The sequence below is a fragment of the Oncorhynchus tshawytscha genome, linkage group LG05 (assembly GCF_018296145.1).
Source record: "Oncorhynchus tshawytscha isolate Ot180627B linkage group LG05, Otsh_v2.0, whole genome shotgun sequence".
Classification (NCBI taxonomy): Eukaryota; Metazoa; Chordata; class Actinopteri; order Salmoniformes; family Salmonidae; genus Oncorhynchus; species Oncorhynchus tshawytscha.
Window position 1 is genome coordinate 81,407,876 of NC_056433.1, and position 239,613 is coordinate 81,647,488.

Sequence of the window (239,613 nt, forward strand, 5' to 3'; positions counted from 1 at the left end):
AACTTGGCGTCAAAACAAATTTCATTTATGGGACTTTGTCTATGTATTGACCTCCACGGGGGCTAGGGCAGGAGAGCCGTGAGCTCCGCTGTGAAGCTTTGACAGGTAATCCTCGAATCATCCAAAAGAGACTGGATTATTACTTTTTAACTAAATCAAAAAAGGCTTGTATAATAATAACAATATAATATTGTATCTTCTCAATCAAATAATTGGATCCCTTACAACCCTTTAAGAATGAGAAGTAAAAACCCGAATTTCAATCACAATGTAAATGACAGCTTGTATGGGATTTATTTCAGTGATCAAAGTACAAGGACTTGACTGAAACTGAGCTGACAGAAACAGCTTCACTTCAAGGCAAGTGGTCAGATGGTGACGTCACCACAGTGACTGACAGCTTATGGTGTGTTTCACAGAGAGAGAGGAAATGACTACTGTAGATGGGCCTGTTACATAATGTATTTGCTGCAAGTGCTGAAAGAAAATATGGCAGGTTTCTATCATGATGATTATTCTCCCAAAAATATACATTTTTAGTAAAAATTAAATTAAAAACACTTTCTAAAACATCCTTAAAATATAATAGAAAACTACATTGAACAATCTCTAGGCATGCACGTTATCAAAGAGTATGATAGTAAAGCTGCAATATGTAAGTTAACTTTTGGGGTGACCCCACCAAATGACCATAGAAATGTGAGTTATAGATCTGTCATTCTAATTTAACGCAAGTCTAAGAAGCTGTAGATCTGTTCTATGTGTAATATTTATATGCTTCTCGTTCTTAAGTTTCATTATTGCGTCTTCTACTTTCAGTTTTGCAAACCAGCTTCAAACAGCTGAAAATACAATATTTTTGGTTATGGAAAATATATTTCACAGCGGTTTAGATTATACAATGATTCTATACACTGTACTTGCTTGCTTTGTCCCATAAACTGTAATTAGGCGAACTATTCGAATTTTAGCAACCAGGAAATGGTGGAGTGATTTCTGCATACTGCACCTTTAATGTTCCCCTGTTCATAATGTGCCTAGTACCGAGAACCGCAGGTCAGCTACTAGATTAAACCAGAGAGGAAGAGGCGAAGCGAGAGGTTTCACTCTCGCCAAAGTATGTCCAAAATAAGCCCAATGCGTTTCTAAAGGCTTATTTTGGACCTACAGTAAGCTTGTCGCCTGCCTTCCCGTGTTTAGGATAACGACTCCCATTGTAAGGGCGTAGACATGAGCAACTCGTCATTATATCAAGATCTCTGCTACAACGTTGAACAAAACGATATTAACTAACAAGGTCAGCGAATGATGTCATATTTATGCAAAATCAACAGAATGCAAAATTGCGCACATGATGTCGCTGCAGTAGCAGCACGGACCCATTTTGATAGCACAAAAAAGGAGGGCATATTCTTGATTGACGGTGGTTGGACCAGTTACATCCATGCATCTCTTACGAGATTGAGGACTCCAGACCAATACAAACCATCCGTAGTATTAACACGCTTTCGTCTTTTTGGAAACGGAAAGAAAGAAGCATGGAGACAGGCGATGGGAGTTTGTGCGCTGAATGTCACCGATAGATAGTAAATACAACTCTGCGTTATCTAACTTCCATATTCAAGTATTTCAGTCACCACCAGAACGTTTGACAGAATGCCTAGAGTGAATCTCACGTGAGATTCGCCTTTTGAGTGAACGATGGTAACATTTCACATGGACAGCTGTAGTTGTTATAGCTTCTACCGAGAATAGGGTCTACACATAATCTAGCTATCTATCTACATACAATGGGCAGAACCTATCAGCTATGCAACATTTGTTGTGATTTGCTTTGAATCATAATGTTGCCATGCTCTTGGGGATTGTGGAGAAGCGCTATTCACACCCTCAAGACATTCAGGTTAGTCAAAACTCTCTGAGCTAGTTGCTTTTATTTCAATTAAATGTATCCTGATCATAACCATACTTCTACCGTTTTATAACCAATATATTCCTTAATAATATCCCTTAACAAATCGATAACCCACATTTTGTTACCCAGACATATAACAGTCCCATGATCTGACGTATCTTCCCGGTCTTAAATATAGCTGCAAGCAGCGATGACCCGGGGTCCAAGCCTTTTTTTGTCCTGTTTTCACTAGCTCAAATATTATGCCATATTTTACAAGTCATAAAATGTGTTTCTGGTACAACACCCCTCACTGTCCACGTATGTCTGTCAAAGCTGCAGGGGGGAGGGTTAACCTTAGGCTGCGTTGGGCTGGTATGTATTACAAGACTAAGGCACTAGCCCTCTGAGCCATGCTCACCTCATGGTTGAACACTATGGAAGAACATACAGTGCCTTCTGAAAGTATTCAGACCCCTTTACTTTTTCTACATTTTGTTACGTTACAGCCTAATTCTGAAATTGATTAAATAAAAAATAATCTTCAGCAATCTACACACAATACCCCATAATGACAAAGTAAAAAAAAAATATATAGACATTTTAGCAAATGTATTACAAACAGAAATACCTTATTTGCATAAGTATTCAGACCCTTTGCTATGAGACTTGAAATTGAGCTCAGGTGCATCCTGTTTCCATTGGTCATCTTTGAGCTATTTCTACAACTTGATTGGAGTCGATCTGTGGTAAATTAAATTGATTGGACATGATTTGGAAAGGGGCACACACCTGTCTATATAAGGTCCCACAGTTGACAGTGCATGTCAGAGCAAAAACCAAGCCGTGATGTTGAAGGAATTGTCCGTAGAGCGCAGAGACAGGATTGTGACAAGGCACAGAATTGGGGAAGGGTACCAAACAATGTCTGCAGCGTTGACGCTCCCCAAGAACTCCGTGGCCTCCATCATTCATTAAATGGAAGAAGTTTGGAACCACCAAGACTCTTCCTAGAGCTGGCCGCCCAGCCAAACTGAGCAATTGGGGGAGAAGGGCCCTTGGTCAGGGAGGTGACCAAGAACCCGATGGTCTCTTTGACAAAACTCTAGACTTCCTCTGTGGAGATGGGTGAACCATCAGGACCTCAGACTGGGGTGAAGGTTCACCTTCCAACAGGACAATGACCCTAAGCACACAGCCAAGACATCTCAGGAGTGGCTTCGGGACAAGTCTCTGAGTGGCCCAGCCAGAGCCCGGACTTGAACCCGATTGACCATCTCTGGAGAGACCTGAAAATAGCTGTGCAGCAATGCTCCCCATCCAACCTGACAAAGCTTGAGAGAAGAATGGTAGAAACTCCCCAAATACAGGTGTGCCAAGCTTGTAGCGTCATACCCAAGAAGACTCAAGGCTGTAATCCCTGCCAAAGGTGCTTCGACAAAGTATTGAGGAAAGTGTCTGAATACTTATGTAATAATAATAATAATAATAATAATTTAGGGGGGTGGGGGACAATTTAATCCATTTCAAAATAAGGCTGTAACGTAACAAAATGTGGAAAAAGTCAAGGGGTTTGAAAACTTTCAGAATACACTGTATGTGGATGAATTGCAGGTTCCAGTGTTTCACAAATCATATAACATTCCATTCAGTAGGTCGCTTTCATCCAAAGCAACTTAGTCATGCATGCATACAAATTCTTTACACTATTTTGCCAGTGCCATGCTCTACCAACTGAGCTACAGAGAACCACCATGTGGGTAGTGGACAACTGCACACTTCAGGGAAAAAGTGCAGAGTAGTGACATGCATAGCCTGCAAGGGCACCAAACCCTCCAATAGCACAAATACGCTGAGTGGACAAAACATGAAGAACACCCTCCTAGTGTTGAGTTGCAAACCCCCTTTTCCCCTCAGAACAGCCTCAATTTGTCAGGTCATGGACTCTACAAGGTGTTGAAAGGGTTCCACAGGGATGCTGGCCCATGTTGACTCCAATGCTTCCCACAGTTGTGTCAAGTTAGCTGGATGTCCTTTGGGTGGTGGACCATTCTTGATACACATGGTAAACCTTTGAGTGTGAAAAACCCAACAGCATTGCAGTTCTTGACACAAACCGGTGCGCCTGGCACCTACTACCATATCCCATTCAAATGCATTTCATTGTTTTGTCTTGCCCATACACCCTCTGAACAGCACACATACACAATCCATTTCTCAATTGTCTCAAGGCTTAACAATCCTTATTTAACATGTCTCCTCCCCTTCATCTACACTGATTGTAGTGTATTTAACAAGTGACATCAATAAGAGATCATTGCTTTCACCTGGATTCACCTAGTCAGTCTATGTCATGGAAAGAACTGGTGTTAATGTTTTCTGCACTCAATATTTGGCCCAACATTAGATTTCTATAATGTACTGAACTGAACTGTAATGCACTGAACTGTACTGCAATGTGCTGTACTGAACTGTGCTGTAATGTACTGAACTGTACTGTACTGAACTGTGCTGTAATGTACTGAACTGTACTGAAATGTGCTGTACTGAACTGTGCTGTAATGTACTGAACTGTAATGCACTGAACTGTACTGCAATGTGCTGTACTGAACTGTGCTTTAATGTACTGAACTGTACTGTAATGTACTGTACTGAACTGTACTGTAATGTACTGAACTGTACTGTACTGAACTGTGCTGTAATGTACTGAAATGTGCTGTACTGAACTGAGCTGTAATGTACTGTACTGAACTGTACTGCAATGTGCTGTACTGAACTGAGCTGTAATGTACTGTACTGAACTGTACTGAAATGTGCTGTACTGAACTGTGCTGTAATGTACTGAACTGTACTGCAATGTGCTGTACTGAACTGAGCTGTAATGTGCTGTACTGAACTGAGCTGTAATGCACTGTAATGTACTGAACCGGTCACAACCTGTAGACTTATTCACGTGCTGCTGTGTGGTTTGTTGCCAATCCTTACTTTGCTACCTGCCAACTTTACGGTTTTTACTTTATAATTACCGTTTTATATATATTTTTTCTTCTCAACTTTTCATTAAACTTTTTCACTCCGGACGCTTTATCTGGATGTGGTTCGTCAGGACCACCACCAGCCGAAGCTAAGTAGTAACATTAACATGATGCCTTCTAATTGCAGTCGCTGCACTCGTAATATACAGGAGAACGACCGCCTTACGGCGAGGATAGCTGTGCTTCAAGCCCAGCTTCAGACGCAATCATTAGGCAAGGGTAATATCAGTGTAGGAAAGGATGAAGCATCGTCTGTGCCACCAGTAAGTACAGATGGTAGTATAAATCCCCTCGCACGGACAATTTTCTCATGGCTTCTGGAAGGAAATGCTCAACCGGTGTCGCTCATTCAGCCGACAGAAACTTTCAACCGGTTTTCCATTAAGCAACGAGTCGGAGTGAGAGGCCAAGCCTTCTCTGATCTCTCTTCCTTCCGTTACGGGGTCTGAGACACCGAAGCCTCCCACCATTAGCTCTGACAAATTGAACACCCTACTCATTGGCAACTCCATTACCCGTAGTATTAGATTTAAAACAAATCATCCAGCGATCATACACTGTTTACCAGGGGGCAGGACTACCGACGTTAAGGCTAATCTGAAGATGATGTTGGCTAAGGCTTAAACTGGCGAGTGTAGAGAGTATAGAGATATTGTTATCCACGTCGGCACCAATGATGTTAGAATGAAACAGTCAGAGGTCACCAAGCGCAACATAGCTTCAGCGTGTAAATCAGCTAGAAAGATGTGTCGGTATGGAGTAATTGTCTCTTGTCCCCTCCCAGTTAGGGGGAGTGATGAGCTCTATAGCAGAGTCTCACTTCTCAATCGCTGGTTGAAAACTGTTTTCTGCTCCTGCCAAAAGATAGCATTTGTAGATAATTGGCCCTCTTTCTGGGACTCACCCACAAACAGGACCAAGCCTGGCCTGCTGAGGAGTGACGGACTCCATCCTAGCTAGAGGGGTGCTCTCATCTTATCTACGAACATAGACAGGGCTCTAACTCACCTAGCTCCACAATGAGAGGGTGCAGGCCAGCTTAGTGGAGTCTGCCACTAGCACAGTCAGTATAGTCAGCTCAGCTATCCCCATTGAGACCGTGTCTGTGCCTCGATCTAGGTTGGGCAAAACTAAACATGGCGGTGTTTGCCTTAGCAATCTCACTGGAGTAAAGACCTCCTCCATTCCTGTCATTATTGAAAGAGATTGTGATATCTCACATCTGAAAATAGGGCTACTTAGTGTTAGATCCCTCACTTCCAAGGCAGTTATAGTCAATGAACTGATCATATCCTTGATATGATTGGCCTGACTGAAACATTTAATCTTTTGAGCTTTTAGTCATGAAAACTATGCAGTCTACTCAATCACTTTTTACAGCTACTGTTTACAGGCCTCCTGGGCCGTATACAGCGTTCCTCACTGATTTCCCTGAATTCCTATCGGATCTTGTATTCATGGCAGATAGTATTCAAATTTTTGGTAACTTTAATATTCACATGGAAAAGTCCACAGACCCACTCCAAAAGGCTTGCGGAGCCATCGTCGACTCAGTGGATTTTGTCCAACATGTCTCCTGACCTACTCACTGCCACAGTCATACTCTAGATCTTGTTTTGTCCCATGTAATAAATGTTGTGGATCTTAATGTTTTTCCTTATAATCCTGGACTATCGGAACACCATTTTATTACGTTTGCAGTCTCAACAAATAATCTGCTCAGACCCCAACCAAGGAGCATCAAACGCTGTGCTATAAATTCTCGGACAACCCAAAGATTCCTAGATGCCCTTACAGACTCCCTCCACCTACCGAAGGACGTCAAGAGTACAAAAATCAGTTAACCACCTAACTGAGGAACTCAATTTAACCTTGCGTAAATCCCTAGATGCAGTCGCACCCCTAAAAACTAAAAACATTTGTCATAAGAAACTAGCTCCCTGGTATACAGAAAATACCCGAGCCATGAAGCAAGCTTCCAGAAAATTTGAACGGAAATGGTGCTACACCAAACTGGAAGTCTTCCGACTAGCTTGGAAAGACAGTACCGTGCAGTATCGAAGAGCCCTTACTGCTGCTCGATCATCCTATTTTTCAACTTAATTGAGGAAAATAAGAACAATCCTCAATGTATTTTTGATACTGTCGCAAAGCTAACTAAAAAGCAGCATTCCCCAAGAGAGGATGGCTTTCACTTCAGCAGTGATAAATTCATGAACTTCTTTGAGGAAATGATCATGATAATTAGAAAGCAAATTACAGACTTGTCACGCCCTGGTCAAAGTATTTTGTGTTTATCTTTATGTATTTGGTCAGGCCAGGGTGTGGCATGGGGTTTTTGTAATTGTGGTGTGTTTGTCTTGGGGTTTTGGTGGTGGTATTGGGATTGTAGCTTAGTGGGTTGTCTAGCAAGGTCTATGGCTGTCTGGAGTGGTTCTCAATCAGAGGCAGGTGCTTATCGTTGTCTCTGATTGGGAACCATATTTAGGCAGCCATATTCTTTGAGTTTGTCGTGGGTGATTGTCCTTAGTGTCTTACTTACTCTCTGTTAGTTTGCACTAGATAGGCTGTTTTCGGTTTTCATTTACGTTTATTGTTTTGTAGTGTTTAGTGTTTAGTCGTGTTTACGTTTTGTTTAATAAATATGGATCGCAATCGACACGCTGCAGTTTGGTCCGACTCTCCTTCATCACCACTAGAAAACCGTTACAGAATCACCCACCACCAACGGACCAAGCGGCGTGTCAACAGGCAGGAGCAGCCGAAAGAGGAGAGGCAACAAAGGCAGCAACAGCGGCGCAATGAGGATTGGACATGGGACGATATATTGGATGGCAAGGGTTGCTACACATGGGAGGAGATCCTGGCGGGAAGGGATCGCCTTCCATGGGAACAGGTGGAGGCACTTAGGAGAGCAGAGGCAGCCGGAGAGAGGAGCCGGCGATACGAGGGAACACGGTTGGCAAGAAAGCCCGGGAGTCAGCCCCAAAATTTCTTGGGGGCTTACAGGGAGTATAGCTATGCCAGGTAGGAGACCTGCGCAAACTCCCTGTGCTTACCGGGGGCTGGAGAGACCGGGCAGGCACCGTGTTATGCTGTGGAGCGCACGGTGTCTCCAGTGCGGGTGCACAGCCCGGTTCGATATATTCCAGCTCCTCGTATCGGCCGGGCTAGAGTGGGCATCGAGCCAGGTAAGGTTGGGCAGGCTCGGTGCTCAAGAGCTCCAGTGCGCCTGCACGGTCCGGTCTATCCAGTACCACCTCCACACCCCAGCCCTCCGGTAGCAGCTCCCGCACCAGGCTTCCTGTGCGTGTCCTCGATCCAGTACCACCAGTTCCAGCACCACGCACCAGGCCTTCAGTGTGCCTCGCCTGTTTAGCGCAGCCAGAGCCTTTCTCCTCTCCTGCGCTGCCGGAGTCTCCCGCCTATCTAGCGCTGTTAGAGCCTTCCTCATCTCCAGCGCTGCCGGAGTCTCCCGCCTGTTTAGCGCAGCCAGAGCCTTCCTCCTCTACAGCGCTGCCGGAGCCTCCTGCCTGTTTAGCGCAGCCAGAGCCTTTCTCCTCTCCTACGCTGCCGGAGTCTCCCGCCTGTTCAGCGCAGCCAGAGCTGCCAGTCTGCAAGGAGCAGCCAGAGCTGTCAGTCTGCATGGAGCAGCCAGAGCTGCCAGTCTGCATGAAGCAGCCAGTCTGCATGGAGCAGCCAGAGCTGTCAGTCCGCATGGAGCAGTCAGAGCTGTCAGTCTACATGAAGCAGCCCGAGCTGCCAGTCTGCATGAAGCAGCCAGTCTACATGGAGCAGCCAGAGCTGCCAGTCTGCATGAAGCAGCCAGAGCTGTCAGTCTGCATGGAACAGTCAGAGCTGTCAGTCTGCATGGAGCAGCCAGAGCTGTCAGTCTACATGAAGCAGCCCGAGCTGTCAGTCTGCATGAAGCAGTCAGTCTACATGGAGCAGCCAGAGCTGTCAGTCCGCATGGAGCAGCCAGAGCTGTCAGTCTACATGAAGCAGCCCGAGCTGCCAGTCTGCATGAAGCAGCCAGTCTACATGGAGCAGCCAGAGATGTCAGTCTGCATGAAGCAGCCAGAGCTGTCAGTCTGCATGAAGCAGCCAGAGCTGTCAGTCTGCATAGAGCAGCCAGTCTGCATAGAGCAGCCAGTCTGCATGGAGCTGCCAGTCTGCATGGAGCTGCCAGTCTGCAAGGAGCTGCCAGTCTGCAAGGAGCTGCCAGTCTGCAAGGAGCTGCCAGTCTGCACGGAGCTGTCAGTCTGTAAGGAGCTTCCAGTCTGCAAGGAGCTGCCAGTCAGCACGGAGCCGCCAGAGCGGTCAGTCTGTAAGAAGCCGCCAGAGCTGTCAGCCTATATGGAGCAGCTAGTGCCGCCAGTCTGCCCAGCGCCGCCAGTGCCCCCAGTCTGCCCAGCGTCACCAGTCTGCCCAGCGCCGTCAGTCTGCCCAGCATCGCCAGTCTGCCCAGCATCGCCAGTCGGCCCAGCACCGCCAGTCTGCCCAGCACCGCCAGTCTGCCCAGCGTCGTCAGTCTGCCCAGCGTCGTCAGTCTGCCCAGCGTCGTCAGTCTGCCCAGCGTCGTCAGTCTGCCCAGCGCCGCCAGTCTGCCCAGCGCCGCCAGTCTGCCCAGGGTCGCCAGTCTGCCCAGCGTCGCCAGTCTGCCCAGCGTCGCCAGTCTGCCCAGCGTCGCCAGTCTGCCCAGCGCCGCCAGTCTGCCCAGCGCCGCCAGTCTGCCCAGCGCCGCCAGTCTGCCCAGCGCCGCCAGATCTGCCAGTCAACCAGACTCTTCCAGATCTGCCAGTCAACCAGACTCTTCCAGATCTGCCAGTCAACCAGACTCTTCCAGATCTGCCAGTCAACCTGACTCTTCCAGATCTGCCAGTCAACCTGACTCTTCCAGATCTGCCAGTCAACCAGACTCTTCCAGATCTGCCAGTCAACCAGACTCTTCCAGATCTGCCAGGATCTGCCAGTCAGCCAGGATCTGCTGAAACCACCAGCCAGCCAGGAGCTGGTAGATCTATCTACCTGCCTGAGCTTCCTCTCACTCCTGAGCTTCCTCTCACTCCTGAGCTTCCTCTCACTCCTGAGCTTCCTCTCACTCCTGAGCTTCCTCTCACTCCTGAGCTTCCTCTCACTCCTGAGCTTCCTCTCACTCCTGAGCTTCCTCTCACTCCCGAGCTTCCTCTCACTCCCGAGCTTCCTCTCACTCCTGAGCTTTCTCACTCCTGAGCTTTCTCTCACTCCCGAGCTTCCCTCAGTCCCGAGCTGCCTCGGTCCCGAGCTGTCCTTCAGTCCCGATCTGCTCCTCAGTCCAGTGGGGTTCTGGGTGGGGACTACTAGGCCATGGTCGGCGGCGAGGGTGGACTATCCAGGGACGAAGGGAGAGGGGACTAAGACATTAAAGGAGTGGGGTCCACGTCCCCGCGCCGGAGCCGCCACCATGGACAGACGCCCACCCGGACCCTCCCTATTGTTTTGAGGTGCGTTCGGGAGTCCGCACCTTAGGGGGGTTCTGTCACGCCCTGGTCAAAGTATTTTGTGTTTATCTTTATGTATTTGGTCAGGCCAGGGTGTGGCATGGGGTTTTTGTAATTGTGGTGTGTTTGTCTTGGGGTTTTGGTGGTGGTATTGGGATTGTAGCTTAGTGGGTTGTCTAGCAAGGTCTATGGCTGTCTGGAGTGGTTCTCAATCAGAGGCAGGTGCTTATCGTTGTCTCTGATTGGGAACCATATTTAGGCAGCCATATTCTTTGAGTTTGTCGTGGGTGATTGTCCTTAGTGTCTTACTTGTACTCTCTGTTAGTTTGCACTAGATAGGCTGTTTTCGGTTTTCATTTACGTTTATTGTTTTGTAGTGTTTAGTGTTTAGTCGTGTTTACGTTTTGTTTAATAAATATGGATCGCAATCGACACGCTGCAGTTTGGTCCGACTCTCCTTCATCACCACTAGAAAACCGTTACAAGACTCCTCTTTACATCTGTGTATTTCTCCAACGCTCAGTTGTACTGAGTCTGCAAAACACTAAGATCAAGGGAGACACTCAAGTTTTTTTAGTACTATATCTCTTGACACATTGATGAAAATAGTCAAGGCCTCTAAACCTTCATGCTCCATACTGGATGTTATTCCAACTAAACTACTGCTTCCTGTGCTTGGCCCTCCTATGTTGAACATAATAAACCTATCCACCGAATGTGTACCAAACTCAATAAAAAATGGAAAAACTGTTGCGTAGCAACTCACTGCTTCCTGTAAACATACAATGTGTGGCGTCAGACCGAGGCTCTGCATCTGTCCTCGTGCTCCTAGACCTTAGTGCTGCTTTTGATACCATCGATCACCACATTCTTTTGGAGAGATTGGAAACCCAAATTGGTCTACACGGACAAATTCTGGCCTGGTTTAGATCTTATCTGTCGGAAAGATATCAGTTTGTCTCTGTGAATGGTTTGTCCTCTGACAAATCAACTGTAAATTTCGGTGTTCCTAAAGGCTCCGTTTTAGGACCACTATTGTTTTCACTATATTTTACCTCTTGGTGATGTCATTCGGAAACATAATGTTAACTTTCACTGCTATGCGGATGACACACAGCTGTACATTTCGATGAAACATGGTGAAGCTCCAAAATTGCCCTTCCTGGAAGCCTGGGTTTCAGACATAAGGAAGTGGATTGCGGCAAATGTTCTACTTTTAAACTCGGACAAAACAGAGATGCTAGTTCTATGTCCCAAGAAACAAAGAGATCTTCTGTTGAATCTGACAATTAATCTTGATGGTTGTACAGTCGTCTCAAATAAAACTGATGGACCTCGGCGTTACTCTGGACCCTGATCTCTCTTTTGACGAACATATCAAGACTTTTTCAAGGACAGCTTTTTCCATCTACGTAACATTGCACAAATCTGAAACTTTCTGTCCAAACATGATGCAGAAAAATGTATCCATCCTTTTGTCACTTCTAGGTTAGACTACTGCAATGCTCTACTTTCCGGCTACCCAGATAAAGCACAAAATAAACTTCAGTTAGTGCTAAACACGGCTGATAGAATCTTGACTAGAACCAAAATCATATTACTCCAGTGCTAGCCTCCCTCTGATTTCAAGGTTTTACTGCTAACCTACAAAGCATTACATGGGCTTGCTCCTACCTATCTCTCTGATTTGGTCCTGCCGTACATACCTACACGTACGCAAATTTCTAAGCAAACAGCTGGAGGCAGGGCTTTCTCCTATAGAGCTCAATTTTTATGGAATGGTCTGCCTACCCATGTGAGAGACGTAGACTCTGTCTCGACCTTTAAGTCTTTACTGAAGACTCATCTCTTCGGTCGATCCTATGATTGAGTGTAGTCTGGCCCAGGAGTGTGAAGGTGAACGGAAAGGCACTGGAGCAACGAACCACCCTTGCTGTCTCTACCTGGCCGATTCCCCTCTCTCCACTGGGATTCTCTGCCTCTAACCCTATTACGGGGGCTGAGTCACTGGCTTACTGGTGCTCTTCCATGCAGTCCCTAGGAGGGGTGCGTCACTTGAGTGGGTTGATCTTCGTGGGCAAACCCTTCGAGTTCGTGCAGTGGGGTAGATCTTCGTGGGCTATACTCGGCCTTGTCTCAGGATAGTAGGTTGGTGGTTGGGGGCTGTGCTTTGGCAAAGTGGGTAGGGTTTTATCCTGCCTGTTTGGCCCTGTCCGTGGGTATTGTCGGACGTGGCCACAATGCCTCCCGACCCCTCCTGACTCAGCCTCCAGTATTTATGCTGCAATAGTTTATGTGTCGGGGGGCTAGGGTCAGTTTGTTATATCTGGAGTACTTCTCCTGTCTCATAGCCACCGTGCATCTACACCTGCATTGCTTGCCATTTGGGATTTTAGGCTGGGTTTCTGTACAGCACTTTATGACATCAGCTGATGTAAGAAGGGCTTTATAAATACATTTGATTGATTGATTGAACTGTACTGTAATGTGGTGAACTGTAATGTGTTGTAATGTACTGAACATAATTCTAGTGTACTATACTGTACTTTACTGTACTGTACTGAATCTACTGTATTGTACTGTACATAACTATACTGTACTATACTAGACTGTACTGTACAGAACTATACTGTACTATACTAGACTGTACTGTACAGAACTATACTGTACTATACTAGACTGTACTGTACAGAACTATACTGTACTATACTAGACTGTACTGAACTATACTAGACTGTACTGAACTATACTGTGCTATACTAGACTGTACTGTACAGAACTATACTGTACTACACTAGACTGTACTGAACTATACTGTGCTACACTAGACTGTACTGTACAGAACTATACTGTACTATACTAGACTGTACTGAACTATACTGTGCTACACTAGACTGTACTGAACTGAACTATACTGTACTACACTAGACTGTACTGAACTGTGCTGTACTATACTATTTTTACCCATTTAAACTAGTCTTGGTCAGGTCATGGTCTCGATCCACTGGTCCTTAGTCTGGCTCTTAAAAACTCTTGATCTGGATTTAAAGGATTCTGGTCCTGATTTCATCTCTGGTACTCTCACCAATCGAATACTTTTGAATCCATGTGGGTAGTGGACCACTGCAGACTTCAGGAAACATTGTAGAGAATTTAGATGCATGGCCTTCCCTCATGGCCTTCCCTCAGGGCCTTCCCTCAGGGCCTTCCCTCATGGCCTTCCCTCCAAGACTGAATTGAATTGTCAGGCCCGACCTCACTCAACTTTATTGGCTCACAGCGGCCATGATGTTTACGATATCAACTGCTTTTGAAGATCTTGGTCTTGAGATGCTGTCCAGCAAGTTTCTGAGAAATCTGTGTCTGAGTCCACGATCGACAGCCTGATCAACTCTATGCGAAGGAGATGTGTTGCGCTGCATGAGGCAAATGGTGGTCACACCAGATACTGACTAGTTTTCTGATCCATGCCCCTACCTTTTTTTAAGGTATCTGTGACCAACAGATGCATATCTGTATTCCCAGTCATGTGAAATCCATAGATTATGGCCTAATGACTGATTTCCTTACATGAACTGTAATTTATGAAAATCTTAGAAATTGTTCCATGTAGTGTTTTATATTTTTTGTTCAGTGTATATATATATCGCACTTTTCATGCACCCAGTCGCTTGACAATTGTGTAAATGTCTCCAGCAGAGCATCTCCATCAGCGAGGGGCCTGTGTATCCCGACCAGAGCGGTATGCGATGCTGAGACCATCTTTGCCCTGTCGTCGGGCCACGGCAGGTGTGGTGTGGCGGTGGTCCGTGTCAGTGGTCCTGCCTCCTCCATGGTCCTGAGAAACATGGCAGGTCTGACCCAGGCTCTACCCCCTCCTCGTACCGCCCTGCTACGGAGGATCACTGACCCCCAGTCCAAAGAGCTGCTGGACCGAGGACTGGTCCTCTGGTTCAAAGGTCAGATCGGTCCTAGAGGACACCTCACAGTTATTATTGGATAAACCCACAATGCATTTTGATTAAAACATTTTTTTTATAAGCATCTCATAGTAGCTGTTCTTGTTTGTCTTATCCAATGTTGTTGTGACTGTTGTTGTGCTTTCTTGTCAGGTCCCCACAGCTTCACAGGGGAAGACAGTGCAGAGTTTCATATTCACGGAGGTCCTGCAGTCATCACAGCTGTCTTACAAGCCCTAGGTAAACACACAGTCATATGATGAGAGATATGGAACTAGGTTAGAGCACAGTCATTTGTAGAGAGATATGAGTGGTCTGATTGAGTGTGATGTCCAGAGAGTACAGAGTATCTGCTGATGCTCCAGATACTCAACTAGTCTAAAGAAGGACAGTTTTATTGCTTCGTTAAAAAACAGTTTTCAGCTGTGCTTAGATGACTGCAAAAGGGTTTTCTAATGATCAATTAGCCTTTTTAAAATGATAAACTTGGATTAGCTAACACAACGTGCCATTGGAACACAGGAGTGATGGTTGCTGATAATGGGTCTCTGTACGCCTATGAAGATGTTTTCTAAAAAACTACAATAGTCATTTACAACATTAACAATGTCTACACTGTATTTATGACCAATTTGATGTTATTTTAATGGACTTTTTTATTGTTGCTTTTCTTTCAAAAACAAGGACATTTCTAAGTGACCCCAAACTTTTGAACGATAGTGTGTGTATATATATATATGCATGTATGTAGTACTAGGCTAGAGCCTAGAGGAGATAAGTGTTCTTGTAGCTGTTCCATCTGAGTGTCTGCGTTGCTTTCCTTCCTGCAAACACTTTCCTTGAACTTGAGCGCAATGCAGAACTGTTGTCAGCGTCCTTGCAATGTTCATATTTGGCTGCTAGGGGGCAGTGTTATATAAATGAATGTAATCTGTGCAGTGTCTCAGATTTGCATCTTCTCAGAACAGCCAGTCAACAACAAAATACATAAAGCTGATGATTATATAATCCTGCTATCTCCTGTAGTTATCAGCATTGTTCTTCTTTATTAATGCTGTAGTAGTACAACTGGCAACAGTCAACTGTCTCTGGTTGATGTAATGCCTTTGCAGAGCATGTAAGAATCAGGCCACCATATTGACAACCAATAAATTAAGTTCTGCAAAGATTCTAACAAAAACACCTTAACTCATTCCCAGTGTTGTTTTTGCCACTCACAGTGACCCCAGAATGACCCTTCAACTCTGAAACTCTGACCCTATGCCTTCATGAGCCTAGAGCCGGTTAGGGGGTTTGTCTCTTTCTGGTAGTGTGTGTATTTCTCAGGAAGACAAGAGACAAGCAGCCAGCGGACACATAACATTAAATACGCCTACAAATATACACTGAGTACGGTCACATGCAAACAATAATCTGTTAAATGTGGATAATCAGATTAATATAATAGTTTGATTCAAACTTTTACATACTTTGCAAGAAGAATGATTTCCCTAATAATCCTGATGGTACTCTGATAAATACAGAAATCAGGCTACCCGATGGTACTCTGATAAATACAGAAATCAGGCTACCCGATGGTACTCTGATAAATACAGAAAACAGGCTACCTGATGGTACTCTGATAAATACAGAAATCAGGCTACCCGATGGTACTCTGATAAATACAGAAATCAGGCTACCCGATGGTACTCTGATAAATGCAGAAATCAGGCTACCCGATGGTACTCTGATAAATACAGAAATCAGGCTACCCGATGGTACTCTGATAAATACAGAAATCAGGCTACCCGATGGTACTCTGATAAATACAGAAATCAGGCTACCTGATGGTACTCTGATAAATACAGAAATCAGGCTACCCGATGGTACTGATAAATGCAGAAATGATAAATACAGAAATCAGGCTACCCGATGGTACTCTGATAAATGCAGAAATCAGGCTACCCGATGGTACTCTGATAAATACAGAAATCAGGCTACCCGATGGTACTCTGATAAATACAGAAATCAGGCTACCCGATGGTACTCTGATAAATACAGAAATCAGGCTACCCGATGGTACTCTGATAAATGCAGAAATCAGGCTACCCGATGGTACTCTGATAAATACAGAAATCAGGCTACCCGATGGTACTCTGATAAATACAGAAATCAGGCTACCCGATGGTACTCTGATAAATACAGAAATCAGGCTACCCGATGGTACTCTGATAAATGCAGAAATCAGGCTACCCGATGGTACTCTGATAAATGCAGAAAACAGGCTACCCGATGGTACTCTGATAAATGCAGAAAACAGGCTACCCGATGGTACTCTGATAAATGCAGAAAACAGGCTACCCGATGGTACTCTGATAAATGCAGAAAAGGCTACAGGCTACCAGGCTACCTGATGGTACTCTGATAAATGCAGAAAACAGGCTACCTGATGGTACTCTGATAAATGCAGAAAACAGGCTACCCGATGGTACTCTGATAAATGCAGAAATCAGGCTACCCGATGGTACTCTGATAAATGCAGAAAACAGGCTGATAATGAGTTTAATATTGATTTATTACTGTGTATGTAAAATTACCCACTGAGTGTACAAAACATTAAGAACACCTGCTCCTTCTGTGAATCCAGGTGAATCCAGGTGAATCCAGGTGAATCCAGGTGAAAGCTATGATCCCTTATTGATGTCGCTTGTTAAATCCACTTCAATCAGTGTAGATGAAGGGGAGGAGAGGATTTTTGAGCTTTGAGACAGTTGAGACGTGTTGTGTATGTGTGCTGTTCAGAGGGTCTTGGCGCTCCAGTACCTCTTGCTGTGCGGTAGCAGATAAAATAGTCTATGACTTGAGTGACTGAAGTCAAATGCATTAGAGTGTCTAGTTTGAGAAACAGACGCCTCACAAGTCCTCAACTGGTAGCTTCATTAAATTGTACCGCAAAACACCAGTCTCAACGCCAACAGTGAAGAGGTGACTCTGGGATGCTGGCCGTCTAGGCAGAGTTCCTCTGTCCAGTGTCTGTGTTCTTTTGCTCATCTTAATCTTTTATTTTTATTGGCCAATCTGAGAAATGGCTTTTTCTTTGTAACTCTGCCTAGAAGGCCAGCATCCTCTTCACTGTTGACGTTGAGACTGGTGTTTTACGGTACTATTTAATGAAGCTGCCAGTTGAGGACTTGTGAGGCGTCTGTTTCTCAAACTAGACACTCTAATGCACTTGTCCTCTTGCTCAGTTGTGCACCGGGGCCTACCACACCTTTTTCTATTATGGTTAGAGCCAGTTTGCGCTGTTCTGTGAAGGGAGTAGTACACAGCGTTGTATGAGATCTTCAGATTCCTGGCAATTTATCGCCCAGAATAGCCTTCATTTCTCAGAACCAGAATAGACTGACGAGTTTCAGAAGATAGTTCTTTGTTTCTGGATGTTTTGAGATACTCAACTAGTCTAAAGAAGGCCAGTTTTATTGCTTCTTTAATCAGAATAACAGTTTTCAGCTGTGCTAATGTAATTGCAAAAGGGTTTTCTAATGATCAATTAGCCTTTTAAAATTAGAAACTTGAATTAGCTAACACAACGTGCCATTGGAACACAGGAGTGATGGTTGCTGATAATGGGCCTCTTTACGCCTTTGTAGATATTCCATAAAAAATCTGTTGTTTCCAGTCACTTACAACATTAACAATGTCTACACTGTATTTCTGATCAATTTGATGTTATTTCAATGGACAAAAAAAAGTGCTTTTCTTTAAAAAACAAGGACATTTCTAAGTGACCCCAAACTTTTGAACGGTAGTGTACATTGCCTTAGTGAACCTTAGTAACCTTGGCTTGTGAACGATAGGGAACCTTATTAGTGACCTAAGTGTTGTCTTTGTCTTGCTGTGTGTGTGTAACTAATTAACCCTGGATTTGACCCTGTTTGAGTAATTCTCTGTCTTGCTGTGTGTGTGTTACTAATTAACCCTGACTTTGACCCTGTTTTCTCTGTCTTGCTGTGCGATGTGTGTTATGCAGGAAGCCTGGAGGGTGTGAGGCCTGCGGAGGCAGGGGAGTTCACGCGGAGGGCCTTCCACGCGGGGAAACTGGGCTTGACGGAGGTGGAGGGCCTGGGGGACCTGATCCACGCTGAGACTGAGGCCCAGAGGAGGCAGGCCCTCAGGCAGATGGATGGGGAGCTGGGCCGCCTCTACCAGGACTGGAGTTACAGGCTCAAACGGGTAGGTAGTAGGTTCCCCAGAGAAAGAGAAAACACGTGGATGGTTACCTAGCCTGGATCGGCTTCACCCAGCGTGTTGTTCTCTAAGCCAGCCAGTTGTTTAGCGGTGTTGCATAAAAACCACACAGATCTCAAAGTTAGGATTCAGGCCTTTGTGGACACTGTAGAAGTCTAGGGTGAGCTGTTTGAGTTGGCGTGGTCGCCCCCAGGCAATTGTTATAGTGGTCTGATTAAGTGTGATGTCCAGAGAGTGTCTTGTCTATACTGTAGTTGTCTGACAGCAGGGATGAGAGATCAGGGATCAGGAACCAGCTGATCCTAGATCTGTGCCAATGGGCAGCTTCTACCCGGAGTGTATCGTGCGATCTCTACCTTGGCACCAGACCTGGGTATCAACGCTTCGCCACCTCTCCTGAGAGGAGTGCTACAGAAAAGAGCCTAATTTTGGCCTTCCTGAGGAAAACCGTCAGCAGCCTAACAAAATCCAATCTCTATTTGTCAAAATAGTATGTTTGGAATCTACCTACTGTAGTTTCACCCTTTCCCTAGTTCGGCATGCAGACAATGCTGCTATTGTTTTGCTATTGTTTCTCTGGTACAATGTGTGGATTGAGGGAACCTGCAGTCGGCTGATGTTTCCTCTCCTAGTGGGCCTATTGAACTGTCAATCATTCCATGTGTCAATCAACATTCAGATGTTTAGGGTGCATTTCAGTAGCGATGATGCCTTCACCTGTTTATTTCTGTCGTGGCACAGGAAGGGAGACAAGGAGAGGATGCTTTGTTTAGTCTACTGAGATGATTTAGTCTACTGAGATGATTTAGTCCACTGAGATGATTTAGTCCACTGAGATGATTTAGTCCACTGAGATGTTTTAGTCCACTGAGATGTTTTAGTCCACTGAGATGTTTTAGTCCACTGCGATTATTTAGTCTACTGAGATGATTTAGTCCACTGAGATGTTTTAGTCTACTGAGATGTTTTAGTCCACTGAGATGTTTTAGTCCACTGAGATGTTTTAGTCCACTGAGATATTTTAGTCCACTGAGATGTTTTAGTCCACTGCGATGTTTTAGTCTACTGAGATGATTTAGTCTACTGAGATGATTTAGTCTACTGAGATGATTTAGTCTACTGAGATGATTTCGTCTCCTGAGATGATTTAGTCTACTGAGATGATTTAGTCTACTGAGATGATTTAGTCCACTGAGATGATTTAGTCCACTGAGATGTTTTAGTCCACTGCGATGTTTTAGTCTACTGAGATGATTTAGTCTACTGAGATGATTTAGTCTACTGAGATGATTTAGTCTACTGAGATGATTTAGTCCACTGAGATGTTTTAGTCTACTGAGATGATTTAGTCCACTGAGATGATTTAGTCCACTGAGATGTTTTAGTCTACTGAGATGATTTAGTCTACTGAGATGATTTAGTCCACTGCGATGTTTTAGTCTACTGAGATGATTTAGTCTACTGAGATGATTTAGTCTACTGAGATGATTTAGTCTACTGAGATGATTTAGTCTACTGAGATGATTTAGTCTACTGAGATGATTTAGTCTACTGAGATGATTTAGTCTACTGAGATGATTTAGTCTACTGAGATGATTTAGTCTACTGAGATGATTTAGTCTACTGAGATGATTTAGTTCACTGAGATGATTTAGTCCACTGAGATGTTTTAGTCTACTGAGATGATTTCGTCTACTGAGATGTTTTAGTCCACTGAGATGATTTCGTCTACTGAGATGTTTTAGTCTACTGAGATGATTTAGTCTACTGAGATGATTTAGTCTACTGAGATGATTTAGTCCACTGAGATGATTTAGTCTACTGAGATGTTTTAGTCTACTGAGATGATTTAGTCTACTGAGATGATTTAGTCTACTGAGATGATTTAGTCTACTGAGATGATTTAGTCTACTGAGATGATTTAGTCTACTGAGATGATTTAGTTCACTGAGATGATTTAGTCCACTGAGATGTTTTAGTCTACTGAGATGATTTCGTCCACTGCGATGTTTTAGTCCACTGCGATGTTTTAGTTTACTGAGATGTTTTAGTCCACTGAGATGTTTTAGTCTACTGAGATGTTTTAGTCTACTGAGATGTTTTAGTCTATCCCTCTGACCTAGAAGACAATCACGACAGAGAAACTTAAATCATTGCCAAAGGAATTAATATAGAGAGGACCGCATATATTGTTGTCTCTCTCGCTCAACATCTGTCTGTTTGTTGTTTCAGTGTTTGGCTCACGTGGAAGCCTTCATAGACTTCAGTGAAGATGAGCTCATCGAGGACGGGGTGTTAAATCAAGGTGGGTACTCCCCCTTCTCTGGAACAAAATAACAATTACGGAAGTGAGTTTTCCAGGGGGAGTTGGCATGGCTTTCCTGTTTGTATCTGCAGAGAGGGAGAGCTAGCGTCATTGAGAGGAGATATGCATCAAAGTGCTGAAAAGACTGTCTCCTTGGAGGAAGTGGGGAGAAGGGGCCACAGGGACACTGCAGGCATTCATCTTGTCTTCAAAGCCTGGCCTCTCAGGCTGTCCAACACAGGAATACACTGTCAGCAGCTACAAACCTGCTCTCTCTACCATCCCTCTCTCTCTCTGTCTCTCTCTCTCTGCCACCTTTCTGTCTGTCTCTCTACCACCTCTCTCTCTCTGTCTCTCTCACTGCCTCCCTCTCTCTCTGTCTCTCTACCACCTCTCTCTCACTCTCTGTCTCTGTCACTTTCTCTCTACCACCTCTCTCTCTGCCTTTGTCTCTCTCTACCACCTCTCTCTGCCTTTGTCTCTCTCTCTCTCTACCACCTCTCTCTCTCTGTCTCTCTCTCTCTACCACCTCTCTCTCTCTGTCTCTGTCTCTCTCTCTGTCAAATTCAAATTCAAGCTGCTTTATTGGCATGAAAAACATTGTCAATATTGCCAAAGCAACAATGTATACTATATACATGGTTATAAAATGATTAAGAATAACAAATAATAACATAAAAGGGTAGTAAATAATAATACAAAATTACATTAAAAAAAACAATAAAATGGTAACAGTCAGTAGTAGAAATGTAATAAATATAAAAAGCTAAACATGGAAAATGAAACTATAACTAACTTATAACTGTCATCTTCACCATTACATCAGTACTACAACTACCATCATCATTATTACTACAACTACCATCATCATCATTACTACAACTACCATCATCATCATTACTACAACTACCATCATCATCACTACTACAACTACCATCATCATCATCACTACTACAACTACCATCATCATTACTACAACTACCATCATCATCATTACTACAACTACCATCATCATCACTACTACAACTACCATCATCATCACTACTACAACTACCATCATCATTACTACTACAACTACCATCGTCATTATTACTACAACTACCATCATTACTACTACAACTACCATCATCATCATTACTACAACTACCACCATCATTACTACAACTGCCATCATCATCATTACTACAACTACCATCATCATTACTACAACTACCATCATCATTACTACAACTACCATCATCATCATTACTACAACTACCATCATCATTACTACAACTACCATCATCATCATTACTACAACTACCATCATCATCATTACTACAACTACCATCATCATTACTACAACTGCCATCATCATTATTACTACAACTACCATCATTACTACTACAACTACTACCACCATCATCATCATTACTACAACCATCATCATCATTACTACAACTACCACCACCATTACTACAACTACCATCATCATTACTACAACTACCACCACCATTACTACAACTACCATCATCATTACTACAACTACCACCACCATTACTACAACTACCATCATCATTACTACAACTACCACCATCATTACTACAACTACCATCATCATTACTACAACTACCACCACCATTACTACAACTACCATCATCATTACTACAACTACCACCACCATTACTACAACTACCATCATCATTACTACAACTACCACCACCATTACTACAACTACCATCATCATTACTACAACTGCCATCATCATTATTACTACAACTACCATCATTACTACTACAACTACCACCATCATCATCATTACTACAACCATCATCATCATTACTACAACTACCATCATCATCATTACTACAACTACCATCATCATCATTACTACAACTACCACCATCATTACTACAACTACCATCATCATTATTACTACAACTACCACCATCATTACTACTACAACTACCATCATCATTACTACAACTACTACCATCATCATCATTACTACAACTACTACCATCATCATTACTACAACTACTACCATCATCATTACTACAACTACTACCATCATCATCATTACTACAACTACCATCGTCATTAAACTGGTATCATTACCATCACCCTACTACCCATACCACTACTATTTGGAATGATAATCACAACAACAATAATAATAATAAATAAGTTACTGCTTACTATGCAGATGTTATTATTCAGTGTCCCTCAGGCTGTGGCAGGAAAATACATATTTGGCTGTAAGAGGAGCCATTGCTCCTTCGCCCATGAGTATTCTTAGTTCTTCCTCTGGGTTTAATAAGTTAAAATGTGGAATTAATGTAGTCATTTCTGTGAATAATGAATCTCTTTGTGAGGAATATTTCTCACAGTAAAGGAGAAAGTGCATCTCTGTCTCTACCTCCCCTGTCGTGCAGTGACCACATACATGCTCCTCTTTGGGTAGCCATGTCTTTTTATGTTTCCCAGTTTCTATTGCCAGTTGGTGGTCACTCAGCCTGTACTTGGTAAGGATCTGTCTCTGCTTCGTATCTTTGACAGAGTAGAGATAATCAGCCAATTCATATTCTCTTTTTAGGGCCAGAAAGCAATTTAGTCGGCTTGCGATTTTGTTTCGTTTTTCCAATGTTGTAAATATGAGTCCTTTGATTGGTTCATGATTTTTTGTTTATTGGAATTCTTTCTTTTGAAGCAGTGCTGGTCTCTGTTTGGTTGGTGAGGTCCAACACCAGCTGACTGAGAGGGCTCGTTTCTGGGCTCAGCTCTTGAGTTTGAAGTGCTTTAAGTTGCAGACTTGAATTTAGATGTGGCCAAAATGTTGATGATCTCACTGGAAAGAGGCCCAATTCTGCCCTTCCTGCATTAGTTGCTGTATTTCTCTGGATTTATAGAATTTTCCGACAGAATTCTGCATGTAGGGCTTCAATTGGATGTTTGTCCCACATTTTAAAGTCCAGTTTATTGAGTCGCCCCCTGGATTTCACTGTTAAATATTTTAGTCCAAATTCTAACTGGGATTTTGAATCATTTTATTATTATTGCATACAATGCTCTGCAGGCTTTTTCTTTGAGTGCATTCACTGCCATATTAACGTTTCCCGATGCAGATATGGTCAGACCCAAGGTATGAGGCATTTTTTGTGTGTTCAATTATGGTGTTGTTTAGGGTGAATTTATATTTGTGTTTCTGACATCAGTTTTTTTTTTAAGGGAAAATCATGATTTTCGTTTTTGGGAAATTTACTGCCAGGACCCAATTATGGCAATATTGCTCTAGAATGTTAAGGTTCTGTTGAAGACCTTCTTTGTTTGGTGATAGAAGTACCAAATCATCAGCATATAGCAGGTATTTCACCTCTGTGTCAAGTAGTGTGAGTCCTGGTGCTGGAGAATAGTCCAACATGTCTGCTAATTCATTGATATAAATGTTGAAAAGATTTGGACTCAAACTGCAGCCTTGTCTCACACCTCGACGTTGTGGAAAGAATACTGTTCTTTGGTTTTGGATTTTTATTGCACACATGTTTTCTGTGTACATACAGATGAAGTCGGAATTTTACATACACCTTAGCCAAAGACATTTAAACTTAGTTTTTCACAATTCCTGACATTTAATTCTAGTAAGAATTCTCTGTCTTAGGTCAGTTAGGATCACTAATTTATTTTGAGAATGTGAAATGTCAGAATAATAGTAGAGAGAATTATTTCTTTCAGCGTTTATTTCTTTCATCACATTCCCAGTGGGTCACAAGTTTACATACACTCAATTAGTATTTGGTAGCGTTGCCTTTAAATTGTTTAACCTGGGTCAAACGTTTCAGGTAGCCTTCCACAAGCTTCCACAATAAGTTAGGTGAATTCTGGCCCATTCCTCCTGACAGAGCTGGAGTAACTGAGTCAGGTTTGTAGGCCTCCTTGCTAGCACACGCTTTTTCAGTGAACACAAATGTTCTATAGATGAGGCCAGGGCTTTGTGATGGCCTCTCCAATACCTTGACTTTGTTGTCCTTAAGCCATTTCGCCACAACTTTGGAAGTATGCTTGGGGCCATTGTCCATTTGGAAGACCCATTTGCGACCAAGCTTTAACTGATGTCTTGAGATGTTGCTTGAATATATCCACATAATTTTCCTTCCCTCATGATGCCATCTATTTTGTGAAGTGCACCAGTCCCTCCTGCAGCAAAGCACCCCCACAACATTTCACCTTTATTTAACCAGGTAGGCCAGTTGAGAACAAGTTCTCATTTACAACTGCGACCTGGCCAAGATAAAGCAAAGCAGTGTGACAAAAACATCAACACAGAGTTACACATAAACAAACGTACAGTCAATAACACAATATAAAAGAAAAATAGAAAGATCTACATACAGTGTGAGCAAATGTAGAAGAGTAGAGAAGAAAGGCAATAAATAGGCCATAGAGGTGAAATAATTACAACTTAGAAACATGAAACATCAGGCTGCCACCCCTGTGCTTCACGGTTGGGATGGTGTTCTTCAGCCTGCAAACCTCTGCCTTTATCCTCCAAACGTAACGATGGTCATTATGGCCAAACAGTTCTATTTTTGTTTCATCAGACCAGAGGACATTTCTCCAAAAAGTACAATCTTTGTCCCCATTTGCAGTTGCAAACCGTAGTCTTTTTATGGCGGTTTTGGAGCAGTGGCTTCTTTCTCGCTGAGCCTTTCAGGTTATGTCTATATAGGCCTTGTTTTACTGTGGATATAGATACTTTGGTACCTGTTTACTCCAGCATCTTCACAAGGTCCTTTGCTGTTGTTCTGGGATTGATTTGCACTTTTCACATCAATGTACGTTCATCTCTAGGAGACAGAACGTGTCTCCTTCATGACCGGTATGAAGGCTGCGTGGTCCCATGGTGTTTATACTTGTGTACTATTGTTTGTACAGATGAACGTGGTACCTTCAGGCATTTGGAAATTGCTCACAAGGATGAACCAGGCTTGTGGAGGTCTACAATTTTCTTTCTGAGGTCTTGGCTGATTTCTTTTGATTTTCCCATGATGTTAAGCAAAGAGGCACTGAGTTTGAAGGTAGGCCTTGAAATACATCCACAGGTACACCTTCAATTGACTCAAATCATGTCAATTAGCCTATCAGAAGCTTCTAAAGCCATGACATCATTTTGGGGAATTTTCCAAGCTGTTTAAAGGCACAGTCAACTTAGTGTATGTAAACTTCTGACCCACTGGAATTGTGATACAGTGAATTATAAGTGAAATAATCTGTCTGTAAACAATTGTTGGAAAAATTACTTGTGTCATACACAAAGTAGATGTCCTAACCGACTTGACAAAACTATAGTTTGTTAACAAGACATTTGTGGAGTGGTTGAAAAACGAGTTTTAATGACTCCAACCTAAGTGTATGTAAACTTCTGACTTCAACTACATTTTAAGTCATACACCTGACCACCAAGCCCACTTTGGAGAGTTTTGTAGAATAGGCCTTTGTTCCAAATATAATCAAATGATTTTTTTAAAGTCAATAAAGCAAGCAAAGATTTTGCCCTCTTTTTTTTGATGGACATGTTTATTAATTAGTGTGTGTAAGGTGTATATATGGTCAGTAGTGAGATGGTGTTTATTAATTAGTGTGTGTAAGGTGTATATATGGTCAGTAGTGAGATGGTGTTTATTAATTAGTGTGTGTAAGGTGTATATATGGTCAGTAGTGAGATGGTGTTTATTAATTAGTGTGTGTAAGGTGTATATATGGTCAGTAGTGAGATGGTGTTTATTAATTAGTGTGTGTAAGGTGTATATATGGTCAGTAGTGAGATGGTGTTTATTAATTAGTGTGTGTAAGGTGTATATATGGTCAGTAGTGAGATGGTGTTTATTAATTAGTGTGTGTAAGGTGTATATATGGTCAGTAGTGAGATGGTGTTTATTAATTAGTGTGTGGTGTTTATTAGGTGTATATATGGTCAGTAGTGAGATGGTGTTTATTAATTAGTGTGTGTAAGGTGTATAGTATGAGATGGTGTTTAGTAATTAGTGTGATGGTCAGTAGTGTATGGTGTTTATTAATTAGTGTGTGTAAGGTGTATATATGGTCAGTAGTGAGATGGTGTTTATTAATTAGTGTGTGTAAGGTGTATATATGGTCAGTAGTGTGATGGTGTTTATTAATTAGTGTGTGTAAGGTGTATATATGGTCAGTAGTGTGATGGTGTTCATTAATTAGTGTGTGTAAGGTGTATATATGGTCAGTAGTGTGATGGTGTTTATTAATTATTGTGTATAAGGTGTATATATGGTCAGTAGTGAGATGGTGTTCATTAATTAGTGTGTGTAAGGTGTATATATGGTCAGTAGTGTGATGGTGTTTATTAATTAGTGTGTGTAAGGTGTATATATGGTCAGTAGTACGATAGTTAGGGAGAAAGTGAATTTGACATTTACTTATTACATTTTTATTTTGAAGAAAGTTTTGAATTCTAAGTGCTACAGAAAATCTTTCCCAAGTTGCTGTTTACGCAAATTCCCTTGTAATTATTGGGGTCTGAATTGTCTCCACTTCTGTGGATCAGGGGAGATGAGCCCCTGGTTCCAGACATCAGGAAAGCAGTCAGAAGTTAATACCATGTTGAACCGTTTAAGCTCAGCATTTTGCAACTCAGGTGGGCTGTTTTTCAGCATTTCATTTCTGATGTTGCCTAGACCACAAGCCTTCTTAGATTTTATAGATTTGAGCTTTTCATTTAGTTCTTGTTGGGTTACTGGGGAATCTAATGGATTTTGGTTGTTTTTATGACTGATTCAAGGATGTTCAATTTTTCTTGAATTTCTAATTGGTTGTGTTGTAAGTCTTTTTGTGGGATGTTTTTGTATAGATTATCAAAATATGTTTTTCAAATTCCTTCATCTTCTATGGTTAATTATTGTGGCTTTGTCGTGCTTAAACTAACTGTTCCACATGTCCCAGAACTGATTTTGGTCCGTTGCGTTTTCAATTTCATCAAGTGTCTTGTTGGTATAATTCAATTTCTTGCGTTTCAGTGTTTGTTTATACTGTTTCAGAGTTTCTTATCGTATTCATATCGTAGCTCTGGGTTGTTTAGCTGCTAATGTTTTTCATTTGACATTTGTCTTAGTTGTTTTACATTATTTATCAAACCACTTTTCAGAAATATTTCGGTTTTTTGTTTCTGATGTTGCATTTCTTTTGGTTTTCTCAAATTTGCTTTTGATGCTTCCTTTTGGAATAGGCAGTCGATGTTTTGAGTAACCGAATTGACACCTTCATTGTTTTGGTATTGTGAGTTATTGAAGACCTGTTTAGAGTTCATCATTTTATTTGAGTTCAATGTTTCAATGGATTTCTCTGCACTGTTTGGAGCCCATCTGTACGATTGGTTCATGTTGTAGAGTTTAATGGGCTGTTTTTCTGAATGAATATTGCCGGTTAATTTCTTCAGAAACACAGTTGATCTGGCTGTGATCTGACAGTGATGTCTCTGTCTCTCTACCACCTTGCTGTCTCTCTCTCTCTCTCTCTCTGTCTGTCTCTCTCTCTGTCTGTCTCTGTCTCTCAATTTAACGATCTCTGTCTCTCTCTCTCTCTGTCTCTATCTCTCAACCACCTCTCTGTCTCTCTCTTTCTCTCTCTGGTTCTCTCCTTCTCTCCTCTCTCTCTACCACCTCTGTCTCTGTCTTCCTTCATCTCTCTCTCTCTCTCTCTCTCTGGTTCTCTCCTTCTCTCCTCTCTCTCTCTCTACCACCTCTGTCTCTGTCTTCCATTGTCTCTCTCCTCTCCCCCTCCCTCTCCTTCTCTCTGTCTCTCCTTCTCTGTCTCTCTGTCTCTCCGTGTTTCCCATGGTGTGGGGGGAGAAGGGGAGAGTGAGAGGAAACGGAGGGAAGGGAAATTCCCCTCAGCGTCGCCTGCTGCAGTCTGGTGGGGCAGCTGAGAGAACAGAAGCCTCTGATCTTTTGATTTAGGGACAGATGCTTTGCTGTGTGGCATTTGTTTTTGGTGGCACGCCATTGGGCCCTTTCCTTTCAGAGGAGAAGTCAGAGCCACCTCTGGTTCATAGTTAGGTGGACAGGGGTCTACACAATGGGTGACATTCATTCATCTCATGTAATCGGCATTTAAAAAAGGTTGTTTCACATCAGACACATTATAAATATGTCACAATGTTGTTGACATTAATTGTTTAGTTTCACATGTCACAGAGCAGAGAGACTTTCTCCTGTTTCCATGGCATTGGTTATTTGGAAAGCAAACATGAAATTGAACTTGACTCCCTGTTGTCCTGTCCCTGCCCGTCTCCCCTTCCCAGTGGACAGTTCAGTGCGCCAGCTGGAGACAGAGATAGAGAGACACCTAAAGGACGAGAGGAGAGGAGAGCGGCTGCGCACCGGAGTACAGGTGGTGATAGCAGGAGCTACCAATGCTGGGAAGAGCAGTCTGCTCAACACGCTCTGTAAGAACAACAACACACACACACAAAGTATGACACATTGCAGAGCGAATCCTCATTTCTATGGACAGCCATGTATGAGTGCACTCAGTCATACACCTAAATATGCTTCTTTTTTTTATGACCAAATCTCTATTTCTGATGTAAATGGAATGTTCTAGAAGGTTCCAGACACATTTTTTGTTGTTGTTGTTGTTGTTGCGATTTCACTTATTTTTGAGAAACGTACCCCAACCAGCGATTCAATTCCTAATCGTCGTTTTGCAGTATGGCGGCTCTGTCCGCAGCATTGCATTCCATGTTGTGTGACTGAGCTGTATCCCCAATCCAGCTGTTCCATTCTGGATAGCTTTTGAGTCGCAAACCAAATGGAATATAACGTTACAGATAAAAAGTTCAGAATTACACCATTTCATGTGTACAACGTCCAAAGCCCCGCGTAACTATCCTGGGTGTTTCTAAAAAGGTTTTTGGATCATTTGTCGTCATGTTTTTTCAGAGCCCCCGTACGACACAACGAGGATGAGGAAGTGAATCGTTGGTTGGTGTACGTTTCTCATAAACAAGTGAAACACACACCCAATACACACCTAATACACACCTAATACACACCCAATGCTCACCCGGCACACAATACCCCCCTAGTACACACCCAATACACACCTAATACACACCCAAATACACACCAAATACACACCCAAATACACACCTAATACGCACCTAATACACACACAATACACACAACACACACAATACACACCCAGTACACACCCGGTACACACCCGGTGCTCGACTGATACACACACAATACACACCCAGTACACACCCGGTGCTCGACTCATACACACCCAATACACACACAATTCACACCCAATACACACACAATACACACCCAATACACACCAAATACACATCCAATACATATCCAATACACATGCACCTGTTTCTAATGAACCTGTTTCTAATGAACCTGTTTCTAATGAACCTGTTTCTAATGAACCTGTTTCTAATGAACCTGTTTCTAATGAACCTGTGTGTAATGGTGTAGCTGGTGCAGAGGAGTCAGGCGCAGGACAGCACAGATGAGTAACACAAGTAACTTTACTCAAATATTCCAAATAACATGTCGTAATACCGAGCCCACAATAACGGACCGAACATACATAACACAATCACACACAAAAACCACGGGGAAAACAGAGGGTTACATAATGAACATTGGGGATTGGAACTGAAACCAGGTGGGAACTGAAACCAGGTGGGAACTGAAACCAGGTGGGAACTGACACCAGGTGGGAACTGACACCAGGTGGGAACTGACACCAGGTGGGAACTGAAACCAGGTGGGAACTGACACCAGGTGGGAACTGACACCAGGTGGGAACTGAAACCAGGTGGGAACTGACACCAGGTGGGAAACACCAGGTGGGAACTGAAACCAGGAACTGAAACCAGGTGGGAACTGAAACCAGGTGGGAACTGAAACCAGGTGGGAACTGACACCAGGTGGGAACTGAAACCAGGTGGGAACTGAAACCAGGTGGGAACTGAAACCAGGTGGGAACTGAAACCAGGTGGGAACTGAAACCAGGTGTGTAAAACAAAGACAAAACAAAATGAAAATGAAAAGTGGATCGGCGATGGCTAGAAGGCCGGTGACGTCGACCGCCGAACGCCGCCCGAACAAGGAGAGGGACTTCGGCGGAAGTCGTGACAATCTGTTTCTAATGAATCTGTTTCTAATGAACCTGTTTTTTGTTTATCAGTCATGTGCTCACGAGTTTGAGATATGACATCCTGTGCCATAAAGCAAGGCTCTGTATAAACCATGTGGAACGGCTGTTTGGCTGCTGCGCCACAGGGCTTCCTATCAGAATAATACACGTGTTTATCAGACTCCAGATAAAATCCTGTTATTGTTTCCTATTGAGCTTGGTCTTTCCCAGGGCCCGACTCCCGGCCACAGCTCTTAACACAGAGTAATGGGCTGTCAGTCGTTAGGCTGGGCAGTGGGGAGGGAGGGAGTGATCCTACCGTACAGCACTTTGCTCTATGTACGTAGTTCCACTGAACAGAGGCGTGGTTCTGGATGAAAATATCCCATGGCAGGAGAAGATTGATGAGTTTGTCGAGGATCTTATTTTGATTCCAAATAACCAAGAATAGGACACATCGATAGTTAGTATTTCCCATGAATATACACTGCTCAAAAAAAATAAAGGGAACACTTAAACAACACAATGTAACTCCAAGTCAATCACACTTCTGTGAAATCAAACTGTCCACTTAGGAAGCAACACTGATTGACAATACATTTCACATGCTGTTGTGCAAATGGAATAGACAACAGGTGGAAATTATAGGCAATTAGCAAGACACCCCCAATAAAGGAGTGGTTCTGCAGGGGGTGACCACAGACCACTTCTCAGTTCCTATGCTTCCTGGCTGATGTTTTGGTCACTTTTGAATGCTGGCGGTGCTTTCACTCTAGTGGTAGCATGAGATGGAGTCTACAACCCACACAAGTGGCTCAGGTAGTGCAGCTCATCCAGGATGGCACATCAATGCGAGCTGTGGCAACAAGGTTTGCTGTATCTGTCAGTGTAGTGTCCAGAGCATGGAGGCGCTACCAGGAGACAGGCCAGTACATCAGGAGATGTGGAGGGGGGAGGCCACAACCCAGCAGCAGGACCGCTACCTCCGCCTTTGTGCAAGGAGGAGCAGGAGGAGCACTGCCAGAGCCCTGCAAAATGACCTCCAGCAGGCCACAAATGTGCATGTGTCTGCTCAAACGGTCAGAAACAGACTCCATGAGGGTGGTATGAGGGCCCGACGTCCACAGGTGGGGGTTGTGCTTACAGCCCAACACCGTGCAGGACGTTTGGCATTTGCCAGAGAACACCAAGATTGGCAAATTCGCCACTGGTGCCCTTTGCTCTTCACAGATGAAAGCAGGTTCACACTGAGCACATGACAGAGTCTGGAGATGCCGTGGAGAACGTTCTGCTGCCTGCAACATCCTCCAGCATGACCGGTTTGGCGATGGGTCAGTCATGGTGTGGGGTGGCATTTCTTTGGGGGGCAGGACAGCACTCCATGTGCTCGCCAGAGGTAGCCTGACTGCCATTAGGTACCGAGATGAGATCCTCAGACCCCTTGTGAGACCATATGCTGGCGCGGTTGGCCCTGGGTTCCTCCTAATGCAAGACAATGACCTCATGTGGCTGGAGTGTGTCAGCAGTTCCTGCAAGAGGAAGGCATTGATGCTATGGACCGGCCTGCCCGTTCCCCAGACCTGAATCCAATTGAGCACATCTGGGACATCATGTCTCGCTCCATCCACCAACACTAGTTGCACCACAGACTGTCCAGGAGTTGGCGGATGCTTTAGTCCAGGTCTGGGAGGAGATCCCTCAGGAGACCATCCGCCACCTCATCAGGAGCATGCCCAGGCGTTGTAGGGAGGTCATACAGGCACGTGAAGGCCACACACACTACTGAGCCTCATTTTGACTTGTTTTAAGGACATTACATCAATGTTGGATCAGCCTGTAGTGTGGTTTTCCACTTTAATTTTGAGTGACTCCAAATCCAGACCTCCATGGGTTGATAAATTTGATTTCCATTGATAATTTTTGTGTGATTTTGTTGTCAGCACATTCAACTATGTCAAGAAAAAAGTATTTAATAAAAATATTTCATTCATTCAGATCTAGGATGTGTTATTTTAGTGTTCCCTTTATTTTTTTGAGCAGTGTATTTAGTTGTAGAGGTTTTAATAGAAGAGAAGATATATGGGGGGAAAAAATCATGTCTGTCTGTCTGTCTTTCTCCGTCCGTCCGTCCGTCCGTCCGTCCGTCTGTCTGTCTGTCTCTCTCTCTCCCAATCCCTCCCTCCCTCCCTCCCTCTCCCTCTCCCTCCCTCTCCCTCTCTTTCCCTCCGTCTCATCTCTATCCCTGTCTGTCTGTCTGTCTGTCTTCCTCTCTCTCCCTCTCTCTGTCCTTTCTCCATCTCTCCCTCCCTCCCTCCCTCCCTCCCTCCCTCCCTCCCTCCCTCCCTCCCTCCCTCCCTCCCTCCCTCCCTCCCTCCCTCCCTCCCTCCCTCCCTCCCTCCCTCCCTCCCTCCCTCCCTCCCTGTCTGTCTGTCTGTCTGTCTGTCTGTCTGTCTGTCTGTCTGTCTTTCTCTCTCTCTCCCTCTCTCTGTCTCTTTCTCTCATCTCTATCCCAATTTCCCTCCCTGTCTCCCTGTCTCCCTGTCTCTCTGTCTCTTTCTCTCATCTCTATCCCAATTTCCCTCTCTCCCTCTCTGTCTGTCTGTCTGTCTGTCTGTCTCTATCTCTCTATCCCAATTTCTGTCCATCTCTCTGTCTATCTCCATCTTTCTCTCCATTCTTCTGTCCAGGCCAGCGTCCAGCAGCCATCGTGTCCCCCATCGCGGGCACCACCAGGGACATTGTGGAAACCTCTCTGGACATTGGGGGCTTCCCTGTCCTCCTGAGTGACACCGCAGGGCTCAGAGACTCCTCAGACAGCGTGGAGAGAGAGGGGGTCCGTAGAGCCCGCCAGAGGTAGGTGCTTATCAATCAATATCAACATGTATACACCACACCACATACTGTATATGGTACAAAGCATTATGGTCCAAATACATGTTCCATTTCAACTAGTTGAATATCTTTGTTTTGCAGTTCACCTAAAATGAATACACTAATTCTTATCATCAGGACTAGGCTATGGAAAGACCTTAAACAATACCCAATGGAGAATTATTGGGAGTCTCTTCCTGTGAATTGTGACTTCTGTACAGAACAAAGTCTAGTGTTGTCTACATTGTATGGGCAATATGAACAAAATGAACAAGATACTTGAAAACAAAAAGGAAGAAATAATTCAAGGCTCCTTATGGTGTATTTTGGCTTCAGCTCCAGTTCCTCAGTGTAAAGAGAATGTATGGATATAAATACCAGACGTAAACACACTCAGGAGGTGGGAGGATGTGCCACTATACACATTAATATTTACCATACAGAGGGTGAGGCACACACACACACACACACACACACACACACACACACACACACACACACACACACACACACACACACACACACACACACACACACATATACACACACACACACACACACACACACACACACACACACACACACACACATATACACACACACACACACACACACACACACATATACACACACACACACACACATACACACACACACACACACACACACACACACACACATATGCACACACACATACACGCACACACGCACACACGCACACACACACACACACACACTCACACACACATATTCACACACACACACACACGCACGCACACACACACACACACACGCACAGTGACAGAGTCAAATACATACATACTGGAGCACTGACGGCTGCCTCCATTGTTTACACCAGTGTAGAATAGCAGCAGCATAAATGTATATACTCCTCCCTGAATACACACACACACACACACACCCTCCACAGACTTGGCCAGACTGACGAGAGGGAGAGGGGAGAGAGAGGGGAGAGTTGGCCCGGTAGGAAGTGCAGGCAGTTCTTGTGCTTAAAGGTACTTTCTGTATGTCTGTCAGGGGATCCAGGGCTCATGACCTGGGGTGGGGGGCAGGAAGGAGGTAGTCAGAATAAGCATCCTGCTGCTTCTGCTGCTGCTAGTCCCTGGGGGCAGGGGAGAGTCCCTGGGGAGGGGGGGTCCCCACAGAGATACAGTTAATTATGTGACTGTCTCTAGACTCCCTACCTATGCTTTTTTGTTTCAACAAAAATGGACAATAAAAATGGACAATGCTACGCAATTCTATTCTAATCTGGGGGATTATGAAGTGGGACTGCAGTGGATAGCAACACATTTACAGACTCCTGACCAGTTCTGCTATTTAGTGTTTTTTTTACACTGATCTTAAAAAATGATTTTTTTTACACAATGTCTCCGCCATCATTTCCTATGACCTTCTGGAGATCAGAACAGTGATCACTAACCTCCATGTGAATGTCAGTTTGTACTTCAACGAGTCGGCAGCTCTGGACGTTCTGCTAACTCTGGACGTTCTGTTGACTCTGGACATTCTGTTGACTCTGGACGTTCTGCTGACTCTGGACGTTCTGCTGACTCTGGACGTTCTGTTGACTCTGGACGTTCTGCTAACTCTGGACGTTCTGCTGACTCTGGACGTTCTGCTAACTCTGGACGTTCTGTTGACTCTGGACGTTCTGTTGACTCTGGACGTTCTGCTAACTCTGGACGTTCTGTTGACTCTGGACGTTCTGTTGACTCTGGACGTTCTGCTGACTCTGGACGTTCTGTTGACTCTGGACGTTCTGTTGACTCTGGACGTTCTGTTGACTCTGGACGTTCTGTTGACTCTGGACGTTCTGTTGACTCTGGACGTTCTGTTGACTCTGGACGTTCTGCTGACTCTGGACGTTCTGCTGACTCTGGACGTTCTGCTGACTCTGGACGTTCTGCTGACTCTGGACGTTCTGCTGACTCTGGACGTTCTGCTGACTCTGGACGTTCTGCTGACTCTGGACGTTCTGCTGACTCTGGACGTTCTGCTAACTCTGGACGTTCTGCTAACTCTGGACGTTCTGTTTACTCTGGACGTTCTGTTGACTCTGGACCAGACCCTAATCCCGGGGACTCAAAAGAGGAAGTGACGGCGCAAAAGAGGCAGAGGAGCCGGCATCATGACGAGACTACATTGGCGTGCAAATAAACCGCCTGTTGCCGAACGTACGGTCACTAGAGAATAAACTGGACAAGCTCTGTTTGATATTATCCTATCAACGGGACCTAAAGATCTGTAATATTCTATGTTTCATGGGGTCGTGGCTGAACAAGGACATGGATAATATACATCTTGTTGGCTTTTCCATGTCAAGACCGGTCAGCAGCCTCTGGTAAGCTGAGAAGGGGAGGAGTGTCTCTTAAAACAACAGCTGGTGCGTGATCTCTAATGTTAAGGAAGTCTCAAGTTTTTGCTCGCCTGAGTTAGAATAGCTTATGATAAGCTGCAGGCCATACTATTTACTATTTTTCTTAGTTGTCTATTTACCACCACAATCCGATGCTGGCACTACAAGCTGTATAGGGCCAAAAGCAAACACACTTCTTGTGGCCGGTGATTTTAATGCAGGGAAACTGAAATTCCTTTCACTTCATTTTTACCAGCATGTTACCTGTGCAACTAGAGGCCAAAACACTCTTTATCACCTTTACTCCATACACAGAAATGCATACAAGGCTTTCCCTCGCCCTCCAATCTGACCATAACCCTATCCTGATTCCTGCTTACAAGCAAAAACTCAAACAGGAAGTACCAGTGACACGCTCAATTCAGATGTTGTCCGCTGAAGCGGATGCTAAGATACAGGACTGTTTCCCTACCCCAGACTGGAATAAGTCTGGGAGCTTCAACATCTAAATGGAAGCAAGTCCCCGCAGCAATGTTCCTACATCTAGTGGAAAGCCTTCCCAGAAGAGTGGAGGCTGTTATAATATCTAGTGGAAAGCCTTCCCAGAAGAGTGGAGGCTGTTATAGCAGCAATGTTCCTACATCTAGTGGAAAGCCTTCCCAGAAGAGTGGAGGCTGTTATAATATCTAGTGGAAAGCCTTCCCAGAAGAGTGGAGGCTGTTATAGCAGCAATGTTCCTACATCTAGTGGAAAGCCTTCCCAGAAGAGTGGAGGCTGTTATAATATCTAGTGGAAAGCCTTCCCAGAAGACTGGAGGCTGTTATAGCAGCAATGTTCCTACATCTAGTGGAAAGCCTTCCCAGAAGAGTGGAGGCTGTTATAGCAGCAATGTTCCTACATCTAGTGGAAAGCCTTCCCAGAAGAGTGGAGGCTGTTATAATATCTAGTGGAAAGCCTTCCCAGAAGAGTGGAGGCTGTTATAGCAGCAATGTTCTAATATCTAGTGGAAAGCCTTCCCAGAAGAGTGGAGGCTGTTACAGCAGCAATGTTCTAATATCTAGTGGAAAGCCTTCCCAGAAGAGTGGAGGCTGTTACTGCAGCATATTAATGCCCATGATTTTGGAATAAGATGTTTGATGAGCAGGTAACCACATACTTTTGTTCATGTAGTGTATATGTACATATCTACCTCAAATACCTTGTACCCTGTGTATATACCCTTACACATTGACTCGGTGCTGGTACCCCATGTATATAGCCAAGTTATTGTTACTCATCACGTATTTATTATTCGTGTTATATTCTTATATATTAGATGTGTACCTTGTCAGCTCGGGGATGTGAACTTGCAACCTTACTAGTCCAACGCTCTAACCACTAGGCTACGCTGCCGCCCCAAATGAAGGAGGATTAATTGTCAGAGTAGAGGACCTTGTGCATTTCAGGTAAAATAACAACCCAATGTTTATATCCCAGGTCTAATTAGCTAGAAACAGTAAGCTAGCCAGCTAAATTGCCATGAATGTTTAATGCTTTTTGATCTGTCCCCAAGTTAATATAGTTGGTTCAGAGTTCGTTTTGATATGTCAACCTGCGTGTCCTGATCGCGTCTGGTGTGTGTGGACAAAATCAACATGTGCACGATGTCGCACGTGGATGCACGCCTTCGCGCGCCCGGTCTAGTCAGCATGTTAGTCTACACTTGTTGTTTACGAAGCATGTGACAAATAACATTTTATTTGATTGCGTATTTTCCCTTCAGGGTGGAGCAGGCTGATCTGACCCTAGTAGTGGTGGACTCCACCCAGCTACCCCCAGACCCTCAGCTAGTAGCAGCCTTCCTCCAGGAGCACCTCAGCACTGTGCTGCCCAGCCCTGAGGCCGGCATGACGGCTGCCTCAGACAGGGTCCTGCTGGTGCTCAACAAGAGTGATCTGGTACCTGAGGAGCAGAGGGAAAGAACAGAGGGAGAGCTGAGAGAGAGACCGGGTCTCCCTCCTGCATGTTTTCTGTCCTGCTCTACCAGTACAGGCCTGGAGGATTTCCTCACTGTGCTGCAGAGCAGGGTCAAGACTCTGTAAGTATAGAGTACAGTTCTGTGTTAATGTTACTGTATGCTTCTACGTAGGTTTAAAAAAAAAAAATGTTTTTCCTGTATATCAGGTATTCACCATGGGCGGAATCCTAACTCTGATTGATAGATTCATTGTGCAATTCATTCGAAAGCAAACTTAGGTAACACTTTGATATCGCAAGTAAGTTAGGATTGGTCCCTAAGCTTTTGATAATATCATGCATGACTTGTCATAACATGAGTCATAACACCCTGTGCTTACCCTACAGTAGGAGTTTCATTGTGTCGTACAGCCCGCCGTATCCTGTGGATATGAGAAATAAACTCTGATTAGATTTGATACATCCTGAGTCTTTGAAGAAAGTAACGCTGATAGCATCTCCCAGACTGAAGATCAAACACCCCATTATTTTGAAACATTTGGCAGCGCCGGCCGGCTCACCTACATACAGTACATCAGTTATAACACATCTGCTCCATCCAGGTGTGGTGACCCTCTGAGTGGAGCTCCCAGTCTGACCCAGGCCCGTCACAGAGCCCACCTCCAGCAGAGTGTCCAGGCCCTGAACCAGTACCACCAGTACAGAGACCAAGACCTGGCCCTGGCCGCAGAGGGGGTCCGCCTCGCCCTCACCCACCTGGGACGCATTACAGGACGGGTCGGAGCCGAGGAGATCCTGGACATCATATTCAGAGACTTCTGTATAGGGAAATAAATGGTTGAACGTGGATACATCTCATGCAGAAAGGACACTCTCACACTAGATCACGTGACAGGGTGGAACACTAACACAGACTTTAAGTGTAGTTATTCTAGCAATATACCAAAACGTAAGTAGTGTATTTCATTGTTTGTCCTGATCATTTGAACTGGTGGATCTCAACTCTAGCCAGACTGAAGAAGTGTAAACATCTTAGCAGATCATCTGTGACTCTCTACTGAGTCACTGTTTGAGTCATCATCGCTCTGTCTTCTGTGGGAAATAAATGGTTAGGTATGCGATCATCTCTGTGTTAAGTGGGTAATAAATGGTTAGGTAGGCGATCATCTCTGTGTTAAGTGGGAAATAAACGGTTTGGTAGGCGATCATCTCTGTGTTAAGTGGGAAATAAACGGTTTGGTAGGCGATCATCTCTGTGTTAAGTGGGTAATAAATGGTTAGGTATGCGATCATCTCTGTGTTAAGTGGGAAATAAACGGTTTGGTAGGCGATCATCTCTGTGTTAAGTGGGTAATAAATGGTTAGGTATGCGATCATCTCTGTGTTAAGTGGGAAATAAACGGTTTGGTAGGCGATCATCTCTGTGTTAAGTGGGAAATAAATGGTTTGGTAGGCGATCATCTCTGTGTTAAGTGGGAAATAAATGGTTTGGTAGGCGATCATCTCTGTGTTAAGTGGGAAATAAATGGTTTGGTAGGCGATCATCTCTGTGTTAAGTGGGAAATAAACGGTTTTGGTAGGCGATCATCTATGTGTTCTGTGGGAAAAGGACGGTTTGGTAGGCGATGATCTATGTGTTCTGTGGGAAAAAGACGGTTTGGTAGGCGATCATCTATGTGTTCTGTGGGAAAAGGACGGTTTGGTAGGCGATGATCTATGTGTTCTGTGGGAAAAAGACGGTTTGGTAGGCGGTCAGCTATGTGTTCGTTGTGAAAAAGAAGGTTTGGTAGCGATCATCTCTGTTCTGTGGGAAAAAGATGGTTTGGTAGGCGGCCAGCTATGTGTTCGTTGTGAAAAAGAAGGTTTGGTAGCGATCATCTCTGTTCTATGGGAAAGAGACAGTTTGGTAGGCGATCATCTCTGTTCTATGGGAAAGAGACAGTTTGGTAGGCGATCATCTCTGTTCTATGGGAAAGAGACAGTTTGGCAGGCGATCATCTCTGTTCTATGGGAAAGAGACAGTTTGGTAGGCGATCATCTCTGTTCTATGGGAAAGAGACAGTTTGGTAGGCGATCATCTCTGTTCTATGGGAAAGAGACAGTTTGGTAGGCGATCATCTCTGTTCTATGGGAAAGAGACAGTTTGGTAGGCGATCATCTCTGCGCCCTTTGTTCCCTCTCTCCATCTGGCCTTGATTAAATATTTATGTTTCTTCGCTGAACTCCTCACCCCTCTTCCCCAGTTTATTCCTTCTCACCCAGGTCTCTGTCACATAGGCAGTGCTCGGCCGTACACACACACACAGTCTCTCTCTCACACCGTCTCTCTGTCACATTGTTTACTGCGGGTGTTGAAGTAGAGGGCTGCGGGTCCTGACAGAGATCATTGTGGCGCAGTCTGTATTGTTCATGCTGCGGTTAGGAGCGGACGGTCAAACCAGACCTCTTTGGGATGTAACTCAATATTAGGAAGGTGTCCTTAATGCTTTGTACACTCCGTGAATGTGTGGTCCCAATGCAATAGAGTAGACTGCCTATGCTGGGGTAGGAGAAGAATGGGGCAGATATCTTTCCAAGGAAATGTACTTCCTAAATATGATTAGGCTATAGTTTACTATATTGCCTAAAAATAATTATCGATCACCCATATTTGTCTCTGTCTGAAAATCGTCCCACTCCTGAAAGGTAGGCTATAAAACGTTGCTCAAGAGAAAGTGCAAACGTCTCCAACTCAGTAAACTACATCTACTCTCTTGGCTGATTCGTGAGAATCTCTGGTAATTTAAACTATTTCTTAGGTTATTTTGGTGGATTTTTGATATTGCCTATAGGGCTCAAAATTGCTGGACCATGGCTGACAAGTGCGTTGCGTCCTCACAGACGCCTAAATGAACGTTGCGGGAGTTCGATATGAAAAGCTGCGGGAGTGGGATGAATAAATCAGTGGCGCGCAGACCTCTATATTGAAATGCCTTTCTGTTTGGCATCTACTCAGGTCTTGATGAATTCTCCAGCAGTTAGGGGATGTGTTTGACCCAGCTGTATAACACTGCTGAATCAATAGAGCACAATGGACAACACAGTAAGTAACAAAACAAAATACAAGTTATTGGAATTAAGGAAGTCTACATCTATGGGTGGCAATGAGCCGACATCTTGATAATGGGCCTGTTGATATGTTATTATCATTAACCTTGGAAATCCTGGAAGAGGCTGCTTTGTTTTTCCTTGGAAACTGGATTGTTGGTACCTGGAATTCTCTGATCTTCTGAGAAACAATGTTCCTGATAAGTGTTTGATACGAAAGAAATGACCATTTAGTATTGTAATCTATTTTTAATAAGTCGGTTAGAACTGGAAGAACACACCCAAGGTAAAATTAGTTTTACATTGGATACTCGGTGGATATTCTCATCAATAGCATTGAACCAAGCATGCCATGACTATGAAGATGGTATCTTCTAAATCGGGTGGATAAAGAAAAATCCCTCCCCCAAAATGTAATAGTACGTTTTCACATTTAAATCTTCAATAGGTCTTACACAATTCCTTCTATGACTATGAAGATGGTATATTCTGAATCCGGGGAGGATGGACAACAATCCACACCTTTTTTGTTAACATTTTTATTTTATTCTGGGGACAGGGGCTTTTGTGTAACAACTATTGAAGATTGAAAGCTAAAACAAAATGTATAGCTAAAAAATAAACACATGGATTTTTGTCCATCCACCCCTGATTCAGAATATACCATCTTCATTGCCATGGCATGCTTGGTTCAATAGCTATTGATGAGAGAACCGAATATCCAATATAAAATGATTTTACCTTGGTGAAGAACGCCTGGAATTCGGCTTAGTGTTTACCAGGATAAACGTGTGCTTTTACAACAAAGTGATCAAAAGAAAATAAGAACATCATTTCATATTCTTGTTTCTCTATTATGTGGCCGTTTTCAACATAACCTTTATCACAAGACCAGACACCAATGGACGTGTCATGGTTGAGTGATGAGTGTAGTTTAACCTGTGCGGTAATTGTGTTTCCTCTGACGGAGGTGTTTGTGCGTCTGTGTGCATGTTCGTGTGTTGTGAGGAACAGGGTGACTATGGAGTGTAATTGGGGGCATTCGGGTTCACGTTCACAGATGTGCTCTGTGTGCGCACTCCCCCTGTTTGACCCAGGGTAAGACAGACTGTCTGTGTGTGTGTTTGACCGACCGCACGGGGGGGAAAACAGTCCTTAAACAAAGGATTTCCTGAGAACAGTAGAGGCTCCTTCACCTGTAGTTCTGTCATGCATGATGAACAGATGCAGTCTCAGCAAGATGTATCTTATAAACAATCACTTTTTACTTGAACTATTATTCTCCTCCAAGAGTGGCTGTAGGGTATTAGGGTATAGAGTGGCTGTAGGGTATAGAGTGGCTGTAGGGTATAGAGTGGCTGTAGGGTATAGAGTGGCTGTAGGGTATTAGGGTATAGAGTGGCTGTAGGGTATAGAGTGGCTGTAGGGTATAGAGTGGCTGTAGGGTATTAGGGTATAGAGTGGCTGTAGGGTATAGAGTGGCTTTAGGGTATAGAGTGGCTGTAGGGTATAGAGTGGCTGTAGGGTATAGAGTGGCTGTAGGGTATTAGGGTATAGAGTGGCTGTAGGGTATAGAGTGGCTGTAGGGTATTAGGGTATAGAGTGGCTGTAGGGTATAGAGTGGCTGTAGGGTATTAGGGTATAGAGTGGCTGTAGGGTATAGAGTGGCTGTAGGGTATAGAGTGGCTGTAGGGTATAGAGTGGCTGTAGGGTATTAGGGTATAGAGTGGCTGTAGGGTATAGAGTGGCTGTAGGGTATTAGGGTATAGAGTGGCTGTATGTTATTAGGGTATAGAGTGGCTGTATGGTATAGAGTGGCTGTAGGGTATAGAGTGGCTGTATGGTATGGAGTGGCTGTAGGGTATAGAGTGGCTGTAGGGTATTAGGGTATAGAGTGGCTGTAGGGTATAGAGTGGCTGTAGGGTATAGAGTGGCTGTAGGGTATAGAGTGGCTGTAGGGTATTAGGGTATAGAGTGGCTGTAGGGTATAGAGTGGCTGTAGGGTATAGAGTGGCTGTAGGGTATTAGGGTATAGAGTGGCTGTAGGGTATTAGGGTATAGAGTGGCTGTAGGGTATAGAGTGGCTGTAGGGTATAGAGTGGCTGTAGGGTATTAGGGTATAGAGTGGCTGTAGGGTATAGAGTGGCTGTAGGGTATTAGGGTATAGAGTGGCTGTAGGGTATAGAGTGGCTGTAGGGTATTAGGGTATAGAGTGGCTGTAGGGTATAGAGTGGCTGTAGGGTATAGAGTGGCTGTAGGGTATTAGGGTATAGAGTGGCTGTAGGGTATAGAGTGGCTGTAGGGTATTAGGGTATAGAGTGGCTGTATGTTATTAGGGTATAGAGTGGCTGTATGGTATAGAGTGGCTGTAGGGTATAGAGTGGCTGTATGGTATGGAGTGGCTGTAGGGTATAGAGTGGCTGTATGGTATGGAGTGGCTGTAGGGTATAGAGTGGCTGTAGGGTATTAGGGTATAGAGTGGCTGTAGGGTATAGAGTGGCTGTAGGGTATAGAGTGGCTGTAGGGTATTAGGGTATAGAGTGGCTGTAGGGTATTAGGGTATAGAGTGGCTGTAGGGTATGGAGTGGCTGTATGTTATTAGGGTATAGAGTGGCTGTAGGGTATAGAGTGGCTGTATGTTATTAGGGTATAGAGTGGCTGTAGGGTATAGGGTAGAGTGGCTGTAGGGTATTAGGGTATAGAGTGGCTGTAGGGTATTAGGGTATAGAGTGGCTGTAGGGTATGGAGTGGCTGTATGTTATTGGGGTATAGAGTGGCTGTAGGGTATAGAGTGGCTGTATGTTATTAGGGTATAGAGTGGCTGTAGGGTATAGAGTGGCTGTATGTTATTAGGGTATAGAGTGGCTGTAGGGTATAGAGTGGCTGTATGTTATTAGGGTATAGAGTGGCTGTATGTTATTAGGGTATAGAGTGGCTGTAGGGTATAGAGTGGCTGTATGGTATTAGGGTATAGAGTGGCTGTAGGGTATGGAGTGGCTGTATGTTATTAGGGTATGGAGTGGCTGTATGTTATTAGGGTATAGAGTGGCTGTATGTTATTAGGGTATGGAGTGGCTGTATGTTATTAGGGTATAGAGTGGCTGTATGGTATGGAGTGGCTGTATGTTATTAGGCTATAGAGTGGCTGTATGTTATTAGGGTATAGAGTGGCTGTATGTTATTAGGGTATAGAGTGGCTGTATGTTATTAGGGTATGGAGTGGCTGTATGTTATTAGGCTATAGAGTGGCTGTATGTTATTAGGGTATAGAGTGGCTGTATGTTACTAAGCCCTTGCAGATAAACCACATGATCAAAATCGCATCATTTCATGTTTGCAACATCATAAGAGGGTGGCAGAGCTTCAAACAGGAAGCTACCATCCAAGCACAACGTTTTTTTTCCTGTTTTGATGTTAAAGTTATAAAACTGCCATAAATAAGGCACTGCCAAATTCTGATGTATATGTACATACTATGTACTGGTGTATATGTACATACTATGTACTGGTGTATATGTACATACTATGTACTGGTGTATATGTACATACTATGTACTGATGTATATGTACATACTATGTACTGGTGTATATGTACATACTATGTACTGGTGCATCAAAATACATACAAAAGTTGCCAATATCGTATTTTAATTTTGTAATTTTGTATTTTTTGTTATTGTCCCGCCATACCAACCCTAGCTAGCTAAAGTAGGACAGCACAGTGTAGTTAAAGAAGGACAGCACAGTGTAGCTAAAGTAAGTAGGACAGCACAGTGTAGTTAAAGAAGGACAGCACAGTGTAGCTAAAGAAGGACAGCACAGTGTAGTTAAAGTAAGTAGGACAGCACAGTGTAGTTAAAGAAGGACAGCACAGTGTAGCTGTAGCAGCAGTGTAGCTAAAGTAGGACAGCACAGTGTAGTTAAAGAAGGACAGCACAGTGTAGCTAAAGTAGGACAGCACAGTGTAGTTAAAGAAGGACAGCACAGTGTAGTTAAAGTAGGACAGCACAGTGTAGTTAAAGAAGGACAGCACAGTGTAGCTGAAGTAGGACAGCACAGTGTAGCTAAAGTAGGACAGCACAGTGTAGTTAAAGAAGGACAGCACAGTGTAGCTAAAGTAAGTAGGACAGCACAGTGTAGTTAAAGAAGGACAGCACAGTGTAGTTGAAGTAAGTAGGACAGCACAGTGTAGTTAAAGAAGGACAGCACAGTGTAGTTAAAGAAGGACAGCACAGTGTAGCTAAAGAGGACAGCACAGTGCACAGTTAAAAGTAGGACAGCACAGTGTAGTTAAAGACAGCACAGTGTAGCTGAAGTAGGACAGCACAGTGTAGCTAAAGTAGGACAGCACAGTGTAGTTAAAGAAGGACAGCACAGTGTAGCTAAAGTAGGACAGCACAGTGTAGCTAAAGAAGGACAGCACAGTGTAGCTAAAGTAGGACAGCACAGTGTAGCTGAAGTAGGACAGCACAGTGTAGCTAAAGTAGGACAGCACAATGTAGCTAAAATAGAACAACACATAGTAGCTAAAGTAGAACAGCATGGAGTAGCTAAAGTAGGACAGCACAGTGTTGCTAAAGTAGGACAGCACAGTGTAGCTAAAGTAGGACAGCACAGTGTAGCTGAAGTAGGACAGCACAGTGTAGCTAAAATAGAACAACACGGAGTAGCTAAAGTAGAAAAACATGGAGTTGCTAATGTAGGACAGCATGGAGTAGCTAAAGTAGGACAGTATGGAGTAGCTAAAGTAGGACAGCATGGAGTAGCTAAAGTAGGATTGCATGGAGTAGCTTAAGTAGGACAGTATGGAGTAGCTAAAGTAGGACCGCACAGTGTAGCTAAAATAGAACAACATGGAGTAGCTAAAGTAGAACAGCATGGAGTAGCTAAAGTAGGACAGCACAGTGTAGCTAAAGTAGGACAGCACAGTGTAGCTAAAGTAGGACAGCACAATGTAGCTAAAATAGAACAACACAGAGTAGCTAAAGTAGAACAGCATGGAGTAGCTAAAGTAGGACAGCACAGTGTAGCTAAAGTAGGACAGCACAGTGTAGCTAAAGTAGGACAGCACAGTGTAGCGAAAGTAGGGCAGCATGGAGTAGCTAAAGTAGAACAGTCTTATAGGCTTTTCCATTCGAGGAAAGAGATCCAGTTTACATTAGGAACCCCCTGTACTTAGGTTAGGCAGGGACCGGGATCTTGTAGTACTATATACAATTTTGTTGTACTGTTATTAATACTATTATTAATACTGTTGAGTGCATTCAGAATAAGTGGGGCACTTTTTTAATTTCCATCTTCTACAATCTCTTCAGACATCTATCCAACATATTAGCCCGATACATTTCTGAAATTCTCAGATGTTTCCTAATCAATCACAAATTGAATTGATTTGTCATTGGGGTACACACCCATTTGCGTACGCTGAGTCAAAACCAATATTTTCTGTTTTGCATTTGGTAGATTGGGACAACAGGTTAGATACACTGGGACAACAGGTACATTATGTATGGATTTATAGACACCCCAGACCAGGATGTAGATACATTATGTATGGATATATAGACACCCCAGACCAGGATGTAGATACATTATGTATGGATATATAGACACCCCAGACCAGGATGTAGATACATTATGTTTGGATATATAGACACCCCAGACCAGGATGTAGATACATTATGTATGGATATATAGACACCCCAGACCAGGATGTAGATACATTATGTTTGGATATATAGACACCCCAGACCAGGATGTAGATACATTATGTATGGATATATAGACAGACCAGGATGTAGATACATTATGTTTGGATATATAGACACCCCAGACCAGGATGTAGATACATTATGTATGGATATATAGACAGACCAGGATGTAGGTACATTATGTTTGGATATATAGACACCCCAGACCAGGATGTAGATACATTATGTATGGATATATAGACACCCCAGACCAGGATGTAGATACATTATGTTTGGATATATAGACACCCCAGACCAGGATGTAGATACATTATGTATGGATTTATAGACACCCCAGACCAGGATGTAGATACATTATGTTTGGATATATAGACAGACCAGGATGTAGATACATTATGTATGGATATATAGACAGACCAGGATGTAGATACATTATGTATGGATATATAGACAGACCAGGATGTAGATACATTATGTTTGGATATATAGACACCCCAGACCAGGATGTAGATACATTATGTTTGGATATATAGACAGACCAGGATGTAGATACATTATGTTTGGATATATAGACAGACCAGGATGTAGATACATTATGTTTGGATATATAGACAGACCAGGATGTAGATACATTATGTTTGGATATATAGACAGACCAGGATGTAGATACATTATGTATGGATATATAGACAGACCAGGATGTAGATACATTATGTATGGATTTATGGATGTGTGTATAGACACCCCAGACCAGGATGTAGATACATTATGTATGGATATATGGATGTGTGTATAGACATAGCCATCAGGGGATTTCACCTCTGTTATACTAGCTGTGTGAACAGTTTTCCCATGTGGAGCTATTTACAGACTTCATATTGCATAAGGAAGCTATAGACATTATTTTCTCTCCAATTCTTCCACTATTCTTTGAAATTTGCAACAACAAAATAAATAATAATATGTCTTTCACAAAGGACCCACCCGTAGTGGAAACTGCTGCAGTTCCTAAACTGCTGGTGAGGATTACGCTTGTATAACAAAGATCACTCACATTCAAAGAGGAAGAATATTTTTTAAAGAACTGCAAATTCAAGCTTTTATTTTCTCAAATTCAACAGACTTTAGTAGATTTATTTTCTATCATAAATTAGAAAAAAAAAGATTAGCAAAGGAAGATGTTAATATCTAAAACCAACACACTATCAGAAACATTTAATAAACATTGAATTGCGTCTTAGGAAGAATTATTTACATATAATCACATGAACTTTATTTGTACACATTTTTCTTTAACCTGAGTATAAAGTTAAAGGAGGACACACACACTTTTCCCAGTACACAGTGAATTCCAGTAGACAGTGAATTCCCAGCCTAAACTCAGCAATCAAATTCAAGTGGAATTACAAGGATAAAAACAACCCTATTCAATTAATTATTAAATGAACTACATTTAAAAGTGATATGTACTGTATACACTGAGTGTACAAAACATTAAGGAGACCGTCCTGATATTGAGTTGAAGGTAAAATGTCTCCCCCTCTTCATCTACAGTGATTGAAGTGGATTTAACAAGTGACATCAATAAGGAATCATAGCTTTCTATGTCAGGGAAAGAGCAGGTGTTCATAATGTTTTGTCCACTCAGTGTACATTTGTAGATACAGTTTTTAGACGGAACAAAAATATAACCGCAACATGCAACAATCTCTACGATTTTACTGAGTTACACTTCATAGAAGGAATATTCATTAGGCCCTAATCTATGGATTTCACGACTGGGCAAGGGCACAGCCATAGGTGGGCCTGGGAGGGCATAGGCCCACCCATTTGGGAGACAGGTCCACTCACTGGGGAGCCAGGCCTAGCCAATCAGAATGAGTTTTACCCCACAAAAGGGATTTCTACAAACAGAAATACTCCTCAGCACCCCCCCTCAGACTGTCCCTTGAAGAAGCCGGATGTGAATGTCCTGGGCTGGCGTGGTTACACGTGGTCTGCGGTTGTGAGGCCGGTTGGATGTACTGCCAAATTTGATCAAATGACGTTGGAGGTGGCTTATGGTAGACAAATTACCATTCAATTCTCTGGCAACAGCTCCAGTCGACATTCCTGCAGTCAGCATGCAAATTGCACGCTCCTTCAAAACTTGTGATTGTGCTGTGTGACAAAACTGCACATTTTAGAGTGGCCTTTTATTGTCCGCAGCACAAGGTGCACCTGTGTAATACTCATGTTGTTTAATCAGCTTCTTGATATGCCACACCTGTCAGGTGGATGGATTATCTTGGCAAATGGGAAATGTTCACTAACAGGGATGTAAACAAATTTGTGCACAATTTGAGAGAAATACGTTTTTTTTGTACGTATGGAACATTTCTGAGATCTTTTATTTCAGCTCATGAAAAATGGCAACAACACCTTCACATGTTGCAATTATATTTTTGTTCAGTGTACATGATGTAGGACAGTAGATACAACCTATAGTGTCTGTAGTATTTACACATGGACTTTTTAAGGTCTAAGAGCACACATTGATCACTGAAAGGCATCACACCCAATTCTCCAGGGACCATAACAGTAAGTGCCTTAATTTTCTCACTCGGTCATGGCCTAGGTAGAGCTGTGTGAGTGGGGCATCTTCCTCACACCCGTCTCTCCTCACCTCGCCTGAAGGAACAAACAGTAACATGATTACGATGTGGTGTCTGATTGATTCCATTTGAATATCTAAACTGGGTTTATCATTACTAACATCTAGCATTAGGAGATCAGCTCAAACTGATCTTTTGATAATGAGTTATTTATTGAACCTTTATTTCTGCAGTTGACAGTGAGTGTAACACCAGTGACTATGAGAGTCAGGGGTGTGTATGTACCATGTGGGGTTTACTGATCACTGGTGCTGCGTTGGATGGCCCTCCCTTCAAGGCTGACATCAGTCCGAGAGGCTTTTGGCCGGTGAGCTGCATTACAGACAAAACATCACAAACGGATTGAGTTTTATAGCAGATCCTCCTGATCCCCAGAGCTTTATGGACTCATCATAATACTTGTGACGTAGCCAAAAATATATAGAAAATGCACACAGACACACACACTTGAAACAGTGAATTTCTAAATCGGCATGAGACCTCCGTAGCCCGTAGCTACCGACAAACCATCGGTCAAACTGTGCTTCCTCCTCTTGACGTGTGGTTGTTATCGTCTGTCCATCCCTTCATTTATCTAGGCTGTCTGTCTCTTCCTGTGTCCCCACCCCGACACCACTATTATGCTGACTGAGTCTTTCTCCTCAGCTATGCACCGGGACAACCATTATTGAAGGCAGTGTTTCCTTGGGTTACATTGCTCAACTGCTAACGTAGGGTTGTAGTGGGCTGGTAATGTAGTTCACTCAATACCATAGGGTCCCCACTGATAACAAGCTTCTTTGGTAGGATCTGCTTGCTATCTAAAGTTATTTACAGTTCTGATAGTGTGCGCAATTATTATTCTCTTACCTTAGGGTTACAGTTGGTTAGAGCGGTGGTGAGTGACTCGACATTCCCGTTGAGTGTTTTGACCTCAGCCTCCCTCAGAATCAGTCTCTCTCCCTGCAGGCTCTTCTCCTCCCTCAGCCGGTTCTGTTCCTTCAGCAGGGTCTCTACCTGCCTGTCGTGGTTCTCCCGGATCTCTAACAGTAGCCTGCTGCCCTCCGCCGCCGTCACGCTGCGGTTTTGGACACACTGCTGGAGGTCAAGGGTCAGATGGCTGTTCTGGACCTCCAGGCGACTGGACTGGACCTGGATGTTTGCCACCTGGATGAAGAGGATAACATATTGTAGCAAATTCTTGGGGTATCCCCAACCGGGACTTGAACCAGGGGTCCAGAGACTGTCAAGCCAACACCTTAACTGTTATACTAAGAGGTCCGAACCTCTTGAAAAGGTCGCTAGGTGTTGGATTAATTAAGATGCTCTACAGAGCCAGGTTGCTGGATGTTTGTTTGTAGAAAGTGATGTGCAAATATACTTTAATTGATTAATTGATTGATACTGTAGGCAGTTGGGTAAAGCAGAAACAGACTGAGAACACTGGCTAACCTGTAAACTCCATGCTAAATTGAACATACCAATACTTTCAAAGTATGTTACATAAATATTTGACCCAGGTCTGGTTCTTCTACATACCTTGTTCCCCACGTTGTCCAGGTATCTCTGGAACTTGTCCTCAACCTCCTTAGACAGGTTGGAGCATCTGGCCCTGATGTTCTCCATCTGCTCTGTCTGCTTCTCACAGGTCAGGTGAAAGGTCATGGAGTGGGGGAACAGGTTGTCGATGCGCACCAGGAAGTTACTGGTCACCATTTGGATCCCCTCCAGAGACTTAGCAAAGTCCTCTTTACACTTCTGGGTGTAGAGTTTCAGGTGTTCCTTCAGGTTGTTGTTCTCCCTCCGCAAAGAGATGGTCTCAAGGTTGTGGGCGTCACGGTCCTTGATGGCATTGTCCCTCTCGATGCGGATGTACTGGTTGGTCTGGGTGAAGTTGGCTTCGATCAGTTTGATCATTGCTGCCTGCTGGGAGTTCAGAGACTGGAGGGTTTTTACCTCAGCTGAGGAGAAAAGATATCACAGCAGAAATTGTTGTGACTTGTTATTAGATTGAAATGTTTGGGTCAATGTACTGTGTCACTGTGTCAGGTCTCTATCCCAGTATTAGAATAGAACGCTCTGCCTAAGCCTGAGGGACAAAGGGGAAGTAGTAACGTACTGTTAGGAGTGGCGAAGATGAAAGGTGTGGTGGGTCCCCGGACTTGGGTAGCACGGCTCATCTCTAGTTTCTTCTTGTCTGTTTCACACTGGCTCTGTGGAGGACAGAAAGTGTCAGGTTTATTCTCCATAAATGTTAGCTATTGAAATAAACTGGCACTTTTTGGGAGAAAAGTTAGTTTGCAGATATTCTTGCATTATAGTCATGTAAGCGCAAAAACATTTGTTTTTATCTAACCTCTGAGATAAAACATATCAATTTCACAAGAGAGAACTGATATCATTTGCAGCAGAAACAGTTTAAAAAATTGTTCAGAAATGTATAATTGTCTCTGTATAGTAATTATTTCTCAGATCTAATGCCAAAATAATTCCTGCACACTAAATGCTTCTAGTGCTGTACATCAGCTCACAAAATCAAAATGAACAAAACATGAGCTAGTATCTATTTATATTACATCATAATGTTACAGTCCCATCTCCTCACCGCTTTCAGTATGAGGGCTCTGATCTGCTCCCCGGAGGCATTCGCTGCCTTCTTTATCATGGCCACCTCTCCCTCCAGGGCTGTCTTCTCAGCCTTCCTGGCCCCCAGCGCAGCTCCCAGGTCAGCTTTATCCTTCCTCAGGTTAATGTTGTTCTCGCTGATCCTGTTCAAACTCTGCTCCAGCTCCTCTACCCTCCTCTCTTCAGCAGACTTCTCTGGCTGGCCGTAGACCAGGAACAGCACCAGGCTCACGATGATGAGGGACTGGATCAGAGAGGAGAAGAAGAAGACCACCCTCATGTAATAGCCGCAGCTCTTTCCCTTTGCCTTGTGGATGTCCTTGGCCTCCAGACCAAACTTGGCCTGTGAGTAGCTGTTGCCACTGTACATCTCTGCTGGATGTCGGTGTGGTCAAGAAGAGGGTATTGAAAAGTCAATGGAGGTCTCTTTGGTTTCTCAGGGGAATTTCCCTCCTTCAAAAAGCTCTCTTGGTGCTCTCTCAAAAGTGCTGAAGCCTCAAAATGAGTAAACTCTTAGGTTACTAATGTTTAAAACGAACCAGAGTCAAATTCTCTTTGTCAGTAGTCCTGTATCTATGTAAAGGGTGACCCTGAGGACCATGTTTATAAACGCGGAGGCACACTTCCTACACTGTGACTCCTTCCTGGCCCTCCCCTGGCCCCTGGGTAGCCCAGCCCAGCCAGCGCACCGCTCCAGAGGTTATCATAACTTCACCCTGCCCTGCGGTCAGCAGGGACGTCTGGGCTGACATCACTTTCACATTGCTAGCACTGCACAGCCCTCCTACAACTGTCAGAGACTATCATCACAGAATAACATATCAAATATATTGAAATAAAAAACGACAATGTACAAAGACATATCAAATCCATATAGTAATGTCATGAGTTATTTGCAGATGGTATATGGCTGAAGGACTGATCCATCTATCTTGGTATGTTACTGTGAACATCTATCTTATTGTTTTATGTCAACCCAACAGGAGCTGAGATACCAGTCGTTTCATTTGAAAATAAAAAGCATTACAAAAAAAATATTAGAAATGAGGTTGAGATTATCATGTTGGGAGATACTTTGCATCCTAGACACCAGAGCAGGCTCTGTGTATTCTTCCTCTCTCACCCCTCCCAGACACCAGCCCAGGATTCTCACAGTCAGACCTCTCTCACCCCTCCCAGACACCAGCCCAGGCTTCTCACAGTCAGACCTCTCTCACCCTTCCCAGACACCAGCCCAGGCTTCTCACAGTCAGACCTCTCTCACCCTCCCAGACACCAGCCCAGGCTTCTCACAGTCAGACCTCTCTCACCCTTCCCAGACACCAGCCCAGGCTTCTCACAGTCAGACCTCTCTCACCCTTCCCAGACACCAGCCCAGGCTTCTCACAGTCAGACCTCTCTCACCCTCCCAGACACCAGCCCAGGCTTCTCACAGTCAGACCTCTCTCACCCTTCCCAGACACCAGCCCAGGCTTCTCACAGTCAGACCTCTCTCACCCTTCCCAGACACCAGCCCAGGCTTCTCACAGTCAGACCTCTCTCACCCCTCCCAGACACCAGCCCAGGCTTCTCACAGTCAGACCTCTCTCACCCTTCCCAGACACCAGCCCAGGCTTCTCACAGTCAGACCTCTCTCACCCTCCCAGACACCAGCCCAGGCTTCTCACAGTCAGACCTCTCTCACCCTTCCCAGACACCAGCCCAGGCTTCTCACAGTGACCTCTCTCACCCTTCCCAGACACCAGCCCAGGCTTCTCACAGTCAGACCTCTCTCACCCTTCCCAGACACCAAATGTGGACGTGGCCCGTGCAGCACTGTGGGGAATAGTTGTTATTTTGTGATCCCTGAGAGGAGGACAGTTCCTTATTGTTCTGTTAACTCCTCTATCATAGCTGCCCCTGTGTCTGTGTGCTGCCTGGGGAACAGGAAATAGCATCTGCATGTGTGGATCACATTGTTCATTCATTTGTGGATGGAATGTGATCAGGAATTTGGCATTTCGGTTGTTTAGCATGATAGCACAGCGTTTTACTCCGAAATGTGATTTTCTTTTAATTAATCAGAAGTTACTGGAATTTCTGTTTTGTTATATATTTTTGTACGATTGTTAAAATATTTTACAATATAAAACATACACATACAAACTACAACATACAGATGCACACCTACATGCACATAACCCTGCCCCACCTGCTCACAACCCCCATCTCCTCTTTGCCAAATGGCCTCAAACTGCACAATTGTGTTTCTCTCTGTTGCCCATGCACTGTAAACATTTAATTGAAACATTTAATAATAGATAATAAAGCATTTGACTTTTGGTTGATTTCCAGTGTTTAAGTATATGTTATTTCAAGATGATTGAAGATCATTTCTGTGTCTGGGGGGCTGCTGTGAACACTGTGAGTGAAGTGCTGAAAGATTTGTTTTTAGAAGCATTGCGTACAGTCATTAAACTTGGTCTAATATAATCGAAAGTCTACTAAAGTGAGACTTTGTTCTTGGTTATTTACATAGATTTGTTCTCAAGCTAGGTTGCTTTTCAATGTTTGAGTGTGCTTCCACTGCTAGCAGAAAGAGACCTCTACTGGTGAGACTCACTGGACGACCCAAGTGGCCCTGTTACCAAGGTAACATTCTTTATTTAACCAGGTAAAGTTGACTGAGAACACATTCTCATTTACACCAACAACCTGGGGAATAGTTACAGGGGAGAGGAGATGAATGAGCCAATTGTAACCTGGGGATGATTAGGTGACTGTATGAAGGCCAGATTTGGGAATTTAGCCAGGACACTGGGGTTAACACCCTTACTCTTACAATAAGGGCAACGCGATCTTTAGTGACCACAGAGTCAGGACACCTGTTTAACGTCTTATCCGAAAGACAGCACCCTACACAGGGCAATGTCCCAAATCACTGCCCTGGGGGATTGGGAAATTTGTTTTAGACCAGAGGACAGAAATAGTGCCTCCTGTTGGCCATCCAACACCACTTCCAGCAGCATCTGGTCTCCCATCCAGGACTAACCCTGCTTAGCTTCAGAGGCCAGCCAGCAGTGGGATGCAGGGTGGTATGCCGCTGGCTCAATGCAGCAGCCGAAACATTTTGGTTAGAAGACTCAGATCACAGAATATTCAATCGAACAATATAGCACATTACTTACTTACTAGTAATACATTTCATGTTTTAGAAATATTGCTAAACGTGCTCATTTATTTTTTGGATTAATTATGGCGGAAACATATTTTGTCTGGTAGATTATAGTGTCTGGTAGATACATTTTAATCTACCTGCCAGTGCCTGGTATACAAAAAAAAGTTAGTTTTAGGCCCTGATTCCACTTCACAATACGTTGACAAATTACAATGATTGAACCAGGGTGTGCCGAGCGGGTGGCTACTGACATATTTGATTTCTGTTCTTAAATCCGTTTTAGAGAGGCTGTTGATGTTTTTGCCATAACCTCTCAAGATAGATGCTTATTAAAACATGATATATTTTTTGAAGTGTTATGAGATACAGGTCAGAGGGACTGACATCTCTGAAACAAAAACAGTCTAAACTGCCTTTGTCTCCATAACTCTAAAATAAAGACTGTGGTCCTTGAGGGATGTTTATCCTCGCTTTTTAAATCAAATATTTAATTATACCTGGGTCTCTAATCTCAATAGATGCCCCTACAAAGCAGTATATTACCAGTGAAACATTAAAAAGAGACCGTAGCCCCACGAGTGCAGGGGCTGTCAACCATTACTTGACTAAACTTTCTAAAGGACACACACACACACACACACACACACACACACACACACACACACACACACACACACACACACACACACACACACACACACACACACACACACACACACACACACACACACACACACACACACACACACACACATATATATATATATATACTGCCACCTACTGGTGAAAATACATACTGGGTCTGGGACACAAAAAACATGTAGATTAAACCTAACATTTATCTTTTAATCATCAGATACAGATCAACGAAAGTACAATTGACAAAACAAGCAACATATGTGGGAATATAAACAGCCGATCTGACAAGGCAAACGTACCCATCAGAGGGTGTACGGATGGAAAAACAAGAAAATTAATCAGTTTACAACCTTTCCCAAACTGCCCATGACAACAACCTTGCTCCTGACAGTGTATATAGCTATATTTAGTTATTTCAATGTACGTTTTCCACAAGCCAGCCATGGAAATGGGTGACATCTATTGTGTAGGCCTAGAAGTGCCACCATGGATTTCACTCTTTAAGACTTGTAGGGAAAACACTGTCCCCAGATCAGGTTTAAAACAAAATGGAATACATACACACATGCTTCTTAATTTCCCCATTGTTATCCCCTAGCAACCCATCTCCTAGCAACCCATCTCCTTGTCCAGTTAGAGCAGTGTTCTCCAAGCCTGGTTCTGGAGAGCTACAGCGTGTGCAAACGCTTAGTCCAGTGCCAGGCACTAACACACTTGACTCAGCAGGCTTTTGCTCCAACCCTGCACTACTAACACACCTCTTGATTCAGTATCAAATTAGCAAAAGCCTGCAGACCCTGTAACTCTCCAGGACCAGGGTACTCTGAAGACCCCCAAGTTAAACACTGGCCTCCCCTGGGGGTCCGTCGCTCTACCAGGCACCTCCAGTTAGACGGTGGCCTCTACGTCCTGGGGGTCATCTCCCTCTAGCAGGCTGTAGGAGGCATGGCTCTGGAAGGGTCTCTGGAGGGGGTGGGACAGTAGCTTGGCCATGCAGTTGTGGAGCTCGATGGCCGGCCCACACAGAGATACCTCGAAGTGGTAACAGGTGCCTTTAGAGTCCAGGTTACAGAACGATGTGTAGATGTCCTACAGAGAGATAAGAAATTACAGTTTAAGTGAAACGATATCTCCTCTAAGTCGAACAGTTTTTCAGGTTTCAGTGATAGAACAGGAAGTGAATTCGAAAATTATTCAGACCCCTTGACTGTTTCCATTTTGTTACGTTACAGCCTTATTCTAAAATCGATGAAATGTTTGCGAAGTTATATATATATATATATATATTTTTTTTAAAAATTAGAAATACCTTATTTACATAAGTACTCAGACCCTTTGCTATGAGACTCGAAATTGAGCTCAGGTGATTGTGTTGAGGCACAATCTGGGGGAAGGGTACCAACACATTTCTGCAGCATTGAAGGCCCCCCAAAACCCAGTGTCCCCCGTCATTCTTAAATGGATGAAGTTTGGAACCACCAAGACTCTTTGAGCTGGCCACCCGGCCAAATTGAGCAATCAGGGGAGAAGGCCCTTGGTCAGGGAGGTGACTAAGAACCCAATGGTCACTCTGACAGAGCTCCAGAGTTCCTCTGTGGAGATGGGAGAACCTTCCAGAAGGACAACCATTTCTGCAGCACTCCACCAATCAGGCCTTTATGGTAGAGTGGCCAGACGGAAGCCACTCCTCAGTAAAAGGCACGACAGCCCACCTGGAGTTTGCCAAAAGGCACCTAAAGGACTCTCAGACCATGAGGAACATGATTCTCTGGTCTGATGAAACCAAGATTGAACTTTTTGGTCTGAATGCCAAGTGTCACATCTGGAGGAAACCTGGCACCATCCCTGCGGTGAAGCATGGTAGTGGCAGCATCATGCTCTGGGGAGGTTTTTCAGAGGCAGGGACTGGGAGACTAGTCGGGATTGAAGGAAAAATAAAAGGATGAAAGTACAGAGAGATCCTTGATGAAAACCTGCTCCAGAGCGCTCATGACCCTAAGCAGCACACAGCCAAGACAAAGCAAGAATGGCTTCAGGACAATTCTCTGAATTTCCATGAGTGGCCCAGACAGTGCCCGGACTAGAACTGGATCGAACATGTCTGAAGAGACCTGGAAATAGCTGTCCAGCAATGTTATTTATTTATACATTTGCAAAAATGTTTTTAAAAAAACTGTTTTTGCTTTGTCATTATGGGGTATTGTGTGTAGATTGATGGGGAAAAAAACAATTTAAATCAATTTCAGAAAACTGCTGTAATGTAAAAGTCAAGGGGTCTGAATACTTTCCGAATGCACTGTATATACAAAAATATGTGGACACCCCTTCAAATTTGTGGATTTGGCTATTTCAGCCACACCCATTGTTGACAGGTGTATAAAATCGAGCACACAGCCATGCAATCTCCATAGACAATCATTGGCAGTAGAATGGCCTTACTGAGAAGCTCAGTGACTTCCAACATGGCACCGTCATAGGATGCCACCTTTCCAACTAGTCAGTTCGTCAAATTTCTGTCCTGCTTGAACTGGAGCAGGTTGAGAGCTTCAAGTTCCTTGGTGTCCACATCGCCAACAAACTAACATGGTCCAAGCACACAAAGACAGTCGTGAAGAGGGCACGACAAAACCTATCCCCCCTCAGGAGACTGAAAAGATTTGGCATGGGTCCTCAGATCCTCAAAAGGTTCTACAACTGCACCAGAGAGCATCCTGACTGATTGCATCACTGCCTGGTATGGCAACTGCTTGGCCTCCGACCGCAAGGGCACTACAGAGGGTAGTGCGTACGGCCCAGTACATCACTGCGGAAAAGCTTCCTGCCATCCAAGACCTCTATACCAGGCGGTGTCAGAGGAAGGCCCTAAAAATTGTTTAAGACCCCAGCCACCCTAGTCAGACTGTTCACTCTGCTACCGCACAGCAAGCAGTACCGGAGCGCCAAGTCTAGGTACAAGAGGCTTCTAAACCCTCAAGCCATAAGACTCCTGAACATCTAATCAAATAGCTACCCAAACAATTTGCACCCCCCCTTTTTACACCACTGCTATTCTCTGTTGTTATCATCTATGCATAGTCACTTTAAATAACTCTACCTACATGTACATATACCTCAATTACCTTTTTATTTATTTGAAACTGCATTGTTGGTTAGGAGCACGTAATTAAGCATTTTACTGTAAGGTCTACCTACAGCTGTTGTGTTCAGCATTTCACTGTAAGGTCTACCTACACCTGCTGTATTCAGCATTTCCCTGTAAGGTCTACTACAGCTGTTGTATTCAGCATTTCACTGTAAGGTCTACTACACCTGTTGTATTCAGCATTTCCCTGTAAGGTCTACCTACAGCTGTTGTATTCAGCATTTCACTGTAAGGTCTACTACACCTGTTGTATTCAGCATTTCACTGTAAGGTCTACTACACCTGTGTATTCAGCATTTCCCTGTAAGGTCTACCTACACCTGTTGTATTCAGCATTTTACTATAAGGTCTACCTACACCTGTTGTATTCAGCATTTTACTGTAAGGTCTACCTACACCTGTTGTATTCAGCATTTTACTGTAAGGTCTACCTACACCTGTTGTATTCAGCATTTTACTGTAAGGTCTACCTACAACTGTTGCGTTCGGCGCATGCGACTAATAACATTTGGTTTGATGAATCACGCTTCAACATCTGGCAGTTCAACAGACGAATCTGGGTTTGGTGGATGCCAGGAGAAACCTACCTGCCCCAATGCATAGCACTGCCAACGGTAAAGTTTGGTGGAGGATGAATCATGTCTGGGGCTGTTTTACATGGTTCGGATTAGGCCCTTTTGGTCCAGTGAAGAGAAATCTTAACGCTACATCATACAATGACATTCTAGATGATTCTGTGCCTCCAACATTGTGGCAACAGTTTGGGGAAGGCCCTTTCCTGTTTCAGCATGACAATGCCCCCGTGCACAAAGCGAGATCCATACATAAAAGGTTTGTTGAGATCTATGTGGAAGAACTTGACTGGCCTGCACAGAGCACTGACCTCAACCCCATCAAACACCTTTGGGATGAATTGGAACGCCAACTGCGAGCCAGACCTAATCGCTCAACATCAGTGCCCAACCTCACTAATGCTCTTGTGGATGAATCGAAGCAAGTCCCCGCAGCAATGTTCCAACATCTAGTGGAAAGCCTTCCCAGAAGAGTAGAGGCTGTTACAGCAGCAAATTGGGACCAACTCCATAATAATGCCCATGATTTTGGAATAAGATGTTCGACGAGCAGGTGTCCATTTACCCTTGGTCATGTAGTGTACATGAGCTGTAAGGTGCCACTAAAAGATGGAATTGTGTTTTTTCAGCAGGCTTCACAATCTCACATATTCATCCAAGCTCTGAAATGTTACTGTCTGTGCCGTTGTTCTCCTTGAATCCCTCCCTCTCCTCGACCACTCACCCTCCAGCTGGCCTCATCCCCCTGCTCCTCAGCCCCGTTGTGAAGGTAAACCACATCAAAGAAGAAGTAGGGAGACAACAGCATGCTCTGCAGGATGAGACAAGGATAGTTAGTGTATCTGTTCAACTAATACCACAAACACTGAAAGAGCTATAGGTCTCACCACAGATATAAGACATGTGATACACAGCTGTACAAAATAGTATTCAGTGTAGTCAGAGCAGTAGACGTCTGATAAGGTGATGGACACAGTGGTGGTATAGTAGTAGTTAGCAGTAGACGTCTGATAAGGTGATGGACACAGTGGTGTTATAGTAGTAGAGTTAGCAGTAGACAGTAGTAGGTTGATAGTGTTGGTATAGTAGTGGTAGTATAGTAGTAGAGTTAACAGTAATAGGTTGATAGTGGTGGTATAGTGGTAGAGTTAACAGTAGACAGTAGTAGGTTGATAGTGGTGGTATAGTAGTAGAGTTAACAGTAGACAGTAGTAGAGTTAACAGTAGACAGTAGTAGGTTGATAGTGATGGTATAGTAGTAGAGTTAACAGTAGACAGTAGTAGAGTTAGCAGTAGACAGTAGTAGGTTGATAGTGTTGGTATAGTAGTGGTAGTATAGTAGTAGAGTTAACAGTAATAGGTTGATAGTGGTGGTATAGTGGTAGAGTTAACAGTAGACAGTAGTAGGTTGATAGTGGTGGTATAGTAGTAGAGTTAACAGTAGACAGTAGTAGAGTTAACAGTAGACAGTAGTAGGTTGATAGTGGTGGTATAGTAGTAGAGTTAACAGTAGACAGTAGTAGAGTTAACAGTAGACAGTAGCAGGTTGATAGTGTTGGTATAGTAGTAGAGTTAACAGTAGAAGGTTGATAGTGGTGGTATAGTAGTAGAGTTAACAGTAGACAGTAGTAGGTTGATAGTGGTGGTATAGTAGTAGAGTTAACAGTAGACAGTAGTAGGTTGATAGTGGTGGTATAGTAGTAGAGTTAACAGTAGACAGTAGTAGGTTGATAGTGGTGGTATAGTAGTAGAGTTAGCAGTAGTAGGTTGATAGTGTTGGTATAGTAGTAGAGTTAACAGTAGAAGGTTGATAGTGTTGGTATAGTAGTAGAGTTAACAGTAGACAGTAGCAGGTTGATAGTGGTGGTATAGTAGTAGAGTTAACAGTAGTAGGTTGATAGTGGTGGTATAGTAGTAGAGTTAACAGTAGTAGGTTGATAGTAGAGGTCGACCGATTATGATTTTTCAACACCAATACCGATTATTGGAGGACCAAAAAAGCCGATACCGATTAATCGGCCGATTACAAAAATTTTATTTGTACTAATGACAATTACAACAATACTGAATTAACACTTATTTTAACTTAATATAATACATAAATAAAATCAATTTATCCTCAAGTAAATAATGAAACATGTTCAATTTGGTTTAAATAATGCAAAAACAAAGTGTTGGAGAAGAAAGTAATGTGTGCCATGTAAGAAAGCTAACGTTTCAGTTCCTTGCTCAGAACATGAGAACATATGAAAGCTGGTGGTTCCTTTTAACATGAGTCTTCAATATTCCCAGGTAAGAAGTTTTAGGTTGTAGTTATTATAGGAATTATAGGATTATTTCCCTCTATACCATTTGTATTTCATTAACCTTTGACTATTGGATGTTCTTATAGGCAATTTAGTATTGCCAGTGTAACAGTATAGCTTCCTTCCCTCTCCTCGCTCCTACCTGCACTCGAACCAGCAACACAACGACAACAGCCACCACATCGAAGCAGCATTACCCATGCAGAGCAAGGGAAACAACCACCCCAAGGCTCAGAGAGAGTGACGTTTGAAACGCTATTAGCGCGCGCTAACTAGCCAGCCATTTCACTTCGGTCACACAAGCCTCATCTCGGGAGTTGATAGGTTTGAAGTCATAAACAGTGCAATGCTTGACGCACAACGAAGAGCAGCTGCCAAAACGCACGAACGTGCTGTTTGAATGAATGTTTACTTACACGCCTGCTTCTGCCTACCACCGCTTAGTCAGATACTTAAGATACTTGTATGCTCAGTCAGATTATATGCAACACAGGACACGCTAGATAATATCTAGTAATATCATCAACCATGTGTAGTTAACTAGTGATTATGATTGACGTTTTTTTATAAGATAAGTTTAATGCTAGCTAGCAACTTACCTTGGCTTACTGCATTCGCGTAACAGGCGAGTGCAACGAGAGAGAGGCAGGTCGAGAGAGAGGCAGGTCGTTATTGCGTTGACCTAGTTAACTGTAAGGATGCAAGATTGGATCCCCCGAGCTGACAAGGTGAATATCTGTCTTTCTGCCCCTGAACGAGGCAGTTAACCCACCGTTCCTAGGCCTTCATTGGAAATAAGAATGTGTTCTTAACTGACTTGCCTAGTTAAATAAAGATTAAATAAAGGTGTAAAAAAAATATATATTAAAGAAAAACAAAAAAAAAATTTAAAAAAATAAAATTCGGCAAATCGACGCACAAAAATACCGATTTCCGATTGTTATGAAAACTTGAAATCGGCCCTAATTAATCGGCCATTCCGATTAATCGGTCGACCTCTAGTTGATAGTGTTGGTATAGTAGTAGAGTTAACAGTAGAAGGTTGATAGTGGTGGTATAGTAGTGGAGTTCACAGTAGACAGTAGTAGAGTTAACAGTAGTAGGTTGATAGTGTTGGTATAGTAGTAGAGTTAACAGTAGACAGTAGTAGAGTTAACAGTAGACAGTAGTAGGTTGATAGTGGTGGTATAGTAGTAGAGTTAACAGTAGACAGTAGTAGGTTGATAGTGTTGGTATAGTAGTAGAGTTAACAGTAGACAGTAGTAGAGTTAGCAGTAGACAGTAGACAGTAGTAGGTTGATAGTGGTGGTATAGTAGTAGAGTTAACAGTAGACAGTAGTAAGTTGATAGTGGTGGTATAATAGTAGAGTTAGCAGTAGACAGTAGTAGGTTGATAGTGGTGGTATAGTAGTAGAGTTAACAGTAGACAGTAGTAGGTTGATAGTGTTGGTATAGTAGTAGAGTTAGCAGTAGACAGTAGTAGGTTGTTACAGTGGTGGTCCAGTATTGTCCCTTACATTGACAGCGTCTGAGGGGCTGAACTGCAGCTGTCCAGCGTGTCTACTGTAGATGAGGAGAGTCCTGACTACAAACGGAGGGGGGATGGTCTGGATGTTGTCCATGAGAGGAAGATCTATCTTCTGACGGCTACAAGGACAGCAGAGGATACAGGACAGCAGTTACGACCACAGCAGAGGATACAGCACAACAGTTACGACCACAGCAGAGGGTACAGGACAGCAGTTACAACCACATCAGACGATACAGGACAGCAGTTACGGCCACAGCAGAGGATACAGGACAGCAGTTACGACCACAGCAGAGGGTACAAAACAGCAGTTACAACCACAGCAGAGGATACAGCACAACAGTTACGACCACAGCAGAGGGTACAGGACAAATCAAAATCAAATCAAATTTTATTTGTCACATACACATGGTTAGCAGATGTTAATGCGAGTGTAGCGAAATGCTTGTGCTTCTAGTTCCGACAATGCAGTAATAACCAACAAGTAATCTAACTAACAATTCCAAAACTACTGTCTTATACACAGTGTAAGGGGATAAAGAATATGTACATAAGGATATATGAATGAGTGATGGTACAGAGCAGCATAGGCAAGATACAGTAGCTGATATCGAGTACAGTATATACATATGAGATGAGTATGTAAACAAAGTGGCATAGTTAAAGTGGCTAGTGATACATGTATTACATAAGGATGCAGTCAATGATATAGAGTACAGTATATACGTATGCATATGAGATGAATAATGTAGGGTAAGTAACATTATATAAGGTAGCATTGTTTATATATTTACATCATTTCCCATCAATTCCCATTATTAAAGTGGCTGGAGTTGAGTCAGTGTCATTGTCAGTGTGTTGGCAGCAGCCACTCAATGTTAGTGGTGGCTGTTTAACAGTCTGATGGCCTTGAGATAGAAGCTGTTTTTCAGTCTCTCGGTCCCAGCTTTGATGCACCTGTACTGACCTCGCCTTCTGGATGATAGCGGGGTGAACAGGCAGTGGCTCGGGTGGTTGATGTCCTTGATGATCTTTATGTCCTTCCTGTAACATCGGGTGGTGTAGGTGTCCTGGAGGGCAGGTAGTTTGCCCCGGTGATGCGTTGTGCAGACCTCACTACCCTCTGGAGAGCCTTACGGTTGAGGGCGGAGCAGTTGCCGTACCAGGCGGTGATACAGCCCGCCAGGATGCTCTCGATTGTGCATCTGTAGAAGTTTGTGAGTGCTTTTGGTGACAAGCCAAATTTCTTCAGCCTCCTGAGGTTGAAGAGGCGCTGCTGCGCCTTCTTCACGATGCTGTCTGTGTGAGTGGACCAATTCAGTTTGTCTGTGATGTGTATGCCGAGGAACTTAAAACTTGCTACCCTCTCCACTACTGTTCCATCGATGTGGATAGGGGGTGTTCCCTCTGCTGTTTCCTGAGGTCCACAATCATCTCCTTAGTTTTGTTGACGTTGAGTGTGAGGTTATTTTCCTGACACCACACTCCGAGGGCCCTCACCTCCTCCCTGTAGGCCGTCTCGTCGTTGTTGGTAATCAAGCCTACCACTGTTGTGTCGTCCGCAAACTTGATGATTGAGTTGGAGGCGTGCGTGGCCACGCAGTCATGGGTGAACAGGGAGTACAGGAGAGGGCTCAGAACGAACCCTTGTGGGGCCCCAGTGTTGAGGATCAGCGGGGAGGAGATGTTGTTGCCTACCTTCACCACCTGGGGGCGGCCCGTCAGGAAGTCCAGTACCCAGTTGCACAGGGCGGGGTCGAGACCCAGGGTCTCGAGCTTGATGACGAGCTTGGAGGGTACTATGGTGTTGAATGCCGAGCTGTAGTCGATGAACAGCATTCTCACATAGGTATTCCTCTTGTCCAGATGGGTTAGGGCAGTGTGCAGTGTGGTTGAGATTGCATCGTCTGTGGACCTATTTGGGCGGTAAGCAAATTGGAGTGGGTCTAGGGTGTCAGGTAGGGTGGAGGTGATATGGTCCTTGACTAGTCTCTCAAAGCACTTCATGATGACGGATGTGAGTGCTACGGGGCGGTAGTCGTTTAGCTCAGTTACCTTAGCTTTCTTGGGAACAGGAACAATGGTGGCCCTCTTGAAGCATGTGGGAACAGCAGACTGGTATAGGGATTGATTGAATATGTCCGTAAACACACCGGCCAGCTGGTCTGCGCATGCTCTGAGGGCGCGGCTGGGGATGCCGTCTGGGCTTGCTGCCTTGCGAGGGTTAACACGTTTAAATGTCTTACTCACCTCGGCTGCAGTGAAGGAGAGACCGCATGTTTTCATTGCAGGCCGTGTCAGTGGCACTGTATTGTCCTCAAAGCGGGCAAAAAAGTTATTTAGTCTGCCTGGGAGCAAGACATCCTGGTCCGTGACTGGGCTGGATTTCTTCCTGTAGTCCGTGATTGACTGTAGACCCTGCCACATGCCTCTTGTGTCTGAGCCGTTGAATTGAGATTCCACTTTGTCTCTGTACTGACGCTTAGCTTGTTTGATAGCCTTGCGGAGGGAATAGCTGCACTGTTTGTATTCGGTCATGTTACCAGACACCTTGCCCTGATTAAAAGCAGTGGTTTGCGCTTTCAGTTCCACACGAATGCTGCCATCAATCCACGGTTTCTGGTTAGGGAATGTTTTAATCGTTGCTATGGGAACGACATCTTCAACGCACGTTCTAATGAACTCCCACACCGAATCAGCGTATTCGTCAATATTGTTATCTGACGCAATACGAAACATCTCCCAGTCCACGTGATGGAAGCAGTCTTGGAGTGTGGAGTCAGCTTGGTCGGACCAGCGTTGGACAGACCTCAGCGTGGGAGCTTCTTGTTTTAGTTTCTGTCTGTAGGCAGGGATCAACAAAATGGAGTCGTGGTCAGCTTTTCCGAAAGGGGGCGGGGCAGGGCCTTATATGCGTCGCGGAAGTTAGAGTAACAATGATCCAGGGTCTTTCCACCCCTGGTTGCGCAATCGATATGCTGATAAAATTTAGGGAGCCTTGTTTTCAGATTAGCCTTGTTAAAATCCCCAGCTACAATGAATGCAGCCTCCGGATAAATCGTTTCCAGTTTGCAGAGAGTTAAATAAAGTTCGTTCAGAGCCATCGATGTGTCTGCTTGGGGGGGGATATATACGGCTGTGATTATAATCGAAGAGAATTCTCTTGGTAGATAATGCGGTCTACATTTGATTGTGAGGAATTCTAAATCAGGTGAACAGAAGGATTTGAGTTCCTGTATGTTTCTTTCATCACACCATGTCACGTTAGTCATAAGGCATATGCCCCCGGACAGCAGTTACAACCACGGCAGAGGATACAGCACAACAGTTACGACCACAGCAGAGGGTACAGGACAACAGTTACAACCACAGCAGACGATACAGGACAACCGTTAACGACCACAGCAGAAGGGAAAAGTAGAGAAGTGATTAAAGGAGGAAGTGATGTAACTTACATAACACTAAGAAGATCCTCTAGATCTGGTGAAGAATATTAAGGAGACAACAACTTCCAGGATGTTTAGCCCCAACAGTAATACAATACCACACTAGACTAGACTACAGGCTGAATGGCTTGTTGTTGTTGTGACAAAGGAAGGATACTGAAGGTTTCACACACGTTGGTGTCCAGGTCATAGAGACAGCTGCACAGCTCCCTGGGGTCAGAGGTGAAACCTGACAGCTAAGAGAGAGAGAGCAACACACACATGCATACGGAAATGATGGAATAGAATTAGACTCAAATTGCAAATACAGTACCATGTGATAACTGAGCATAATAATAACGGTTTGGTTGTGGCCTTCAGGAAAAATACATTTACTTAAAGTGACTGGGCCAACAACACTCACCCACAAGGCATCATCATTAACAACCACCAGGGCAAACTCATGGCGCTTGTCAATCTTGTGTTTTGTTCTCACAAACATCTCAATCATCTTCTGGGAAATATTGAGAGCGTTGGTCTTGGATCTGAAGGGAGAGGGGAAAGGATGCAGAACTTTGGACATAGTCAGAGAGTGGCCACTTCACGTGTCGTCAAGCAGATAAAAGATATGGGACGGCAGGTAGCCTAGTGGTCAAAGTGTTGGACTAGTAACCGACAAGTTGCTTGATTGAATCCCTGAGCTGACAAGGTACAAATCTGTCGTTCTGCCCCTGAACAAGGTAGTTAACCCACTGTTCCTAGGCCGTCATTGTAAATAAGAATTTGTTCTTAGCTGACTTGCCTAGTTAAATAAAGGTTAAATAAAAAATATGCCAACAAGACCAGAAGTAGAACTCACCCATTGAAGGACTCCAGTTTTTGTGATGACATCTCTTCAGAGAGATCCAAACAGATGATCTGTCATAATAAAACATATAGGATTACAATCTTAGAACAACACGGTCTGAGCCAATCCCTTTGCACGTCCTTACATCTAGCCTAAATCCCAGGAGTGAACTTCATCAGCCCAATATCTCTCGCAATGACATCCCTTTGATATCATTCCGTTTCTAGTCATCAACAATACAGGATCACGTACCACTTTCTCTGGACAGTTGACGCGGGGTGCTCGTAGCTGGAACTCTGCTGTGGGAGGGATGGGGGGCGTCAGAGGGGGAGGAGCCTGGGTGGGTTTGGGCCTGTCCTTGGCCACTGGCGTGGGGGTGGGCAGGCCTACTATGGCATTGACTGTAGCTGCCACTATAGGGGCTACAGTCTGGGCTGTGGTGGCAGAGACTGTGGTGGTGGTGGAGCTAAGAGGACTGTCGCTGGTCGAGGCCTCCCCCTCTCCCTCCACTCGGCTTCCCACTGCGGGCTGCGGGGTGCTGGGGTTGCTGTTGCCTAGGCTACCAGTGCTGCTGCGCCTGTCCTCTGCGCCCTCCGGGTTTGAGCGTGTTCTGGGCCGCAGCTCCACTGATCGCTCCTCTCCGTCTGCTGGGCCGGGCTGTGGGGTCTCCATGGATACTGGTTGCTGCAGGGATATATATTTCAGTTATTCATTTATTTTAAAGGTTATTTGATGGAAACAGATGAGCTTAAAATATGGACACAATGAATGACACGTGTGAAGCAGCTGTGTGGATTAGTGCTCTCCGGGATCCTTGAGACGTCCCTAAAGCCTAACCCCTACTCTAATCGTTTTAAATGTTGTTTTAAACCTCAATGGGGTGACTTCCCAAGGAACCTGTTTAGACATCAATCCGTGTGATACATTGGCTAGCCTGCTACTGGATTTGGTGCTGGGGGAGAGGCTGTCATTGTAAATAAGAATTTGTTCTTAACTGACTTGCCTAGTTAAATAAAGGTTATAAATAAAGGTTATAAATAAATAATATATATATATATATATATATATTTGGCCTGTATCCCTAGTGCGAGTTTCGGGAACCAGGGCGCATCCTCTAGTCTAGACGTCCACAACCCTTTCTCAGAAATCCTCTCGGCTGTCAGGGGGCCAAATTAATCCCTCCAGAAAATAAAATAAAAAGATACCAGGAGCAGGCAGTCAGTGAGGCAGCAGCCAGCCTCTCGACAGCAACAGTTAATCACATAGTTCACTTTTCACAAATAGTTCACTTTTCACTTCTCCGGACAGGGCAAAATGTGAGCCTAATATCAAAAACAGCGCGAGATTCTGCATATTGAACACAGGGGATGAAGATGAATCCATAGCTAGCAAACCAGCTAGCTAAATACTGGAACTAGCAATGTAGCAATGTAAATGAACACAAACAAGACACCGGCTCAGGCAGCTGGCTGGCTAGCTAACATTAGCAATCTCAGCATCGAAACTAAAGCATAGATATGCGTAAACATAGTTAGATTTAAAACGCCAACTTACATTTTTTTCCAGGAAATACCTCGGTTATACGTCTATAAAACGAAGAAAACGAATGAAATATAGTTCATATTTCGCTAACTATTTGTTGTGTACGGCCATCTTCCTGACCGGAAGAATGTCAATCAGGAATTCCGGCAGCGGGGAATTGAGGTTATTGTAGTCCAAATATGAAATGTCCTGTAAAATCATATAATACTGTATGTAATCAGATACATTGTTGCTAATATTATGTCAATGGGTCCACTTATTTTCAGCAAACAAGTAACTTCCCATTTATATGATGACACAATTCAAGTAAATAATGAAGCAACTTGAAGTTTATTAGTTCATATTTTTTATTTAACCAGGTAGGCCAGTTGAGAACAAGTTCTCATTTACAACTGCGACCTGGCCAAGATAAAGCAAAGCAGTGCGACACAAACAACTACACAGAGTTACACAATGTATAAACAAACGTACAGTCAATAACACAATAGAAAAATCTATATACAGTGTGTGCAAATGTAGTAAGATTAGGGAGGTACGGCAATAAATAGGCCATAGTGACGAAATAATTACAATTGAGCAATTAACCACGGGAGTGTTCATAAACATGAAGTGGACTTGGACGCGCATTAAGAAGGATTACCAACCATATCGTCACTCAAATGCTTATGCTTAGCTTCTGAAAGTGGGCATCTCAACTGAGATAAAAACACAGTACACAATCAGTGACAGACAGGAAGAGTTCCAATGCGAGGGAGAACAAGGGTTGGGTTGGGATCACTATCTGACTTTTTTTCCCCCCCATTTGCTACTAGATGCCAAAACGCCTCTAGATGCCAATCTACCGTATTGTGATATCCTGGAGCTGAGATGGAGCTGGAACAGACAGAGTGATGTCACTGAACTCCTAAAACTAAAATACCAATACACCAGAGGCTACACACAGATAGAGAGATACAGAAATAGATAAATAGAAAGAGAGAGAGAAATGGTGAGTGTTTGAAAGAGAGAGAGAGATGGGGGGGGCTCCCAGTCGAGCAGGGTAGGCAGCACACAGGCAGGCAGAAGTTTTACAACAGAGAGAAACGGAGGAACCATTGGAAGGTATAATTATACAAAACTACAGGCAACAGGATAGCAGTGTCTGGCTGCAGCAGCACCACAGAGGTTAGCTCAGTTCTCCAGTGTTTAATGGCAGTTAGTGGACAACAGATAGAAGCAGGAGAATCACAGTGAGCTTCTGACACATGGAAGCCATGGAGGTAAGTCTATCATGTCCTCTTTGTTAACTGAGGGGGGGGTTGTCAATTTGACTTTGTACCAAACCAAGCATAACACACGTTCAAAGGTGCTGACTGCTGGCATAAAAACATTTGAGGGGTAGCCTTCCTAACAGTCATATTAGAGTGTTTTTTCCTTTACCATCAAGGCTACGTGTACCTGTACAGTAACCCACATTTTGCAATGAACTCACACCATTGATGTCTTTCATTGGACACTTTGGTGTGTCAGATAATGCAGGCACCAGCTTATTTTTATTACTTTGAAGTCTGTCTGTGTATCTATCTGGTTGTGTGATTGTCTTTGAGAGCTTGAGTATGATCTGTGGTTCAAACTCTAACTTTCCACATCCTTCTGTCCACTGCTTACTGTGTGTTGTACAGGTACCACAGTCACTAATGTCCCTTATACGTTGATTAAAAGACAACTGTGTTTTAACAGTCCAAGTAGGTTGATTTGTACATTTTATACACTATCAGAATTAAGGCAAGAAGTTGAAAAAGAGTGAGGTTGTTTTCAGTTTGGCATGACTTATACGTGTTTTTTGGGCTACATATTTCTGAGCGGGAAGTGGTTTTGCAGGATGCTTCTGTTTCCTACACTTCCGCTTCTCAAAACAATGGTTGTCCAAAGAGAACAACAATAACCTCCATGTCATGAGCACAGCAGCTGTCAGTCATTTAATGGAGAGTTCTATGGAAGGGTCATATCAAATCCTTAGTGTTTGTTTACAGTAAAAAACAAAGGTCATATCAAATCCTTAGATCATTGAATTGACTCAGGTCCAATATATTTTATGAAACAAAATGTTGTCAGAAAAAATGTCCATTATTTCCACACAGGAGTTCAAACGAGGGAGATCTGATACTCTGGACATACAGTCAGAGGGTGAGGAGATGACCCCGGTTACCCTGGTAACCACAATGACCCCTGACACCGAGGTGAACTCTGAGCCTTCCCAGGCAGAGCTGGCTCAGTGTGAGGCGGAGGTCGGAACTCTACTCAGCATCATTGCTGAACTCAACAGGAAAATGGGCGCATTACAAGCACCAAGGTGTGTGTTAGAGAAAGAGAGAGAGAACATTCTTCATGGAGCTGTAAAATATCACTAGACTTGCCCTGAGCTGCTGGTTCATAGAAAGATGTACGTCTTTCCTCTTCAGTGATCCAGATGACCTTAAACCACAGGAGCCAGTCATCCTCCCTCCGGCTCCAGCCTCCCTGTCCAGCCCCCCTCCATCCCTCTGCAACCCAGAGAAACACACTGGCACCGCATCTAAAGCCCCAGTAACCAACAGAGGTTGGCATAGGCTCCATGGCATGACTTCACAATTCACAATACCCACACATCCATCTCTCTCTCTGTGTGTGTGCTGTGCTTTGTGGCAATGAACAGAAAGGGATGATGGTTGTAGTTCTGGCTACTGTGCCAGACCAAACATAATCTATTTGTGTGTCCAAAGAAAAGAACAGCCTCTATCATTTGGGAGGTTTTCATTTTCTTGGTAATACGCCTGTTTTTGTTTCTTGGTCATGATCTTCTGAATGCTCGTTTAGATACAGTAGAAAGCGTTCATTCTTGTTTCAGTTTACCCATATTCTAACTTCATCCCCAGGCTCAGTTTACCCATATCATAACCTCTTCCCCAGACTCAGTTTACCCATATCCTAACCTCATCCCCAGGCTCAGTTTACCCATATCATAACCTCATCCCCAGGCTCAGTTTACCCATATCATAACCTCATCCCCAGGCTCAGTTTACCCATATCACAACCTCATCCCCAGGCTCTGTTTACCCATATCCTAACATCATCCCCAGGCTCAGTTTACCCATATCCTAACCTCATCCCCAGGCTCTGTTTACCCATATCCTAACCTCATCCCCAGGCTCAGTTTACCCATATCCTAACCTCATCCCCAGGCTCAGTTTACCCATATCCTAACCTCATCCCCAGGCTCAGTCTACCCATATCCTAACCTCATCCCCAGGCTCAGTTTACCCATATCCTAACCTCATCCCCAGGCTCAATTGTTTGCTACTGCAGAGCTGCCTGGGGACGGGATTACCAATATCCAAATGTTAGCAGTTGACTACAAAGAGTAGACAATCAGTACGTTAACCACATCCTTTCACAACATTTATAATGAATAGAATATATAGACTTTCTTAACGGTGTACAGATCTTTAGTGATGACCGTAATAGCGTGTCTGCTCTGTGTTGTCCTGCAGAGGGTAGTGGTGAAGTATGGTCAGAACTCCAGGGAGTCATGTCTGTTCTGGAGGGTTCCATTAACACCAGGAGGGCCTGGGCTGCCTCTCACACTGCCTGTGGGCAGGACGGACAGATGGAACACCTCACAGCCGCCAGGGACAGCTGGGTACAAGTCACACAGGTGAGACACGGTCACAATGTCAGGTGACAAGGAATGATGTGACATCATTTTTTATTACCATGTAACAAGCTAGTTGGAATAACTCTTTATCAATGTGAACTATATTTAAACTTGTAACTTTATTTTTTACACACTAACAGGATATTTTCGAAACACAGGCTACAGTGCAGTAACTACCAGTTGAGTGACCTATGTAGGCTAATTACCACGTGGGCCTCAAAACCTAATTACCCTGGAATCATGCCTAACTAATTAAGTTATGTGTGACCTCAAACCTCTCCCCAGGTCTTAGAGGAGATGGAGAGAGAGTTTGGGATCTCGTACCCGTCTGGTCTGCCCCCCGAGGAGCGTCAGCAATACCAGAAGGACATCCTGGCACTTCACCAGCGGAACTGTGACCTGCGCAGCAGCCTACAAAGCAGACAGGAAGAACTAGAGGGGGCAAAGGTCACGGTGGGAGACATAGAGGTTGAGAGGAACAGTCTACATGAGAGGGTAGGTGGAAGTGCAACAGGCTACATCTCAATAATCCTAGATCTAAAAGGATTTGTGTAATCAGTTTGGTGAAAACTCCACAAACTAGCCAATCAGAGCTAGGGAGAGCTATGACCATACAGTTTACTGTGTCTTTCTGATCTAGCATCATAATGCTTTGGCTGAAACCACAATGGTCAAACTATGTCTGTCTGCTGGCGAATGGCTAAACTCTCTTTGTCTATGGGTCTGGTGCCAGTTACTGGGCCTCCATAAGGCGTGGCGATCAGGCAGCCTCTCTCCTCCCTACAGCTCCTCAGGGAGCTCCAGTGGTGTGGTTCTGAGTCCTGGCTGGGCCTCCCCTGGTTCCCCTGGTTCCCCTTCATTCCTTGGCTCTCCTCCCTTCCCCGGGTCACCTCTGTTCCTCAGAAGACCCATCGCCATGGGGATCTTCCCGGCCCTCTCTACTGGGGGGGACATATCCTCCTCGGCCTCTCCATCACCCTCCCCCTGGCCTGGGAGTGTCCCACAAGGCAGCCCCTGTCGTAGCCCCAGCCCCAGCATCAGCCTGGAGGGTGAGACAGACAGACTACAGAGGTACGTACAACTGAGAGGGTTAAATGACAGATTTACAACATGGAATAGATCCCAGATCTGCTGGTGTGGGTCAATGTTTCCCAGGTGGTGTGTTGTGTCGTGTGTTGTGTGTTGTTGTGTGTTGTTGTGTGGTGTGTTGTTGTGTGTTGTTGTGTGGTGTGTGTTGTGTGTCGTGGCCTTGACCTCCCTCGTTAACCACCACAGGTGTATAGAAAGGCTGAAGGCCCGGAACGAGCGTCTGACTGCAGCTCTGGACAAGAGAAAGGGAGAGTCTGAGCTGATCAGTATGACGCTCAGCAGACACGAAGCTGACAGCACAGCCCTGCAGATGGCTCTCCAATACTGGTACAGACACACACATGGCTATATACAGGAAGTAGAAAATAACATGACTATATACAGGGAGTAGAAAATAACATGGCTATATACAGAAAGTAGAAAATAACATGGCTATATACAGAAAGTAGAAAATAACATGGCTATATACAGAAAGTAGAAAATAACATGGCTATATACAGGAAGTAGAACATAACATGGCTATATACAGGAAGTAGAAATTAACATGGCTATACACAGGAAGTAGAAAATAACATGGCTATATACAGGAAGTAGAACATAACATGCCTATATACAGGAAGTAGAAAAATCGAGTCCATGTGAAGGGGGAGGGGAGGTAATTGAGGTAGCTATGTACATGACTAGGCAACAAGATAGATAATAAACAGTAGCAGCAGTGTATGTGGTGAGGGCGAAAGTGTGTGTGAGTCAGTATACATGTGTACGTGTACGTGTTAAGTGTGTGCATGCGTTTGTAGTCAGTATGTGTGTGTTGAGGTGCCAGTGTAAGTATGTGTCAGTGTGTGGGTAGAGTCCAGTGTGTATCAGTGTGTGGGTAGAGTCCAGTGTGTATCAGTGTGTGGGTAGAGTCCAGTGTGTGTCAGTGTGTGGGTAGAGTCCAGTGTGTGTCAGTGTGTGGGTAGAGTCCAGTGTGTGGGTAGAGTCCAGTGTGTGTCAGTGTGTGGGTAGAGTCCAGTGTGTATCAGTGTGTGGGTAGAGTCCAGTGTGTGTCAGTGTGTGGGTAGAGTCCAGTGTGTGGGTAGAGTCCAGTGTGTGTCAGTGTGTGGGTAGGTCCAGTGTGTGGGTAGAGTCCAGTGTGTGTCAGTGTGTGGGTAGAGTCCAGTGTGTATCAGTGTGTGGGTAGAGTCCAGTGTGTGTCAGTGTGTGGGTAGAGTCCAGTGTGTGTCAGTGTGTGGGTAGAGTCCAGTATGTGTCAGTGTGTGGGTAGAGTCCAGTGTGTGTCAGTGTGTGGGTAGAGTCCAGTGTGTGGGTAGAGTCCAGTGTGTGTCAGTGTGTGGGTAGAGTCCAGTGTGTGTCAGTGTGTGGGTAGAGTCCAGTGTGTGGGTAGAGTCCAGTGTGTGTCAGTGTGTGGGTAGAGTCCAGTGTGTGGGTAGAGTCCAGTGTGTGTCAGTGTGTGGGTAGAGTCCAGTGTGTGGGTAGAGTCCAGTGTGTGTCAGTGTGTGGGTAGAGTCCAGTGTGTGGGTAGAGTCCAGTATGTGTCAGTGTGTGGGTAGAGTCCAGTGTGTGTCAGTGTGTGGGTAGAGTCCAGTGTGTGTCAGTGTGTGGGTAGAGTCCAGTGTGTGTCAGTGTGTGGGTAGAGTCCAGTGTGTGTCAGTGTGTGGGTAGAGTCCAGTGTGTGTCAGTGTGTGGGTAGAGTCCAGTGTGTGGGTAGAGTCCAGTGTGTGGTGTGTGGGTAGAGTCCAGTGTGTGTCAGTGTGTGGGTAGAGGCCAGTATGTGTCAGTGTGTGGGTAGAGTCCAGTATGTGTCAGTGTGTGGGTAGAGTCCAGTGTGTGTCAGTGTGTGGGTAGAGTGCAGTGTGTGGGTAGAGTCCAGTGTGTGTCAGTGTGTGTGTCGAGTCCAGTCTGTGTCAGTGTGTGGGTAGAGGCCAGTATGTGTCAGTGTGTGGGTAGAGTCCAGTATGTGTCAGTGTGTGGGTAGAGTCCAGTGTGTGTCAGTGTGTGGGTAGAGTGCAGTGTGTGGGTAGAGTCCAGTGTGTGTCAGTGTGTGTGTCGAGTCCAGTCTGTGTCAGTGTGTGGGTCGAGTCCAGTGTGTGTCAGTGTGTGACACCGCCTGGTATATAGATCCTGGATGGCAGGGAGCTCGGCCCCAGTGATGGGCGGGGCCGTAACCTCTGTAGCGCCTTGCAGTTGTCCTACCAAGTGGGTATGCAGCTAGTCAAGATGTTCTCATTGATGCAGCTGTCTATGTGTTTGAGGATGTGAGGGCCCATGTCAAATCTTTTCAGCCTCCCGAGGGGAACGAGGCGTTGTCGTGCCCTCTTCACAACTGTGTGGGCATTGTTCATTTCTCAGTGATGTGGACACCGAGGAATCTGTAAGACCCGCTCCACCACAGCACCATCGATGTGGACGAGGAGCGTGCTCGCCCCTACGTTTCCTGTAGTCCACGATCAGCTCCTTTGTCTTGCTGACGTTGAGGGAGAGGTTGTTGTACTGACACCACACTGCCAGGTCTCTGACCTCCTCCCTGTAGGCTGCCTCTTCGTCATCGGTGATCAGTCCTACCGCCGGTCGTGTCATCAGCGAACTTGATGATGGTGTTTGGAGTCAGTCGTACGCTACGTCGTAGCACTTAATCTCGTCCGACCGACGGGCTCTTTCTCTATCGAACATGAATATGTGGTAGCAATTGAGCCTGGGGATGAAGTCATGTAACCCTGTAACCTACACGTGTGTTAAATGTACAAACATTCCGTGATGACACCTGTTTCTCTATGACCATGTGCTCTGAGAGTGTTGTCCTGCTGCTGTATATGAAATGTTTTCCCTGTTTGATCGACAGCGAGGAGTGCGAGGAGGCCTACAGTGAGTTACTGTCTGTGTACGAGGGCAGGAGACAGCAGGTCATACCACACTGGAGACACATAGCAGGTGGCTAAATCACACACACACACGCCTCAACTACTCTTTATGGAAAAGACACAAACACATTTGCAGTTTGCACACACACCCACACCCACACCCACACACACACACACACACACACACACACATACACACACACACACTCATAACAGTTAATTCCTCTTCCCAGGCCCGGTCATGGAGAGTCAGCAGCCCAACAGTCCCAGGCCGTCCCTTAGGAGTCTAAGAACTGAGGAGTTGTCAACCTCCTTCTCAACACCAGGGGGTGCTGTTGAGACAGAAACACACATCCAGACCAGGTTCCATCTCTATTATACAGCCAGGTCTGTCTGTGGCAGATCAAATAGCATCTTCTGACTATAATAGAAAAACTGTTTTGTCCACATCTCCCTTTGGCTTCATGCAATAACATTGACAAACACTTAAAACTGAAACAACATCAAAACATTGTCTGATAAAACACAGCCTACTTTCACCACAGGGGGTCCGAGGTAGAGGGGTGCGAGGCGGACATTCGGGAGCGTATCGAGCGGTTGAAGCAGGACAGGGCAGCAGTGTGTGTCCCTAAGCCAGGGCCTGGGGGAGAGGGGAATCTTAGCCCAGATACAGGCACCCTGGCTGGGCTCAGAGGGACCCGTGGAGGACAAGGGGCCCAGGACACCTCCAACCCCCAGAGCACCAAGAGAGAGAAGGCTGTTCTGCTCTATGACCTGGTCACTGTCAGGGTGGGTGATATATATTGTACTATATACTCTACTGTACTGTTTCGGCTTTACATTCAATTCATTAAATATTAATCTGAATACTAGAATTATGGACATACTATTTCTGTAGTAAATTTCAACAGTATAACAATAACTTTGATTATCCAACAGTATAACAATAACTTTGATAGATACATGTCTGTGTATAGTTTTGACCAAAGAGAGAAACAATGACTGTCTTTTTTGTTTTACAATAAGCAACTACACAGAGATGAAGATATCAACATAATAATCATAGTGTAATGAGCATAGCCCAGAACCATGGTGAGGAATCAGAATAATCATAGTGTAATGAGCATAGCCCAGAACCATGGTGAGGAATCAGAATAATCATAGTGTAATGAGCATAGCCCAGAACCATGGTGAGGAATCAGAATAATCATAGTGTAATGAGCATAGCCCAGAACCATGGTGAGGAATCAGAATAATCATAGTGTAATGAGCATAGCCCAGAACCATGGTGAGGAATCAGAATAATCATAGTGTAATGAGCATAGCCCAGAACCATGGTGAGGAATCAGAATAATCATAGTGTAATGAGCATAGCCCAGAACCATGGTGAGGAATCAGAATAATCATAGTGTAATGAGCATAGCCACGAACCATGGTGAGGAATCAGAATAATCATAGTGTAATGAGCGTAGCCCAGAACGATGGTGAGGAATCAGAATAATCATAGTGTAATGAGCATAGCCCAGAACCATGGTGTGGAATCAGAATAATCATAGTGTAATGAGCATAGCCCAGAAACATGGTGAGGAATCAGAATAATCATAGTGTAATGAGCATAGCCCAGAACCATGGTGTGGAATCAGAATAATCATAGTGTAATGAGCATAGCCCAGAACCATGGTGAGGAATCAGAATAATCATAGTGTAATGAGCATAGCCCAGAACCATGGTGTGGAATCAGAATAATCATAGTGTAATGAGCATAGCCCAGAACCATGGTGAGGAATCAGAATAATCAGTGTAATGAGCATAGCCCAGAACCATGGTGAGGAATCAGAATAATCATAGTGTAATGAGCATAGCCCAGAACCATGGTGAGGAATCAGAATAATCATAGTGTAATGAGCATAGCCCAGAACCATGGTGAGGAATCAGAATAATCATAGTGTAATGAGCATAGCCCAGAACCATGGTGAGGAATCAGAATAATCATAGTGTAATGAGCATAGCCCAGAACCATGGTGAGGAATCAGAATAATCATAGTGTAATGAGCATAGCCACGAACCATGGTGAGGAATCAGAATAATCATAGTGTAATGAGCGTAGCCCAGAACCATGGTGAGGAATCAGAATAATCATAGTGTAATGAGCATAGCCCAGAACCATGGTGTGGAATCAGAATAATCATAGTGTAATGAGCATAGCCCAGAACCATGGTGAGGAATCAGAATAATCATAGTGTAATGAGCATAGCCCAGAACCATTGTGTGGAATCAGAATAATCATAGTGTAATGAGCATAGCCCAGAACCATGGTGAGGAATCAGAATAATCATAGTGTAATGAGCATAGCCCAGAACCATGGTGAGGAATCAGAATAATCATAGTGTAATGAGCATAGCCCAGAACCATGGTGAGGAATCAGAATAATCATAGTGTAATGAGCAAAGCCCAGAACCATGGTGAGGAATCAGAATAATCATAGTGTAATGAGCATAGCCCAGAACCATGGTGAGGAATCAGAATAATCAGTGTAATGAGCATAGCCCAGAACCATGGTGAGGAATCAGAATAATCAGTGTAATGAGCATAGCCCAGAACCATTGTGAGGAATCAGAATAATCATAGTGTAATGAGCATAGCCCAGAACCATGGTGAGGAATCAGAATAATCATAGTGTAATGAGCAAAGCCCAGAACCATGGTGAGGAATCAAAATAATCATAGTGTAATGAGCATAGCCCAGAACAATGGTGAGGAATCAGAATAATCAGTGTAATGAGCATAGCCCAGAACCATGGTGAGGAATCAGAATAATCATAGTGTAATGAGCATAGCCCAGAACCATGGTGAGGAATCAGAATAATCATAGTGTAATGAGCATAGCCCAGAACCATGGTGAGGAATCAGAATAATCATAGTGTAATGAGCATAGCCCAGAACCATGGTGAGGAATCAGAATAATCATAGTGTAATGAGCATAGCCCAGAACCATGGTGTGGAATCAGAATAATCATAGTGTAATGAGCATAGCCCAGAACCATGGTGAGGAATCAGAATAATCATAGTGTAATGAGCATAGCCCAGAACCATGGTGTGGAATCAGAATAATCATAGTGTAATGAGCATAGCCCAGAACCATGGTGAGGAATCAGAATAATCATAGTGTAATGAGCATAGCCCAGAACCATGGTGTGGAATCAGAATAATCATAGTGTAATGAGCATAGCCCAGAACCATGGTGAGGAATCAGAATAATCATAGTGTAATGAGCATAGCCCAGAACCATGGTGAGGAATCAGAATAATCATAGTGTAATGAGCATAGCCCAGAACCATGGTGAGGAATCAGAATAATCATAGTGTAATGAGCATAGCCCAGAACCATGGTGAGGAATCAGAATAATCATAGTGTAATGAGCATAGCCCAGAACCATGGTGAGGAATCAGAATAATCATAGTGTAATGAGCATAGCCCAGAACCATGGTGTGGAATCAGAATAATCATAGTGTAATGAGCATAGCCCAGAACCATGGTGAGGAATCAGAATAATCATAGTGTAATGAGCATAGCCCAGAACCATGGTGTGGAATCAGAATAATCATAGTGTAATGAGCATAGCCCAGAACCATGGTGAGGAATCAGAATAATCATAGTGTAATGAGAACCATAGCCCAGAACCATGGTGAGGAATCAGAATAATCATAGTGTAATGAGCATAGCCCAGAACCATGGTGAGGAATCAGAATAATCATAGTGTAATGAGCATAGCCCAGAACCATGGTGAGGAATCAGAATAATCATAGTGTAATGAGCATAGCCCAGAACCATGGTGAGGAATCAGAATAATCATAGTGTAATGAGCATAGCCCAGAACCATGGTGAGGAATCAGAATAATCATAGTGTAATGAGCATAGCCCAGAACCATGGTGAGGAATCAGAATAATCATAGTGTAATGAGCATAGCCCAGAACCATGGTGAGGAATCAGAATAATCATAGTGTAATGAGCATAGCCCAGAACCATGGTGAGGAATCAGAATAATCATAGTGTAATGAGCATAGCCCAGAACCATGGTGAGGAATCAGAATAATCATAGTGTAATGAGCATAGCCCAGAACCATGGTGAGGAATCAGAATAATCATAGTGTAATGAGCATAGCCCAGAACCATGGTGAGGAATCAGAATAATCATAGTGTAATGAGCATAGCCCAGAACCATGGTGAGGAATCAGAATAATCATAGTGTAATGAGCATAGCCCAGAACCATGGTGAGGAATCAGAATAATCATAGTGTAATGAGCATAGCCCAGAACCATGGTGAGGAATCAGAATAATCATAGTGTAATGAGCATAGCCCAGAACCATGGTGAGGAATCAGAATAATCATAGTGTAATGAGCATAGCCCAGAACCATGGTGAGGAATCAGAATAATCATAGTGTAATGAGCATAGCCCCAGAACCATGGTGAGGAATCCAGAATAAATCATAGTGTAATGAGCATAGCCCAGAACCATGGTGAGGAATCAGAATAATCATAGTGTAATGAGCATAGCCCAGAACCATGGTGAGGAATCAGAATAATCATAGTGTAATGAGCATAGCCCAGAACCATGGTGAGGAATCAGGAATCAGAATAATCATAATCATAGTGTAATGAGCATAGCCCAGAACCATGGTGAGGAATCAGAATAATCATAGTGTAATGAGCATAGCCCAGAACCATGGTGAGGAATCAGAATAATCATAGTGTAATGAGCATAGCCCAGAACCATGGTGAGGAATCAGAATAATCATAGTGTAATGAGCATAGCCCAGAACCATGGTGAGGAATCAGAATAATCATAGTGTAATGAGCATAGCCCAGAACCATGGTGAGGAATCAGAATAATCATAGTGTAATGAGCATAGCCCAGAACCATGGTGAGGAATCAGAATAATCATAGTGTAATGAGCATAGCCCAGAACCATGGTGAGGAATCAGAATAATCATAGTGTAATGAGCATAGCCCAGAACCATGGTGAGGAATCAGAATAATCATAGTGTAATGAGCATAGCCCAGAACCATGGTGAGGAATCAGAATAATCATAGTGTAATGAGCATGAGCATAGCCCAGAACCATGGTGAGGAATCAGAATAATCATAGTGTAATGAGCATAGCCCAGAACCATGGTGAGGAATCAGAATAATCATAGTGTAATGAGCATAGCCCAGAACCATGGTGAGGAATCAGAATAATCATAATGTAAATGAGCATAGCCCAGAACCATGGTGAGGAATCAGAATAATCATAGTGTAATGAGCATAGCCCAGAACCATGGTGAGGAATCAGAATAATCATAGTGTAATGAGCATAGCCCAGAACCATGGTGAGGAATCAGAATAATCATAGTGTAATGAGCATAGCCCAGAACCATGGTGAGGAATCAGAATAATCATAGTGTAATGAGCATAGCCCAGAACCATGGTGAGGAATCAGAATAATCATAGTGTAATGAGCATAGCCCAGAACCATGGTGAGGAATCAGAATAATCATAGTGTAATGAGCATAGCCCAGAACCATGGTGAGGAATCAGAATAATCATAGTGTAATGAGCATAGCCCAGAACCATGGTGAGGAATCAGAATAATCATAGTGTAATGAGCATAGCCCAGAACCATGGTGAGGAATCAGAATAATCATAGTGTAATGAGCATAGCCCAGAACCATGGTGAGGAATCAGAATAATCATAGTGTAATGAGCATAGCCCAGAACCATGGTGAGGAATCAGAATAATCATAGTGTAATGAGCATAGCCCAGAACCATGGTGAGGAATCAGAATAATCATAGTGTAATGAGCATAGCCCAGAACCATGGTGAGGAATCAGAATAATCATAGTGTAATGAGCATAGCCCAGAACCATGGTGAGGAATCAGAATAATCATAGTGTAATGAGCATAGCCCAGAACCATGGTGAGGAATCAGAATAATCATAGTGTAATGAGCATAGCCCAGAACCATGGTGAGGAATCAGAATAATCATAGTGTAATGAGCATAGCCCAGAACCATGGTGAGGAATCAGAATAATCATAGTGTAATGAGCAGAATAATCATAGCCCAGAACCATGGTGGAATAATCATAGAATCAGAATAATCATAGTGTAATGAGCATGCCCAGGAATCAGAATAATCATAGTGTAATGAGCATAGCCCAGAACCATGGTGAGGAATCAGAATAATCATAGTGTAATGAGCATAGCCCAGAACCATGGTGAGGAATCAGAATAATCATAGTGTAATGAGCATAGCCCAGAACCATGGTGAGGAATCAGAATAATCATAGTGTAATGAGCATAGCCCAGAACCATGGTGAGGAATCAGAATAATCATAGTGTAATGAGCATAGCCCAGAACCATGGTGAGGAATCAGAATAATCATAGTGTAATGAGCATAGCCCAGAACCATGGTGAGGAATCAGAATAATCATAGTGTAATGAGCATAGCCCAGAACCATGGTGAGGAATCAGAATAATCATAGTGTAATGAGCATAGCCCAGAACCATGGTGAGGAATCAGAATAATCATAGTGTAATGAGCATAGCCCAGAACCATGGTGAGGAATCAGAATAATCATAGTGTAATGAGCATAGCCCAGAACCATGGTGTGGAATCAGAATAATCATAGTGTAATGAGCATAGCCCAGAACCATGGTGAGGAATCAGAATAATCATAGTGTAATGAGCATAGCCCAGAACCATGGTGAGGAATCAGAATAATCAATAATCATAGTGTAATGAGCATAGCCCAGAACCATGGTGAGGAATCAGAATAATCATAGTGTAATGAGCATAGCCCAGAACCATGGTGAGGAATCAGAATAATCATAGTGTAATGAGCATAGCCCAGAACCATGGTGAGGAATCAGAATAATCATAGTGTAATGAGCATAGCCCAGAACCATGGTGAGGAATCAGAATAATCATAGTGTAATGAGCATAGCCCAGAACCATGGTGAGGAATCAGAATAATCATAGTGTAATGAGCATAGCCCAGAACCATGGTGAGGAATCAGAATAATCATAGTGTAATGAGCATAGCCCAGAACCATGGTGAGGAATCAGAATAATCATAGTGTAATGAGCATAGCCCAGAACCATGGTGAGGAATCAGAATAATCATAGTGTAATGAGCATAGCCCAGAACCATGGTGAGGAATCAGAATAATCATAGTGTAATGAGCATAGCCCAGAACCATGGTGAGGAATCAGAATAATCATAGTGTAATGAGCATAGCCCAGAACCATGGTGAGGAATCAGAATAATCATAGTGTAATGAGCATAGCCCAGAACCATGGTGAGGAATCAGAATAATCATAGTGTAATGAGCATAGCCCAGAACCATGGTGAGGAATCAGAATAATCATAGTGTAATGAGCATAGCCCAGAACCATGGTGAGGAATCAGAATAATCATAGTGTAATGAGCATAGCCCAGAACCATGGTGAGGAATCAGAATAATCATAGTGTAATGAGCATAGCCCAGAACCATGGTGTGGAATCAGAATAATCATAGTGTAATGAGCATAGCCCAGAACCATGGTGAGGAATCAGAATAATCATAGTGTAATGAGCATAGCCCAGAACCATGGTGAGGAATCAGAATAATCATAGTGTAATGAATAAGCATAGCCCAGAACCATGGTGAGGAATCAGAATAATCATAGTGTAATGAGCATAGCCCAGAACCATGGTGTGGAATCAGAATAATCATAGTGTAATGAGCATAGCCCAGAACCATGGTGAGGAATCAGAATAATCATAGTGTAATGAGCATAGCCCAGAACCATGGTGAGGAATCAGAATAATCATAGTGTAATGAGCATAGCCCAGAACCATGGTGAGGAATCAGAATAATCATAGTGTAATGAGCATAGCCCAGAACCATGGTGAGGAATCAGAATAATCATAGTGTAATGAGCATAGCCCAGAACCATGGTGAGGAATCAGAATAATCATAGTGTAATGAGCATAGCCCAGAACCATGGTGAGGAATCAGAATAATCATAGTGTAATGAGCATAAGCCCAGAACCATGGTGAGGAATCAGAATAATCATAGTGTAATGAGCATAGCCCAGAACCATGGTGAGGAATCAGAATAATCAGTGTAATGAGCATAGCCCAGAACCATGGTGTAATGAGCATAGCCCAGAACCATGGTGAGGAATCAGAATAATCATAGTGTAATGAGCATAGCCCAGAACCATGGTGAGGAATCAGAATAATCATAGTGTAATGAGCATAGCCCAGAACCATGGTGAGGAATCAGAATAATCATAGTGTAATGAGCATAGCCCAGAACCATGGTGAGGAATCAGAATAATCATAGTGTAATGAGCATAGCCCAGAACCATGGTGAGGAATCAGAATAATCATAGTGTAATGAGCATAGCCCAGAACCATGGTGAGGAATCAGAATAATCATAGTGTAAATGAGCATAGTGTAATGAGCATAGCCCAGAACCATGGTGAGGAATCAGAATAATCATAGTGTAATGAGCATAGCCCAGAACCATGGTGAGGAATCAGAATAATCATAGTGTAATGAGCATAGCCCAGAACCATGGTGAGGAATCAGAATAATCATAGTGTAATGAGCATAGCCCAGAACCATGGTGAGGAATCAGAATAATCATAGTGTAATGAGAACCATAGCCCAGAATAATCATAGTGTAATGAGCATGGTGTGGAATCAGAATAATCATAGTGTAATGAGCATAGCCCAGAACCATGGTGTGGAATCAGAATAATCATAGTGTAATGAGCATAGCCCAGAACCATGGTGTGGAATCAGAATAATCATAGTGTAATGAGCATAGCCCAGAACCATGGTGTGGAATCAGAATAATCATAGTGTAATGAGCATAGCCCAGAACCATGGTGAGGAATCAGAATAATCATAGTGTAATGAGCATAGCCCAGAACCATGGTGAGGAATCAGAATAATCATGTGTGTAATGAGCATAGCCCAGAACCATGGTGAGGAATCAGAATAATCATAGTGTAATGAGCATAGCCCAGAACCATGGTGAGGAATCAGAATAATCATAGTGTAATGAGCATAGCCCAGAACCATGGTGAGGAATCAGAATAATCATAGTGTAATGAGCATAGCCCAGAACCATGGTGAGGAATCAGAATAATCATAGTGTAATGAGCATAGCCCAGAACCATGGTGAGGAATCAGAATAATCATAGTGTAATGAGCATAGCCCAGAACCATGGTGAGGAATCAGAATAATCATAGTGTAATGTAAACCATGAGCATAGCCCAGAACCATGGTGAGGAATCAGAATAATCATAGTGTAATGAGCATAGCCCAGAACCATGGTGAGGAATCAGAATAATCATAGTGTAATGAGCATAGCCCAGAACCATGGTGAGGAATCAGAATAATCATAGTGTAATGAGCATAGCCCAGAACCATGGTGAGGAATCAGAATAATCATAGTGTAATGAGCATAGCCCAGAACCATGGTGAGGAATCAGAATAATCATAGTGTAATGAGCATAGCCCAGAACCATGGTGAGGAATCAGAATAATCATAGTGTAATGAGCATAGCCCAGAACCATGGTGAGGAATCAGAATAATCATAGTGTAATGAGCATAGCCCAGAACCATGGTGAGGAATCAGAATAATCATAGTGTAATGAGCATAGCCCAGAACCATGGTGAGGAATCAGAATAATCATAGTGTAATGAGCATAGCCCAGAACCATGGTGAGGAATCAGAATAATCATAGTGTAATGAGCATAGCCCAGAACCATGGTGAGGAATCAGAATAATCATAGTGTAATGAGCATAGCCCAGAACCATGGTGTGGAATCAGAATAATCATAGTGTAATGACCATAGCCCAGAACCATGGTGAGTAATCAGAATAATCATAGTGTAATGAGCATAGCCCAGAACCATAGTGAGGAATCAGAATAATCATAGTGTAATGAGCATAGCCCAGAACCATGGTGAGGAATCAGAATAATCATAGTGTAATGAGCATAGCCCAGAACCATGGTGAGGAATCAGAATAATCATAGTGTAATGATTATAGCCCAGAACCATGGTGAGGAATCAGAATAATCATAGTGTAATGAGCATAGCCCAGAACCATGGTGAGGAATCAGAATAATCATAGTGTAATGAGCATAGCCCAGAACCATGGTGAGGAATCAGAATAATCATAGTGTAAATGAATAATCATAGTGTAGAACCATGGTGTGGAATCAGAATAATCATAGTGTAATGAGCATAGCCCAGAACCATGGTGAGGAATCAGAATAATCATAGTGTAATGAGCATAGCCCAGAACCATGGTGAGGAATCAGAATAATCATAGTGTAATGAGCATAGCCCAGAACCATGGTGAGGAATCAGAATAATCATAGTGTAATGAGCAAAGCCCAGAACCATGGTGAGGAATCAGAATAATCATAGTGTAATGAGCATAGCCCAGAACCATGGTGAGGAATCAGAATAATCATAGTGTAATGAGCAAAGCCCAGAACCATGGTGAGGAATCAGAATAATCATAGTGTAATGAGCATAGCCCAGAACCATGGTGAGAATAATCATAGAATCAGAATAATCATAGTGTAATGAGCAAAGCCCAGAACCATGGTGAGGAATCAGAATAATCAGTGTAATGAGCATAGCCCAGAACCATGGTGAGGAATCAGAATAATCATAGTGTAATGAGCATAGCCCAGAACCATGGTGAGGAATCAGAATAATCATAGTGTAATGAGCATAGCCCAGAACCATGGTGAGGAATCAGAATAATCATAGTGTAATGAGCATAGCCCAGAACCATGGTGAGGAATCAGAATAATCATAGTGTAATGAGCATAGCCCAGAACCATGGTGTGGAATCAGAATAATCATAGTGTAATGAGCATAGCCCATGGTGTGGAATCAGAATAATCATAGTGTAATGAGCATAGCCCAGAGCCATGGTGAGGAATCAGAATAATCATAGTGTAATGAGCATAGCCCAGAACCATGGTGAGGAATCAGAATAATCATAGTGTAATGAGCATAGCCCAGAACCATGGTGAGGAATCAGAATAATCATAGTGTAATGAGCATAGCCCAGAACCATGGTGTGGAATCAGAATAATCATAGTGTAATGAGCATAGCCCAGAACCATGGTGAGGAATCAGAATAATCAGTGTAATGAGCATAGCCCAGAACCATGGTGAGGAATCAGAATAATCATAGTGTAATGAGCATAGCCCAGAACCATGGTGAGGAATCAGAATAATCATAGTGTAATGAGCAAAGCCCAGAACCATGGTGAGGAATCAGAATAATCAGTGTAATGAGCATAGCCCAGAACCATGGTGAGGAATCAGAATAATCATAGTGTAATGAGCATAGCCCAGAACCATGGTGAGGAATCAGAATAATCATAGTGTAATGAGCATAGCCCAGAACCATGGTGAGGAATCAGAATAATCATAGTGTAATGAGCATAGCCCAGAACCATGGTGAGGAATCAGAATAATCATAGTGTAATGAGCATAGCCCAGAACCATGGTGAGGAATCAGAATAATCATAGTGTAATGAGCAAAGCCCAGAACCATGGTGAGGAATCAGAATAATCATAGTGTAATGAGCATAGCCCAGAACCATGGTGAGGAATCAGAATAATCATAGTGTAATGAGCATAGCCCAGAACCATGGTGAGGAATCAGAATAATCATAGTGTAATGAGCATAGCCCAGAACCATGGTGAGGAATCAGAATAATCATAGTGTAATGAGCATAGCCCAGAACCATGGTGAGGAATCAGAATAATCATAGTGTAATGAGCATAGCCCAGAACCATGGTGAGGAATCAGAATAATCATAGTGTAATGAGCATAGCCCAGAACAATGGTGAGGAATCAGAATAATCATAGTGTAATGAGCATAGCCCAGAACCATGGTGTGGAATCAGAATAATCATAGTGTAATGAGCATAGCCCAGAACCATGGTGTGGAATCAGAATATCATAGTGTAATGAGCATAGCCCAGAACCATGGTGAGGAATCAGAATAATCATAGTGTAATGAGCATAGCCCAGAACCATGGTGAGGAATCAGAATAATCATAGTGTAATGAGCATAGCCCAGAACCATGGTGAGGAATCAGAATAATCATAGTGTAATGAGCATAGCCCAGAACCATGGTGTGGAATCAGAATAATCATAGTGTAATGAGCATAGCCCAGAACCATGTAATGTGAGAACCATGGAATCAGAATAATCATAGTGTAATGAGCATAGCCCAGAACCATGGTGAAATCAGAATAATCATGGTGAGGAATCAGAATAATCATAGTGTAATGAGCAAAGCCCAGAACCATGGTGAGGAATCAAAATAATCATAGTGTAATGAGCATAGCCCAGAACCATGGTGAGGAATCAGAATAATCAGTGTAATGAGCATAGCCCAGAACCATGGTGAGGAATCAGAATAATCATAGTGTAATGAGCATAGCCCAGAACCATGGTGAGGAATCAGAATAATCATAGTGTAATGAGCAAAGCCCAGAACCATGGTGAGGAATCAAAATAATCATAGTGTAATGAGCATAGCCCAGAACAATGGTGAGGAATCAGAATAATCAGTGTAATGAGCATAGCCCAGAACCATGGTGAGGAATCAGAATAATCATAGTGTAATGAGCATAGCCCAGAACCATGGTGAGGAATCAGAATAATCAGTGTAATGAGCATAGCCCAGAACCATGGTGAGGAATCAGAATAATCATAGTGTAATGAGCATAGCCCAGAACCATGGTGAGGAATCAGAATAATCATAGTGTAATGAGCATAGCCCAGAACCATGGTGTGGAATCAGAATAATCATAGTGTAATGAGCATAGCCCAGAACCATGGTGAGGAATCAGAATAATCAGTGTAATGAGCATAGCCCAGAACCATGGTGAGGAATCAGAATAATCATAGTGTAATGAGCATAGCCCAGAACCATGGTGTGGAATCAGAATAATCATAGTGTAATGAGCATAGCTCAGAACCATGGTGAGGAATCAGAATAATCATAGTGTAATGAGCATAGCCCAGAACCATGGTGTGGAATCAGAATAATCATAGTGTAATGAGCATAGCCCATGGTGTGGAATCAGAATAATCATAGTGTAATGAGCATAGCCCAGAACCATGGTGTGGAATCAGAATAATCATAGTGTAATGAGCATAGCCCAGAACCATGGTGTGGAATCAGAATAATCATAGTGTAATGAGCATAGCCCAGAACCATGGTTTGGAATCAGAATAATCATAGTGTAATGAGCATAGCCCAGAACCATGGTGAGGAATCAGAATAATCATAGTGTAATGAGCATAGCCCAGAACCATGGTGAGGAATCAGAATAATCATAGTGTAATGAGCATAGCCCAGAACCATGGTGAGGAATCAGAATAATCATAGTGTAATGAGCATAGCCCAGAACCATGGTGAGGAATCAGAATAATCATAGTGTAATGAGCATAGCCCAGAACCATGGTGAGGAATCAGAATAATCATAGTGTAATGAGCATAGCCCAGAACCATGGTGAGGAATCAGAATAATCATAGTGTAATGAGCATAGCCCAGAACCATGGTGAGGAATCAGAATAATCATAGTGTAATGAGCATAGCCCAGAACCATGGTGAGGAATCAGAATAATCATAGTGTAATGAGCATAGCCCAGAACCATGGTGAGGAATCAGAATAATCATAGTGTAATGAGCATAGCCCAGAACCATGGTGAGGAATCAGAATAATCATAGTGTAATGAGCATAGCCCAGAACCATGGTGAGGAATCAGAATAATCATAGTGTAATGAGCATAGCCCAGAACCATGGTGTGGAATCAGAATAATCATAGTGTAATGAGCATAGCCCAGAACCATGGTGAGGAATCAGAATAATCATGTGTGTAATGAGCATAGCCCAGAACCATGGTGAGGAATCAGAATAATCATAGTGTAATGAGCATAGCCCAGAACCATGGTGAGGAATCAGAATAATCATAGTGTAATGAGCATAGCCCAGAACCATGGTGAGGAATCAGAATAATCATAGTGTAATGAGCATAGCCCAGAACCATGGTGAGGAATCAGAATAATCATAGTGTAATGAGCATAGCCCAGAACCATGGTGAGGAATCAGAATAATCATAGTGTAATGAGCATAGCCCAGAACCATGGTGAGGAATCAGAATAATCATAGTGTAATGAGCATAGCCCAGAACCATGGTGTGGAATCAGAATAATCATAGTGTAATGAGCATAGCCCAGAACCATGGTGAGTAATCAGAATAATCATAGTGTAATGAGCATAGCCCAGAACCATAGTGAGGAATCAGAATAATCATAGTGTAATGAGCATAGCCCAGAACCATGGTGAGGAATCAGAATAATCATAGTGTAATGAGCATAGCCCAGAACCATGGTGAGGAATCAGAATAATCATAGTGTAATGATTATAGCCCAGAACCATGGTGAGGAATCAGAATAATCATAGTGTAATGAGCATAGCCCAGAACCATGGTGAGGAATCAGAATAATCATAGTGTAATGAGCATAGCCCAGAACCATGGTGTGGAATCAGAATAATCATAGTGTAATGAGCATAGCCCAGAACCATGGTGTGGAATCAGAATAATCATAGTGTAATGAGCATAGCCCAGAACCATGGTGAGGAATCAGAATAATCATAGTGTAATGAGCATAGCCCAGAACCATGGTGAGGAATCAGAATAATCATAGTGTAATGAGCATAGCCCAGAACCATGGTGAGGAATCAGAATAATCATAGTGTAATGAGCATAGCCCAGAACCATGGTGAGGAATCAGAATAATCATAGTGTAATGAGCATAGCCCAGAACCATGGTGAGGAATCAGAATAATCATAGTGTAATGAGCATAGCCCAGAACCATGGTGAGGAATCAGAATAATCATAGTGTAATGAGCATAGCCCAGAACCATGGTGAGGAATCAGAATAATCATAGTGTAATGAGCATAGCCCAGAACCATGGTGAGGAATCAGAATAATCATAGTGTAATGAGCATAGCCCAGAACCATGGTGAGGAATCAGAATAATCATAGTGTAATGAGCATAGCCCAGAACCATGGTGAGGAATCAGAATAATCATAGTGTAATGAGCATAGCCCAGAACCATGGTGAGGAATCAGAATAATCATAGTGTAATGAGCATAGCCCAGAACCATGGTGTGGAATCAGAATAATCATTTTAAAAGAATAATTGAGTTGTTTAAATTCAGAAGGCTGCTAAAATCATCCTCCTTTGCATATAGCCAGGAGAGGCTAAACTATTTATAGAGGCAGATATTTCCAGACAGATATTTCCAAACAGATATTTCTAGACAGATATTTCTGGACGGACCGATTGAGTCTACATTAGTGCTTGTCTTAACACAGTTTTTTAATGCTGTGAGCCCTTTGGAAGCTTCCTTTGATGCACAAAAAAAACTAAAAACAATATTTATAGTCTTGACCCTAAAGGAATCATTTACTAACGACTAGTGTGTTCTTCAGGACATTTCTGAGATTGACTATGTGGTCATGTCTTGTCTTTGTGAACCTCTTTATCTCAGTTGGTAGAGTGTGACGCTTGCATTGTCACAATAGTGGGTTCTATTCCGGGACCCCCCATAGGTAAAACATGTAAGACAAGATGCTTTGCATAAAAGCGTCTGCTGAAGGGAATACATTATTATATGATCTATATATTATATATTATACAGGAGGAGATGTCGGAGCTGCGAGGTTTAATCCGTCTGACGGAGAAGGAGCGGAGGTGTCTGGACTGGAGTCTAATGGCCCAGAAGGCCCAGGATGCAGCTGGAGCCCTGATCTCTGAGAGCCTCGCTGAGGAGATAGAGGACAGGAGGACAGAACAGCAGGTAACAACCCTAACCTATCCCTAACCTTAACTTGAATCTAACCTAACCATCTGAGATTCTCGCTGAGGAGAAAAAGGACGGGGACCGAACAGCAGATAGCAACCCCAACCCTAACCCTAACTTAACCTAACCACCTGAGAGCCTCACTGAAGAGATAGAGGACAGGACAGGACAGAACACCAGGTAGCAGGACATCACAATCTGATCTGATTATTCTGATCAATGACCAGTCATCTTTTACTTGCATATGTATCCTCCTACTTTGAAGGGGTAAGCGGAGAAGGTGCTTGAGTCTCTAGACGATCCTATCCACCAATCAGGGCTGTGTATGTAAATATATTTCATGTTTTTTTTTTCAATAACTTTGGTGCTGTTTTCGCAAGTGTGTGGGGCATTTTCAAATCTCTTAGTACAAAACGCCAAACTGGTAATACCAACCTGGTCTCAGAGCATTTTGTATTAATCTGTATGTACAGTGCCATCGGAAATTATTCAGACCCTTGACTTTTTCCACATTTTGTTACGTTTCAGCCTAATTCTGAAATTGATTCTATAAAAATACATCCTCAGCAATCTACACACAATAACCCATAATGACAAAGCGAAAACAGGTTTTTAGAAATGTTTGTAAATGTATTAAAACCAAAGAACAGAACTACCTTATTTACGTAAGTATTCAGATCCTTTGATATGAGACTCTAAATTGAGCTCAGGTGCATCCTGTTTCCATTGATCATCCTTGAGATGTTTCTTCAACTTGATTGGAGTCCACCTGTGATAAATACAATTTATTGGAAAGGCACACACCTGTCTATATGTCCTACAGTTGACAGTGCATGTCAGAGCAAAAACCAAGCCATGATGTCGAAGGAATTGTCCGTAGAGCTCTGAGACAGGATTGTGTCGAGGCACAGATCTGGGGGAAGGGTACCAAAACATTTCTGCAGCATGGCAGTTTCCCAAGAACACAGTGACCTCCATCATTCTTAAATGGAAGAAGTTTGGAACCACCAAGACTTCCTAGAGCTGGCTGCCTGGTCAAACTGAGCAATCGGAGGAGAAGGGTCTTGGACAAGAACCCGATGGTCACTCTGACAGAGCTCTAGAGTTTCTCTGTGGAGATGGGAGAACCTTCCAGAAGGACAACCATCTCTGCAGCAATCCACCAATTAGGCATTTATGGTGAGTGGCCAGCCTGAAGCCCCTCCTCAGTAAAAAGCACATGACAGCCTGCTTGGAGTTTGCCAAAAGGCACCTAAAGGACTCTCAGACCATGAGAAACAAAATTCTCTCATCTGATGAAACCAAGATTGAACTCTTTGGCCTGAATGCCAAGTGTCACGTCTGGAGGAAACCGGGTACCATTTTTCAGCGTCAGGGATTGGGAGACTAGTCAGGATCGAGGCAAAGATGAATGGAGCAAAGTACAGAGAGAGAGATCCTTGATGAATACAATTTGTACATGTTACGAATTTGTTAAATGTACAATATGTTACGAATTTGTGAAACAAACTCTAGCTAGGTGCTAACGTTAGCTAGGCTAGGGGTCAGGGTTAAGGTTAAGTTTTGGAGTTAGCTTAAAGGGTTAGGGTTAGGGGAAGGATTAGTTAACAGGGTTAAGGTTAGGGGAAGGGTTAGCTAACAGGGTTAAGTTTAGTGGAAGGGTTAGCTAACAGGGTTAAGTTTAGTGGAAGGGTTAGCTAACAGGGTTACAGTTAGTGGAAGGGTTAGCTAACAGGGTTACAGTTAGTTGAAGGGTTAGCTAACAGGGTTACAGTTAGTGGAAGGGTTAGCTTGGCGAATCCAAGCTTGATATTGGTCTGAATTAATGTCATCATCGCGTGCCTCATCAATGGCCAGAAGGAGGGTGGCTCATTGGGGATGGAAAACATTATCCTTTCACATCTATAGTAATCCTATATTTATATTTTACCATATTGTATTGTACTTGTATATTGTCGTGGACCTGTCTGGCTCAATTAGTAAGAGCATAGCAGTAGAAACGCCAAAGTTGTGGGTTCTATTCCCACTGGGGTCAAATAGGACAATGTATTGTCATCACTTTGGATAAAGTGTGACGTCTGCTATGTAAATGACATATATTATGGTGTTACAGTACAGTATTGGCCAATGCAATTTTATTAAAGCGGTGTGAAACCCTCTATCAAGAAGACACCAGCAACTTCATGTTGGATACATGTTTACTGTACAGGCCATTTGTAACGTACAGTGTATCTCATCTCGTCAATATCATAATAACACATTACAACACATATCATACTTAATATCTTTATACTTTATAAACATACATTTTCATTATGTAGTTCTCAATCTGTGGTAGGCAAACTAGTTTAAAATCTATAGGCATAAATTATTCATAAATTATTATAAAGTCATAGTAAAATGCATTTTAACAAATGACAAGACAATTATATAAAAAGTAATGTGAGCTTTTTGCGAAAGGAAATTACTTTAAATAATGACTTCATATGTCTTGTAATGTGAGCTGTGTATTTCTAGATGAAACGTTTGACAGAAATGCAACTTTATAATTGTGTGTGTTGTACTTAGTCAACTGAAAATCAGCTTATAGTCATGAAATAACTGCCCTTTTAATGATCTGTTATGAGTTTTGTACTAAGAGTTGTGAAAATGTACCAACACCCACAGAATCAGACTGAGCATTTCAAAAGGAGGCTCAGGGAAATACAGTATAAAACATATATTATTTCGAGTTGTTTTCATGAAATAAACACAGCGATTTATTAAGACATACAGAGATGATTTAAAATCTGAATTTCTCGTCCATCATCTTAGGAAAACGCGTACACTTAAGTGGAAATCAACCAATCCTCCATCGTTAACACAACGGAAAGGTCACATGCTTTATTATCTAAATGTTGAAAGTTTGTGGGCGACGGAGACACAAAATGGTGTAGTTTGAGGTCATGTGGCGGAGATTGATGCAGGCGCTGGAGATGGGGGGTGGGCAGGTGGGTCTGGAGATGGGGGGTGGGCAGGTGGGTCTGGAGATGGGGGTGAGCAGGTGGGTCTGGAGATGGGGGGTGAGCAGGTGGGTCTGGAGATGGGGGGTGAGCAGGAGGGTCTGGAGATGGGGGGTGAGCAGGTGGGTCTGGAGATGGGGGGGTGAGCAGGTGGGTCTGGAGATGGGGGTGGGCAGGTGGGTCTGGAGATGGGGGGTGAGCAGGTGGGTCTGGAGATGGGGGTGAGCAGGTGGGTCTGGAGATGGGGGGTGAGCAGGAGGGTCTGGAGATGGGGGGTGAGCAGGTGGGTCTGGAGATGGGGGTGAGCAGGTGGGTCTGGAGATGGGGGTGGTGAGCAGGTGGGTCTGGAGATGGGGTGGTGAGCAGGTGGGTCTGGGCAGGTGTGATGTTGTTGATGTTGGTGTGCGTCTGTATGCTGTTTACATGTGTATGTTTTCTATTGTTTAAACAACAAACAACGTACCAAAAAATTATAAATAATAGATGGGTAGCCCCTCCCTCCCTCCCTCCCTCCCTGTCTATGTAATTGACTGTCTGTCTGTCTGTCTGTCTGTCTGTCTGTCTGTCTGTCTGTCTGTCTACTGTAGAATCACTACATCTTACCAATGCTTTGCGTCTGTTGTGTAGCAGGTTCAAACCCTGCTCTGGGAATTCCCCCTTAATCGCATCCTTTAACTTTAACCGAAGTCATGAGTTCAATGACACAGGCCCAATGACACAGGCCCAATGACACAGGCCCAATGTCACAGGCCCAATGTGTTTCTGTCGCCGTTATTGTAGACGACCTATGACACCACATTGCATCAGAGGGATATAGAGCTTAGCACGCTAGGAGCTAATGAGGATCTAATTACCTGTCATCTATTTGCCTGTTGTGTGTTCCAGAGGACTTCTGAGAACGAGGATAAGCTAAGCAGCGATGGAGACATCCCTGGGCCTCAAAACCGTGCCATCCTTCGAGAGCTACAGGCTGTCCTGCAACGGTATATATATATATATAAGGGAATATTTTCATACGGTTTCCAGGTTATGGGATAACATTTTAAGATGACACAACTTTGAAGTCAAGTGTGAAGTTACAGAAATGTTCCAAACAATGTCAAATAAAAAACTGCTCCATGAATCAAGGTTAAAGTAACATCAACCAAATGTTACTGCCCTGGAATGTTCTCTAAGGGACATTCTCAGAACACTGAGGACAAATAGAACTCTGAGGAACACAATTCCCAGAGACGGGTTCAGGGATCCAAACTAGCTGAGTCTCTCCGCCATCTCACAACCTTCCCTGAAGGCCTATCTGTTTGTAGACCATATAGTTTTGGTACTTTACATTGAATATAGAATGTATAAACGAGAAAATAAGTCCTTAACTGACTATACCCTAAAGGCATGCTTATCATCATGGGGTACTAGCATTACTTGCATTGAGCATGTATCTTAAACAAAAGGCATTCTGTAGTGTGTGTGTGTGTGTGTGTGTGTGTGTGTGTGTATGAGAAGGTGTATGAGAAGGTGTGTGTGTGTGTATAAGAAGGTGTGTGTGTGTGTGTGTGTGTGTGTGTGTGTGTGTGTGTGTGTGTGTGTATGAGAAGGTGTATGAGAAGGTGTGTGTGTGTATAAGAAGGTGTGTGTGTGTATGTGTGTTTGTGTGTGTACTTACAAAGAGGTATTCAGTTGATCACAATCACCTCAGCCCATACAGGCCATCTCTCAGGGCATCTGTTGCCGGGTGTTAGACTGTTGCTTAGGAACGCTATCAGCAGAAATGCAGACTGAGGATGTAAATTGTTCATGGCTGTCTGCTGGGGCTTACATGGGGTTATACCTTCCAGATTGGCACTGAGGGTCCTTGAAGTTGGGTGTGTGTGGAATGAGAGAGAGTGTTTTGTTGTGCCTCAGGCTTTGTTCAAATACTTTAAAAATGCACCCTGCCTTACTTGCAGTAATGGGGCTGGGTGGTCATGTTGAGGGAAATGAAGTACCACATCCACTACGAAGCTTTGTGGAACAGTAAAGTCACCCCTGTGCTGTGGTCTCCCAGGGAGCAGGTGCTGAAGAGGAGAGTGTCAGCGGTGAGGGAGTCTCTGGACTTGGTTCTCTCCGACAGCGCCTCTCGCAGGAGAGGCAACGATGAGCAGATGGCTCGGCTCACACAAGCTCACAGGTAACCAGGAAACACACTTCCTACTTATATGACTACTTCCTGTCCACTACTTACCTCTATGACTACTTCCAGTTCGCTCTCTGTAGTATCTCTTTGACATACAGAGAGAGTGAGTGGGTGTGCAGGTTTCTTGCTGTATCCCTACACACCTGATTCAGTTATTCAAGGTCTTGATGTGCAGCTGATAAGTGGAGTCAGATGTTAGCTAGATTGGGTCTGGAGTTAAATCCGGTTCGCTTGACTCTGACAGCCATCTTTCTCTGTTTTATAATGTTGTCTCCAGCTAGAGCATCCTGTAACTTTAATTAGCTAATCAATTCAATCAATCAATAAACTTAGTGAGTGGCTCTGACAGCCATCTGTCTCTGTTTTGCAGCAAGGCCACAGGGTCGTACCGGAACGCTCGCAGGAAGTACAGGGAGAAGCTGTGGAGGCTGGAGAGTCAGGTGTCAGCAATGTCAGATCGTCACATGACCCAGATCGGGGCCCTGAAGGCCACGCTGGAGGCCATGGAGTGCAGGAGGGAGGAGACTGTACTCTGACTGAGCTGAGGTCAGCTTCTGGGGACATTGGTCCTAACTTCTGGTACAGGGTCAGATATTATAATCCAAAATGGTTCGGATGAATTTGGGATTTGAGAGTTAGGATTAGCCTCGTACTACCATCCTGATCTCGCGAGTTTACATAAAATATGTTTTATTACCTCTACTTTACTACACATACTTTACTACATCTACTTTACTACACCTACTTTACTACAGCTACTTTACTAAGCTACTTTACATTACTAATCTACTTTACTACATCTACTTTACTATCTCTACTTTACTACAGCTACTTTACTAAGCTACTTTACATTACTAATCTACTTTACTAATCTACTTAACTAAACTTGCGGAATCAGGATGGTAGTACGAAGCCAAGTAAGGATTGGACTGATGATCAAATAATCTGATCCTTGATCTGTGGTTAGAGGCAACTACTCTTGCCAGCCCTGCCTCCATTCTGGCCATATAGAGACGATGATGTGTTATCTTCATTCAAGAAAATGGCAGCATTATCCACATGCTCAGATCCAGAAAGGTGTAAGCATCTGAGCCTGGTTAGGATTTGACCCTGAGGTCATGGGTTATTTTCCCACACAGCCTGACTCTATGAAGCCTGGCCCTGCTCCTCTGATCTGACAGTGGAGAGGTGATGAGGTCTGATGTGTCCACGCTCACCGCTTGTCTTGTTTCTGGTGCTTTTTCACAACGTTTATCTCTCTCTTCCCTCTTCCTCTCATGCTCTCTCCCTCTCCTTTTCCCTCTCCATCTTCTTGCCCCCTCCATCTCATTCACTATCTCCTTCTCTCCTCTCCCGTCCTCTCTTCATTCATCTCCCTCTCTCCCCCTCTGCCCTGTCTGAGGCGTCTGGCCAGCTGCAGCTGTGACCAGCGGTCAGGAGGTTAAGGCAAAGGTTGAGTGTCACACCCACCGGGTCACAGCGGTGCCTGGCTGTTGTGTCAACCTCTGAATGGAGGGTTCAGGGGGCCAGACTAGGAGGTGAGCCCCTGCTACCCTGACTCTTGCCTGAGCTTGCCCTCTGTGGCAGCAGGGGTCATCAGGGTGGATCTGCTGCCCTGTTCCCCTCTCCCTGGGTCTCCCTGTGTCTCCCTGGGTCTCCCTGTGTCTCCCTGTGTCTCCCTGTGTCTCCCTGTGTCTCCCTGGGTCTCCCTGTGTCTCCCTGGGTCTCCCTGGGTCTCCGTGGGTCTCCCTGTGTCTCCCTGGGTCTCCCTGTGTCTCCCTGGGTCTCCCTGGGTCTCCCTGTGTCTCCCTGGGTCTCCCTGGGTCTCCCTGTGTCTTAATGACCATTGTTATAATAGCTGCTATTAGAACATAGTATACAATTATCATTCCATTTAGCTATCTCTCTCTCTCTCTCTCTCTCTCTCTGTCTCTCTGTCTCTCTCTCTCTCTCTCTCTCTCTCTCTCTCTCTCTCTCTCTCTCTCTCTCTCCCCTCTCTCTCTCTCTCTCTCTCTATCTCTGTCTCTATCTCTGTCTCTCTCTCTCTCGTTCTCACTACTGTGCGTTTGCCTCCAGCTCATCAAAGGGTCTCAATCCAGGTTCTAACCTCTGGTTGACTCTGCTTTCCTGGCAAAAGATGTCACGGGAAGGGGAAAAGAGAAGGGGAAAAGAGAAGGAGACATTGATGCACTCACCCATGTCTATAGCATTGTTACAGTAAATATCATGTGCTTATGTCATTATAGTAATGTGTGATTTCTCTACAGTCTCAGGACTCAGCGTCTGTATGATAGGGTCCAGCTGATGATCATGTATTTACATCAACTGGAATGTGTTTCACAATGACTGTTTTGAATTATTGAATGAACTTATCTCCTTGGTTTGGAATGAAATCATGCTACTGAAAGACATATAGAATCTATTTTTAAAAAAAGGACAAGTTTAATATAATCCTGGTGTAACGATCTAATGCAGGAAATGTGGATACGAAGTGTGTTTGCTTTGCATAAGGGGTATATCAAAAATGATCTGTGAACAGATTGAGGAAACAGCGGATCTGTAGATGCCTGGGAACAAGTCCCCCTGCCATTATTACACAATAACAGAGGCTGTCAATCACACACACAGAGGGCAATGACCCTAGGGTTGAAGGTCACCTCATTTACTCTCTGCATCCGTATCTCATTTAAATAAATTGTCCTGCTAAGCCGTATAAAGAGATCACCGGCTGTTCCCTGCTCCTTTATTTCTCAGGCTATCCCTCTCTCTCTCCCTGTACCCTCTCTGTTCTCTCCCTGTAACGTTACAATACCCTGACTAGTGATATGATGACACAGCCTGCCAGGGCAGAGCACTATAGAGGGGTCAGAGATTTCCTCTCCGCCGTCGATTTAAAATGACCCATCACGTCCGCTTTGTGCTCTCGCCCACGCGTGTAATGACATCCACACCGCCAACAGCCAAACGATCCCGGCATCACTGAGCCCAGACAGATAGGGTGACCCAGGCAACTCCACAACACAATCACACACACGTGTCTGTTCAGAAACACAATGGCTGACCGTTGTAATAGTCACAAATGGGTCTCGCCACATCCTTATCAGACACACTGGACTGGACACAGTGCAGCCGACAACAACAAGTTGCTTTCGTAGGGTGTAGTAGGATTTAGCCTACATTCAATGACCTAAAGGGCTTTATAACCAAATTGTTTGTCCCTACTGGCACCCTATTCCCTATATAGTGCACTACTTTTGACAAGATCCCTATGGCACTAAGTGGTGCACTATATGGGGAATAGGGTGCCATTTGGGATGGAGCCTAAGCCCTGATCATGTCGGGTCCCAGATAAGGCCATCACGGAGAGCAACCAACCTAATTAAGGTCATTTAGCGCTTCAGCCTCTCTGTAAAGAGGGGGATTATGGGACTAAGGTCTGGAGAGGTGAAGGCCGTGGAGGGGAGTGGTTCCTGTCTGCTGGGCTGGATAATAATCCAGTTAGTTTAACTCTTGAGATGTCTTAGACCCGTTAGCCAGGGCCTCTGTCTGCCTGGCCTCAGCTAACCCGCTCTCCACCGTCTTGTCTTCTGCTCCATCCGTCCACAGTAACTAACTGAACAACAGGAAATGGAGATGGACGCCGATGTCCAAACTGTTGTGACTGCCTCAGTGTGGTAATACTTGGTCTTAAAACGTAAAGCTTGTTAGAAGATGATACTTCTACAATGTTATTTTAAATAACATGTTGGGACGTGTGTTTTCTTATCTTCTGTTATGACGCTATTTAATGTGTTAAAATGTTTTTAACACATATAGAACTGTATAGATGGAGGTAGATCACTTTCATTTGTTATTTGTTGAACAACATATTTAGTTGATTGGAAACACACTAGTAATGTTTCTTCTTTTAGTTCTACATTATTTGATTTGATTTTGATTTTACACCCTTTTTTCTCCTCCAATTTCATGGTTTCGAATTGGTAGTTACAGTCTTGTCTCATCGCTGCAACTCCCGTACAGACTCTGGAGAGGTGAAGGTCGAGAGCCATGTGTCCTCTCACAACCCAGAGGGGTACAACAGAGACAGGCCCTGGGTGGGTGAGAGAGGGGTAGAACAGAGACAGACCCTGGGTGGGTGAGAGAGGGGTAGAACAGAGACAGGCCCTGGGTGGGTGAGAGAGGGGTACAACAGAGACACAGACCCTATTATAATTATCTTGTTAGCTATAGAAGTATAGAGGTATAGAGCTACTCTACTCCTCTCTGCTCTACTCTGCTCTACTCTGCTCCTCTCTGCTCCACTCTGCTCCTCTCTGTTCTACTCTGCTCCTCTGCTCCTCTCTGTTCTACTCTGCTCCTCTCTGCTCCTCTCTGCTCCTCTCTGTTCCTCTCTGCTCCTCTCTGCTCCTCTCTGCTCTACTCTGCTCCTCTCTGTTCTACTCTGCTCCTCTCTGTTCTACTCTGCCCCTCTCTGCTCTACTCTGTTCTACTCTGCTCCTCTCTGTTCTACTCTGCTCCTCTCTGTTATGGGCTTCTGGACGTGTTGAGAATGTACAGACCCTAACTCAGCAGACTCCATGCAGAGAACAGATGCATTCCTGACCTGCAGTTCAAAGAGCAAGGGACACACACAGAGAATCACACACATGAACACACACACACACACACACACACACACACACACACACACTTGCACACATGAACACACAAGCAAATGCACACATTCTCTTGCAAAAAGTGGTCAATACACAACTTCATACTCCACCCTCAGACAGTCACCCAAAACCTATTTTTGGTTTCGTGTGGCTCTCTACTCCTCTCTGCTCTACTCTACTCCTCTCTGCTCTACTCTACTCCTCTCTACTCTACTCCTCTCTACTCATCTCTGCTCATCTCTGCTCTACTCATCTCTGCTCTACTCATCTCTACTCTACTCATCTCTACTCTACTCATCTCTGTTCTACATCTTTACTCTACTCTACTCATCTCTACTCTACTCATCTCTACTCTACTCCTCTCCTCTCTACTCTACTCCTCTCTGATCTACTCTGCTCTACTCCTCTCTGCTCTACTCTACTCCTCTCTGTTCTACATCTTTACTCTACTCATCTCTGCTCTACTCATCTCTACTCTACTCATCTCTACTCTACTCATCTCTGTTCTACATCTTTACTCTACTCATCTCTGCTCTACTCATCTCTACTCTACTCATCTCTACTCTACTCATCTCTACTCTACTCATCTCTGTTCTACATCTTTACTCTGCTCTACTCATCTCTACTCTGCTCTACTCATCTCTACTCTACTCATCTCTACTCTACTCATCTCTGTTCTACATCTTTACTCTACTCATCTCTACTCATCTCTACTCATCTCTACTCTGCTCTACTCTGCTCTACTCATCTCTGCTCTACTCATCTCTACTCTGCTCTACTCTGCTCTACTCATCTCTACTCTGCTCTCTCTACTCTACTCAGCTCTACTCATCTCTGCTCTACTCATCTCTACTCATCTCTGCTCTACTCATCTCATCTCTACTCATCTCTGCTCTACTCATCTCATCTCTGCTCATCTCTACTCATCTCATCTCTGCTCTACTCATCTCTACTCTGCTCATCTCTACTCTGCTCTGCTCATCACTGCTCTGCTCTACTCATCTCTACTCATCTCATCTCTGCTCTACTTATCTCATCTCTACTCTACTCTGCTCTACTCATCTCTGCTCTACTCATGTCTACTCATCTCTACTCTGCTCTACTCATCTCTACTCTACTCATCTCTGCTCTGCTCATCTCGGCTCTGTTCTACTCATCTCTACTCTACTCATCTATACTCTGCTCTACTCATCTCTACTCTGCTCTACTCATCTCTGCTCTACTCATCTCTACTCTACTTATCTCTACTCATCTCTACTCTGCTCTACTCATCTCTACTCTACTCATCTATACTCTACTCTACTCATCTCTACTCTGCTCTACTCATCTCTGCTCTACTCATCTCTACTCTACTCATCTCTACTCTACTTATCTCTACTCATCTCTGCTCTACTCTGCTCTACTCATCTCTACTCTGTTCTACTCATCTCTACTCATATCTACTCTACTCATCTCTGCTCTACTTTGCTCCTCTCTGTTCTGCTCTTACATTTTTTTTTATCCAGGCAAGTCAGTTAAGAAGTCATTTTTATTTACAATGATGGCCTTCACCGGCCAAACCTGAACGACGCAGGGCCAATTTTGCGTCGCCCTATTGGACTCTCAATCACGGCCGGTTGTGATACAGCCTGGATTTGAACCAGGGTGTCTGTAGTGGCGCACCTAGCACTGAGATGCAGTGCCTTAGACCACTACACCACTCGTGAGCCCTGCAGCCAAGTTCTACTCTGCTCCTCTCTGTTCTACTCTGCTCCTCTCTGCTCCACTCTGTTCTACTCTGCTCCTCTCTGCTCCACTCTGTTCTACTCTGCTCATCTCTGCTCCAATCTGTTCTACTCTGCTCCTCTCTGCTCCAATCTGTTCTACTCTGCTCCTCTCTGTTCTACTCTGCTCCAATCTGTTCTACTCTGCTCCTCTCTGTTCTACTCTGCTCCTCTCTATTCTACTCTGCTCCTCTCTGCTCCTCTCTGTTCTATTCTGCTCCTCTCTGTTCTACTCTGCTCCTCTCTGTTCTACTCTGCTCCTCTCTGCTCCACTCTGCTCCTCTCTGCTCTACTCTGCTCCTCTCTGTTCTACTCTGCTCCTCTCTGCTCCTCTCTGTTCTACTCTGCTCCTCTCTGCTCCTCTCTGTTCTACTCTGCTCCTCTCTGTTCTACTCTGCTCCTCTCTGTTCTACTCTGCTCCTCTCTGCTCCTCTCTGTTCTACTCTGCTCCTCTCTGTTCTACTCTGCTCCTCTCTGTTCTACTCTGCTCCTCTCTGCTCCTCTCTGTTCTACTCTGCTCCTCTTTGTTCTACTCTGCTCCTCTCTGTTCTACTCTGCTCTACTCTGCTCCTCTCTGCTCTACTCTGCTCCTCTCTGTTCTACTCTGCTCCTCTCTGTTCTACTCTGCTCTACTCTGCTCCTCTCTGCTCCTCTCTGTTCTACTCTGCTCCTCTCTGTTCTACTCTGCTCCTCTCTGTTCTACTCTGCTCCTCTCTGTTCTACTCTGTTCTACTCTGCTCCTCTCTGCTCCTCTCTGTTCTACTCTGCTCCTCTCTGTTCTACTCTGCTCCTCTCTGTTCTACTCTGTTCTACTCTGCTCCTCTCTGCTCCTCTCTGCTCCTCTCTGTTCTACTCTGCACCTCTCTGCTCCTCTCTGTTCTACTCTGCTCCTCTCTGTTCTACTCTGCTTCTCTTTGTTCTACTCTGCTCCTCTCTGTTCTACTCTGCTCTACTCTGCTCCTCTCGCTCCACTCTGTTCTACTCTGCTCCTCTCTGCTCCAATCTGTTCTACTCTGCTCCTCTCTGCTCCAATCTGTTCTACTCTGCTCCTCTCTGTTCTACTCTGCTCCAATCTGTTCTACTCTGCTCCTCTCTGTTCTACTCTGCTCCTCTCTGTTCTACTCTGCTCCTCTCTGTTCTACTCTGCTCCTCTCTGCTCCTCTCTGTTCTATTCTGCTCCTCTCTGTTCTACTCTGCTCCTCTCTGCTCCACTCTGCTCCTCTCTGCTCCACTCTGCTCCTCTCTGCTCTACTCTGCTCCTCTCTGTTCTACTCTGCTCCTCTCTGTTCTACTCTGCTCCTCTCTGCTCCTCTCTGTTCTACTCTGCTCCTCTCTGTTCTACTCTGCTCCTCTCTGTTCTACTCTGCTCCTCTCTGTTCTACTCTGCTCCTCTCTGCTCCTCTCTGTTCTACTCTGCTCCTCTCTGCTCCTCTCTGTTCTACTCTGCTCCTCTTTGTTCTACTCTGCTCCTCTCTGTTCTACTCTGCTCTACTCTGCTCCTCTCTGTTCTACTCTGCTCCTCTCTGTTCTACTCTGCTCCTCTCTGCTCCTCTCTGTTCTACTCTGCTCCTCTCTGTTCTACTCTGCTCCACTCTGTTCTACTCTGCTCCACTCTGTTCTACTCTGCTCCACTCTGTTCTACTCTGCTCCTCTCTGCTCCTCTCTGTTCTACTCTGCTCCTCTCTGTTCTACTCTGCTCCTCTCTGTTCTACTCTGCTCCTCTCTGTTCTACTCTGTTCTACTCTGCTCCTCTCTGCTCCTCTCTGCTCCTCTCTGCTCCTCTCTGTTCTACTCTGCTCCTCTCTGTTCTACTCTGCTCCTCTTTGTTCTACTCTGCTCCTCTCTGTTCTACTCTGCTCTACTCTGCTCCTCTCTGCTCTACTCTGCTCCTCTCTGCTCCTCTGCCTCTGTGACATGCAGGTTGTTAGGCTGTTATCTGACTCCTTGGCTGCAGGGTCCCTCTGTTTATTGTCTCCTCTCTTTTCCAGGAGACCTTCAAAGGACAATGCTGTTGGCATGCCATGCACACACACACAAACACACACAAACACACACACACACTCGCACACGTGCACACACACAAACACACACACACACACTCACTCGCACACGTGCACACACACAAACACACACACACACTCACTCGCACACGTGCACACACACAAACACACACACACACTCACTCGCACACGTGCACACACACACACACACACACACACACACACACATTTCTTAACCATAGTTGCTAGATTAGGAAGGAAAGTTAACTACCGGTAAGACAACGTGGACACTATTGAGCCTAACCATATTATATAATATAACGTACTGAGTGTACAAAGGATTAGGAACACCCTCCTAGTATTGAGTTGCAAACCCCCTTTTCCCCACAGAACAGCCTCAATTCGTCAGGTCATGGACTCTACAAGGTGTTGAAAGCGTTCCACAGGGATGCTGACCCATGTTGACTCCAATGCTTCCCACAGTTGTGTCAAGTTGGCTGGATGTCCTTTGGGTGGTGGACCATTCTTGATACACACGGGAAACTGTTGAGCGTGAACAACCCAGCAGCGTTGCAGTTCTTGACTCCTAGCACCTACTACCAGACCCTGTTCAAAGACACTTCATTGTGTTGTCTGTCTTGCCCGTTCACCCTCTGAATGGCACACATACACAGTCCATGTCTCAATTGTCTCAAGACTTAAAACATCCTTATTTAACGTCTCCTCCCCTTCAGATACACTGATTGTAGTGGATTTAACAAGTGAATTAAATAAGGGATCATAGCTTTCACCTGATCAGTCTATATCACGGAAAGAGCAGGTGTTCCTAATGTTTTGTCCACTCAGTGTATAAATATGTACTAAATCATATGTTACAATGAACACTTTCTTTGCATTCCTTTTCATTGAAATATCCTGCCTACAAGACACCAACCCAGACAGAGTCAAAGTAAGTCTGTCAAAGATTGCAGAATAGCCTGTGTGACCTTTATCCAAGTTCCTCCATGACAACAAACCTCTTCCTCGTTATTATGGGGTCAACAAAGTCAGAGGAAGTCAGCCGGGCGGATTGGAGAGAAGAACATGAAACTGGAGTAAAAAAAGCCCTGCCATGCGCCTGGTGCCTGGTGTGCTGGCCAGCGGCCCCCTTTCGTCTGCTGGCACTGTCGGGGTTAACTCCCCTAGTGCTGGGAGGCATCCTGGGGTCAGGGCTTAGTTAGAGAAGGGGGCGAGCAGGGAGCCGCATTCTTTCTGTGTGTGTGTGTGTGTGTGTGTGTGTGTGTGTGTGTGTGTGTGTGTGTGTGTGTGTGTGTGTGTGTGTGTGTGTGTAGAGTGAGAGAGAGGAAGAGAGAGAGAGAGAGAGAGAGAGAGAGAGAGAGAGAGAGAGAGAGCGAGAGAGCGAGTGAGTGAGAGAGAGCGAGAGCGAGAGAGCGAGTGAGTGAGAGAGAGCGAGAGAGAGAGAGCGAGAGCGAGAGCGAGAGAGCGAGTGAGTGAGAGAGAGCGAGAGAGAGAGAGCGAGAGAGCGAGTGAGTGAGAGAGAGCGAGAGAGAGAGAGCGAGAGAGAGAGAGCGAGAGAGAGAGCGAGCGAGAGAGAGCGAGAGAGAGAGAGAGAGAGAGAGAGCGAGAGAGAGCGAGAGAGAGAGAGAGAGAGAGAGAGAGAGAGAGAGAGAGAGAGAGCGAGAGAGAGCCCTCCAGTGTAGCTCCCTCTACAGCCCACTCTCTGCTCTTTGACTCCAATGGCCTTATAAGGCAATGAGTGCCATGGCAACCAGAGGGCTTGAGCACACAGACACATGCTCCAATACTCACTCACTGGGCGAAAGGAGGGAGGGAGAGAGAGAGGGAGAGAGAGACAGAGAGAGAGAGAGGGAGAGAGAGAGAAGACCAGCAGAAGAGGCTGTTAAGACTGCGCTACACCTCAGCAGCTAGCTTTGGCTATCGTCTGTGACCGTGTTTTTCCTCCGCTGGTTTGCCTAATTTATTCAAGCCGGGGCCGGAGGAGAGGAGGAAGAAGGAGATTGTGACTGTGCTTAAGGGAATGCAGAGAGACTTGGGCCTCAAGTCGTTACTGCTGGATGGACAAGCACTGACAAAACAAGGGAGAGAAAGAGACAGAAAAAGAGAGCGAAGAGGGGAGACTTGCTAGGAGGAACTTGCATTCTGTTTAAGGGATAGTAGAGAGTATTTTCCTCCTTTTCTCAACTGTGTTTTCACTGCGTTTGTTCTGGTGGTTTGAACTATTGAAGTCACAGATATATGGGCGCAAGAGAGGAACAAGAAACAGATGCTGCTTCACAACAGACAGAGCAAGGGGACATCACTGCACTTTGAACTTTCCCAGACTAGCAGGACCAGAAGGAGCTGTTTATCATTTCTGTGTTTTAAATAGCAAGCCTATAGATTCAGTCTGCCTATAGATTCAGTCTGCCTATAGAATCAGTCTGCGTTAGATTAAGTCTGTCTATAGATTCAGTCTGCCTATAGATTCAGTCTGCATTTGACGCAGTCTGCCTTAGATTCAGTCTGCCTATAGATTCAGTCTGCCTATAGATTCAGTCTGCATTCGACTCAGTCTGCATTCGCCTCAGTCTGCATTAGATTCAGTCTGCCTATAGATTCAGTCTGCATTCGACGCAGTCTTCATAAGATTCAGTCTGCCTATAGATTCAGTCTGCATTAGATTCAGTCTGCATTAGATTCAGTCTGCCTATAGATTCAGTCTGTCTATAGATTCAGTCTGCCTATATTCAGTCTGTCTATAGATTCAGTCTGCATTAGATTCAGTCTGCCTATATTCAGTCTGTCTATAGATTCAGTCTGCATTAGATTCAGTCTGCCTATATTCAGTCTGTCTATAGATTCAGTCTGCATTAGATTCAGTCTGCCTATATTCAGTCTGTCTATAGATTCAGTCTGCATTAGATTCAGTCTGCCTATAGATTCAGTCTGTCTATAGATTCAGTCTGCCTATATTCAGTCTGTCTATAGATTCAGTCTGCATTAGATTCAGTCTGCCTATAGATTCAGTCTGCATTGGATTCAGTCTGCATTCATCTCAGTCTGCATTAGATTCAGTCTGCCTATAGATTCAGTCTGCGTTAGATTCAGTCTGCCTATAGATTCAGTCTGTCTATAGATTCAGTCTGCATTAGATTCAGTCTGCCTATATTCAGTCTGTCTATAGATTCAGTCTGCATTAGATTCAGTCTGCCTATATTCAGTCTGTCTATAGATTCAGTCTGCATTAGATTCAGTCTGCCTATATTCAGTCTGTCTATAGATTCAGTCTGCATTAGATTCAGTCTGCCTATAGATTCAGTCTGTCTATAGATTCAGTCTGCCTATATTCAGTCTGTCTATAGATTCAGTCTGCATTAGATTCAGTCTGCCTATAGATTCAGTCTGCATTGGATTCAGTCTGCATTCATCTCAGTCTGCATTAGATTCAGTCTGCCTATAGATTCAGTCTGCGTTAGATTCAGTCTGCCTATAGATTCAGTCTGCCTATAGATTCAGTCTGCCTATAGATTCAGTCTGCATTGGATTCAGTCTGCATTCATCTCAGTCTGCATTAGATTCAGTCTGCCTATAGATTCAGTCTGCGTTAGATTCAGTCTGCCTATAGATTCAGTCTGCCTATAGATTCAGTCTGCGTTAGATTCAGTCTGAGTTAGATTTAGTCTGCCTATAGATTCAGTCTGCATTAGATTCAGTCTGCATTCAACTCAGTCTGCATTAGATTCAGTCTGTCTATAGATTCAGTCTGCCTATAGATTCAGTCTTCCTGTAGATTCAGTCTGCCTATGGATTCAGTCTGCCTGTAGATTCAGGCTCCGTTAGATTCAGTGTGCCTGTAGATTCAGTCTGCCTGTAGATTCAGTCTGCCTGTAGATTCAGGCTGCGTTAGATTCAGTCTGCCTATAGATTCAGTCTGCCTATAGATTCAGTCTGCCTGTAGATTCAGTCTGCCTATAGATTCAGTCTGCCTGTAGATTCAGGCTGCGTTAGATTCAGTCTGCCTACAGATTCAGTCTGCCTATAGATTCAGTCTGCCTGTAGATTCAGTCTGCCTGTAGATTCAGTCTGCCTGTAGATTCAGTCTGCCTATAGATTCAGTCTGCCTGTAGATTCAGTCTGCCTATAGATTCAGTCTGCCTGTAGATTCAGGCTGCGTTAGATTCAGTCTGCCTATAGATTCAGTCTGCCTATAGATTCAGTCTGCCTGTAGATTCAGTCTGCCTGTAGATTCAGTCTGCCTATAGATTCAGTCTGCCTATAGATTCAGTATGGTTGTTCTCTGGATTCATCTATTGTCTTTGAGTATTGGCTGTCTGGGGAGATAGGATAGTTCTGCCAAGCTAGTGAAACCAAAAGTGCTGTTTATACAAGTTTGTGAGGGTGTGAGCATGTGTAAACTGTGAACCAAACATAGACTACTAGCAACAGACCAAAGACAAAGTCATTCAACCTTCTAATGGGGGTTGAATGACAGAAATCCATTTCTAGCATTCTCTGAATCTCTGCTTTATCTGAAATTCTTGACAGAAATGAGTTCTGTGTTTTCTAACTGCTGAGCTAAAACTGTGCTTCTGCCTGTTAGATAGATAGATGGCACTTTCTACACAGCCCAGAACTGGTCTGACTAGTTCGTAAGTAGTAAAGTAATCCTACGGAAGTGGTGTTTTTTTCCCTCTGGGAGGGACAGAGAGAGAGAGAGGGATAGAGAGAGAGAGGGATAGAGAGAGAGAGGGATAGAGAGAGAGAGGGATAGAGAGAAAGAGTGGGATAGAGGGAGAGACAGAGAGAAAGAGAGAGAGAGAAAGAGAGGGAGGGAGAGAGAGAGGGAGAAATACAGAGAGAGAGAGAGAAAGAGAGGGAGGGAGAGAGAGAGAGGGAGAAAGAGAGAGAGAGAGATAGAGGGAGAGGGAGAGACAGAGAGAGAGGGAGAGAGAGAGGGATAGAGAGAGAGAGGGATAGAGAGAGAGAGGGATAGAGAGAGAGAGAGAGAGAGAGAGAGAGAGAGAGAGAGAGAAACAGAGAGAGAGAGAGAGAGGGGGAGAGAGAGGCAGAAAGAGAGAGAGAGAGAGAGAGATAGAGGGAGAGACAGAGAGAGAGGGAGAGAGAGAGGGAGAGAGAGGGATAGAGAGAGAGAGAGGGATAGAGAGAGAGAGGGATAGAGAGAAAGAGAGAGAGAGAAAGAGAGGGAGGGAGAGAGAGAGGGAGAAATACAGAGAGAGAGAGAGGGGGAGAGAGAGGGGGAGAGAGAGGGAGAGGGAGAGAGAGGGAGAGAGAGGGGGATAGAGGGAGAGACAGAGACAGAGAGAGGGGGAGAGAGCCTAAGCCTCTAAGTGTAATGTATTGTATTCTGTGAAAGGGCAGGCTGCACCCTTTTCCCCCTCCTGAACTCTGAACCGCTCGTTGTGTCAGAACTTTTAGGAGGAGTCATTGACTTGGGTCACAGGAAAGACAGGGGAGAGAAGGAGAAGAAAAGGAGAGCGACAGTAGAGAAGTAGAGCAGTGAGAGGGACCTCCGGGTCATTTCACAGAGACAGAAGGGGAAAGAGGTCAACTCTATTACTTTTCCTGGAAGTGAACTCAAAAACGTATTTAGTATGATTAGAAACTAAAGTGTTATAGCTGAAGATTTTCAGAGAAAAGAGGAGAGCACTCGGTGAGTGAACAGGCGTGTGTAAGAGAGAGTGTGTGTGTCGGCCGTTTAGCTCAGATATGGCCATGGTGAGCGGGGGATGGGGCAATCCTAACCGGGAGACCAACGGACTGGGTGGGGAGAAGGCTTACCTGCGTGGAGATGAGGAGGGCTCGCCCCAGGCCGGGAGCGATGTGGAGGTGGGAGACGAAGACAAGGCGTGCGTGGTGGACTGCGTGGTGTGTGGGGACAAGTCCAGTGGGAAACACTATGGGGTGTTCACCTGCGAGGGTTGTAAGAGCTTCTTCAAGAGGAGCATCAGAAGGAACCTCAACTACTCCTGCAGGTAGGCAGAGGTGGCACCACTGGATCAAAAGTGCTGTGGCTAAATTTGTGGCACGTCTTTTCTGGGGCCTGGAGTTTTTCTTGATCTCATGACCTGTTTGTGTAAAACTCTGGGTCCTATTCGTAGGCTATGACAGGGTTCAAACTTAACCCAACCGGGCCAGCTGGATAAAAATCTGCTAGCCCGAACAGAATTTCTACTGGTGGGGACATGGTGTATTTTTTTAAACGGATTGGGCTCATGCAGGGCCTATAGATTGGCATGCTTCCTCTCTATATTCAGATATTAATAGGCTACATTTGGCTATTGTGATTAAAAAGCTGATTCATATAATTTAGCAATGCAAGTCATTATTCTATATCTTTAGAATGTCATGGTATTAATTAATCACATTCATGTTTGTTTCTAAAGTCTTTCTAACGTCTTTTTGAGACGTTTTTTGTTTTGTTTTACATTTTAAAATAGGACGCTGCCCCTTTAAGACAATGGCATACCAAAAGCGATACTGACCTGTCAACAGTAGGCTTGTCAAGATCAACGCTACAGTGATTTTTATTTTGCTTTCAACAGTAGCCACCACATTGTTGGTATGTTCACTGTTGAATGTTTACTTTTGTAAATCACTTTGCCTAAATGAAATAAGTTCGGCGAGTAGATTGACGGGCACTTCTTTATGCTAAGGACAGCTCACCTTTGCTGTGTAAACGTAGCTATCAATTTACGTAGTGTACTGCTCAGTGCTCGCTAAATTGTGATACGCAAGAGCGAAGTGGTGCTTGAATGAATAGCCAATCATATTGCTCCGCAGTGGCTGCTCGTCAGAGAAGGAAGAGGTGGACCATGCTACTCAGTGAATTTCATTATAATAAAAATAGTGAAACGAAAAAAAAAACGTTTCCTTTTTAGATACAACTATACTAAATATATTCACGTCACCAAATAACTGATTAAAAGACACTGTTTTTCAATGAAGGTCTACAGTAGTCTCAACAGCATTTTGTAGGGCAGCACCATGGGTGGAAAAAGTACCCAATTGTGATACTTCAGTAAAAGTATAGATACCTTAAAGAAAGTGACTCCAGCTAAAGTTGAATTCATCCAGTAAAATACTACTTGAGTAAAAGTCTAAAAGTATTTGGTTCGAAGGATACTTCAATATCAGAAGTAAATCAATTGCAAAAATATACTTAAGTATTAAAAGTAAAAGTATAAATCACTAACTGATGGCACCATTTTATTGTTTTTAAAATGTATGGATAGCCAGGGACACACTCCGACACTCAGACATCATTTACAAATTAAGCATTTGTGTTTAGTGAGTCTGCCATATCAGAGGCAGAAGGGATAACCATGTGTTCTCTTGATAAGTGTGTGAATTTGACCATTTTCCTGTCCTTGCTTAACATTCCAAATGCAACGAGTACTTTTGGGTGTCAGGGAAAATGTAAGGAGTAAAAAGTACATTCTGTTCTTTAGGAATGTAGTGAAGTAAAAGTAAAAGTTTTCCAAAAAATAAATAGTAAAGTAGAGTACAAGATACCGCAAAAAACGACTTAAGTAGTACTTTGAAGTATTTTACTTAAGTACTTTACACCACTGGGTAGCACAATGGTGTAGCCAGAGAACAGCTATTTTCCATCCTCCTCTGGATACATTGACTTCAATACAAAACCTAGGAGGCTCATGGTTCTCACCCCTTTCCATAGACTTATTGAGTAATTATTACATTTTCCAGAGGACGTCCTCCAACCTATCAGAACTCTTGCAGCATGAACTGACATGTTGTCCATCCAATCAGAGCATCAGAAAATGAATCTAATACTGAAAGCTTAAGCTACAGCTAGCTAGCACTGCATTGTATAAAATGTGGTGAGTAATTGACTCAAAGAGACAGAAAAACAATAGTTGAACAGCTTTGAACAAATACATTTATTTACAAATGAAGGAGAAGCAGCAGAGAGAGAGAGAGCGCGAGAGATACACTACATGACCAAAAGTATGTGGACACCTGCTCGTGAAACATTTCATTCCAAAATCATGGACATTATTATGGAGTTGGTCCCCCCCCTCCCCCCTTTTCTGCTATAACAGCCTCCACTCTTCTGGGAAGGCTTTCCACTAGATGTTGGAACATTGCTGCTATAACAGCTTCTACTCTTCTGGGAAGGCTTTCCACTAGATGTTGGAACATTGCTGTGGGAACTTGCTTCCATTCAGCCACAAGAGCATTAGTGAGGTCGGGTACTGGCGTTGGGCGATTAGGCCTGGCTCGCAGTCGGCGTTCCAATTCCAATCCCAAAGGTGTTCGATGGGGTTGAGGTCAGGGTTCTGTGCAGGCCAGTCAAGGTCTTGCTCACCGATCTCGACAAACCATTTCTGTATGGATCTTGCTTTGTGCACGGGGGCATTATCATACTGAAACAGGAAAGGGCAAAGTTGGAAGCATAGAATTGTCTAGAATGTCATTGTATGCTGTAGCGTTAAGATTTCCCTTAACTGGAACTAAGGGGCCTAGGCCGAACCATGAAAACAGCCCCAGACCATTATTCTTCCTCCACCAAATTTAACAATTGGCACTATGCATTTGGTCAGGTAGCATTCTCCTGGCATCCGCCAAACCCAGATTCGTCCGTCGGACTGCCAGATGGTAAAGAATGACTTATCACTCCAGAGAACGGATTTCCACTGCTCCAGAGTCCAGTGGCGGCGAGCTTTACACCACTCCAGCTGACGCTTGGCATTGCGCATGGTGATCTTAGGCTTGTGTGCGGCTGTCGGCCATGGAAACCCATTTCATGAAGCTCCCGACGAACAGTTCATGTGTTGACGTTGCTTCCAGAGGCAGTTTGGAACATGTTGTATCCGAGCAACAGACAACTCTTACGCTTCAGCACTCGGCGGGTCCGATCTATGAGCTTGTGTGACACATCCAAGTATATATGACCAAATTATTAACAGACAAAAATTGTACGTTTGAATTCCGTAAAGTGAGTCCGGAAGAGGTGAAAAAAAATATTGTTGTCTATCAACAATGACAAGCCAACAGGATCTGACAACTTGGAGGAAAGATTACTGAGGATAATAGAGGACGATATTGCCTCTCCTATTTGCCATATCTTCTATTTAAGCCTACTAGAAAGTGTGTGCCCTCAGGCCTGGAGGGAAGCAGAAGTAATTCCGATACCTTAGAGTACTAAAGCCTCCTTTACTGGCTCAAATAGCTGACCAATAAGCCTGTTACCAACCCGTAGTAAAGTATTGGAAAAAATTGTGTTTGACCAGATACCAATGCTATTTTACAGTAAACAAATTGACAACAGACTTTCAGCATGCTTCTAGAGAAGGACATTCAACAAGCACAGCACTTACACAAATGACTGATGATTGGCTGAGAGAAATGTATGATAAAAAGATTGTTGGAACTGTTTTGTTAGACTTCAGTGCCGCTTTAGACATTATCGATCATATTCTGCTGCTGGAAAAAAAACTATGTATTATGGCTTTACACCCCCTGCTATATTGTGGAAAAAGAGTTACCTGTCTAACAGAACACAGAGGGTGTTCTTTAATTGAAACCTCTCCAACAGAATCCAGGTAAAATCAGGAATTCCACAAGGCAACTGTCTAGGCCCCTTACTTTCTTCAATGTTTACTAAGGACATGCCACTGGCTTTGAGTAAATACAGTGTGTCTATGTATGCGGATAACTCAACACTAAACACATCAGCTACTACAGCAACTGAAATGACTGAAACACTTAACAAAGAGCTGCAGTTAGTTTCCGAATGGGTGGCAAGGAATAAGTTAGTCCTAAATATTTCCAAAACTAAAAGCATTGTATTTAAGACAAATCATTCACTAAACCCTAAACCTCAACTAAATCTTGTAATAAATAATGTGGAAATTGAGCAAGTTGAGGTGACTAAACTCCTTGGAGTAACCCTGGATTGTAAACTGTCATGGTCAAAACATATTGATACAACAGTAGTAAGATGGGGAGAAGTCTGTTCATAATAAAGAGCTACTCTACCTTCTAAACAGCACTGTCAACAAGGCAGGTCTTACAGGCTCTAGTTTTGTCGCACCTGGACTACTGTTCAGTCATGTGGTCAGGTGCTACAAAGAGGGACTTAGGGAAATTGCAATTGGCTCAGAACAGGGCAGGGCAGCAAGGCTGGCCCTTGGATGTACACAGAGAGCAAACATTAATAATATGCATGTCCATCTCTCCTGGCTGAAAGTAGAGGAGAAATTGACTTCATCACTACTTGTATTTATGAGAGGTATTGACATGTTGAAAGCACTGAGCTGTCTGTTTAAACGACTAGCACACAGCTCAGACACCCATGCATATCCTACAAGACATGTCCCCAGAGGTCTCTTCACAGTCCCCAAGTCAAGAACAGACTATGACTACATGGAACTCTATCCCACATCTGGTAACTGATGCAAACAGTAGAATGTGTTATTGGAGTAGGGGCCTGAGGGCACACAGTGTGTTGTGAAATATATTATGAATGTGTTGTAATGTTTTTAAAGTTGTATAACTGTTTTAATGTTGCTGAACCCCAGGAAGAGTAGCTGCTGCCTTGGCAGGAACTAATGGGGATCCTTAATAAACCCCAGGAAGAGTAGCTGCTGCCTTGGCAGGAACTAATGGGGATCCATAATAAACCCCAGGAAGAGTAGCTGCTGCCTTGGCAGGAACTAATGGGGATCCATAATAAACCCCAGGAAGAGTAGCTGCTGCCTTGGCATCTTTTTTTAAATGGCGCCTAGTGCCACAATGTTTCTGCATTTTAGTCTTCAATTGTTTCAATGGTAGACTGTGACATGGCAGGTAAATGTAGAACTGTGAAAATGCGCTGAAAAGTGCTGCCGCTTTGAAAGTGGTGTGGTCATATTGAAAAGTACTGGTGCAAATTCTGTCTCGCCACACGTTTTCCGGCGTCTCTGCAGGTAGGTGCAGCCTCTCTGTATAATCACAAGAAAATATGTTCACGTGCAAAACAAGAACATAGTAATAAAAAAATAAGGTTTAGAAAAAGTACAAGAAACACGTAAGTTAATGTCAAAAGTTACTGTGTACTAGGATCTCAAAAATTCATATTCTGTTCATGGTGTTCATTTAAGTGAAAATGCCCTCTAAGCCGGTGTTTGGAGGACATATTGGCACGGGTGCTGCAAACCGTACCAATATATCCTCCAAACACCGGCTATGAGGGCATTATCACCTTTATACAACGGGTTACTAACATATTCAAATAATGATTAAAAAAATATATATTTTTAGGAATTATTCATACTATTTCATCCTTCCACAAGATATAGTCCCGACACAAATCTAGGGTTGCTACCCAAGCCGGCTGGTCGTTGGTTAGAGATGCGACTCAGTTGTTCAGTATTTTTGTTCTGGATCTATGGACGCGACCAAGTCATTCGTTACTGGCTGGCAACATTCTTATCTCTTGCTTGCTAGCTAGCCATCTACAGCTAATTTACAGTCACATTTAAAAAAGCAGCTAGAATAACAGCAAAGTAGCTACATTTGCATTTGTTTAAGCTGTTTTCTAGAGACATTTATTTGGATACATCCATAGCAATGAGCTAATGAGTCACAATTTCACCTGGCATAAAAAAAACATTGCTCTCTCGTCAGGACACTGTTGTTCAGAGGAGCTGGCCAACAACACAGCTAACACAGTCACTTCAAATCAAATCAAAATCAAATCAAATGTATTTATATAGCCCTTCGTACATCAGCTGATATCTCAAAGTGCTGTACAGAAACCCATTCTAAAACCCCAAACAGCAAGCAATGCAGGTGTAGAAGCACTGTGGCTAGGAAAAACTCCCTAGAAAGGCCAAAACCTAGGAAGAAACCTAGAGAGGAACCAGGCTATGTGGGGTGGCCAGTCCTCTTCTGGCTGTGCCGGGTGGAGATTATAACAGAACAGAACAAGATGTTCAAATGTTCATAAATGACCAGCATGGTCGAATAATAATAAGGCAGAACAGTTGAAACTGGAGCAGCAGCACGGCCAGGTGGATTGGGGACAGCAAGGAGTCATCATGTCAGGTAGTCCTGAGGCATGGTCCTAGGGCTCAGGTCCTCCGAGAGAGAGAAAGAAAGAGAGAAAGCGAGAATTAGAGAGAGCACACTTAAATTCACACGGGACACCGAATAGGACAGGAGAAGTACTCCAGATATAATAAACTGACCCTAGCCCCCCGACACATAAACTACTGCAGCATAAATACTGGAGGCTGAGACAGGAGGGGTCAGGAGACACTGTGGCCCCATCCGAGGACACCCCCGGACAGGGCCAAACAGGAAGGATATAACCCCACCCACTTTGCCAAAGCACAGCCCCCACACCACTAGAGGGATATCTTCAACCACCAACTTACCATCCAGAGACAAGGCTGAGTATAGCGCCAACCCAGACAGGATGATCACATCAGTGACTCAACCCACTCAGGTGACGCACCCCTCCCAGGGATGCGGGGATTCAAACTGAAGCTGGAAAGACTGCAAACTAGCTGCACTTTTTTCCATTTCCATTTCTTTGTATATATCCATAAAGATTATGCCAGCTGATTCATGATTTTGACTGGCGGAGAAACGTTGCATGCCTATCTGTCTCGTCCCGAGTCCCGACACGTTCATTACTATAGGGCAGCTGGAAATCGAATTTGAATATTGAAACAATGTTGCAAATATCGGAGAGACAGACAGCAAGGTTTACACTGTTGATAACTAAATGTTAGTCTAAAATAAATAATGTCTAGATGCTTTATATAGTGGACATCGAGTTTATAAATTGCCTGGCTGGGCTGAAGAGACAGTGGATTGCGCAGTCAGATGGAACAGAGTAAATACCGTAGGCATTTTAACGTCATAGATTTAGCCTGTGGTAACTTGTGGAATAGACACTGGCTGGAATGCGGGTTTTAACCAATCAGCATTCAGGATTAGACACACCCTTTGTATAAATCATAGGTACAGCATAAATATAGAACCTGTAACTTGTTAGATCATATTTCCCTTAGGGGATTCCACTCTGGGTTAGGCTGTGTTGCAGCTTTAACTCAGGTTTATGTTTTAGATTTTCAGGTGTATAATATACACATGGCAAAATACATATAGTTTTTTATCAGAACCATACAAATGTGCCTTTCCCACTCCCACCTAGTTTATAGTCAATAATATATTGACTGCACTACCACATCACACTCCTGAGGAATATGACCCTTTGTTTATTGTTTACTATCTAAGGTCTATATTAAATTAAAAAGCTGCCAAACAGGTTTCAGTGCTGTAAGGGATAAACAAATGTTGGTCCTGTGATGTAAGAATGCATGTTTAGATTCATGGAGCTGGTGGTTGCAGTGTTTACACTATGTTGACAGTGTTGACACTATGTTGACAGTGTTGACACTGTGTTGACAGTGTTGACACTGTGTTGACAGTGTTTACACTATGTTGACAGTGTTGACACTATGTTGACAGTGTTGACACTATGTTGACAGTGTTTACACTATGTTGACAGTGTTTACACTATGTTGACAGTGTTTACACTATGTTTACTCTATGTTTACAGTGTTTACACTATGTTGACAGTGTTGACACTATGTTGACAGTGTTGACACCGTGTTGACACTATATTGACAGTGTTGACAGTGTTGACACTATGTTGACAATGTTGACACTATGTTTACAGTGTTGACACTATGTTGACACTATGTTGACAGTGTTGACACTATGTTTATAGTCTTTACACAATGTTGACAGTGTTGACACTATGTTGACTGTGTTGACACTATATGTTGACTGTGTTGACACTGTGTTGACAGCATTTACACCATGTTTACTCTGTGTTTACACTATGTTTACCACATTCACACTATTTTTTTCAGTGTTTACACTTTGTTTACTATGTCTCCAGTGTTTATGCTATGTTGACAGTGTTTACACTATGTTGACAGTGTTTACACTATGTTTACCTCGTTTACACTATGTTTACTCTATGTTTACAGTGTTTACAGTGTTTACTCTATGTTTACAGTGTTTACAGTGTTTACTCTATGTTTACAGCATTTACGCTATGTTTACTCTATGTTTACAGTGTTTACACTATGTTTACTCTGTTTCCAGTGTTTATGCTATGTTTACAGTGTTTACTCTAGGTTTACAGCATTTACTCTGTTTACAATGTTTACACTATGTTTACTTTATGTTTACTCTATAATTACACTGTTTACACTATGTTTACTTTATGTTTACTCTATGTTTACACTGTTTACTCTATGTTTACAGCGTTTACTCTATGTTTACAGCGTTTAATCTGTTTACTCTGTTTACAGTGTTTACACTATGTTTACACTGTTTACTTTATGTTTACTTTATGTTTACTCTATAATTACAGTGTTTACACTATGTTTACAGCATTTACTCTATGTTTACAGTGTGAAGGGAAAATAAGCTCAACTGCACATTGTCTCAAAAATGCTGCATGGGAAGATTTACGCTTACTTGTTATCCAGTTCAGATTGAAAACCGCCATTTTACAAATGACCCAAATGATAACGTTCCTATGGTTAACTTTCCCTTCTCTCTGTCCATTGACCTGTTACTGTACAGTTTACTACACAGTGGTTCAAATGCTCTTAATCTGTTTCCTACATTTTGAATCATACAGGACATACAGGACCCCCCCAGAAGTAAAATATGAAATGACAAACTTTCTCAAGAGAAGTTTACTTCTGGGTAACCAAGATTATACAGGCTATACGGCTATACAGGCCTACACATCTAGACATCTATACAGGCCTAGACATCTATACAGGCCTACACATCTATACAGGCAGAGACATCTATACAGGCCTAGACATCTATACAGGCCTAGACATCTATACAGGCCTACACATCTATACAGGCCTACACATCTATACAGGCTTGACATCTATACAGGCCTAGACATCTATACAGGCCTAGACAGCTATCAGACCCAGTGTCTACACAGCTATCAGACCCAGTGCCTACACAGCTATCAGACCCAGTGCCTAGACAGCTATCAGACCCAGTGCCTACACAGCTATCAGACCCCGTGCCTACACAGCTATCAGACCCCGTGCCTAGACAGCTATCAGACCCAGTGCCTACACAGCTATCAGACCCCGTGCCTACACAGCTATCAGACCCAGTGCCTACACAGCTATCAGACCCCGTGCCTACACAGCTATCAGACCCCGTGCCTAGACAGCTATCCGTGCCAGGATAAAGTGTGTAACCGGGCAGTTGAAATCGGTGAGGGGGCACCATTTATTTAGGTTCTTGCATTGGAATGATATTGAATTCTGCTTATATCACGCTATATGACAGTAAACCAAGAGACTTTTGAGGATACAGGTTGGCGCGAAACCTCCAGCCCATCTCCACTGCACTGTTTCAGCACAATGGTACAATGGTTTTGCACGGTAAAGCAAGGCCGTTTTGCCAATGAATATAGGCTATAATTCACCTATTACAAACAGCATATGTGAATGCAGCCGTACACACAGCTGTCTTACCTAAATAATGCTAACTAAATAATGCTAACTAAATAATGCTAACTTAATAATGCTAACTAAATAATGCTAACTAAATAATGCTAATTAAATAATGCTAACTTAATAATGCTAACTAAATAATGCTAACTAAATAATGCTAACTAAATGCTGAAAGTAGTAGCCTTGTTATTCAAGCATTCAAACAGTTTGGCTAACAATGCCGACACAACTGCAAATGCTAACGAATGAAAGCGAACGGAACAAACCAGTGGTACCAAGTAGTAAGTAAAGTAAATATCAGATCGATAATGACAATCTGTATTTAGGCTAGTTACAATAACAGTAGTCCAACTCAGTAAACAAAAGGTGAATGGAGATCAAAATAACCTAAACACAGCCTAAAGCCTACTACAGTGAGATGCAGCCTACACTCTACTACAGTGAGATAAAGCCTACAGTCTACGACAGTGAGATGCAGCCTACTACAGTGAGATAAAGCCTCCAGTCTACTACAGTGAGATGCAGCCTACTACAGTGAGATGCAGTCTACTACAGTGAGATGCAGTTTACTACAGTGAGATAAAGCCTACTACAGTGAGATGCAGTCTTCTACAGTGAGATAAAGCCTACTACAGTGAGATAAAGCCTACTACAGTGAGATGCAGTCTTCTACAGTGAGATAAAGCCTACAGTCTACTACAGTGAGATAAAGCCTACTACAGTGAGATGCAGCCTACTACAGTGAGATAAAGCCTACTACAGTGAGATAAAGCCTACTACAGTGAGATAAAGCCTACCACAGTGAGATAAAGCCTACTACAGTGAGATAAAGCCTACTACAGTGAGATAAAGCCTACAGTCTACTACAGTGAGATAAAGCCTACTACAGTGAGATTAAGCCTACTACAGTGAGATAAAGCCTACTACAGTGAGATAAAGCCTACAGCCTACTACAGTGAGATGCAGTCTTCAGCCTACTACAGTGAGATGCAGCCTACAGCCTACTACAGTGAGATGCAGCCTACAGTCTACTACAGTGAGATGCAGTCTACAGCCTACTACAGTGAGATGCAGTCTACAGTCTACTATAGTGAGATGCAGTCTACAGTCTACTACAGTGAGATGCAGCCTCCAGCCTACTACAGTGATATGCAGCCATGCAAAGCAGTCTTGTCAAGTAAATAGGCCTATAGGCTTCAGCAACATGTTGGGATATGGCACACAGTTCCATTTGCAACCATGAAAACAAATAGTGTACCAAGAATACCATAGTAGAATGAATATTTGTATTTATTTTACTCCCTTTTTCTCCCCAATTGCGATCTTGTCTCATCTCTGCAACTCCCTAACGGGCTCTGGAGAGGCAAGTCATGCGTCCCCCAAAACATGACTCGCCAAACCGCACCTGCCAGCTTAACCCGGAAGCCAGCCGTACAACACAAGTCAGCGTGCACTGCGCCTTGCCCGCCACAAGGAGTCGCTAGAGCACAATGGGACAAGGACATCCCAGCCAGCCAAACCCTCCCCTAACCTGGATGATACTGGGCCAATTATACACCGCCTCATGGGTCTCCCGGTCGCGACACATCCTGGGATCAAACCCGGGTCTGTAGTGATGCCTCTAGCACTGCGATGCAGTTCCTTAGACCGCAGCGCCACTCGGGATGCCAGAATGAATGTATTTCTATGATGAAACATAACGATGTGTAGCTACTGCCCAGGAGCGTCATTTAGGTTCTGGCATTTGAATTATATTGAATTCTGCTTATATCACGCTATAACACAATAAACATAAACGTTCAAATGCTATTAACCAAGAAGTGACCGGTTCAATGGCGTGAAATCTCCCTGCGTTCTATCAACACCATGGACAGAATCATACACGCTAAAAGCAAGATTTTGATCAAAAACCAACCAGCTAGATTGTTTCATACTTTTTTTCAGAAGAGTTGCAGCGTCCTTGACGTCCTGCAACTTCTTGTAAGATCAGGCTATGCAGGCAGAGCTAGCTGGAGCTCGGCAGCATTAGCGCTGCTAGGCTTGGCGGCGGCCTCGATGGTTGGACGTTCTCCTCCTTTTGGCTTTGTTTGGGTACTTTGGCAAAGCCAATTTCTGATATCCATTGTGGCAGTTTAACTGGTTCGAGCTAGCTAAATAGGCTAAGGCTAATGACACTAACGTATTTTACAGCTAACTAAGAAGCTAACTAAACTCTGGAGTGGTGGGGCGTGAGGCAGAGTTGAGAGAAGCAGCTTCAACAGTAAACTTGACCCCCGCAGTTATAAATCAAAATCATAATATTACAGGCGGAGTCGTACCTCGTTATTCACTTAGCCTACCACAGATGAGAAGCGTTTTCCCTCCGCTTTTTGTGGAACCCCAAAGGAATCATACCTACCTGCCCCAGTGGCTTTCCATAGTCCCCTACACACACCGTGTCCATTGTGCTGACACAGCGCAGTGGAGATACAGATTTTGTGCCAACCTATCACTCAAATCATTTTAACTTTTTAGTTATTTTTATAGAGCGACATACAACTAAAACTAAGGAGGCACAAGTTTCAACTGAGCGGGCTAAGCACCCTTTTGCCTCCCTCGTGGAGTAATTTCATTGAAATGATGTGGAAACAATATTGATCCAACCAGTGTATGCCCAGTTGAATACAGCTATACTGGCCTACACAGCTATACAGGGAGAGAGAGAGAGAGAGAGAGCGAGAGAGAGAGAGAGAGAGAAATTGTAGAGAGAATGATAACACATTCTAATTTTGTTATGATAACACGTTCTATGTTCTAAATTCATTATGATAACACGTTCTATGTTCTAAATTTGTTATGATAACGCATTCTAAGTTCTATGTTTAATGTTCTGTTGTGCAGGTCGAATCGAGAATGCCAGATAGACCAGCATCACCGCAACCAGTGCCAATACTGCCGGCTGAAGAAATGCTTCCGTGTTGGCATGCGCAAAGAAGGTAACTATCCTATCTTACCTATTGCACAACATCTCCGCCAGTCAGACCATGCCTAAAGCAGAGGCCAATCCAAATGTTCCATATATCGTAACTGACTGCATCAACATAGTTTGCCCCTGCCATTAGAAACAGAGCCGACATTTCACAACTCTTGTCAGGTGGCCAAAATATTTGCATATTTACACTGTAAACTACATCAAGCTCAATTTTAAAAGCCCCAACGCTATTTTAAAGGTGTTAATGGGTGAGGAAAACTGCCTCACAGTTTCATATAAATGCAAACATGTTTTATACTTGTTTCATGTGGCATAGTATTTGTAAACCAGTTTAGCTCTATCCTCTAACCAACACACTCTTGACCCCTAGTCTCTAAGTACCACTACGTAGTACGTATCATTCAGGGCTAGGTGCCAGAGGCATTTCCCAGGCAGTGTGAAGGTTGAATAACCAAGCCTGTATTCTGCTTTGAGCTGACACCAGCCCAGAGCTATATTCAGCAGGGATATTCATTCAGGGGTCAGAGTCACCCAACGACAGCACTGACGAAGCCAGGCCACAGTGTTTCCACATTACCTGGAAATGCTTGGATCACCTTCGCCGGTTGGTGGGTCCAACTTGAGGTGTCATTAAAAAAAAAAGACTTCCCCACCCCCACCCCTCCCCAACGTAAAAAATATTTTGACATGACCCTCCCCTTGTACTAAAAAAAAATTGGACACCTTCCCTCGCAATAGTGTTTACGGCCACAAATACACTACATGACCAAAGTATGTGGACACCTGCTCGTCGAACATCTTATTCCAAAATCATGGGCATTAATATGGAGTTGATCCCCCCCTTTGCTGCTATAACAGCCTCCACTCTTCTGGGAAGGCTTTCCACTAGCTGTTGGAACATTGCTGTGGGGACTTGCATTCAGCCACAAGAGCATTAGTGAGGTCGGGCACTTATGATGGGCGATTAGGCCTGGCTCGCAGTCGGCGTTCGATGGGGTTGAGGTCAGGGCCTAACCCGAACCATGAAAAACAGGCCCCAGACCATTATTCCTCCTCCACCAAACTTTACAGTTGGCACTATGTATTTGGGCAGGTAGTGTTTACCTGGCATCCGCCAAACCCAGATTTGTCCATCAGACGGTGAAACGTGACTCATCACTCCTGAAATAGCCAATTCACTCATTTGAAGGAGTGTCTACATACTGTACTTTTGTATATATATAGTGTAACTGTAGCTACCCTGTGTTTATAAATGTGGATATCAACTTCGACACTTCAGCATGCGCCCCGCAGGCTACGGGCCAGGAGGTTGAGGGTCCGCCGACCACCACGGACAAGCTAACTCTCCTTGCATGTTTCATTAGACACTACATTTATCTTTATTTAACTCGGCAAGTCAGTTAAGAACAGATTCTTATTTTCAATGACGGCCTAGGAACAGTAGGTTAACTGCCTTGTTCAGAACGACAGATTTTTACCTTGTCAGCTCGGGGATTCAATCTTGCAACCTTTCGGTTACTGTTCCAACGCTCTAACCACTAGGCTACCTGCTGCCCCACTACGATCAGAGCTGCAGACAATAATCAGCTGGGTCAGCGTTTCCCAAACTGGGTCCTGGGGACCCCAAGTGGTGCACATGTTGGTTTTTGCCCTGAAACTACACAGCGGATTTAAATGATCAAAGCTTGATGATTAGTTTATTATTTGAATCAGCTGTGTAGTGTTAGGGCAGAAGAAAACTAAACGTGCACGAGGGGGCCCCGGGACCCAGTTTGGGAAACCCTTGGGCTAGGCATCTACAGCTCTGTCAGCATATCTTTCGTCTTGCAAGAAAACCCTGAGGTGGAAATCCGATTTTCAAAATGTTGATGCTATATTTATATAAAATATATGCAACAAATTTTCCACCAATGCACCACAACCAATAAGCAAAGCATACCGACTTGGGGGAGCTTCAACTTCATAGTTTGTGTTTTCAACACCACAATCTGCACAGTTTGGATGCTGGAATTTTATTTTGGACGATTCCTACAGGATAATTTTTAAATAGCCTAATCAGATTAAAACATTGAGACTGGTTGTGTTTATGCCACACCTAAAAGGTAATACATTTTGAAAGTGAAATTACAAATATTTTGGCTATATTGGAGGCAGAGAGAGCATGACTTTCCTGGGAACATTATGACAGCGCATCTCATTATGTCTCTCTAGACCCAAAACTGATCCAAATTAAATTAATGGAATGAAATATTCAAATTATAGGGCTTTCGCTCCATTATTCAAATGACATTTTCAATGCAGTCTACAGCCTAGAGAGGAATGTTGTTCTCACTTGAAAACCATCATGCAGTTATTTGTTGCAAGGCTAGTCTAGGAAGGATATGTGAATTGTCCCTAAACATGATCATTAGGGAAGTGTTTTGAGCTGAGTGTCTCATGTCTTCACTGTTCTTTCATGCGCAATGAAGTACCTGGCCTCTCCACTTACATAAAACATTGGTGCAGCTTTGAATGATTTTATGTGTGGTTTGATGCTAGTTAGCATATTATAGATCTGGGCAAACAATCCACCTATCACTATTGTCACTATGAATGGTGGATAGAGGACAGGTTAGACTGTTAGACTAGACTATACTTACCTGTGATATAGTAAATGTTTTGGAAGCACCAAAACACCTTAATATAGGAGACTCATGCAAGCAGATGAGAAAATATGTCTAGGGTGGAAGAGATGTTATAGTGAAACCTGTAATGATTTAGTGAAACCTGTAATGATTTAGTAAAACCTGCAGAAGGGTCAATGTAAACCAGGGAAAAAAACACCATGCTCCTCTGTGCACAATAAAAAAAAACACACTATCCTTCCCAATTCAAAAGAAAAATTTAACAACCCTTCCCAAATCAAAAAAAAGTTTAAAAAGTCCCCTATTTTACATCAGCCTCTATAACCTCTACAAAGCCCTTTCTCTCCCTCTCTTCCCCTCTCCTCCCTCTCTCTCTTCCCTCCAGCAGTCCAGCGTGGGCGTATCCCTCCATCCCACTCAGGCATCAGTCCCACTTCTTTGGTCGGCGGAGGTGGTGGTACTGGGGCCGGGCCAGTAGGGGGCGAATTCTTCAACGGCCAGCCTGTGTCTGAGCTCATCTCCCAGCTGCTCCGTGCTGAACCGTACCCCAGCAGCCGCTACGGTCCCCAATACGGCCAGCAGCAGCAGATGCAAGGTGCTGGAGGAGGCTCCGTCATGGGCATCGACAACATCTGTGAGCTGGCGGCACGCCTCCTCTTCAGCACCATCGAGTGGGCCAGGAACATCCCCTACTTCCCTGAGCTGCCCGTCTCTGAGCAGGTGGCTCTGCTGAGACTGAGCTGGAGCGAGCTGTTCATCCTGAACGCAGCCCAGTCCGCCCTGCCACTACACATGGCCCCACTGCTGGCCGCCGCCGGCTTCCACTCCTCACCCATGTCAGCAGAGAGGGTGGTGTCCTTCATGGACCAGGTGAGGGTGTTCCAGGACCAGGTGGACAAGCTGACCCGACTTCAGGTGGACTCGGCAGAGTACAGCTGCCTCAAGGCCATCGCTCTCTTGTCTCCAGGTCAGTGTATTGGTTGGTCGTCTCTCTAAGGCCACCGCCCTCTTGTCTCCAGGTCAGTGTACTGGTTGTTTGTCTCTCTAAGGCCACCGCCCTCTTGTCTGCAGGTCAGTGTACTGGTTGGTCGTCTCTCTAAGGCCACCGCCCTCTTGTCTGCAGGTCAGTGTACTGGTTGGTCGTCTCTCTAAGGCCCAAACCAAGACCCCTATACAGACACTGGGAGATGAATTCACCTTTTAGCAGGACAATAAGGCCAAATCTACACTGAGTTGCTTACCAAGAAGACAGTGAAGAAGACAGTGAAGTTGAGTTACAGTGAAAAGAATAATGAGCAAATGTTGCCCAATCCAGGTGGGGAAAGCTCTTAGAGACTTACCCAGAAAGACTCACAGCTCTTAGAGACTTACCCAGAAACCCTCACAGCTCTTAGAGACTTACCCAGAAACCCTCACAGCTCTTAGAGACTTACCCAGAATGACTCACAGCTCTTAGAGACTTACCCAGAAACCCTCACAGCTCTTAGAGCCTTACCCAGAAACCCTCACAGCTCTTAGAGACTTACCCAGAAACCCTCACAGCTCTTAGAGACTTACCCAGAAACCCTCACAGCTCTTAAAGACTTACCCAGAAACCCTCACAGCTGTAATCTCTTCCAAAGGTGATTCTAACATGTATTGACGCAGGGGGTTGAATACTTATCTCATCAATATATATTAGTATCTTATTTGTCATGATTTTTTGTGTGTAGATCGTTGACAAGAAATGACAATTAAATAAATTTTAATCCCACTTTGTAACAACTATAACGGGATTTGTCCTCTGACGAGGAGAGATCGGAGCAATATGCAGCGTGGTAAGTGTTCATGATATTTAATAGAACAGAACACTTAAATACAAAAACAACAAGAGGAGGAAAAATGAAACCGAAACAGTTCTGCTACCTAAGTATGGTTCTCAATCAGAGACAACGATTGACAGCTGACTCTGATTGGGAACCATATCAGGCCAAACACAGAAATACAAAACATAGAACAAAAACATAGAATGCCCACCCCAACTCACGCCCTGACCGAACTAAAATAGAGACATAAAAAAGGAACTAAGGTCAGGACGTGACAGTACACCCTCCCAAAGGTGCGGACTCTGGCCGCAAAACCTAAACCCATAGGGGAGGGTCTGGGTGGGCATCTGTCCACGGTGGCGGCTCTGGCGTGGGACGTGGACCCCACTCCACCTTATTCTTTGCCCACTTATGTGGTGCCTCTGGAGTGGCGACCCTCGCCGCCGACCTCGGACTGGGGACCCTTACAGTGGGCCCCGAATAGACGGGAGACTCTGGCAGTGCCGGACAGGCGGGAGACTCTGGCAGTGCCGGACAGGCAGGAGACTCTGGCAGTGCCGGAGTGAAGGGTGGCTCTGGCAGCTCCTGACTGACGGGCGGCTCTGGCAGCTCCTGCCTGACGGGCGGCTCTGGCAGCTCCGGACAGGAGAGAGACTCTGGCCGCTCCGGACAGGAGAGAGACTCTGGCAGCTCCGGACAGGAGGGAGACTCTGGCAGCTCCGGACAGGAGGGAGACTCTGGCAGCTCCAGACAGGAAGGAGAGTCTGGCAGCTCCGGACAGGAGGGAGACCCTGGCAGCTCCAGACAGGAGGGAGACTCTGGCAGCTCCTTGACAGGAAGGAGACTCTGGCAGCTCCGGACAGGAAGGAGACTCTGGCAGCTCCAGACAGGAGGGAGACTCTGGCAGCGCCAGACAGGAGGGAGACTCTGGAAGCGCCGGACAGGCTGGAGAACCTGGAGGGAGGAGACGGAGAGACAGCCTGGTGCGTGGGGCTGCCACCGGAGGCCTGGTACGTGGAGGAGGCACCGGATGGACCGGACCGTGGAGGCGCACTGGAGGTCTCGAGCACCGAACCTGCACAACCTGTCCTGGCTGGATACTCCCTGTAGCCCGGCCAGCTGTGCTGGCGAACCAGGGACACCGTGCGTAGGGCTGGTGCCATATACCCCGGGCTGAGGAGACACACTGGAGACCAGATGCACTGTGCCTGCTTCATAGCACCTGGCTCGATGCCCACTCTAGCCCGGCCGATACGAGGAGCTGCGATGTAGCGCACCGGGCTATGCCTGCGCACTGGGGACACCGTGCGCCTCACGGCATAACACGGTGCCTGCCCAGTCCACCTCTCTCCACGGTAAGCACGGGGAGTTGGCTCAGGTCTCCTACCTGACTTAGCCACACTCCCCGTGTGCCACCCCCCAATAATTTTTGGGGGCTGCCTCTTGTCCCTGTTGTGCTGCCGTGCTAACTCCTCATAATGCCGCCGCTCGGCTTTGGCTGCCTCCAGCTCTTCCCGGGGGCGGCGATATTCCCCAGCCTGTGCCCAGGGTCCCCTACCGTCCAAAATCTACTCCCATGCCCAGGAGTCCAGAACCCTCTGCTCCTGATTACCACGCTGCTTGGTCCGGTTGTGGTGGGTGATTCTGTAACGGGATTCGTCCTCCTCTGACGAGGAGTATGAGTGATCGGAACAATATGCAGCGTGGTAAGTGTTCATGATATTTAATAGAACAGAACACTTAAATACAAAAACAACAAGAGGAGGAAAAATGAAACCACCGAAACAGCTCCGTCAGGTGCAAAACACACTAAACAGAAAATAACTACCCACAAACACCAGGGAACAGGCTACCTAAGTATGGTTCTCAATCAGAGACAATGATTGACAGCTGCCTCTGATTGGGAACCATACCAGGCCAAACACAGAAATTCAAAACAGAACAAAAACACAGAATGCCCACCAGAACTCACGCCCTGACCAAACTAAAATAGAGACATAAAAAAGGAACTAAGGTCAGGACGTGACAACAACACATTTTTTTTAAAGTCAAGGGGTGTGAATACTTTCTCAGGTCACTGTAACTCTTCCCTGCTCTCAGATTAGAAAGAGAGAATATGGGAGGAAGTGGGATACAAGCCCAGGCTCATAACTTTGGAATGAGTGTTCATTTTTACTCCCACTAGTATTTCAATCGAGACAAAATGAGTCATGCAGATTCTAAAGTCAGTCTGTAGGTCAGCATTTATCATATGAACAGCCTTTTAAAGCATTATATCTCTGTCCAAATGAGAAATATGGACCTACAACTCTACAATAGTACTTCTGCTCTTTCAGTCAGCATGTCTCATTGATCTCAGGCTATGTGAGACATTATTTTCTCCTCCACTGTAGCTCTTGCCTGTGTTCTCCATTGTAGCACTAACCATTTCTGAACTTCTGATTGACTTTAAATCCATGCTTACGTCTGTCTGTGTGTCCTCTGTTGTCCTCTTCAGATGCGTGTGGTCTGACAGACCCCATCCACGTAGAGTCTCTGCAGGAGAAGGCCCAGGTGGCTCTGATGGAGTACGAGAGGATGCAGTACCCGGGTCAACCCCAGCGCTTCGGCCGTCTGCTCCTCCGCCTGCCTGCCCTCAGGGCCGTGCCCGCCAACCTCATCTCCCAGCTGTTCTTTATGCGCCTGGTGGGCAAGACACCCATCGAGACCCTCATCAGGGACATGCAACTCTCTGGGAGCTCCATTAGTTGGCCTTACGTCCCTGGGCAGTGAGGACAGGAGCCTGGGACCCACAGGACCCTGGAGGAACCTGGAAACTGGAACCCAGAATGGGATGGAGAGGGATTAGCCACTGATATCATTAATGTCTAAATTCTTGAGGATTTAGTAGAGGAGGACTATATTGCTACTCACTCACACAGAGTCAAACACTGAGCTTCCAGTGAATGGAGCTGGAATCAAACCATTGGTAGTTTAGCTGTCCGTGTATTCCAAGGAAATTATTAATTTGTCTTGGAGTATATTTCCTGATCTGTATCATGACCTCTTTGAATGACCTGTCTGAAACACAGAACAGGGTTCTAGAACACAGAACAGGGCTCTGAAACACAGAACAGGGCTCTGAAACACAGAACAGGGTTCTAGAATATAGAACAGGGCTCTGAAACACAGAACAGGGCTCTGAAACACAGAACAGGGCTCTGGAACACAGAACAGGGCTCTGAAACACAGAACAGGGCTCTGAAACACAGAACAGGGCTCTGAAACACAGAACAGGGCTCTGAAACACAGAACAGGGCTCTGAAACACAGAACAGGGCTCTGAAACACAGAACAGGGTTCTAGAATACAGAACAGGGCTCTGAAACACAGAACATGGCTCTGGAACACAGAACAGGACTCTGGAACACAGAACAGGACTCTGGAACACAGAACAGGGCTCTGGAACACAGAACAGGGCTCTGAAACACAGAACAGGGCTCCGGAACACAGAACAGGGCTACAAAACATGGAACAGGGCTCTGAAACAGAGAACAGGGTTCTGGAACACAGAACAGGGTTCTAGAATACAGAACAGGGCTCTGAAACACAGAACAGGACTCTGGAACACAGAACAGGGCTCCGAAACATGGAATAGGGCTCTGAAACACAGAACAGGGCTCTGGAACACAGAACAGGGTTCTAGAACACAGAACAGGGTTCTAGAATACAGAACAGGGCTCTGAAACACAAAACAGGACTCTGGAACACAGAACAGGGCTCTGGAACACAGAACAGGGCTCTGGAACACAGAATAGGGCTCCGAAACACGGAACAGGGTTCTAGAATACAGAACAGGGCTCTGAAACACAGAACAGGACTCTGGAACACAGAACAGGGCTCTGGAACACAGAACAGGGCTCCGAAACATGGAACAGGGCTCTGAAACACAGAACAGGGCTCTGGAACACAGAACAGGGCTCTGGAACACAGAACAGGGCTCTGAAACACAGAACAGGGCTCCGGAACACAGAATAGGGCTCCGAAACACGGAACAGGGCTCTGGAACACAGAACAGGGCTCTGAAACACAGAACAGGGCTCTGGAACACAGAACAGGGCTCTGGAACACAGAACAGGGCTCCGGAACACAGAACGGGGCTCCGGAACACAGAACAGGACTCTGGAACACAGAACAGGGCTCTGGAACACAGAACAGGGCTCTGGAACACAGAACAGGGCTCCGGAACACAGAACAGGGCTACAAAACACGGAACAGGGCTCTGAAACAGAGAACAGGGTTCTGGAACACAGAACAGGGTTCTAGAATACAGAACAGGGCTCTGAAACACAGAACAGGGCTCTGAAACACATAACAGGGCTCTGAAACACATAACAGGGCTCTGAAACACAGAACAGGGCTCTGGAACACAGAACAGGGTTCTGGAACACAGAACAGGGTTCTAGAATACAGAACAGGGCTCTGAAACACAGAACAGGACTCTGGAACACAGAACAGGGCTCCGGAACACAGAACAGGGCTCCGAAATACAGAACAGGGCTCTGAAACACAGAACATGACTCTGGAATACAGAACAGGGCTCTGAAACACAGAACAGGGCTCTGGAACACAGAACAGGGCTCTGAAACACAGAACAGGGCTCTGAAACACAGAACAGGGCTCTGAAACATAGAACAGGGCTCTGGAACACAGAACAGGGTTCGAGAATACAGAACAGGGATCTGAAACACAGAACAGGGCTCTGAAACACAGAACGGGGCTCTGGAACACAGAACAGGGTTCGAGAACACAGAACAGGCCTCTGAAACACAGAACAGGGCTCTGAAACACAGAACAGGGCTCTGAAACACAGACTGTAACTAAAGGCCCAGTGCCACTACTACCTCCATCCCCATGGCGTCCCACGCGACTCTGACCCCAGGCTCTGCGTGGCTCTCTGGCTGCTGTGTTAGGCCCCTGGGTCTCATGTGGGACCCTATTCCCCTTAGCTACAGTGCATAGGGCTCTGGTACTCAAACGTAGTGCACTGTGAAGGGAATAGGGTGCCATTTGAGATTCAGACACAGGGATTATGAAGCCACAGCCACGCCACATACTGCCATTTTATTGTGTTTTGTCCTGAGCTCTCTATTCATGTAAATCGTTGAGTTTGATTTACATTCATGTTGAGCTTATAGTGTAAAATGTCATGTGTACATTTTGCATATGTGGTCATGTTAAATCTCTGAATGTTATGCAAATAGCGGGCTCTCTCCATAGTATAAGCAATAGCATACATGCTACAGTGCATGCTATGGTGCCCGAACACTTGCACAAGCTAGCAGAGGTGAATGTATATGATAGATATCCCCTCACACGCATCCTGAGTCACAACGAGTCACCCCTGTCTTATACGTTGTTACCTCAAGGTTTATACCAATGACAGCGATTGTATAGTGGATTACCTGATAATAGAACCCTTGCATTTTTAAACGGAACTAAGAACCCTCCGTGATGTGATCGATGACAAACACAAAGAGATCAAAGCCTCGTACACACCAGCATTATGTCATTAGCCTGAAAGTGAACTAACTGTAGGGTTGACCCTTGTCATAAGGCCTATCAGAAGGCTAGGTGGAGCCATGACCGTACTGCTTAGACCTGAAGGGTAGGGGGCTAGGGGAAGCGGTTGCTTTCAGATCAGACATTTCATGTGATCGTCATACAATGTAACTAAAGGTACAGACCCCTTTAAGGACTAAAGGGTATGCTGTGTATTAACAGTAAAACTACGGTACAGTGCACGAGGCTGTGTGCATACTCTTAGTGATATTGGCCTGGACTGCAATTTCATGTGACAATGCTTCTTTTTTTTTTTTTCCCAATTGACTTACTCAGAGTGGACGTATGAATACCTGAAATCAAAGAATCTGTTTTACTCTGATGGGATTTTGACTAACGACTTCATTGTGTAGTTCTACATAAGAATCATGTTTTTATTGCGATGTCAAACCAAAATGTAAAGATAATTGCTACTGCTGACCATGGCTATTTTTGCATTACTAAAAATAAAGTATAAGTACTCTTACTGTGGTTGATTTGAGAATGCTTTCGGTTAGCGACTGATAGACAGACTATCCACAGAGCAGGACAACGGGCATCATTAAAAAGGCATTACAGTATAGACATGGCTGTGTTAATAGTGGCATAAACTGCTTTAACACAAGGGGTTGGAACAGGTTCAGGGAACAGAATCAGAACATGGAATGGAAGTGTTTTCTTGAACAGAACTGTTATTTTAAAAGCATGGGAACCGGTTAACTTTTTACTGCAGTGGGCTAAATGAGGGTCACGCAGAGTGTTTCTGGGTAGTCTTAAGCAAATGTACTTGGAAACAAAAGTATACACCTCACACACATGGTTAGGGCCTTAATAAAAAGAAGACGCCTGTACCATGTCAGATACAGAGTTGAAATGTTTTACATTTTGAGTTTGCATCCCAATATTGCACTTTACATACATCACAGAAAACTGAAATATTCACACTCCTTGAAAGTATTCACACTCCTTGAAAGTATTCACACTCCTTGAAAGTATTCACACTCCTTGAAAGTATTCACACTCCTTGAAAGTATTCACACTCCTTGAAAGTATTCACACTCCTTGAAAGTATTCACACTCCTTGACTTTTCCCACATTTTGTTGTGTTACAGCCTGCATTTTTAAATGTATTACATTTAGATTTTGTGTCACTTTTCTACACACATTACCCCATAATGTCAAAGTGGAATTATGTTTAAAAAAATAAGATATATATACAGTACCAGTTAAAGGTTTTGACATACCTACTCATTCAAGGGTTTTTCTTATTTTTAAAAATATTTTCTACATTGTAGAATACCTCATGAAGCTGGTTGAGAGAATGCCATGAGTGTGTAAAGCTGTCAACAAGACAAAGGGTGGCTACTTTGAAGAATCTCAAATATAAAATATATTTTGATTTGTTTAACACTTTTTTGGTTACTACATGATTCCATATGTGTTATTTCATAGTTTTGAGGTCTTCACTGTTATTCTACAATGTAGAAAATAGTAAAGGTGTGTCCAAACTTTTGACTGGTACTGTACATATATATATATTCTTTCCCACCTTAAACTTAGATGGAGATTGGTGACATGATTGAGATAAACAGGGGTACATACAACCACTGGGTTGTGGACATTGGACATGGAGAGATCATTAATGTGGATGTTTTTCTGGAAATGTATTTATGGTTCATTACAATGCCACAACTGGGGGAGAATGTAAACATAATCCGAAGTTAAATCTTAACAGTATAGTTTTGGACAGAACTGACTTCTGAACAGCATAATAAAACTGACTTCTGAACAGCATAGTACAACTGACTTCTGAACAGCATAGTAAAACTGACTTCTGAACAGCATAATAAAACTGACTTCTGAACAGCATAGTACAACTGACTTCTGAACAGCATAGTAAAACTGACTTCTGAACAAGAACGTTCGAGTCAGAACTTTTTAAACTTAATCAGCTTCAGCATTTGATGTTCTCTCTCTCTCAACACACACACTCCTTTTTCCCTTCTGTTTGTAGACGGGCCTGCTTCTCCAACAGTAGCTCACCCAGCGGTTCCTGTAAAGGCACGTTACAATAGAGAAGTTAGAGGATTAGGCACAAGGCATGTTTACAGGTGGGCTTGGTGCACTGGCTTCTGGAGCAGTGGTGATAGTAGCAGTGGAAGTGGTGACAGTATCAGTGGAAATGGTGTTCGTTTCAGTGGAAGTGGTGACAGTAGCAGTGGAAGTGGTGATAGTAGCAGTGGAAGTGGTGACAGTAGCAGTGGAAGTGGTGATAGTGGAAGTGGTGATAGTGGAAGTGGTGACAGTATCAGTGGAAGTGGTGATAGTGGAAGTGGTGATAGTAGCAGTGGAAGTGGTGATAGTAGCAGTGGAAGTGGTGATAGTAGCAGTGGAAGTGGTGATAGTAGCAGTGGAAGTGGTGATAGTGGAAGTGGTGAAGTGGTGAGTGGAAGTGGTGACAGTATCAGTGGAAGTGGTGATAGTGGAAGTGGTGATAGTAGCAGTGGAAGTGGTGATAGTAGCAGTGGAAGTGGTGATAGTAGCAGTGGAAGTGGTGATAGTATCAGTGGAAGTGGTGACAGTATCAGTGGAAGTGGTGACAGTAGCAGTGGAAGTGGTGATAGTAGCAGTGGAAGTGGTGATAGTAGCAGTGGAAGTGGTGACAGTAGCAGTGGAAGTGGTGACAGTAGCAGTGGAAGTGGTGATAGTAGCAGTGGAAGTGGTGACAGTAGCAGTGGAAGTGGTGATAGTAGCAGTGGAAGTGGTGATAGTAGCAGTGGAAGTGGTGATAGTATCAGTGGAAGTGATGATAGTAGCAGTGGAAGTGGTGTTTGTAGCCATGTTAGAAAATAGGGTTATTGGCTGTCCCATGAGTCCATGGAGAAATGTCAGTAATGTCAGATGGTCTTCAATAGTTAAATTAATAAAATACAATATCAAAGGCCAATGTGGTTGTGTTGTCATTTTCCTCTCAAAGCAAGCAGAAGTATTTAAAAAAAATATTTTTAGGTTACTGTCACACCCTGGCCTTAGTTATCTGTGTTTTCTTTATTATTTTGGTTAGGCCAGGGTGTGACATGGGTGATTTATTGTGTTTCATCTTGTCTAGGGGTTTGTTAGATTAATGGGGTTGTGTTCAGTTTAGGTGTCTAGGTAAGTCTATGGTTGCCTGGAGTGGTTCTCAATCAGAGGCAGGTGCTTATTGTTGTCTCTGATTGGGAACCATATTTAGGCAGCCATATTCTGTGGGTATTTTATGGGTGATTGTTTCCTGTGTCAGTGTTTGTGCCACACGGGACTGTTTTGATGTTTTCATGTGTCTTGTTTTGAATATGTGTTCATGTTGAGATTTTCTTATTGATAGAACCATGGACACTTACCATGCTGCATATTGGTCCTCTGATCCTTCTCGCCTCTCCTCTTCAGATGAAGAGGAGGAACACCGTGACAGTTACTCTAAGTATAAAGGGTTTATGTATCAGGCTACTTTCTGTTCATTAGCTCTACATTGACTATTTTCATGTAAACTGTTACCAAATATTCTGTCAATGTATTAGGCCATTTTTACTTTTAGGGCTGGATTGTCTGACCCAGATTAAACCTACTCCTGGACTGAATAACAGGGTCAATGGGAAATATTTATTGAAAGCGATTCTTAGTCCAGATTTAGGCTTAATCTGGGTCTGTGAAAACTACCTTTAAATGTTCTGAACCTTTGTTTCTTGCATACAGTAGCATAAAAGGTTTTTGATGACATCAATGTTGTTACGTTCCCCAGCAAGAAAAACAAATAATGTGGCTCCAACGGAAGGGGAGGACTAACAAAGAGTCACTGACCATCAACCAAAACTAAACAGGTGTGGTTTTAGGAGGGGTTCTGATAGACACTCATGGGGGAGGTCCACTGAAAGTTGCCTAGCAACAACTGGAACCTAACAGACACCTACTGTGAGAGCCCACTAAATTCACCCAAGAAGAGGCCAAACATTAGAAAAACCCACACCAAACTTAAAGACAGGAATCAAACCAAAAAGTTTAGCAAAACAAAAGCAGGGAAGATCAGATAAAGGAATGTTGTTTCTAGAAATCAAATAGGGAGTGCCAACTGAAGGTGATGACTGTGCTGACTAACGAGGTGACGCACTACACGCTAAAGTCCAACCTCAAAACATAAATGGAAAAAACAAACAAGATGAAGATCTTTATCTACAGTTAATAAAGATGACAAATGTTAAGGTCCCAAATCATGAGATATTCTGTTAAATGTTCTATACAACAAGTTTTCAGATGACCAACAGGGTCATCTGGCTGTGTACGGTCATCAATGTGCCAGTGTGATTGAGAATAAATAGCTCCTCATTAGTGTTTTATGCATGTAGCCATGTTATATCTCTGAAAATGTTGAATATTACAAACCCCAAACAAGTCCTGAGAAGACTTGAGGACTGGCTTGTTGTTAGATCACTGACTGAACATGTACTGTCTACATGGCCCCCTCTATTGGCCAATTATGTGAGGTACATTGTATTGTGATTAATAACTGCTTTAGTCAGAGATGAGATAAGTAGGGGTGCTGAGACTGCTGCAGCACAACCCAGTCTCTCATTAATGATGTACTATATGTACAAATTAGCACAACGTTTTTATGTACTAATAGCACAAACTCGTGGTGCATTGAACTACATTAATACCAAGCCCCTTCTGAATCCCTTAACTCAATGCTCTCTGAGTTTGGGCTATTAGTACAAATAAACATAACTGCTTATTTGGAGGTAGCTAGCTAGCTATTTTAAAGTGAAAGCAAGGTAAATTATTGAATAAGAAATTACCAATAATCTAGTAGTTTCTGTATTTCGGTCCGCATAATTCTAGACTATTATTTTATTTTAATGAGTTATGTGCAATTTCATAGTTTTGATATCTTCACTAATTATTCTACAATGTAGAAAATAGTAAAAATGAATAAAAACCCTGGAATGAGTACTGTAGGTGTGTCCAAACATTTGGCTGGTACTGTACATTACAAATAAAACACAAAATACACATTCAAAAAAGCCTCCAATTTAATTTTACCTTTATTTAACTAGGCAAGTCAGTTAAGAACAAATTCATATTTTCAATGATGGCCTAGGAACAGTGGGTTAACTGCCTGTTCAGGGGCAGAACGACAGATTTGTACCTTGTCAGCTCGGGGATTTGAACTTGCAACCTTTCGGTTACTAGTCCAACGCTCTAACCACTAGGCTACCCTGCCGCCCCAATCAATAATTTAAGGTACTAGAATATCTAAATGCAGGGAATTATGTGTATTGTTCCACACATAACGGCCCAGAAAATAAACAACTCTGTGGCGACCAAAGAGATCTTCAGAGTTAAAATAAGATATTAAGCTTTAGTTTAGTAACATGAACAATTCTCAGGTCAATGAACTGTACAAATATGTATAGGGCATACATTCATTAGATGACAATAAAAGTCATACTTAATCGGTATGTTCCTGGTCAATTTTGATGTTTTGTTATAGTTTGTACCGCGGACACAATTTTATTTATACCTCTACACAAAACATTTGCAAATGACCGTTCTGTAACGTTGACCTCTGATGAACAGGTCCCATATTTTTGGGCAACAGCGACGTTTGCTAGTAATGTTCGCAAAAAATCCTTGAGATGTTTCTAGAAACTTGATTGGAGTGGTCCCATGGTTGACAGTGCACGCCAGAGCGAAAACCAAGCCATGAGGTCGAAGGAATTGTCTGTAGAGCTCTGAGACAGGATTGTGTCGAGGCACAGGTATGGGGAAGGGTACCAAAACATTTCTGCAGCATTGAAAGTCCCCTAGAACACAGTGGCCTCCATCCTTCTTAAATGTAAGAAGTTTATGGTAGAGTGGTCAGACGGAAGCCACTCCTCAGTAAAAGGCACATGACAGCCCACTTGGAGTTTGCAAAAAGGTACCTAAAAAGACTCTCAGACCATTAGAAACAAGATTATCTGGTCTGATGAAACCAAGATTGAACTCTTTGGACTGAATGCCAGGCGTCACGTCTGGAAGAAACCTGGCACCATCTCTACGGTGAAGCAAGGTGGTGGCAGCATCACGCTGTGGTGATGTTTTTCGGCGGGAGGGACTGGGAGACCAGTCAGGATCGAGGGAAAGATGAATGTAGCAAAGTACAGAGTGATCCTTGAAGAAAACCTGCTCCAGAGTGCTCAGGACCTCAGACTGGGGTGAAGGTTTACCTTCCAACAGGGCAATAACCCTAAGCACACAGCCAAGACAATGCAGAAGTGGCTTCAGGACAAGTCTCTAAATGTCCTTGAGGTAGCCCAGCCGGAGCCCGGACTTGAAACGATCTAACATCCCTGGAGAGACCTAAAAATAGCTGTGCAGCGACACTCCCCATTCTACCTGACAGAGCTTTAGGGAATCTGCAGAGAAGAATGAGAGAAACTCCCTGAATACAGGTGTGGCAAGCCTGTAGCGTCATACCCAAGAAGTCTCAAGGCTGTAATCGCTGCCAAAGGTGCTTCAAGAAAGTACTGAGTAAAGCGTCTGAATATTTATGTAAATGTGATATTTTAAGGTTTTTATTTGTAATAAAATTGCAAAAAATTCTAAAAACCTGTTTTTTGCTTTGTCATCATGTGGTATTGTGTGTAGATTGATGAGGGCGGAAACAATTAATTAATTTTAGAATAATGCTGTAATGTAAGAAAATGTGGAAAAAGTCAAGGGGTCTGAATACTTTCCTAAGGCACTGTAAGTAGATCTTTCCCCATTAGCCAAGATAACAGCTTATCTTGCAAAGGAATCCTACGGAGAGTCATATGAGAAATATAAGACATATTTTGCACATACTACACATGGTTAATATGTTTCAGTCTGTTTGCTGACGTTACACACCCAATGAACACAACCCACCTCTGCCCTGCCCTACGGTAGGACAGGTTGGAGGAGCTGCTGGGAGCTAGAGATGGAACTTGTGTGCTATGACTGGTGAGCACAATCACCCTCTATCTCTGTCTGAGGACAGAAGCTGGGTAGACAACATAACTAGAACCCTCCTGTTGCTTAAGTCAGAACTCACTGGCTGGAGGGAATCCCTCTAGGAATTGGTTCTCACTGAAGAAAAAACAACTGTGTGTCCAAAATGACATCATATTCCCTATATAGTGCACTAGTTTTGACCAGAGCCCTATGGGCCCTGAACAAAAGTAGTGCACTATAAAGGGAATAGGATTCAATTTAAAGACAAACACTCTGCACTTCTTTCTTGTTTACTTTTACAGAGCTCAAGTCGATAATTTATAGTTTATTTTGGATGACTTTAGCTGGTCTACAGTACACAGTCTTGTAATGGTAGGATGACTTTAGCTGGTCTACAGTACACAGTCTTGTAATGGTAGGATGACTTCAGCTGGTCTATAGTATACAGTCTTGTAATGGTAGGATGACTTTAGCTGGTCTACAGTACACAGTCTTGTAATGGTAGGATGACTTCAGCTGGTCTATAGTACACAGACTTGTAATGGTAGGATGACTTTAGCTGGTCTATAGTATACAGACTTGTAATGGTAGGATGACTTTAGCTGGTCTATAGTATACAGTCTAGCTGGTCTATAGTATACAGACTTGTAATGGTAGGATGACTTTAGCTGGTCTATAGTATACAGTCTTGTAATGGTAGGATGACTTTAGCTGGTCTATAGTATACAGTCTAGCTGGTCTATAGTATACAGACTTGTAATGGTAGGATGACTTTAGCTGGTCTATAGTATACAGTCTTGTAATGGTAGGATGACTTTAGCTGCTCTATAGTATACAGTCTTGTAATGGTAGGATGACTTTAGCTGCTCTATAGTATATAGTCTTGCTGGTCTATAGTATACAGTCTTGTAATGGTAGGATGACTTTAGCTGGTCTATAGTATACAGACTTGTAATGGTAGGATGACATTAGCTGGTCTATAGTATACAGTCTTGTAATGGTATGATGACTTTAGCTGGTCTATAGTATACAGTCTTGTAATGGTAGGATGACTTTAGCTGGTCTATAGTATACAGTCTTGCTGGTCTATAGTATACAGTCTTGTAATGGTAGGATGACTTTAGCTGGTCTATAGTATACAGTCTAGCTGGTCTACAGTATACAGTCTTGTAATGGTAGGATAACTTTAGCTGGTCTATAGTATACAGTCTTGTAATGGTAGGATGACTTTAGCTGGTCTATAGTATGCAGTCTTGCTGGTCTATAGTATACAGTCTTGTAATGGTAGGATGACTTTAGCTGGTCTATAGTATACAGACTTGCTGGTCTATAGTATACAGTCTTGTAATGGTAGGATGACTTTAGCTGGTCTATAGTATACAGTCTAGCTGGTCTATAGTATACAGTCTAGCTGGTCTATAGTATACAGTCTTGTAATGGTAGAATGCCTTTAGCTGGTCTATTTGACCATATCTAAACAAAGCGTTCAGCCGTAGCTACACGTAGTCGTCAGGTGTATGGTTTTGTTGTTTGGGGGGATTGGTATAGCTTACTGCCCTCACTGCTTGTCGGTCATTTTATTGAGAAACAAACATTCAAAACCAGAGGTCGAGCTGGTTGCAAACGCGCTTGGGTCTCAAAGAGTTAAGTTGAATAACAGGATGTTGGTTTGGATCTTGTAATATAAGGGCAAGTGTTTTTTTCACTAGGCACAATCAACAGTGAGACGTTCACATGCAAAACATGGCTCTTCCCACAGTAAGTACTGCTGCTGATCTTTCACTAATACTAATTACTATTAATCAACAGTACCATAAAAGGTGTGTGTGTGTGGACATGTTTAACTATAATTGCGGGGACCAGAATAGTAAACAAACAATTTGACCAAGCTGGGGACATTTTACCAGTCCCCACAAGGAAAAAGGCAATTTATTGGGGGATTAGGGTTAGAATTAGGGTTAGGGGTGAGAGAAAATATTTTAGCCAAACAGGACTGTGTGTGTGTGTGTGTGTGTGTGTGTGTGTGTGTATGTGGGGGAGGGGGTTACATAATTAAACATCCTCTTACCCACCTTATTCTTAAATGCAGTTTGGTGACATGATTGAGATCAACAGAGGTCGATACAAACACTGGGCTCTGTACATTGGAAATGAAAAGGTCATCCATTTGGTAACTCCAGGTATGATGTTTGTCTATAAATGTATTTGTGGTAGCCTATATTCCAATTCCATAATTGGGGCAGGGTGTAAACATAATCTGAAGTCAAATGTTAACAGCAGAGTACTGGCCCAATGCTCTAACCACTAGACTACCTGCTGCCCCTAACAGCAGGGTACTGGCCCAATGCTCTAACCACTAGGCTACCTGCTTTCCCTAACAGCAGAGTACTGGCCCAATGCTCTAACCACTAGACTACCTGCTTCCCTAACAGCAGAGTACTGGCCCAATGCTCTAACCACTAGACTACCTGCTGCCCCTAACAGCAGATTACTGACCCAATGCTCTAACCACTAGACTACCTGCTGCCCCTAACAGCAGATTACTGGCCCAATGCTCTAACCACTAGGCTACCTGCTGCCCCTAACAGCAGATTACTGACCCAATGCTCTAACCACTAGACTACCTGCTGCCCCTAACAGCAGAGTACTGGCCCAATGCTCTAACCACTAGACTACCTGCTGCCCCTAACAGCAGAGTACTGGCCCAATGCTCTAACCACTAGACTACCTGCTGCCCCTAACAGCAGAGTACTGGCCCAATGCTCTAACCACTAGACTACCTGCTGCCCCTAACAGCAGAGTACTGGCCCAATGCTCTAACCACTAGACTACCTGCTGCCCCTAACAGCAGAGTACTGGCCCAATGCTCTAACCACTAGACTACCTGCTGCCCCTAACAGCAGAGTACTGGCCCAATGCTCTAACCACTAGACTACCTGCTGCCCCTAACAGCAGATTACTGGCCCAATGCTCTAACCACTAGACTACCTGCTGCCCCTAACAGTAGAGTACTGGCCCAATGCTCTAACCACTAGACTACCTGCTGCCCCTAACAGCAGAGTACTGGCCCAATGCTCTAACCACTAGACTACCTGCTGCCCCTAACAGCAGATTACTGGCCCAATGCTCTAACCACTAGACTACCTGCTGCCCCTAACAGTAGAGAGTACTGGCCCAATGCTCTAACCACTAGACTACCTGCTGCCCCTAACAGCAGATTACTGACCCAATGCTCTAACCACTAGACTACCTGCTGCCCCTAACAGCAGATTACTGGCCCAATGCTCTAACCACTAGACTACCTGCTGCCCCTAACAGCAGAGTACTGGCCCAATGCTCTAACCACTAGACTACCTGCTGCCCCTAACAGCAGATTACTGGTCCAATGCTCTAACCACTAGACTACCTGCTGCCCCTAACAGCAGATTACTAACAGCAGAGTACTGGCCCAATGCTCTAACCACTAGACTACCTGCTGCCCCTAACAGCAGAGTACTGGCCCAATGCTCTAACCACTAGACTACCTGCTGCCCCTAACAGCAGAGTAAAACTGATATCAACATGGTCCATAGTCAGAACTTTTTAACATATTCAATCAGCTACAGCATCTGCTGTGCTCTCTCTGTCTTTATTTCTCTTATCATCAAAACACACAATTACTCCTCCATGTGCACACTATGGTGGAAAATAACAACCCCTCAATATATATACGTTATGCTTGCAAGCTGGTTTAGTATGTTTCCCTCTGACACATGTCTGAAATCATTTCTGGGCTTGAGGCCAACAACTGATGAGAGTAAACTCATCTTGGGCCACATCTTGTTTTTTCGATGCGCTTAAACATTCTTCATAGCAAATCATATCAAATTGTATTTGTCACATGCGCCTAATACAACAGGTGTCGACCTTACAGTGAAATGCTTACTTACAAGCCCTTAACCAACAATGCCGTTTTAAGAAAAAAAGTTTTCAGAAAGTATTTACTAAAATTAACTGAAGTAAAAAAATATATAAAATAAAATACAAAATAAATAAGAAAAAAAATGAAAATAACAAATAATTAAGGAGCAACAATAAAAATAACAGTAGCGAGGCTATATACAGGGGGTACCGGTACAGAGTCAATATGTGGGGCCACAGGTTAGTCGAGGTAATTGAGGTAATATGTACATGTAGGTAGAGTTATTAAAGTGACTATGCATAGCTAATAAACGGAGAGTAGCAGCAGCGTAAAAATGGGTGCGGGGGGACAATGCAAATAGTCCGGGTAGCCATTTGATTAGCTGTTTAGGAGTCTTATGGCTCTGGGGTAGAAGCTGTTATGAAGCCTATTGGTTCTAGACTTGGTGCTTCGGTACCACTTGCCGTGCGGTAGCAGAGAGAACAGTCTACGACTAGGGTGGCTGGAGTCTTTGACAATTTTTAGGGCCTTCCTTTGACACCGCCTGGTATAGAGGTCCTGGATGGCAGAAAGCTTGGCCCCAGTGATCTATTGGGCCGTACGCACTACCCTCTGTAGTGCCTTGTGGTCGGAGGTCGAGTAGTTGCCATACCAGACGGTGATGCAACCAGTCAAGATGCTCTCGATTGTGCAGCTGTAGAACATTTTGAGGATCTTAAGACCCATGCCAAATCTTTTCAGTCTCCTGGGGGGGAATAGGTGTTGTCGTGCCCTGTTCACGACTGTCTTGGTGTGTTTTGACAATGATAGTTTGTTGGTGATGTGGACACCAAGGAACTTGAAGCTCTCAACCTGCTCCACTACAGCCCTGTCGATGAGAATCAGGACGTGCTTGGTCCTCCTTTTCTTGTCGTCCACAATCATCTTCTTTGTCTTGATAACGTTGAGGGAGAGGTTGCTATCCTGGCACCACACTGCCTGGTCTCTGACCTCCTCCCTATAGTCTGTCTCGTCGTTGTCGGAGATCAGGCAGTGTGGACACTGTTGTGTCGTCAGCAGACATAATGATGGTGTTGAAGTCGTGCTTTGTCATGCAGTCATTGGTGAACAGGGAGTAGGATCCAGTTGCAGAGGGAGGTGTTTAGTCCCAGGGTCTTTAGCTTATTGATGAGCTTTGAGGGCACTATGGTGTTGAACGCTAAGCTGTAGTTAATGAATAGCATTCTCACGTAGGTGTTCCTTTTGACCAGGTGGGAAAGGGCAGTGTGGAGTGCAATAGAGATTGTATCATCTCTGCATCTGTTGGGGTAGTATTCAAATTGGAGTGGGTCTAGGGTTTCTGGGATGATGGTGTTGATGTGAGCCATGACCAGCCTTTCAAAGAACTTCCTGGCTACGGGTTGGAAGTCATTTAGGCAGGTTACCTTGGTGTTCTTGAGTACTGTACAGGGACTATGGTGGTCTGCTTGAAACATTTTGGTATTACAGACTCAGTCAGGCAGGGACAGGTTGAAAGCAGTGAAGACACTTGCCAGTTGGTCAGTGCATGATGTTGTTTATCACGTAGACTAAGGACGATGTCATCTATAAAAGCTGTAACCCAACTGTGTTCGTTGGGTTCTCAACAATCCCCTTGGGGTGGTTGTTGACCTCTCCATTACTGCAATTCGTATTGATAAAGTTTGATTGACAACACACCTTTTTCTTTCCTCCTGTTTTGTAGAAAAGCCTTCAAGATCACGTTGCTTCAGGCTTTGCTCATCCAGCAGCAGTCTTTGCAGTAATGCCACGATTACAGTAGACACCTTAAATAATGTGGCAGGACAGAATAGGTACCAAATCAACAACTACTTGTATTTAACTGCAAGGGAGGATACCATCATTAAGAAGGATGTGGAAAAGATGAGAGGCCACACAATACCATATAACGTCCTTAAATGCAACTGCGAGCATTTTGTTACTTTCCTCCGTCACGGCCAATCAGAGTCCAAACAGGTAGCCATGACAGTATAATGAGAGAATATTCTAATTAATGCTTTGCTTGATGAGATGCACTCCATATTCATTATTTTTTTGTTTGTCTTTCTCCTTATAGGCAGATGACTTCATGAAGGATTTCATAGAAGGTTGCTGCCTGTTTGTTGGACTGGCTGCTGGTGCTGCTTCTACAGCTGCTGCAGCAAGCACACTTAGTAAATAGGTTTCTTGGGACTCTCATTTCTTGGGAGTCCATTGAGAATGTCATTGACGTAACACTTTGTTCAGCCTAATTAATAAAATACAGAAGACCAACGTGGTTGTGTGGTCATTTTTCCTTCAAAGTAAACAGAATATTAAATTAAGATACTTGCCTTGATGAACCTTTTACTGCAGTGGGCTAAATCAGGCCACACAGAGTGTTTCTTGGTAGTCTTAAACAAATCTACTTAGACACAAATATACACTTCACACACATGGTTATGTACTTTAAAAAAGAAGACACCTTTACCATGTCAGATATAGAGATGAAATGTATTACATTGAGTTTGCATCCCAATATTAGTCTTTATATACATCACATAAGACTGAAATATGATAAAACCTTTTGACATCAAAACACTGGCTGTTTAAAAATATATATTATCCAGTTGAAGTCGGAAGATTACATACACCTTAGCCAAATACATTTAAACTCAGTTTTTCACAATTCCTGAAATGTAATCTTAGTAAAAAGTCCCTGTCATAGGTCAGATAGGATCACCACTTTATTTTAAGAATGTGAAATGGCAAACTAATAGTAGAGAGAATGATTTATTTCAGCTTTTATTTATTTCATCACATTCCCAGTGGGTCAGAAGTTTACATACACTCAATTAGTATTTTGTAGCATTGCCTTTAAATTGTTTAACTTGGGTCAAAAGTTTTGGGTAGCCTTCCACAAGCTTCCCACAATAAGTTGTGTGAATTTTGGCCCATTCCTCCTGAAGAGCTGGTGTAACTTAGTCAGGTTTGTAGGCCTCCTTGCTCGCACATGCTTTTTCAGTTCTGCCCACAAATTTTCTATGGGATTGTGGTCAGGGCTTTGTGATGGTCACTCCAATACCTTGACTTTGTTGTCCTTAGGCCATTTTGCCACAACTTTCAAAGTATGCCTAGGGTTATTGTCCATTTGGAAGCTTTTAACTTCCTGACTGATGTCTTGAGATGATGCTTCAATATATCCACATAATTTTCCTTTCTCATGATGCCATCTATTTTGTGAAGTGCACCAGTCCCTCCTGCAGCAAAGCACCTCCACAACATGATGCTGGCACCCCTGTGCTTCACAGTTTGGATGGTGTTATTCGGCTTGCAAGCATCCCCATCTGGGTCTGTGAAACCTGCACTTTAATGCAGTAATGCATACAGTAAGATAGGAGAATACAGTAATGCATACAGTAAGATAGGAGAATACAGTAATGCATACAATAAGATAGGAGAACATGCCCCCCCCCACAAATGTTCTAAATGACTGATCTCTATGGCATGACACATCATTCACCCAAGTTTAATCACAATCAAGCCAGTGGTGTCTGAGATATTGTGTGTGACAAACATACCGACAGTTGATTACTATAGCGCCCCCCGTAGGGCCGAACAGTGTAATTTTATAAATGGCGTATTTCCACACTTGGTAAGTCAATAGATAAACATGTGCCTGTCATACCGCCACCGTGTGGTTGATATGAATGTTCTTTCATATTTTGAATCTTGACAGTGTTTACAACATGTGTGCCAAATTTTGTTACAATACGAATATCCTTGACTGATTTATGCATTTGTGCCAGGGGCGGGGTTAGGGGCGGGGTTGGGGTTAGGGGCGGGGTTGGGGTTAGGGGCGGGGTTAGGGGCGGGGTTGGGGTTAGGGGCAGGGTTGGGGAGTAACGGGTTACATGTAATCCTGTACATGTAAGGGATTACAAAAAATGGTAACTGTAATCCGTTACATTACCAGCAAAAAAATATTGTAATCAGATTACAGATACTTTTGAAAAACTAGATGATTACTTTGAGGATTACTTTGAAATTCGGAAAAGGATGTTTGCGGAAAAAAACATATTTGACACCTCTATTTTCTCAATGACATTCAAATCATCTTTGAAAAAAAGACGCAAATGTTTGTTGCACCTGAGCGAGACTGACCACAAGTCAGAGACCACTATGATGACATACCAAATGTGTTTGATGGATCGCGGGAAAACAGCAGGAAGAGGCTTTTGTAGGCTACAGTCCAAGCTAATGTATGTCTTCCAATGGTGCAACTGCTGTCGTCATCTAAAGATTATCCAACTTGAATAAACGCTTCGAGGTAAGGATAACGGCGATACGGATATCACTTATTATTGATCTACATAGCGCATTGATGTGAATCAAACTGCTTCTCTCTCATTTAGCTATTTGCGCTTTATGGATTGTGGTTGCTGTTGATGGCTGTTCACAAATCTAAATGTGTATTGGAACCCAATAATGGATGAATTAAAGAAGTGTAAGCTGCCTGTCAATCATTGTTTTTGAAACCAGTGGACAACCAGTTAAACATGGGCTCTTGCAACAGCTGCATAGTGCAGATCCCAGGCTATGGAATAAAAGTGGGGCTTTTATTGCTCAAACTGTTGATTGCCCCTTTAAGTCTATCTCTAGTTGCTACATCCATTTATTTACCTATAAATGATATACACAGTACCAGTCAAAAGTTTGGACACACCTACACATTCAAGGGTTTTTCTTTATTTTTACATTGTAGAATAATACTGAAGACATCAAAACTATGAAATAACACTTAGGAATCATGTAGTAACCAAAAAAGTGTTAAGCAAATCAACATATATTTTATATTCTTCAAAGTAGCCACTCTGCCTTGATGACAGCTTTGCACACTCCTGGCAAAGCATGCCGTTCCATGAGTACAGCATTTCACTTGTCTATACTTCTATATTTCCAAGTCCTATTCATGAAGATCAAGGGGTATAACATTTATTGGAATGAATGGAATTCTGATATCTTTACATTAAAAACCAAAGTCTTATCATTTAATCATATTATTATATGTAGTAGAAAGTAATGGGTTAGAAGAAGCCTATATAACCAACCCATAAAGTAAAATTTAACATCCATATATGGCCAGCTATGTAAACTTTAACATGGATTTATCCTGCAATAGATGTTGTTCAATTGGTAACATACATTTTTATCTTCTTCTAATGCCTCTTAAGGGGAAAGTAATCTAAAATTAGCAGAATGTAATCAGTGTTTGTCATGAAACACTGGCATGTTTAATCATCATACCCAGCTGTTCCAGCTGAATGTGAGAACTCACCACTTATAGTATATAGGAGAGGTAGCAATTTACGAGACAAATTAGTCCATGCCAACTGCCAGCCACAAAATAAAATGAGCCAGGCTCTTTTACGCTCTCTTTCGAGTGGTCGCTATAAATGCAGAGGCTGTGCACAGTGCAACACTATGATGAAGTGTGAATATTTCTGCCACCCACATACTGGAAAACGGTTTCAAATAAATTATATTATAGCGTGCTCCATCACCCATATTATCTACATGATTAAATGTCCATGTGGGCTGTGCTATATAAGTAAAACCTCTCGTTCTCTCAAAAAGAGAAATAGTGAACATAAAAGTTCAATCAGGAAAACCGACAGGGATTATCCAGTCTCAGTATATTTTAATGACCAAAAACATGACCTTTCTACCTTTTAGATTTTGTGGCGTAGAGAAAGTTAAGATATCAGACATGGGGAGGTGATATAAATAATACTCTGAGTGAAAGAGAATGTTTTGGGATTTCAACCCTCCAGACATTAAATCAAATCAAATCAAATCAAATCACATTATTATCACACATCAAATCACAAATCACATTATTCCCCAAAGGTCATAATGATGACCTTACATGTTATGTTGTTAATGTAAACATGAATTAATGCTACCACTTCAGACTACTCTGACGTATTTTATTGCCCTGTACCCAATGATTTTATGTACACAGTGTATTGGAATACTTGTGAAATGCACATTGTTATATTTGGTAATATAATTTCCCCTCGACTCCAACCCCATTTGATGCATTGAACAGATGTGGGTGGAGCAATGTCTACATGAGGGTACAAACTATAAACACTCACCAAAGCTCTGACGACGGCCTTGAGGACGATACCTAAAGCGTTATAAGGAGCAGTGATGCTGGCTGGAGCAATGTGCGGGTTTCTTATCTTTTCTCATCACAGGTGCAGCGAAATGCTTTTGTCTCTAGCTTCAACAGTGCAGTAAAACCTAGCAGTACAAATAAAAAACACACGTTGAAATGCTCTGAGGAAATACTGTACGAAATAACACCCCAAAAAATACAATACTGTAAAGTTGTCTAATCACTGAAAAAAAAAAGTGCTTTGAATTGACTTAATTCAAATATGTACATCGGTTCCACATGAATGAAACATGTTAGATAAACACAATTATTATTTTTCAGTTGACTTCTTCTCTTAAACTCAACATTGACCTGAAAATAGTAATTAAACCAATTAAATTAAAAACTGCAGAAAGGAAAAGAGACTGGAGATGATTACACAAGCAGCAACAAGAGGGTTCTCTATAGGAAGAGAAATAACTAGGCAGCCAGCAGACGTGGTGATAACTCTGAATAAGACTTACTTATGTGGCAAGCTGAGGGAAAATGATCTTCTACCTTCACCAACAAATCCCAGGTAACATAACCAATAGATCAACAATAAGACAAGCATGGCTACCTTTACCTCAGTGACTTCAAAGAACGCAGGCCATGAAGTCCTCTATTATGGGTGCGTCACGGACAACTTCATGTCTCCTGTATGCAAACGTCTTCTCCATTTTGAACTTCACTGTCTCTGTTCCTTTTCTTCACGTCGGACAGTAGAGCTTTCCGCATGTCTTCGAGGCTCTCTCCTGTTTCTCCTGAGGGAATGTGGGGGAAAAGTTCACTTTCTGTTCTCTTTGTCTTTTTAACACCAGAGGCTGTACATGACTTCCCTGCAGGTTTGTGCTTCAAGGAGTTAATCATCACCTCTGGACATCCCAGTCTTCTCAGGCGAGATCGGTAGTTTACCAGTTTGTATTTCAAACTGGTTTTCCCATCCGCCACATCCAGTGAAGGAACACTTCTCAGGCACAACATGGAGGCTTCTTGATTAGACTCTGTGCAACCTGTTCCATCTCTCCATCAGTGGATAAACTTTATACTGGACAATTTGGTGTAGGTGTCCTGGAGGGCAGGTAGTTTTCCCCTGGTGATGCATTGTGCAGACCTCACTACCCTCTGGAGAGCCTTACGGTTATGGGCAGAGCAGTTGCCGTACCAGGCGGTGATACAGCCCGACAGGATACTCTCGATTGTGCATCTGTAAAAGTTAGTGAGTGTTTTTGGTAACAAGACAAATTTCTTCAGCCTCCTGAGGTTGAAGAGGTTCTGCTGTGCCTTCTTCACCACGCTGTCTGTGTGGGTGGACCATTTCAGTTTGTCCGTGATGTGTACTTCGAGGAACTTAACTTTCCACCCTCTCAACTACTGTCCGGTCGATGTGAATAGGGGGCTGCTCCCTCTGCTGCTTTCTGAAGTCCACGATCATCTCCTTTGTTCTGTTGACATTGAGTGTGAGGTTATTTTCCTGACACCACACTCCGAGGGCCCTCACCTCCTCCCTGTAGGCCATCTCGTCGTTGTTGGTGATCAAGCCTACCACTGTGGTGTCGTCTGCAAACTTGATGATTGAGTTGGAGGCGTGCATGGCCACGCAGTCATGGGTGAACAGGGAGTAGAGGAGAGGGCTGAGAACGCACCCTTGTGGGGCCCCAGTGTGGAGGTGTTGTTACCTACCCTCACCACCTGGGGGCGGTCCGTCAGGAAGTCCAGAACCCAGTTGCACAGAGCGGAGTCGAGAACCAAGGTCTCGAGCTTAATGACGAGTTTGGAGAGTACTATGGTGTTAAATGCTGAGCTGTAGTCGATGAACAGCATTCTTACATAGGTATTCTTCTTGTCCAGATGGGTTAGGGCAGTGTGCAGTGTGGTTGCGATTGCATCGTCTGTGGACCTATTGGGGTGGTAAGCAAATTGGAGTAGGCCTAGGGTGTCAGGTGGAGGTGATATGGTTCTTGACTAGTCTCTCAAAGCACTTCATGATGATGGAAGTGATTGCTACGTGTGATAGTCATTTAGCTCAGTTACCTTAGCTTTCTTGGGAACAGGAACGAAGGTGGCCCTCTTGAAGCATGTGGGAACAGCAGACTGGGACAGGGATTGATTGAATATGTCCGTAAACACACCAGCCAGCTGGTCTGCGCATGCTCTGAGGACGCGGCTGGGGATGCCGTCTGGGCCGGCAGCCTTGCAAGGGTTAACACGTTTAAATGTTTTACTTACGTAGGCCACAGAAAAGGAAAGCCCGCAGGTTTTGGTAGCGGGCCATGTCAGTGGCTCTGTATTGTCCTCAAAGCGAGCAAAACAATGGTTTAGTCTGTCTGGGAGCAAGACATCGTGATCCACGACGGGGCTGGTTTTTCTTTTGTAGTCCGTGATTGACTGTAGACCCTGCCACATACCTCTCGTGTCTGAGCCGTTGAATTGCGACTCTACTTTGTCTCTATACTGACGCTTAGCTTGTTTGATTGATTGCCTTGGGGAGGGAATAGCTACACTGTTTGTATTCGGTCATGTTTCCGGTCATATTGCCCTGATTAAAAGCAGTGGTTCGTGCTTTCAGTTTTGCGCGAATGCTGCCATCAATCCACGGTCTCTGGTTGGGGAATGTTGTAATAGACGCTGTGGGTACAACATCACCGATGCACTTGCTAATAAACTCGCTCACCGAATCAGCGTATTCATCAACGTTGTTGTTTGACGCAATGCGGAACATATCCCAGTCCACGCGATCGAAGCAATCTTGAAGCATGGAATCCAATTGGTCGGACCAGCGCTGAACAGACCTGCTTCCTGTTTTAGTTTCTGTCTATAGGCTGGGAGCAACAAAATGGAGTTGTGGTCAGATTTTCTGAAAGGAGGGCGGGGGAGGGCCTTATAAGCGTTGCGGAAGTTAGAATAACAATGGTCTAGGGTTTTACCTGCCCAGGTCGGGCAATCGATATGCTGATCAAATTTAAGGGAGCCTTGTTTTCAGATTAGCCTTGTTAAAATCCCCAACTACAATAAATGTAGCCTCAGGATATGTGGTTTCCAGTTTACATAGAGTCGAATGAAGTTCTTTCAGGGCCGTCGATGTGTCTGCTTGGGGGGGAATATACACGACTGTGATTATGATTGAAGAGAATTCTCTTGGTAGATAATGCGGTCTGCATTTGATTGTGAGGAATTCTAAGTCAGGTGAACAAGAGGACTTGAGATCCGGTATGTTGTTATGATCACACCACGTTTCGTTAATCATAAGGCATACACCCCCGCCCTTCTTCGTACCAGAGAGATGCTTGTTTCTGTCGGCGCGATGCGTGAAGAAACCATGTGTTTGTACCAACTCCGATAGCGTGTCTCGAGTGAGCCGTGAAACAAAGAACGTTACAGTCGCGGATGTCTCTCTGGAAGGCAACCCTTGCTCGGATTTCGTCTACCTTGTTGTCAAGAGACTGGACATTGGCGAGTAGTATGCTCCGGAGCGGTGCGCGATGTACCCGTCTCTGTACCCGCGATGTACCAGTGGGTCACTGGAATTGTGATTCAGTGAATTATAAGTGAAATTTTCTGTCGGTAAACAATTGTTGGAAACATTACTTGTATCAAGCACAAAGTAGATGTCCTTACCAACTTGCCAAAACTATAGTTTGTTAACAAGAAATTTGTGGAGTGGTTGAAAAACTAGTTTTAATGACTCCAAGTGTATGTAAACTTCCAACTTCAACTGCACATGTACAAATTACCTCAACTAACCTGTATCCCTGCACACTGACTCGGTACTGGTGCCCCCTGTATATAGCCTCGTTATTCTTATTTTGTTACTTTTTATTATTACTTTTTACTTTAGTGTACTAGGTAATTATTTTCTTAACTCTTCTTGATCTGCACTGTTTGTAAAGGGCTTGTAGCATTTCACGGTAAAGTCTACACTTGTTGTATTCGGTGACAAATAGCATGTGACAAATAGTTTGATTTGAAATGTTAATCTTGACCTATGGTACTGTTTTACTGTTCATAGAAGCTAGCTAGCAACATCGTCATTTAACTTTAGCTGCCATGCCAATATGTTTCAGAACCAAGAGCACAAAATTAGGATATGGAGTAATCACTAATAACGTTACTGCTTACAATTCTGACTTCAACCACAGATAAACGTTGAATAAAATCTCATTCTGACCACAACCACACAGACAAATGTTGAATAAAATCAATGTTTAATAAAATCATGCTTACCTTGACCAAGATTCTAGTTACTGTCTTCTCCACTAACGCGCCAGCGTTCTTTCTGGAACATTCTTCTCTCGTGCGGTTTGAATTGTTCCTCATGAATTAGCTTTATTGGTTCACACTCCACGTACATGATTGAAACTAGTAGATCTGATTTTGCTTCGTGTTGCATTGATTGCAAGCAATGAAATCACATTGAGAGGAGAAACAGAACATGTTCGAGTAAAACACACATAATATGTTTTCATAAATCTGACAGCCCACCGTGTCCCGTTTTTTTCAGTGTAGAAACAGAATGACCGTGTCTGACGAACACTATCTGATTGTGTTCTCTGCCCAGCCCCCTTTATTGGGCAAACATAAAGTAGTCCTACACTGTTGATCTTTATCAAGAACTACATTACTGTAGGGTAGGGGTTCCAGACCTTTTACAGTTACTGTACCACCAACTGAATTTTGCTCTGCCCTGAGTAACCCTGAAAAACTCCCTCATGTGTGTCGTGGAAATTTCCTCTATTTACCAAATCATGAGAGCAAACCACAAACAAGTCAGAGTTAGTTATCACAAAGTCCATCTTTAATTATATGAGCTCCATCACAACCCTGTGACTCTCAGATCGATTCAGTGTCTATAAATGAATTCTCTGAGAGTCCCTTACACATTGCAACTGAAATCCTTTATAGCAAAGACACACATAGCCAGACAGCCTTGGCCATAATTTATCGTTCAGCTTTGTCTCCTAAACCATGTGTCTTTTCTCAAACTCAGAACCATAAACCAATCCTCCATATCAACAGGCATATATCAAATCCATCCTATCTTGACAAGATCACAGAGACACATTGACTGGCACACAGACATTGTGGAGCCAAGAGATACACACTTGACCTCTCCCCTCTCTGCGGCCCAAATAAGATAACTGCAAACCCCGCCACAGTATTATACAAAAATAAACATTCTGATGAGAAGTAACTTACAAACATATGATGAATATAAAACATCTTACCTATGTTACCAACTAATTCTGATTAATCCCCAACATGTGCATTTTAGCAGTAGGACTATGGTCTCATGAGTAACCCCTGTGGATAGGCCCAGTACCCCCAAGGGTCGTAGTACCCCCTATGGACAGGCCAAGTCCCCCAGGTCTTAGTACCTGTGGGTGGGAAACACTGCTGTCGGGTACCGGTAGGCCTGCTAAAGAGAGTTGTTAAAGTTGTTGTTTCATGTCCGATTCACTCCGGCTGTTGTTATAATTGTATAGTTATTTGAGCAGCATACATCGCCAGCAAAGTTGATGCATTGTATCATTTCAACACAGCCAATGGGCAGGGATGAGTTAAGTGAGGAATGGAAGAAGGTCTCCAGAGATGGACTGGAGAAGGGAGGAGGGGATGGGATCGATCGGGCAGGTTGTCGGGTGGACAGACCTAACTAGTCGCAGGATGTCATCTGGAGAGAGAGTGGAGAAAGAGGTCAAGGCATAGGGTAGTTCTGTGTGAGTGAGACCAGTGAACTGAGCGAATGAGTAGTGGATGTCATCAACATTTTTTTCAAAGTGGTTGACAAAATCAAATCAAATGTTATTTGCCACATGCGCAAAATACAGTGAAATGCTTACTTAAAAGCCCTTAACCAACAATGCTTTAAGAAGTTAAAATCGTCCGCAGAGAGGGAGGAGGGAAGGGGAGGGGGTGGAGAATTAAGGAGGGAGGAGAAGGTGGAAAGGAGTGTCCTAGGGTTAGAGGCAGAAGCTTGAAATTTAGAGTGTTTGAGCCAACACAACTGATTGGCTCAAACGCATTAACACACTACTGAACAGGTGTGACAAAAGTAGGGCCTGTAGGACCTGCCTTGTTGACAGTGTTGTTTAGAAGATGGAGCAGTGCTTTGCTATGGACAGACTTCTCCCCATCTTAGCTACTGTTGTATCAACATGCTTTGACCATGACAGTTCACAATCCAGGAATACTCCAATCAGTTTAGTCACCTCAACTTGCTCAATTTACACATTATTTATTACAAGATTTAGTTTAGGTTTAGGGTTTAGTGAAAGATTTTTCCCAAATACAATGCTTTAAGTTTAGGAAACATTTAGTACTAGCTAATTCCTTGCCACTCATTCTGAAACTAACTGCATCTCTTTGTTAAGTGTTGCAGTCATTTCAGGGGCTGTAGTAGCTGATGTGTATAGTGCTGAGTCATCCGCATACATGAACATGAACGCTTTACTCAAAGCCAGTGGCATGTCATTAGTAAATATAAAAAAAAGTAAAGGGCCTAAAGAGCTGCCCTGGGGAATTCCTGATTCTTATGTTGGAGAGGCTTCCAATAAATGACACTTTCTGTGTTCTGTTAGACAGGAACTCTTTATCCACAGTATAGCTGGGGGTGTAAAGCCATAAAGCCATGTTTTTCCAGCAGCAGACTATGATCAATGATGTCTAAAGCTGCACTGAATTGTAACAAAACAGCCCTCACAATATATTTTTTTGAGAGTTCTGCCCATAATGAGTCTGTCACCTGAGACAGAATAGCCTGAGAAACAGAGACAGTTTCCCACTCTGTCTCAGGGAGTGGTTCAAATCTGTCTACTCACGAATACATTTATAACTTCACCGTTAGGGATATCAACAAAAATTCCATCGGGAATACAATAAATCTTGGTGTTTAGTTTTGTTAGCAAGTCTCCTCACCGTGAATTAAATGGTTGGGTGGGTGAATCTAGGAAATCCTGATCAGTGTTTACTGGTCCTATAGAACTGGGCATGGGTTGTGTTCGCAAAATATTTTACCCGGGGTAAAGGAAATCCCAGAAGCCATTGTAGTTTTATTGGTTAGGGGTAGGTCAAGTCCCATTCTTTTACCAAAAGTGGTTGTAGAAGCACCCGTATCTACAAACATAAGAATTTCTTTCTCCTGTATGTTAACCATAATGTTTGGGCCAGATTGGTCTTCTTTCTCCTATATGTTAACCATAATGTTTAGGCCAGATTGGTCTTCTTTCTCCTGTATGTTAACCATAATGTTTAGGCCAGATTGGTCTTCTTTCTCCTATATGTTAACCATAATGTTTGGGCCAGATTGGTCTTCTTTTACCTTTGGGCATTGCTGTACCAAGGATGTTGTTTCCCCAAATGGGGCGTTCCTATTGTTGCTGGTTATTCCCTTCCCACCTTTCTAGTATTTCTGGGCATTCACTTCTCCAGTGGTTGGGGTTGTGGCAATAGGATCAGCCTTCATCTCCATTCCTATCGCTATCAATATCCCCCTGGCTGCTGTTACCATGTTAATGACAGTTAGAAAATCATTCACAGCTATTTGGATAATTTGTTATTCATGTCTTCCCCCCCGTTTATGAGTCCTTTATTTTTATATGAATTTATTTCTGTAACAAGTGCGCTGAGAGTCGGGAAGCAAGTTCAGGGAGTGACTGTTTTAATAAATAAACGTAACATAATTCAAAACAAGAAAGAAAGAAACAACACACAGACAAGAAACAGAAACAATGACACCTGGGGAAGGAACAAAAGGAAGTAACATATAAAGGGCAGGTAATCAAGGAGGTGATGGAGTCCAGGTGAGTCTGATGACGCGCAGGTGCGCGTAACGATGGTGACAGGTGCGCGTAACGATGGTGACAGGTGCGCGTAACGATGGTGACAGGTGCGCGTAATGGTGACAGGTGCACGTAACGATGGTGACAGGTGCGAACGATGGTGACAGGTGCGCGTAACGATGGTGACAGGTGCGCGTAATGATGGTGACAGGTGCGCGTAATGATTGTGACAGGTGCGCGTAACGATGGTGACAGGTGCGCGTAACGATGGTGACAGGTGCGCGCCCTAACAAGCAGCCTGGTGACCTAGAAGCCAGGGAGGGAGCACACGTGAAAATTTCCTTTCATGTTACTGTAAAATCTCTCTCTATATTTTTATATAACCTAACACTTTTCTAAATCATATTGTCATAAAAAAATAAACTTTAATTCTAATTCTTTAAAAACAGTAATGTAACAAATACAGTATCCAGGAGGCCTTTCCTTTCTCCTACTGCCATCTAAAACTATACTGCTGGTCAAGTTACCAGCTTGTTAACCAGCTAAACATGACCGGACTAGGCTGTTTATTATCAAACGAATATCTAGCAGCCTGCACTTAGAAGGGGAAACATTCAAGTCTAGCTCCGGTAATACAGTATAATCATAGCTTTTGAATGGTTTTCTGCATGGTAAAGTCTGTCTAATCAGACATGCTCATGGTTCTCACAGGTAAGGTGCAATTAAGCGGTCGCTACCTCGCTCTTCAGTAAAGAGGAAATTCAGCAACTATTGGAGGACAGCGGGGGAGAATCTCAATTGGGTTTTGATTGACCTCTTGCGACCTCTCGCGACCTCTCATCCGTCCTCGCCTCCTTTTGAAAGAGACTTTCATATTTTTCAAATGGCCTCCTTTTGATCAGATTTTCACAACTCATTTACCAATCGCATCATGTTTTGTCTTCCGATGTTGATTGGAATCCCCACAGCACACTCCTTACCTTTTCACCTGTAACCCCCTGGTGAAGAGTGAAGAAAAAGGTCCGAAAAGGTCCTCAAAGAGATGTTGTATTTCTTCATCACAGGTTTTATTTATTTAACTAGGTAAGTCAGTTAAGAACAAATTCTTATTTTCAATGATGGCCTAGGAACAGTGGGTTAACTGCCTGTTCAGGGGCAGAACAACAGATTTTGTACCTTGATACAATGTATCCACTTTGCTGGCGATGTTTTACAATTAATTATACAATCATAACAGCTGGAGCGAACTGGACATGAAACAATAACAACTTTAACAACTCTCTTCCGTAGGAATACAGGTACCCTAAAACAGTGGTTCCCAACCAGGGGGACTAGGACCTGGGGGTAGCTGGCCTATCCACATGTGGTACTTGGACATCTGGGGGTACCTGGCCTATCCACACGGGGTACTTGATAAGACTCATGAGATCTTGTGTTTACTGCTAAAATGCAAGAGGGGGTACTTCAGAGTTACTCTGGGAAGGGCAACATTTAGTTGGTGGTACAGTAACTGTAAAAGGTCTGGAACCAGTCCCCTACAGTAATGTAGTTCTTGATAAAGATCAACAGTGTAGGACTTCCTCATGTTTGCCCAATAAAGGGGGCTGGGCAGAGAACACAATCAGTGTTCATCAGACACGGTCACCCTGTTTCTAGACAACTTTGAGGTGTAATTTCTTACATATTTTTCTCAGAACGTTTCCATGTGTATTTTGTTTATTTGTATTACTGCTAGGTATTACTGAACTGTTGAAGCTAGAAACAAAAGCATTTCGCTGCACCTGTGATATCATCTACAAATCTGTGAACGAAATCTTTAACGAAAACTTTCATTTGATTTTGATTTGATATCAGCTATTGTCTAATCAAGACAGTTCTCAATCCTTCTCAGGATGTTGAAGCTTGTAATATTCTACATTTCCATAGATATAACATGCGTACATTATATAAAAGCCTTATCTAGAATGTTCAACATTTTAAGTGTTATTCCTAAATATCTCTCCTGTCTGACAGTTTGCAACAGTCCCATGCTCATGCCCCATACATCAGAAGGTAAACTGTTACTGCCCTCTGGTGGTGGTCTGAATACTTGAATACCTGAATTGCTGCAAACATTTCCACATGAGGACGAAAACTGCATTATACTTTAAAAAAAAACACAAACTCCAACCAGTAAAATGGCTCTTTCTAGTTTTTTCTAGCTGTTGTTACAGGGTGCAGACGGCGATGGTTTTCTTACTGCCGCCAAGAGCTGCACGCATCTGTGCTTGATGTCAGTGTGTACTGGAAAAGGATCTATTGGATAAAGTATTTTATGATTTGGTGCTCAGGACCATGTTTAATTTCTACTGTCCCCCCCATAGAGATCCTGTATTTACTGATTGGCCAGAAAAATATACTGATTGGCCAGATGGTGGCGCAATAACAAGGGATTGAAAATGCACATTTTGAAAGGTCACGTCCCTTGTCCCGTTTGACCTGAAATCATGAAATTCGATACATAGTTCCCTCTCTTCACAAGGAACAATTTGGCCTTAGGCACCTACACCTACAAGGTCTGCAGTGATGAATTTTCCTCCATTTTGAATGTTGGGAAAAATACTTAAAATGCTACTTCTCTGGCGCCAAATGACTGATCTGCATGAAAGTTGGTATGTGGCAACAATGGACAAAGGTACCACAACACACTATTTTTCAGAGGAGTACTTAAAACAACCCATTGACCAATAAACATTCACATGGGCGTGGTCTGGCACAAATGCATATAAATCAGTCAACGATGTTCATACTGTAGCAAAATTTGGCAAACATGTTGCAAACCCTGTCAAAGGGGGTTGCTATAGTAATCAACTGTACGTACGCTGGTCAAAAGCAATATTTGAGACACCACTGTCCTGATTTGATCGGAACTTGGGTGAATGATGTGTCTCGCCATAGAGATCAGTCATTTACTAAATGGCTCAAAGGGGGCACTGCATCATTTGCCTGGGACGACATGTTTACTGTTGTCTTGTTTACTGTAAATTAACAGCATATTGATGTCATCAAAAACCTGTTCTCCTATCTCCTACTGTTTGCTTTCAAAGAACAAGTTCAGAACATTAAAGTGCAGGTTTCACAGACCCAGATGAAGTCTAGTCCTGGATTAACAATCACTTTCAATTGTGATGATCCATTAACAATGCTTATAAATCCAGGAGGAGGTTTAATCTGGTTCCTGCAATCGGTCCCTAAAAGTAGAAACGGTGCTAATACATTATAACAGAATATATGATTAACATGAACTGTCTGGGAGGATTCTCCATAGATCCTGTTCCTGCAGTCAATCGCCCTCTAGTGGCCTCATGGGTGGAATGTTAGTCATATTTTCCATGATGTAATAACTAATGAAAAAAAACAATTTAACTGCAGAAAATCCATTGTTTCGATGTCAAATGGTTTTGTTATATTTTAGTCTTCTGTGATGATTATGAAGTCTAATATTGGGATGCAAACTCAAAATGGAATACATTTCAACTGTATCTAACTCTGTACAGGTGTCTTCTTTTTGTTAAGCCCATAACCATGTATGTGAAGTGTATACTTTTTCTAAGTAGATTTAAGACTACCCAGAAACACTCTGTGTGACCCTGATTTAGCCCAGTGCCATACAAGGTTAATCAAGGTCATGTTTTGATACTAGAGAGGCTAGTATATTAATTTAAAATTCTGTTTGATTTGAAGGAAAGTTGACAACACAACCACATTGGTCTTTAAGATAGGCCTTTATTCATTTGGCTATAAACAACATTTTGCATCACTGGCATTCTCCATGGACTCATGAAACCCAAGGTACCTATTTCATAACTTTGATTGCTGCAACAGCGGCCACTCAACCAAGCAACTTCTTCATGAAGTCATCTGACTACAAGGAAAAAGACAAGCAGAAAACAAATTAATAGAGTGCATCTCCTCAAGCAAAGCATTAATTAGAATATTCTCTCATTATACTGTCATGGCTACCTGTTTGGACTCGGATTTGCCATAACGGAGGAAAGTAACAAAATGCTCGCAGTTCTGTCCAAGGAGGTCATATTTTATTGTGAAGCCTCTCATTTTGTCCACATCCTCCCTAATGACATCAGTCCTCCTTGGTTTGTACTCGTCATCCAGGTAGTTGTATATGTTGCAAGGATCCCCTGCTGCCACATCCTTTAATGTATCTATTATAATCATGCCTTTACAGGAAACACTGGGTGAGCTGGATAAGAAAGCACTCCAGAAACCTGAAGACCCATCTACAAAACAGGAGGAAAGGACAAGGTTTGTGTGTTGTCAAACTTTATCAATAAGAATTGTAATAATGGAGCGGTCAACATCCACCTGAACACACTGCTATTCTCTGTTTATTATCCTTTCATAGTCACTTTACCTCTACCTACATGTACATATTACCTCAACTAAAATGTACCCCTTCACATTGACTCTGTACCGGTACCCCCTGTATATAGTCTCCACATTGACTCTGTACTGTAACACCCTGTATTTTGCCTCCACATTGACTCCGTACCGGTACCCCCTGTATATAGCCTCCACATTGACTCTGTACCGGTACCCCCTGTATATAGTCTCCACATTGACTCTGTACTGGTCTCCCTGTTTATAGCCTCCACGTGGACTCCTGTATCGGTACCCCCTGTATATAGCCTCCACATGGACTCCTGTATCGGTACCCCCTGTATATAGCCTCCACATTGACTCTGTACCGGTAGCCCCTGTATATAACCTCCACATTGACTCTGTACCGGTAGCCCCTGTATATAACCTCCACATTGACTCTGTACCGGTAGCCCCTGTATATAGCCTCCACATTGACTCTGTACCGGTAGCCCCTGTATATAACCTCCACATGGACTCCTGTATCGGTACACCCTGTATATAGCCTCCACATTGACTCTGTACCGTAACACCCTGTATATAGCCTCCACATTGACTCTGTACCGTAACACCCTGTATATAGCCTCCACATTGACTCTGTACCGGTACCCCCTGTATATAGCCTCCACATTGACTCTATACCGGTACCCCCTGTATATAGCCTCCACATTGACTCTGTACCGGTACCCCCTGTATATAGCCTCCACATTGACTCTGTACCAGTACCACCTGTATATAGCCTCCACATTGACTCTGTACCGGTACCCCTGTATATAGCCTCCACATTGACTCTGTACCGGTAGCCCCTGTATATAGCCTCCACATTGACTCTGTACCGGTAGCCCCTGTATATAACCTCCACATTGACTCTGTACCGGTACCCCCTGTATATAGCCTCCACATTGACTCTGTACCGTAACACCCTGTATATAGCCTCCACATTGACTCTGTACCGTAACCCCTGTATATAGCCTCCACATTGACTCTGTACCGGTACCCCTGTATATAGCCTCCACATTGACTCTATACCAGTACCCCTGTATATAGCCTCCACATTGACTCTGTACCGGTACCCCCTGTATATAGCCTCCACATTGACTCTGTACCAGTACCACCTGTATATAGCCTCCACATTGACTCTGTACCAGTACCACCTGTATATAACCTCCACATTGACTCTGTACCGGTACCCCCTGTATATAGCCTCCACATTGACTCTGTACCGGTACCCCCTGTATATAGCCTCCACATTGACTCTGTACCGGTACCCCCTGTATATAGCCTCCACATTGACTCTGTACCGGTATCCTCTGTATATAACCTCCACATTGACTCTGTACCGGTACCCCCTGTATATAGCCTCCACATTGACTCTGTACCGGTACCCCCTGTATATAGCCTCCACATTGACTCTGTACCGGTACCCCTGTATATAACCTCCACATTGACTCTGTACCGGTACCCCTGTATATAACCTCCACATTGACTCTGTACCAGTACCCCATGTATATAGCCTCCACATTGACTCTGTACCGGTACCCCACATTGACTCTGTACCGGTACCCCTGTATATAACCTCCACATTGACTCTGTACCGGTACCCCTGTATATAGCCTCCACATTGACTCTGTACCGGTACCCCTGTATATAGCCTCCACATTGACTCTGTACCGGTACCCCCTGTATATAGCCTCCACATTGACTCTGTACCGGTACACCCTGTATATAGCCTCCACATTGACTCTGTACCGGTACCCCCTGTATATAGCCTCCACATTGACTCTGTACCGGTATCCCCTGTATATAGCCTCTCTACTGTTTTTATTGTTGCTCCTTAATTATTTGTTTAAAAAAAAATGCATTTATAGGTTTTTTACTCGTTTATTTTCGTAAATACATGAACACTTAATTTTTTTCATTCTGTATTGTTGGTTAAGGGTTTGTAGGTAAGTTTCTCACTAAGGTCGACTACACCTGTTTTATTCGGTGCATGTGACAAATACAGTTTCGTTTGCTTTGCTGTGTAGACTGTTTTAGTGCATCGAAACCAGGATGTGACCCCCAGACCAGTTCCTCTCGTCAGTTGTTGGCCTCAAGCGCAGAAATTATTTCAGACATGTATCAGAGGGAAACATACTAAACCAGCTTGCAAGCATAACGTATATATATTGAGGGGTAGTAATGTTCCACCATAGTGTGCACATGGAGGAGTAATTGTGTGTTTTGATGATGAGAGAAATAAAGACAGAGAGAGCACAGCAGATGCTGTAGCTGATTGAATATGTTAAAAAGTTCTGACTATGGACCATGTTGATATCAGTTTTACTCTGCTGTTAACAATTTGACTTCAAATGATGTTTACACTCTCCGCTAATTCTGGAATTGGAATATAGGTTACAACAAAAACATTTATAGAAAAACATCATACCTGGAACTACCAAATGGATGACATATCCATTTCCAATGTACAGAGCCCAGTGTTTGTATCGACCTCTGTTGATCTCAATCATGTCACCGATCTTCATCTAAGAATAAGGTGGGTAAGAAGACATGTAATTATGTAATAGGCTACTAACCTATTTTCTCCAACACTAAACCTAACCCTAATTCTAACTCTAAACCCCCTAGAAATGGCCTTTTTCCCAGTTGGCCTATTTTGTGTTTGTTTACTATTGTTGTGGGAACTTCTGGTCCCCACAAGTATAATTCAACACAGAGGTGTAAAGTACCCAAGTAAAAATTCTTGAAAGTACTACTTTAGTAGTTATTTGCGGTACACTGTACTTTACTAATTATTTTTTTGACTGCTTTTACTTCTACTCCACTACATTCCTAAAGAAAATAATATACTTTTTGTTCCATACATTTTCCCTGACACCCAAAAGTACTTGTTACATTTTGAATGCTTAGCAGGACAGGAAAATGGTGCAATTCACACACTTATCAAGAGATTCCTGCCTCTGATCAGGAGGATTCACTAAACACAAAATGCTTCATTTGTTAATTAAGTCTTAGTGTTGGAGTGTGCCCCTGACTATTCGTAAATTTAAAAAACAAGAAAATGCCATCTGTTTTGCTTAATATAAAGACTTTGAAATGATTTATACTTTGACTTCTGATACTTCAGTATAATTAAAACCAAATAGTTTTAGACTTTTACTCAATTAGTATTTTACTGGGTGACTTTCATTTTTACTTGAGTCATTTCCTATTTAGGTATCTTTACTTTTACTCAAGTAGGACAATTTGGTACCTTTTCCACACTGGTTAAACATGTCCCCCCACACACACACACCTTTTACAGAACTGTTGATTAATAGTAATTAGTATTAGTCAAAGATCAGCAACGGTACTTACTGTGGTTGGACTCCTGGTTTAGATGTGAATGTCTCACTGTTGATTGTGCGTAGTGAAGAAAACCTCACCCTAAGATTACATCTTGTTGTCAAGAGTAGTAGGCTAAGGCCTAGTTCTTTTAGAGACACGTTTGCACATTCCCATACTCAAGAAGAAGTTTCACTTTCACACACACACAGAGCATGAACGTTGAGAGAGAATTGACATTGATTTAACGAAAATAAGAACAAAATGAGCAGGGCCTGGAATTTATTAATGTCATGATTAAAGGTTAAAATGTTAAAGGTTGGAAACAGAGGAAAATATATAGTGGAAGATATTATTAAAGGGGGATTCAAGTAATGCAGTAAAAGGGTTAAATATATTATGATAATGTTTGCTTTAAGGTATTGTGCACATAGACTGTTTGTTTAGCTTCGAGCAGGTAAGTTAAAAATTAAAAAAATGTCCCTTCACATTTTCAAACAGTCCATTTATATTTTGCAACGGGGTTATACATTTGGGTGAAGTGAGTTTTTTTTTCTCTCGCCTGAATAGCCTCGTTTCAATGCCAAAAATAAAATGAAACCTTTATCAGGAATCAAGGTAAGACCCAGATGCAGGCAGTCAAAGTAACAAGGTTTATTGTAACAGCAGGGCAGGCAAAGACTGGTCAAGGCAGGCAGGGGTCGATAATCCAGGGTAAGGTAAAGGTACAGGACGGCAAGCAGGCTCAGGGACAGGCAGAGAGGTCAGGCGGAGAGGTACAGGGACAGGCAGAGAGGTCAGGCGGAGAGGTACAGGGACAGGCAGAGAGGTCAGGCGGAGAGGTACAGGGACAGGCAGAGAGGTCAGGCGGAAAGGTACAGGGACAGGCAGAGAGGTCAGGCGGAGAGGTACAGGGACAGGCAGAGAGGTCAGGCGGAGAGGTACAGGGACAGGCAGAGAGGTCAGGCGGAGAGGTACAGGGACAGGCAGAGAGGTCAGGCGGAGAGGTACAGGGACAGGCAGAGAGGTCAGGCGGAGAGGTACAGGGACAGGCAGAGAGGTCAGGCGGAGAGGTACAGGGACAGGCAGAGAGGTCAGGCGGAGAGGTACAGGGACAGGCAGAGAGGTCAGACGGAGAGGTACAGGGACAGGCAGAGAGGTCAGGCGGAGAGGTACAGGGACAGGCAGAGAGGTCAGGCGGAGAGGTACAGGGACAGGCAGAGAGGTCAGGCGGAGAGGTACAGGGACAGGCAGAGAGGTCAGGCGGAGAGGTACAGGGACAGGCAGAGAGGTCAGGCGGAGAGGTACAGGGACAGGCAGAGAGGTCAGGCGGAGAGGTACAGGGACAGGCAGAGAGGTCAGGCAGAGGTACAGGGACAGGCAGAGAGGTCAGGCAGAGGTACAGGGACAGGCAGAGAGGTCAGGCGGAGAGGTACAGGGACAGGCAGAGAGGTCAGGCGGAGAGGTACAGGGACAAGCAGAGAGGTCAGGCGGAGAGGTACAGGGACAGGCAGAGAGGTCATGCTGAGAGGTACAGGGACAGGCAGAGAGGTCAGGCGGAGAGGTACAGGGACAGGCAGAGAGGTCAGGCGGAGAGGTACAGGGACAGGCAGAGAGGTCAGGCGGAGAGGTACAGGGACAGGCAGAGAGGTCAGGCGGAGAGGTACAGGGACAGGCAGAGAGGTCAGGCGGAGAGGTACAGGGACAGGCAGAGAGGTCAGGCGGAGAGGTACAGGGACAGGCAGAGAGGTCAGGCGGAGAGGTACAGGGACAGGCAGAGAGGTCAGGCGGAGAGGTACAGGGACAGGCAAAGGTCAAAAACCAGGAGGATGAGAAAAGAGAGGCTGGGAAACATCAAGAGCTGACAGGAAAACTGCTGATAAGCTTCAACGAGCAACAAACAGACAGAGAACACAGGTATAAATACACAGGATAATTGGGAAGGTGGGCGACACCTGGAGGGGGGTGGAGACTAGCACAAGGACAGGTGAAACAGATCAGGTCATGACAGTACCCCCCCTATAGAGACACCACCTGGCGTTCTACCTGGGCGGATACCTGGTTTACTGGAGTACTGATAAAATATTTTACTTGAAATTAACCTTACAAATAGCAGTGTTGGGCGATTTGGAAAGCCACAATCAGTCAATAACTAATATAATAATACTCGTAAGAAAGGTATTCATCTTTGGCTCATAATCTGTGGATCCTATATGATTAGAAAGGTTCAAAATGTATGTAAAACATCACAGCACAATGAAAAATATATGGCACATGGAAACCAAACAAGGGTGGTCGATGGTGATAGGTGGGATTAAAGAGCTGAGGTCTATGGTGATAGGTGGGATGGGCTGAGAGAGGCTGAGGGGTGGGATTAAAGAGCTGAGGTCGATGGTGATAGGTGGGATGGGCTGAGAGAGGCTGAGGGGTGGGATTAAAGAGCTGAGGTCGATGGTGATAGGTGGGATGGGCTGAGAGAGGCTGAGGGGTGGGATTAAAGAGCTGAGGTCGATGGTGATAGGTGGGATGGGCTGAGAGAGGCTGAGGGGTGGGATTAAAGAGCTGAGGTCGATGGTGATAGGTGGGATGGGCTGAGAGAGGCTGAGGGGTGGGATTAAAGAGCTGAGGTCTATGGTGATAGGTGGGATGGGCTGAGAGAGGCTGAGGGGTGGGATTAAAGAGCTGAGGTCGATGGTGATAGGTGGGATGGGCTGAGAGAGGCTGAGGGGTGGGATTAAAGAGCTGAGGCCGATGGTGATAGGTGGGATGGGCTGAGAGAGGCTGAGGGGTGGGATTAAAGAGCTGAGGTCTATGGTGATAGGTGGGATGGGCTGAGAGAGGCTGAGGGGTGGGATTAAAGAGCTGAGGTCTATGGTGATAGGTGGGATGGGCTGAGAGAGGCTGAGGGGTGGGACTAAAGAGCTGAGGTCTATGGTGATAGGTGGGATGGGCTGAGAGAGGCTGAGGGGTGGGATTAAAGAGCTGAGGTCTATGGTGATAGGTGGGATGGGCTGAGAGAGGCTGAGGGGTGGGATTAAAGAGCTGAGGTCTATGGTGATAGGTGGGATGGGCTGAGAGAGGCTGAGGGGCGGGATTAAAGAGCTGAGGTCTATGGTGATAGGTGGGATGGGCTGAGAGAGGCTGAGGGGTGGTCTATGGTGATAGGTGGGATGGGCTGAGAGAGGCTGAGGGGTGGGATTAAAGAGCTGAGGTCTATGGTGATAGGTGGGATGGGCTGAGAGAGGCTGAGGGGTGGGATTAAAGAGCTGAGGTCTATGGTGATAGGTGGGATGGGCTGAGAGAGCTGAGGGTGGGATTAAAGAGCTGAGGTCTATGGTGATAGGTGGGATGGGCTGAGAGAGGCTGAGGGGTGGGATTAAAGAGCTGAGGTCTATGGTGATAGGTGGGATGGGCTGAGAGAGGCTGAGGGGTGGGATTAAAGAGCTGAGGTCTATGGTGATAGGTGGGATGGGCTGATGGCTGAGGGGTGGTCTATGGTGATAGGTGGGATGGGCTGAGAGAGGCTGAGGGGCGGGATTAAAGAGCTGAGGTCTATGGTGATAGGTGGGATGGGCTGAGAGTGGCTGAGGGGTGGTCTATGGTGATAGGTGGGATGGGCTGAGAGAGGCTGAGGGGCGGGATTAAAGAGCTGAGGTCTATGGTGATAGGTGGGATGGGCTGAGAGTGGCTGAGGGTGGTCTATGGTGATAGGTGGGATGGGCTGAGAGAGGCTGAGGGGCGGGATTAAAGAGCTGAGGTCTATGGTGATAGGTGGGATGGGCTGAGAGTGGCTGAGGGGCGGGATTAAAGAGCTGAGGTCTATGGTGATAGGTGGGATGGGCTGAGAGAGGCTGAGGGGTGGGATTAAAGAGCTGAGGTCTATGGTGATAGGTGGGATGGGCTGAGAGAGGCTGAGGGGTGGGATTAAAGAGCTGAGGTCTATGGTGATAGGTGGGATGGGCTGAGAGAGGCTGAGGGGTGGGATTAAAGAGCTGAGGTCTATGGTGATAGGTGGGATGGGCTGAGAGAGGCTGAGGGGCTGGATTAAAGAGCTGAGGTCTATGGTGATAGGTGGGATGGGCTGAGAGAGGCTGAGGGGCGGGATTAAAGAGCTGAGGTCTATGGTGATAGGTGGGATGGGCTGAGAGAGGCTGAGGGGTGGGATTAAAGAGCTGAGGTCGATGGTGATAGGTGGGATGGGCTGAGAGAGGCTGAGGGGTGGGATTAAAGAGCTGAGGCCGATGGTGATAGGTGGGATGGGCTGAGAGAGGCTGAGGGGTGGGATTAAAGAGCTGAGGTCTATGGTGATAGGTGGGATGGGCTGAGAGAGGCTGAGGGGTGGGATTAAAGAGCTGAGGTCTATGGTGATAGGTGGGATGGGCTGAGAGAGGCTGAGGGTGGGATTAAAGAGCTGAGGTCTATGGTGATAGGTGGGATGGGCTGAGAGAGGCTGAGGGGTGGGATTAAAGAGCTGAGGTCTATGGTGATAGGTGGGATGGGCTGAGAGAGGCTGAGGGGTGGGATTAAAGAGCTGAGGTCTATGGTGATAGGTGGGATGGGCTGAGAGAGGCTGAGGGGCGGGATTAAAGAGCTGAGGTCTATGGTGATAGGTGGGATGGGCTGAGAGAGGCTGAGGGGTGGTCTATGGTGATAGGTGGGATGGGCTGAGAGAGGCTGAAGGGTGGGATTAAAGAGCTGAGGTCTATGGTGATAGGTGGGATGGGCTGAGAGAGGCTGAGGGGTGGGATTAAAGAGCTGAGGTCTATGGTGATAGGTGGGATGGGCTGAGAGAGGCTGAGGGTGGGATTAAAGAGCTGAGGTCTATGGTGATAGGTGGGATGGGCTGAGAGAGGCTGAGGGGTGGGATTAAAGAGCTGAGGTCTATGGTGATAGGTGGGATGGGCTGAGAGAGGCTGAGGGGTGGGATTAAAGAGCTGAGGTCTATGGTGATAGGTGGGATGGGCTGAGAGGGCTGAGGGGTGGTCTATGGTGATAGGTGGGATGGGCTGAGAGAGGCTGAGGGGCGGGATTAAAGAGCTGAGGTCTATGGTGATAGGTGGGATGGGCTGAGAGTGGCTGAGGGGTGGTCTATGGTGATAGGTGGGATGGGCTGAGAGAGGCTGAGGGGCGGGATTAAAGAGCTGAGGTCTATGGTGATAGGTGGGATGGGCTGAGAGTGGCTGAGGGTGGTCTATGGTGATAGGTGGGATGGGCTGAGAGAGGCTGAGGGGCGGGATTAAAGAGCTGAGGTCTATGGTGATAGGTGGGATGGGCTGAGAGTGGCTGAGGGGCGGGATTAAAGAGCTGAGGTCTATGGTGATAGGTGGGATGGGCTGAGAGAGGCTGAGGGGTGGGATTAAAGAGCTGAGGTCTATGGTGATAGGTGGGATGGGCTGAGAGAGGCTGAGGGGTGGGATTAAAGAGCTGAGGTCTATGGTGATAGGTGGGATGGGCTGAGAGAGGCTGAGGGGCGGGATTAAAGAGCTGAGGTCTATGGTGATAGGTGGGATGGGCTGAGAGGGCTGAGGGGCTGGATTAAAGAGCTGAGGTCTATGGTGATAGGTGGGATGGGCTGAGAGAGGCTGAGGGGCGGGATTAAAGAGCTGAGGTCTATGGTGATAGGTGGGATGGGCTGAGAGAGGCTGAGGGGCGGGATTAAAGAGCTGAGGTCTATGGTGATAGGTGGGATGGGCTGAGAGAGGCTGAGGGGTGGGATTAAAGAGCTGAGGTCTATGGTGATAGGTGGGATGGGCTGAGAGAGGCTGAGGGGTGGGATTAAAGAGCTGAGGTCTATGGTGATAGGTGGGATGGGCTGAGAGAGGCTGAGGGGTGGGATTAAAGAGCTGAGGTCTATGGTGATAGGTGGGATGGGCTGAGAGAGGCTGAGGGGTGGGATTAAAGAGCTGAGGTCGATGGTGATAGGTGGGATGGGCTGAGAGAGGCTGAGGGGTGGGATTAAAGAGCTGAGGTCTATGGTGATAGGTGGGATGGGCTGAGAGAGGCTGAGGGGTGGGATTAAAGAGCTGAGGTCTATGGTGATAGGTGGGATGGGCTGAGAGAGGCTGAGGGGTGGGATTAAAGAGCTGAGGTCTATGGTGATAGGTGGGATGGGCTGAGAGAGGCTGAGGGGTGGGATTAAAGAGCTGAGGTCTATGGTGATAGGTGGGATGGGCTGAGAGAGGCTGAGGGGCGGGATTAAAGAGATTAAAGAGATTATGTTTGGTCATGTATTATTGTTATGTGATTGCTGTCCATAGAAGTGACATGTATGTAAAATGTGTATGTAAAATGTGTATGTAAAATGTGTATGTAAAATGTATATGTAAAATGTATGTACACTACCGTTCAAAAGTTTGGCTTTACTTAGAAATGTCCTTATTTTTTTAAGAAAAAGCACATTTTTTGTCCATTAAAATAACATCAAATTGATCAGAAATACAGTTCATATTCTGTTCAAACATGTTGGAAGGAGACAAAGGGTAGCAGTTTGGTTTCAGTTCCTGATAAGGCAGGCCAGTTGGACAATGAGGGATGTGGAATTCAACTCAGGATTAGACAACAGTTGAAGACAGAAGACATTGCTGAGAGGGGGGGCATAGGGGCCCACCCCGAAGACCATCTGACTGTAGTCCTATCCCATACATACACACTACCACACCCATGAGGGTCCTAGATTTAGGCTGGCCATGACAATACCAGTGAGAGGAACATACTGTGTTTCTGTCAAACAACAGAGAAGGATTGTTTATCTTAGACATGCAAGGTGATGAGTATGCCTAGTTGGTAAAAAATATATGCTTGTGGGTTGAATAAACTTGGTTTGAACTTTTTCTGGTTGTCTGACTTTTTGTTCTATTTGTTCAGATCAAACTGCCGGACCTCAGCAACCCCTCCTGAACCTAACATACCTTCAGGCCACTGCTGGACCTCAGCAACCCACTCCTGAAGCACTGGGTCATCGGTGTCCAGCTCTGACCACTTATCTTCAAGGAAGCTGGTCTCCTCCTTCAGTCTTTGGACATTCTGAAAAAAAGTATATTCAATTAAGAAGTAACGTAGGTGAAGGTTCAAGGTTCATGTAGAAATAGATCAACAAGAATGAGAAAGCTGATACAAGTTTTATAATAGCAAAAGAAAAATACTTCTTTGCTGAGATGCGATCCATGTTGGTGATCTTCCTCTTATTCCAGCCCACTGCCAGTAGTGTGATAATGTCTGTCTGTACTGCTGGAAAAACATCTACAGTCAGCTATTCTAATACATTAATACAGTGTGCTCAACCAATCAACATAAAGACTGCAATTACAGTCATGTGTAAGATAAAACCACAACAATAAAATCATTAACATTGCATAACATAATATCATCATAGCATCATCAGTTAAGCTGTAAAAGTAAATGTCCTTCACTGTCAGCTTCTCCCTTCATTAGTAACATGTGTCCAATGAAATGTCCTGCTTTGGGGCAACATATTTGGTTTCCATTTATTAATGTTTTCTTTTTTTCCGGGGTGGGGTAGTTTGCCCCACGCCCATCCCCCAACACGGAGGACCTTGGACTGATTTGTCTGGCTCCTACCCTTCGACCTGACCGGCTTGGTTGCACCTCCCGGGAGTATAAACCCCCTCCGGCTTATTAATCGGGGTCATTGGAGTATGCAAACCTCTCCACCGTGTCAAGGTGACAGTCCAGGAGAAGAGCAACTAGGTGTATCTTATTAATTGAAGTGTGCTGGAGCTCAAATCTAAGGACCACTAGATAGTTAAACATTTTTAAGGGAATGATGTTGCAATCCTAAACTTTAAAAAAAATATATATATATTTAACCTTTATTTAACTAGGCGGATGAAGAAGCCAATTGTAACCTGGGGATTATTAGGTGACCGTGATGGTTTGAGGGCCAGATTGGGAATTTAGCCAGGACACCAGGGTTAACACCCCTACTCATACGATAAGTGCCATAGGATCTTTAATGACCTCAGAGAGTCAGGACACCCCTTTAACGTACCACCTGAAAGACGGCATCGTACACAGGGCAGTGTCCTCAATCACTCCAACACCACTCCAACACCACTTCCAGCAGCATCTTGTCTCCCATCCAGGGACTGACCAGGAACAACCCTGCATAGCTTCAGAAGCAAGCCAGTAATGGTATGCAGGGTGGTATGCTGCTGGCTAATCCATTCAATGAAGAGTTGATGTGCTGCACACTTTTTTTAATAGCATCATTTTTATATATTTGGGTTTGGGGAGGGTTGGGGAGGGTTGGGGAGGCTTGGGGAGGCTATCAAGTCAGTTTGAGTCAAAAGGCTCAAGTCCAAGTTAAGTCATGAGTCATTGCTATTAAAGTCAACGTCAAGTTGTAAGTCATCATATTTGTGACTCGAGTCTGACTCGAGTCCAAGTCATGTGACTCGAGTCCACACCTCGGTTATAAAAGCTGGTATGTTAATTTAATATTCTGTTTGATTTGAATGAAAAATGACCACACAACCACATTGGTCTTTGAGATGGTCCTTTATTCATTAGGCAATACACAACATTTAGCATTACTGACATTCTCCATGGACTCATGAATGACCCAAGAAATTATTTACTAAGTGTGCTTGCTGCAGCAGCTGTAGAAGCAGCAACAGCAGTCAGTACACCAAGCACGCCTGCAGTACCAGCTAACACATTATTCAGGAAGTCATCGGCCTAAGGAAAAAGACAAAGAAAAAGAATAAGTAAAATGGAGTGCATCTCCTCAAGCAAAGCATTAATTAGAATATTCTCTCATTATACTGTCATGGCTACCTGTTTGGACTCCGATTTGCCATAACGGAGGAAAGTAACAAAATTCTCGCAGTTGTTTCCAAGGAGGTCATATGTTATTGTTCGGCCTCTCATTTTGTCCACATCCCCCATAATGACGTCAGTCCTCCTTGGTTTGTATTCGTCATCCAGGTAGTTGTTGATTTTGTAAGTATTCCCTGCTGCCACATCCTGTAATGTCTCTATTGTTATCATGCCTTTACAGGAAACACTGCCGCTGGATGAGCTAAAACTGCAGAAAGATACTCTTGAAGGTCCATCTACAAAACAGGAGGAAATAAAAGGTGTGTTTTGATGATGAGAAATAAAGAGACAGAGAGAACAGCAGATGCTGGAGCTGATTGAATACGTTCATAAAGTTATGACTATCGACCATGTTGATATCAGTTTTACTGTGGTGTTAGGGGCAGCAGGTAGTCTAGTGGTTAGAGCATTGGGCCAGTACTCTGCTGTTAGGGGCAGCAGGTAGTCTAGTGGTTAGAGCATTGGGCCAGTACTCTGCTGTTAGGGGCAGCAGGTAGTCTAGTGGTTAGAGCATTGGGCCAGTACTCTGCTGTTAGGGGCAGCAGGTAGTCTAGTGGTTAGAGCATAGGACCAGTACTCTGCTGTTAGGGGCAGCAGGTAGTCTAGTGGTTAGAGCATAGGACCAGTACTCTACTGTTAGGGGCAGCAGGTAGCCTAGTGGTTAGAGCATTGGGCCAGTACTCTGCTGTTAGGGGCAGCAGGTAGTCTAGTGGTTAGAGCATTGGGTCAGTAATCTGCTGCTAGGGGCAGCAGGTAGCCTAGTGGTTAGAGCATTGGGCCAGTACTCTGCTGTTAGGGGCAGCAGGTAGCCTAGTGGTTAGAGCATTGGGCCAGTACTCTGCTGTTAGGGGCAGCAGGTAGTCTAGTGGTTAGAGCATTGGGCCAGTACTCTGCTGTTAGGGGCAGCAGGTAGTCTAGTGGTTAGAGCATTGGGCCAGTACTCTACTGTTAGGGGCAGCAGGTAGTCTAGTGGTTAGAGCATTGGGCCAGTACTCTGCTGTTAGGGGCGGCAGGTAGCCTAGTGGTTAGAGCATTGGGCCAGTACTCTGCTGTTAGGGGCAGCAGGTAGTCTAGTGGTTAGAGCATTGGGCCAGTACTCTGCTGTTAGGGGCAGCAGGTAGCCTAGTGGTTAGAGCATTGGGCCAGTACTCTACTGTTAGGGGCAGCAGGTAGTCTAGTGGTTAGAGCATTGGGCCAGTACTCTGCTGTTAGGGGCAGCAGGTAGCCTAGTGGTTAGAGCATTGGGCCAGTACTCTGCTGTTAGGGGCAGCAGGTAGTCTAGTGGTTAGAGCATTGGGCCAGTACTCTGCTGTTAGGGGCAACAGGTAGCCTAGTGGTTAGAGCATTGGGCCAGTACTCTACTGTTAGGGGCAGCAGGTAGTCTAGTGGTTAGAGCATTGGGCCAGTACTCTACTGTTAGGGGCAGCAGGTAGCCTAGTGGTTAGAGCATTGGGCCAGTACTCTGCTGTTAGGGGCAACAGGTAGCCTAGTGGTTAGAGCATTGGGCCAGTACTCTGCTGTTAGGGGCAGCAGGTAGCCTAGTGGTTAGAGCATTGGGCCAGTACTCTGCTGTTAGGGGCAGCAGGTAGCCTAGTGGTTAGAGCATTGGGCCAGTACTCTGCTGTTAGGGGCAGCAGGTAGACTAGTGGTTAGAGCATTGGGTCAGTACTCTGCTGTTAGGGGCAGCAGGTAGTCTAGTGGTTAGAGCATTGGGCCAGTACTCTACTGTTAGGGGCAGCAGGTAGCCTAGTGGTTAGAGCATTGGGCCAGTACTCTGCTGTTAGGGGCAACAGGTAGCCTAGTGGTTAGAGCATTGGGCCAGTACTCTACTGTTAGGGGCAGCAGGTAGTCTAGTGGTTAGAGCATTGGGCCAGTACTCTACTGTTAGGGGCAGCAGGTAGCCTAGTGGTTAGAGCATTGGGCCAGTACTCTGCTGTTAGGGGCAACAGGTAGCCTAGTGGTTAGAGCATTGGGCCAGTACTCTGCTGTTAGGGGCAGCAGGTAGCCTAGTGGTTAGAGCATTGGGCCAGTACTCTGCTGTTAGGGGCAGCAGGTAGCCTAGTGGTTAGAGCATTGGGCCAGTACTCTGCTGTTAGGGGCAGCAGGTAGACTAGTGGTTAGAGCATTGGGTCAGTACTCTGCTGTTAGGGGCAGCAGGTAGTCTAGTGGTTAGAGCATTGGGCCAGTACTCTACTGTTAGGGGCAGCAGTTAGCCTAGTGGTTAGAGCATTGGGCCAGTACTCTACTGTTAGGGGCAGCAGGTAGCCTAGTGGTTAGAGCATTGGGCCAGTACTCTGCTGTTAACATTTGACTTCAGATTACGTTTACACCCTGCCCCGATTCTGGAATTGGAATATCGGCTACAACAAAAACATTTCCAGAAAAACATCATACCTGGAACTACCAAATGGATGACCTCTCCATTTCCAATGTACAGAGCCCAGTGTTTGTATCGACCTCTGTTGATCTCAATCATGTCACCAATCTCCATCTAAGAATAAGGTGGGTAAGAAGACATGTAATTATGTAACACCCCCCCCCCCACCCCCCACACACACACACGGTCCTGTTTTGCTAACACATTTTCTCTAACCCCTAACCACAAATCTGGTCCCCACAAGTATAGTTAAACATGTTCACACACACACAAACTCCTTTTATGGTACTGTTGATTATTATAAATTAGTATTAGTCAAAGATCAGCAACAGTACTTACTGTGGTCGGACTCCTGGTTTAAATGTGAATGTTTCACTGTAGGTTGTGTCTCATGAAAAAAACCTCGCCCTTATATGACAAGGTCCAAAACTAACATCGCGGTGCAGCCAGCGGGTTTCTCCACGCATCGCGCCGACAGAAACGAACATCTTTCTGGTAAGAAGAGGGGCGGGGACGTATGCCTTATGGCCAACGTGACATGGTGTGATGAAAGAAACATACAGGAACTCAAATCCTTCTGTTCAACTGATTTAGAATTCCTCACAATCAAATGTAGACCGCATTATCTACCAAGAGAATTCTCTTCGATTATAATCACAGCCGTATATATCCCCCCCCAAGCAGACACATCGATGGCTCTGAACGAACTTTATTTAACTCTCTGCAAACTGGAAACGATTTATCCGGAGGCTGCATTCATTGTAGCTGGGGATTTTAACAAGGCTAATCTGAAAACAAGACTCCCTAAATTTTATCAGCATATCGATTGCGCAACCAGGGGTGGAAAGACCCTGGATCATTGTTACTCTAACTTCCGCGACGCATATAAGGCCCTGCCCCGCCCCCCTTTCGGAAAAGCTGACCACGACTCCATTTTGTTGATCCCTGCCTACAGACAGAAACTAAAACAAGAAGCTCCCACGCTGAGGTCTGTCCAACGCTGGTCCGATCAAGCTGACTCCACACTCCAAGACTGCTTCCATCACGTGGACTGGGAGATGTTTCGTATTGCGTCAGACAACAACATTGACGAATATGCTGATTCGGTGTGCGAGTTCATTAGAACGTGCGTTGAAGATGTCGTTCCCATAGCAACGATTAAAACATTCCCTAACCAGAAACCGTGGATTGATGGCAGCATTCGTGTGGAACTGAAGGCGCGAACCACTGCTTTTAATCAGGGCAAGGTGTCTGGTAACATGACCGAATACAAACAGTGCAGCTATTCCCTCCGCAAGGCTATCAAACAAGCTAAGCGCCAGTACAGAGACAAAGTAGAATCTCAATTCAACGGCTCAGACACAAGAGGCATGTGGCAGGGTCTACAGTCAATCACGGTCTACAGGAAGAAACCCAGCCCAGTCACGGACCAGGATGTCTTGCTCCCAGGCAGACTAAATAACTTTTTTGCCCGCTTTGAGGACAATACAGTGCCACTGACACGGCCTGCAACGAAAACATGCAGTCTCTCCTTCACTGCAGCCGAAGTGAGTAAGACATTTAAACGTGTTAACCCTCGCAAGGTTGCAGGCCCAGACGGCATCCCCAGCCGCGCCCTCAGAGCATGCGCAGACCAGCTGGCCGGTGTGTTTACGGACATATTCAACCAATCCCTATACCAGTCTGCTGTTCCCACATGCTTCAAGAGGGCCACCATTGTTCCTGTTCCCAAGAAAGCTAAGGTAACTGAGCTAAACGACTACCGCCCCGTAGCACTCACATCCGTCATCATGAAGTACTTTGAGAGACTAGTCAAGGACCATATCACCTCCACCCTACCTGACACCCTTGACCCACTCCAATTTGCTTACCGCCCAAATAGGTCCACAGACGATGCAATCTCAACCACACTGCACACTGCCCTAACCCATCTGGACAAGAGGAATACCTATGTGAGAATGCTGTTCATCGACTACAGCTCGGCATTCAACACCATAGTACCCTCCAAGCTCGTCATCAAGCTCGAGACCCTGGGTCTCGACCCCGCCCTGTGCAACTGGGTACTGGACTTCCTGACGGGCCGCCCCAGGTGGTGAGGGTAGGCAACAACATCTCCTCCCCGCTGATCCTCAACACTGGGGCCCCACAAGGGTGCGTTCTGAGCCCTCTCCTGTACTCCCTGTTCACCCACGACTGCGTGGCCACGCACGCCTCCAACTCAATCATCAAGTTTGCGGACGACACAACAGTGGTAGGCTTGATTACCAACAACGACGAGACGGCCTACAGGGAGGAGGTGAGGGCCCTCGGAGTGTGGTGTCAGGAAAATAACCTCACACTCAACGTCAACAAAACTAAGGAGATGATTGTGGACTTCAGGAAACAGCAGAGGGAACACCCCCATCCACATCGATGGGACAGTAGTGGAGAGGGTAGCAAGTTTTAAGTTCCTCGGCATACACATCACAGACAAACTGAATTGGTCCACTCACACAGACAGCATCGTGAGTAAGGCGCAGCAGCGCCTCTTCAACCTCAAGAGGCTGAAGAAATTCGGCTTGTCACCAAAAGCACTCACAAACTTCTACAGATGCACAATCGAGAGCATCCTGGCGGGCTGTATCACCGCCTGGTATGGCAACTGCACCGCCCTCAACCGTAAGGCTCTCCAGAGGGTAGTGAGGTCTGCACAACGCATCACCGGGGGCAAACTACCTGCCCTCCAGGACACCTACACCACCCGATGCTACAGGAAGGCCATAAAGATCATCAAGGACATCAACCACCCGAGCCACTGCCTGTTCACCCCGCTGTCATCCAGAAGGCGAGGTCAGTACAGGTGCATCAAAGCTGGGACCGAGAGACTGAAAAACAGCTTCTATCTCAAGGCCATCAGACTGTTAAACAGCCACCACTAACATTGAGTGGCTACTGCCAACACACTGTCAATGACACTGACTCTACTCCAGCCACTTTAATAATGGGAATTGATGGGAAATGATGTAAATATATCACTAGCCACTTTAAACAATGCTACCTTATATAATGTTACTTACCCTACATTATTCATCTCATATGCATACGTAGATACTGTACTCTATATCATCGACTGCATCCTTATGTAATACATGTATCACTAGCCACTTTAACTATGCCACTTGGTTTACATACTCATCTCATATGTATATACTGTACTCGATATCATCTACTGTATCTTGCCTATGCTGCTCTGTACCATCACTCATTCATATATCCTTATGTACATATTCTTTATCCCCTTACACTGTGTATAAGACAGTAGTTTTTTTTTTTTTTGGAATTGTTAGTTAGATTACTTGTTCGTTATTACTGCATTGTCGGAACTAGAAGCACAAGCATTTCTCTACACTCGCATTAACATCTGCTAACCATGTGTATGTGACAAATACAATTTGATTTGATTTGACATCCTGTTATTCAAATTAACTATTTGAGACCCGAGCGTTCTTGCAACTAGCTCTACCTCTGGCTTAGAATGTTTATTTCTCTATATATTTGTTTCTACATAATCACTACTTCAGAAAGGAAACACCACGTAGAAATATGTTTAACAACTTAATAAATAATGAATAAGGTATGTCTTGGCGACACAAGGCATGTTCTGCTCCTTCAGGGTAGCTCACTGCCCAAGAAAAGCTGCAATATATAAAATGACCTACAAGCAGTCCGGGTGGCCATTTTATTAATTGTTCAGCAGTCTTATGGCTTGTGGGTAGAAGCTGTTAAGGAGCCTTTTGGACCTTGACTTGCCGTGCAGCAGCAGAGAGAACAGTCTATGACTTGGATGACTTGAGTTTTTGACAATTTTTCAGGCCTTCCTCTGACACTGATTTTAAATCACATTATTAAGGTCACCATATTAAGGTCATAGTCAGCCTACTGTAGTTGTAGAACACAACGCAGGAAAGCAAGTACAGACCTTTGTCATATGCAAAAAGATTTTGTTCACATGCCTGCCTGTAGAAGAAAAAATGATATGTTGGTAATCTTGACAGATACTCTAAATGGATTGAAGCCTTCCCCACATCAAATGAGGAAGCAGAGACTTTAGCTAAGTGCCTGTTACAAGATATTGTTCCACGACTGTCACGTTCTGACCTTTATTTCCTTTGTTTTTGTCATTATTTAGTATGGTCAGGGCGTGAGTTGGGTGGGCAGTCTATGTTTGTTTTTCCATGTTTTGGGGCATTTCTATGTTTCGGCCTTGTATGGTTCTCAATCAGAGGCAGGTGTCATTAGTTGTCTCTGATTGAGAATCATACTTAGGTAGCCTGGGTTGCACTGTTTGTTTGTGGGTGATTGTCTATGTTAGTGGCCTGTGTCAGCACAGTTCTATTTTGTAGCTTCACGGTCGTCATTTGTTTATTGTTTTGTATGCAGTGTCAGTACTTTCTTTATTAAAGATTTACCATGGACACTTACCACGCCGCATTTTGGTCCTCCGATCCATCTCGCCTCTCCTCTTCAGATGAAGAGGAGGAAGACTGTGACAACGACAAAGTTTAGTTAACGCTAGGTGGACACATTTCACCTTGAAGATAATGAAAGAATTGTGTGACATGATGCAAGTTAAGAGAAATTTGCATGTACTGTTTCATCCGGAATGTTCTGGACTTGTAGAACGCTACAATGGCGTTTTGAAAAATAAAGTGTAAAAAATATGTGCTCAAACAGGAATTACCTGGGTGGATGTGCTACCCATAGCCTTGTCTTCAATGTGTTCCACCCTGGTCCGGATAACTGGCCTCAGTCCACATGAGGTACTGATGGCCCGTCCCATGAGGACCCAAGTCCCTGATCTGCATCTGTTGGATGACACTACGATGAAGTACTAAATGTGTTCGAGCTGTTCACCTAACAGGTTTCTGCTGCCCAAACTCCCCCAGACGACCATCCCCATCACGATCGGCAGCCTGGAGACTGGGTAATGGTCAGGATGCACAAAGAACCTTTGAAACCCAGGTGGAAAAGGCAACATCAGATGGCCCTCGCTACCCCAGCGGCGGTAAAGTGCCTACTTGATTCCAATGGGGATGCTGAGTCTGTTGGTAAGGAGATTGTGTGAAGCAGAAGTATCTTCCCTCCACCAGATGGTCATGTGACCACAGAAGTCAAGTTGAATGACCTGACAGATCTCGTCACTGTGTCACCCTTTATTGTGGATCAAAATGGCCTTATTGGAGATGATAGTAATAAACAAAGTAGCAGCAGCGTAAAAATGGGGGTGGGGGGACAAGGCAAATTGTCCCGGTAGCCATTTGTCACTGTGTCGCCCTCTATAGGCGATCAAAATTGCCTTATTGGAGATGATAGTAACTACTGTCATTGAAATGACTCTGATCCCTTTAAACCTCCCTTTTCCACAAATTGTTATTATGTTACCTTTCAGGGGCCACATTCTGTGTAAAATGACAACTTTAAATTCTGTCTGACAACAGCTCAGAGATATCATATATGGTGATGCTTATGGTTTCTATATCGTCAACGGGGGACTTGTGGAGGCAGAATTTGGGGTGACCTGTTGTAACATCTCAAGGGATATGCTCTGTGTTGGACTGTGATGTCATGCCTTTCATAGACTCCTGGTATGTCTGCACCCTGACACCAAGCCACTGTGTTCCGGAACTGTTGCTTGTACTGAAAGAACTGCTGTGTAAACATTATCATTGTATTATAACCTCACACTATATAAGGGACATGGAACCATTTATTCTTTGAGTTCTTCCCTGTGAAATCAGAGGTAGATCTCCCCTGCAGCTGCTTGACTAAAGATTTTTCTATAACATCATTAAATAGTTTCTGCCATAATCTTTGGATCGACATTTCCACAACAGTTGAACAGTATATGCAGTATATATATATATGACATCAGATTGTTGGATTGTAGATTGTTACCAGACAGTGCTGAGACTATGACATTTGTCAGCAGCGTAGCCTAGTGGTTAGAGCGTTGAACTAGTAACCGGAAGGTTGCGAGTTCAAACCCCCGAGCTGACAAGGTACAAATCTGTTGTTCTGCCCCTGAACAGGCAGTTAACCCACTGTTCCCAGGCTGTCATTGAAAATAAGAATGTGTTCTTAACTTACTTGCCTGGTTAAATAAAGGTCAAATTAAAATTAAATTGTTGGATTGTAGATTGTTACCAGACAGTGCTGAGACTATGACATCAGATTGTTGGATTGTAGATGTTACCAGACATTGCTGAGACTATGACATCAGATTGTTGGATTGTTACCAGACAGTGCTGAGACTATGACACCAGATTGTTGGATTGTAGATTGTTACAGACAGTGCAGACTATGACACCAGATTGTTGGATTGTAGATTGTTACCAGACAGTGCTGAGACTATGACATCAGATTGTTGGATTGTAGATTGTTACCAGACAGTGCTGAGACTATGACATCAGATTGACATCAGATTGTTAGCTAGCAATTTTTTACCTTTATTTAACTAGGCAAGTCAGTTAAGGACAACGCTCTAACCACTAGGCTACCCTGCCGCCACAAATACATCTAGCTACTTTAGCCTACTCAAACACCTGGCTCAAACAGAGACGTTAGCTATGTTAGCTAGCTGGCTATCCAAAACTGGAACTCTTCCATGTCAAGGTAAGCTTTTGATTTGATTCATTTATTGCCACCGGAGCCCACCGATGTAACTGCTAAACTGTTTGCTGTACACTGTACGGCATGATTGTAGCAGGCTTACTAACGCGTTAGTTTTAGTAGCTACAGTATGTTGACTATGACATTAATATGGTGAAAACAAGGTAGGCTGTATGTAGTGGTTATGGTGTGAAGGTTTGGCTTGGAAAGGTTTTTTCGCCTGGTCACAGACATCTGATGTGTTGTGCACCGAAGTCCACAAGCGAAGGAAAAATGTGAGAGGAGAAGAGAGCGTCGATGCAAGAAGGTAGTATACTGAACAAAAAATATAAACGCAACATGCAACAATTTCAAAGATTTTACTGTTACAGTTCATATAAGGAAATCAGTCAATTGAAATAAATGAATTAAACCCTAATCTATGGATTTCAAATGACTGGGAATATAGATATTCGTCTGTTGGTCACAGAACTTTTTTTAAAAGGTAGAGGCGTGGATCAGAAAACCACTCAGCATCTAGTGTGACCACCATTTGCCTCATGCAGCTCGACACATATCCTTCACAGAGTTAATCAGGCTGTTGATTGTGTCCTGTGGACTGTTGTCCCACTCCTCTTCAAATCGCTGTGCGAAGTTGCTGGATATTGGCAGGAACTGGAACTCGCTGTCGTACACGTCGATCAGAGCATCCGAAGTTACACTATTTGTTATAAATGCAGCATAATCTCAGACACTCCTGCTAGCGGCTGGTCCTCCCTTTCTAATTGACTGGACAGCACCCTCACAGGTGAGTCACACTCGCTAAGTCCCGGGTATAGGGCTTCATCTAAATTCACTTTTTACTGAAAGCAGAGGTTCAGCACTTTGTCTGGGTAGAGGACAAAAGCATAACAGGCTAGACTCCCAGTGCTCATTTAGTGTGCCTTTAACCCAGTTACCCTCAGGCTCCTCTTTGGTTTCCTCCTCAAGCCCACAATATGGTCTGGCCGCAGACCACTTAAGGCAAAGCCCCAAAGCCTAAAGTTGTTAAGTTATTTTGCACTTTTTTCAACCAATATTTTGTTTTGTTTTTTTGGGGGCGGGTGGATCAGCTTAATATTGCAGAAAGAATGTTGCTTCCAATGTAATTGTCTGCATCATTTCCAATACCCCATATTTTTTGGTAAATATATATATCCATACACGCATGCATATATATACACATATATACATACACATACCTGTATAGACATACATACTTTTTAAAAGAATATACCTTTATTATTATTCCCCGCAAACCCTTCCGCCGATCCCCCAATTGGAGTAAACTAATAAACACTTCTGCTTCTACCTTCAATCCATACATCTTATACACATTCTACAGACACAGTCTACTTTACAATAGTTCTCTCTTGTTTGTTCTTAGTCCTTCCTCTGTTTCTGATGTCCATCCAGTTTGATTTCTATTTGTAACTATGCTATTTCACAAAAGCTCCGAACCTATATACATTCTACAGATCCCGTATGTTTTACATTGGCTATCTTGTTATTAGTCCCACCCTTCAGCTCCATTCAACTCCTCCCATCTGTCTCTCAACATCATCCATTTTGGATTTCTATTTGCTATATATTTTTCAACTGTGCTGTGATGCTTCACAAAAGTAGTGAACCTTCCTATTCTCATAGCTTCTACAGATTGTAAATTAAAAATAAACATTTTTGCTAAAATAATTATTATATTATTGATGATTGACTATGGCTTTTCAAATCACCCGGTATTGCTATCTGCAGCGTTAGTTCTAGGCAAATATTGCAATTCTTCAGCCATTCCTGGACCTGTGACCAAACACGAGCTACATATGGACAATACCAAAATACATGATCTAATGACTCTGCCTCCTCACAGCAGAATCTGCAGAGCTTGGAAGATTGTATCCCACATATATATAACATTCTATTAGTTGCAAGAATTTTGTATCGTAATTTAATTTGAAAAATGTGAAGTTTTGAATCCGGCGTTGTTTTGCGTATCAATTCATAAACCATGTACCATGGAATGGGTACATCGAACATCTCTTCACAACTATTTTGCAATTTATATGGCACAGCTGTCAGTTTTTTGGTCCTTAAATGAAATTGGTATATGTTTTTATTTATCACACTTTTCTTTAACCATTTATGTTCTTTAATACAGGGCCGACATACAAGTTCCTTACTTTTTTCCCCTTCTACTTGCCTCTTCCATTTTTGTTGTAATCCTGCAATTAATTGGTTGTAATTTTGGGTGGAGCAGACATTTCCATGTCTGTGTTAGCTGCATGTGTGACATAACTCCACCAGTCCTATTTATGATATCATTCACTAAATGTATACCTTTTTTTTTAAATTATTTGATAAATACAGTTTTTTTTAATCAATTAGTATATTTGAATTTAACCACAATATTTGTTGTACTATTTGTTCCGTCCTTTCAGGTGGATTAAACTGAAATTGCAACCAACTTTCTAAGGCTTGTTTAAAAAATAAAGATATTTTGGAGATTATTTCCATTTCAAACAACCGAAAGTGAGCAGGTGTAATCTGAATAAAGGGGAAAAGGCCCTTCCTGAATATAGGATGAGACATTCGTACCAATTGACTAGAGAACCAGTTTGCATTTAAGTATAATTTTTGTATGACTGATGCCTTTAGTGAGAGGTCTAATGCTTTAATATTTAATCATTTCTGCCCACTGAATTCATATTCGTTATATAAATAGGCCCTTTTAATTTTATCTGGTTTGCCGTTCCAAATAAAATGTAATATTTTTTGTTCATATAATTTAAAAAGCAGGTCACTAGGTGTAGGCAAAACCATAAGCAAATAGGTCAACTGTGATATAACTAAGGAGTTAATCAGGGTGATTTTTCCACAAATAGACAGGTATTTTCCTTTCCATGGTAGCAAGATCTTATCTATTTTTACTAACTTTCTATAAAAATGTATTGGAGTGAGATCATTTCTTTCCTTTGGGATTTGTATACCGAGTATGCCTACATCTCCGTCAGAATTGGAAAAAAATCCATACAATTTGTTTCAGGTAGTGGAGATGGAGGAGCCTGAAATGAAAACATATTCTTAGAGTACTTTACTTCCTCTTTCAAAATACCATCCGGTGAATCATGTGACTCCATCATTCATTCGGTGATTCATGTGACTCCATCATTCATTCGGTGAATCATGTGACTCCATCATTCATCCGGTGAATCATGTGACTCCATCATTCATTCGGTGAATCATGTGACTCCATCATTCATCCGGTGAATCATGTGACTCCATCATTCATTTGGTGAATCATGTGACTCCATCATTCATTTGGTGAATCATGTGACTCCATCATTCATTCGGTGAATCATGTGACTCCATCATTCATTCGGTGAATCATGTGACTCCATCATTCATTCGGTGAATCATGTGACTCCATCATTCATTCGGTGAATCATGTGACTCCATCATTCATTCGGTGAATCATGTGACTCCATCATTCATGAATCGGTGAATCATGTGATTTGGTGAATCATGTGACATCATTCATCATTCATCCGGTGAATCATGTGACTCCATCATTCATTCGGTGAATCATGTGACTCCATCATTCATTCGGTGAATCATGTGACTCCATCATTCATTTGGTGAATCATGTGACTCCATCATTCATTCGGTGAATCATGTGACTCCATCATTCATCAATCATCATTTCATCCGTGAATCATGTGACTCCATCATTCATCCGGTGAATCATGTGAATCTCCATCATTCATCCGGTGAATCATGTGAATCTCCATCATTCATTCGGTGAATCATGTGACTCCATCATTTGTAACAAGTTTTAATTAAAAAAAAATTGGTAGCATTTCTATATTGAAGATTGAAAAATAATTTGGTGCATTTTCCCCCATATTCCATCCAGTTCGCTTTATTTTTATAATCTATTACACTGGATCTTTCTTGAATAAGTTCCTCCATTTCTTTTAGTTTTTCCTCTAACCTATTCCCTGCCTCTATAGTACCGTTTTTATTGCTATCTAACTGTACTGGTAGTCTTTCAATTTCCTTTGTTAATATGGACTCTTGATCTAAATTGCTTTTGTTTTATAGATGAGTATTGCATTGCCTCTAAAGGCACATTTAAAAGTGTCCCATACAGTAAGGGGATCTGCTGTACCTATGTTACGTCTGAAAAAGTCAGTTATAAATTCTTCTGTCCTAGTTCTAAACAATTTATCATCTAGTAGGCTTTGATTAAATTTCCGATATCCTCGCCCACGTGGAAATTCTGTAAGAGTAATATATATATGCCAATTATTTGATGATCCGACCGCATTCTGTCCCCTACCAACACTTTTTAAACTTTTGGTGCCAGAGAGAATGGCATAAGAAAGTAGTCAAGGCGACTAGCTTGATTATGCCTCCGCCATGTATATCTCACTAGGTCAGGGTATTTAAGTCTCCATATATCCACTAATTCCAATATATCCATGACATTCATGATTTCCTTAAATGCCTGCGGGTGATAATTTGTAGTGTGATTTCCTTTCCGGTCCATAGAGGTATTTAAGACCGTATTAAAATCTCCCACCATAATAATGGAGTCTAGTGTTGCTTGTAGAGTTGATAGATTCTTATATATATTTTCACAAAAGCTTGGATCATCATTATTCGGACCGTATAGGTTAATAAGCCATATCTGTTTATTGTCCAATAACATATTTAAAATCATCCATCTACCTTGAGGATCTGTTTGGACAATTTGCACGTTTGGATCAAAATTGTTAATTAAAATCATCACCCCTTTTGAATTTCTTTGCCCATGGGAGAAGTATATTTCGCCCCCCCCCAGTTCTTTTTCCACAAAACTTCCTCTAAAACTGTTGAATGGGTTTCCTGTAAACAATAAATATTATATTCCTTCTCTTTTAGCCAGGTAAATACTGATTGTCTTTTCTTATTATCTGCTAGGCCATTACAATTGTAACTGGCTATACTTATTTCACCACTTAACATAATGAGACACAACTTTCAATTCTATTTATCATAATATCTGTTTGTAAACGTACCATTAAACAGTAACATGATGATGGAGTGTCTATATAGCTGTACCATGATATTTGCCTTTCTCCTAAGTAAACCTCCAATTGGTCCCTACTATTCCACCCGCTAAAAGCCCTCCTCATCCCAATGCCCGGCTGACCACCCTCGACCCCCTGTATCCCATAACCCATAACCGACTGGGATCCATCCTTTGGAAAGAGCACACAGTGCCATTTACCGAATTGAAGTAGATTAACTGCCAAATGCATTTCCATCGCCCTCACCTCGATTTGTATTATATATAGCTGTGGATCATCCTCTATTGTCCCTAACATCTTTTACTTCTTCGCAACAGTTGTGGGATACACACATACACCCACACACACACTCAACCCATACCCCTAGACAACCATAAGCTCACTTACTCGACAATTGCACCACCCCAGAGCCCAACTCAAGACAGGTCTTGAATTACAAATGTACTCGCAGTTGCAGCTGCACGAGAAGGCCTGCAAGACCGCACAAAAAATGAGGCAAAAATTAAGAGATTTTATTTACCATTGTCAGATCCTAGATGATGGAGGTCAAATGTACACCTCTACCCTGAAACCCCTACAATACAGTCATCCGTATTGACCATATTCCCAAGCATCTCCATGCAGTCCGACTTTGATTCTGTGCCACTAGGGTCACAATAATATACCCCCTCTCTGAATGTCCGAGTGTGACCCCCTCCCCATGGGTTACTGCAGCTAGTGTTGCCAACACTGCCACTGCCTGGGTGGGGGCACCCCACCGGAATCCCCACCGGCTAGGTACAAGGTCGTCAAGGTTCTCATTAGCAGCTATGAGAATTTCCTTGTATAGTATGCTCTCCCTTTAGGGGGCTTTGGCTTTGCAGGACCAACCCTGCCAAGCAGGCTCAGAATCTTGAGGGGGCAGTGCTGCTCTTGGTCTCTGACCATCATTTGGCTGCATACAGACCACTTACAGCATGCACATAAAACAGTTAGGGACTTATCATGAGTCTCTGGGTCATTCAGGTGGGTGTCTAGGGTATAGGGTCATGGACCATACCATTAAAATAGGATCATAAATAAATAATTAGATATCATTTATTTTAAAAATGTAGTTCCCCATGATAGGACAATAACAAATTAAATGTATCATCTATTTTAAAACTGTTCCACCATGATAGGACAATAAATAAATAAGACGTATAATTCATTATAAAAGTATATCCGTCATCTGAACAGCATTGAAAGCCCTCTCATACCCCGGCCCACAGCAATACATTGGCTCTGGGATATGCAACCATTTCATTACTCACTCACTCAACTTACAAACATAACAAATAAAAATAAACACACACCACACCATCCACACATACTGTGCTTTCTGTTTACTTAGTTTTTATCTTCACTATGTTGAATTAGTGCTTGTGCGTTCAATTAGTTATATGCGAAGATCTATAGAAAAGCTATATTTTTTATTGTATTGTTACAATCCATAACCGGGCTAGAATTGTGTTTATTTTCCTCATCTATGAGAATTTTGCAATTTTTAAAATAACCATGGAGTAGTCTTTGTGTCTCTGAACAACTGGTTATCAATATATAGTTGATCAACGACGAGAGCTACTCGTTTCGCTTTTAATATATTTTCTTTGAAAATTGGATACAGAACTTTGCGCCATTCTGCAATTTCCTTCGGAAACTGATCATTCATGCCAATTTTGGTCCCAGCAAGTATTTTACCCAGGCTTTTAACCATTATGTTATCTTTAAATTAGGCAAATTTGGGCGGTCATACCTTTGGCCTCTCTGTCCGAAGTGGTGTACACGTAAAAGTTGGATTTTGTCGGTAACTTCGTGTGGGATCTGAAGCGCTGTAAGGAGGAACTCTAACTACAGATTCAGTAACATCTACTTCTTTCTCCTGGATACATGTAAGTACCATATTCTCCCTCATTGATCTAGTTTGTTTGTCCAGTAAGGCTTCCCTCAGAACGGCGTTCTCCTTTTTAATTTCGGTTTCAATCTTATTGACGGTCCCTTTTAGTTTGTGTGTTTCCTTCTCTAATGTCACAAGCTTTTTCATCTCGAGGCTTCAACTCTTTTATATCCTTACTAACTAATTCAAGTATACCCAGTTTGTCATTTATTGATTTTAACAGATCAGTTTCGACCTTTACCATTCCCGGTGGTGAGATTATTAAATCGTCTGTGTCTGTAGAAGAGTCACGTTTCCCCTGTTTTACTCTCCGTCATGTTTGTCGATAAATGTCTCTAGTTTTAAGATTTGTTTTGTGTTATTATCCAGATTGAAGGTTATCACCCACCAGATTATGTAGTGCTAATATTTGTCTAACTTGCCAATATTGAATATTACGTTTTATTTATTTATTTTTTATTTTTTTATTTCACCTTTATTTAACCAGGTAGCAAATTGAGAACAAGTTCTCATTTACAATTGCGACCTGGCCAAGATAAAGCAAAGCAGTTCGACACATACAACGACACAGAGTTACACATGGAGTAAAACAAACATACAGTCAATAATACAGTATAAACAAGTCTATATACGATGTGAGCAAATGAGGTGAGATAAGGGAGGTAAAGGCAAAAAAAAGGCCATGGTGGCAAAGTAAATACAATATAGCAAGTAAAACACTGGAATGGTAGATTTGCAGTGGAAGAATGTGCAAAGTAGAAATAAAAATAATGGGGTGCAAAATAAATAAATAAATAAAATACAGTAGGGAAAGAGGTAGTTGTTTGGGCTAAATTATAGGTGGGCTATGTACAGGTGCAGTAATCTGTGAGCTGCTCTGACAGTTGGTGCTTAAAGCTAGTGAGGGAGATAAGTGTTTCCAGTTTCAGAGATTTTTGTAGTTCGTTCCAGTCATTGGCAGCAGAGAACTGGAAGGAGAGGCGGCCAAAGAAAGAATTGGTTTTGGGGGTGACTAGAGAGATATACCTGCTGGAGCGTGTGCTACAGGTGGGAGATGCTATGGTGACCAGCGAGCTGAGATAAGGGGGGACTTTACCTAGCAGGGTCTTGTAGATGACCTGGAGCCAGTGGGTTTGGCGACGAGGGCCAGCCAACAAGAGCGTACAGGTCGCAATGGTGGGTAGTATATGGGGCTTTGGTGACAAAACGGATTGCACTGTGATAGACTGCATCCAATTTGTTGAGTAGGGTATTGGAGGCTATTTTGTAAATGACATCGCCAAAGTCGAGGATTGGTAGGATGGTCAGTTTTACAAGGGTATGTTTGGCAGCATGAGTGAAGGATGCTTTGTTGCGAAATAGGAAGCCAAATCTAGATTTAACTTTGGATTGGAGATGTTTGATATGGGTCTGGAAGGAGAGTTTACAGTCTAACCAGACACCTAAGTATTTGTAGTTGTCCACGTATTCTAAGTCAGATCCGTCCAGAGTAGTGATGTTGGACAGGCGGGCAGGTGCAGGTAACGATCGGTTGAAGAGCATGCATTTAGTTTTACTTGTATTTAAGAGCAATTGGAGGCCACGGAAGGAGAGTTGTATGGCATTGAAGCTTGCCTGGAGGGTTGTTAACACAGTGTCCAAAGAAGGGCCAGAAGTATACAGAATGGTGTCGTCTGCGTAGAGGTGAATCAGAGACTCACCAGCAGCAAGAGCGACCTCATTGATGTATACAGAGAAGAGAGTCGGTCCAAGAATTGAACCCTGTGGCACCCCCATAGAGACTGCCAGATGTCCGGACAGCAGACCCTCCGATTTGACACACTGAACTCTATCAGAGAAGTAGTTGGTGAACCAGGCGAGGCAATCATTTGAGAAACCAAGGCTGTCGAGTCTGCCGATGAGGATGTGGGGATTGACAAAGTCGAAAGCCTTGGCCAGATCAATGAATACGGCTGCACAGTAATGTTTCTTATCGATGGCGGTTAAGATATCATTTAGGACCTTGAGCGTGGCTGAGGTGCACCCATGACCAGCTCTGAAACCAGATTGCATAGCAAAGAAGGTATGGTGAGATTCGAAATGGTCGGTAATCTGTTTGTTGACTTGGCTTTTAAAGACCTTAGAAAGGCATGGTAGGATAGATATAGGTCTGTAGCAGTTTGGGTCAAGAGTGTCCCCCCTTTGAAGAGGGGGATGACCGCAGCTGCTTTCCAATCTTTGGGTGTTCTTGAGGTGCTCCACATAACTTTGTTCAGTCCGCCATTACCTTTACCTTCCCAACCAATAAATTAACTAGTTAATGAAAACCAGTAAAACTTATTTTTTTCGTTCCTGAATTTTAGAACTGATGGATTAATTTTTTTTTTTAGCAATTGTGACCCGTTTCAGGAAGCTAGGTGTATGTCGCGTATCACTACTTCACAGCAGAGGCATTTGAACGTCTTTTTTGTTGTTGTTGGTCAAAACAGTTTTTAGGAAGAAATGCCTTCTGGAACATGTGAACTTTTCATGTGCCTTCATAACAAACTTGTATCCAATCTGTAAGTACGAATAAAATTGTTCAATTATGAGCCTAGTTGGTTTAGCCACGGAAAAAGAAAGGAACTTGATTGGCTGAGATAATGGATGGGCTGGACATGCTCGGAGATGAGTTTGGATTGGTCTGCCATGTAACATGCTTCTGTCTCTAACGTGAGCTGCTCAATATGTGTAGATAATCTCTGCTACTTCGGCTTTTTTTGAAAGATATAACATTAGCCTTGAATAACTACAAAAGTGTTGCTACTGCTCTCAACAACATTGCTATCCTGAATTTAGCAGGTGCTATCAACAAAATTCAGTGGGAAAAAAGTTGTGATGGTCTACTCGCTAGCGCACTGTCAGTGTGAACCGGAGTGACTTGACACAACTCGGGCCAAACAAGATGTAGCTACAAACAAAACGGAGTTACAGGTTAAAGGGTTACAGTCTGCTGTGAAGCTTTCATCCATGTATACATACGGGTTAGAGTCTATCTACATTTTCAGATATTATATGTTTCAAATTTTGTCAGGAAGTCATTTTTAATGCAAGTGAAAGCGTACTGGTAGCTAGCTAGCGAAAGTTAGCTTGCTGGCTCGATGGGTAACGTTACGTGTATGATCTGAGTAGTAAACAGAAAGCCATTTGCATTGCTAGTTATAGCTAATGTTAACTAGCTAGCTAACATTGAACCTACATAGTTAGCATTCACACATAGGCATGGGAGACAACCATGTAATGTTACAATGTCATTCGCTGGTCTATTAACTCCTAAACACGATGAGGTTACCTGTCATTATCATGCCTCATTAAGTTTGCTATGATGGCATCAGTCACGGTCAATAGCCTACATGTTGTCGTCTTTTCTGGCTACTTGATATAAAGTACATTGCATATACAGTGGGGCAAAAAAGTATTTAGTCAGCCACCAATTGTCCAAGTTCTCCAACTTAAAAAGATGAGAGAGGCCTGTACTTTTCATCATAGGTACACTTCAACTATGACGGACAAAATGAAAGAAAAAAAATCCAGAAAATCACATTGTAGGATTTTTAATGAATTTATTTGCAAATTATGGTGGAAAATAAGTATTTGTTCAATAACAAAAGTTTATCTCAATATGTTGTTATTAACCTGTTGTTGGCAATGACAGAGGTCAAACATTTTCTGTAAGTCTTCACAAGGTTTTCACACACTGTTGCTGGTATTTTGGCCCATTCCTCCATGCAGATCTCCTCTAGAGCAGTGATGTTTTGGGGCTGTTGCTGGGCAACACAGACTTTCAACTCCCTCCAAAGATTTTCTACGGGGTTGAGATCTGGAGACTGGCTAGGCCACTCCAGGACCTTGAAATGCTTCTTACGAAGCCACTCCTTTGTTGCCCGGGCGGTGTGTTTGGGATCATTGTCATGCTGAAAGACCCAGCCACGTTTCATCTTCAATGCCCTTGCTGATGGTAGGCTTTGTTACTTTGGTCCCAGCTCTTGCTGGTCTATAGTATACAGTCTGTAATGGTAGGATGACTTTAGCTGATCTATAGTATACAGTTTTGTAATGGTAGGATGACTTTAGCTGGTCTATAGTATACAGTCTAGCTGGTCTATAGTATACAGTCTTGTAATGGAAGGATGACTTCAGCTGGTCTATAGTATACAGTCTTGTAATGGTAGGATGACTTTAGCTGGTCTATAGTATACAGTCTTGTAATGGTAGGAGGACTTTAGCTGGTCTATAGTATACAGTCTTGTAATGGTAGGATGACTTTAGCTGATCTATAGTATACAGTTTTGTAATGGTAGGATGACTTTAGCTGGTCTATAGTATACAGTCTAGCTGGTCTATAGTATACAGTCTAGCTGGTCTATAGTATACAGTCTAGCTGGTCTATAGTATACAGTCTAGCTGGTCTATAGTATACAGTCTTGTAATGGTAGGATGACTTTAGCTGGTCTATAGTATACAGTCTTGCTGGTCTATAGTATACAGTCTTGTAATGGTAGGATGACTTTAGCTGGTCTATAGTATACAGTCTAGCTGGTCTATAGTATACAGTCTAGCTGGTCTATAGTATACAGTCTTGTAATGGTAGGATGACTTTAGCTGGTCTATAGTATACAGTCTAGCTGGTCTATAGTATACAGTCTAGCTGGTCTACAGTATACAGTCTTGTAATGGTAGGATGACTTCAGCTGGTCTATAGTATACAGTCTTGCTGGTCTATAGTATACAGTCTTGTAATGGTAGGATGACTTTAGCTGGTCTATAGTATACAGTCTAGCTGGTCTATAGTATACAGACTTGTAATGGTAGGATGACTTTAGCTGGTCTATAGTATACAGTCTTGTAATGGTAGGATGACTTTAGCTGGTCTATAGTATACAGTCTTGTAATGGTAGGATGACATTAGCCGGTCTATAGTGTACAGTCTTGTAATGGTAGGATGACTTTAGCTGGTCTATAGTATACAGTCTTGTAATGGTAGGATTACTTTAGCTGGTCTATAGTATACAGTCTTGTAATGGTAGGATGGCTTTAGCTGGTCTATAGTATACAGTCTGTAATGGTAGGATGACTTAAGCTGGTCTACAGTATACAGTCTTGTAATGGTAGGATGACTTTAGCTGGTCTATAGTATACAGTCTAGCTGGTCTATAGTATACATTCTTGTAATGGAAGGATGACTTTAGACTCTAGTCATGTAAATGTAATTAATTAGAGAGTTGGGGCACCACAAAATAATATTTATAGAGCTGTTATCTTCAGAATAAACTCTTAAAGACCTAGTAATATTTGACATCAATAGCAGTCAATATTAATCGTCACCTTAATTCAGTCTAATCTGAAAGTTGTAAATTCTTGGTTATCTGCACAAACCCTGGCTAACAAGTTGAATCAGCAATACAAAATTGGGTTTAATTATTTATTTACTAAATCCCTAACTAATCACACAGAATTACATATACACATAATTAATCGTAACTTGATTACAAATTACGTCATAAAGGAAAACGTCCCTAGCGGGCGGAACAGATATGACAGCTTATTACACAAAATTAAAGGGGCTGGGTTTGAGTGAAAGAGCGGGAAGACTGAGGAACAAAGGGCGAAGCTGTGCTATCGTAAATACAGTATCTTATGCATTCTAAATTACCGCCCATTTGGAAAAGGAAAATGCAATAAATATTTACTCTGAGCTGCGCTTCGATAGGTTGGTGGTAGATGGAAGGCCGTGTTGCCAAACCGAGTCCTTTGAAGAATGTCTCTGGTGGTCAATTGGATACGTTGTAGTAACGTCGTTGTGTGGTAGAATGGATACTTTGTCTGTTCCTTCCTAACCTGCGTTTGCAGCTGCTGTTGCTAACTCAACGGCTAGGAGGTATCACTTCTGTAGTGAATAAGAGTCCATAGAGTTCATACCATTCGCAACCAAAGCTCACGCTGATGTTGGCTTCGTTCTGTAGTTATTATCTGAACAATTCTGACATCGGACCGTCGTCCTCACATTCTCGGAACAGGAGGTTACATTGTCGTCAAGGCTTTATATAGGAAGGGAGAGGAGGGCGTGTTTGAAAAGTTTTATAGCCCATGTCCCTTCACAGGGGCGGGCCACTGATTGAGCAGAGCTCTACCTTATGAAAACCCAAATCTCACATTTTAGAAGCTAAAATCACATTTCATCCCGTCACGAATCATTTCATATTCAAACATTTAAATTGAACAACAATTCCATGTGAATCCAATAACTCTGATGTGTAGACTTTCCACTGTAGAGTTTATGTTATCTTATCATTGATGAGAATGTCTCAGATGACAACCGAACTGACATCATATTCATTAAGTACCACCGCACATGTTCAATTGGTCGGATTACTAGAATATAGTTCATTTCCCCCACCTTCTGATGTTCCCAGAATCTCTATGTTAACCAAGGGTTTTGCAAATGTAACATCAGTAGGGTAGAAAGGAAAAAGGGGGAAGAGGTATTTATGACTGTTATAAACCTACCCCCAGGCCAACTTCATGACACCACCATGGCCTATTTATTGCCTTAACTCCCTTATCTTACCTCATTTGCACTCACTGTATATAGACTTTTTGTTTTGTTTTTTCTACTATATTATTGACTGTATGTTTTGTTTGTTTCATGTGTAACTCTGTGTTGTTGTATGTTTCCATCACCCATATTATCTACAGTACACTATTAAATGTCCATGTGGGCTGTGTTATATAAGTAAAACCTCTCGTTCTCTCAAACAGAGAATTAGTGAACATAACGACAGGGATTATCCAGTCGCAGTACATTTTAATGACCAAAAACATGACCTTTCTACCTTTTAGATTTTGTGGCGTAGAGAAAGTTAAGTTAACAGACATGGGGAGGTGATATAAATAATACTCTGAGGGAAAGAGAATGTTTTGGGATTTCAACCCTCCAGACATTATTCCCCAAAGGTCATAATGATGACCTTACATGTTATGTTGTTAATGTAAACATGAATTAATGCTACCATTTCAGACTACTCTGGCGTATTTTATTGCCCTGTACCCAATGATTTTATGTACACAGTGTATTGGAATACTTGTGAAATGCACATTGTTATATTTGGTCATATAATTTCCCCTCGACTCCAACCCCATTTGATGCATTGAACAGATGTGGGTGGAGCAATGTCTACATGAGGGTACAGACTATAAACACTCACCAAAGCTCTGACGACGGCCTTGAGGACGATACCTAAAGCGTTATAAGGAGCAGTGATGCTGGCTGGAGCAATGTGCGGGTTTCTTATCTTTTCTCATCTAATTAAAAACTGCAGAAAGGAAAATAGACTGGAGATGATTACACAAGCAGTAAACTAGAGGGTTCTCTATAGATCTGGCAATTACAGAATGATACTGATTGGCCAGATGGTGGCGCTATGACAAGTGATTGAAATGCAAACTTTGAAAGGTCACGCCCCTAACCCCGTTTGACCAAAAGTCCCTTTCCTCACAAGCAATTTTGCCTCAGGGACTCAAAAGGTCCGCAATGATGAATTTTTCACCATTTAGAATTTTGTGGGAAATACTTAAATTCCTAGTTCTGTGGCACCGAAAGACCGATCTGCACTAAACTTGACATGTGGCATCTATGGACAAAGGTCTCTCAACTTACTATTTTTCAGACTAGTACTTAAAACAACATGGCTGCTATTGACAAATAAACATTCACATGGGCGTGGTCTGGCACTAATGCATATAAATCAGTCAAGGATATTTGTATTGTAACAAAATATTAAACAAATGTTGCAAACCTGTCAAGAATCAAAATTTGAAAGAACATTCATAACAACCACACGGTGGTGCTATATACGAACACATGTTTATATCACTTGATGTATTTGACTCACCGAGTGATTAAATTTGACACATATGCTCAGGGATAGGAGTCTAGTTAACCCAAGCAATATCTCAGACACCACTGGCCTGATTTTGATGACATTTGGGAGAATAATGTGTCTTGCCATAGAGATCAGTCATTTACACAATACCACTGATTGTCCCAAAGGGGGCGCTGCATCATTCATGGGGAATGACCTGCTCTTTTGCCTTGTTAACTGTAGATAAAGTATATTGTTCTCCTATCTTACTGTATTCAAGGAACTAGTTCACAACATTAAAGTGCAGGTGTCACAGACTCAGATTAAGCCTAGTCCTGAATTAAGAATCACTTTCAATAGAGATGATCCATTAACAATGCTTTAAATCCAGGAGGAGGTTAAATCTGGGTCCTGCAATCTGTCCCTAAAAGTAAAAACGGTGCTAATACTTTATAACAGAATATATGATTAACATGAACTGTATGGGAGGATTCTCCATAGATCCTGTTCCTCCAGTCAATCGCCCTCTAGTGGCCTCATGGTTGGAATGTTATTCATATTTTTCATAATTTTATAATGAATCAACTTTATTTTTGTTAAACACCTGAAAATCCAGTGTTTCGATGTGAAAATGTTTTATATTTCAGTCTTCTTTAATGTACACTACCGTTCATAAGTTTGGGGTCACTTAGACATTTTGTACATTTTTGTCCATTAAAATAACATCAAATTGATCAGAAATACAGTGTAGACATTGAGGCAGAGTTCCTCTGTCCAGTGTCTGTGTTCTTTGCCCATCTTAATCTTTTCTTTTTATTGGCCAGTCTGAGATATGGCTTTTTCTTTGCAACTCTGCCTAGAAGGCCAGCATCCCGGAGTTGCCTCTTCACTGTTGACGTTGAAACTGGTGTTTTGCGGGTACTTTTTAATGAAGCTGCCAGTTGAGGACTTGTGAGGCGTCTGTTTCTCAAACTAGAAACTCTAATGTACTTGTCCTCTTGCTCAGTTGTGCACCGGGGCCTCCCACTCCTCTTTCTACTCTGGTCGGAGCCAGTTTGCACTGTTCTGTGAAGGGAGTAGTACACAGCATTGTACGAGATCTTTAGTTTCTTGGCAATTTCTTGCATGGAATTGCCTTCATTTCTCAGAACAAGAATAGACTGACGAGTTGCAGAAGAAAGGTCTTTGTTTCTGGCCATTTTGAGCCTGTATTCGAACCCACAAATGTTGATGCTCCAGATACTCAACTAGTCTAAAGAAGGCCAGTTCTATTGCTTCTTTAATCAGAACAACAGTTTTCAGCCGTGCTAACATAATTGCAAAAGGGTTTTCCAATGATCAATTAGCCTTTTAAAATGAAAAACTTGGATTAGCTAAAATAATGTGCCATTGGAACACAGGAGTGATGGTTGCTGATAATGGGCCTCTGTACGCCTATGTAGATATTCCATTCAAAACCAACCGTTTCCAGCTACAATAGTCATTTACAACATAAACAATGTCTACACTATATTTCTGATCAATTTGATTACATTTTAATGGACAAAAAATGTGCTTTTCTTTCAAAAACAAGGACATTTCTAAGTGACCCCAAACTTTTGAACGGTAGTGTATATAAAGTCTAATATTGGGATGCAACTCAAAATGTAAAACATTTCAACTCTGTATCTGACATGGTACAGGTGTCTTCTTTTTTAAGCCCATAACCATGTGTGTAAAGTGTATACTTTTGTTTCTACGATGATTTGTTTAAGACTACCCAGAAACACTCTGGTTTATCCCACTGCAGTATTAATCAAGGTCATGGTAATATGGTTTTGGTAATATAAAGGCAACTGTATTAATTTAATATTCTGTTTGCTTTGAATGAAAAATGACCATTGGTCTTTGAGATGGTCCTTTATTCATTAGGTTATAAACAACATTTTGCATTACTGACATTCACAATAGACTCATGAGAGAACCAATAAATTATTTACTAAGTGTGTTTGCTGCAGCAACTGTAGAAACAGAAACAGCAGCCAGTACACCAATCAGGCCTAGCTGACCAGATAACAACTTCTTCAGGAAGTCATCTGCCTATAAGGAGAAAGACAAACAAAAAACAAATGAATATGGCATATAATATATCTCATCAAGCAAAGCATTAATTAGAATATTCTCTCATTATACTGTCATGGCTACCTGTTTGGACTCGGATTGGCCATAACGGAGGAAAGTAACAAAATGCTCGCAGTTCTGTCCAAGGAGGTCATATTTTATTGTGCGGCCTCTCATTTTGTCCACTTCCCTCATAATGACGTCAGTCGGCCTTGGGTTGTACTTGTTATCCAAGTAGTTGTTGATTTTGTAAGTATTCCCTGCTGCCACATCCTGTAATGTCTCTATTGTTATCGTGCCTTTACAGGAAACACTGCTGCTGGATGAGCTAAAACTGCAGAAAGATACTCTTGAAGGTCCATCTACAAAACAGGAGGAAATAAAAGGTGTGTTTTGATGATGAGAAATAAAGAAACAGAGAGAACAGCAGATGCTGTAGCTGATTGAATACGTTCATAAAGTTATGACTATCGACCATGTTCAGATATCAGTTTTACTCTGCTGTTAGGGGCAGCAGGTAGTCTAGTGGTTAGAGCATTGGGCCAGTACTCTGCTGTTAGGGGCAGCAGGTAGTCTAGTGGTTAGAGCATTGGGCCAGTACTCTGCTGTTAGGGAAAGCAGGTAGCCTAGTGGTTAGAGCATTGGGCCAGTACCCTGCTGTTAGGGGCAGCAGGTAGCCTAGTGGTTAGAGCATTGGGCCAGTACTCTGCTGTTAGGGGCAGCAGGTAGCCTAGTGGTTAGAGCATTGGGCCAGTACTCTGCTGTTAGGGGTAGCAGGTAGTCTAGTGGTTAGAGCATTGGGCCAGTACTCTACTGTTAGGGGCAGCAGGTAGTCTAGTGGTTAGAGCATTGGGCCAGTACTCTACTGTTAGGGGCAGCAGGTAGCCTAGTGGTTAGAGCATTGGGCCAGTACTCTGCTGTTAGGGGTAGCAGGTAGTCTAGTGGTTAGAGCATTGGGCCAGTACTCTGCTGTTAGGGGCAGCAGGTAGCCTAGTGGTTAGAGCATTGGGCCAGTACTCTGCTGTTAGGGGCAGCAGGGAGCCTAGTGGTTAGAGCATTGGGCCAGTACCCTGCTGTTAGGGGCAGCAGGTAGTCTAGTGGTTAGAGCATTGGGCCAGTACTCTGCTGTTAACATTTGACTTCAGATTATGTTTACACCCTGCCCCAATTATGGAATTGGAATATAGGCTACAACAAAAACATTTATAGAAAAACATCATACCTGGAGTTACCAAATGGATGACCTCTCCATTTCCAATGTACAGAGCCCAGTGTTTGTATGCACTTCTGTTTATCTCAATCATGTCACCAATCTCCATCTAAGAATAAGGTGGGTAAGAAGACATGTAATTATGGAACACCCCCCACCCCCCCACACAGTCCTGTTTTGCAAACACATTTTCTCTAACCCCTAACCACAAATCTGGTCCCCACAAGTATAGTTAAACATGTTCACACACACACAAACTCCTTTTATGGTACTGTTGATTATTATAAATTAGTATTAGTCAAAGATCAACAACAGTACTTACTGTGGTCGGACTCCTGGTTTAAATGTGAATGTTTCACTGTAGGTTGTGTCTCATGAAAAAAACCTCGCCCTTATATGACAAGGTCCAAAACTAACATCCTGTTATTCAAATTAACTATTTGAGACCCGAGCGTTCTTGCAACTAGCTCTACCTCTGGCTTAGAATGTTTATTTCTCTATATATTTGTTTCTACATAATCACTACTTCAGAAAGGAAACACCACGTAGAAATATGTTTAACAACTTAATAAAGAATGAATAAGGTATGTCTTGGCGACACAAGGCATGTTCTGCTCCTTCAGGGTAGCTCACTGCCGAAGAAAAGCTGCAATATATAAAATGGTCTACAAGCAGTCCGGGTGGCCATTTTATTAATTGTTCAGCAGTCTTATGGCTTGTGGGTAGAAGCTGTTAAGGAGCCTTTTGGACCTTGACTTGCCGTGCAGCAGCAGAGAGAACAGTCTATGACTTGGATGACTTGAGTTTTTGACAATTTTTCAGGCCTTCCTCTGACTGATTTTAAATCATATTATTAAGGTCACCATATTAAGGTCATAGTCAACCTACTGTAGTTGTAGAACACAACGCAGGAAAGCAAGTACAGACCTTTGTCAAGCCTACCAGTCTGCTGGGGCACTTTGGTAAATATGCAAAAAGATTTTGTTCACATGCCTGCCTGTAGAAGAAAAAATGATATGTTGGTAATCTTGACAGATACTCTAAATGGATTGAAGCCTTCCCCACATCAAATGAGGAAGCAGAGACTTTAGCTAAGTGCCTGTTACAAGATATTGTTCCACGACAAAGTTTAGTTAACGCTAGGGGACACATTTCACCTTGAAGATAATGAAAGAATTGTGTGACATGATGCAAGTTAAGAGAAATTTGCATGTACTGTTTCATCCGGAATGTTCTGGACTTGTAGAACGCTACAATGGCGTTTTGAAAAATAAAGTGTAAAAAATATGTGCTCAAACAGGAATTACCTGGGTGGATGTGCTACCCATAGCCTTGTCTTCAATGTGTTCCACCCTGGTCCGGATAACTGGCCTCAGTCCACATGAGGTACTGATGGCCCGTCCCATGAGGATCCAAGTCCCTGATCTGCATCTGTTGGATGACACTACGATGAAGTACTAAATGTATTTGAGCTGTTCACCTAACAGGTTTCTGCTGCCCAAACTCCCCCAGACGACCATCCCCATCACGATCGGCAGCCTGGAGACTGGGTAATGGTCAGGATGCACAAAGAACCTTTGAAACCCAGGTGGAAAAGGCAACATCAGATGGCCCTCGCTACCCCAGCGGCGGTAAAGTGCCTACTTGATTCCAATGGGGATGCTGAGTCTGTTGGTAAGGAGATTGTGTGAAGCAGAAGTATCTTCCCTCCACCAGATGGTCATGTGACCACAGAAGTAAACTTGAATGACCTGACAGATCTCGTCACTGTGTCACCCTTTATTGTGGATCAAAATGGCCTTATTGGAGATGATAGTAATAAACAAAGTAGCAGCAGCGTAAAAATGGGGGTGGGGGACAAGGCAAATTGTCCCGGTAGCTATTTGTCACTGTGTCGCCCTCTATAGGCGATCAAAATTGCCTTATTGGAGATGATAGTAACTACTGTCATTGAAATGACTCTGATCCCTTTAAACCTCCCTTTTCCACAAATTGTTATTATGTTACCTTTCAGGGGCCACATTCTGTGTAAAATGACAACTTTAAATTCTGTCTGACAACAGCTCAGAGATATCATATATGGTGATGCTTATGGTTTCTATATCGTCAACGGGGGACTTGTGGAGGCAGAATTTGGGGTGACCTGTTGTAACATCTCAAGGGATATGCTCTGTGTTGGACTGTGATGTCATGCCTTTCATAGACTCCTGGTATGTCTGCACCCTGACACCAAGCCACTGTGTTCCGGAACTGTTGCTTGTACTGAAAGAACTGCTGTGTAAACATTATCATTGTATTATAACCTCACACTATATAAGGGACATGGAACCATTTATTCTTTGAGTTCTTCCCTGTGAAATCAGAGGTAGATCTCCTGCAGCTGCTTGATTAAAGATTTTTCTATAACATCATTAAATAGTTTCTGCCATAATCTTTGGATCGACATTTCCACAACAGTTGTACAGTATATGCAGTATATATATATATGACATCAGATTGTTGGATTGTAGATTGTTACCAGACAGTGCTGAGACTATGACATCAGATTGTCGGCAGCGTAGCCTAGTGGTTAGAGCGTTGAACTAGTAACCGGAAGGTTGCGAGTTCAAACCCCCGAGCTGACAAGGTACAAATCTGTTGTTCTGCCCCTGAACAGGCAGTTAACCCACTGTTCCCAGGCTGTCATTGAAAATAAGAATGTGTTCTTAACTTACTTGCCTGGTTAAATAAAGGTCAAATTAAAATTAAATTGTTGGATTGTAGATTGTTACCAGACAGTGCTGAGACTATGACATCAGATTGTTGGATTGTAGATTGTTACCAGACAGTGCTGAGACTATGACATCAGATTGTTGGATTGTAGATTGTTACCAGACAGTGCTGAGACTATGACATCAGATTGTTGGATTGTAGATTGTTACCAGACAGTGCTGAGACTATGACATCAGATTGTTGGATTGTAGATTGTTACCAGACAGTGCTGAGACTATGACATCAGATTGACATCAGATTGTTAGCTAGCAATTTTTTACCTTTATTTAACTAGGCAAGTCAGTTAAGGACAACGCTCTAACCACTAGGCTACCCTGCCGCCACAAATACATCTAGCTACTTTAGCCTACTCAAACACCTGGCTCAAACAGAGACGTTAGCTATGTTAGCTAGCTGGCTATCCAAAACTGGAACTCTTCCATGTCAAGGTAAGCTTTTGATTTGATTCATTTATTGCCACCGGAGCCCACCGATGTAACTGCTAAACTGTTTGCTGTACACTGTACGGCATGATTGTAGCAGGCTTACTAACGCGTTAGTTTTAGTAGCTACAGTATGTTGACTATGACATTAATATGGTGAAAACAAGGTAGGCTGTATGTAGTGGTTATGGTGTGAAGGTTTGGCTTGGAAAGGTTTTTTCGCCTGGTCACAGACATCTGATGTGTTGTGCACCGAAGTCCACAAGCGAAGGAAAAATGTGAGAGGAGAAGAGAGCGTCGATGCAAGAAGGTAGTATACTGAACAAAAAATATAAACGCAACATGCAACAATTTCAAAGATTTTACTGTTACAGTTCATATAAGGAAATCAGTCAATTGAAATAAATGAATTAAACCCTAATCTATGGATTTCAAATGACTGGGAATATAGATATTCGTCTGTTGGTCACAGAACTTTTTTTAAAAGGTAGAGGCGTGGATCAGAAAACCACTCAGCATCTAGTGTGACCACCATTTGCCTCATGCAGCTCGACACATATCCTTCACAGAGTTAATCAGGCTGTTGATTGTGTCCTGTGGACTGTTGTCCCACTCCTCTTCAAATCGCTGTGCGAAGTTGCTGGATATTGGCAGGAACTGGAACTCGCTGTCGTACACGTCGATCAGAGCATCCGAAGTTACACTATTTGTTATAAATGCAGCATAATCTCAGACACTCCTGCTAGCGGCTGGTCCTCCCTTTCTAATTGACTGGACAGCACCCTGAGTCACACTGTGTGGCGAGTGTGTGGTGAGTCACACTCGCTAAGTCCCGGGTATAGGGCTTCATCTAAATTCACTTTTTACTGAAAGCAGAGGTTCAGCACTTTGTCTGGGTAGAGGACAAAAGCATAACAGGCTAGACTCCCAGTGCTCATTTAGTGTGCCTTTAACCCAGTTACCCTCAGGCTCCTCTTTGGTTTCCTCCTCAAGCCCACAATATGGTCTGGCCGCAGACCACTTAAGGCAAAGCCCCAAAGCCTAAAGTTGTTAAGTTATTTTGCACTTTTTTCAACCAATATTTTGTTTTGTTTTTTTGGGGGCGGGTGGATCAGCTTAATATTGCAGAAAGAATGTTGCTTCCAATGTAATTGTCTGCATCATTTCCAATACCCCATATTTTTTGGTAAATATATATATCCATACACGCATGCATATATATACACATATATACATACCTGTATAGACATACATACTTTTTAAAGAATATACCTTTATTATTATTCCCCGCAAACCCTTCCGCCGATCCCCCAATTGGAGTAAACTAATAAACACTTCTGCTTCTACCTTCAATCCATACATCTTATACACATTCTACAGACACAGTCTACTTTACAATAGTTCTCTCTTGTTTGTTCTTAGTCCTTCCTCTGTTTCTGATGTCCATCCAGTTTGATTTCTATTTGTAACTATGCTATTTCACAAAAGCTCCGAACCTATATACATTCTACAGATCCCGTATGTTTTACATTGGCTATCTTGTTATTAGTCCCACCCTTCAGCTCCATTCAACTCCTCCCATCTGTCTCTCAACATCATCCATTTTGGATTTCTATTTGCTATATATTTTTCAACTGTGCTGTGATGCTTCACAAAAGTAGTGAACCTTCCTATTCTCATAGCATCTACAGATTGTAAATTAAAAATAAACATTTTTGCTAAAATAATTATTATATTATTGATGATTGACTATGGCTTTTCAAATCACCCGGTATTGCTATCTGCAGCGTTAGTTCTAGGCAAATATTGCAATTCTTCAGCCATTCCTGGACCTGTGACCAAACACGAGCTACATATGGACAATACCAAAATACATGATCTAATGACTCTGCCTCCTCACAGCAGAATCTGCAGAGCTTGGAAGATTGTATCCCACATATATATAACATTCTATTAGTTGCAAGAATTTTGTATCGTAATTTATATTGAAAAAAATTGAAGTTTTGAATCCGGCGTTGTTTTGCGTATCAATTCATAAACCATGTACCATGGAATGGGTACATCGAAAATCTCTTCACAACTATTTTGCAATTTATATGGCACAGCTGTCAGTTTTTTGGTCCTTAAATGAAATTGGTATATGTTTTTATTTATCACACTTTTCTTTAACCATTTATGTTCTTTAATACAGGGCCGACATACAAGTTCCTTACTTTTTTCCCCTTCTACTTGCCTCTTCCATTTTTGTTGTAATCCTGCAATTAATTGGTTGTAATTTTGGGTGGAGCAGACATTTCCATGTCTGTGTTAGCTGCATGTGTGACATAACTCCACCAGTCCTATTTATGATATCATTCACTAAATGTATACCTTTTTTTTTAAATTATTTGATAAATACAGTTTTTTTTAATCAATTAGTGTATTTGAATTTAACCACAATATTTGTTGTACTATTTGTTCCGTCCTTTCAGGTGGATTAAACTGAAATTGCAACCAACTTTCTAAGGCTTGTATAAAAATTAAAGATATTTTGGAGATTATTTCCATTTCAAACAACCGAAAGTGAGCAGGTGTAATCTGAATAAAGGGGAAAAGGCCCTTCCTGAATATAGGATGAGACATTCGTACCAATTGACTAGAGAACCAGTTTGCATTTAAGTATAATTTTTGTATGACTGATGCCTTTAGTGAGAGGTCTAATGCTTTAATATTTAATCATTTCTGCCCACTGAATTCATATTCGTTATATAAATAGGCCCTTTTAATTTTATCTGGTTTGCCGTTCCAAATAAAATGTAATATTTTTTGTTCATATAATTTAAAAAGCAGGTCACTAGGTGTAGGCAAAACCATAAGCAAATAGGTCAACTGTGATATAACTAAGGAGTTAATCAGGGTGATTTTTCCACAAATAGACAGGTATTTTCCTTTCCATGGTAGCAAGATCTTATCTATTTTTACTAACTTTCTATAAAAATGTATTGGAGTGAGATCATTTCTTTCCTTTGGGATTTGTATACCGAGTATGCCTACATCTCCGTCAGACTAGGAAAAAAATCCATACAATTTGTTTCAGGTAGTGGAGATGGAGGAGCCTGAAATGAAAACATATTCTTAGAGTACTTTACTTCTTCTTTCAAAATACCATCCGGTGAATCATGTGACTCCATCATTCATTCGGTGATTCATGTGACTCCATCATTCATTCGGTGAATCATGTGACTCCATCATTCATCCGGTGAATCATGTGACTCCATCATTCATTCGGTGAATCATGTGACTCCATCATTCATTCGGTGAATCATGTGACTCCATCATTCATTCGGTGAATCATGTGACTCCATCATTCATCCGGTGAATCATGTGACTCCATCATTCATTCGGTGAATCATGTGACTCCATCATTCATTCGGTGAATCATGTGACTCCATCATTCATTCGGTGAATCATGTGACTCCATCATTCATTCGGTGAATCATGCATGACTCCATCATTCATTCGGTGAATCATGTCACTCCATCATTCATTCGGTGAATCATGTGACTCCATCATTCATCCGGTGAATCATGTGACTCCATCATTCATTCGGTGAATCATGTGACTCCATCATTCATTTGGTGAATCATGTGACTCCATCATTCATTCGGTGAATCATGTGACTCCATCATTCATTCGGTGAATCATGTGACTCCATCATTCATTCGGTGAATCATGTCACTCCATCATTCATTCGGTGAATCATGTGACTCCATCATTCATTCAGTGAATCATGTGACTCCATCATTCATTCGGTGAATCATGTGACTCCATCATTCATTCGGTGAATCATGTGACTCCATCATTCATTTGGTGAATCATGTGACTCCATCATTCATCCGGTGAATCATGTGACTCCATCATTCATTCGGTGAATCATGCATGACTCCATCATTCATTCGGTGAATCATGTCACTCCATCATTCATTCGGTGAATCATGTGACTCCATCATTCATCCGGTGAATCATGTGACTCCATCATTCATTCGGTGAATCATGTGACTCCATCATTCATCCGGTGAATCATGTGACTCCATCATTCATCCGGTGAATCATGTGACTCCATCATTCATCCGGTGAATCATGTGACTCCATCATTCATCCGGTGAATCATGTGACTCCATCATTCATTTGGTGAATCATGTGACTCCATCATTCATCCGGTGAATCATGTGACTCCATCATTCATCCGGTGAATCATGTGACTCCATCATTCATTTGGTGAATCATGTGACTCCATCATTCATCCGGTGAATCATGTGACTCCATCATTCATTCGGTGAATCATGTGACTCCATCATTTGTAACAAGTTTTAATTAAAAAAATTGGTAGCATTTCTATATTGAAGATTGAAAAATAATTTGGTGCATTTTCCCCCATATTCCATCCAGTTCGCTTTATTTTTATAATCTATTACACTGGATCTTTCTTGAATAAGTTCCTCCATTTCTTTTAGTTTTTCCTCTAACCTATTCCCTGCCTCTATAGTACCGTTTTTATTGCTATCTAACTGTACTGGTAGTCTTTCAATTTCCTTTGTTAATATGGACTCTTGATCTAAATTGCTTTTGTTTTATAGATGAGTATTGCATTGCCTCTAAAGGCACATTTAAAAGTGTCCCATACAGTAAGGGGATCTGCTGTACCTATGTTACGTCTGAAAAGTCAGTTATAAATTCTTCTGTCCTAGTTCTAAACAATTTATCATCTAGTAGGCTTTGATTAAATTTCCATATCCTCGCCCACGTGGAAATTCTGTAAGAGTAATATATATGCCAATTATTTGATGATCCGACCGCATTCTGTCCCCTACCAACACTTTTTAAACTTTTGGTGCCAGAGAGAATGGCATAAGAAAGTAGTCAAGGTGACTAGCTTGATTATGCCTCCGCCATGTATATCTCACTAGGTCAGGGTATTTAAGTCTCCATATATCCACTAATTCCAATATATCCATGACATTCATGATTTCCTTAAATGCCTGCGGGTGATAATTTGTAGTGTGATTTCCTTTCCGGTCCATAGAGGTATTTAAGACCGTATTAAAATCTCCCACCATAATAATGGAGTCTAGTGTTGCTTGTAGAGTTGATAGATTCTTATATATATTTTCACAAAAGCTTGGATCATCATTATTCGGACCGTATAGGTTAATAAGCCATATCTGTTTATTGTCCAATAACATATTTAAAATCATCCATCTACCTTGAGGATCTGTTTGGACAATTTGCACGTTTGGATCAAAATTGTTAATTAAAATCATCACCCCTTTTGAATTTCTTTGCCCATGGGAGAAGTATATTTCGCCCCCCCCCCCAGTTCTTTTTCCACAAAACTTCCTCTAAAACTGTTGAATGGGTTTCCTGTAAACAATAAATATTATATTCCTTCTCTTTTAGCCAGGTAAATACTGATTGTCTTTTCTTATTATCTGCTAGGCCATTACAATTGTAACTGGCTATACTTATTTCACCACTTAACATAATGAGACACAACTTTCAATTCTATTTATCATATCTGTTTGTAAACGTACCATTAAACAGTAACATGATGATGGAGTGTCTATATAGCTGTACCATGATATTTGCCTTTCTCCTAAGTAAACCTCCAATTGGTCCCTACTATTCCACCCGCTAAAAGCCCTCCTCATCCCAATGCCCGGCTGACCACCTCGACCCCCTGTATCCCATAACCCATAACCGACTGGGATCCATCCTTTGGAAAGAGCACACAGTGCCATTTACCGAATTGAAGTAGATTAACTGCCAAATGCATTTCCATCGCCCTCACCTCGATTTGTATTATATATAGCTGTGGATCATCCTCTATTGTCCCTAACATCTTTTACTTCTTCGCAACAGTTGTGGGATACACACATACACCCACACACACACTCAACCCATACCCCTAGACAACCATAAGCTCACTTACTCGACAATTGCACCACCCCAGAGCCCAACTCAAGACAGGTCTTGAATTACAAATGTACTCGCAGTTGCAGCTGCACGAGAAGGCCTGCAAGACCGCACAAAAAATGAGGCAAAAATTAAGAGATTTTATTTACCATTGTCAGATCCTAGATGATGGAGGTCAAATGTACACCTCTACCCTGAAACCCCTACAATACAGTCATCCGTATTGACCATATTCCCAAGCATCTCCATGCAGTCCGACTTTGATTCTGTGCCACTAGGGTCACAATAATATACCCCCTCTCTGAATGTCCGAGTGTGACCCCCCCCCATGGGTTACTGCAGCTAGTGTTGCCAACACTGCCACTGCCTGGGTGGGGGCACCCCACCGGAATCCCCACCGGCTAGGTACAAGGTCGTCAAGGTTCTCATTAGCAGCTATGAGAATTTCCTTGTATAGTATGCTCTCCCTTTAGGGGCTTTGGCTTTGCAGGACCAACCCTGCCAAGCAGGCTCAGAATCTTGAGGGGGCAGTGCTGCTCTTGGTCTCTGACCATCATTTGGCTGCATACAGACCACTTACAGCATGCACATAAAACAGTTAGGGACTTATCATGAGTCTCTGGGTCATTCAGGTGGGTGTCTAGGGTATAGGGTCATGGACCATACCATTAAAATAGGATCATAAATAAATAATTAGATATCATTTATTTTAAAAATGTAGTTCCCCATGATAGGACAATAACAAATTAAATGTATCATCTATTTTAAAACTGTTCCACCATGATAGGACAATAAATAAATAAGACGTATAATTCATTATAAAAGTATATCCGTCATCTGAACAGCATTGAAAGCCCTCTCATACCCCGGCCCACAGCAATACATTGGCTCTGGGATATGCAACCATTTCATTACTCACTCACTCAACTTACAAACATAACAAATAAAAATAAACACACACCACACCATCCACACATACTGTGCTTTCTGTTTACTTAGTTTTTATCTTCACTATGTTGAATTAGTGCTTGTGCGTTCAATTAGTTATATGCGAAGATCTATAGAAAAGCTATATTTTTTATTGTATTGTTACAATCCATAACCGGGCTAGAATTGTGTTTATTTTCCTCATCTATGAGAATTTTGCAATTTTTAAAATAACCATGGAGTAGTCTTTGTGTCTCTGAACAACTGGTTATCAATATATAGTTGATCAACGACGAGAGCTACTCGTTTCGCTTTTAATATATTTTCTTTGAAAATTGGATACAGAACTTTGCGCCATTCTGCAATTTCCTTCGGAAACTGATCATTCATGCCAATTTTGGTCCCAGCAAGTATTTTACCCAGGCTTTTAACCATTATGTTATCTTTAAATTAGGCAAATTTGGGCGGTCATACCTTTGGCCTCTCTGTCCGAAGTGGTGTACACGTAAAAGTTGGATTTTGTCGGTAACTTCGTGTGGGATCTGAAGCGCTGTAAGGAGGAACTCTAACTACAGATTCAGTAACATCTACTTCTTTCTCCTGGATACATGTAAGTACCATATTCTCCCTCATTGATCTAGTTTGTTTGTCCAGTAAGGCTTCCCTCAGAACGGCGTTCTCCTTTTTAATTTCGGTTTCAATCTTATTGACGGTCCCTTTTAGTTTGTGTGTTTCCTTCTCTAATGTCACAAGCTTTTTCATCTCGAGGCTTCAACTCTTTTATATCCTTACTAACTAATTCAAGTATACCCAGTTTGTCATTTATTGATTTTAACAGATCAGTTTCGACCTTTACCATTCCCGGTGGTGAGATTATTAAATCGTCTGTGTCTGTAGAAGAGTCACGTTTCCCCTGTTTTACTCTCCGTCATGTTTGTCGATAAATGTCTCTAGTTTTAAGATTTGTTTTGTGTTATTATCCAGATTGAAGGTTATCACCCACCAGATTATGTAGTGCTAATATTTGTCTAACTTGCCAATATTGAATATTACGTTTTATTTATTTATTTTTTATTTTTTTATTTCACCTTTATTTAACCAGGTAGCAAGTTGAGAACAAGTTCTCATTTACAATTGCGACCTGGCCAAGATAAAGCAAAGCAGTTCGACACATACAACGACACAGAGTTACACATGGAGTAAAACAAACATACAGTCAATAATACAGTATAAACAAGTCTATATACGATGTGAGCAAATGAGGTGAGATAAGGGAGGTAAAGGCAAAAAAAGGCCATGGTGGCAAAGTAAATACAATATAGCAAGTAAAACACTGGAATGGTAGATTTGCAGTGGAAGAATGTGCAAAGTAGAAATAAAAATAATGGGGTGCAAAATAAATAAATAAATAAAATACAGTAGGGAAAGAGGTAGTTGTTTGGGCTAAATTATAGGTGGGCTATGTACAGGTGCAGTAATCTGTGAGCTGCTCTGACAGTTGGTGCTTAAAGCTAGTGAGGGAGATAAGTGTTTCCAGTTTCAGAGATTTTTGTAGTTCGTTCCAGTCATTGGCAGCAGAGAACTGGAAGGAGAGGCGGCCAAAGAAAGAATTGGTTTTGGGGGTGACTAGAGAGATATACCTGCTGGAGCGTGTGCTACAGGTGGGAGATGCTATGGTGACCAGCGAGCTGAGATAAGGGGGGACTTTACCTAGCAGGGTCTTGTAGATGACCTGGAGCCAGTGGGTTTGGCGACGAGGGCCAGCCAACAAGAGCGTACAGGTCGCAATGGTGGGTAGTATATGGGGCTTTGGTGACAAAACGGATTGCACTGTGATAGACTGCATCCAATTTGTTGAGTAGGGTATTGGAGGCTATTTTGTAAATGACATCGCCAAAGTCGAGGATTGGTAGGATGGTCAGTTTTACAAGGGTATGTTTGGCAGCATGAGTGAAGGATGCTTTGTTGCGAAATAGGAAGCCAAATCTAGATTTAACTTTGGATTGGAGATGTTTGATATGGGTCTGGAAGGAGAGTTTACAGTCTAACCAGACACCTAAGTATTTGTAGTTGTCCACGTATTCTAAGTCAGATCCGTCCAGAGTAGTGATGTTGGACAGGCGGGCAGGTGCAGGTAACGATCGGTTGAAGAGCATGCATTTAGTTTTACTTGTATTTAAGAGCAATTGGAGGCCACGGAAGGAGAGTTGTATGGCATTGAAGCTTGCCTGGAGGGTTGTTAACACAGTGTCCAAAGAAGGGCCAGAAGTATACAGAATGGTGTCGTCTGCGTAGAGGTGAATCAGAGACTCACCAGCAGCAAGAGCGACCTCATTGATGTATACAGAGAAGAGAGTCGGTCCAAGAATTGAACCCTGTGGCACCCCCATAGAGACTGCCAGATGTCCGGACAGCAGACCCTCCGATTTGACACACTGAACTCTATCAGAGAAGTAGTTGGTGAACCAGGCGAGGCAATCATTTGAGAAACCAAGGCTGTCGAGTCTGCCGATGAGGATGTGGGGATTGACAAAGTCGAAAGCCTTGGCCAGATCAATGAATACGGCTGCACAGTAATGTTTCTTATCGATGGCGGTTAAGATATCATTTAGGACCTTGAGCGTGGCTGAGGTGCACCCATGACCAGCTCTGAAACCAGATTGCATAGCAAAGAAGGTATGGTGAGATTCGAAATGGTCGGTAATCTGTTTGTTGACTTGGCTTTCAAAGACCTTAGAAAGGCATGGTAGGATAGATATAGGTCTGTAGCAGTTTGGGTCAAGAGTGTCCCCCCCTTTGAAGAGGGGGATGACCGCAGCTGCTTTCCAATCTTTGGGTGTTCTTGAGGTGCTCCACATAACTTTGTTCAGTCCGCCATTACCTTTACCTTCCCAACCAATAAATTAACTAGTTAATGAAAACCAGTAAAACTTATTTTTTTCGTTCCTGAATTTTAGAACTGATGGATTAATTTTTTTTTTTAGCAATTGTGACCCGTTTCAGGAAGCTAGGTGTATGTCGCGTATCACTACTTCACAGCAGAGGCATTTGAACGTCTTTTTTGTTGTTGTTGGTCAAAACAGTTTTTAGGAAGAAATGCCTTCTGGAACATGTGAACTTTTCATGTGCCTTCATAACAAACTTGTATCCAATCTGTAAGTACGAATAAAATTGTTCAATTATGAGCCTAGTTGGTTTAGCCACGGAAAAAGAAAGGAACTTGATTGGCTGAGATAATGGATGGGCTGGACATGCTCGGAGATGAGTTTGGATTGGTCTGCCATGTAACATGCTTCTGTCTCTAACGTGAGCTGCTCAATATGTGTAGATAATCTCTGCTACTTCGGCTTTTTTTGAAAGATATAACATTAGCCTTGAATAACTACAAAAGTGTTGCTACTGCTCTCAACAACATTGCTATCCTGAATTTAGCAGGTGCTATCAACAAAATTCAGTGGGAAAAAGTTGTGATGGTCTACTCGCTAGCGCACTGTCAGTGTGAACCGGAGTGACTTGACACAACTCGGGCCAAACAAGATGTAGCTACAAACAAAACGGAGTTACAGGTTAAAGGGTTACAGTCTGCTGTGAAGCTTTCATCCATGTATACATACGGGTTAGAGTCTATCTACATTTTCAGATATTATATGTTTCAAATTTTGTCAGGAAGTCATTTTTAATGCAAGTGAAAGCGTACTGGTAGCTAGCTAGCGAAAGTTAGCTTGCTGGCTCGATGGGTAACGTTACGTGTATGATCTGAGTAGTAAACAGAAAGCCATTTGCATTGCTAGTTATAGCTAATGTTAACTAGCTAGCTAACATTGAACCTACATAGTTAGCATTCACACATAGGCATGGGAGACAACCATGTAATGTTACAATGTCATTCGCTGGTCTATTAACTCCTAAACACGATGAGGTTACCTGTCATTATCATGCCTCATTAAGTTTGCTATGATGGCATCAGTCACGGTCAATAGCCTACATGTTGTCGTCTTTTCTGGCTACTTGATATAAAGTACATTGCATATACAGTGGGGCAAAAAAAGTATTTAGTCAGCCACCAATTGTCCAAGTTCTCCAACTTAAAAAGATGAGAGAGGCCTGTACTTTTCATCATAGGTACACTTCAACTATGACGGACAAAATGAAAGAAAAATCCAGAAAATCACATTGTAGGATTTTTAATGAATTTATTTGCAAATTATGGTGGAAAATAAGTATTTGTTCAATAACAAAAGTTTATCTCAATATGTTGTTATTAACCTGTTGTTGGCAATGACAGAGGTCAAACATTTTCTGTAAGTCTTCACAAGGTTTTCACACACTGTTGCTGGTATTTTGGCCCATTCCTCCATGCAGATCTCCTCTAGAGCAGTGATGTTTTGGGGCTGTTGCTGGGCAACACAGACTTTCAACTCCCTCCAAAGATTTTCTACGGGGTTGAGATCTGGAGACTGGCTAGGCCACTCCAGGACCTTGAAATGCTTCTTACGAAGCCACTCCTTTGTTGCCCGGGCGGTGTGTTTGGGATCATTGTCATGCTGAAAGACCCAGCCATGTTTCATCTTCAATGCCCTTGCTGATGGTAGGCTTTGTTACTTTGGTCCCAGCTCTTGCTGGTCTATAGTATACAGTCTGTAATGGTAGGATGACTTTAGCTGACTATAGTATACAGTGTAATGGTAGGATGACTTTAGCTGGTCTATAGTATACAGTCTAGCTGGTCTATAGTATACAGTCTTGTAATGGAAGGATGACTTCAGCTGGTCTATAGTATACAGTCTTGTAATGGTAGGATGACTTTAGCTGGTCTATAGTATACAGTCTTGTAATGGTAGGAGGACTTTAGCTGGTCTATAGTATACAGTCTTGTAATGGTAGGAGGACTTTAGCTGGTCTATGGTATACAGTCTAGCTGGTCTATAGTATACAGTCTTGTAATGGTAGGATGACTTTAGCTGGTCTATAGTATACAGTCTAGCTGGTCTATAGTATACAGTCTTGTAATGGAAGGATGACTTCAGCTGGTCTATAGTATACAGTCTTGTAATGGTAGGATGACTTTAGCTGGTCTATAGTATACAGTCTTGTAATGGTAGGAGGACTTTAGCTGGTCTATAGTATACAGTCTTGTAATGGTAGGAGGACTTTAGCTGGTCTATGGTATACAGTCTAGCTGGTCTATAGTATACAGTCTTGTAATGGTAGGATGACTTTAGCTGGTCTATAGTATACAGTCTAGCTGGTCTATAGTATACAGTCTTGTAATGGAAGGATGACTTCAGCTGGTCTATAGTATACAGTCTTGTAATGGTAGGATGACTTTAGCTGGTCTATAGTATACAGTCTTGTAATGGTAGGAGGACTTTAGCTGGTCTATAGTATACAGTCTTGTAATGGTAGGAGGACTTTAGCTGGTCTATGGTATACAGTCTAGCTGGTCTATAGTATACAGTCTTGTAATGGTAGGATGACTTTAGCTGGTCTATAGTATACAGTCTAGCTGGTCTATAGTATACAGTCTTGTAATGGTAGGATGACTTTAGCTGGTCTATAGTATACAGTCTTGTAATGGTAGGATGACTTTATCTGGTCTATAGTGTACAGTCTTATAATGTTAGGAGGACTTTAGCTGGTCTATAGTGTACAGTCTTGTAATGGTAGGAGGACTTTAGCTGGTCTATAGTATACAGTCTTGTAATAGTAGGATGACTTTAGCTGGTCTATAGTATACAGTCTTGTAATGGTAGGATGACTAGCTGGTCTATAGTATACAGTCTTGTAATGGTAGGATGACTTTAGCTGGTCTATAGTATACAGTCTTGTAATGGTAGGATTACTTTAGCTGGTCTATAGTATACAGTCTTGTAATGGTAGGATGGCTTTAGCTGGTCTATAGTATACAGTCTGTAATGGTAGGATGACTTAAGCTGGTCTACAGTATACAGTCTTGTAATGGTAGGATGACTTTAGCTGGTCTATAGTATACAGTCTAGCTGGTCTATAGTATACATTCTTGTAATGGAAGGATGACTTTAGCTGGTCTATAGTATACAGTCTTGTAATGGTAGGAGCCTCTCCAAGTTCTCCTTTACCCAAATCCAGATAGCAGATGTTCTGAAAGAGCTGCAAAACCTGGACCCGTACAAATCAGCTGGGCTTGACAATCTGGACCCCCTATTTCTGAAACTATCCGCCACCATTGTCGCAACCCCTATTACCAGCCTGTTCAACCTCTCTTTCATATCGTCTGAGATCCCCAAGGATTGAAAGCTGCCGGTCAGTCATCCCCCTCTTCAAAGGGGGGAGACACCCTGGACCCAAACTGTTACAGACCTATATCCATCCTGCCCTGCCTATCTAAGGTCTTCGAAAGCAAGTCAACAAACAGGTCACTGACCATCTCGAATCCCACCGTACCTTCTCCGCTGTGCAATCTGGCTTCCGAGCCGGTCACGGGTGCACCTCAGCCACACTCAAGGTACTAAACGATATCATAACCGCCATCGATAAAAGACAGTACTGTGCAGCCGTCTTCATCGACCTTGCCAAGGCTTTCGACTCTGTCAATCACCATATTCTCATCGGCAGACTCAGTAGCCTCGGTTTTTAGGATGACTGCCTTGCCTGGTTCACCAATTACTTTGCAGACAGAGTTCAGTGTGTCAAATCGGAGGGCATGCTGTCCGGTCCTCTGGCAGTCTCTATGGGGGATACCACAGGGTTCAATTCTCGGGCCGACTCTTTTCTCTGTGTATATCAATGATGTTGCTCTTGCTGCGGGCGATTCCCTGATCCACCTCTACGCAGACGACACCATTCTATATACTTTCGGCCCGTCATTGGACACTGTGCTATCTAACCTCCAAACAAGCTTCAATGCCATACAACACTCCTTCCGTGGCCTCCAACTCCTCTTAAACGCTAGTAAAACCAAATGCATGCTTTTCAACCGATCGCTGCCTGTACCCGCATGCCCGACTAGCATCACCACCCTGGATGGTTCCGACCTTGAATATGTGGACATCTATAAGTACCTAGGTGTCTGGCTAGACTGCAAACTCTCCTTCCAGACTCATATCAAACACCTCCAATCAAAAATCAAATCAAGAGTCGGCTTTCTATTCCGCAACAAAGCCTCCTTCACTCACGCCGCCAAGCTTACCCTAGTAAAACTGACTATCCTACCTATCCTCGACTTCGGCGATGTCATCTACAAAATGGCTTCCAACACTCTACTCAGCAAACTGGATGCAGTATATCACAGTGCCATCCGTTTTGTCACTAAAGCACCTTATACCACCCACCACTGCGACTTGTATGCTCTAGTCGGCTGGCCCTCGTCTTGTATTCGTCGCCAGACCCACTGGCTCCAGGTCATCTACAAGTCCATGCTAGGTAAAGCTCCGCCTTATCTCAGTTCACTGGTCACGATGGCAACACCCATCCGTAGCACGCGCTCCAGCAGGTGTATCTCACTGATCATCCCTAAAGCCAACACCTCATTTGGCCGCCTTTCGTTCCAGTACTCTGCTGCCTGTGACTGGAACAAATTGCAAAAATCGCTGAAGTTGGAGACTTTTATCTCCCTCACCAACTTCAAACATCAGCTATCTGAGCAGCTAACCGATCGCTGCAGCTGTACATAGTCTATTGGTAAATAGCCCACCCATTTTCACCTACCTCATCCCCATACTGTTTTTATTTATTTACTTTTCTGCTCTTTTGCACACCAATATCTCTACCTGTACATGACCATCTGATCATATATCACTCCAGTGTTAATCTGCAAAATTGTAACTATTCGTCTACCTCCTCATGCCTTTTGCACACATTGTACATTGTATATAGACTCCCCCTTTGTTTTCTACTGTGTTATTGACTTGTTAATTTGTTTATTCCATGTGTAACTCTGTGTTGTCTGCTCACACTGCTATGCTTTATCTTGGCCAGGTCGCAGTTGTAAATGAGAACTTGTTCTCAACTAGCCTACCTGGTTAAATAAAGGTGAAATAAAATAAAAAGGAGGACTTTAGCTGGTCTATAGTACATAATTACATATGTATACATAATTACTATAATTATTATAATTACATAATAATGTCTTCTTACCCACCTTATTCTTAGATGGAGATTGGTGACATGATTGAGCTCAACAGAGGTCAATACAAACACTGGGCTCTGTACATTGGACATGGAAAGGTCATCCAGTTGGTAACTCCAGGTATGATGTTTTTCTGGAAATGTTTTTGTTGTAGCCTATATTCCAATTCTATAATTGGGGCAGGGTGTAAATATCATCTGACGTCAAATGTTAAGTACTGGCCCAATGCTCTAACCACCAGGCTACCTGCCACCCCTAACAGCAGAGTACTGGCCCAATGCTCTAACCACTAGGCTACCTGCCACCCCTAACAGCAGAGTACTGGCCCAATGCTCTAACCACTAGACTTCCTGCTGCCCCTAACAGCAGAGTACTGGCCCAATGCTCTAACCACTAGGCTACCTGCTGCCCCTAACAGCAGAGTACTGGCCCAATGCTCTAACCACTAGACTACCTGCTTTGCCCCTAACAGCAGAGTACTGGCCCAATGCTCTAACCACTAGACTTTGTGCTGCCCCTAACAGCAGAGTACTGGCCAATGCTTAACCACTAGACTTCCTGCTGCCCCTAACAGCAGAGTACTAATTAATGTCTCTAACCACTTATTCTACCTGCTGCCCCTAACAGCAGGAGTACTGACATGCTCTAACCACTAGGCTACAAACACTGGGCTCCCCTAACAGCAGAGTACTGGCCCAATGTCAACCACTAGACTACCTGATGTTTTTCTAACAGCAGAGTACTGGCCCAATGCTCTAACCATTAGACTACCTGCTCTAACCACTAGACTACCTGCTGCCCCTAACAGCAGAGTACTGGCCCAATGCTCTAACCATTAGACTACCTGCTGCCCCTAACACCACAGTAAAACTGATAACTGAACATGTTCGATAGTCAGTTTCTTTATTTCTCATCATCAAAACACACCTTTTATTTCCTCCTGTTTTGTAGATGGACCTTCAAGAGTATCTTTCTGCAGTTTTAGCTCATCCAGCGGCAGTGTTTCCTGTAAAGGCATGATAACAATAGAGACATTACAGGATGTGGCAGCAGGGAATACTTACAAAATCAACAACTACCTGGATGACGAGTACAAACCAAGGAGGACTGACGTCATTATGGGGGAAGTGGACAAAATGAGAGGACGCACAATAACATATGACCTCCTTGGACGCAACTGCGAGCATTTTGTTACTTTCCTCCGTTATGGCAAATCAAAGTCCCAACAGGTAGCCATGACAGTATAATGAGAGAATATTCTAATTAATGCTTTGCTTGAGGAGATGCACTCCATTTTAATTATTCTTTTTCTTTGTATTTTTCCTTATAGGCAGATGACTTCCTGAATAATGTGTTAACTGGTACTGCAGGCCTGCTTGGTGTACTGACTGCTGTTTCTGCTTCTACAGCTGCTGCAGCAAGTACACTTCGTAAATAATTTCTTGGGTCATTCATGAGTCCATGGAGAATGTCAGTAATGCAAAATGTTGTGTATTGTCTAATGAATAAAGGACCATCTCAAAGACCAATGTGGTTGTGTGGTCATTTTTCATTCAAATCAAACAGAATATTAAATTAATATACCACCCTTTATATTATTAAAAAATGGTTATGGGCTTAACAAAAGAAGACACCTGTACAATGTCAGATACAGTTTAAATGTATTCCATGTTGAGGTTGCCTCCCAATATTAGACTTTATATACATCACAGAAAACTGAAATATAACAAAATGGTTGACATGGAAACAATGGATTTTCTGCAGTTTCAAAAATATGCTTATTAGTTATTACATCATGAAAAACACTACTAGAGGGCGATTGACTGCAGGAACAGGATCTATGGAGAATCCTCCCATACAGTTCATGTTAATCATATATTTTGTTATAAAGTATTAGCACTGTTTTTACATTTAGGGATAGATTGCAGGAACCAGATTAAACCTCCTCCTGGATTTAAAAGCATTGTTAATGGATCATCTCTATTGAAAGTGATTGTTAATCCAGGACTAGACTTCATCTGGGTCTGTGAAACCTGCACTTTAATGTTCTGAGCTTGTTCCTTGAATGGATACAGTAAGATACAGTTGAAGTCGGAAGTTTACATACACTTGGGTTGGAGTCATTAAAACTTATTTTTCAACCACTCCACATATTTCTTGTTATCAAACTATTGTTTTGGCAAGTCGGTGAGGACATATACTTTGTGCATGACACAATTACTTTTTCCAACAAATGTTTATAGACAGATTATTTCACTTATCATTCACTGCATCACAATTACTGTGGGTCAGAAGTTTACATACACTAAATTGACTGTGCCTTTAAACAGCTTGGGAAATTCCAGAAAATGATGTCATGGCTTTAGAAGCTTCTGATAGGCTAATTGACATCATTTTAGTCAATTGGAGGTGTACCTGTGGATGTATTTCAAGGCCTACCTTCAAACCCAGTGCCTCTTTGCTTGACATCATGGGAAAATCAAGAGAAATCCGCCAAGACCACAGAATTGTCGACCTCCACAAGTCTGGTTCATCCTCGGGAGCAATTTTCAAACGCCTGAAGGTACCACGTTCATCTGTACAAACAATAGTACGCAGGTATAAACACCATGGGACCACGCAGCCGTCATACTGCTAAGGAATGAGACACGTTCTGTCTCCTAGAGATGAAAGTACTTTGGTGCGAAAAGAGGACCAACAGCAAAGGACCCTGTGAAGATGCTGGAGGAAACATGTACAAAAGTATCTATATCCACAGTAAAACGAGGCCTATATCAACATTACCTGAAAGGCTGCTCAGCAAGGAAGAAGCCACTGCTCCAAAACCACCATAAAAAAAGACAGACTACAGTTTGCAACTACACATGGGCGGAAAGATCGTACTTTTTGGAGAAATGTCCTCTGGTCTGATGAAACAAAACTAGAACTGTTTGGCCATAATTACCATCGTTATGTTTGGAGGAATAAGGGGGATGATTGCAAGCTAAAGAACACCATCCCAACCGTGAAGCATGGGGGTTTGACCCAAGTTAAAGAATTAAGGCAATGCTACCAAATACTAATTGAGTGTATGTTATCTTCTGACCCACTGGGAATGTGATGAACGAAATTAAAGCTGAGATAAATCATTCTCTCTGCTTTTATTCTGACATTTTATATTCTTAAAATAAAGTGGTGATCCTAACTGAGCTAAAACAGGGAATTATTACTAGGATTAAAAATGTCAGGAATTGTGAAAAACTTGAGTTTAAATCGATTTGGCTAAGGTGTATGTAAACTTCCGACTTCGACTGTAGGAGAACAGGTTTTTGATGACATCGTCCCAAGGGATGCTTGCAAGCTGAAGAACACCATCCCAACCGTGTAGCATGGGGGTTTGACCCAAGTTAAACAATTTTAAGGCAATGCTACCAAATACTAATTGAGTGTATGCATTGCTGCCTTTGGGCCAATTAGTGTAATTTTGTAAATGACTGATCTCTATGGCAAGACACATCATTCATCCAAGTTCCGTCAAAATCAGGCCAGTGGTGTCTGAAATATTGCTTGTGACTAACGTATGTACAGTTGATTACTATAGCAACCCCCTTTGACAGGGTTTGCAACATGTGTGCCAAGTGTTGTTACAATACGAATATCCTTGACTGATTTATATGCATTTGTGCCAGACCACGGCCACGTGAAAGTGTATTGGTCAATAGCGGCCAGGTTGTTTTAAGTACACCTCTGAAAAATAGTGTGTTGAGAGACCTTTGTCCATTGTTGCCACATACTAACTTTCATGCAGATCAGTCATTCGGCGCCAGAGGAGTAGCATTTTAAGTATTTTTCCCAACATTCAAAATGGAGGAAAATTCATCACTGCAGACCTTGTAGGTATAGGTGCCTAAGGCCAAATTGTTCCTTGTGAAGAGAGGGAACTATGTACCGAATTTCAGGTCAAACGGGACAAGGGACGTGACCTTTCAAAATGTGCATTTTCAATTGCTTGTTATAGCGCCACCATCTAGCGAATCCTTTTTGTAAAGGAAGGAATCTTGCGGAGCGTCATATGAGATATAAGACATACTGAATGTTGCAAAGATCATGCTACACATGGTTAATATTCACCCATAGTATACAGTATACAGTGCCTTGCGAAAGTATTTGGCCCCCTTGAACTTTGCGACCTTTTGCCACATTTCAGGCTTCAAACATAAAGATATAAAACTGTATTTGTTTGTGAAGAATCAACAACAAGTGGGACAGAATCATGAAGTGGAACGACATTTATTGGATATTTCAAACTTTTTTAACAAATCAAAAACTGAAAAATTGGGTGTGCAAAATTATTCAGCCCCTTTACTTTCAGTGCAGCAAACTCTCTCCAGAAGTTCAGTGAGGATCTCTGAATGATCCAATGTTGAGCTAAATGACTAATGATGATAAATACAATCCACCTGTGTGTAATCAAGTCTCCGTATAAATGCACCTGCACTGTGATAGTCTCAGAGGTCCGTTAAAAGCGCAGAGAGCATCATGAAGAACAAGGAACACACCAGGCAGGTCCGAGATACTGTTGTGAAGAAGTTTAAAGCCGGATTTGGATACAAAAAGATTTCCCAAGCTTTAAACATCCCAAGGAGCACTGTGCAAGTGTTACGCCCCTGAAAACAGGGGAGAAATAATCACGAGAGTGATACGGTGTTGTATTCTCAATTTAACGTTTAGTTCAATCATTTCACAAAAGTAACACATTACAAAACAACAGAAAACCCATTATACAAATAACACAGCAAAATATCTTATTAACAACGTACATGTTCATTCACAATCGACATAAAATGGCAGCTACTCTCAGTACGATGCTATTCTTCACTTCAACCGAGCAGGGCTAATATTACTCTCTTCAAACTTAACTCTAACTTCCTCAAGACGTTACTAAGACACACCTTAAACACTCTTGACATGTTAGTGAGTTATAACATTTAAATTACTATTTTTATCATCAATAAAGTACCTGAAAACAGGGGAGAAATAATCACGAGAGTGATACGGTGTCGTATTCTCAATTTAACGTTTAGTTCAATGAGAAAAGAATGCGCTTTTCCCCAGGAATATGGGTGGAGACCAGAGCAATCGATCTCCGGCTCATAGATTAAGAGCATTTCGTAGATGACAGATGAACACTTTTAGGCACCACAAAATAAAGTAATCAATATAACGTTTACACATTACTCTTACAATTCGTACCCTTTGACAGATTTTAGCTTTAACACAATTATATGAATGTTATCAATCTCTATGAACTAATACTGAATGCATCTTTTTAACCTTAGATGTTTTAAGATCCTCACATACTATGAACTTACTAATACTTTTTAATGTATAACAGGCTATGAATATTTCCTTTAACCTGTTACACAAGCGATAATATTGAAATGGAAGGAGTATCAGACCACTGCAAATCTACCAAGACCTGGCCGTCCCTCTAAACTTTCAGCTCATACAAGGAGAAGACTGATCAGAGATGCAGCCAAGAGGCCCATGATCACTCTGGATGAACTGCAGAGATCTACAGCTGAGGTGGGAGACTCTGTCCATAGGACAACAATCAGTCGTATATTGCACAAATCTGGCCTTTATGGAAGAGTGGCAAGAAGAAAGCCATTTCTTAAAGATATCCATAAAAAGTGTTGTTTAAAGTTTGCCACAAGCCACCTGGGAGACACACCAAACATGTGGAAGAAGGTGCTCTGGTCAGATGAAACCAAAATTGAACTTTTTGGCAACAATGCAAAACGTTATGTTTGGCGTAAAAGCAACACAGCCCATCACCCTGAACACACCATCCCCACTGTCAAACATGGTGGTGGCAGCATCATGGTTTGGGCCTGCTTTTCTTCAGCAGGGACAGGGAAGATGGTTAAAATTGATGGGAAGATGGATGGAGCCAAATACAGGACCATTCTGGAAGAAAACCTGATGGAGTCTGCAAAAGACCTGAGACTGGGACGGAGATTTGTCTTCCAACAAGACAATGATCCAAAACATAAAGCAAAATCTACAATGGAATGGTTCAAAAATAAACATATCCAGATGTTAGAATGGCCAAGTCAAAGTCCAGACCTGAATCCAATCGAGAATCTGTGGAAAGAACTGAAAACTGCTGTTCACAAATGCTCTCCATCCAACCTCACTGAGCTCGAGCTGTTTTGCAAGGAGGAATGGGAAAAAATGTCAGTCTCTCGATGTGCAAAACTGATAGAGACATACCCCAAGCGACTTACAGCTGTAATCGCAGCAAAAGGTGGCGCTACAAAGTATTAACTTAAGGGGGCTGAATAATTTTGCACGCCCAATTTTTCAGTTTTTGATTTGTTAAAAAAGTTTGAAATATCCAATAAATGTCGTTCCACTTCATGATTGTGTCCCACTTGTTGTTGATTCTTCACAAAAAAATACAGTTTTATATCTTTATGTTTGAAGCCTGAAATGTGGCAAAAGGTCGCAAAGTTCAAGGGGGCCGAATATTTTCGCAAGGCACTGTACATAGTACATAGTATACAGTATACATAGTATACAGTATACATAGTACATAGTATACAGTATACATAGTACATAGTATACAGTATACGTAGTACATAGCATACAGTCTTGGTAGTCCCTATCACCCGGCGATGCGTCTCCACGGCGGCTGGGTTCGTACTGCTTACTGTTGCCAGTTAGATAAGTAGAATATTCCCATAGGTCATGATAACAGCTTATCTTGCGAGGGAATCCTGTGGATAGCCATATGAGAAATATAAGACGTTATAAAGATCACGCCACACATGGTTTATATTCACTCTGAGGACAAAAATACTTATTTTCCACCATAATTTGCAAATAAATTCATAAAAAATCCTACAATGTGATTTTCTGGATTTTTTTCCCTCATTTTGTCTGTAATAGTTGAAGTGTACCTATGATGAAAATTACAGGCCTCTCTCATCTTTTTAAGTGGGAGAACTTGCACAATTGGTGGCTGACTAAATACTTTTTTGCCCCACTGTATACAGGGGGTACCGGTACAGAGTCAATGTGGAGGCTATATACAGGGGGAACCGGTAAAGAGTCAATGTGGAGGCTATATACAGGGGGAACCGGCACAGAGTCAATGTGGAGGCAAAATACAGGGGGTTCCGGTACGGAGTCAATGTGGAGGCTATATACAGGGGGTTCCAGTACGGAGTCAATGTGGAGGCTAAATACAGGGGAGAACCGGTACAGGAGTCAATGTGGAGGCTATATACAGTGGGGTACCGGTACAGAGTCAATGGGGGTTAACCGGTACAGAGTCAATGTGGAGGCTATATACAGGGGGGCAACTGGTACAGAGTCAATGTGGAGGCAAAAGGGGGAACTACAGGGGTTCGTACATTTTAGTTGAGGAGTCAATGGTAGAGGTAAAGGCTATATAGGATAATAAACAGGGGTGTGTTCAGGTGGATGTTGACGGATTATCAATGATGGATTGTCTTTCCTCCTGTTTTGTAGATGGGTCAGGTTTCTGGAGTGCTTTCTTACCAGCTCACAGAGTCAAAGGCATGATTACAATAGCTATAATGACAGGGGTACCTAGTACAGAGTCAATGTGGATGCTATATACAGGGGTTCATATGACCTCCTTGGAAACAACTGTTTTGGAGGCAAAATAAACAGGGGCCATGACAGTATAATTGAGTCAATGTGGAGATGCTATATTAATTATTTTTCTTTGGGCAGTATTTCATGAAGAACAGTTAGTCAGCCATGCTTGGAGGCTATTTGACTACAAAAACAGATAATAAATAGGTAACTTGGGTCTCACAGAGTCAATGCAAAATGGAGGTTGAATAAAGGATGATCTCAAAGACCAATGTGGTTGTATTTTTCCTTCAAATCAAACAGAATATTAAATTAATATACTAGACTTTATAGTATCAAAACATGTTGATTAACCTTGTAGGTTGGCTAAATCAGCGTCACAGATTGTTTCTGGGTAGTCCTAAACAAATACAGAGTCAATGTGGAGGTTATATACAGGGGTACCGGTACAGAGTCAATGTGGAGGTTATATACAGGGGTACCGGTACAGAGTCAATGTGGAGGCAAATTACAGGGGTACTGGTACAGAGTCAATGTGGAGGCTATATACAGGGGGAACCGGTATGGAGTCAATGTGGAGGCAAAATACAGGGGGTACTGGTACAGAGTCAATGTGGAGGCTATATACAGGGGGAACTGGTACAGAGTCAATGTGAAGGCGTACATTTTAGTTGAGGTAATATGTACATGTAGGTAGAGGTAAAGTGACTATGATAGGATAATAAACAGAGAATAGCAGTGTGTTCAGGTGGATGTTGACCGCTCCATTATTACAATTCTTATTGATAAAGTTTGACAACACACAAACCTTGTCCTTTCCTCCTGTTTTGTAGATGGGTCTTCAGGTTTCTGGAGTGCTTTCTTATCCAGCTCACCCAGTGTTTCCTGTAAAGGCATGATTACAATAGATACATTAATGACTGTGGCAGACGGAAATCCTTACGACATAAACAACTACTTGGATAACAAGTACAAACCAAGGAGGACTGACGTCATTATGGAGGATGTGGACATCCTGAAAGGCCACACAATATCATATGACCTCCTTGGAAACAACTGCAAGCATTTTGTTACTTTCCTCCGTTACGGCCAATCAGAGTCCAAACAGGTAGCCATGACAGTATAATTGAGAGAATATTCTAATTAACGCTTTGCTTGATGAGATGCACTCCATATTAATTATTTTTCTTTGTCTTTTTTTCCTTATAGGCAGTTGATTTCATGAAGAAATTCTTAGTTAGTATTTTAGCCATGCTTGGAATGTGGCTAGTTTGACTCTTGCACCAAAAACAGATAATAAATAGGTAACTTGGGTCTCATGAGTGCATGAATGCTTGTGATGCAAAATGTTGTTTAAAGCCTAATGAATAAAGGATGATCTCAAAGACCAATGTGGTTGTGTGGTCATTTTTTAGCTTCAAATCAAACAGAATATTAAATTAATATACTAGACTTTATAGTATCAACATGACCTTGATTAACCTTGTACTGCAGTTGGCTAAATCAGTCTTGTAACACAGATTGTTTCTGGGTAGTCCTAAACAAATCTACATAGAAACAAGTATACACTTCACACGCATGGTTATTGGCTTAACAAAAGAAGACACCTCTACCATATCAGATACATTGATATATATTCCATTTTAAGTTTGCATCCCAACATTAGACTTTATATACATCACAGAAAGACTGAAATATAACAAAACCATTTGACGTCGAAACAATGGATTTTCGGCAGTTTAAAAAAAATGTTCATAAGTATTTACATCATGAAAAATATGACTTTAGCTGGTCTATAGTTTACAGTTTTGTAATGGTAGGATGACTTCATCTGGTCTATAGTATACAGTCTTGTAATGGTAGGATGACTTTAGCTGGTCCATAGTATACAGTCTTGTAATGGTAGGATGACTTTAGCTGGTCTATAGTATACAGTCTTGTAATGGTAGGATGACTTTAGCTGGTCTATAGTATACAGTCTTGTAATGGTAGGATGACTTTAGCTGGTCTATAGTATACAGTCTGTAATGGTAGGATGACTTTAGCTGGTCTATAGTATACAGTCTGTAATGGTAGGAGGACTTTAGCTGGTCTATACTATACAGTCTTGTAATGATAGGATGACTTTAGCTGGTCTATTGTATACAGTCTTGTAATGGTAGGTGGACTTTAGCTGGTCTACAGTATACAGTCTTGTAATGGTAGGATGACTTTAGCTGGTCTATAGTATACAGTCTTGTAATGGTAGGATGACTTTAGCTGGTCTATAGTATACAGACTTGTAATGGTAGGATGACTTTAGCTGGTCTATAGTATACAGTCTTGTAATGGTAGGATGACTTTAGCTGGTCTATAGGATACAGTCTTGTAATGGTAGGATGACTTTAACTGGTCTATAGTATAAAGTCTTATAATGGTAGGATGACTTTAGCTGGTCTATAGTATACAGTCTTGTAATGGTAGGATGACTTTAGCTGGTCTATAGTGTACAGTCTTGTAATGGAAGGATGACTTTAGCTGGTCTATAGTATAAAGTCTTGTAATGGTAGGATGACTATAGCTGGTCTATAGTATACAGTCTTGTAATGGTAGGATGACTTTAGCTGGTCTATAGTGTACAGTCTGTAATGGTAGGATGACTTTAGCTGGTCTATAGTATACACTCGTGTAATGGTAGGATGACTTTAGCTGGTCTATAGTATACAGTCTGTAATGGTAGGATGACTTTAGCTGGTCTATAGTATACAGTCTGTAATGGTAGGAGGACTTTAGCTGGTCTATAGTATACAGTCTTGTAATGGTAGGATGACTTTAGCTAGTCTACAGTATACAGTCTTGTAATGGTAGGATGACTTTAGCTGGTCTATAGTATACAGTCTTGTAATGGTAGGATGACTTTAGCTGGTCTATAGTATACAGTCTTGTAATGATAGGAGGACTTTAGCTGGTCTATGGTATACAGACTTGTAATGGTAGGATGACTTTAGCTGGTCTATAATATACAGTCTTGAAATGGTAGGATGACTTTAGCTGGTCATAGTATACAGTCTTGTAATGGTAGGATGACTTTAGCTGGTCTACAGTATACAGTCTTGTAATGGTAGGATGACTTTAGCTGGTCTATAGTATACAGTCTTGTAATGGTAGGATGACTTTAGCTGGTCTATGTATACAGTCTTGTAATGGTAGGATGACTTCAGCTGGTCTATAGTATACACTCTTGTAATGGTAGGATGACTTTAGCTGGTCTATAGTATACACTCTTGTAACGGTAGGATGACTTTAGCTGGTCTATAGTATACACTCTTGTAATGGTAGGATGACTTTAGCTGGTCTATAGTATACAGTCTTGTAATGGTAGGATGACTTTAGCTGGTCTATAGTATACAGACTTGTAATGGTAGGATGACTTCAGCTGGTCTATAGTATACAGTCTTGTAATGGTAGGATGACTTTAGCTGGTCTATAGGATACAGTCTTGTAATGGTAGGATGACTTTAACTGGTCTATAGTATACAGTCTTGTAATGGTAGGATGACTTTAGCTGGTCTATAGTATACAGTCTTGTAATGGTAGGATGACTTTAGCTGGTCTACAGTATACAGTCTTGTAATGGTAGGATGACTTTAGCTTGTCTATAGTATACAGTCTTGTAATGGTAGGAGGACTTTAGCTGGTCTATGGTATACAGACTTGTAATGGTAGGATGACTTTGGCTGGTCTATAGTATACAGTCTTGTAATGGTAGGAAGACTTTAGCTGGTCTATAGTATACAGTCTTGTAATGGTAGGATGACTTTAGCTGGTCTATAGTATACAGTCTGTAATGGTAGGATGACTTTAGCTGGTCTATAGTATACAGTCTGTAATGGTAGGAGGACTTTAGCTGGTCTATACTATACAGTCTTGTAATGGTAGGATGACTTTAGCTGTTCTATAGTATACAGTCTTGTGATGGTAGGATGACTTCAGCTGGTCTATTTGATCATATCTAAACAAAGCATTCTGTTGTGATCTACCCTGAAGGAGCAGAGTCAAGACTTGCCTTATTCATTCTTTAATAAATGGTTAAACATATTTGTACGAGGTGTTTCCTTTCTGAAGTAGTGATTATGTAGAAAACATTTAATTGAGAAATAAACATTCTAATCCAGAGGTAGCGCTAGTTGCAAGAACGCTCGGGTCTCAAAGAGTTAAGTTGAATAACAAGATGTTAGTTTGGATCTTGTAATCAAAGGGCGATGCTTTTTCTTCACGAGACACAACCCACAGTTAGACATTCACATGCAAACCAGGAGTCCGACCACAGTAAGTACTGTTGCTGATCTTTGACTAATACTAATTTATAATAATCAACAGTACCATAAAAGGAGTTTGTGTGTGTGTTAACATGTTTAACTATACTTGTGGGGACCAGATTTAGGGTTAGGATTAGTGTTGAAGAAAATAGGTTCGTAAAACAGGACTGTGTGTGTGGGATGTTACATAATTATTCTTATGTCTTCTTACCCACGTTATTCTTAGATGGAGATTGGTGACATGATTGAGATCAACAGAGGTCAATACAAACACTGGGCTCTGTACATTGGACATGGAAAGGTCATCCAGTTGGTAACTCCAGGTATGATGTTTTTCTGGAAATGTTTTTGTTGTAGCCTATATTCCAATTCCAGAATTGGGGCAGGGTATAAACATCATCTGAAGTCATATGTTAACAGCAGAGTACTGGCCCAATGCTCTAACCACTAGACTACCTGCTGCCCCTAACAGCAGAGTAAAACTGATATCTGAACATGGTCGATAGTCATAACTTTATGAACGTATTCAATCAGCTACAGCATCTGCTGTTCTCTCTGTCTCTTTATTTCTCATCATCAAAACACACCTTTTATTTCCTCCTGTTTTGTAGATGGACCTTCAAGAGTATCTTTCTGCAGTTTTAGCTCATCCAGCGGCAGTGTTTCCTGTAAAGGCACGATTACAATAGAGACATTACAGGATGTGGCAGCAGGGAATACTTACAAAATCAACAACTACCTGGATGACGAATACAAACCAAGGAGGACTGACGTCATTATGGGGGATGTGGACAAAATGAGAGGCAGCACAATAAAATATGACCTCCTTGGACAGAACTGCGAGCATTTTGTTACTTTCCTCCGTTATGGCAAATCAAAGTCCAAACAGGTAGCCATGACAGTATAATGAGAGAATATTCTAATTAATGCTTTGCTTGAGGAGATGCACTCCATTTTAATTATTATTTTTCTTTGTCTTTTTCCTTATAGGCCGATGACTTCCTGAATAATGTGTTAGCTGGTACTGCAGGCGTGCTTGGTGTACTGGCGGCTGTTGTTGCTTCTACAGCTGCTGCAGCAAGCACACTTCGTAAATAATTTCTTGGGTCATTCATGAGTCCATGGAGAATGTCAGTAATGCAAAATGTTGTGTATTGTCTAATGAATAAAGGACCATCTCAAAGACCAATGTGGTTGTGTGGTCATTTTTCATTCAAATCAAACAGAATATTAAATTAATATACCACCCTTTATATTATTAAAAAATGGTTATGGGCTTAACAAAAGAAGACACCTGTACAATGTCAGATACAGTTGAAATGTATTCCATGTTGAGGTTGCCTCCCAATATTAGACGTTATATACATCACAGAAAACTGAAATATAACAAAATGGTTGACATGGAAACAATGGATTTTCTGCAGTTTCAAAAATATGCTTATTAGTTATTACATCATGAAAAACACTACTAGAGGGCGATTGACTGCAGGAACAGGATCTATGGAGAATCCTCCCATACAGTTCATGTTAATCATATATTCTGTTATAAAGTATTAGCCCCGTTTTTACTTTTAGGGACAGATTGCAGGAACCAGATTAAACCTCCTCCTGGATTTAAAAGCATTGTTAATGGATCATCTCTATTGAAAGTGATTGATAATCCAGGACTAGACTTCATCTGGGTCTGTGAAACCTGCACTTTAATATTCTGAGCTTGTTCCTTGAATGGATACAGTAAGATACAGTTGAAGTCGGAAGTTTACATACACTTGGGTTGGAGTCATTAAAACTTATTTTTCAACCACTCCACATATTTCTTGTTATCAAACTATAGTTTTGACAAGTCGGTGAGGACGTATACTTTGTGCATGACACAATTACTTTTTCCCAAATGTTTATAGACAGATTATTTCACTTATCATTCACTGCATCACAATTACTGTGGGTCAGAAGTTTACATACACTAAATTGACTGTGCCTTTAAACAGCTTGGGAAATTCCAGAAAATGATGTCATGGCTTTAGAAGCTTCTGATAGGCTAATTGACATCATTTTAGTCAATTGGAGGTTTACCTGTGGATGTATTTCAAGGCCTACCTTCAAACCCAGTGCCTCTTTGCTTGACATCATGGGAAAATCAAGAGAAATCCGCCAAGACCACAGAATTGTCGACCTCCACAAGTCTGGTTCATCCTCGGGAGCAATTTTCAAACGCCTGAAGGTACCACGTTCATCTGTACAAACAATAGTACGCAGGTATAAACACCATGGGACCACGCAGCTGTCATACTGCTAAGGAATGAGACACGTTCTGTCTCCTAGAGATGAAAGTACTTTGGTACGAAAAGAGGACCAACAGCAAAGGACCCTGTGAAGATGCTGGAGGAAACATGTACAAAAGTATCTATATCCACAGTAAAACGAGGCCTATATCAACATTACCTGAAAGGCTGCTCAGCATGGAAGAAGCCACTGCTCCAAAACCACCATAAAAAAAGACAGACTACAGTTTGCAACTACACATGGGCGGAAAGATTGTACTTTTTGGAGAAATGTCCTCTGGTCTGATGAAACAAAACTAGAACTGTTTGGCCATAATTACCATCGTTATGTTTGGAGGAATAAGGGGGATGATTGCAAGCTAAAGAACACCATCCCAACCGTGAAGCATGGGGGTTTGACCCAAGTTAAAGAATTATTGGCAATGCTACCAAATACTAATTGAGTGTATGTTATCTTCTGACCCACTGGGAATGTGATGAACGAAATTAAAGCTGAGATAAATCATTCTCTCTGCTTTTATTCTGACATTTTATATTCTTAAAATAAAGTGGTGATCCTAACTGAGCTAAAACAGGGAATTATTACTAGGATTAAAAATGTCAGGAATTGTGAAAAACTTGAGTTTAAATCGATTTGGCTAAGGTGTATGTAAACTTCCGACTTCGACTGTAGGAGAACAGGTTTTTGATGACATCGTCCCACGTGAATGATGCATTGCTGCCTTTGGGCCAATTAGTGTAATTTTGTAAATGACTGATCTCTATGGCAAGACACATCATTCATCCAAGTTCCGTCAAAATCAGGCCAGTGGTGTCTGAAATATTGCTTGTGACTTACGTATGTACAGTTGATTACTATGGCAACCCCCTTTGACAGGGTTTGCAACATGTGTGCCAAGTTTTGTTACAATACGTTTATCCTTGACTGATTTATATGCATTTGTGCCAGACCGCGCCCACATGAATGTTTATTGGTCAAGAGGTTGTTTTAAGTACACCTCTGAAAAATAGTGTGTTGAGAGAGCTTTGTCCATTGTTGCCACATACCAACTTTCATGCAGATCAGTCATTCGGCGCCAGAGGAGTAGCATTTTAAGTGTTTTTCCCAACATTCAAAATGGAGGAAAATTCATCACTGCAGACCTTGTAGGTATAGGTGCCTAAGGTCAAATTGTTCCTTTCAAAGAGAGGGAACTATGTACCAAATTTCATGATTTTAAGTCAAACGGGATTAGAGATGTAACCTTTCAAATTGTGCTTTATCAATTGTTTGTTATAGCGCCACCATCTGGCCAATTAGTATAATTGTGTAAATATGGGATCAGTATGTGGGGGGAAATGATACATGGTCCTGAGCACCAAATCATGAAATACTTTGTCCAATAGATCCTTTTCCAGTACGTACTGACATCACGCACAGATGCGCAAACTCCTGGAGGCAGTAAGAACGCCATCGCCGTCTGCGCCCATGAAACATAGACCATTATTTTTTAATACTTCGAAATAAAATAACTTTGAGGTTATCATACACTTACAATGATGTTTTGATTCTTGCTTGAACAATCGCTAAGATTATATTTGGTTGTGATCTTTGCAAAATCACTATTTTGGATGCGACAGTTGTTAGCTAGAATGCTAACGCTCATTGACATAGGCTGTAGCAAAAGCTAGCTAAAGAGCCATTTTACTGGTTGAAGTTGAAGTGTTTTAAAAAAAAGTATAATGCATTTGATTTGCAATGACACAAATATTATATTAAGCAGGACATTCATAAGAGCCTTAAAATCCAATTATAATCCAAAAGTAGTGTGAAATGCACTCAAACAACGTGTAAATTGAGACTTTATTTGCTGGTATCTACAAGAACTCCCTTTGTTCTGACACCAACTTGTGCACATCGTCCTCGTGCAGCAATGTTTGCAACACAAAAAGGGGTCTATTAACAATATTTCAGACCACCACCAGAGGGCAGTAACAGTTTACCTTCTGATGTATGGGGCAGGAGCATGGGACTGTTGCAAACTGTCAGACATGAGCGAGATTTGGGAATAACACTTAAAATGTTTGAACATTCTAGATAAGGCTTTTAAAACATGAAAGCATGTTATATCTATGGAAATTCAGAAGATTACAAGCATTAAAGTCCTTAGAATGCTTGATTAGACAAGAGCTGATATCAAATCAAAATCAAATTAAAGTTTATTGGTCACGTACACAGATTTGCAGATGTTATTGCAGGTGCAGTGAAATGCTTTTGTTTCTAGCTTCAACAGCGCAGTAAAACCGAGCAATACAAATAAACAATACACACATGGAAACGTTCTGAGAAAATAAATAGAAGAATAATGTAAGAAATAACACATCAAAGTTGTCTAGAAACAGGGTGACCGTGTCTGACGAACACTGATTGTGTTCTCTGCACAGCCCCCTTTTATTGGGCAAACATGAGGTAGTCCTACACTGTTGATCTTTATCAAGAACTACATTACTGTAGGGGACTGGTTCCAGACCTTTTTCAGTTACTGTGCTATGTACCCCCAGGTCCTAGTACCCCCTGTGGATAGGCCAGGTACCTCCAGGTCCTAGTACCCCCTGTGGATAGGCCAGGTACCTCCAGGTCCTAGTACCCCCTGTGGACAGGCCAGGTACCTCCAGGTCCTAGTACCCCCTGTGGACAGGCCAGGTACCTCCAGGTCCTAGTACCCCCTGTGGACAGGCCAGATACCCCCAGGTCCTAGTACCCCCTGTGGACAGGCCAGATACCCCCAGGTCCTAGTAGCCCCTGTGGATAGGCCAGGTACCCCCAGGTCCTAGCACCCCCTGTGGATAGGCCAGATACCTCCAGGTCCTAGTACCCCCTGTGGATAGGCCAGGTACCCCCAGGTCCTAGTACCCCCTGTGGATAGGCCAGGTACCCCCAGGTCCTAGTACCCCCTGTGGATAGGCCAGATACCCCCGGGTCCTAGTACCCCCTGTGGATAGGCCAGGTACCCCCAGGTCCTAGTACCCCTGTGGATAGGCCAGGTACCTCCAGGTCCTAGTACCCCCTGTGGATAGGCCAGGTACCTCCAGGTCCTAGTACCTCCTGTGGATAGGCCAGGTACCTCCAGGTCCTAGTACCCCCTGTGGAACGGCCAGGTACCTGCAGGTCCTAGTACCCCTGGTTGGGAACCACTGCTGTAGGGTACCGTATTCCTACTAAAGAGAGATGTTAAAGTTGTTGGCTCATGTCTGGTTCACTTTCGGATGTTGTTATAATTGTATAACTATTTGAGCAGGACACATCGCCAGCAAAGTGGATACATTGTATCATTTCACCTCACCTGTGAGACTGGAGAAGTAACTCAGCAACTCTTTGAGGAAAGTGGAAGTTGATAAGAGT

The 239,613-nt window shown here is 43.2% G+C and overlaps 9 protein-coding genes, 2 long non-coding RNA genes and 1 pseudogene across 18 annotated transcripts; 5 read left to right on the forward strand and 7 right to left on the reverse strand.

Annotated features, from left to right (window-relative positions):
• The first annotated feature begins 1,500 nt into the window (after nt 1-1,500).
• Nucleotides 1,501-39,768, forward strand: gtpbp3 (GTP binding protein 3, mitochondrial). Of its 4 annotated transcripts, none has more exons than XM_042322492.1 (9): nt 1,501-1,586; nt 14,106-14,368; nt 14,522-14,608; nt 18,378-18,580; nt 20,828-20,900; nt 29,209-29,352; nt 33,752-33,917; nt 38,078-38,392; nt 38,874-39,768. In XM_042322492.1, the coding sequence occupies exons 1-9, from the start codon at nt 1,552-1,554 to the stop codon at nt 39,103-39,105; spliced, it is 1,518 nt and encodes a 505-aa protein (XP_042178426.1). In that variant the 5' UTR covers nt 1,501-1,551; the 3' UTR covers nt 39,106-39,768. The 4 variants fall into 4 exon arrangements, with proteins under 4 accessions (XP_042178426.1, XP_042178424.1, XP_042178425.1 ...); XM_042322490.1 differs by having other exon boundaries at nt 1,502-1,903; XM_042322491.1 differs by having other exon boundaries at nt 1,502-1,903; nt 14,109-14,368.
• A 9,672-nt stretch (nt 39,769-49,440) lies between these two features.
• plvapb (plasmalemma vesicle associated protein b) lies at nt 49,441-52,899 on the reverse strand. Its single transcript, XM_024422357.2, has 6 exons — nt 52,308-52,899; nt 51,822-51,915; nt 51,242-51,663; nt 50,573-50,869; nt 49,949-50,035; nt 49,441-49,739 (listed from the first exon to the last, which is right to left on the reverse strand). The coding sequence occupies exons 1-6, from the start codon at nt 52,695-52,697 to the stop codon at nt 49,731-49,733; spliced, it is 1,299 nt and encodes a 432-aa protein (XP_024278125.1). The 5' UTR covers nt 52,698-52,899; the 3' UTR covers nt 49,441-49,730.
• Nucleotides 52,900-56,309: 3,410 nt separating this feature from the next.
• On the reverse strand, nt 56,310-69,620 carry babam1 (BRISC and BRCA1 A complex member 1). The gene is made up of 9 exons (XM_042322495.1): nt 69,498-69,620; nt 68,196-68,627; nt 67,956-68,014; nt 67,521-67,641; nt 67,275-67,353; nt 67,127-67,151; nt 63,661-63,790; nt 60,562-60,648; nt 56,310-57,212 (listed from the first exon to the last, which is right to left on the reverse strand). The coding sequence occupies exons 2-9, from the start codon at nt 68,613-68,615 to the stop codon at nt 57,012-57,014; spliced, it is 1,122 nt and encodes a 373-aa protein (XP_042178429.1). The 5' UTR covers nt 68,616-68,627; nt 69,498-69,620; the 3' UTR covers nt 56,310-57,011.
• Nucleotides 69,621-70,294: 674 nt separating this feature from the next.
• ushbp1 (Usher syndrome 1C binding protein 1) lies at nt 70,295-100,977 on the forward strand. 3 transcript variants are annotated; one of them, XM_042322496.1, is made up of 15 exons: nt 70,296-70,744; nt 71,606-71,817; nt 71,927-72,063; nt 72,995-73,158; nt 73,444-73,653; nt 73,892-74,229; nt 74,434-74,574; nt 77,090-77,178; nt 77,342-77,495; nt 77,654-77,897; nt 92,925-93,083; nt 96,974-97,071; nt 98,130-98,252; nt 98,629-98,804; nt 100,335-100,977. In XM_042322496.1, the coding sequence occupies exons 1-14, from the start codon at nt 70,730-70,732 to the stop codon at nt 98,792-98,794; spliced, it is 2,250 nt and encodes a 749-aa protein (XP_042178430.1). In that variant the 5' UTR covers nt 70,296-70,729; the 3' UTR covers nt 98,795-98,804; nt 100,335-100,977. The 3 variants fall into 3 exon arrangements, with proteins under 3 accessions (XP_042178432.1, XP_042178430.1, XP_042178431.1); XM_042322497.1 differs by lacking the exon at nt 100,335-100,977 and having other exon boundaries at nt 77,342-77,471; nt 98,629-99,578; XM_042322498.1 differs by lacking the exons at nt 74,434-74,574; nt 100,335-100,977 and having other exon boundaries at nt 70,295-70,744; nt 98,629-99,578.
• A 10,975-nt stretch (nt 100,978-111,952) lies between these two features.
• On the forward strand, nt 111,953-135,687 carry nr2f6b (nuclear receptor subfamily 2, group F, member 6b). Of its 2 annotated transcripts, none has more exons than XM_024422360.2 (4): nt 111,953-112,669; nt 125,102-125,196; nt 128,205-128,783; nt 132,119-135,687. In XM_024422360.2, the coding sequence occupies exons 1-4, from the start codon at nt 112,404-112,406 to the stop codon at nt 132,391-132,393; spliced, it is 1,215 nt and encodes a 404-aa protein (XP_024278128.1). In that variant the 5' UTR covers nt 111,953-112,403; the 3' UTR covers nt 132,394-135,687. The 2 variants fall into 2 exon arrangements, with proteins under 2 accessions (XP_024278128.1, XP_024278127.1); XM_024422359.2 differs by having other exon boundaries at nt 111,955-112,669; nt 128,202-128,783.
• An 8,219-nt stretch (nt 135,688-143,906) lies between these two features.
• On the forward strand, nt 143,907-223,568 carry LOC112251409 (phospholipase A and acyltransferase 4-like). Of its 2 annotated transcripts, none has more exons than XM_042322499.1 (4): nt 143,907-143,948; nt 144,280-144,370; nt 222,995-223,272; nt 223,374-223,568. In XM_042322499.1, exons 1-4 carry the CDS (start codon nt 143,925-143,927, stop codon nt 223,479-223,481), a joined length of 501 nt encoding a protein of 166 aa, XP_042178433.1. In that variant the 5' UTR covers nt 143,907-143,924; the 3' UTR covers nt 223,482-223,568. The 2 variants fall into 2 exon arrangements, with proteins under 2 accessions (XP_042178433.1, XP_042178434.1); XM_042322500.1 differs by lacking the exons at nt 143,907-143,948; nt 144,280-144,370 and adding exons at nt 214,407-214,546; nt 222,067-222,163.
• LOC112251406 lies at nt 163,814-167,369 on the reverse strand (annotated as a pseudogene).
• Nucleotides 167,842-175,900, reverse strand: LOC112251410. The gene is made up of 3 exons (XR_002953669.2): nt 174,951-175,900; nt 174,717-174,831; nt 167,842-167,910 (listed from the first exon to the last, which is right to left on the reverse strand). It is a non-coding gene; the product is annotated as an uncharacterized LOC112251410 (long non-coding RNA).
• LOC112251408 (phospholipase A and acyltransferase 4-like) lies at nt 176,120-179,517 on the reverse strand. The gene is made up of 4 exons (XM_042322502.1): nt 179,363-179,517; nt 179,041-179,137; nt 176,605-176,882; nt 176,120-176,505 (listed from the first exon to the last, which is right to left on the reverse strand). The coding sequence occupies exons 2-4, from the start codon at nt 179,135-179,137 to the stop codon at nt 176,398-176,400; spliced, it is 483 nt and encodes a 160-aa protein (XP_042178436.1). The 5' UTR covers nt 179,363-179,517; the 3' UTR covers nt 176,120-176,397.
• On the reverse strand, nt 183,491-192,759 carry LOC121846546. Its single transcript, XR_006083484.1, has 3 exons — nt 192,533-192,759; nt 183,744-183,867; nt 183,491-183,546 (listed from the first exon to the last, which is right to left on the reverse strand). It is a non-coding gene; the product is annotated as an uncharacterized LOC121846546 (long non-coding RNA).
• Nucleotides 202,420-204,283, reverse strand: LOC121846545 (phospholipase A and acyltransferase 4-like). The gene is made up of 4 exons (XM_042322501.1): nt 204,186-204,283; nt 203,876-203,972; nt 202,738-203,015; nt 202,420-202,632 (listed from the first exon to the last, which is right to left on the reverse strand). The coding sequence occupies exons 2-4, from the start codon at nt 203,970-203,972 to the stop codon at nt 202,525-202,527; spliced, it is 483 nt and encodes a 160-aa protein (XP_042178435.1). The 5' UTR covers nt 204,186-204,283; the 3' UTR covers nt 202,420-202,524.
• Nucleotides 223,569-233,849: 10,281 nt separating the features above from the next.
• LOC112251407 (phospholipase A and acyltransferase 4) lies at nt 233,850-235,134 on the forward strand. Its single transcript, XM_024422363.2, has 4 exons — nt 233,850-233,959; nt 234,176-234,272; nt 234,561-234,838; nt 234,940-235,134. The coding sequence occupies exons 1-4, from the start codon at nt 233,936-233,938 to the stop codon at nt 235,045-235,047; spliced, it is 507 nt and encodes a 168-aa protein (XP_024278131.2). The 5' UTR covers nt 233,850-233,935; the 3' UTR covers nt 235,048-235,134.
• Nucleotides 235,135-239,613: the final 4,479 nt, after the last annotated feature.

Excerpts from the sequence above, each read along its gene's own strand:
- LOC112251407 (XM_024422363.2), top strand. The coding sequence starts at position 233,936 with ATGCAAACCAGGAGTCCGACCACA. Across the intron at positions 233,960-234,175 it reads AAACCAGGAGTCCGACCACA|ATGGAGATTGGTGACATGAT; the intron begins GTAAGTACTGTT and ends CGTTATTCTTAG. Across the intron at positions 234,273-234,560 it reads CATCCAGTTGGTAACTCCAG|ATGGACCTTCAAGAGTATCT; the intron begins GTATGATGTTTT and ends CCTGTTTTGTAG.
- LOC112251408 (XM_042322502.1), bottom strand. The coding sequence starts at position 179,137 with ATGGAGATTGGTGACATGATTGAGATCAACAGAGGTCGATACAAACAC. Across the intron at positions 176,883-179,040 it reads CATCCATTTGGTAGTTCCAG|ATGGACCTTCAAGAGTATCT; the intron begins GTATGATGTTTT and ends CCTGTTTTGTAG. Across the intron at positions 176,506-176,604 it reads GCAAATCGGAGTCCAAACAG|GCCGATGACTTCCTGAATAA; the intron begins GTAGCCATGACA and ends CTTTTTCCTTAG.
- plvapb (XM_024422357.2), bottom strand. The coding sequence starts at position 52,697 with ATGTACAGTGGCAACAGCTACTCACAGGCCAAGTTTGGTCTGGAGGCC. Across the intron at positions 51,664-51,821 it reads CATCTTCGCCACTCCTAACA|CTGAGGTAAAAACCCTCCAG; the intron begins GTACGTTACTAC and ends TTTTCTCCTCAG. Across the intron at positions 50,870-51,241 it reads TGGACAACGTGGGGAACAAG|GTGGCAAACATCCAGGTCCA; the intron begins GTATGTAGAAGA and ends CTCTTCATCCAG.
- gtpbp3 (XM_042322490.1), top strand. The coding sequence starts at position 1,845 with ATGTTGCCATGCTCTTGGGGATTGTGGAGAAGCGCTATTCACACCCTC. Across the intron at positions 1,904-14,105 it reads CACACCCTCAAGACATTCAG|CAGAGCATCTCCATCAGCGA; the intron begins GTTAGTCAAAAC and ends AAATGTCTCCAG. Across the intron at positions 20,901-29,208 it reads GGACGGGGTGTTAAATCAAG|TGGACAGTTCAGTGCGCCAG; the intron begins GTGGGTACTCCC and ends TCCCCTTCCCAG.
- LOC112251409 (XM_042322499.1), top strand. The coding sequence starts at position 143,925 with ATGCAAAACATGGCTCTTCCCACA. Across the intron at positions 143,949-144,279 it reads AAAACATGGCTCTTCCCACA|TTTGGTGACATGATTGAGAT; the intron begins GTAAGTACTGCT and ends TCTTAAATGCAG. Across the intron at positions 144,371-222,994 it reads CATCCATTTGGTAACTCCAG|ATGGACCTTCAAGAGTATCT; the intron begins GTATGATGTTTG and ends CCTGTTTTGTAG.
- babam1 (XM_042322495.1), bottom strand. The coding sequence starts at position 68,615 with ATGGAGACCCCACAGCCCGGCCCAGCAGACGGAGAGGAGCGATCAGTG. Across the intron at positions 68,015-68,195 it reads TCAACTGTCCAGAGAAAGTG|ATCATCTGTTTGGATCTCTC; the intron begins GTACGTGATCCT and ends TTATTATGACAG. Across the intron at positions 67,152-67,274 it reads CAACGTGTGTGAAACCTTCA|ATCTAGAGGATCTTCTTAGT; the intron begins GTATCCTTCCTT and ends ATTCTTCACCAG.
- nr2f6b (XM_024422359.2), top strand. The coding sequence starts at position 112,404 with ATGGCCATGGTGAGCGGGGGATGGGGCAATCCTAACCGGGAGACCAAC. Across the intron at positions 112,670-125,101 it reads AACCTCAACTACTCCTGCAG|GTCGAATCGAGAATGCCAGA; the intron begins GTAGGCAGAGGT and ends TCTGTTGTGCAG. Across the intron at positions 125,197-128,201 it reads TGTTGGCATGCGCAAAGAAG|CAGTCCAGCGTGGGCGTATC; the intron begins GTAACTATCCTA and ends TCTTCCCTCCAG.
- LOC121846545 (XM_042322501.1), bottom strand. The coding sequence starts at position 203,972 with ATGGAGATTGGTGACATGATTGAGATAAACAGAAGTGCATACAAACAC. Across the intron at positions 203,016-203,875 it reads CATCCATTTGGTAACTCCAG|ATGGACCTTCAAGAGTATCT; the intron begins GTATGATGTTTT and ends CCTGTTTTGTAG. Across the intron at positions 202,633-202,737 it reads GCCAATCCGAGTCCAAACAG|GCAGATGACTTCCTGAAGAA; the intron begins GTAGCCATGACA and ends TTCTCCTTATAG.
- ushbp1 (XM_042322496.1), top strand. Across the intron at positions 74,575-77,089 it reads CAGATGGCTCTCCAATACTG|CGAGGAGTGCGAGGAGGCCT; the intron begins GTACAGACACAC and ends TTTGATCGACAG. Across the intron at positions 77,898-92,924 it reads ATGACCTGGTCACTGTCAGG|GAGGAGATGTCGGAGCTGCG; the intron begins GTGGGTGATATA and ends TATATTATACAG.